Source organism: Hydractinia symbiolongicarpus, chromosome 5 (assembly GCF_029227915.1).
Source record: "Hydractinia symbiolongicarpus strain clone_291-10 chromosome 5, HSymV2.1, whole genome shotgun sequence".
NCBI lineage: Eukaryota > Metazoa > Cnidaria > Hydrozoa > Anthoathecata > Hydractiniidae > Hydractinia > Hydractinia symbiolongicarpus.
This window is the reverse complement of record NC_079879.1, coordinates 19817142-20102692: the sequence shown is the minus strand read 5'-3', so window position 1 is coordinate 20102692 and position 285551 is coordinate 19817142. Positions and strand designations below refer to the sequence as shown.

Sequence of the window (285551 nt, the reverse complement as noted above, 5' to 3'; positions counted from 1 at the left end):
CTGCTTGACAGATTAACATGTATCCATGAATAGATTTTTTTGCAACCTCGTTATTTTTAGTTTCCTTCAAAAATTTGTTTGCTCAATTTATTTTTTTCTTTGGAGGGTGCATATTCAGTTTTTTGAATTCAAAGAGTAGAAACTGGTCAATACGAATTCAATCAAAACCTCTTTTCAAAATACCGATTTCGTTGTTCCCAAAAACAATTTTTCGATTGTAAAGGTTGAAAAAGGCTGTATCTCAAGGCTGGAGGTCGGAAACAAGTAAAGTTTTTTGAAACCTCTTCCAAATGACTGAATTGGTTACGGTTGCCGAAATCCATAGACTCGGCGGCGCATATTTTAGACGAAGCGTTTACTTTTAACACTCGACATTTTCGGAAAACCAAAGTGAAAATTATTTAAAACTACATTTAGAAATATAGCTAATAACAAAAGTAAACTGTATTGATGCTACTTGAAAAAAAATAATATGTACAATTTCATTGACCATTTTATTATATATTTTAATTGCAGGAACTGATGCAACGTGCTCGGAAATTGTCTACTCTCTTCTCCTATCAGCGTTTTGTGCACAGCTGACAAACTTTGATCTACACGAGTTGACAACTTAGTTTCCAGGAAACGGGGATTAATTTGTATTTCATCATATCATGACGAAGCTTGCTCTACCCCAAATATGTTTGACATGGTATACGTTTCCACTCAGGTCCACACAACACCTTTGTATAATACATTCTTGGACCCTGAATCAACTAATGTTGGCCAAACATACATCTTTATTTTATTGTTTTTATCAGAAGAGGCGTGAAATCGAGTATGCATAGTTTGAGAAAATTTATCATGGCTGTGCTCTAATTCCATTGGAGGAATTTGATTAACCATTGACCACGCGACACGACAACAATCCGTAGTGTATGCAGCAATCCCAGGCAGTCTGGAAAGACTTGGAAATTCAGGCAGCAGTTGTACTAGTTGGTCCTGAACATCCTGAAAGCAATAAAAATAATAAATAATTTTATCGTTACAACCTTCAAAATAATTTAGTTGGTAAGTGCAATAGTCTTATTAGCACAACTCCGTCCCTAGTCTTTTTTCTTTAATTTTGATATGAGTAGAGCGTCCGGTTGCATTTAAAACAGCAAAAACAAACACTGGGAGCGAGGAATTAGTCTCTTGCTGATTACATATGGTCCGTGAAAATACACACGAAAATACAAAATGTGAATTATTCTTAACCCAATCGTTTTAACCAAGCTTGTCAAAAATTCGTTCCTTATAAGAATTCAAACGAAACTGAAAACACATATTACTTACTCGAACAACTGGTTCAACATTGAACGTTTGTGTTGTAGATTGAAAATACGTAGTAAGAAAAGTAATGGCAGAAGCAAAAGCATCTTTCTCGGTTGCCGGATGTTTATCTGGCACGCCCAGAAGTCTTCGTACGTTCAGCTTGAGTTGGTGCAAATAATCATATGAAACTTTGTACGAAGCCTAGATAATGTAAGAAATATTTTGTTACAGTTTCAAATAAACCAACTCTGCGTTTCTAATCGTACATTTAACGCTCTCTTCGCAGTCGATTTTAACGATTGCTTCTTTTTGGCGTTAGGTTTAAAATGTCCGCGGTCAAACTATCACATGTAAACACCGATCTTTATGTTTGACTTGCTCTTTAGCTCGTTTTTTTAATTCTTAGCGACAAAAATCAGCCCTTTTTTTGGAATTATTTTGTTCAGTACGAACTTTTGTCAAAAATAACTCAAATAAACTCAAATTGCAAAAATTCTATTGTGGCGATAGTGACGTACGTCAATTTTTCACAATTGTCGGAATAACAACCATTACCTAAAATCTTAGAAGATACAAAAAAAGAAGAGTGTTTGTATGATATTAACTATGAACACACTTACCACCATAATGCCGTATAATATTTTTTGTTTCATTTCTTGATGTTTTCCATACTTTGAGAGACCAGCTATTTGATCAAGATCATCCATCGCATCAATACGACCTTGGGTATACAGCAAACCGTATCTTTCTATAATTTGCGTTGGGCGTGTACCTCCCTTTGAAAGGTCTTCAAACCGTCCGCTCAATTGTACTTGATTTTGTATGTCCTGTGTTACTCTGTAAGTAGAAAATTTTAATAAGGTGAGACAAAATAATGACACACGTGCCTGTAGGGGTGGGAAGGTTTCAGTAGATATATATATATATATGCTCTTTCATTAATCTGGAAGAATGCACTTATCTTTTAATGAGCATATAGTAAATTTCCACTTACGCTTAGCATGCTTGAATTTTTCATTTTGAGCCAGAAATTATGCTTATTTCAAGGAGACATGTTTTTCATTTTTCATGTCATTCATCATTCAAGGAGACACATTTTCCCTTTGCCCCTGATATTGATAGGTTTCATCTTTGAAAATGTTGGTATTCAGTATCCAACTTTGAAAAGCCGAATTTCTGAGCTTCAAGGTATGCTTAGCGCAATGATTATTTTAGGAGATTTTGAGCTTACGTATGTTTTTAAAGAAATGCTTATAAAAAAATTAGTGTAGTACTGGAAAGAATTCATCCAGGAAAGACCTCTATTAAAGATTTAGTCAAGATTGAACATGTAATTTGATAAAGGCTCTAATTCACCAGTTTAAATCACAAAAAAATTTCCTTTCTTAGTCACCAACTGTACCAGTTAACATGTTTAGGGACACAAAATAATCTGAGAAAGGTTGCAAGATTAGAAAAATGCTCAAACACGCGGTTATTTAAATCAAACTAGGGTGGAGAACAAAATCATCTATGAAGAAACATAATTCAACAGCGAAGGAGAGCAATGTCGTACCTATCACCCAGGTCTTTTTCTTTGGATTTTAATTTTCGAATTGTATCATCAGCTAGAGCAAGTTGTTCTTGCAGACCTTTTACAGTGCGTTTCATTCGTTCCATGTCCATATATGCGTCGTTCGGTGTCCCGCCAGTCATTCTGCGAGCTCCACGTGGAACTAAAAATAAAAAAAATAAAATGTCAACGTCTTACTGAACGTGGTCCTTCTTGCTTTCTGAGGTCATTGTTAAAAGATGTTGTTTAATTTGGTGTTCATGGAGCTTATACTTTCTACATTTTGTCACCAATAAGTTTTAACAAACGAAGTTGAACGTATTTAGAACACTTTCGGTAAAGCCTAAATTTGGTAGCAGTTATCACTAAATATATTGAAAGATCATGTCAAAACCAAATCACGCAAATATGCTTGTCCCTTGCAATAAAACTTTCATTGCAAACATAATCACAAATTATTATTATTCGTCTCGATAATTAAGAAGTTAAATTACTTAACGTAGGATACAAAATATAGAGTAACCGAGACATAATATTATAAACAAAACCTTGTGGTTTAGGTTCTTCTGTAACCGTGTATGAACGCTGTGAAGCAAGTCGAATTTTTTTATTTGATTTGCTCATGATTCCTTGTTAAAAAAACTTCAGCATGTATTATTACAAAAAATAAAAACAAAATTCTCTTGGATATCAAAATATCTCCAGCTTTGGTGAAAATAGTTTATCACGTCGTTCAGAGAGGTTTAAACACCGCCATCTCATGCTTGCTTTTATATCAACATTAGAAAAAATATAAAGTTTTTAATAAACCACGTTGCTTCTACAGGATGTATTGTCAATAGATAATACATGAAAGCTATGAGGCCATAGAAAATTTTAATATATATAACCCTTTTCATCTGATTAGGTGCTCTTTTATAGGTATGTAAAGTAATTTAGAAATATTGAACTAAACGGAACTTAATCTTTGCACTTTCCTTCATTAAGAAAATGTGTATTAAATTTATAGAGAACTATGAAAAACAATAACAAAAGAACTGAACAAAATAAACTCACTTGTTCCACCAACTGGCCTGATTTGTTGTTGCTGTTGTTGAGCCATGTATTGTGCCTCGATTAACTGCTGTGCACGGATTGCGTTGGGATCAGGTCCTCTTGTATTTGTAAATCTGCCTCCAGGGTTACTTTGTCTTCTCATCCTATCTTCTGTGTAATACTGCATAACGGATTTCCAATTTTTGATATAATTATGTTTCTAAGATATTTCTGAATAGAATATTGAAAGAAATCAATGGAGTGAGAAGGTAATGAATCCGTTGTTTCGTTGTAAACAGTACAGTAACGATAGTGCTGTTGTTGACAGAAATTATATCTGTGAATATTTCGGAAGTAATTTGTTTCTCGATTAGCTAGGAAATGTGGTTGTTCACTTCGTGCTCTGGGGTCGTGGTAATTGTGAAAAAAACATATGCACATGTAAAGTTCATATGGAGGTAAATATTGGAGATTTTCGCCACATGGAATTATGGGTTGGACCTCTTACGTTTGGGTTGGACCTCTTATGCTTGTATTTTAGGCTGATCTAAACTGGGTTAGTTTTTATAACAACCTGGTGCATTAACTCCGTCACTTGTAAAAAATTATAGCCAAGTAAGTATGTGTTCTATACTTAACCACAGAGTCGAATAAAAAAAATAAAAAATAGACAGTAAGTTGCTAACTATGTATGATGAACAATTGATGTGTTGCTTCTTGTGAGATCAATTAACTGAAGGAAGGCAAAAAAACGTTTGCTTGACATACACCTAAATAGTTAGTCAACAAGAAAAAAAGATAACTGTGACAACAAAACCCGACAGCAAAATAACAAAAACAACAAAAACAATAACAATCACAGATCGGAAGCATAAAAACAACATACAGAACAACTGGAGTTTAGATTGCCAACCCTGATAAAAAACAAAAAACAATAAAAACAAAGTTTTTTCACGATAGTCATCAAATTGTTATGACACAGTCGCATTCTTCGTTACTATGGAGATCTTTATCAACGCGTCTGTTATCGAAAAACAGAACGAAGATACTTTAAGAAGACACATATATAGAATAGATGGTGCTGAAATAATAGTTACTATATATTCTTACCATATCGATATAGAAGTGATTTTCTTGGTCCTAATATACTTATAGAGAAATTAAGACAGCTGCCAATTGCGACATGGCCGAACGATTTTCTTCTATGAAAAAAGGACTACTTAGCTTTTCATAAGATTTAGTAGAAAAAGTGCTTCGTCAATGAACATGCTCAAAGTCTATGCTTCTAGAAGTTGTCTTTAGTTCTAATGGCTAATAGTCGTCTAATCTGCTGACATAAGTGTCGTTTGGTACAACTGAAAAACACAACTAAAATTATGAACTTGAACTGAAATCATTGAACTCAACTGGACTGAAGTTATTTAAACGTGGTGAAAGCATCCATGATATCCTTACATATTGTGTATAATTACATTTTATGACCACAGAACGTAATTTAAACATGAAAGCAACATGTGGTAACAACCAGTAATGAAGTCATTAAGGTCCAGGATAATCTGGAGAATAAAATGATTCCGTAATATCCATGGACTTATGCAGAAAATAAACTAAAACAGGAAACGAAATTAAAAATAAAACAAACATTTTCTAAAGTTAAAAAAATGGGAATTGTATTCTTTAAGTAAAGTGGTATTTTGAATACAACCAAGGAAAACATTAACGACAAACAAAACAAACAAACAAGGAAAACAACAATAATAAATGACAACAACAACGTACAAACAAAACAGGAAAACAATAATAGCAACAACAACAACATACAACAAGGAAAACAACAACAACAACATCAACAAAATCAAACAAACAAGGAAGACAGCAATGACAACAAACGAACAAGGAAAACAACAACAACAACAATAACAACAACAACTACTAAATTTAAAGAACACAAAAATAAAGCACGCCACGGTTCCACAAATTCATAATTTTTTTCCACATCTATCACACAACAGAAAAATTCAAATTAATAAGAATGTAGAAAAGGACTATCATAAAATTATTCTTATGCAACAAACAATAGTGTAACCAATTACTCCTGTAATTAATGTCACAGAAGTCAATAATCTAATGGAAGTTGACGCTTATTTCCTTTTCCCAAGGAACTTCGAATAAAAATATAGTTGAAAAAATAACATTAATGTTAAAAGAGAAGTTATAAAAGATGAATACAATTTAAAAATATACTTTGGCGGGGTGTAACTGATGCATTAAGATACCCGGTTTAATAAATTAATTAAAGCTACGTTTTCAGAAACTGTAAGTTTAGAAATGTTTTTTGATTTCCTTTAGCGATAAAATTAAAAGCCCTGGGTGAAAAAAAATTTTCAACTGACCAATTAAAATTTCTTACCACGAAACATTTTTTTTTAAATTCTTGTCAACAGCTTGCAAAATTAGCTAGCTACACAACATTCCACTCATAATAACAACATTTACATCAACAACAACATCACAACACAACAAAAATGGTAGACACTGGAATTTTCAACCTGTTTGAATACAAAAAAAAAATATTAGGAATTCAAGCTAAGTTTTACTTGTGAAGACATCCCGATTCAAGTTTTGAAATCACATTACACTTTTTTTATAAGAATAACAAAATTTTGACCAGGGTGGTCATTATTGTTTTGAACCTGAAATTCCAGTCTGAAATGGTTATAAAATAAATATTCTTATAAAACATCGTGTACACGTTGTGCTCTAGACTTGTATCCAAAATAACAAAATCTTAAGCACGAAAACACGGAACAAGATTCTCAAAACTCAAAGTCAAAGATACTTATTACGATTGGTGAAGACTTTTTGAAAAAACAGGAAAAAACACATTTTTTTTACTTGTATGATTGAGATCAACTAAGATATTTAATAATTGTCTTATTAAAGATGACAAGTTTGCTAATAAGCAGTAATTTGATAATAAGCTTTATTTGTTTTCCTTACAATGCCAAAAAGAATGGGACAACTACGCTTTTTGTAAATAAAACGCAATATTATCTCGACACAAGGTCTTTTAGGATTCGCTTCTCTATAGATTACATTAGCCTTTTTTATAGAAGACAAACCTTGTCATCCATTCTCATTCCTGCAAGTAGTGGCGATTATATCGATCATGTTCTTCGATTAATTCGATTTCAATACAGTTTAGTGTGAACATTCGTAGTTTTTTTCGCTATCCTTGCCTTCTCTAAATTGTTAACCGAATTTGAAAACGCATGCGTACTGTATTTTAAAATACAAAAACTGTATGATTTACACACGCATGCGTTTAAACAATATCATTCAAGCTTACAAAAAATAACAGTAAACAAAAACAGTAAAAACGCATGTCGCACAATATATGACAAGGAAAGATACAGTCCAACCATTATATGAAATAAGGACCTTGAGTATCTATAAACTGATTATACACCAGTTCCTCTTATTTATGTATAACATTAGGAATGGCAATGTACCCAAGGCCTTCATAAATCAGTTTCTAGAAATAAACACAGGTATTACACTAGATGTTCAATAAACAATTTTAACATTCTAAAGACCTTACTAGTGACCAGTGGATACTCACTATCTTATTGTGGGCCATTATTATGGAACACAATCTTAGATAAAGACAAAAAATCTATTTGCTTGTTGACGCATTTTAACCACAAACATTTCTTGTTATTTAATAATTTTGATTATTCGCAACGTTTTTAGTATTACGTTTTTGTAATTCTCTAGAGGAATTGTTAAAATTTTCATTACGTTAGTTGTAACCTCCTCTCTTGAACCTCTCTCAACTAGATGGGGCTTGATGATAAGAAAAAATATGTCTTCTACTTGCTCCAGTCATTATTTGATTGTAAAAACGAAAACATGTAAAAAAAAATATTTTGACGAAAATAGATGCATACATACATACAAAAAATATTATAGTGCTTGCCTTACCACAAGTGACAACATCCAGAAAAAAAATTATAGTCACTTGTAACGTGTCTTCTTCATGAATTCTATCCATATTGTGCGGAAAACAATTTAAAATGATTAAAATATATATATACTATTTAAATATAAAAACTCGTCGCAGCCCCTTCACCTCCGCATTCTTGACCTTTCATAATGTTTTCTCAACATTACATACATACTTATTTTGTCTATTCTATACAAAGAGGGGAGCAAACCCACTATCTATCGTATACACTTAGCTATACACAGAGCAAGAAATTAAAAAGTGACACTTGGAAAGACTTACAATATTCCTGACGTTTATAACTGATTTTTATTCTTTAAAATTCAAACTGTCAAAGCATAAAATAATACGCTTTTCGTGTTTATGCAATAAATTAAAAATTCAAAGCAAAAAAAAAAATATGATGATCACATAGAGAAACAGGAGTAATCAACTCTCATCGACATTACACGGCAGCCGAAAAGGATTGCTTCTATTGCTAATCAATAATCCTCCATATTTAGAAAGAATGTATTGATAAGAAATTACTCACAGTGTAGCGACATCAGTTAAAATTATGAAACAGTTTTCACCATGAACGATCCTTCGTGAAGTACATAATTAGTTACAAATATTATTACATAATTAATAGCGTTACCATGCGAACAAATAATTAATTACCAAGCTTGTAACACAAAAATTTGTAATGTTTTTAATTATGTAGGGTGTCCACGTGAAAACAACAGGGCGTCACCTGGAAGGTTGAGCAGATTGTCACAAACTTCACCAAATCGGTGCTACTGGAAGTTTCAATTCAAGTAAGGTGGATATTGATGTCGAATTATCGAAGGGTCGGAACGAACAAACAAACAAAAAAGGAATAAAAGACGGTCACGTAGTCACACAAAGATATAGAAACAAATCTTTTAATTTTTTTGTTTAGTAGGAATAAGAAAAAGAAAAGAAAATAATTAATTACGTTTAACTTTTCGTCGTAAAAGTCGCACAACCAATAAGGTTTTCTTTTAAAAATCATTCAGGTTTCGAGAAATGGCACCATAAGCTGTATGCGAATATAAAATAAAAAAAGATTGAAAAAAATATACTGCTAGCAGTATTCGACTTGTAATCATAAGGTTACAAGTCCTTAGTTCAATACACTTTAAATTTAATATAAGGTTGTATGTTCGAGTCCCTTCTTCGGCGCACTTTAAATAAAGTGTTGTCAGCCTATTTGGAACCATTTACTGACCGATAAACAGCTTGTCGGGCAGGTAAGCAAGTCAGAGAAGGTTGGTTAGAGCATTATTATACGTATCCCTGGCGGTAACATAGTCAGAGGGGAGAAAGAGCCAGCCTTCAGGATGGAATTCCCAAGAAAGTTAAACGTCCCTCCACTTACTACTCGTACAAGAGATTTTGAATTAGATAAAACAAAGAAAATAATGAACTATAAAAGCAAAGAGACACAGTCTAATTTTGTTTTTTAAGATGTTCTTATAAATCAAACCATGAGTGACATGATTCTAATGTTTTTGAAGATAATGTAAAAAAAAAAAAAAGAAAAAAAAAATATTTATATATGCTTAAAGAAGCGAGCGTTTTTATAAATGCATTCTACGTGATCACATGATTTTAAAGTTAAAGCAAGTTTAAAGATATTTTGAAAGTTTAGGCGTGAAACCTATTTTATACCTTGAAGATGAATGTAGCAATACTCCTTATGTTTTTTAAATAAAAACAAAACAAACAAGTGTACGCAGGAATGTTCCCTCTGATAAAACCTTTATAGCTATATACTTTATAAAAACAAAACTTTTACCTTTTTCAACTTGTTATTCTTTAAACTAAACTTTTATTCTTGCAGAAATGTTATCAATTTATTTTTATATACAGTTTAACACATAATAAAACGTAGCTAAATCTTTGTAAGAGTTTGTTAACAAAAAAATCACATTAAAAAGATTTTTGCAGACGTTACTAAGTAAATATAAACAGTGTCTACAATTTAAGCTTTTTAACAAGAAGAATGTGATTGCTTTTTTATAAGTTTTATTAATCTGTAAATCCAAACAAAAACAACAACAACAACAACAACAACAACATCAAACAACAGTAATAATTCATTCCACTCCCATAGTAACAGTTGCTCAGTCTAGAGTTATATTTTCTTTTTTTCCCAGGCGCCGCTCCTGTAGCTAAAATTAAAATAATTACCGTTTTTTAATTGGCGCTCTATTCTTAAGTCCTACACACACAAATTTAACCACAAGGTTAAATTCTTCTCCTTTATTTTTGGCAAAATCTCAGCCTCTTTCAAAAAAGCGTTTATCAGCAACCAATTCCTAAGAGTCTTGGCCCAACATTAGGGCAAAAGTTTTGCAACTTTTCTAGCATGCTTTAGACTTCACATCCCCTTTCATAAACACTTTTCACCAAGTTAACAACATCCCAATTGGGCAATGACAAATCTACTCAGAACCAGTTTACTCAGAACCATATGAGTTTAAACATCATTAAAATGTACATAAAGTATCATGGTCGGGTTCACAAACCCAGTTAAGCATCCAGCTAGGCTACATAAAGGTCCAAAAGGTCCTATTCCCTTAGCAACCTAAGGGCTAACCCCAATAGCGAGGTTGCTTAAAACCATAAATGCGTTTAGGCATTTTAAATTTATTTCGCAAATAATGGAAACATTTTTAATCGTTGTTGAGCAGAGTGCTGAGTTTCGTCATACGCAATTATAATAATTATGAAATGGTAGACTGATAATTAGTTATTTCCCATTTCGTTTCCAGTCCTAGTAAATTCTTAATGACTTCGTAAGTGAGCTCATGTACATGAAGAAATAAATAAAAACATAACATAGTAGTTTTTTTGAAACACAACACAGAATTTTTTTTTTTTTTTTTAATTTCTTTTTATTCGCAAACACAATTTTCCTCATAAAAGTGTATGACCTGCTTCTTGATTTTTGACTTTTTGTGAAATCTTCAAAAATTTCATCCTGTGTTCTAAATAAAAGGTCTGCAAAAACAGAGACCTTGGGCGTTTTTTTTTTTCATAGTTACGTCATTAAAACTGAATACAAAACTAGGAATGTTTTTTTTCAGCACGTCAACGTAAAAAGCTACGCTACTGATCATTGCTCTTCTTCGACGTCATGTGACTTAAAAACAACAAACAAGAAAACATATACAATATAATTCGTTCTTACTATTTTTTTAAACATATACAGTATTGATGTACAGGGCGGTAGTGCATACGTCATTAGCTAAAAATAGGTGTCAAAACTCAGTGATGTTACACTCACACATCATCTTGCGGGAGTTCGTCAGTGTTCTTCTCCGCTAAACATCACAAACTTATGAGATTCTTTTCCTTCTTTCAGCGTCCAGTTCTTTGGTCCGAATCCACAGTGAGGAGGAGAGCGTGCTCTGTCCGTAACTTAAAGCCATGTATCTGAAAATCATAGTTATTTTGGGTGATGGTTTGCTAGCATTTTTTAGTAAGAACTTCAAAAGAAAATGATCTACAAAGTAAAAATTATTGCATGTTGAACATAAAGAATGGTAAAGTTCTTTAATTGTTAATCGCTTTCACGGTGTTATGACAGAAAAAATAGCACCATTTACACGTGGAAAAGTAATGAAAGCACAGCACTAGTCAGATCGAACAAGCAAAACTTATTTACTCACTATTTATAATTTCGATTTCTTAATATTCGCACATCTACTTTCAAACGTTCATAATTTAAAATTAAAAAAAAAAACAGGACTTAGTTCTCCAAGTCCCAGTTTACATGCAGTCAGGATAAAATTAAGAAATTACAAATGTTTAGAACTCGATTTTATGGACCCAGTGCGTTTCAAATTGAAACCAAAGTGTCTGGATTGATAAAAAAAACTCTAGAATTAGGGCCATTTCAAACTTTCTAAGTAAAAAAAAATTGTACCTTGCTGTAGTTAGGAGAAGATAAAACGAATCAGCATTTATTGATTTGGAATCATCCTTTCGCATTTCGACAAAATCGTCCTCAAGTGCCTAAACGAAGATAAAAATGTGAAATCTTAGGGAGGTGAAATACAGCATGCTTCTTTTAACAGATGAGAGTAGTTATATGTAAAACTATATATACTTATTTACACATTTACATGAAAAATATAACAAAAAAAGAACTTTTTTTATGTTTCAATAATTCTTAATGGGTACCACAAAAAATATAGACTGGTAACCTAGTGGTACAGCGTTCGCTTCCACTCGGGAGGTTTAAAACCCTGGCTAAGTCATGCCAGAGACTATAAAAGTCTGAATCTATCCTTTCTGCTTAGCATTAAGCATGAGAATAGTATTGATATCTTAGGTGGTTGTCTAGTCGAGCGATTGCTGTATTCGCACGATTTTCGTAGCTCAAATAGGAGCTTTAATGCACCAGGACCCTAGTTAATAGTAGTACCAATAGAAACTGGAAAGGCCATCCTGGGTAAACAATTTTAATAATAATCACTAAAGCAAAAATCATCAAGTTTTTCTTCAGGTTGTTAGATTTTCCTAAAATTTTTTCACTGTAGGTACATTTTAAAAAGATTTTTCTTGAAATACCTAATTGAACCGAAAACATTCTGATAGAAGAAAGTAAAGAGAAGGAATTTCAATGAACAAAAAACTTCCAAGAAAACATATTGATGGTACATATTCTCAGGTTACTTTAAATACTAGTTAAAACGAAGACAAAAATGTGAACTTAAGCACGCTGATGGACCATCTGGCAGCTTCTTTTAACTAGTGAACATCCTGTCCTGTGTGTAACTTTTTATTATCACCACAGTGATAGTGCTCAATGAAAACATATCGTCTGTAGAGTTTATATACGACCCCTTTTTTAAAGCTTATTAAGTAAGTTTATTTACATATTTAATTAAAACTATAGCATGGTTTTTAAGTTACCTTCTGTATCTCATCTGTAAGATTGTATTCCATGGAGCTGACAATTGATAAATACAATCTCATTTTTTCAAGCAGCTTTGGTGCTAATGAAGATATTACACGTTCTACTTGGTCTGCGTTCAAGTCATCAGACACTATCGGTAGTTGGCAATCGCACTAAAAAAGTAGTCAATAAGAATCCCTCAATTTTCATTTTTTATTAGTAGCATATAGCCATGAATGTTGGTTCACACCTTTTAGTGGCAAAGAACTACCCCGTAGACAATTTTCGTGTGACATAATGTGTTCATTTTGCTTTAAGAACAATGGACATGCGTACGCATATTGGTAGGTAAAAACATGAATAACACACCACAGTAAATAAATTATTTAAAAAAAAATAGAAGTTTTGTTTACAATTGATATAAGAGAAGAATATGGTTGGAAAGAATCTATGAATTTAATAATAATAATCTGTATAAATACAGTACAAACAAAATTAAGTGCATTCTTAGTGTACAGTATACACAGTAATGTATATTTTCAGCAAGATAAAAAGCAATTTTCAGCTTACTGTTAGAATTGACTTGCCTTCAGACATCACTAACACGTTCTAAATAGCAAAAAAACAACAGAACATGGTACAATTGTGATCAACATTCTAAAAGTGGACATTGGAGTCTGAAGTAACAATGATTCAAAAGATAGGTGCTGCAATACAAGAAGACATTTTTATTTAATTTTCGATTAAATCTTTCAGGCACCTTAAATCCAATCTTTCAAATTAAAACAACTTCTGATGATCAACACAGTTATTTTTCCGTTTAAATTTTCATCAATAAATTTCATTTCATCTTTTAAAGATAAAGCATAACTAGTGTCTCAATAAATTAATAAACAAATAAAAAAATAAAAAAAACTACAAGAGATGCGTATACATACCAAATTCGTGTCGATATCCACTTTGTTAAATTTAAAATCATATTCAACTTTTTGCCATTGCATAACATTTCCAATTGCTGTCAAGTTGTGGACACCTAAACCACAAAAAAATGGAAAACACATAGACAACCAATTTTGACTCCTTGCTATAGTTTAACCCTATTCGGTCCGGGGGGGGGGGGGCGGATTCCGCCCCCCCTGACGGTTTTTTTTTAATAACTCCTGATTGCTTTCTTATATGGCTATGATACTTACTGAGTTTCAACATTTATCTATTAGACACCTGCATGCTAAATTTTTAGGTCCCATACCTTTCAGAGACTTTGATATTGGCCATTACTCGAAACTACCCCTAAAATCTCTATGAAATCCTTATAATGGGGAAAATATAATAACTCCTGTTAGGATTATCCTTAGAACTTGAAACTTGCAACACAACTTTGTTTCATCAAGAAGAATCATTTCGAATAATTTTGACACGTGACTAATCCGATTTCCTGATTTTTTCGGATTTTACCCGAAAATCGAAAAAAAACGGATTTTCGGGCAATTTTTGGCAATTTTTTATTCGATCCATGTAAAAACGGGAAGATATGTTAAAAAAATTTTATTTAGCTTTCAGAAACTTCGAACAGAATGTGAAAATTCGCTCTAGAACAAAAGTAATTATATTTTAAGCAGATAGTGGCATTTTTAACAATTTTCAAGCTTCCGATGACGTCACAGAAAATGTGCTGACGCAAGCAAAAATTTATTGCCGCCATTTTGTTCCTTTTATGACGTACTATAAGTGTGCCAAGTTTGATTCAATTTGAACAATCCTATGAAAAGTTATTGAGGGGGGGCGGAATCCGCCCCCCCCCCCGGTCATAGTATGTTCGAAAAACCCCGGACCGAATAGGGTTAACACGAAGCGTACCAATACAAAGTCCTAAATACGTGTTACACTAAGTTAAGATCAAAAAATTAAAAACCTTAAAAGTTAGCAAAAACTAGCGGAACATCTAAATTTTACGTTCCTTTCATATGTACCAATAATTTCATGGATTACAATGGTGACTACAAAAAATTAAAATGTAAATTGTAGGACATTGCAGGACAAAATTGTTTCATAATTCAGGACACAAACCCAGTAAAAATTTTGGGAATACAAGCATTCTTCGACATGCATGCAATGCAATCTAGAAATATTTGTGTGATCACTAGTAGTCAAAAATGTTGCAGCATTTTACAAATCTCGTTTTAAATTAACCCTTTCACCCTCGGGTTCTGTGTGTATCGGATGTGCAGACCTTTAAGGTTTGCCCTTTTTGTTTAGTAGTTTTCTTGCCATGTTAGCTTGAAGCAACAAAGTCAAAAATTGTCACTTTTCGTTCTGAAAAAATAGCCGATTTATTCTTAGGAATGAAGTTAGTGAGTGATGTGTATAGCTGGACTAACTTACCTGAAATCTTAGCTTTCGCAGGTATTAAATTTTGTGGAATTAGTTTATTCATATCTTTGAAAGAAAATTCATATATATTATTGTCGTCCAGCAAATTAGGTATAGAGCATATTGCACCTAAAGGTGATTTTCCACTAGACGGTCTAAAATGCGCTGAGCGTAAAACAATAGCCGCTTATAAATCCGCTTCGAATGTCATTTTTTGATTTCCACTTGTCAAAAGCAGCAGAAAGAGCGCGTAAACTTTTAAACGACAAAAATATGTAAACATGAACGTTCGACGTAGAAAATTATTGCTGTTTAAGAAAATAAATCTTCTGAAACTATTGTTGTTGTTGAATGAAGAAAAACAAAACAAAACAAAGAAGTATGCAAAAAGGTTTTGGATAAGACAACTGTATCAAGAACGAAAACTAAAAGGAGAATTCAATCTTTTCGTTCAAGATATGAAATTGTATGACAGTCAACTTTTTTTCTCAGTATTTTCGTATTTCACCCACTAAACTTGAAACTCTTTTATTTTGGGTTGCTCCTTTAATTAAAAAAAGTAAAAAAAAGATGACAAGGCAAAAAGTTGTTTATATCACGTGGCCTTAAAGCATTTCAATAGGATAGCGCTTTGAAAACGCGCTGAGCGGACCGCTTTTAGCGGGTTTGGGACTGAAAGAACAATAGCCGCCATGCTCAGCGCGTTCTGGAATGCCTAGTGGAAATTTGTAGTTTTTCTGTCATTTTGGTCTTCTAAATAAAACTTTTGAACATATGGGAAAGTATTGTCAACCATTTTGATTGTTTTAGAACAAATATTATGCAAGTATAATGTTGCAGTGAGTGGCTACACAATGCAAACTTCATTTTCAGACACACATGTGCATGAAAAAAATTGATTTCTGGGACCTTCCATTAATCCCAACAAAATTTGAACGCTATGATTTTAATCTCCTTCATAGTTTTAAGGACAATTCCAGGACATCTTTAATGTTTTGTTTAAATTACAGGATTTTCTACGATTTCACAGGAAAAATTGTGTCCTATTTGATTTTCTTAAAGTACTCTTGAAGCAGAGCTTACGAATCAAAGGATTGTAAAAAATGTATTTACCATCACTATCCAACTTTCCACTTTCCATTTTCGTTTCATCAAGTACCATATGAAGTCCTGAAGAAAATTTTATCATATACAAAAGTGTGCCAAAAAAACAATTGGAGAAATAGAATTCGAAAAATTTATTATGTAGCTAATTGGAGAAATGAGAGTGTGCCAAAGCTTATACTCTTTTCTAAAATAAGTTAGATCAGAAAATTATAGCACAAGCTAAACTTCAATAATTTAGAAGTGTTAGTGGCTTTCTATTGGAGAAGTAAATCTCAAACAGTAGTTGTCGCCGCCTGTGATAAAGATAATGGTGCAGAGTAGTGGTGGTTGAGTTCACGAATGGCAAATGACTAGATGCATATAAAATAGAAAAAATCCTAATTTTGAAGCTATTTAGAATTGAAATCTTAGACAAAGAAATTCATGAAAATCAGAGGATTACAAAACAAGATTGCGCATACCTGAAGGTAACTGAAGTAAGCCAGTCACCAATCTATTAGCATCATAATCTTTTCTTGGAATAAACTTCAGATTGTTTAAAATTTCCAGCTTCAAAGGTAAGTAATGACTCTATGAAAAAGAAAAAGTAAAAATAAAATAAATCTGGAAAACTTTTATTTCTACAGGCAATGTTTGTTATATTTAACAAAACATTTTCGCCACTTCATCTGTTGAACTAGTATCTCTACAGCTAACCTTTTCCACCAACATTTCTATAAATTTGTACACATTTTCTGTGAATTCACCACTTGGACACTTCATAATGTTCATTGTTAGCTTCCCCACACACATGGTACCACAGCGTCCATAACTGAAAAAATAAATAGTTTATTAAGACATAAAAAACCAGAGAAAACGACTAAAATTTCCCTGTACTAACTCAATCCCTAATAATTTTCCCTAACTAACTTTAACCTCTACTAATATCTACTAATAATTTTCTCTTACTAACTTTGATGAAAGAAAATAAGACAAGTTCGAAATGCACAGCAATATTTTACTTCTACACAAAACCCAATATGTTTTCTTTCCATAATGCAAAAAAGGTTTTTTAAAAGGAAATTTCAGGTATCGCTTCTGCTGCCCCTAAATTAACATTAAAGTTAAATGCCTGTTTTATCTTATTATTTTGGCTTGTAAAATATAAATGCACACTCTTGTGCCCATGTTTTCTTATAAACAATAATGTGATACTTTCATCACATTTACTAAATGGAATCAAATTATATTGAATATTTATGCTAAAAGGTTATGAAAAGAACTGGTTCTAGAGCACAATGTTGTAACACTAAGCCACTACTATTACTGGAGTAATACTGGAGTCGTCCCCTTTAAAAATCTTTTAAAAGGTTATCTTTGATGATGAAAATACAAAATATCATAATCGTTACTTTTGAGTAGTATACCAGTCTCTAAATGTTGTTGATAATATCCATACTGGTAGTGACTGTCAAAGCTGATACAAAGTCAATATTTCATTTACTCCCTAATATAAAGTTTCCATTAAAATGAAAAAATTCATTTATTGTTCGGTCAATATAATTCTCTCGTTAACAAAAAATATTTCAACTTACACACTGGAAATTAAATAAAATAGAATATATTCAGCTACGGTGGCATCTCCACCAAAGATTTGAGTCAACAACTGTATTAAACTTGATCGTATTTTTGACAGCTCACTGGATACATTATCTAAACAACAAACATTTCACTATGGGTTTTGAAGATTTATTACCTTTTGTTCACATTGTCTATAGTGCTTGATTTCAGGCCGTAAGCTAACAACTATAATAATAATAAAAATAGTTAAGAGGAAAACTAAATAATTTCAAAACTTACTTGCTTAATTAATAATTAGAGGAAAAATAATCGTTTAATTTTCAGCCATGACAATAAAAACAATTATATCCCTACAACGCTTTATTTAAAGTGATTCTAAATACAACTATTATTAAGGAATCACAGTCTATTTTTGCCAATCAGTTATTACTCTTATATCACTCTCTGTTATGCCTAAATTTTTTACTATCATCCCAAGTTGTAATTATTTTTCTTTACAAAATTACAAAATTAACTTAATAATCTTTTTTATTTTCAGTCACATTGAAAAAGGTTTTTTAATAATAAAAAATAAAAAAGAAACCATTAAATTTGCTATTTGAAAATTTTTACAACTTACCATAGATGGGACCACGAGACAACATAAGCGGATTTAAACTTTCCACTTTGTTAAAGAACAGACAATGAAGTCTGGGTACTAGTGAGGGTGGTGGACAGTGAGCTTGATCCTCAACAGTGTTATGATCTGGCCATGCAATCATCTCTTCATTATTTTCATTACTAAAAACAAAAAATGATTAATTTATACTCCTTAAAATTATTTGAAAACCCTATTAGAAACATTGAGGGGTGTCTATTGGTGAGGATTTTTTTCAGTTAACGACTTCAAAAGAGATGCTAAATTGAAGGAGCTGCTATATTCATGCAAAGCAAATAAAAATAGTTTAATTGGTAAAAATGATTGAAGCACTTATTGTTTTGAAGTTTTATAGCAATGGGAAGCTATCATGCAGGTTTTTTTTAAAATTAAAATACAAACCTCATTGAAGAAGAAGCAAAGATGGGATCAACTGATAAAATGCATATAAAATCGACAACATCATTCAACTTCAGTTCATTACTATTACTGTACATCTAAAAAAATGATAAAGAAATAAAAAATGTTTATAATGTTAAAGTGTAGACAAAATCTTTCTCTGAACACGTTTTCTTCTCTTTGCGAATTTAATTGGTTGATCTGAAAGTGAGTTTATGCTTACAATGTTATTCGTGACCACTTACTGTTTCAAACCTTTTTAATATGTAATCCTTAAAGTTTATGAGATGAAAATTTTGGTGTACTAGTTGCTTAATGTTGCAAGTATTTAAAAATATTTAATTTGTTTTTGAAAACTTTCAGGGTTTTTCTTCATGATAAACAATGATGACAAAAATAAAACAATTTACTCCTATGTTGAATTTGATTTCTTTCTGAGTTCTGGTACACAACAAGACACGTCATAGACTATTGAATTGAGAAAAAAATACTTTATTCAGATTAAACTTTGGATAGGTGTTTCTTTAACTTTGTTTTAAAACAATTCTTTCACAGTGGAGCTTAGTTTTCTTTAACCAGACACATTTTTAGCATCTCTTTGGACCAACAACACATTTCCCCTGCCTTAACACAACATGTATTACATTTGGAAAATATATGGGTTTCCAACAAATGTTCATGTTACTCAATTTTAGATGTCCTTGTGTAGATAGATAGATTGTAATGCTCTACTTTCATACTATAGCTTATAATTATTCAACCATTAGAAAAGTAAATTCTGTTTAAAGTATAAATTTAAATGATGCAAAATATCTGCCTAAAATGTATATATAAATATAAAGATAACTACAATACCTTGATGAAACATGGAGGTTCGTCTTCACAAGGTAATGGAAAATTTTTCACAAAATCAGTTTTGTTTGTGTTGTTTGATGACGACGACGATGATGAATAATTTGTATTTTTTAAACCTAAAAAATATGACAGATTCTGATCATTCATTCATGCAATACTCAATTTTCGTTCCTTAATTTACTCACTCATTTATTCATATACTCATTTTAATCACTTTATTAAGAAAATATACCTAATTTCTCTGTACATTCGGCTTCTTTAAGTTTTTTACCAGACACTAAAAGTAAATAAAATGTGTTATATAAAAATTAATACTATGGTGTGGTATTGAATGAGTAGATAAAAGAAGATAAATGTCAAGCAATTTTGACTATGTTTAGTATTAGAACCACTAAAATTCAGTAGCAGATATTATATGATTTTTGTAGCTTTACCAATAGGTGCACTCGTTAAATTATAGAGAACATACCAAGTTCTTTTTGTTCCGCATGAGTTGGGTCTTGATCCATGGGCATATCATCTTCACAATCATGTTCAAGTGAACGCTTATTAACAGAACCAGACATAAATGTCTTCTCCTTCTCTTTTATCTTGTTAGAGTACATCTATGTACCCAATTAAGGATTACAAAAGTATTTCTCTGTTAACATAGAATCCTATTAAGAAATATTTTGATGTGTGCCATCTGTCGACCTATGTTGTCTGATATTTTGAACTGTGGAAAAAAGACAACATGGGCAGTTTTTTTTGTCAATGTGGGTACACATCTAATTTTGCGCTGTGTGATTTTCTCCAGTTTATTTGACTTGGTCAGTTAAACTGCTTTTTAACTCTTAATCCTTTTCAGGTTTAATTTAGATTGAGTTTTGTATGGAGAACTTAATGACTGAAAATGATCAGAGAGAACACAAAAATCAGTTTTAGACGTGTAGGAATTAGGTAGTTGTAGCTATATCTAGCTATGTGTTGATGAGTTACCCTGGTGAGCCGGACAACATGGGTAGACAAGACAATATGGGTTTGAACAGATGAAATTATATATTATGTAAACAATGGGATAAAGATACGTTTTTTATCCATTCGTTTTCACCAGGAACAGGAACACAGTAGTATGTTTGTCGTTCTAATGTTATATTTTTCATAGAATTAAAATCAATTTCTTCATCCTGAAACAAAAATGTGAAATTAAGACCTATCATAGTTGCTTTTCTTTGTAAGTCACATTGAAAAAAATTGTTTCATGCAAATAGTCCCTAGGATACCATGGCACTAAAATGCATCCAGATTAGTTAAGTCTGCTGGCAAAAATCATTTCCCTAGATGACATTATTCTGCTAGTTCTCTGTAAATCAACGAATCTAAGCAGGCTTTTGAGATCAGCTAGTTTGATTTGACCAGACTTTTGAGATCAGCTAATTTCATTCTGGTTTAGCAGTCGTACAAATTCTGATCATAAGATTTTTGCCCCTCGTCCTTAGCACAAAGTAGGTTACCATTATGAACAAAATATGGCTATTATAGAGATGCAAAAAGAATGAAAAAGAAGAGGATAGTGGTTCTCAACGTGTAACTATCTATGTCCCAAATGGTCAATTTCTATGTCATTAACAGGCTTTGTTACAGAAAGTTTTTTTATAGAAAATCACCACCAATTCGAACCCACAATTACTTGCTCTCCAAATGCACCTTAACTGATTAAGCCATTACACTTTTTAATTGAAACTGTATTTTGATGCATTTTATATTAAAAAAAAACCTGTGTTTGTTTTAATTACAATTTGCATCCTTTACTTAATAGGTTTTCCGATGACTTTTGAAAATCTAGGACTTATCAACTGATTTATGGCACTGATTCTGCTTTGTAATATTTGTACTAGCCATTCCCAAGTGTAGCTAAGATAGCCATTCGCCAGTTATTGAAAGTAAAGTTTATGTTGTAAGTGAAAAGCCATTTACAGATTTGCTAGCTACACCCCAGCCAATAATATTAATTAAATTGATATAATTTCTATATGTGACAGTTATATTTGGGATCTTCCTGTCGTAACTGTCATTGAGGCTTTGTAAGTCATCACATACGCATTTGTTTTTTTAAAAAAATACTTAAAAAAAACACCAAAAAAAAAAAAAAAAACAGGCTGTATATTAGTTCCAAAATATAGATACTATGTGTTAGTACTTGCTGTTAAAATTCGATTTTAATTTTCTTTTTGTGAAGTTTTGAGCTGAATATGCCTTTGGACAAATCATTAGTTTTTAAGTTTTCTATGTCTATATTATCTCCAACAAAAGCAGATCACAAAAAAGAGCATATCAATATATCCTTTCCTACAGTGTGGCCCCACAATGAATGACAGGCTGTATTTCCTGTTATTAGAAAACATTTCTTCAGCAAAATATTTTTTTTTAAAAATCGGCCTTGGGCCCAATTTGGGTGCTCTAATTTATTTTGACGAAGATTTTTTAAAAAAGATTAATCTGATGTCCAATGAATGCAGAATACAAAAAGCAGATCTTTTCAATAGGATGATTTTCTACTTTAAATTATAGGTTCTTTTTAACAGAAATTGCAGAATAAAGTATTTCTATCACAGATGCTTCATAGTAGTGAATTTTTTAATAGCAAGATGCATCTGCATCTTGTTAAAAGCAATGAGTTTCAATGAGTTTCAATTGTTACTCAAACAAAGGAATTTTCTCTTTACTCTTAAACAATGTAGCTGTTAACGTTTCTGTTTCAAGAAAAATTGTGAAGAGCAGAAAAAAAAAACTATAAAAAATGAATATATTGAAAGAAACAAATTTACCGCTAGGCCATGACAATCAGTGTAACAGCCAAGTCTTTCTTCCTAAATATGAAACACAAAATTTATGATTATTAATGTTATTAATGGTTATATATTTAACTGTAATTACTAAATAAAAGGCCTAAGATACGAACCATACCTTTTCGTTTTTGGTTTTATTTACAACTTCATATTTTCCTAAGTAAAATTCTGGATCAAACATGTCTTGTATCATCCCTTTGTATCGCACCAATGAATTTGGTTTGATATTTTCCACAGAAACATTGTTGATACAAGGTATCTAAAACAAATTTTAAAGAAAGCTAGAAGAAAAATTACGGAAAGCTAAATGAAGAAAACAAGTATTTGTGACATCAAACTGGTTTTTTAGTCAATATTTTTGGTTTACTTGGTAATCAACTTTGAATATTTGGTTTTAAATTATATCTTTTAGAACATTTTTATAATTTTATCGTGTAATTAGCATTATATATTGTTTAGAAATTAGATACAATTAAATAATATTATATTAGGGATTTAATAATATTGTATAAAATAGGGGAATTGTGTAAACAATTTTCATAAAATATAAAAGATGCCAACAAGGTTATCCGGAAAATTAAGAGCAGGCATGTCTCAATAACCATTGCCACATTGGCAAATGTGAGATCACATGCTACACCGATGCAACCCATGCCAGTTTAAAGTGTGGTTCATGACAAGGTGCATTAACATATTTGCGAACCACCTGAGGTTATATCAATCTGCTGGCAATCGAAAAAATTACAAACAGTAATCGAAAGCCCAATTGCTTCAGAAACACTTGCTAGTTTTTATTTGACTACTGTCATACAGCAATTCTACAAGTTGACAAAAGTTCCAAAGATTACTTGTATTATTGACAACAAGTCACTATTTAAAACCTTGAAAACGACTGTTACAAAGGATTTGAGATTGTGTTTTGACAGAGCTAATTAAGGCAGATGGTGGAACAAACTGAGATTATTGTCAAGTGGGTTAAAGGAAAACACCAATTAGCTGACTTCTTCACAAAACATAGAGAGTCCCGAAAAAAGTTGCTTGGGGTTTTGGAGACATCCAAAATATCTCTATAATAATTAAATATAGTGATTACCATTTTGTTTTTGTTAATGATTGGCAAACAGTTGCTGCCTGCAATTTAATATCTTACTTGTGTTGGCTTTGAAATTGTGCTACTGGTGGCAATGTTGATATTGCAATTTGTGTTAATTCTGTTTTTATCTTTCAGTAACCAATACAATAGTATTCAAACTGGTGAAGCCTTCAAATTACCTCAACAAGGTAAGAATCATTAGGCAGTACCAATGCACTGTAAAATGATGATACAATGAAAAATATACTTTGAACAATACATCAATCAATAGATAGAACATTTGTGTAAGGTATAATCAAAAGTGAAAATGAAAGACCTGCCAAGAATCGTCATCTAAGGTTTTAGAATTTAGTAAGCTACATTGGAAAAAGGCCTTATGAGTTCACCTCTACAAGACTCACTTATGTTACTAACCTGTGAAAAATCATTATCTAAAATGGTTCTAAAATAATTTCCAATGTCTTCTAATTTGTGTAGGATTTCCGGACTTTCATCTAAAAAAATATTTAAAGAATAATAGTTACTTGTAATATGAAAACAAAAGAGGTTTTTTATCTGGGCAAAGCTTTTCTCTTTGACAGAATAAAAAAAGCTATCATTCAAAGTCTTGGGAAGCTTTTTTCCCACCAGCAATGACTTACCTGCACCAAGAACTGAACCTAGCATACTAGCTAGTTATATCTTTTATTTCCCACAAAGAAAATATACAAAATTAACAGCCTTGGTCTCATTTTAATGCTTGAAACTTTTTTTTTTGTAGAAAAAGTGCTATTAAATTATTAAAGCTGCATTAACACATATATATGTAAATTTTAACGTTAAGGCTTACAAAAAAGTTTACGAAAGAAATCTCTACTTGTGTTGGGTTCACGTTATTTAGAGTTTTGTTCACATGTGCATAAGTCTCTTACATAATGCACGTAAATCTACTCTTTTTTTTCAGTCTATTTGTAGGTTTAACCCTATTCGGTCCGGGGTTTGTCGAACATACTATGACTGGGGGGGGGGGGGGGGGGGAGGCCGCCCCCCCTTAATAACTTTTCATAGGATTGTTCAAATTGAATCAAACTTGGCACACTTATAGTACGTCATAAAAGGAACAAAATGGCGGCAATAAATTTTTGGTTGCATCAGCGCATTTTCTGTGACGTCATCAGAAGCTTGAAAATTGTTAAAAATGCCACTATCTGCTTAAAATATAATTACTTTTGTTCTAGAGCGAATTTTTACATTCTCTTTGAAGTTTCTGAAAGCTAAATAAAATGTTTTTAACATATCTTCCGGTTTTTACATGGATCGAATAAAAAATTGCCAAAAATTGCCCCAAAATCCGTTTTTTCCAGATTTTCGGGTAAAATCCGACAAAATTGGAAAATCGGATTAGTTACGTGTCAAAATTATTCAAAATGATTCTTCTTGACGAAACAAAGTTGTGTTGCAAGTTTCAAGTTCTAAGGATAATGCTAACAGGAGTTATTATATTTTCCCCATTATAAGGATTTCATAGAAATTTTAGGGGTAGTTTCGAGTAATGGCCAATATCAAAGCCTCTGAATGGTATGGGACCTAAAAATTTAGCATGCAGGTGTCTAATTGATAAATGTTGAAACTCAGTAAGTATCATAGCCATATAAGAAAGCAATCAGGAGTTATTAAAAAAAAAACGTCAGGGGAGGCGGAATCCCCCCCCCCGGACTGAATAGGGCTAACCCATGATCTTTTTTTAAGACGGGCTTTACTTGTTTTTGTTTGACAACGACAGGGTCTGTGTGTTAACACAACAAGAACAGCTGACAAAACATGTTTGTTGATTGCTGCCATGTTGCCAAAGCTTTTGACAAAGTTGTGTGAAAAAAATAAAAAGCCTTGGTATCTCTGGTAAACTGTTCCAGTGGTTGAAAAGCTTCTTGATTAGCTGCACTCAATTGGTAACAATGGTAAGAAATCAGTACCAGTTGATGTTCTTTTCGGTGTACTACAACGGCACCTGATATATTTATTACTTGTGGTAAGTGTAATCATGAGGATGGCACATGGCAGATAAAAACAAAACGAAATAGATGCTGAACGAAGGTTGATTGAAAGAGAAAGATTATATTTGAATTATATCGTTATTTTGCATGTTTCAATTTTTAATTTTTTTAAATTCATAAACCTGTTGCCTTTAACGTATATATTTTGAAACGCTGAGCAAGAAAATGTATAGGCTCATGTACTTTTGACAAACGGTTGCTGAGATTATTAAGGTTTGAAGGTTTTTTAATGACGTTATCAACCCGTTCATTCCGAAAGGGATTCGAGGACCCAGGTTTGGGAAACTTACCCAAATTTGTCCTAGGTGGTCCCTAGTTACCTACGCTGTGAAAAATAATTGACATGACCACCTCGTTTCCAAGTTATTTGGCCTTAACAGGGTTCGAATTAGCAGTTCGGCATTTGCGAATCGAAATGCCATTTTTTAATAAACTTAAGAACGAAAAAAAGCGATAGAAATGCTATTTTAGATCACATTTTAAAAGCTTAAGAGCGAAAAACAGCGACAGAAATATTTTTTAAGATCGCATTCTAAAAGTTTATAAACAAAAAGCGGCGATAGAAATGTTTTTTAGATCGAATTTTAAAAGTTTAAGAACAAAAAGCGGCGATAGAAATGCTCTTTTAGATCGAGTTTTAAAAGTTTAAGAATGAAATGCGGCGACAGAAATGCTTTTTTAGATCGAAGTTAAAAAGTTTATACACAAAATGCGGCGATAGAAATGTTTTTTAGATCGCATTTTAAAAGTTTAAAAACGAAAAGCAGGGATAGAAATGTTTTTTAAGATCGCATTTTAAAAGTTTATAAACGAAAAGCGGTGATAGAAATGTTTTTTTAGATCGAATTTCAGAAGTTTAAGAACAAAAAGCGGCGATAGAAATGCTGTTTTAGATTGTGTTTTAAAAGTTTAAGAACGAAGATCGGCAATAGAAAAGCTTCAATAGATCGCATTTTAAAAATTTAAGAACGAAGAACGGTAATAGAAAATTTTTTTAGATCGCATTTTAAAAGTTTAAGAACGAAAAGCGGCAACAAAAAAGATTTCCTTAGAAATCGCATTTTTAAAGTTTAAGAACGAAAAGTAGCGTTAAAAAAAAAATACGTTGAAAAAGTAATGCGCTAGTAATTACTTTAATAAATACAAAAGTTAAAAATTTTTTTATAATATACATCTATTTAAAATAAAAAAAAGATAAAGCAGAGATGTGTTTGAAATAAAAAAATTTTCTCTCTATTCTCATTCAAAAAACCTTCTCTTTATTTTCACTATCACCTACCATCGGACACACCGAGACGGATTTTGTCACAATACTAGATTCTCAATAGATCTATTATAAAGGTGGTACATCGCGTATGAAGGGAGTCCATGCACGTTGCGCGCTCGATATGTTAAACAACCTTTTTCCAGTACTGTATATGTCTGTCCGTCATGCAAAATGGTAGCTTAGCTACGCAAGTAGCAAGACGCATGCAATGCGGTGTAAAAAGGGCGAGCGAACCTGTGGATTCTTCCACAGGCTAACGACTAGTATAGGATATTAACGTTAGTGTTATTTTCGTCGCGCCGTAACATAATAAAATTTAACATATTAAACAAGCATTTTTCGGCTATATCAAAGGAAAATGAACTCATCCACTTTGCCTGTCACAAACAGACAGACAGACACAGTCTCTGTATTAATACAAAGACTAGTCGATGACTAATGAGGTTTTTCCAAGTCTTAAAAACTTTAGGATAAGAAGCTGTGATGTAATTGTTACCATTGTCTGCATTGCAGAATTACTATGCATGAAATTCTAAATAATATTACCTCTTATAACACTTCCAGGTTGTTTTTTTAGTAAAACCTGCCCTATTGCGTAACAACTTGCTTTTGCTTTCAAATTCGATTTTGGCAACTTACCTTAGCTTGATCCTATACGTTACAGGGTGTCTTGGAGATACGCTATTGTTTCTCTGATTTCTAATGTTGTGAAGTTTGAATCCTAAACTCAATTTTTTCTAATTCCCATTTTTGCTAATTTTTCTGTTCATAGTCTGCTATTTGATTCTTATTTTCTTTTCTTTCTTTTTTTCTAACATTCTCATAATTTTATATATATTATTTAAAAACAAAAAACAATTTTTGGCTCTTTGTTTACTTTGTTTATTTTTGTTTTAACAGGTCACTCGTTGATAACAGTGCAGATATATTATATCATACTGAAGATGTAAACCTGTATAAATATGATTAATAATAATAATAATAATAATAAAACTGCTGGGGTACCAGAATATATTTTCATGACCCTCAATTACAATAATACGATAATTGAAGCTGTAACAACTTCTTTGGGCGTTTTTGACGTTTTCATTTTCGCTTCACCCTGCGCAAATGCCCACCTTGTTAACCCGCATTTTTGCAAAGTTGTTTTTAGGGATGGCTTATAATCAAAACCACAAAGTTATGAAGAGGGTGTCGATAAGTCACAAACACCTGTATAAAGGGCCAGTTCATGCGACTTTTTGAATTAAATTGGTGGTTGTCCTCCAAAAGCGCAGGCAGTTTCCCGAACTCGCCCAGGAGTATTACTGAAATGCAATTCCTTGTAACATACTATTTTTTTTCAAAATGCCGAACTCGCCTGAAAACGCCAGCACTCCTTACGGTACGGTAGTGAGCAGAGTTGCCAGATTGTCGCTAGAGCTGTTTGTTTAGATAATCACGTAATTCGGCGATTCGGTTCAGCTTTGTTGCCGTAGTGATGATTGACATTTTGCTTAATTGACGAATCACATTTGTGCTACATCCGCCATTTTTTAAATTTCGCAGGGTGAAAACAAACCTAGTTCGTAGTGGGAAGAATGCTAAAAAATGTGGAAACGAAAAGTAACCACAATAAAAATCTGTCTGGAAATGATGCTTAGCTATCTAGATTTTGCTCCAAAAATTATCTTTGCTCAAACTTTCTAACATTGTTCTTAAAACTCCAAAATGTGTCTAGCTCTGCACTCTCTTTACCTAAAAGACTGAAACTTTTCACCAAAAAATTTGTTATGACGTCAAACCGAATCGCCGATGAATACACCTTAACGATAATTCGGGAAAACCAACACTCCATCGCAGCTTATTTTGCGATCGGAGGAGGTAAACATCACACTTTTATAAGAGTTTATTAAGGAGAAAACACGTTTTTTTGTGATAACCTTTCTTGCCGCATTTTGTTTTTAATGAAAAGTACACATAAGTTGTATCTTATTATTATTGTTGTTTCCTGAAAATTTGAAAGAAATTGATACGACGGAACTTAAAAAACTGGAGAAAACACGCTTTCGTCTCTAACAAACTCTCATAAAAACACGATTTTTACCTCCTTTTTCCGATATTGTAAAACGATGGAGAGCCGTAGGAACGCATGTACAATAGAATTATGGTAAAGGTGTATTATCGTAAAGGTGTATTATGCCGGTAGCTATACGCAAGCTAGCTGGAAACATTTCAGAAGGCTTTTTTAATAATGAACTTTTTAAAGCAGAGGTATAAATAGGCTACAGGGTAAAACACAACATTAAAAATAAAAAATTAAGTCTATAAAACTTACCATACAGACTTTTTATGACTGATAATGGAGATTTGTGGAGGCAAGCGGCAGCCATATTTTTCAATGATACGAGGTCCGTGATAATGAAAGTGAATGTCGTTACTTCCCGCTCAATAAGACTTCACTGGATGTGTTATAAAAGCCTAACTACTCCGCCAACAAGAATTTTTTTTTAATCAGGCAGCTAAGTCTTAATTAGACTTTTTCAGGGCTAAATTTTAGGTATCACTCAACAAGCTATTTAAGAATTCTAGTAATAAAGTAAGGATGTTGAAATATTTAACTTGACAGCAGAATAAATTTGAAGGGGGAGTGCTGCGTTTCCGTGGCAACCGATAACTGTGAAATAATAATGGCACAACCAAATCTCGGGGTCGTGCAGGGCTGGGAAAGCAAAGCAAAACAAAGGTAAAAAACGAAAGGGTTATATCGTGCTCACCAACCTAACCTATCAATGGCTTAATGATTTATGAATTATGATACCCAACTTGGGTTATAAATAATGATTCCAACAGCTGAAGAAGTAACAACTTACCTAACCAATAACCCTGAGTTTGCCAAAGAATATTTTTTAAAACATGCAAGTCCAAAACTTGTCGAGAACTGGGTTTTGCATCGATCCCAACGTTTGTCAATACCGTCTGTAAATAGAGTCAATAAGTTGTCATCAAATTCATGCGCAGATTTCTCCTCACCATCTTCCTTAAAGCCATTGAATTTACGTTCTGTAAACGATGATGTTGGCGGTGATTTTGTGCCCAAAAAAAAGAAAAAAACTGCAGAAGAACTGGCTGGATTAAATGAAAAAGAACTGTTAATGGAATTGATTAGAGACATTGCTTATGAGTTAGATGTTGACTCTTTATCACACAAGATATTAGTTAATGTGTGCCACTTAATCAATGCTGACAGAAGCTCTTTATTTCTCTGCAAAGGTCACAAGGATAGAAAATATTTAATGTCTAGATTGTTTGATGTAACTGCAGATTCTACTGTAGAGGAAGCTGTTAAACCTACTGAGAAAGCTATTATCATACCATATGGAGTGGGAATAGCTGGTTATGCTGCTGCTTCTGGTGAAACAATTAATATAAAAGATGCATATAAGGTAAAAAAATAGGAATTATTGATGAGTTTTAATGTTTATTTATATGAAATATTTATTAACAATTTTCTACACTTCAGAAAAATAAATATTCTGTTATCAATCTGTGTCATGTGTTGTAAAAATTTGTGTAAAATTAGTATCTATAAATATGTTATATTATAAAAATGTAATATTTTAAATGCTAAAATAAGTTGAAGTTATTCGAAAGTAAAAGTAAAATGCAGAATAAAAAAGGGCACAACAGAAGACAGGAAAAATGAAATGGCAAGGAAGGAAAGGAGACAGGCAATGAAATGCAGACAAGTGATGAAAGTTAATATTGGACAAACTGGCATATTTTGACACTTTAACTTTTTATTATTTATAGAGAGAGAGGTATAAAGGGAAACTGCAATAAAAACTGTGTTTTATATGTTACAGAGGATAAGTCTTTTGGATTTTTGTAAAAATCTTTATTGTTTTTTTTTAAAATATAAAAATAAATTTATCCTGACCAACTCAGGCCATTCCTTGAGATGAGTGTGATCGCACGCGCACTCACCCTCACACTCGTAAAAAGATTTACGAGTGCTTTTTATCACACTCAAGAATTTTTTCTTTTTCTAAAATATTATAGAGCGATGAAAAAAGCTATTATGCTGATTACATAACATTCATTTCTTTGTGATTGATTTGTTTAAAAAGTATAGAGAACATTATCGGCCCCTTTCCTTCATGCCGACACTCTTATGCTTGGCTGGTGCATTACAGTGAGACTCGGACAAAAGACGAAAGACCATTTGGAACCATGCCACAAGTCAGTCCGACCTTCATCGTCACAGATACTGCGAGAAGAGTGCCCACCCATGCAAGTTTAATATAACCAGAACATGGGAGATTTTAGGTGTCCCGTACCTTAATACAGCCTTCGGACGAATGTTTTCATGATGCAATACCAAAGAGAAAAAATGTTGAATAAAGTTAAAAAAATCTTTTTAAAAGGGAAAAGAGAAATCAAGAATGTCTAGAAATATATTTAATGCCAAAAACATATAGCAGATTTGCCAACACATCATCGCGTTCAACAGTGTTTCAGCCTTGCACTTGTGGTTAATACGTTTTACAAAATTCATTTCTATACAGCTTAAATAACATATAACATCATCATCATCATCATCATCATTCTCGGCTTAACGTCCGTTTTCCATGCTAGCATGGGTTGGACGGGGTATATTAATGACCCTCTTCCAATCTGATCTAGACTGTGTTAGATCTAAACTCAACTTCCTCTGTATCAAGTCTGTCCTTATAACCTCCTGCCAAGTCTTTCTCGGTCTGCCTCTGGGCTTTGCCCCAGGAACTATCAAGTCTCTACACTTTCTTACCCAATTATCCTCCTCCATTCTTTCCAAGTGCCCCAGCCAATTCAATCTTCTTATCTGGATAACATCTTTAATTCTACGGAGACTTCGGAGACTAGCCTGCTTCTTAGCTCATCTGAACTCTTTCTGTCTCTCAGACTGGCGTTACACATTCACCTAACCATTCTCATATCATTGCTTTCTAAACAGTCAAGATCTTCCTGCTTCACTGTCCATGTCTCACTACCATACAACATAACACTTCTTACACAGGCCTCATACAACCTACCTTTTACCTCAATTGACAGGGCTTTGCTAGTCAACAAAGGAAGTAACTCTCTGAACTTTTTTCCAAGCAGAACCTATCCTGCAAGTAACACTTCTTCCAACACCCCCTTCACTGCCCAACATATCACCTAAGTAACAGAAGTTCTCAACTATCTCTAACAAACCACTGTTGTTCATCATTAAAGCTGGAAATACTTCATGCTCTATAATCTCACTTTTGCAACGCTTGCATACAAACTGAATGTCAGCTCTTAACCTTCCACTAATACTACTGCACTTCTTATGTACCCAATGCTTGCAAGTCTGACAAAAAATTGAGTTACTACCAACCCCTTTCCTGCAAACTCCACAAGGCCAGTTTCCAACTACAAGGTCACACTTGGCTGTAATGCTACTAATCATGACTTTAGACTTTGCTGTGTTTACCTTTAGCCCTTTCTCTTCTAGTCCTTTCTTCCAATTCTCAAACTTTTCAACTAATTCTTCCATCGACTCTGCTATGAGAACCAAATCATCTGCATACAATAACTCCAAGACTTGTAATAAGCTCAACTCCAATATATCCAGATGCTTTCACCATCTCTGCAACAAAACCTGATAGTCCTGCAGCCTTGCCAATCTTCAATTTCCTAATAGCCTCCACTACCCATTCTGTATTGATCTGCATAGCTGGCCCTTCTACAACATCATCATCAGACAAATTATCCTCGTCCCAATCAAACTCAGTGTTAAGCAACCTCTGATAATAATTCTTCCAAGCTACCCTGTTCTCCTCCTCTGTGGTAGCTAAAACACCTTCATCATTACGTATACATTTCTCCGCAACGCTGCGGTAAACAAAAAATAATTAAGTGTGAATCACACTTGCAAATATTAACATTGCATTTTTTAAATTTTGATTACGAGTGCGATTTTTCGCACACCATAGCACTCGTAATTTTTTTGGTGGTTGCTTTTTGTAGCTCTGGCATAGTTTTATTCAAGAAATGGGCTGCCAACTTATAACCTCATCAATAATGATATCATAAGGTCAGATAAAAATTCTGTTGCAGCTCAAATGTTGCGGTATTTCTTTAAAAAAGGACAAGAAAAGACCCTACAAAGAATAAAAATCCATTTTAGCTTAAGTGGATTTTTCCACGCAATGGGTAAAACGTATGTTTACATAAATATTATATTATCTCCTAAATGGTGTGTTCGCAGTGGCTGCACATAATTTTAGGCCCCTTGAAAGTGTTTCCTTTATGAGGATGAATTTAATGTCTTGTAAAAGTAGTATGTTGAAAAGATATTCTAAACTGTTATATTGACATGTTATTGTGGTAGGAGTTAGTCAAGATTATATTGTAGGTGTGTAAATAGCTTTTTTTTATAGGATCCTAGATTTAATCCTGGTGTAGATCAAGATACTGGGTATCGCACTCATAGCATCTTGTGTATGCCTATTAAAAATCAAGAAAGTGAGGTGGGAAATGTATTTTTCACATCTTTTTATGTTGTTTTATTTTTAATCATGCTGAACAAGCATGGCAAAGCATGTTCCTATGTATTACTCTTGAAACAATAAACAAAAACGCCATAGTGAAATGGGATGTTAAAAACTATCTTTGCCATAAAATATACACATAGCATTGTCTAGCAAGATTGTGCTAAATAAAATGATGTTTGATAACTTATATTCTGTTTCCCACTTCCACTCAAAAAAGATTTTTGTGAAACAATACAGATAGAAACAGAGAAACTTCTGAGCATGCATACTTAACTCTGAATATATTGATCTTTTTAGAGATGAATTCCACCCCCCTCCCTGCACAACATTTAGTTTCTAATATATAAAAACTGAAAAAAATGAAAAAAAAGGGAAGTGACAAAATTGTTTTGTCCCTGTGTATTTCACAGGGGTTGCTTTTTTGTGTGGGGGATAAATGTAGTACAAATTCAGCAATGCTTATGGTCAGGAATTTTAATTAGAGTCATTATTTTAACTTTGTGACTATTTTGTGTAAGTCGCAATATTTATAATTTTTATATTTAAAAAAAAAATTATAAATCATGATATAGAAATAAAAAATATGACAGAAGATAAGTATAAAAAATCTAAAGAGAAGTGTTAATATACAGAAGAAAATTGAATCATGGAATATAAATGTTTTATAATCATTGAATCATAGAGAAAAAGTGTTTTGAAATTGGAAGAGAATTAGGCTGTGGGGGTCATTGATAATAAACAGTTGTGCTTAAGAAAATTACAAACAGTGGGTTCTGTGGTTGGAAGTAATTACATTTACATTGTTTGCAATTCAACAAAAAAATAATGCTAGTTTTAAGCAACAAAATACTTTTTTGTCTTTATCTGTATGCAAAACTTTGTTCTTTATAAAAATTGTCTGGTACAGAGATTTGGTAAGAGGAACAGGAGATTAAAATTAAACATCAGTTTACAATCAAACATTATTTTAAGTCAAAGGTAACTTCGGAGTCCCAGCAAAATTGCCAACAGAAATTCTGGTTTTGCTAATAAGAAATCCTAAAATTAGGACAGTGTAATCAAGGTTAGGTTAATTTTGCATAGAGCTGCTAAGTGAACAATTGCTTGAGTACAGATACTTTATTGAGCTTTTAAGCCCAAAATAATAAAAGCATAACCAGCTGCCATAATTTCCCTTTTTTTAAATTACTTTTTATAGCACATTAAGACTGGCTTTTTATAGTTAAATGTTTGGTTATCTGTACGGACTATTTGTAAATTACCGTGTTTTTATTAGGCTTCTTGATGTTCAGGACGAACCTATTTTTGGCATTAAAAGCCTTTGTAATATTTTATTACAAGTGTTTTCTCACTATAAAGTTTGTAATGGTAGTGACAAGCATTTTTTTTCTCAATAAGAGGTGATTTTTCTTTCGTTTGAAAAGACAAAGATAAATGCAGACAAAATTAACCATGTCTAGGGATTTTATATAAACTAGTGTAGTACCGTACTCTTCTTACAAAAACACCAGATGAATTACGGGTTTATAAATCATGAGTGAAACTCATCATGGGTAAAGATTCACAATATATAATTCATTGTCTACATGGTGTATGTATAATTTAATCTTTCAAATTGTTACTGACTTAATTAAAGCCCCCCTCTTTCATCATTTCAGGTAATTGGTGTGGCCCAATTGATCAATAAAAAAGATGCTAGTCAAATGTTTACAGAAAAAGACGAACAGGTAAAAAATAAATTACTTATTGAACAAGATATAATTGATTCAACAACCACCATTATCTGAGATTCAATTTAAAAAACCACCTAAAAATTTTTTAGAATATACATGTTCCATCTGTTAAAAAAATGATGTAGAGATTAATCGTATCTTGTGTGAGGATAATGCACATCTATCCTTGTTTACTGTTGATCTTAGTTATACACTTAATTTTACACCAACACAAAAGGGTTACATATTCTAGACTAGCCAGGATACACACAAGAAAGTATTCCTTTCTGTAGTCAAATTGTTTGCATTTAAAATAAAAATGCATACTATCCAATAACTTTGGTAATTTTGATTTTTGGTTTAGTATTATTGCTTTCATTTATATAAACTTTCCTGGTATTCTATTGTTTTGATGTCAAAATTGCTTAGAATATGTATTCCCTTTGCCTGTTATACACACACACACAGACAATAAAAATTTAATTCAATTTCACATTTATTTTCCAAACAAAGCTCTTAGTCCCTCGCTTTATAAAACTACTTTGTGTTTTGTTGCTCCAACTATGTTTTTTGAGCCCTTCTTTGTTTAAATAAGTGGATCTTAACATATTATAAGGTTATGTAAGTGATGAATATTATTTTAAGGTTTTTCGGGATTACTTGACATTTTGTGGCATAGGCTTAACAAATGCTCAATTGTTCAATGCATCTGTCCAGGAATATGAAAGGAACCAGGTAAGTAAACAAAATCTTTAGATTTTAACTATACAACTAAGAAATTATGATGCACAAATTGTTTACTCGTCATTTCTTCTTAGGTATTGCTAAATTTAGCACGAAACATTTTTGAAGATACAGAATGTCTAGAAACAGTTGTACGTAGAATTATGACACAGGCTCAAGAAATGATGCAGTGTGAGCGGTGCACAGTTTATATTATTAATAGAAACACAGAAGATGAAGAAGAAGAGGTAGGAACTCTACTTGTTTGTTTTTTCTTAATTTTGCAAGGTTAATAAGACAAATTATTGAAAGTTTGGCATGCTCTCCATAGCATAAAAAACTTAATAAGAAGTTCATCAATGCAACACACCTGAAATCACACCTTAAATACTTAACATGTTTTGCTACACATATGGGAAAATCTTTTTAAAAAAAATGTCTTAGACCTATCATTTTCAATGAAATGAAATCAAGTTATTGCAAAATGTACACATTGACAACTAGCATTCTTTTTTTTTTTAGGATATTCGATTTTCTCAGGTTTTCGATTTGATAAATAATGTGAAAGAAAAGGCAGAGTAAGTACATTTGTTGCTTCTACAATACAAATGCTCTAAAAAGCTCTCAGTTTTCCCAATCCTTTCATTCCTTCTAAGTTTATTTTGATAATAGCACCTGCATAAACCTTTAGCACGTATCACTTCATAAGTTTATTATATTTCCATATTCATTAGCCTGTGAAAAATTCACTGCAAATGACCTGTGGTACATATTTTCCATAGATATTTCCTGGATTTTTGTTAAATTTTGTGCATTTAGTAGTACCACTTAGTTCTGACGCATGAACAAACAAAATGGAAGTGTTATTATGAAGATTCGTTTTTATCAGATTGCTGTGCTCAAATAATACTTTTGAGTTTCCGAAAAATTAAAACTTCACTTCAGCATAATGGTTACTCTAATTCTGCCATTCCACACTTAATGTCGTAATTATAAAATGTAATTGCTGATCAATATAAATTTTTTAACATGTTTTTTTTGTATTAAATTTTAGAAATGATGATTACTATAAAAATCTAGCTGAAAAAAGGTGCGTGTTCTTACCTGAATACAAGGACATAGTTTGTTCACCTGCCAGGCAATAATTGTGTATTGTGAATTATACATGATTTTGCCAAAGTACTTTTCATACAGTACTGTATCTAATAAGTTGGAAAAGATAGTGAGTGATTGTGAAGATAGTGATTAGAAGAAATAGGATTGCAAACCAAAAGTTTTGAATCGTGAAAAGTCAGCTTTTTAAAGTATCTAGGTCAATATTATTTGTTAGAAATTTTAGAAAAAAGTTTAGGCCTTTAGATGTTGAGAGTTGCTGCAAAGACATTGTGCATAAGTATTATTTTATTGTTTCCTCCTCGACGTCCTTCAACATAAAAGATACCTAAATACACTTAAAATGTTAGTATTTGTCTGTTTGTAAAGAGTTTGTGTTTGGAGTTAGAGAGCTGTAGTCTAAAAATAGATTATGTTATTTAGTACATCTTCCCATCCTGTTTATGCTGGATTTGCAATGCTAGCAGTAAAAAATGGAGAGGTATGTGTGAGCACTGTGATTCGAATGAAATGAAGATTGCTGTCACTTAGTTCCATGCTAAAAGCCACATCTTGCTTAGTATTTATGAACTTGTAGTCATTATGTCTTTGCTTAGAAGTTCGTTATTATAGCTGATTATAGTGTGAAGTTCTTTATTTTCCTATGTACACGACAGTGCTGCATCCAGTGTTGTTTTTGTATTATTTTGGAGCAAATTTATCTCTGTTACACCTACTAAAACATTATACGTAACATTATGGATATCAATCTCTCTTTTTTATCATTATTATATTTTTATTTAGATTTTAAATATTGATAGTTTTACAAAAGACGACCACTTCTCTTCATCTGAAACTGTGAGTTTGTTTTGGGAAATATGTTATTTTTCATTTTGCATGGGAAAGGATTTTTTCGTGTGTAACTTGAAACTGCCATTGCCAATTATCATGATGGAAAAAAAAATTTTTTGATCAAAACACATTTACCACAAAAAAATACCTGTAAAATGTTAATTAATTGGTTGCTTGTTTTAAAACAATAGGAAATTTGATTTTCAAGAATTCATTTTTTGCAAATGAATAAGTATGTTGACAGACAGTCCTACCTGCTATAAGGCCCACTTGTATAAGACAGCTGTCTTATACAGGTGGGCCCACCTGTCTTAAAAGACCAAATTTGGACCCCTGTAGTGTGTTTTATGGTGATTTGCTACTCTATAAGATGACAACCTGCTAAGGCTACCAGCGCCCGCTAAATAATACATGTGTAGGATAAGAATATATTTTTCATCATAAAACACCTGCTAACACAAAACGAATGCGTAGTAAAGCTTTTACATCTACGTTACAGTTTGCATAACTTGGAGATCATAGTGCTTGTATATAGTTCAAATATAGTTCCTTGTATTCTACAAGTTGTGACGACAGAAAAAAAAACTGTCCGAGAGACAACCATGTGAAAGGTTGGCCATCTTGTTTTATAAGACAAGCACCTGTCTAAGACATGAGTGGGGCTGTCTTAAACAAGTTTGACTATTTGTATTTTTTTCAGAATTATGTTTCTTGAATACTCTGTGTTTTTTGACAGTGGCATTTTATTTGCAATGAAGACAGATTTTAAATGATATAATGTAAAAAATGTGTTGGCTAAAGATATCTTATTTATAAAAGCTTTTTGTATAGCTTGGAAAGTATGATGATGATGTGTTCAAAGCAAAATGCATGTTGTGTTGCCCTATATTCAACAACAAACAAGAAATAATTGGTAACTTATTATTTTTGATATAAAATCTGCTTTCATTACATAATAAACCAATCGAATAAAAACACTTCACACTTAGGTGTTGCACAGCTATTTAACAAGAGGGATGCCCACTCATTTGATGAAGGTGATGAAATCATGTTCGAGGTACTTGACTATTTGTGTTGCTGTATTGAGATATGAGTAAGAAATCTAAAAATAAACCAACAGAAGATGATTGTTGCCACTTTGTTTAGGGTTTTTCAATCTTTTGTGGTCTTGGTATTCACAACACGCAAATGTTTGAGAAGGCTTCAATAATGTTGGCACGTCAAAATGTCAATATGGAGGCAAGTCTTTAATATTTGCTCTTCACCTTATTCTCCATCATGAATAATTTAGTAAATTTGTTAATTTTGTTTTTGATCTAGGTACTGCAATACCATGCAAGCGCTGGGCCTGTGGATACAGATGAATTAGTTGTAAGAAATTATTTGTGTACCCTGGTTGATTTTTTTAATTAGCGAGGTTTATCAACATTGATATGCCATGTGGTATAATTGCCAAAGCTGTAAAAAGGCAACTGTGAATGAATGACAATTTTATAATACAACTGGGCTCCGATGATTTTACAAGTTTCTTTGCAGGGTCGAAATGAAAATTTCATTTCTGTCTTGTTTTGTCTTAATAAATGTTTTTTGTCGAACAAAATTAAACTTCTTCTGGTGTTAATTTTATTTTGCCCTTAAAATGTTCATGCAGCTAAACACGATTTACCCGAAATGAAACTATTGCATCTTTGTATCCAATTATGGCGCATGTGCAGTCCACACAACCCTGATATGAAAAAACTCTATATAAACATATAGTAATTTCATTGCAGTTTAGAATCTCACATCCGTTCCATCTAAAGGCTACCTAACGCTCAGTTAACTTGAACAAAATCAGTTTCCGCTGAGCATTCTGTATTTTCTACATTAAAAATCTGTCCAGTAATTTGAATCCCAGTGATTTGAACAATTTATTTTTCTCCAAGCTATGTATTTTGTCCATTACATTCATACATGAAGGGATGAATTAATAAAAAGGCTCTAAGAAGTCAAACCTCATAAAATCCACTGCTTAATGTGGAAAACTTTGTTATGCTTTATTTAGAAAGACGTTATCCCCGTTTCCGACCAGTATGATCTGTGTTCATTTGACTTTGATGATATAAATATGACTGATCATGAAACATGTTTAATGTCAATGCGAATGTTCCTCGACCAAGATCTGTTACGCAAGTGCAAAGTCCCATACAAAGTAAGAAATAGGTTTCCTAAATTTTCTGTAACCTACCATGTGTTCCTAAGATCAACTAAACATGGCGTGTGTTCCTTAAAAGCATAATACTCATAAGTATATTTCTGCCAAGATCAACATGTTACTCTTTATATACCTTAATTTTGCATCATTTTGATAGCATATGTCAAGCTTTTTATAGTTTTTTTATGTAAAAAAACTGTTGAATTAACAAAAAATATACGTGCTATAGAAATCTCCCTTAATGTTTAAGTTTTGAGGGTTTTTTTACTTGTTTATAATGTCTACGAAAACTGGAAACTTGAGAAACTGATGTCCTAGAAAGGGGAAAATAATAACGCTTCTTTTTTAATTTGTGTCTAAAAAATTTTTTTAGAAAATGTGTCAATTTATATTAACAGTTAAAAAAAATTATCGACCAGTTACCTATCACAATTGGAGGCATGCATTCAATGTCGGTCAGACAATGTTTACGTTACTGCAGGTATTTTGCTGTCCTTTTTTTCTTTGGTGTGACTGTTTAGTGCTTAAATCTTGGTGTCCTAATGTTCGTATTTTTCAGCGAATCAGATCTTAGGTAACTTCGAATTTGAAAGTCAGAGGAAATAGTTAATTTTCAGGACCAGATTGAAGCAATAAGAAAACACTAGAGTTGTGTATTGTGTATGGAAATTGAAGAATTGAAAATAAGTTTCTTTTTAAAAAGACAAAGATTTTTTGTGTTTATGCTTACCTATGTTAGTTGTTGTACTATAAAAAATATTTTAACTCAGACTGGTCAAATGTTCTCATGGTTTACAGACCTTGAATCTCTGGTATTGTTAGTTGCATGTCTGTGTCATGATCTCGATCACAGAGGAACTAACAATACGTTCCAACAAAAGTAAGTTTTTGAATAACTTGCATTTTACTTCATTTCTTGAAACATTCTAAATGCCACTTCATAATTATCACCATATCAGACCTAACAAATAAGAGTTAATTAGAACAACCATACATTTAGAAGTGTACTATAATTCCCTATTGTGTTGAAATTACCTATTACAATACCAGTTACCAGTCTAAAGCCTTTTAAAGTCACTTAAATCTGTTTTAGGTCTGACTATTGGATTAATGTTTGTTGTCATTTCTTTAGAACGGAATCACCCATAGCCCGCTTATATGGCACTTCCACAATGGAAAGGCATCATTTTGATCATTCTGTCATGATTTTAAAATCAGAAGTAAGATGTCCAGTTTCAGTTGCTACTTTTTTTTTTTTTTTATCAACACGTGTTGAATGGTTTTGGTAATTTTTTAATTTTATTTAGGGCTGCAACATCTTTGATTCTTTAAATGATGAAGATTATAAATTAGTGATGAAATTGTTGGAAGAAGCCATATTATCCACAGACCTTGCGCTCTATTTTAAGTGAGAAATTTTTTTTTTAGCGTTCTGTTTTTGTTGTTCCGGTGTCGGCTGTATATTGTACCTGTATCATTTCATCATCTCAACTTTACTTTTCAGAAAAAGAGCAAGCTTTCAAAATCTAGTTGAGACGAGACAAGCGGATTGGACACAATTTGAAAACAGAGGTGTTTTGAGGTAAAGTAACGGCTAAACGAAGAACAAAAAAATCTACAGGGTTAACTTTCTCTTTAATTGTGGGTTCGTTACATTTAGAGGGATGATGATGACAGCATGTGATGTTGCCGCAATAACAAAACCATGGGAAATCCAACAAAGGGTAAGGTTTTATTACTTCTTCTGGTTTTCCTCTTTTTGTGCTTTGCTGTACCTTTGTCGTCGTCGTCGTCGTCGTCGTTATTGTCGTTATTGTCGTCGTCGTCATTGTCGTCGTCGTCATTATCTTTGTTTTACGTAAAATTTCATTTTGTTTTCTAAAAGTCGAAAAAATTTTGTTTTTCTGTTAGTGTCACAGTAAAATTCATTTAGTAATATACTTAAAGACAATTGAAACAAATTTCAACATACAATCACGGCAAGCATATCTTTATATAATATGTCTGTTTATGTGCAATCTAGATTTCCCACAAGATTTTGAAAATCGTTATAAAAATTATAAAGTTGCAGAGGAGGAGAAAATGTCGAAATGTAACAGTCGATTCATTCGTAGTTTTAGCTAGGCTTTCTTGAAAGTTTTTATACATCAACTTACGTCTATTAATCCAAAACCTTTACTTTCTAGGTTGCCGAGTTAGTAGCTAGTGAATTCTTTGAGCAAGGTGATATAGAAAGGAATGAATTATCCTCAGAGCCTATTGTAAGTATTAAAAGACACCCTTAGTTGAATCACTTAGTTTCAACAAAAAGTATTAATATAAATGTCTCGAACGGTCCTTTATCCAATCAAAAGTGCTACCGGCTGTAACCAGTAGTAGATGCATATTTTTTATAATTTTTATTAGCCTGAAGTGATTTCTTTGTACTTTGCTATTTACTCCAACTGTTGCTTTTTTTTTCTTTTTTTTAATTACCGCCTCCTGCAGATTGAGCGATGTAAATTTTAATTGATTTTTTTATTCTTGACTTAGCCAATGATGGATCGTGAAAAACACGGCGAATTACCCAAGATGCAAGTTGGTTTCATCGACTTTGTCTGCTTGCCACTATATAAGGTAGTAAGCTAGATAATAACTTCACATTACACATTTTAAAGACAAAACGACTTAGAATTATGGATAACACATACTAATAACAAGCACTTTAAAATGCGAAACCTTGACGCCTAAACCCCAAGAGGCCTAGTATACCCAGCCAAAAGACAAATTTTTCGCGGAACTAATAATCACCTTTGCATGCAAACTAAATTTATTTCTGCTAAACAGATAATATTTTCTGTAGAACTTAAAAGTTGAACAAAAGTCAACTTTTTGTTTATCGCACATCAAGTTTGAATTAAAACTAAGGTACGAAATAATTAATTAACAACAAAAAATAAACGAAATTACTAATCAAATTGCAGAATCGTTTGATATGTTAAAACACACTCCGAAGGAGGGTGATTAATTTAACAGGCTCCTGCGGTGGTAATATCATTTTTTTAGCCTCGCTTTCAAATATGGCTTGTTTGTGCGAAATGTTGTTTTTCTTGTAGCATGAGCCCTGGGTAATTTCTTCGATTTGACTTACTGACTGGGCTCATTATCATTTTTGACAAAATTTGTCATCAGAAAACAAAAAAACATGCTGAATATTATAATTCTCTAATATTTAATTTTTGGTAGTTTTCCCTACAGTTACAGCATCGCCTTGATTTCCCCACAATTTCGTTTTTATAAAAGTTGTGATAAAAGATAAGATTTTTTAAACGACATCGGTTTCTTGTTCGTTTTAAAGAAAAAAATTTATGAAAAACTTTCTTTGTAAAATTTTCTGCCTCGATTCTTTATACGAAAAATTGTTGGAGTCAAATTTTTTCTACTTTTCTTTGATCCAATTCTTGGAAAGAGAGTGTGGAGTGACATAATATTGTGATCGGGACATACCAGAGAGCATGAATAGGCTGTTCTCACTGCCTATAAACATGTTTTGATTAGCTAACTGAATCCTTTATTATGAATCACGTGAAGATGATGTAATCAATATTCTAAACCTCGTTTCCACTCCGAAAATTTTGTATGAACAGGGAAAATTTCCACGGAAATCACACAACACAAAATTTGTTTAATTTTCAACTTTTATTTTCTCCCCAACTTTTCCAACGCCTATACTGCTTTGGTGTACCGTGCAAGTTTTTACTTTTCGACAAAAAAACTGTTTTTAAGTAAAAAAATTTTTAAAAAATTTTCGTTTTTAAGTGAAAACGGGCCTTATGCTCTTGTTTCCCAGAACATGGCAACACCAAAAAAAAGTTCTACGCTTTTTACCAGAGAAAATTTAATAAAAAATCAAATAACTGAAAACAATAAATCTAAAATATCGTTAACAACAGTTATCCGGAAAAAAAGTAAAACCCGAGGAACACTTCGGGTGGCTCCAGACGGGTTGTGCGTTCTGATCGGACAGTAAAAGTTTCACATAATCCTGCTTAGGAGCATTTTTAAACTTAGGCTTAGGAAAAATCAAAAAAATGTAAATAGATAACTGGGGAAGGAGTGAGCAACTAGGTGAAAAAAAAAAGAAGAAAATACATTTCGTTTTATTTGTATTGACAATGCTATAAGAATAGCTTGTAAAAAAAAATTTTTCTGTTAAAAAAAATTGTATTAAATATTTTTTATAGGTATTTTATCACATCAATCCACTTTTAAAACCACTCTACGATGGAGTTGTAAACAACAAGAAAAATTGGCAAAACATGATTGAAACGTATGGTAAGTCCATGCTCTCCTTTCATGCGTCATTTCACATGATTAGCGTTGTTAATGACGATATCCATATTTGTCGTTATCATTGCATGTTTTGACGAGTTTTTGTTTACATACTTCCTACAGAATGAGCCAAGTTAGCTTGCATAACAAAGGAGATAAACATAACGGATTTTATTTCTTGTGTTTCCTTATGTACACGGTGTTAGGCTGATTAATAAAAAATTTTCATCTATTTTTAACACATGTGTGTTGCTTAAGAAAATAAAAAACAAAAGTTTGTTGTAAATAGTGGTAGTTGAAATTTGTATGCGAAAAAAACACGAATTCAGTGTATCACGCATGAAAACAGCGTATTTTGGTTGTTATATTTCTATCCAGAAATAATTTTTTTAAACATTTTTTCATTACGATTTTCTCCACTTTTCAATGCGGCTACATCTTTCAGCATAAATCAATATTAATAACAATATGTCTGAGGAAATTATTCATTTCTTATTTCGGATATTCTTTCGATGAGTTGGATGACAGATATTTTTTTGAAATTATCAATTAACCAAGTTTTGTTGAGGTTTTCGTTATTAAATATTTAAGTATCCTCTCTTTTGTGACGTAGGAGCATTAATGAGGTTTTTATCAGCACGGTATCCTCTTAATTAATATATAATGACATTAATAAGAAAGTGAAATGTTGATGGCTAGAGTTCAAAACCTATCGATAATCATCCTACGCCGTCGCCCTCATTTCCTTTAAAAAAGTTTAAACCATGGGTTTTCGTGTTTTTTGAAAGCATGATTTTTAAAGTTAAAACCTTATTTAAAAGTTAGCAAAATACAATCCAGCATGTTTTTGTTTTATTAATCAAAAGGGTGTGTTGTTATGAAGTGTGAAGATAATTCATATAAAGTACTTCTAATTATCACCTATTTTTTTGTGGCAGGCATTTTACTGCGTGACAAAATTACTATTTTTAACAGAAAAAAACAGCGAGCCTACATTTTTGTAGTCTTAGAAAGTTGTTTTTTGTGTAAATATAACTTCTATAACGCTACCAGCGTTACGTTATAGAATTTATATTTACAAAAAATGAGCAATAAAGATGTTCAAGTCAACCAAAAACGTTAAAACAACGCCCTTTATTTTGTAGTTCTAAATATTCTTATGTTCCTGTTAACTTTTTGATCAAACAGTTTATTACTTATATTATGGGGTTGTCAGGGAATGTTTTAATATAGGGCCAATCTCGTTTCTCCCAAACCGTATTTGTTTTTGGAAAATTGGTTAAGAACTTCAGCAGTCTTTCCCCCATATGCATTTGTACTTATCTTGCCAATGTTATTTTTATTAGATTTTGTTTTACAAAGATAGTGAAAGTAGGATGAATGTAGCTTAGTAACGCTGTGTTGCTGTGAAAGTTCATTTGATTTTCCCCTCTGTTAATCACAGTTTTTTATTTGAAAAAAAGATTAAAAAGATTGTTTAGATAAGTTCGTCTTTATTATTGTCAATTACGTCATTGATTATGTGGTTTCTCAAGAGGCTTCTAGAATTGGATTATTGCCAATCTTTACGCCATATTAAATCAGCTGACTTTTCTTAATTTTTAAAACTTCAAAGGAGGAGTGCAAATATTTTAAATTAAACTTGCGCCGTTCTCATGTCACGTGGTATCAGACTGTTAACTGGAAACCCGTAGTTTTCAAGGATAAAATCTTATGACAGAAGCCTTAATAACAAAAAATGCAATAACCCTGATTCAAAATTGAAAAACAAGGAATGTCCTAAGAATCTACCTTGTTTTCAAAATAATTACCCGCATTTTCTATAAATATGATGACTAATCTGACAAATACTGATCTGAGACTTAGCAGTAGTATGTCCCTTACCAACCTCATTCTGTATGTTTTGCGTTTTAGTTCCGGAGAATGTGGTTATCAAGGAGCCTCCAAAGGATCGAAAAGCTAGCAGGGCACACCATGGGGCTTCCAAAAAACCAAAAGTCTCGTTTTCAATCGAAGCGAGTCCGAAGTCTAAAAGTTGTGTAATTTTGTAAAAATATTGTATTTCGCGAGTTTTTTTATGTTTGAGGCAATTATAAATTTTAATGCAAGAAAATTGTGAAAAAACAACATTTGCGTTAGTCTTTGTGTTATTCTCAACATCGAATTAACATTTATTTACCCAAGCCAGGGACGCATCCAGCAGCTGTCGGTAAAAAAGCTCTACTCAGAAGAGCCTTTTATTTAGGAACCCGGGGTTAAAAACGTCTATATTTAGCCGTAAATTTATCAGGGGGTGCAAATTGTAAACAATTATTATATGCAGTAATAAAACACATGTGTGTCTATAGAAATAAATAATAATTTGCGTACTTTGAATAACAATACGCGATGCAAAAAAGTGCAAATGGAGTTTTTATTTCGAAATCAATAGCGCCGTAGATTTATAAAACATATTACACCCTGGAGAATTGGTAACAATAAAAGCAACGAGCGTGAAGAGCTATTCGATTTTACATAATAGAACAGAGCCATGTGATTATGGTACGATAATTTCATTGGTTAAATTTGTCAGGTGATCGCCACAGTTTTTGACGTGAATAGAATAACAAAGTTGTTTATTTCAAAAAAATATTCTCAAAGTTTTTCATTGCTGATGTGGAAGCTGAGGAAAGAAGTTGTCAAGATTAGTTAGCCTAAAACATATTGTGGCAGGCGTGCTAACTGATAAAAAAGATTAAAAAAATAGTAAAACTACCCTACCAGATATTGTTTATGAAGCAAAATGACTGGCAGGAATCAAAATTCTCAAAGAAAACGATATCAAGGTGATGGCAGAGAGAGTCCAAGTGGCAACAGCACTTATTCAAGTCAGGACTCTCCTTCCCCAACAAATTTCGGAATAATAAACTTGAATGGACGTAGTTCGCCGCTTTCAATTCCATATAATGGATATTCATCGTCTGACTCAGAAGACGAAAGCAGGTTACCTTATGCTGGGGCGAAATTTAACAGCCCACCACCAGCTAATGTTTTACCAGTGCCTCCTTCAAGCTGGCTGATGTCATCCCAAGCTGACCAGGTTTCTTTAAACATTATGTCTCAGCATTTAAGACAAATGTTAAAGGTAACTGCATAATTAAGATCAACTAATGCATATCACTCAAATAGTTTATAAAGACTTACTATTCTCAATTTTATTACGTTTACGTTACTTTCAAACTGTTTAATTTTTTTCTTTTATGCAGTAACGTATACTTTTTACGGGTTAAAAGAGTAGTTAATGTTTGGAAAGCAGCTTTTTATTTTGCTGCGTTTGTATATACATTACTCTGTCAATCCGACGTGTAGATTAGGTGAAATTTGTGTATATGTATAAAAAGAGATTTAGTTTTTTTGTAATTTTTGACGGATTTTATGACATATTTTGTTAATTTACTTTCTTAAATTAGTAAATTAGCTTCAACAACATTTTTGGTAGGTGGTTTTCAGCAACAGAATTTAATATATAAGAAGCCTTATTATTCTAGGTAGCTAACTAGTTACAGTCTAAAAGTCTTAGTTCTAATTTTTTGCTTCCAATTGGAGTATTTAAAATCTCTACTCTATGAAACTCCTACCAAGAATAGTTGACTGACTGACTGATTAACTGACCAACAGACAGACATATCAATTTATTCTTTTCAGACCGTTCTAAACGGTAAATAGCTATATATATATATATTTGTTTTGTAAATTTGACCGTAACTTTTAAAGCATTATGCTAAATATGTACATGGAGACTGGTTAAGTTGCAATCATGGGAAAGTTGAACTAGAAAAGTAAAAACAGACAATTTAGTGTTTACAAAAGAGAGCTATATAGCTAAGCATCCAGAAGAAAATTTTTAAGGAAACCAAAGAAGAAGTATATATATGTGATCATCTTCTAGTTAATTCTTCAAATGGATTCAAGACAACACAAGTTTTTACATTTTGGTATAAAGAAAAGCTGAAAAGAACAAATACACTGAAGACATACTGACTTGGTCCTTTTTAGGACCTCACATCTTAAAAAAAATATTATGGCATTTTGACTGTCGAGCCTTTGTATCGTACAGTCTTTGTTTTTATTTATCCCCTAATCCCCAGTATGATTGTTCATTATTTTTCAACTTGTGTGAAAGAAATGTTGGTCAGTATTTTATTACAGTAAAAATGGCTTTTTGTTGTGAAACAGCATAAACCTGACAGGTCTGTAATTTATTACAGTCAATGATATCAAGATGGTAACTTTGTTGTGGCACCAAGTATTCATTGGATTGGTGAATAGTAAGTAAGTTCTTTTTTGTGTGTGGTTTGTGGCAGCTGTTATTGTGTGCTTTCCCTGCTAGGAAAACACCTAATTCTAAGTTGTAGACAATTGATAAGGTTGCTGATATCAAAGAATAAGTTCAGGAAACGAAATGTTTATAAAGCTTTTCAAACACTGTTGACATTGTTAGAGAAAGCATGCCCAAAACAGCTTTAGACATTAGGCAAGCATAAGTACTTCAAAGCAACTTTGTTGCATTAGCTTATCATCAGCACCTTTGTTGCTGTAATTAGATACTTTAATTTTTGTATACCTACAATACATTTTATCACCTCTGTTTGTCCCTGCGCAAATATATCTAAAATGTTTTAATTGTTAATTTTAAATTTATGTAATCAATTTAAGGCATTTGGTGCACACCTGGATGTAGGGGTGCGCAAAATGCTTTAAATTAATAGGCCTCAAAATTTAAAAGTGCAAGCCAATGGTTTTACCAATCTTATTGTATTGACGCCAGTCTTCTGGTACTAAGTGTTGTAAATAACAACAGTTTTATAGCGTGTTTTATTAAGCTTGGTTTTCACTGACACTAAAATAAAATAACGTAAAATAATTTTTTTGAAAATATTATTTAATTTTGCGACATGTATATATAATTAGTTATGCATAGTTTTCGCTGAAGAAAAAAGCCTATTTTAGCTGACATGTTAACGAAATTAAAGTCAACATCTTAAAACATTTTTCAACATTAAATTAATAAAGCAATTACAATGCATCTATAACTTTAAGGCCAACTATCTAGGAAACAGGGTGGCAACGTCATGTTTCACTGTGTGCGTTACTAGGGACAACCTAGAACTAAATTGGGTAATTTTTCCAAGCCTGGGTGATTAAATAATCGTTTGCAGTATAATAATAATAAAACCAGAATACACTTTAAAAGCTAAATTTTATAACGTAACCCGATTTGGTTTTAACGGAAAGAAATTTGCTCGAATAGAAAATTTTATCAGCCAACCAGATATCAGAAATCACAATTGTCCATTCTGATTTGTTCTAATTTGTTTTTTAGTGGAAATCCTTAGTAAAATTTAGGCTATGATAGGGAAATTTTTTAAGAATGTGCTAAGCATATTGCCCAGTCTTAATGATTTGTTTTGTGTTAAGGTATATTTTGATTAGACAGTAATTTCTAATATACACAAAAAAGTATTTCTTTAAGCTTACATTGTAAGTTTTTTTACAGTTTTTTTAAAGGTAAAAACGGAACGACTAAAGGTAAAAACGACTAACTATAACACTAGTGAAACAACTAAAAATAAAGATAACAATGTTTTTAAAATGTTTAAAGAATAAACTGTGCTGACATTTTGTTGATATTTGTTATTTTTAACCTGTAAATAGTATTTGTTCTTGAGATTTGTTCCAAAAGAGAGTTGTGTTTTGTTTATAAGAAAGGATGCAGCTTTGTGATATCCAAAAAACTTATTATGGGGGGGGGGGGGGTGATAATAAAGTGAGGAGGTGGGTCTCATTCTTAAATTTCGATAAAATGGAGGGGGGTCATTATAAAATGATGTTAGAGGTGAAAAATTCGAAAAAGTGCAATTTGACCCCCACCCTACAATTAAGCACAAAAGAGTATAACGAATCATGCTTCTAGCCACAAAAACATATTTTATGGGTTCAATTACGGTTATATAATAAGATTATGACAGATGATTGGCATAAAGAGTCAACTAAATCCCTATAAAATAGTTTTCATCATTCCAATAACCATTTATGGAAGTACATTAGGAAATAAATATTAAATAAACATGAAAGATTTCTCAAAATTTAAATTAACAGGCGTGATAATATTATATTACAAACGTGCAATTTTTTTATCCATCTTCAAGCCACAAAATACCGTTTTTCCTGAATATAAAATTTTGCGCGAAACGAAAGGGCAAGAACAGAACAGAAAAGAAAATTTTCTGCTGGTAATTTCCACTTCTTATAGTTGCCCACATTTTAATACAGAAAGTAAACACGCTGCGCAATTTTCACTAAGTAAATTATTCTCATTGGTTAACTAATTTTCTACCTGTCGTTTCCACACAGAATGCAAAAAAAAAGTTTAACTCGATTCTACTACTTTCTCCTGAACTGAACGGAAAGGAAAACTTACACTCCGGTGATGTAAACATTTTAAGTGTGCTCAGAAGCTGTCTTTGCCTTCCAGTTTCATTCCGCGATAATTTTATTGAAGTGGAAAATAGCCTTAGGGGCTAATCACATGAGGCGAGCCAGCCCGGTTAAGTGGGCTGTCTCGATTAGGCGGGGTGATAATTTCGTGGCTTCGCATGATAAAAACTAAGCCTGGCTAATCAGGTTGAAATTGAGTCACGTGACGCCATATTGATCTTTTAAAAGTTTAGGCATGCGCACGAGCTTTAAAATTGGCCGAGTTAGCCGGGCTGTGGCAATCACATGAGAAATTTCCAGCCCGCCTAACCGAGATCTCGGTTCAACAAAGCGGGATCTCGGCAAACCGGGCTGGCTCGTTTTTCATGTAATCGCAATTCATTTTTCAGCCCCTTAACGTGAAGTTTTATAATTTTCTGTACAAATAAAAGTTAACAAAAAGAACTTTGTTGAAAATAACATCCGTAATATTTAAAATTAAGATATAAAATAAAAAACGAGTTTTTCATATTGCCAGAGTTGCTTAACTGATTCGTATAATTTAAAAAAAAAGATCTTTCTCTAACAAAAAAGGAGTTGTTGTGAATTGTGATAAGCCGTTGGGCGTAGGTCCGTGTTATAACCACATGGATGGCCACGTGTTATTTTTTTATACTGTGCCGTAGCGAGAAACAAGACGTGAGTTTGTAGTGGCGTTCTGTACTATATACTACTAGTATATAATTGCAACTACTTGCCGCCCTTATTTACCGTGATACGACAGTTGTTATTTCAAAGCTGATACATATGCACCTTTTATTTTCCAAAGCGATGATTAGCCCCAACACCAACCTTGACCCCAGGGCTGGTTCTCTTTTTACAAACAATGAAAGGATACTCAGTGCGTTTTATCTGATGACGTGTGCACATTCTACCTCTGCAAGCTTCTATGCTAGGTTTAAATTTGGAATTTACATGCACATTCTATTTTGTTTCTAGTGGATTTTACTTTCTGTGAACGAGCTCATAAACCTTTGTTGCTGCAAAGCTAAATGGACGTTTGTCATGGTGGGTGGGTGGTTTCGTGAAGAACGCCGGGAGCAACTGTAGAATTTGTGCAGAAAATCTTGGTTATCATATAAAGCTGCAAATGCAACCACGCACTTCTAGCTACACACAAAGAATGAGAATTTCCAAGTGGACTCAGTGAGTAAGTGCGTAACTGTGTTGCACTTTATATTTTATTAATTTTTTTCGTGTACATTTTCTGAAGTTTAGCCGAACGTCAATTGGACGTTTGGAAAAATGCGAGTGCTCTCTCTTTCCAAAACTAAACTTACACATTCTTTTTGCACAGCTGAATTTCTGGGGTGACTATATTACAGGACTTTACGGAACTTTACATAAAGAAAAACAATTAAAATACTGCAGCTACTTACATTACATAGACATATAGCTAGCTACCTCCAGGGTGTAGCCTTTTTAAGCAGTGTTCAAATGATAAGTCCAGCATGGAAATTGATCTAGCTAGCTATTAACATTTTCAACAAAGTGTTTTTCACAGCTATGTAATGCAAGAATGTATAAAGTTGTCATCATTAAAAGATTCTTCCAGACCACTGTCATCATCGCATCAGTGTCAGTTACACAGTGATACTTACTCAAACCTTTCTATGGTCGCCGCCATGAGTTTGATTGCCCAAACCTGGCTTTTAAGTACAGCTTCACAATTAAATTTTTCTTAGGTTCTATTCGTTTAATTTAAAGTTTGTGCTACTTAGAAGCTGTAGTACAACTTAAGTAGTTTGTTTACACGAAATCAAGTAGCACAGCACGAAACGCAAGATTTCGCTCAGCAAAAAAATCTTTTTATTCACGCCTGGCGGACTAAGATTAAGAATAAATTTATGTGAAAAACTTTTATTTGTCGTGGTTGTTTGCGATTTCCAACAGTCGGTCTGCGAAAAGGGTACTAAAATCAGTACGTAGATTTCTAAAACGAATGTCTTTCTTGTTCTTTGTTCTTCTTCTGATTTAACTAGCACATATATAAAATATATAATAAAATTTAACTTCAACAGTCTTATGTTCAGATACAGGAATTTAGATAAACTTTTTTGTTTATCTTTTTGTTTATTTAAGTCAGTTCAAATTTTCAGAGAGTAAACAATGATAAGAGCGTTCAAATTTTACAGGCCGTTTGTGTCAAGTACTTTAGTTCGTTTTTTTGTCACCTTGTGATTACTCTCGTGGCCTTCAACACCACAATAAAAAAATCCAGAATTCAATTCCCACTTTCTTATTTGCTAGAAACTCGCAAAATTAAATTTCGACAATGACTAACCAACATCATAACATGGTGGTACGACATATTGTAGTGACAAAATGACACCATATAATAAATATGATATCATATAAGGTGATACGACATCATATAATAAATATGACATCATATAATAGATATGACATCATATAAGGGATACGACATTGTATAAAATATGACATTAATAGTAATATACCATTATATAAGATATATGACATGAAGGTATCTATGACATCAAATAAGTTATATGACATAGAAGGTAATTATATGACATCATATAAGGTAATATGACATAGAAGGTAATTATATGACATCATATAGAGTAATATGACACCATATAAGGTTATATGACATCATATAAGTTATATGACATAGAAGGTAATTATATGACATCATATAGGGTAATATGACACCATATAAGGTTATATGACATCATATAAGTTATATGACATAGAAGGTAATTATATGACATCATATAGGGTAATATGACACCATATAAGGTTATATGACATCATATAAGTTATATGACATAGAAGGTAATTATATGACATCATATAGGGTAATATGACACCATATAAGGTTATATGACATCATATAAGTTATATGACATAGAAGGTAATTATATGACATCATATAAGGTTATATGACATCATATAAGATACCTTACGGGGAGATAAAAAGGTTCGCACTTTTGCGTTTTTTGGCAATTTTCGCGAAAGTAAGTACCCGCGAAAAAGACTGACATGCGGATTCGCGAAAGTTTATCACACGCTAATTAGCCAAGCAAGCCGATTCGCGAAATTTAAATTAAAGAAGAAAACTTAATGTTTTTTCACGCATTTTTCTTTTGATGTTTTTTCTAATTAAATAATTTTCTAATGAGAAAGCAAAACTTATATTTGATGTAAACAAATCTCTGTTTACATTCGCGAATGTAAATTCCTAAAATTTCGCTTTTTTTCCTCGCAAAACTTTCCCCTCGTATGGTAACCTTGGTATGTCAATAAGCGCTGTTACAAAAATAAAAATAAAATGAAATAAATAAAATAAAAGGATTTACATCCATGTACGTAATTAAGTCAGCCTTCTTCTTCGGTTTCATGACTGGAGCCATCCTTCTCCCCAGATTCCTGTGGTCCCTGTACCGTTATTACGAAGCTAATTAAGAAAGGCAAAATACCTTGGAAAATCTGGGACACTTTGGAAAATTTGTAGTTATTTTGTTTGCTGTAATCTCATTTTAGACTAAATTAGACTTAACGAGAGCTTCGTTTAACTCGAACACTCGTTAAGTCGATTTATTTTTCTTAGTCTCTTGGGAGGTTCGAGTTACTGGGAGATAACCGTACTTCCAATAGATAAGCATGTGCGCGTCTGATTACTCGCTTCTGATTAATCTTATTTTGCTCGTTTAGTGATATGTGGAAACCGTTGTTCATACCGCGTAAGTTTGTTGTATCACAAGATTTTGTTATTATTATTACTATCATATGGAACATATTTCAGCTTCCATGGTTTTTCAGCCTACAACAATTTTTTAAAAAGTATATATGCAAAGTATAATACAGTTTTATGACCACCACCTGTATAAGTTACCTATCTTAGACGACTACATTTGTGTTTCAATGTGTTTTAAGGCCATTTTCTACTCTAAAAGACAAACACCTCCGTAAAGCGACCAGCGACGGCTATTTTTCATTCCCATGCAAGATAATGCCTACGTATTTTTTTCTTTTCAAAAATAGAAAACAAAAGTTTCCTCACTTTTCAACAGCAAAACGAATGCGTAGGAAAGCATTTACATTTGCGTTACAGTTTGCATATGTTGGAGGTCAACTTGTATAATTTCAACAGTTCCTTACATTCAATATGTTGTGATGAAGACCTTATGGGTTTGACTGTAACATTAAAAAATTTATTTAATATTTAAGTAAAATATAACAAAACATGTACAGAAAAAAAATCAAGCGTTGCTTTGTTGTGTCACGTGACTTTGTATATATCAACATTGTGCCGCCATTTTTAGTTTTGAGTTATATACGAAGAAGGGATATAATTGTTGTTCCATTTAGGACTGTTGCTTGAACTTTATAAAAGTTTGGGCAAGCCTGTTACCAAAGAACTCTAAAATAACACAGGACCGTCTTAATGTAACGCTTTACTAATTTTCCGACATATAGCAGAAAAATCACCAAAACTTCATAAAAATCCATTATTTGACAAGGACAAGCGACCCTCAATCGCCTGAAACTGGATGCAACTGTTTCAATCATGCACATATGTGTATAGCATGAGGATGTCTATAGCATGCACCTGTGTGTATAGCATGCAGATGTGTATAACATGCACCTGTGTGTATAGCATGGACCTGTGTGTATAGCATGCAGATGTGTATAGCATGCACCTGTGTGTATAGCATGCAGCTGTCTATAGCATGCACCTGTGTGTATAGCATGCAGCTGTCTATAGCATGCGCCTGTGTGTATAGCATGCACCTGTGTGTATAGTATGCACTTGTGTGCATAGCATGTACATGTCTATAGCATGCTATACACACATGGCTAACTCATCTCATTGTTAGCCCATAGTGAGAACCAAGCTTAAATTATCGATTTAAGAATTTTTCAGTGACCATTCATTACTTCGTCTGTGAGCTAAGATTTTTGTAAATCCGTTTCCTGTTGATGAAATAAGACTCCTTCAATAAGTCGATGGTACTCGAAATTTTCCCCAATTTTAGGAAGGTCTCTTTTTTTTATGTTACAAATATTTTTGGAGTTATCACCCTATGCAGGTAGAATACCACAGAGCTTTGTATTGGCCATAAATTTTGGTCCTGGTATAAAATGAAAAGTTTTTAAAGTTTTTATTGTAAATTTAATGTTTTTTGGTACTGCACAATGCCAGTGTTGATGAAATGAACCTGAAATTGCGTTTAACTATTGAATATATTTTGAGGTAGGCTGAATTTGGATGCCCAAATGCAGTACAAAATACCAGTAGTAGATACCACAAAATATCAGTTATTCGACTTTCTGAAAATCGGGTTTATTTATCTATTTTGACAGTATTAATTTTTGTATGATAGCAACATGAGCGTATTTTACAAGCATCAATTTTCACACAAGTAAAATTTTCTTGAAAAAGTGTGTTTGCGTGTCATTTTAAAGTAATTTTTGTAAGTAATTTTTGTATCCGTAAATGACGTAGTAAGCGCCCGGGGCCCTTTATTCAAAAATTTTATGTTTAGGGGGACGCTTATTCGGCAGGGGCGGTTATTTAAGCAGGAGCGCTTATTAACTTTACGTAAAAAACAAGTAAAATTTGTTATTTCATTTATTTATTTTCACTTTTAACGAACAACAACTAAACAAAAATTTATCTATCTCAATGTTTTCGTCTTCGTCTTCCTGGTCTGAATCGACTGTGAAAAACTCTAGTGTTGCTGTGACAACGTTATTTTCACCTATTTGGAATGGATCAAAATCTTCCTCAGTTAAAATTGAAAGCTGGCTTTTTAAAATGTCCTTTCCCGCTTTACACGGCCCAACCGTGTAAAGCGGGAAAGGTCCTTGAAACAGTGAATATGCGTCTTTAGATCCGTCTGTCACAAGGTTCAGTGAACGACTTGAAAGAAGTTTTGATAGTTTCTGGAGTAGTTTTTTTCCAAGCCTCCAGGATCCATTTTACGACGATTGTACGTCGGGTGGCGGTTTTAAGTTTCCCTCAGTGGTGAGCTTGTTAATTCCTTCTTTCGCTAGCCAATCATCGTATTTTTCTGCTGCATGAGCTTTAAAGGGTTTGTTCCAGCTTACGTCAGGAGCTTGAATATATTTTGTACAGCCGCCTGGTACAATAGATACCTCAATCTTTTTGAAGTGTAGAGAAGATTTTACACTATCCTCGATGTGATATTCATTCATAATCCCAAACAAGAGAGCGACGGGTAAACGAAAAAGCTCCGAGAACTTTATTAACCCATATATTGGTTAGTTAAGTGTTCATCCAGCCGTTTGGTGATGATGCTATATAGCAACTTTTTACCTCTTTATCCATTGCGGCTGTATTACCCTTGCACCTTTAAAAACAGTAAAAGGTGGCAATTTTGTGCCGTCAGCATTTGCTGCAGAGCAAACAGAAACGCGAGATTTCTCATGACCAGTTGTTTTTACGGTCACGGTCTTTTTCCCTAAGCCGTTAGCTGTTGTAGAAGAAACCGTATCTGCCCATACAGGGGTCTCATCCATAGCTATGATATCAGCAGCCTTGTATGGATGTTTCATACACACGTGGCGGACATGTAAAACAAATGCTACCAACTTATCAATAAGTTGATCTGTATCTTTTTGTGCTATTGATGTCTTTCGTCGCAACGACAAACCATATCTTTTTGTAAACCCTCTTAACCAGCCAGAACTTGCCATAAAATTCTTACTTGATTCACCTTCTTTAAACATTTCGTCATACATAAGAGCTGCCTTTTTCATGATAAGTTTTCTTGATACACGAAGACCTTTACTACGTCTTTCAAAATCCACTCAAGAACAGCTTCATCTAGGTTTTCGTTGAAAGGTTTTCTTCCTCCACCCTCGACGCGTTTTCTTTGGCTTCCTTTCGATTTCTTGTTTCTTATAGTGTGTTCAATACTTGCTTTTTTCACGCCATTCACGAATCCTCTTTCTATCAACTTTAAACTTCTTCTTGGCAGTGCGATTACCATTTGTCTCTGTATAAGAAATGGCATCGAGTTTTCCAAGGATAGCTCTTAAACTTTTTCTTCTTTGTGAGAGCTTGACTTAATTTGATCTTCTGCCATGATATAAGCAAAACAAGTGCCAGGAGTGTAAACACTAACTCAAAACAAACTCAAAACACATAAAAACAACACAAAATAAACACAAAACAGTAACCTCTAAAGTTCGAATTTAAAATTTAATACGTTCGAATGGTTTGGTATTTCGAATGTCAAATTTCTTAATTAAACCTGGATGATTAAAAAGGAATAAAAACAAGCAAGATGTCAAGAACAAGTATTATTAACTTTGAAATGTTTTACAAAGTCGAATTTACATGTGCTATAAGGGGGACATCATATCTATAAATCCACCTGGTCTCCTGTAGTTAACGAAAAACTTGTGTGCAAACATGACAATCGAAATAAAGCCCTAGACAAACACGCTGTTGGAGTTTTTAAAGAATGGTGCTCTTGTTGGCCGTGCACCAATCAAACTCTCTCGTCTTATAGACTATTTTATGAAAAAGAAAGACGAAAACTTTGTTTCAGCTGTAGTTGTGGGAGGAAACGGGAAATAGGACTAGTTGTTTCGGCAAAATATTCAGCATACACAGACAATAAGAGGGTAACAAATATCCTCTTAAGCTTGCAGGAATAAAAAAAAAATATATATATAGCCATTTTGAGCTGGTTTTTGAGGAGGGAGACTCGAAGGAAAGACTCGTTAAGATGAAACTTTACTTTTGCTTAGTAAAATACATTTAAACAAAACCTATTGTCGTTTTCATGCCTTGTTCCAAATAAGCACCCCCTTCTGATAGCTGTGTGATGAAATAAGCCCCCCCGCCCCTCTGACTACAGGATGGGGGGCGGTTATTAAAGCAGGGGCGCTTATTTAAAAAAATGTCTCTTAGGGGGGGGGGCATATTCCGGCAGGGGGCGCTTGTACTAAATCTTGCACACTAACAACACTTGTCAGCTGATTAAGAACAAAGTAGGGGTCTAGAATTACTAGGAAAAGATTGCTTCGGAACAATCCTTTTTACTATCACTTCAACTGCTAAACATTTATTTTCCTAAAATCCTAAAAAGCATTCTTCCCTGACAATATATATGAGTTGAGTTTTCTCGTTCTAATCGTATTTCACATTTTTTTTTGTTAAAACACAAATAAGAAACAACAAAATTTTTGAGCGTTTTTGAGCTTTAAGGTTTTAATTGTTTTTAAAAAATTATGACGTCACGCCATAGTTTTTGTGAATTCTCTCAGTTTTCCAAGAACATCACCTTGCGAAAATTTATGTTCCCAAAATTTTGCGAATTTTCTATGCTAGTAAAAGTGCGTTGTTTTTTTATCAGTCCCAAAGTGCCGAAATCTTGAGAAAATTGAGGTCGAAAAAAATATTTTGGCAGACGAAGTTAGACGAAGCCAGGGTTGTCAGGAAGGTGGGAAGTTTTCAGAATAATGTCAAAATGTCAGGGAAAAGAATTATAGTTTTAATGTAAATAAATTAGAAGTTGAGATCAGTTCATCCTTGGCTTCATCAGTGTCATAGGAAGAAATTTGTTTTAGGGATAGTTAAATTTATTGTCTTCTTGAGGGCAAATCCTGGATTAGCCAGAGGAAAGATTTTTAAAATCACACTTCTAACTGCTAGAAAATAACATTAGTCAATTAAATTGGTGCAGCCAGAGGAAAGATTTTTAAGAAAATTAACACATTTTTTAAAATTAACACCTCTAATAGAGAAAACATTGGTCAGTAATATCAGTCAAACGGATTGGCTAAAGGGACGAGGAAAAAATGTTATTTTTCTATTTTCCTTTTTTAAAAACATCAATAATTAAAAATTGTTTGGGGGAAAACTTTTTTTTACAATGTGTTCTACCTTAAAAACCTTGTATCCATTTTACCTTTGTTGTAGTGTAATCCAACCTTTTACAACACCTGTCAACATTTTCTGTCAAAAAATTTCCAGAAATGTTTTGGTTAAAATAGTGTCACGAAAATAAAGATCTTAGCATAAATATTTACCCTAAGAAATTTCTGGCAAAAAATGGAAAATAAAATTTCGAATTTGGCAATTTGATATCGTGTTATGAGACTAGCATCCAATGTACACGACAGATCTGCTTCTTCTTTACACTACTAAAATTTGTTTACCGAAATTTTCAGTACTCTGAAATTATTTGAACAAGAAACCAATTTTTATCCAAAACAAATAAAGACCACATCTTTTCCCTTTCATTGTAACATCTGCCCCAGTCCAGTGTTGATCAAATGATCTTTATAGGCTTTACATCGTTTTTATGGTTTAATAATTTTATGTTAGATACACGAACTGTTTCAGCGTGCAATTGCTCGTTTTTGCTTGCGGAATTTTTTTGGAATTTTTTGTCACTGGTTATGCTTGTTTTGGCTTGTCACACAACACGTTTTTTGTTTTGTGCTTGTATTCTTTAACAACAATTTTTTTATTAAGAAATACTTGCAAATAAATTTTTGTCAAAATGTTTTCCCCTTTAAAGAAATAATAAATAAAAAAAACGAATTAAACTTTTTTTTCGTCGAACAAAATGTTGGACATAAAGTGTCAAACATTTTTTGTTCAAGTGACGAAATTTCGTCCGACGAATATTTTTGTCCAAAACAGATTTAATTCATAAGATGTCGTTAATAAATAAAACGTTTCGGACAATTGTCTTTACGGTTTATGACTTTAACACTGTCAACACGAATATGCAACTGACGATGTAGATATATGAATTTGTTTGTTCACTATATGATAAATAATAAAAACTGAGACAAAGTGAGATACATGTCTGTTCCTCCTCAATTTGTTTTCTTTTCTTGTTTAAGTGGTTAGAAATCAACGTAATCCCTGATCGTATGACCATAAAACAACCAAGCACATCCACATTATACGTCTACGCATGTCATGAAAATCCACTATGACTTTCCTCATAAATCATCACCTAACCGATTTCGAGAATAGTTTTCAGAGAGTTTAGATTTGTGGTATTACCCGTAGAAACGTATGTTAGCTGATAAGCCACTCGTATTTATAGGACTTAGACGCACTCCAACATGACCGATTGTAAGATACTTTTTGAAACTTTTCTCAATATTTGGCTACACCCACAAATTCATACAAAGCCTTCTAAATGATATTGATACTACCGATAATCATGAAAATGCTTTTATTTTAACACCAGTTTATTAGCTATTTCTTAAGATTGTTGAATGAAACTTCACTTTTAATAATCTTGGTAACCAAATATGATAAAATATTTGAAATTATTCATCTTAGTGACAATACCATAGATTACATTAGGTATATCTACTAAATTTCCGAAAACGTAGACCCGAACATGATTTCTAAGTTAACTGGCTTGTTTTTGAACAAGTTCTTGACAGTTTAATTTTGCATCATTTCAACAAAAATAATTCTGAGTTCAAGGCAAAGTTGTTTCAAGATAATATAAATACTTTTTGATCTTGTAGACGAGTTCTTGATACTATGACCCAGTCTCCCTCACGCACCATTAAATAAACGCCAAATGACGTGAGTGCGGTTCTTCAAGCCTGCCTTTAGTTGAATAAAGAAAGTTTTGTAAACATCCTTCTTCTTATAATCTCTTATAACTCAGACAACACAGCAGTGACATTGAAATTTAACTTTGATTCAACAAAAATGACAAATCGTGTCTGAAAGCATATTTTTAATCTTGTATGGAGCCAAGGAAAGACACTTAAGTGAACGGGATTTTGGCACTGTTGTTAGTATGAAAACGAAAATTTTTGCATTCTATTCTTTATTTTGCACATAAATTCCCTTACTCTTTTCGATTTTTATTAAATTTAAAACATACAAAGACTTTGGGGTCTAACGTCTATACTCGAAGAAACGTAATATGTAGCACCCTTTCTGTCAAAACGTAAAAGTCATGTTGTGTCCACATGGCTATTTTATATTAGGAGGATGGAAATTTTAAAACAGCTTTTATGGTATATGGCAGCGATAATTGTGTTTAATATTTAAACGGATGACTTGATGTCTTGTATCAGCAGGGTGCCTCAGTATTTGTCGTGCGTTAACAGTCCTCGAGTTCATCACTGGTATATCAATATTTTTTTTAATTAAAATTCTTGTTCTATTCAGTGCTATTTTATGTATACAATCATACCACTTATCGTTCCTGCTGATATATCAACTTAACCGCCACTTCAATTGATAAGAGGGTTTATTCCGTTTCCAGAGCATTTCACTTGCGCCTTCTCTGGTGGCAACACCAGGGAAGTATCAACTAAAGAGATATATGACTCACTTTAAATATTATTAAGTGACGATATAGAGTGTCAATTGATTTAAATATTGTACACTAAGATGCGATTTAGATCAAGAACGAATAGCATTTACCCCCTGATTTCTCTTGAGCATTTAGTGATTGTGTTGAATAACGAGAGAGACAGACACTTTATGTGCAACAGTGTAATGTATTCACTGTCTCAAGTTATTTTCGTTTCTCACGCGAAAACATCTGCCCAAGTAAATAATGTTGAGAGAGAAATTGAAACAATACCAATCGCCTTTTCGAGAATAATAGGATGTCAGCGTGAACCAATAACAGAGCTGATATGAACCTCATCTACCAATAGGACACGCAAATCGAGAGGAGGTCGTGGTCTGCTTGATGTCACGTGGTTTTGAACACTTGTAATCTGATTCCATTCCATATGTAAACCGGTCGCGGTGATTGAAACAGTAAAATGTGTCAACTCTATTGGCTTCTTATCGTAGCTAGCTTGATTGATGAATTAACTTTTAGACTTTTTAAAGAAGGTGATGGAAGTAAATGAAATTTTGTTTGCTTTTCCACATCCAGTAAGAAAGGTTACAAATACTTTTTATTAATGTTAGTTATAGATTTTTTGTTCGTGTTTTTTTTTGGTTATAGAAGTGAGACGTTTTCAAATAATATTTAGAGAGGGAGAGAGAGAAAGAAGAATTTCTACTATGTCAATATATTTGCGAATTTTTATGATTAGTCCCACCTTTTATTAGATCAGTCATCAATTTTAATTCTTTAAGGTCCTTTCTATTAGTAAGTACTTTTTTTAATTGTCATAACCCCCTGGCTACAGCATCATTAAATTAAACCTTCGTACTGAAATTGACATCACACAGATGTGTTACGTGCATGACTTTCTCAAAGTAGCATGCGGATGCGTTGAAGTTTGTTAGCATACCAAAGATAAATATGTCAAGGCATGTCAGTGTTGAGCAAGTCGTTGATGTATCTTGTGTAATGTCGTGCGGTTGACAACGGTAGTACAGACCTACTTAAAATTCTATTGTTGTCGATATGAAGTATTCCTGTTTGCATGCAAGGACGTTCATAAAAAAGACACAACAGCGGATGGATACATCTTTTGCGACCGACATTTTTTAAACATAAGACAGGCTGCACATACGAGTAAAGTCATTCACTGGGATTCATAAAGAGATCTAAGGTAAGGAGAGATAGTTATTACAAAATATAAACAACATTTTTTGTTGCTTTCGATTTTCGCTAGCATTTGTTGTACATACTAGAACAAAGGTTTTTTTGAGAAAACGAAACAATGTTAATCGTTAAGAAGGAGAAAGTTAGGCCCTGAGTAAGAGTTCTTTCAAAACGAAAATAATTCTTCAATATAATATGCGGTACTTTCTTTGACACAACATTGGTAACTTTTCTTTTAACCATAGGTAAGTTTTCTGAGTATCCTGCACGGTTATTATTGATGTTGTATATAAAAGTCTGTAGAAACCAGGTGCAGATGAAGCCATTAGATTAGAAAGCACACAACATCATTATCGTCGGAGGGAAGGAGTGTGTTTCTATTCTTCTATGTTATTCATTACGATGTCGTTCAATAATAAACAATGTTTTATGAGTCGTTTGCTTCGACCAGGGGGGAGGTGGTTTATAATACTTAACAGACGTAATAATGCATAGCATGTGATAAGGTGTTTTGTGAATTTATATCAACAACATAGTTTCGTGACAAGAGCTTTGACAGGAGAAGTTAGTAAGTGGTTTCCTTTTCACTTGCACGTTTGGATTGTCTCTCGTGTTTTTTAGTTATTGTTTTATATATATACTTATTTTTCATATATACTCGTTACTGTAATTTTTTTTCAATTTTTTTTAAAGTTGCTCACTCCCTTAGTTCTTTGTACTGACACTAACAGTCCAGGTGGTCTCTATAATTCTTATAAAATAAAGTGTTATGAATGTATGATGGAGAAATTTAATCCGACTACAAGACCAACCACCTCCTTTACAGTTTTGACCAGAAAAAGTTATGATAGGTCAAAAGTTAAGTTTCGTCAGATGTGTCACAAATCATCACTGTCTTATTGATTGACAAGGGGACACCTACATGTGACACTACAAAGTTTATTTATATTCGTTGCTCTTCTCTGTTCAAACAGCAAATAATATTGTCATGCAAGCTTTGACGGTTTATCTTGACCTGCTTAAAGTCGTGTTGTTCCGCACACCTCATCGTTTTGTTGTCGTGAGGAAATCAAGGCGGACATGTGCAGGATAAGCATGTTGAAAGCAGTCACCCTCCTTTTCTCCACCATACAGGAAGAGAATGTTTGTTTTTCCGTTGAAAAACAGAGCAGGTTAAGAACGAATGGTGACGATTGACACAGAGGAGGGGAGTGAAATTCTCTTTCTTGCAATATCGATATTGTGAAAACCAGGATGTTGGTTTTATTATGAACCAGACGTTAGCCCGTGAAAGAAATCCACTCTAACTTTCGCTGTTAAAACAGCTTGAAAACTTTGTGCGTGGTTTCTAACACCACCTGGTTTTAGCCGACAAACAGACTAACAGACAACGGTTATTATCATAGGGTTGACTTAACTTGCGCGTTACTAAAACGACTGGAAGTTGAACGACGTTTAAAATCCTCCTCTTATCAAAAGCAATTGAATTTTGTTCAGGGGAGAACAAAGGAAAAGAAATTAGCCACCCCCTGAAGTGAATAAGTGCTACTCAAACATGATGAATAAACTTTATGTGTAAATTGTGAAGTACCTCCCTCTAAATTTTCTCTTTTAATAACACCATAGAAATAGGTGGGCCAGGGAAATTGGGTAGGTTCTTATGAGAAAAAAGAAAGTTTGGCTGAGTGACACATTTACCCGGCAAGGTGTTAATGAGTCATTATGTCACATGTGTTGAATAGTTGTCTGTAATAACAGGAGGTTGGAAACGAAATTGGTTGTTGCGATCTCTTTTTTATAACGATTACATTTTGTCGAATCTCAAAGGGTCGTGATTACAGCTGTTTCGAATTTCGAAAAAGAAATTTAGTTTAATATAAAATCATACATTTAATGAAATTTGACCCTCACCGTTGTTTTTAGACATTCTTATGGCAGTTCAAACCTCCATATTTCTTATAAGCTATAAAAAAGCGTGTATAATATTGAGTAATGTTAGCTTGTTTTTATAAATGCTTTTTTTTAATTTGTGTAATTTGCTTAAAGCAAGGAGGAGGTTCGTTCTCAGTTCGTGCCATTGATAATCTTTGAAAATCCAATGATGTTATCCGTCCTCTTGTATAAAATCTTTCGTTTGGTGGCATGAAAATACATTTGCTTTTCAGATCTGTTTTGGGATTTAAAACGAGTATATGAATATGCTGCTTCCATGACAACCATGGTTATATACCAGCATGCATTTTCTGTTGTATAATCACCCACTTAAGTACCAAACTACTAGTGCTTTTAGCTATTGTACTAATCGGCATAGTTTCTTTAAAACCAACTCTCATCTTACTGTGGAGTTCTCTGGTGTTAATTGGTTCGTGTCTTCAAGCAGCTGCAACGACCTTCGTTCAATACACATCTCAACAAAATGAAAGACCGATGGTAGCCTCATCAATAATTTAAACAGCTCTCTAAAGAATATCGCTAATTTTGAAGCTGTCAATAAATTATTCAAGTCAACACGTTGTCGTGAGTTCGAGTGGCAACTGAAGCGTGCTCTCTTCGATTCACTTCAAACAGGGGGTTGAACGCTAATGAATTATTAAGCATAACTTCTTGAGAGTGTATTGTGAAGAAGAAGAGAGAGAGAAGTTAGTAGCTTTGTATTTTTATTTTTTTTTAAACTACATAAATCTATATTCAACAAACTGCTTGTGTGTATATTAGATAGCGCTTTTTGTAACGGTCCTGTGATCGCATTTTGTGATGTTCTATTTGACATCAACGGCGGAACATTTTTTTTCTTGCTGATCCGAAAGATTAAAGAAAAAGCAATAGCATTTGATGTTTTTCTTCTTAAATCGTATGCGGGTTTTTTATAAGAACACTCAATTTGAAGGAAGCTTTAACATGTTCTCAAATTGTTCTTAATTTTCCTCTTTTTTATTTATTTTTAAAGTTTAAGGCAACACTTCAGTACTTCTTAGTATTGACAAACCTCTGCTCTTAACATGTTCTAAGTCTTGAAACTCCATATGTTCTTGTATAGTTTTTTCTTATAAGTATCAAACACGCCGTACTTTGTTACTTCCGCAACTTCACTATGGCGCTACTCACTTTAGCACAAAACAACCCTGCACATCACGTAACCAAACAGAGGTTACTTAACCAGAGACAAGGTAACTAAGTTGAACCGTACAGCCAACGTCACTTTTCTTTTACTGTTTCGGAGTCTGGATGAGAGGTTACGTTCCCTCTTGATCTAAGTGCAGGAGGGTGCAGGTGTTTTCGAGGAGAGGTTTCGCGCACTCTTCACACTCAATATAAACCTCAAAGAGAAGAAGCAGGTTTTTGAATGTTTTTCAATATAATAAATTATAAAGACTTTGTGTTGCGTCAGAAGAAGAATATTGTTTAATGACTTATTTGTCGCTGATATTGTAGGTTCGTGTATGATTAGGGAGATAAAAAAGTCGTGTAGGTTCGTGTATAATAAGGGAGATAAAAAGTCGACCACTGCTGCGAACAACATTTTAGGTTGGCTGTCGAATGTTACGACATGGTTCAGTGAAGCCTGTTGGTTTATTGAACTGCGCGTGTTCTTCGGCAGCAGGTAGGGGGAAGTTGGTAGTTCTTAGCCTGCCGCTTCTCGCTTGCTTAAATATGCAAAAGTGATTGAATCTTGCCATGCAGAACCGCCAGCGATGGTGTAGAAGAAAAGTTTAAAGAGAATGTAGATGGTGTTGATTATTACGCTGCACTCCTTTCATTTACTTATTTATTCATTGATTTACTTAGTTACTTATTCATTGTAATTATACTTGCTAAAGTATGTATAAGATTGAGTGACATTCGCTTGTTTTTTTATTTATTTATTTTTTTAAATTTGTGTAATTTGTTTAAAGCAAGGTGTAGTTTCGTTCTCAGTTTGTGCCATTGACAATCTTTAAAATTTCAACGATGTTGTTCGTCCTCTTGTATAAAATCTTTCGTTCGATGGCATGAAAATACAATTGCTTTTCAGATCTGCTTTGCGATTCAGAATGAGTATGTAAATATGCTGCTTCCATGACAACCATGATTTATATACCAGCATGCATTTGCTATATACATCTTATATACTTACTAGCATTTTAGTACCTGCTTAGGTACCAAGTTGCTAGTAAGTGTCGGGTTGGTTTGATTTATTTATTTAATAATGCTGAAATCTTTGTTTTTAAGCACCCACTCACCCATCCTGACAAATCTATTACCCACCCATCCACGGTATTCATTGTGTTTATAAAATATGAGAGGACCACAGAGATTTTTACTTGTAATTGACATTGAAAACGATTCAAGAGGTTGAAACCTACGGAAACCTTAATAAAGTGTCTGCTGTTGCGAGGTGTCCGCCACATATCCCAAAACGCTTGTTTGTTTGTTTATTTACTTATTATAATGTAAAAATTGTTTATCTATTTCAGTGTAAGAAATGAATCATCACTCATCACACAATATGGAAACAAGCATGGTGGTATGGCGTAAATGTACGCCCTTCTGTGATAAATCGGTCGAATGTCCTGACCATCATGAGTTATTACAAGCAATCGTTAACTGTACAGATCAACTTGGACATTTATCTAACTTAGATGTGCTGAAAAACAGTATTGAGAAACACAAATCGTTAGGATGGGACAAAAATGATGACATACCAGATCCCGTATCAACTAACCGTTTGCCTCTTATTCATTGGGCAGCTTGTTTGGGAAAGTGTAATGCACTTGAATGGCTGTTAAACAGTGGGTTTGACTCCAAAGTAACTGTTCATGGAATTGGTGAAAATGCGTTGCACAGGACTGTTTTGTATTTGTACAAGTCAAGACCAAAGTTTACGACAAAAGAATTGAAACCAAAGTTTCGCAAAATTTGCGCCTTGTTGCCTAGTCTCATCTCTGTGCCTGATCATATAAATAATGAAACGCCGTTACTACTAGCCGCTACGTTATTAGTTACGTCAGATTCCAGGCTAGTGTTCTTTCAAACGGCCATTGAAGTTATGTCAGCGCAGACACGAGAAATGTCTGAAGCACAAAGTGCTGCGGCACTCGACGCACGAAATAGAGATGGAAATACGTGTTTGCATATCTTAGCTTCTGTTACAGAAAAAATCAAATCTGAGCACGCGTGCATTGCTATAGGAGCTTTGTTAAAGGCTGGAGCAGATAAAACGATTCGAAATATGACTGGTCAGACACCGCTGGACATTGCGATACAAAAGGGTTGCAATAACATTGTGGACGAACTTGTTAAGGTAATTCTAGTGCGACTATTCTTTTTCTGAGGACAAATTTTGTTTTTAAGGTTTGTTGTTTTAAAAACTTTTTGATTATGTCAACATGCTTTTAGATTGTCTATCCAACATCCCATATCGAAGCCACACCCACATCTGCTAACAACGATCCAAGATCATTGATGACGATGGTGGATATACCTTCTCGGTCAAGAGCAAGTCCTTCTTCGAACACCATGGTGAATGTACATCGTCCTTATTACGCATCAAATTCGCCGCGCTCTCCACCGCGTTCTCGCTCCCCACATAGAAATTCCCGTTCATCGGAATCTCCACCGTCCCTACAGTCGAAGTATGAGGATCAAGACTCTATTCCTATTGTGGAACCTGGTGCATTTGTTATCAAGCAAGAAAATGGAGGTCTGAAGAGTGATGCAGTGAGTCATGAATTTTTTGTAATTAACATTTTCTCTCAGTGTTTAAGCAGAATAAAAAAAATAAAGTTTGTTATTCCTGATTGAATTTACTTTCAGGCGGAAAATAATCAAACTGGAATGTATCCTATGAGTCCTGCTTCAATGTCCGACTCAAACTTTGACGGTATGATTATTTTATAACTGTTGAATGACTGAGATTAATACAGATGTTGAGTTTAACTGTGAATCACAGGGTTTTCGGCAACGTTAAGCACAATCTTTTATAGTATATTTAATTCTCCATCCACACTAGACATCTTTACGCTCGTATAAACCCATTTTTTATGCTTATAGAGGCAAAATTCATCAGGGAAAAGTGACAGAATTTTCACAGGGTGACAAAAAGGGTTTTTTCCAGTCCAGTTGCAAATTTTTTAGGTAACTGGTAGTCAACTAGCAATTATTTTTTTAGTTAACTCACCATTGTTATCGCATCTTAAAGAGGCTGGTCTTTTAAACGAAGTATCTGATCTTTTACTAAGAGCGAAGGCTAGAGACGAAGGACAACTTCGAAGGTACCAACAGCAAGCTAAAGGTAGGAAATGACGACATTAAAAAACAACCTCGTTCCAAGACTTATTTTTCTTACATACTATTTCTATTCACATGAAGTAAAATAAAAACTAGATTTTTTTTGCTTTATTTTAGACTTGGATACACAGATAGAATACAAGCTGAAAGAAATCGAGCGAATCAAACAAGAAGTTGAAAGTTTGCGCATTAAGCGAACTCGCTGTGATGATGAGACTGCCAATTTGAGAAAAAGACTTTCCTCCTGCTCAAACGCTATTAAGGAACTCCCCGGAGGAGGACCTTTTTCGAACAATGTTTCTGCTCCGCCGTTGTTAACTTCTAGCAACAATTTATGATGATATAGATGGCTGTTGTATATATTTATGAGCTGTTTAGCTTGCTAGTATTTTAAGCGATATTTATTTTAATTGCTATGATCTGATTAAAGTTGAGAGGAGAGATATTTTCTCACTAACTTTAAAAAACCATTTTGAACTGGCATTCCGGAGAGAGAAAAGCTGCAGTTGATTCTTTTTAATAAATTTAGAAGTATAATCTTTTAAGTGTACACACAGAGTCAACTTTGTACTTGGACCTTTCGTTTAACCTTGCTTGTAGTGCTCAGTTTGATATTTAGTTAACTGGGATTTTAAAAGTCCTGGGTACGAGGTTTATAGCTATTTATATATTTTTAACGTTTTAAAAAGCGACAGATTTTATTCCCTAAATAAACTAATATAGTATAATATCATATATGTGTACAGATATATATAAAGAAAGAGTAGTACTAATTCGTGAATCGTTTTTCCTGGGGCGCTGTTTAATAATCACGCTACGCCCTCGGCGCTACTTCACAAAAATAGCGTCAATTGTTCCCCACAAAGTTTTTTCTGCTTTGTTAGGAAAGCTATATACAGTAACACCTCCCTAAAGCGGACATCCTTTATAGCGGACACTTGTCTACAAAGGACACTCAGAAATGGATGAAATGATGGTCAAAGTCATAAAAAACCTCTATGTGGCGAACAGTTACAGCAGACGTCACTTCAAGGTTTCAATTTACTTTACTCCCTTAAAACTGACCTCTTTATTCAAAATCACGTTCAACAATGGGTCATATAAAACCATTCTTGTAGGTTATCTGTCTATATTTCACCTAAAACAATATGTTACAATATGTTTTCGTGAAGCCTGATTCTGTTTTACTTTTTCGAATTAAAGATGCCATATTTACAATATGTATTGTCTTTTAGGCGTCTTCTCCGAAAACAGGCCTCTTGGCACACGTTACGTGCTCAGAGCAGGTTTTTGAGGCAATTTGGGGGGAACCACTATGTTGCGAACACCCCTCTATAGCGGACCCTTTAGTGAGGTCCCCATGGTGTTTGCTATAGAATGGTTTTACATGAATTTTTTATACAACAGTCTTTTTTGGACGAAGCCCTTACAACTCCTCAGAACAAAATGATATTTTTGCTATTTTGGGTCCATTAGAAGTTAATATAAATCCAAGCCACATCATTCTCTTTTTAGACTTCCTTGCCTAGCGCCGTTATCACGGAGAGGCTAATTAAAATTTAGCAAGGTTGGACTTTAAAGAATCTTCTGGCTCACCCAAAAGAAAGCAGAAAAACTCAGTAGCTATCCTTATGATGTGTGGCCACGATCGAAAGATTGTACTTATCTAAGTCAACACTAAAACTAGGTAAAGTTTTAATTTTCGGACGAAATATGTCATGTCAAAAATTTAATGAGCTGAGCAATGGAACATTAAAAACTGCGAAAGAAAATTACTAAATCGATTTTAGCAAGGTATTACAGATGGAAATTTGATGAATTAAACACCAGCTTCAAACCAAAAGACAGAAACCAGAGTGGTGATCACACCTTATTTGGGATCTACGACAATCAGGAAAAGAAGATGTACTGCATATGATGGCCAACATAGAATTTGAAACTGTGAAAAGTGTAACAACTACGAGGTGGAAAAAAGTTGGATGTTGCATGAAGAAAAGAAAAAAATAAAGAATAACACAACAAAAGAGAAGAACATGACAGGGGTGGCGCCACTAGGGGGGCTGGAGGGGGGGCTTCAAATTATTTTTTATTTTTTGCCAATAAGTGTCTCTATCGCTGCATAAAAATTGATGTTACCCAACCAGAGAACCTGCAGGCTAGCTCCCCCCCCCCCTCCACTTTGGAAATTGTGGCGCCGCCAATGCATGACACAAGGACCGACGAGAGAAAGGAACCTCCAACTATCAAAAAAATCAAGCTTACAACAATGCACATGCTGTCTATACATAATAAACAATACCTAGCATTACAGACAGTGCCAGTCATATTAAAATAGAACATAGAAACTGAAAGTTGATCCACTGCTAGATGACACAAGCACTAACACAAGACTCATAATAATGGCGATTTGTATAAAAAAAATAAACGACGCTGCATCGTGTTTACTTTGCATCAGACAAAGGCTACGATGAAGTTTAGTAGAGGGTAGAATTGCGTAAAATTTTCTGTGTTTGATTTCTATCTGCAAAAAAATGTTCTACCGTCAAAAAATTGGAGAACTGTCAGTCGCTTAAATGAAATCTCTGCGCAATGAAACAGCAGCTGATAATTAGTTTTTGAAAAAAGAGGCAAAATGTAGATTGCTCTTATAATTATTGCTCTTATAATATAACTAAGTGAATCAAGTAAAGTCCACCAGGACCTATGTCAGAAAAATAACAATCAAAACAAAAATCTTGGGATGAGATTAACTACAGAGGTGATTAAAAATTTCAAATGTTATTGGTCATGTAGAAATTACCTGAGGTACTGTTGGCAAGGTATTGCTAATTACATTTCCTGTAGAGGATATAATTATCAAAGTTGGCATAATTTTTGTGCAGCGCCATTCATCTTACCCGAACCATCCTGAAATGTCGCCACTTTTAAATTATTAGGAAAATTTCTAGTTAAAATAATGGACCTTTTCCCAAATTATTTTCTTTGATGTGCCGCAAAGGTGATTTTTCTTTCCTCTTCTGTAGGCTTGACGCTTGCTTATATTAATCGGAAGTGCAAATAAAATGCATTAGTTTTCAGTACTATTTTTAGTTCTGCAGGAAATGTAAACAAAATAATTTAAAATAATAAATTATTAGTGAATAGTGAATAAATTAGTGTTGACTCCTTATATACATGCGGTTGAGTGTTGCTGTTGAATAGAAGTTATGTGTGAAAACAAGGTGTCTTGCTACGTCACGATAACAAAAAGATATCTGGATACACAGTCTAGCGTGTTATTCTGTTCTCATGTTTATATCTAGCTGCTCAAGAGTTCCACCACCCCCTCCTCCCTTTTTGCTTACCACCCCTCCCCCACCCCCAAATACAAGTAGTCGAAAGAAAAGAATCAAGAACAACATTACATTGCAGTAGCTTTATATTTCTCAAGCACACCGTCAAGTGGCAACTGAGACGCTAACAAAAAAACTACTTTTGATCGTTTTCGTTTTGAGTAGAAAGGACTGGGGCTTCCATTGCTCAATCTTTCCCATATTAAAAGAAGCCATTATAGGTCTGGCATCAAGCGGTAAAATGAAAGATTTGCCGATTTATAAAAACATAATTCAGCGATAATAAACAGAGGATAGTTTGTTTTGTTCACCTCAAACAGAGATAAAGGTTTAGCAAAACGCCCTAATCCCCGCCCCTCTGTTTCCAGTGAATGAATAAAATGAATGTAATTAATGCACGCAAATGCAAGACAGGAAGTTGTAAATCACACATGTATTTATAATTACTTCAATTTATGTTGTATTTTGTAACATCAATTGACACTTTTAATTTAAGTCTATTGGATAATATTTTATCTCATCATACTGCTTCTGTATGACACAGGTGCAGTCAGGACGAAGAGAAGAGAATAGTAAGTAATTTTTTATAAAGTTATGTATCATTTACATGGCTTTTAATTAATTTTCCATGACGACTGCAGTCGAAATATTTTACATTATTTTTTTACCTTCGTGCTAATATTCTTTTGACCCCAGTGTTCTGTTGAAGAAACGAATCCTTCCCAACTTCGTTCCAAGGCTCTCTTTCCAAGCACACCGGTAACCTTTACCACGCCCCTATTAAGTTTACCCTAACGGTAGAATACCTTTGGTTGAAACTTTGCATGAAGCAGCCACATTAGTAAAACGAAATAAACCATGTTCTTTCGCTCCTAGACGGACGCAACCGTGGCGCTAGAACTATGAGAAAGCGCAGCGCTATTGAGAAGCAAATAGTCGTGGGGACGAGGTTGAGAATGAGGCATATTATTGCAATTTTTTGTATTTATCTAGGACCTAAAAAAATTCAAGAATATCTTTTGGTTGGTATGCCAGACACGTTTACACATTACAATTGAACTTCATTAGCAAATTTTCTTTATATACTTTTAACACAGGCTTTTTACACAGAGGACTGGCAACTAGTGATCATGTTCTCGAAAGATGGAGGTGGTTCAAGATGTCTGCGCATTATTATCTCATGTCTTGCACTAATTATTGTGGCTATGGCTGTTGGTATTGTATTCTTATATATGGAACTAGATGAGGCGAAGGACAAAAATGAGGACAACAAATTGACCTGTACCAAAAGCGATTTTGTTATCAATCCACACTTAAATGACACAAAAGGTATATTCCATGAGCTCAATGAAGAAGAAATAAGGCGTGTTGAAAGTTATATTCTGAAGCTACATAATATATCCAGTGAAACGAGAGCTCCTGACAAGTACATTATGTTAATTGATGTTTTTTATCCTCTGAAACAAGATGTCCTGAATTATCGAGACAAAAATGATATTAGGCCTGTTAGAAGAGCAAAAGTGGTAATTATGAATGGCCACACGCTATCTGATTATGTTGTTTGGCCTGTTAATAATCCTAAACATAGTGAATTAATCCAGTACTCTGATCGACCTAATCCAGTTTACAATAACCTTGGAAGATTTAATTCGAAGGTGGACACTCTGGCTATTTTCAAAATTGTTGAAAAAGCTGTTGAAAAACTTTGGCCGCTTTATCAAGTAACTTTTCAAGATGTCGAAAACATAACTGCACCTATATTTCTTTTCACAAATGGTTTTCAATCTAGAACCTTGGACACACACTCTAAGGTTGATAAGCAAGGTGTGTACTTAGGTGTGTACATGGCACGTAAGCTTAAAAAAGTATCCTACTTTCAAAAATATACCATGATTTACTATATTGTTAATGTGACCACGCAAAATCCAAGCGGTTGGCACTTGTTACAGGTTATTTTGGGAAAGAGTGGTAATTTTATCAATCCTATGAAATTTAGGGAAGAATAAATTGTATGACCTGCAAACAACTCGGCACAGTAACTAAACAAATAAAAGAAGCCATTTGACATCAAAAAATTACTGTCTATGACGTCATCATTTTTCCGAAAAATAAATTTTTACATTTTTTCAATTTTTTTTTTATCTTTTTAGTTTACATTTGCCCAACTTGCCTTTATTATATCAAGGACGAATATATTTTGATCAGAAAAAGTGTTAGAAGAGTTATATGAATAATTTTTTTTAAAAAAATAATCAATTTTTTTTAACCAGCTCCAACAAAATGTAGTAATGCGCTTCTGTTTGACTAACGGAAATAAAACTTTCCATATCTCGTGATAAGGAAAAAGTAAAAGTCGAAAAAATTCTAGACTAAACCTCTTCTAGAACAAAAGATATTGAAAATAAACCGGTAGACCCCGGTGCACCCTCCCCTCCCCCCAACACAAAAAATAATTCGGGGAGACTGGAACAAAAATGATATTTATTAACTTTATTCCTCTCTAAAATTATTGACCTTCCTTAGCTAAATTTAATCCACGCCTACGGCGTCCTGTTTTTTATCAAGTTTGTTTTCTAACACGAAAAGCTTTTTTTATAGGTCGTATATAACAACCAATCATATTCGAGCGTTGATGACATTTATAAAGCATTTATGAATAAAACACTGACCGTAGTCCACGTACCAAGCATTCCCGAATACGAAAACAAAGAAAGTTTGTATCGCAGCCATGATGGAAAAGAATTTTCAGGACCAATGTTAACTGAGCATGGTGGACATCGATTTTCTATTCAAGGCAGAATAGTTAAATATTTTAAATGGCAATTTGAGTACGGTGTTCGAGCTTTAACAGGGCCAGGAGTATTTGACGTTCGTTTCCAAAACAGGAGAATAGCTTACGAAGTAAGCTTACAGGATTACGCATCGTTTTCTTCCTCAGCAGGACCGTTTCTTTCATCTGGACATTTCTTTTACTCGTTGCATGGTCTTGGGAAAACAGTATCTTTAGTAAGAGGTGTAGATTGTCCTGAGAAAGCAGTCTATATGGACAGCACGAGCTATTTCAAAATGGTAGCATCAGATAAACAATCCGTCGTGACAAAGGATGCGATTTGTATGTTCGAGATAAATAATAATTTACCGTTACGGCGTCATAGAACGTCGTCTGAATACGGCGCCCATCCGGATAATGTATTAGTAACACGGTTTGTTCTGGATATCCAACTTTTAGAAGCTGACGTCATATTTGACTACATATTTCATCAAAATGGCGCGCTGGAAGTCAAAGCAACTATCACAGGATACCCTGTTGTAAATTATAAATTTGAGAATGTTGCCAATGGTTATGAAATTTATAGTAATCACATAGGTATGATTCATGATAATTTCTTGTTGTTTAAAACAGATTTGGATGTAGATGGCGCAAATAATTCTTTTTTAACTTTAAGCACCGCTACAGGAATGTATAAAGAGCCTTGGGATAGTGAACCAGTTCTTAAAAAAAAATTGAAGATTAATAACATTCGATTTGAAAAAGAGGCAGCCATCCCAGGTAACAGTTCTTTGAACTATTTTATTGTTTATAATAAAAATTCGAAGAATAAATTCATGCATAACCGTGGTTATCGCTTGCAAATCCTTTCCCCAACACGACAAATTTATCCCGACGATCACATCGCGACATTAAATGCTGAATGGACAAAATATAAACTTTCTGTGACAAAATATCATAAAAACGAAACTTCTGGAGCGTGCTTGCTAAACAAGGTAAGACAGAAAATACCGCCGACGTGTTCATTTGATCAACGAATCAACAATTCGGAATATATAGAGAACACTGATATTGTTGCATGGGTAACTATTGGCGGCCTTCAGATTCCAACAAGCGAAGACTTCCCAACTATTACATCAGTCGGTAATCAATATTCATTTTTGTTAAGACCATTTAATTTCATGGATGAAGACGCCAGCATGACGTCATCAGATAGCGTGTATTTCAGGAAGACGGACAATTATTCAGTAAAAAATATCACGAAGACAAATGCTTGCAACGTGTAGCTATTCTTTTTGCATGTTTATGGACAACAATTTATTGGAAACAGTGTAAGGTTTTTATATGATAATTAGTTTTGTAATATCTTATTCTTTAAAAGTACCGCCCAGGGGAACAAAACATTTTAGGGCGTTTATTCAAAAAGTCAAGTCAAAATAGTTTTTATTTTAGAGTGGTCAAAGACATGTCATATGTGATACGAAATAGTAGAATAAGTAAAACGTAACCTCCTGAGCTAAAAGTTACTATGTAATTTTTTTATTGATGAGAGAATTTATTAAATAATTGGCCCAAGTATTTATTCAAAAGGGAAAAAAGTTAGCTGAATTACATCTTGGTTTTATTGTTTTAGAAAAAAATCAAGAGATTGGGATTGAAATAAATTTTTCGATTGCTGTTCTGTAATTTTATTTTAGTTGAGGCTGAAATGAGACCGTCATCATTCATACACCAATGAACAACCATTTTTATAAGACTGGACTAAATTTACTTGAAACATCTCTAACATTTTTTTTGTAATACGTTAGTTTGTATCATCGAAAAGTTTCCTGACATGAGTTACTTTTACTCCAAGATAACTTATGTTTTTGGTCAGATCACCTTCTCCTTTCAAATAATCAAAAGAAAACCGTAACGGCTAGTCTAAAAATAGCAAAAACGGTTAGCTTATTTCCTGCACACTTTATCGGTAAAAAAAAGTCGTCAAAAAAATTAGTCCGCAAAGATATTAGTCACTTGGACAAAATTTCGTCTTTTTTTGCCGACTAAATATTTGAATTTAGTCACTTTTTGTTGACTAAAATTTGGAATTTAGTCACTAATAAGGAATAATTGCATAAAATTTGATTAGCAACAAGGAAGAAAAAACGGTAAAAAGGTGGTCGAAAAAAAAATTGGAAACAAAGTTAGGTCGGAAAAAAATATGTCGGCAAAAAATATTAGTCACTTGGCCAAAATTTAGTCACTTTTTGCCGACTTTTAATTAGCGGACAAAATAATTTTCACGAACTAATAATACAACTAACATTATGTAAGTTCTCAGCAGGGATTGCTTGAGGACCTAGAAACTAGAGTTGAGATATGAAACATTGTCAAAATTCTTTTCAATAACAGAATTCTATTTACTATTATAATACGTATCAAACGGTGCATATTGTATGTAAGGTGGGCTTGGTAAATTGCCACTATAAACTGCGCATTTTTTAAATTGACATGGTTGTTGACGCCAGTTATATCTAACAGCTGTCACCTCGAGTTCATCAAATTTGTAAACACGAAATGATACAGTATAACGTGAGGAATTTGTAATGTTGTATGGAAGCCATTTTGTTTGCTTCTTTGTGTACTTGTTTGTAAATACAACCTGGAACAAAAAGTAAAACAATACCTATACCGTATCCTTGCTTTTGAAAGAAGTATTGACAAGAATCAAGGTGATGGAAGGGACAGGGGAATGGTCAAGTCAACCTCGTCCTCAGGGATCCTTGCCTTTTTGACATCGAGTCTTGTTTGCCGTCAAGTAAGCGCTGGTGGCTTTGACGTAAGGCAATAACCCTGAGGCGAGGATGTAGTCGAGCTACTTTTGTCTATATAGCTTTTCCGTAAAGGTTAAAAATAATGCCATTTTTATCATTTATTATATAAATAATAGCTGTATTAGCCCTTTTAGTGCGTCATAGATATAAAAGGTTTTTCTTGCTCTGCCATGTTGGATGACGTCTTCAAGTTTTATTTGAAACGAGGTAGTAATTTAGAAAAAACTTTCCGTTTGCAGTGAAGCTTGCAAATTAGTTTTTAGATTTTTCTAAAAGTGAACTTGCAATGCTTATACGAGTTTAGGAAGATAAAAATATAGAAAAAGATGCAAAACATGTACCTCAAATCCCTTTTTACTTCTGATATCAAGCATCTTAGGTACAGATTTGACTTTGTAGTAAACAATGAAATCAAATGTTCGCACTGCAACGTATTTCAAAACTATCCTATCTATGATTGGCCCAGTCCAGTCGACAGCCTTTCCATAAGCGATAGCCTGAGCACCTAACACTAGCCTGTACGCAACATCTGTTTTATGGCGCGGATGAATACCAAGGAAGGGAGATTTGTTATCAGGAAGGTCCAAAGCAACTGCCATGAATGTGTTGGGAAGTTTTGGGTTTGGTACGTAACCATACTCAGCTGTTTGTTGCCATCTTATGACTGGAAAGCCGTGTACCATAGCATTTGCATTTTTGTAAGAAGATAGATCATTACCCAAAGTGGACAACTAGAAGAAAATCAACATAAAATTAACATAAAGTTAATGGAAAGAGAGAATTACGTGCATTTTTTATTTTTAAATGCAATCAAATAACTATTGAAAACTTGTATGACATTCCATTCCTTTGTTCACTAAAAACACTAAGAATAAAAAAATAGACTTTTTCACTTACAAGTAAACAATCTATTAAGCGTTTTCTTAATAAAGAGTCCTCAGTCCCTAAAATAAGCGCCCTTTATAGCGAATGGAAATTTTAAAAAGACCCATAAAAATCCCCTCCTTCTTTTCACTTAAGGTGTTCTTATATAAGTTTTAGAGAAATTATCGCAGTTAAGCAAAAAAAAATCCCCAGGGATAAAAACTATCAGGTTTTTATATTCTTATTTGCAACAACAAAACTATTTCTTATCGTTTTTAAACATCGATGGCTTCAATTTCGTTTTTTCCTCTCAGTTTAGCTTCACAATAGCAGCAAATTTTTCATGGTTGTATGCTAGGATGAAATTACTAAGCCATTCTCATGTTTAAAAAAGACATTGGTGTAACAGTTCCAATTAAAACCCTTACCGCCCTCCTTTCCAGGGCTTTTTGTCTCTCACCGGCGTTGTGTTAATTGACAGGTCTCGCCGTCAGATGTACAAAAAGAGACAACTGGTCCTGGGATTGAGGTTGTTAAATATTTGTAACATCAGGGCGTACAAAATACCTGTACAAAGCCAAAGGGAAAATTTAAACTAGTTGTCCCATTCGAAGCTTGATGCCATCTAAGTCTCCAGTCTTTTATCATCTCAGGAAATTCGCATTTATAATTACGAACTTTTTGCGAGTTTGATTCACCTTGGTACCAGATGACTCCATATATCGTCATTCGTAGAAATGGATGCAACATCCCATTCCAGAACCATGATAATTGTGAAGCATCATTGTCATCTATTGGTCTAAACATATCGAGTGTTTTAGAACTCGCACACGTTTCATTCTTACCTTGGGATTAAGGTTGGTAAAGAGTAGAATAAAAAACTAACAATTTAACTTGCATAAAATTAGCTACAAGCTAGCATAGAAAAATTTTATTGACGTATTTTCTACTAGGTAGGTAGGTAGCTGGCTAGCTAGCTAGCTACCTACACAAATACTACAGACACAGCTACATACACATATATTATGACAAATACTACACAGTGAACGAGATAATTCTACTCTGATTAGGAGTGTCCCATCGCATAGCTTGTTTTAGCTATAATCAAAGACCAAAAACCAAGGACCAAAATGTTTAGCGAAGTCAGCGAAAGAACATATCTATATATTCTACAGAGAGTACATCCCTTCTCGTTTACAGTCATTGTGCTAAGAGGTTGGCTTGAACATGTGTTATCATTCACACCGCCTGCTCAGACCCTATGGGCACTTTTTAACATTAAATGCCATAGAGGGGGGTGAGAGCCATATTTTTTGACGATTGTAGCTATATTGTAAGCACCCAAGAGAATAAAGCCTAGCTATTCTTAAACTGTACCAAATTGAGTTTTACATTATTCCTAATTCTGTCAGATAACTTTATCTTCTGTATAAACATGCTTAAAAAATAATTAAGACCCCAACCTCGACTCCAAGACCTGTTGTCTTTTTTGCATATCAGACGGCGAGACGGACATTTTCGTCAGACCTAAAGCGCAGTGCCGATGAGAAACGAAAGGCACTGGGAGCAAGGTTGTTGATCATGAAAACCTCCATAAAAGCTGAAATTCGGTAAAAAAAATTTGGTTTTAATGTGATTTTTGTTTAGACCAATTTTTTATGACCCTCTTTGGACCTTTTTAAGCAGTAATTACAATGGAGATTCACTCAGTATTTTTTTTCTTTTATTACACTTTCCACCAATTACTAGTATTGGTATCTAGAATGGACACCTCTCTGTAAATCGGACAAATATTTTTCCCCCACAAGGTTCTCATAAAAGAAGTACGCAAGAGAATTAAAGAGTGCCAAATATAATTTTTTGATAAGTACTGTCCACTAAAATAAAAGTATACATGAACACAAAGGAGGTATTCGTGGCCTGGTCTATATGCAGGAAAAACTAATAGCAATAAGGAGTAAGACTTGCGGCAATACACAACGCTAAAGTGTAAAACAGCGCTTTCAATAACATGCTTACGTAGAAATACTGCATTTTGAAAGAGCATTGGGACTTGACCAAGCTTCTATGGCTGAGCCACCATACGCTGAAGAGATCAGACCAATCGGTACATTGAGCAAGTCGTGAAGTCTTCTACCGTACATCCAACAGACAGCAGAAAAATAATTCCAAGCACCACCACCTACTGTTGCTAATAGATTTAAAAAAATAACGAATAAGTAAATAAATAAAAAATGGATAAAAACAATAATCATAAGCTACATTTGTGTAGGTAACAAAACCAGTGGTTAACCTGTGAAAAAATCCACATAAACGCCTGTCTGTAAATTCAGCAGAAATAAGCTGAACAATGTGGTTAAAAATAAATCGAACTTTGGTTTTTGGTGTGTCCGCCGCAGGACTTTCTGCTTGTGCGCATACACGCATAGCAGGATGCGGATATTATTATAGAGAAGATCTGTTTGTCCCGTATATCAGCGAAACCCTTTAACAGCATATCGACAAAGTTCTTTTAACATTTATACATTTGGGGTGTTAGTAGATCACACTTAAAAATCTTGTCGAATTGTAAAACTGCTATCTTGTGGTGCAAGAGAAAAAAGAAAAATGGGGGAATGACTGCGCCAGTAGAAATAGAAAACGATTGGTAATTGGTTTATAAATATAGGAGCTTATGCCTGGTTTCAACCTCACTTTGTAGAAAAGAGGGCGGGACGGGGGCGAGGCATTTGTATGTCAAGTAACAAGATCATAGACTTACCAGAAGATGCTACTGACCAGTGTTGATGAATTTTGTCCTTACTTATCTCGTCAACCGGTTGTTTAGACGCATATTTTCCAACCGTCAATATTCTTACTTGAGGATAGTTATCTGCTTCAGCAATTTCTAAAGCACTATCATCAGCCTAAAGAAAATGAAAACTTAAAAACACCTTATAGTCAGAAACTTTACCTAGTTCCATTAAGAAAGAGACAAAAAAGCTCTAGGATAAAACTGACTGGAAACCATTCCATATGTCTTGTTCTCTCCAAAATTTCAAACTTTGAATCAGCAAAATTTTCTTTTTTTAGATGACTTCATTAATTTTTTCATCGCTCAACTTGTCATATGGAATCTGACGGCGGAAAGGTAAGCAGACATTCGTTTTCACAAAGATTGAAATATACAGGGGATAAATTGTGTTACCATAGAAACAGTGAAGCCCATGTTGCTTTGACCACTGCAAAACCATACATCACCAAACATAACATCATTCAAAGTAATATTAACTCTTTCGCCGTTCACTTTCGACCATGCGTTTAGATCAAATGGCCCACCAGGCTTTTCAGGCAGTAACTTTATTATCCAAATATTCTTGTTCGCATTTCCTGAATTTAAGTAGGCAAAAACATATATGCATTCCGTTTCACCTCGGTCGGGTTCTAATTTAAATGCTATCTGCCTGTTCGGACCAATGAGACTGTTAAGTATCTTCTGGGAACTAAGGTTGTCAAATTGAAAATGAAAGAGTACGGATAGACGAAATTCGGATTAAAAACAGAATTAAAATTGTTTCTGACTAAAACTTTTTATATGGACTTGCTATGTTTGTTAGTGTAAGTAATGAGTAACAAAGTGCCGACTAAAATAGATTTTAATAACGCCCACTTAAATAAACGATTAAAATTTGACAAGCACCCAAGCTGATGCATGGCGTTATTGTTTAATTAAAGGACGCACAACCACAGTAAGTATTAAAGGCTCCTTATATTTTTTATGTTATCTGACTTTTCGCAAACAAAAAGGAATACAAATATGGCTTGTGTGATTAAAAGTGTTTTGGTCTACTTTAGGGGCAGAAAATCTTGCGGGCGGAAACTTTCGCGAGGTCAAAAATCGCTAAATTTTGCCACAAATACATTCGCGAAAATCAAAAATTACTTCATTAGCAAGGGAAAATCTTCCGCAAAAATAGCAGCTATTCTCTCTTTTTTATTATTATTATTAGTAATCAAATGTCTGCATAAAGTTGTTTCAAGAAATCCGGATATCCGAGAAATGTTCGTTACACCAAATAAGAACGAATACACCGAATGTTATTAAAGAAAAAATCAATCACTAATTTTAAGATTTTCCTGTTCTTTGATTTTTTGTGGTTAAAAAAACTTTCGTGTCTTGATAAATACCCATCACTTCGAATAACAAAACTCTTGCGTTTTTCCTGATTCTCAATTTTTCCAAAGGCATAAACTTTTGCGAAAATGACCGAAAAATGCTGGAAACGCGGGAGACGCGGGAAACGCTGAAGACGCGCACGTTTCTAACCGCGAAAGGTGTGGATTCATTAATTCTCACTGTATAGTTTAAGTATCTGGAAGTTTTACAGCGTACCTTTTGATGTATAATATATATAACTTCTTGCATTTGTTTTGTTTTGTTTATTTATGATATATTGCCGAATAAAATGTATGACTGGTTTTTATTTAGTTTTATATAAATTTGCCTCTCTTTGAAAAGGAGGCCAGTGTTAGAAACTTATAGGAATTAGATATTAAAACATTGATTTAGTCTGTCTGTGAGCCAAAAATGGTAGCTGCGACAGGCAAATACCCGTGGACTTTGGTACATAGACCACCGAATAAACTAGGAGTGGAAAAAGCACGAGTAAAAGGGAATGGATGGTGAGTGTATTGAAAATTAATTGGTAAACTCTAGAAAAAGTCAAAGACAGACATTTTAAGGAAAAGTTTGCAGTACTTACAATGCGACATTATTCTTGATTCTCATCTTCAAAAAACTTACATTCTGATATACAGTTTCATTTTGGTTACAGACAAAAGCTAACAGACTGGATGTTTTAATAGAGTTACATTTGTTACGCATCTGTAATGAATAATATGAAATAGGCGAAGGTGAGGGGTTGTGAAAAAGAAGGATGGAAAACTTTTTTAAAAAAATCCGAAGGGAAATGGGATAATAAATTCAGGACAAAACATTCATAATATTATTAGACAGAACTTAGGATAAAGAGTTAAATCATGACTCCCCCCTCCCCTCTCTCTCTTCTCCTGCCTTTAACGTCTCAACTCTGTTTCACAACTGTAAATTATCTATCTTGCAGCCTTAAATATGCAGTAAGGTCTGCTTATGTTTCTTAATAGACAATGCAACTTACCTGACCCCACCCTGGCTGCATATGTTCTTCCAGCCACTGTCAAGACAACTAAACTGCCAGTCTCACCGTATCCCCACAGCAATGCTTGATTTGGTTCTCTTTGTAAGACCATGTGATTCTCATAATGGTTAGCGAATCGGAAAAGTGATACACAATTGATGTAACCAATTACAATGAACAGAATAACTGCAAGGCGAAATAACACACTGTGCATATCTAAAGTAAAACTGTTTTGCATTCGATATTTTGTTTTTAATATTGCATATGATTTCGCATTTAACAAACGAATTTGTTGTGTATATAAATAGAAGTCACAGGAATGCTTTTTATTTGAACAAATTGACACAGCTTGTAAAAACATGATTTTTTTGTTCAGCTGAACAAGATATGACCAACTTCTGTACCATTCTTTTCACATAAAACAAAATAAACGCCGTTCTATTGAAATTTTGAATTTAATCTTGTATTAAAAGGGTTACTGTATCTTTAACTTTAGGCTCAATTTTGATTAAGTTTCTATGTTTTTCACACTCAAATATTGCTTATTTGTTTAATTTTCGCGCGCTCTACCAGGTGAAATTGATATGGAAATCTTATCCTATCTTGAAAAACTCAATGAAACACAGACCGATTTTCGTTTCTTTTCTAATTTTTATTTTTCAATAATATATTTGGTATTTGAACCAGTTTTTTTATTTTCCAAAAGTCATTTTAAGGCGTGGTCCTTAAAATCTTTATTTTTTATAAAAACTATGTGTTCTCAAACGCAGATGATAGCATCGCCGTGGAATATATCGTCGCTCTAACAAAAAAGCATGTTGTAGGAGGGTTGATTATACTATAAAAAATTCCTTATTTTGCCGCAACATTTAAATTTTATCACAGCTGATTCAATCTAACTTAAATTTTATTTTTATTTGCATTTGTTGCATGAAATGTAAATAATTTTTTATTGAGCGATTCGAACATTATGTTTCATGCAAAACCTTGTTTAAAAAGGCGTGTATGTAAACTTCGCGTAGTGAAAACATTTCGTCAAAAAAGAAATAAGTCACTTTGTTTTGACACAAACCAATTACATATATATTTTAAAAAACTTACCGTTATTAATACCGTTTTATAACCAATTTTGTTAAACCAGTCTACAAATTCATCCGAGCTGTTTCTAGTGACATTCTCGACTAATCAGGCGTAAAACTTCCGGATTCTTCATGAATTTTTGGCATGCGTTTTAAAAGTTATTTTTTGGGCGATTTTAAGGTTTGTGGTAAATATTTTTCAGTCGAGATTTTTTTACTATCTCTTTTCTCAATTCTTCGGTCATAAAAGGATTTTTGTTGGATGTTAAAATTGTATTCTTCAGTGGTGCATTGTCGAAAACTGAATGAGCGAGACACACATGTGTATATATTACGTTCTGTATAAGTCTTGTTAGTTAGAAAACAAAATTTGAGATATTAGTCGTAGTTTATAACATGCGTATTCATCCAGTGTGCAAGAAAATATATTATGAAAGGAACTGAAATCCGAAACGATTGATGGGCGGTTTCCTAACGTCCGTGCAAGCTTATGTTCGTTGAATTTCTTAAAAAATATGGCAATGTTTGACTTTTGGATTTTCATATACAGAGTCAATATCTAGTTGGTACTGCTGTCGTGTATTGCGAATGCTTGTAAAGTTCTCTACATGCGCGCGCATCCTGACAGACAAAAAGATTTTAGGAATACAAGATAGAAAATGCAGAGATAGGAAAACCCCAATGTTAGGACAGACCCCGTTAGCACTTTACCACTCCACGTCAAATCATGGATCATCCACGTCAAATCAACGATAGAAGAGTCGATAAAATCCATGTGCACTTTACCACTTTACGTTAAATAAGCGGGCATGATCCATTAAATCAACGATATCTGTCCAAAACCCCCCTCCCCAGCCGTGTCCCCCACCCCAACCCCCAACCCCCGCCGCGTCCCCTGGGCCCCCATCCCCGTCCCATGGGTCCCTACCCACCCTCATCTGTCGTGTCCTATAAATTATAGTGTTATGTGTGTCTATAATGTCCTCTAGCCAGTGTGGTAATGCCATCCTCCATAATTATGCGCTTATCATCATCTGCATTGAGCGCTAGTTTGTTTGTTTTTATGGTATGAACATCATGCTTAATCGATCGAAAGGTCATCTGTTCCCTGTAAACATTTTCACCCTCCAACAAGCATCTCCTATAGTCATCGAAACCTATTGTCTTCCTCACCACACATTTCTTGACCCCCTTGCACCTCTTATCCTCCCTACCACATAGCTGTTTGTAAGCATAATTCTTAGCCCTAAGAGCGATAAATTCGGTCATTACCTTACCACCTAACTCGTCCTTCATCAGCCCAATGATCTTTTTATTCAAACCTAATGGTAGGGGTCTACCATCTTTCTTATCGTACCCTGACGTGTCAAATCTCAAAGCTACATCGTCGGCGATATCTTTGTAAAAGTCGTCGGTTTTTATGTGGTAGACGAATGAATCTGTATCCATGTAGCAAAGCTTTACATCCACACAATATTTTGGTCTCATGTAATCATAGTGGAACTCATACATAACCATCTTGGACAAGTCGAGAATTGCCAGCCCCAGGTAGATTGGCTTGTTTAGTTTGATCTTGATCTTGGACATCTCTATGCCCATCAGTGTTTCCGAGAACCACGTGCTACCCTTGAAGTTGGGCTTCATCACCATTTTCTCATAATTCTTTTGGTTGGTGGCCAAACGTATATCCTTCTGCCTTCGCTGATTCTCCATTGTCTTCCCAAAGACCGAATTATTCATCAGCTTGAAAAAGTCCTTTTCGAAGTCATTAGTTGATTTGGTACGCAAATCAGTGTTGAAATCTATGTACGACTTCAACCACGCACTCTGATCAAATCTCAAGACCCTATGAACCTTCTCAAGAACAAGACCATGCTTCAACGCTTGATCAAGCGCACGGATATGAGTGATATATTTCTTCTTGTCTGAAAGACACGGTGTCGGCTTCTCGACGCCATTAATGATCTTCCTCTCGGGCATGAAAGGAAGGTCGTTATGAGAATCATGAAGCTCCCGTGGATAGCTAACATCAACCTCAAGGATGTACCCCTTTTCACCGTTTTCCACAGCTAATTGTGAAATCAGTTCGGGTGTAAAATCGGAAACCACGTCATCAACCCACTCAAACCCCCCGGTCGGCATCTTCTGAATCATGGCCCAGCCGTACAAATTATTTGCATCTAGGTACTGGAGATAGCTATTCATCTCCTTACTCTCAGATGTGTTGGCTTTGGTGGTATATTGTTTTTCCTCTTTCGGTACAGACGGTCCCCAACATACCTTTTCATACAAACCCATGATCTTATCCTTCACGGCTCTGTAAGCTTTACTAGTTTTCACCTTGATGACCCTAGGTACATGTTTCATCAACCAGTACCTCAATTCAATCAATTTTCTTTTTACAAAAGGCACGGTTTTAGCAATTTCCTGCTGCTGCTAAAATAAATCCATGCAATTCCCATCCGATGTGTTGTACTCGTCCCCCATATACTTATTGTTGGCCTTGGCGTAGCGGTGGACGGCCTGACACAATCCACCCCTAATACCACTCTCAATGAACATGACCATCTCCATATCCGACAATAAATCTAGACTAACCTTGGTCTTTTTCAAACACGCCCTCCAGGCTAATCCTGGAGCAGTGTAAAAGTGAGCCGGGTCTAGATCGTAGTTTCTCAAGCATGTTTCTCTGAATGTCTCAAACACATCACTCAGAAGCAGAACATCCGTCTTGAGATAGATATCATGATAAACGCCCATATTTTCAACTTTCATGTCCTTCCACACCTTCTGGGCATGCGCATAATCGGCATCGCTGATACCATTCATGTTCAGCTTGCTGTAGAAATCATCCTTTGACGGGAGCTCAGTTTCATTAAACCTATCGAATGAGTTAACATACTCATATGGGTATACACCCCTCCTTCTCATTATGTTGAATTCGTCACCATTGAAGAATTTTCGAAGGTTTTTGCATTGATCATCTGATAGGTTGTCAGCCAGGGAGCTTAGGCTGCTTGACATAAATCTAAATGAGTCTATGAATCTCAGTTGTATCTTTTTGTCTTTGGTCTCACCATTTTTGTCAATGTATTCACCAACCTTAACATCCGTAGAGAAAGAGATATATTTCTCCTTATTCTCCGCGATTACACCCATACCATCTTCTCCGTACTTCCTAGCAAGCTCCTTAATGAATAAATGCGCATCGTAGCCACTCAGATTGTGGAAGACAACCGGAATATAATTAGGAACCTTGTAACGCAGATTACATTTCTGATGGGCAGCCCCACGAAACTTACCGGTGAAATGGCAGTGATCCCTAACCTTGATGTCATCCTTGTCATCAAATTCCTTCATGCAAATGTGGCACACCTCGGCTCTATCGAAACCGTCACGCTCCTCCTCCGTCAGTGGATCCATTGCTTTCTGAGGAAACATGTTATATAACCTTTTCGCCTCAGAAACTACATGATCTACAAAGCGCGGAACACAGTCCTCACCGCGGTAAAGATTCAGAGGGTCCGGCACTTCACCATGAGCATATTTACTATAACAACAGAATCCGGTGGGAACATGTTTACCAACTTTCTCGGTGGATGATCCGCATTTTCTCTCATCCTCGGGCAACTCTTTTGTAAAAGCTTCGAAATCGGCATACATGATGAATGGGGCTTTGAGCTGAAACTTACCATCAGTGAAGGTTAAGGTGCTACCCTCCTTAGGGAGTTGAATCTTAGCGGCATCGTTATTCTTGCAATACTCAAAGTGCTCATCCCTTTTCTGTTCGCTTGGAAAACCAGAGAGACAATTCAAGCAATAATGCTCTCTATGTCCATCCTTCGAGTTAACCTTGCTCAGTACACCGCTCAAGTTCTTAACAGCGATATAATGTCTCTTATCCCCCTCACACAGTAAAAACAAAACAACCGTCTCCTTACGATCAAGATGCTTCGACTTGCGACACATGTAGATACCTTCTCTCTCATCCTTTGTCAAAACATGCACAGCGACATCGGGGTTCCTCCTCTCGAAGAGATCTATCTTGTTTAGCGCCATTGGGAAAGTTAGACCATCCCAATTATACTTATCATGCTTCTTAAGGATTGAGATCCGTTCAGGGTGATTATCGATCTTATCATGATTGAGAGCAGCGATAACGGCCCATTTGAAGCATTCTTCATCCTCGTTATGTGGGTTAATCACAGATCGCTTACCACTGAAGTTCTCGGGCAGCGGCAAGTAAGAACTACCTCTAGTTAATTTTAGTTTGTGAAAGTCCACATGCATATGTAGGATCCTTTCGATTGTGAATCCGCTGGCAGGTAGAGCAGGGTTTTCAATCTGCTCGATTATCTTTTTACGCATCCGATCGAAAACATCGGAAATGTCATCGTGGGCGTGCAGTATCTCCATATAGCTATTGAAAGCTTTATCAACATGTACACACGGGGCTTCGGTCGAGCTGGTGTCCTCCCTTACCCACTTCACCCACAAGGTCGCCTGAGTCTTCAGCGACTTCTTCTGCCTGAGCACGTCACTCATCAACCTATTTACGACGTGCTCGACCTTTTCGAGAAAGACCCTGACATTCTTCCCACCATCCGAGTTTATTTTGAAACGTTTGTATGAACCTACAAAAGCTTCTTCAATGGGGGTATAGGGGTTTTCCTCTTCCTCCTCCTCCTCCTCCTCCTCCTCCTCCTCCTCCACCTCTTCCACCTCTTCCTCTCCACTGCCCTTTTTATACAAACCCATGATATTATGGTTTTGAAAGCTTTGCTCGCTTTCTCCTTAACAGCCTCAGGTACATGATTTATTAACCAGTCTCTCCATTCGATCAACTTGCTTTTCAAATCCATGTCTTGTTGGCTAGTGCCCGGTCTCGGTGCTGGTATGGGTGCTGATACCGGTCTCGGCACCGGTACGGGTCTGGTGGGTCTTGGCACCGGTACGGGTCTGGTGGGTCTCGGCACGGGTACGGGTCTCGGCACGGGTACGGGTCTAGTGGGTCTCGGCACGGGTACGGGTGCTGACACAGTAGTGGGTGTCAATAATTCGATCAGATCGGCCTTTCTGAGCCTTGAGTAGCCACGTAGGCCGCGTTCTCTAGCGAGAGCTCTTAATTCAACAACTGTATTTCTCGAAGTCAAGCTTGGTTATGATATACGATTTATGAATCTTTAAGATGTTTGGCTATGATATACGATTTTGTAATCTTTAATCCATTTTTCTAAAAATCGTAAACCGTGTTGGAGGGTCGTGAGTGTCCTAGTTTGTGAGGCAACCACCATGCTAAATTGTAGTAAAACACGCTTTGTGATACATACATCGATACACCATGGGTACCCACCCACTGGCACCTCGAGGGTCGTGAATCACATTTGTTACCCGTCCGAGTAACAAAAAATGCCCTAACAATCCGACCCCTCAAATATATTGTCTAATGACAAGATCTATTGATGCGCGACATATAGGGCATTTATCCCCCCTCTTCTCCAATTTATGTGCGCACGATAAACAGCAGCAAAAATGCCCTGTTCTACCATGAACAATGGTGGCGGTCTTTCGTTTAGAAAGACAAATGATACATCTATCATCTTCATCAATGTCATCAATGTCATCGTCTGCGTCGTCCTCATCATCAACCTCAACCCGTGCTGGTACCGGTCTAATCGGTGCTGGTACCGGTCTTGGCGCTGATACATTTGGTCTCGTCACGGGTCCCGAAAATTCGGTCACTTCGAGATCCAGCATCCCTATGACGAGCGGTAAAGTCATATCGGGATATCTTGCGGGTACTGTTGATAACAGTAATTCGATAAGCTCAACCCTTCTGAGCCGCGAGTATCCACGTAGGCCAAGGTACCTCGCTCTGGCTCTTAAATCAGGGACCGTGAAAAGATCAAAGTCATCAATATATTCTCTACTGTGTATCAAATCGAGAACGATTCCTGAAGACATGCTTGGCTATGATATACGATTTTGTAATCTTTAAGATGTTTTTATAATCGTAAACCGGGGTGGAGGATCGTGAGGGGCTTCGTTCGCAAGACAACCACCGGGGTGGAGGATCGTGAGGGGCTTCGTTCGCAAGACAACCACCGGGGTGGAGGATTGTGAGGGTCTTCGTTCGCAAGACAACCACCGGGGTGGAGGATCGTGAGGGGCTTCGTTCGCAAGACAACCACCGGGGTGGAGGATCGTGAGGGGCTTCGTTCGCAAGACAACCACCGGGGTGGAGGATCGTGAGGGGCTTCGTTCGCAAGACAACCACCCGGGGTTGCGCTGCTCCATGGTGGTAAAACGCGGTTTATGATACCGACATCGCTCCACCATGGATCGTTTCCCGGAGTGTAAATGTGGGTGGGTACCCCCCCAGGGAAAAAAATCAGGACCTCCGAGGTCGTGACCGGTACACCATGGGTACCCACCCACCAACACCTAGAGGGCCGTGACCGGTTAGACCATGGGTACCCACCCACCAACACCTAGAGGGCCATGGCCGGTTAGACCATGGGTACCCACCCACCAACATTTGTTACTCGTCTGAGTAACAAAAAAAATACCCAATCACTTGGATCTTTTGTCGTTATAACGTTTTTGAGCTTTTAGATATGCCTCCCTGTTTTTCGACCTCCACCTTGAACAGTATCCATACCATTCCTTCTTGGTATCCAGATCGATGGTGTAGGATGGGTCGAGATCATTCTTCTCAATCACCTCAACCAGTTTAGCCTTTCTCATACCCACGATATACTTAATTCCGCGGGATTTGGCAACCTCTCGCAACTCTCTCAGTTTCATCAATTTATAATCCGGTGTGGTATCCATGTCTGACATATTAATATAATATATGAAAAACTTTAAGCACTTTTATCGTACCACATCATAACACAAAAAGGAGATAAATAAAGGTGTGCATAAATAAAACATGTCAAAACTTCAAGAGACTTACTATCAACCTCAAAATTTATGGAAAGGACAAAAGGCTGTTCAGAATTTAAGAGTATTCGGCTTCGGGCCAAAGGAGATTAAGAAGTGGCTATCAAAGCAAGCATTTTGGCAAGTACATTTACCCGCCCCAAAACATGTTGAAAGACCACATTATGAAGTTACCACCCCTAATGATTTACATCAATTCGATTTATTGTACATGCCCGGTGACATACTGTATGGTAATAAATATAAGTACATTTTGTCGGGAATCGATGCTGCTTCCAGATACAAGGTAGCCCGACCTTTGAGGACTAAGAAAGCCAAAGAGGTTGCCGCTATGATTGAGGACATCTACAAGGCAGGACCATTAACTTATCCGAAAACTTTCCAATGTGATAACGGTTCAGAATTCAAGGCAGATGTATCAAAGCTGTTGGAGAAGCGTAAGGTTGAAATTAAAAGAGCGACTACAAAATATAAGCATACGCACACAGCTTTTGTTGAGGCGTTGAACAAGATACTTGCCGAAAATTTATTCAAAATACAAGATGCCCAAGAACTGAATGATTCGGAAAAGGTATCATCTACATGGGTTAAGCATCTGTATAAACTGATTGATAGGCTAAACGATACAAAGACGCAGATGATTGATATGAAGCCAAAAGATGCTATTATAATGAAAGAGGTGCCTTTGGTTAATCAAGAGAGCTATCCACCTGAAGTAGAATTACCTAAAGATGGCCTGTATAGATATCTACTACAACCTGGTGAAGAGCATGATGATGGGCGGAGACGGGCAACCGATAGAATATGGTCGAAAAACACATATAGATTGCGTGAGGTAATAGCGCAACCCGGTAACCGTGTAATGTACTATGTTCAAGACGGACCCGGACGGGCTTTTGTAAAAGAGGAATTGATGTTAATACCTGAAGATACAGATTTACCTCCTGATTATGTGCAAGGTTGGTGAAAAGGGGACGATATCTTTACCTGTTTCCGGTAAAGATGATGCCGGGGATCGCGCGGGTCGGTCGGCAGATAGGGCCGCTATGGCTCAGTCTTGGGGGGACGATCGCGCCGCATAATGTCACAAACCGCCTTAATATTAATTTTTATCGTACCACACGAAATATGCGAGCGGCGTACATGCGCACATCACTAACCTTGATTTACGGTCCTTCTGAGGCTTTGAACCTCGTCCATTAGACTTTTTTCAAACTGGCTGCGAGTTTCGCTCTCCATCTTTCTGTCGGTTTTCGTCATCTTGTCCAGAGCTTCGTAGTATATACCGCTCAGGGTTTGAAATTCAATGTGACTAATGTCGTCATTATTCAGAGCCCGCGAGACGGAGTTTTCAAACACGGCGATGGCGGACGTCGCAACATCATATAATTTCATGACCTTGTCAAGTTTGCTCCGATATCTTTTAATCAGTGCCATGACGGAGCCCGTGAAAATGGTTCCGGACAGTGCTACGGCTCCCAATCCCACGGAAGCGGGGATTCCGATGAGCGTGGCACCGGTTACCACCGAACCTATGCCCGAAGCGACGGTTAGGGCCGTGGCGCTGGCATTTAAAAGCACCAGTCTGTGTAGCGTCTTGTTATATTTCTCATATTTTGTATTGAACTTATCCCGTAATTTTCTAAGCTCCCCAAGTTGAGAGTTCACAGTATTAGTATTAAACTTGTCCTGCTCGCTCGAATACTCGGGAGCCGTGGGTAGCTTCGGATAAATCTCTGCCATTTGGTTACTACAAAGAAAAAAACTTTACTCTAAATAACCTATATCCAGTTTATCCAGATCCTTGAGAGTTCTATGATACGTATCACACAAATTCTCAAAATCGGCTCTACAGATCCGAGTGTGCCAGAGTAGCGTTTTATCGAAAACATCGATGGCATTTTGCACAACGCGATATGCGGCTCTTAATTTGATAAGTTTCTCCCGATATGTCCTAACATATTGGGCGGTAACCGCATAGGAAGCCGAGCCCAATAGACACATACCCGAATTCCGCATGTAATTTCCATGGGTACCGCCCAAATTTCTAATAATGGTCGCTGCGGTCGCTATCGAGCCGGCAATGGCCGCGGTTCCGGATAATCCCTCCAGAATCGACCATATGATCAGAGATCCTCCGTGTTCGTGTGTCCTGTCTTGGAACTTACCCCGTAATTTCACCAGCTCCTCAAGTTGGGAATTGGATATATCCGTTTTAAAAGTTTCTTCTCTGGTACTAGAACTCTCTGCCATTTCTATTATATTAGGAAAAAACTATCCTTTAAATAAAATAATGGCGGACATTGATATTGATCCGTTTGGTGACCATGGTCAACCCGACGAGGGTACCGATGACTCCACACCTCTGGTACCGAGGGAGCGCACGCGTGTGCAGATACACACACCTGATGAGGAGACATCATTCGGCGGAGGAACCTCTCTGCGCTCCAGAGTTACTAGTGAGCGGGTTAAATCGCTCTATGAGAAGCTATTAACTATATATCCAAACGAGAACCCGAGCGTGATACATACCGATCTGTTTGAGACTCGCGATGGCGAATTATACTACAAGGATGATAACAGACCGCTGACACATGGCGGATCTCTAAGGTCTACCGGTACCATTGCAGATATACTGGGCAAGAAAAGGCTGCGCAATTTGGGGTTCGATATACCGAAAGGTAGTATAACCCCCCGACAGGCCGCTAGGCTAAACAAAATAGAAGAGAGACTACCGTCACCGGATAAAATAGAGAATGCGACGGATATAGAATTAGAAACCATGTCCGGGGAGGTGGTGAACAGTGCCGAGGATTTAATTTCATTGGTCAAACAACAATCTGTAGACCATGAAGCAACCCAGACCGGTGATCTATTTGAATATCCTATGCGTGAATTGCTAGGATTGGATAGATCATTGAGAAACATAAGAGGAAGTCTTCAGGATGAAGTTGCAAAAAAGGTTCAGCTCGAACAGCATATTGACAGAGAAAAAAACAAGTTGGAAGAGATGGAAAACACACCAAATATGACCGAGGAACAACAAAATGAAGCGAAAGAAAGGTTGAAAGGTTTGCAAAATGAGTTGAAAGGCCGGCAAGAGATTATCGATATTCTCAAAGGTAAACTTAACAGTCAAATAAAAAGCATCAGGGAGACGATTACCAAAGTACTTGACAAAGAAACTACATTGGGTGAAAAGATACGAACGCTATTCCGTGAGCAGGGTATCACCATCGTCAGTGTACTAACGGCATTTGGTATGGTTATCGGCCTTCTAGTTGAAACTTTGACACCAGGGGGTGGGGGGTCATCCACCGGTAATACAAAAAATCATGAAAAAACCGAAGGTGGTGCGAGGGAATGGATAAAGAACAAGCTGAGCGCACTAGGATCTCTCCTGGGTAGATTAGCCGGTGCCGCAGCCGCATCACTACCTGGTATAATTGGATCCATCGTATCGTGGATCCTAAATAGAGCAAAGGAAGCCGTTGGTTGGTTGAGTCAAAACCTGTGGGCTTTGATAGTTGGAATCGGAGGTCTGATATACACCTACATGGTTACAAAGCGTTAGCCATACTGAATATATGTTACATGTGTCATGTAACATAATACCCGCGGCATAGTACTATTTTTCGAAATACCACACGGCGCCGCCGACACCGATCATGCTTAGCGCGATAAATGCCAATTCCCGTTCATGCTGGCCATTGCTGGGTGTATAAAAGTCGCTCAATACGGGCTTGCGCGGAATATCTGTGAGAGGTGACCCTCCAAATACTTTTTTATATTCCCGCATCGCGTCATCCAGCTCCGTGAATTTACCCTCGGCCTTCTTCTCAAGTCTGAGCTGCTTATTGATAAAGTCAACCCTCTCCTGTCTTTTACGTTGCCATATAACCTGAGCCTTTTGTAGCTGTTCTATGGCCAGATCATGCCGCTTCCGTTCCTTATCTATCCTATCCTTGGATAAACTTGAAAAGAGGTAGCTTGATCCGGTGAAAGCCAAAGCGTTAGCGAAGGCACCTCCCAACATCATTGCAATTGAAGCCATGTTTCATATACTACTACAGTATATTTTAGTGGCGTTATTTTAATACGATAGCTTCGGAGTCTATGACATCCGTATCCACCTCCGTGTATTCCACCTTGGGTAAAATACTCTCAACTTTCTTACGTCGATATAAAACCCAGACCAACCATTCCAGTATTCGCAACATTATATATTTATAGTTTCAGGTATAATTTTCTGCTTAACTAGATATTCTCTTGTCATTTCACTTGCAGCGACTATGGCTACAAGCTTTCCGGTATCTTCCAGGTCAAACTTCTGAATTGAGGGTGGTGTCATTTTTAATACCTTTTTCCCGAGCATTGAATAGCCCACAGCGAAAACGCATACGACCGATGCTTTATAAATATCGTTGACTATACTTTTCTTATCCATGCCTTATATTTACTTCAAGATTATAGTATCGCGATATTATCCCTTTATTCCATTTCAAGCTTACTTATTCTCATAGTTTTTTTATTATCTGAGTAACTTGGTGGGGTACCCTTCACCTTAATATTTTTGTCATTATTTTTATAGACCACCAACGCTCCAATTAGTAGCATAACTATCACACCACCACCCATTATTGTGTAGTTCACTCCACCGTGTTTAGGGCCATCTGTCACAGAATCCTCAATGACAATATCCTTAGGATCCTCCAACTGTGTCTGAGGTGCTGAGTGTGCTTGAGGCGTCGGCCGGGTTTGTGTCTGAGGTGCCGACTGTACCTCCGTCTGTGCCATGAGCCATTTTTTATATTCCTCCCTCTTTTTACGGTTGTATTCCGCCAACCTCTTACCAGATTCAACCTTTTTAGGGTTCTTCGTTGTCACCTGAATAGGAGTCTGTTCCTCTGACATCTTTATTATCTATATCTATATTATTATTTGCGTTTAAATTTCTTCCAGCGATATAATGCCTACCTGTAATTAGACCCACACTGATTGGTGATAGTAGTGATCCGAACTTATAATATAGATCACATGTGAACCTTTGGAGTGCCGAGTTTAGGAAAGGATCATTCTCCAGGTCATCACTCAGAGCCTTTTGATTTTTTATGCCTAGAGCTGCACAGGCACCCAGGGAGTACATGTGGATTATTGACTCCCCAAGAGACTTTACCATTTGACCGGACAGTTTAGCCTCGTATATGGTGAAAAGTTTATCCACCTCATTATTCCCGAGCTTCCGGATCCCCGCCTCCGTATACATCTTCCCCAGATACAGGATACTATTTCCGGTCAGCACGCACTCGAGCAATTTCTGTCTCTTCCCATCATCCTGGTCATCCCGTTCATCGATAAAAATTAGGTTGTCAATTGCTGTTTCAGCCATTTTCAATAGCGATAGGTATTTTTTAATACAAAAAAGGCAAAAACTAACCAATAACAGCAATAGCGCCACGGCTGTCACCAGTAATATGAAATTTATATATTCTATCATGGTACTATAGGAGTATTATAGGAGTATTATAGGAGTATTATAGGAGTATTATAGGAGTATTATAGGAGTATTATAGGAGTATTATAGGAGTATTATAGGAGTATTATAGGAGTATTATAGGAGTATTATAGGAGTATTATAGGAGTATTATAGGAGTATTATAGGAGTATTATAGGAGTATTATAGGAGTATTATAGGAGTATTATAGGAGTATTATAGGAGTATTATAGGAGTATTATAGGAGTATTATAGGAGTATTATAGGAGTCTATAGGAGTATTATAGGAGTATTATAGGAGTATTATAGGAGTCTATAGGAGTATTATAGGAGTATTATAGGAGTATTATAGGAGTATTATAGGAGTATTATAGGAGTCTATAGGAGTATTATAGGAGTATTATAGGAGTATTATAGGAGTATTATAGGAGTATTATAGGAGTATTATAGGAGTATTATAGGAGTATTATAGGAGTATTATAGGAGTATTATAGGAGTATTATAGGAGTATTATAGGAGTATTATAGGAGTATTATAGGAGTATTATAGGAGTATTATAGGAGTATTATAGGAGTATTATAGGAGTATTATAGGAGTATTATAGGAGTATTATAGGAGTATTATAGGAGTATTATAGGAGTATTATAGGAGTCTATAGGAGTATTATAGGAGTATTATAGGAGTATTATAGGAGTATTATAGGAGTATTATAGGAGTCTATAGGAGTATTATAGGAGTATTATAGGAGTATTATAGGAGTATTATAGGAGTATTATAGGAGTATTATAGGAGTATTATAGGAGTATTATAGGAGTATTATAGGAGTATTATAGGAGTATTATAGGAGTATTATAGGAGTATTATAGGAGTATTATAGGAGTATTATAGGAGTATTATAGGAGTATTATAGGAGTATTATAGGAGTCTATAGGAGTATTATAGGAGTATTATAGGAGTATTATAGGAGTATTATAGGAGTATTATAGGAGTATTATAGGAGTATTATAGGAGTATTATAGGAGAGTCTTATAGGAGTCTATAGATCTGTTAGATACTTTTGTTACAAGACTCTTGTAACAAAAAACGTCCAATCTAGCAAATCACGTGAGTTCTTGGATGTTCCATCCTCATGACTAAATGTGTATATTTTCCATCTTTTAGCCTTTCCTTAACCTTCTGGATCTCCGATGATTCAATGACATCATTCTCTTCGTGGATGGTTGCGAGATCATGTCTGTCCTTCGGATACCACACATATAACATTTTTGCCTGCCTTCGTAAGTTCTTCGGTATCGCGGTGTATGATTGGGTGAGTAGCCACATGGTGTGGTTTCGATGCCGACCGCTGATGGCCAGCTCCAGAAGCGGTTGCCTCTTTTTGTCCAGTTTCTCATCCGCGATGATGTCGTCGATCAGGAATAATGTTTTGTACCCGGCACAGAAATCCGTCATCTTTTGAATCCATTCGTACAACATGCCCATGGGCTCAATTAGAATCACATATCTGTCGTTCCAAAACCATTTTCGACACATATATGTCTTATTCCATCTTAATGTTGGACATATAATCACAATGAAATCAAAGTGATCAAAGTATTCACTCTCTAGTAGCGTTACAACACGTCTGGATTTTCCGCAGCCCGTGGGACCGACGAATAATGCCGTGTGAGGATCTTTCATGTAGTCCATCTTAATATAGTACATCCATAATTTCACCGTTTTGAATATTTAATTGAGCATCCATGATTAGATATATGTAGGCGTTTAAGGATCCCGCGGTTTCGGCCGTCTTTTCAACTTGCAGTGTGATCCCCTCGCTCGCATTTTCAATCCGTCGGCCGGTCCCGTGCAGTGAGTTTTCATCTATGGTTCTGAAATCCAGCCATAGAGCATATTTCGTGGTTAGGTAGTCCGCGACCTTCACATCATGTAGTTGCAGATGTTTCTGTATTTCACCGGCGTTACCATCCCTTTGTTTGCCCTCCGCGAAATACTTGCATATTTCACCATAATGCTCAAACGGTTGCATCCCCTGAGCGAAAAGTTGGTTAGGCTTACCCTCAACTATGGCGGATACCTTTTTGATCTTGGGATTGTAGAACTTACCGGTATCTCGTTTGTAAGCTTTCTCTTCCTCAAACAGAACCAATATACCCTTCAGGGACTTGCATGGTGTATTGAACGACCAATTCCACGTTGTGTCTGACTTATCCACCCTAATTTGTCTATGTCTCAAGAATCTGTCATAGAGCACGGCCATGTTTTGGTATTCATTTGAGATGAATCTGGCTAGCGTGGGTTGTGTCACAATCTCATATTCCAGAGATATGTTGGATATTTTATATTTGGCGTCCGGCGCCGGTGCCGCGGATGCTCCCGAGGGTTTGACCGGTGTTGATAGTACTACCCTGTCGTAATTGTTGAATGTTAACATAACACAGCCTATTACCTAGTCCGGCCTGATAATATGGGATCGTGCTATCCAACATTTCAAAATCTAGTGGTATGGTGAACTTGTTTTTGTATGCATCATAGATTGCTTTGTCCGCTACCTCCGATGTATCTTTATCCGCGGCTCCAACTCTCAGTTTCATACAGTTTTCTGTACACCCTTCATCAAAGATGATACCTTGTCTTATTGCATTTCTTTTTTCAGACTTGGTTAGCCATAAATCTCTGTAACACCCGAAAAGATCAAAGTCATCAATGCTTAGAATCTCGGTACCCTCGAACTTGATAGCTAGCTTTTTAACAATTGCCCTCCCTATGTTAGAGACCAATGTTCTCTTCGTGTCGACTTTTGACTCAAGTTCAACGTCGAAACTTATTTTTGAAGTCCCTGGAACAATAACATCATCGTTACCTAAATTAGGAAACCTAATCAGGAGTAACTGGTTCTGATCAATCTCACTTGGGTTGTGAGTGACAATTACTTTTTGATGCGTTCCTTTTACGCCATGTGCGATCCTAAGTGAACGCTCTGGGTTTAACTTTTTCCCGTATTCCATGCTATTCCATATTACTTTTATTTTATTTTACTTTAATTCGGTTAATGCTACGGTATCATCTGTACGCCGTATCTCTTATGTGAATGGTAACTGTTGTCTTCATACCACCCCATAACACCTTACCATCCTGACCTGTGACTCTCATGGTAAGTGATTAAAGTAAACCTTTCTTTAGTTTCTTATATTGCGGATTTTTCGGTTCAATATATGTAAAATCACCACCATACTCGGATATATGATATGTCATCAGGTTGTTGCTATATTCACCATCTTTAAGATTTAACGAGTTATCCAATTCATTAAGATTAAAATGTAGTTCCGTTATACCCCCTAGATTGAATATTTTACTCAACTTAGAGTTTCTAGCTAGTTGTGTTGATTTTACATCACCTCTCACGATTGAATTCAACTCCCTCCCCGTGTAGTGCTGACCCTGTTGTAACCTAACCGTGGTAACTCCGTCAGCCAAGGGTATATCTATTGGAGCTGTAGCTACATATGTGACATTATCCGAAAACGTCTCCACGATCGCAACCTCCTTTGTACCATGTGAGTTGTCTATCGGTTGATACAAATAGATTTTCTTCTCGCTATTTACGTCCTTTATTGTGATATACATTATTATATTAGAGATTGTGAATATATTTAAATCAAAGAATGGATGATATTTTCAGATATAATCCGAATGCGGCATATAAGCCAAATGGAGGGCGGGATCTTCAAATATTGGGCGCTAGGGATCTGTACAAACAGGCCATTATTGTGTCTGAAAGTGGCTCTTTCCCCGCTTCCTTTCCTAATATTTTTACCAATTATGAACTTAGTCATAACGCGCAACGTATGAGAATTTGGAATGAGCAACCTTTTAGATTATGGCAAACCCAGCTAAATTTCGCCACTTGGTGCGCTTCAAGTGCCTGTGGGGTAAGTTCGGAACACCTGAAGGATGGTAGATCTATGGTCAGGTCAATATATCGTTTTCATGTGTATTATCACATTAGGCGAATCATTAAGCGCCTACAGACACCTCTACCCTTTGAGGATAGCTTCAATCGATACGACAATCCCTATTCAAATGAGGAGTTTTTAAAAATCTGCGGCGATTATGGAGTTGTTCCCAACCCCATGAAATACAGGGGTCAGAACTTTTTCAGCTCATATCAAAAAAGACGTAAAGAATATCCGACTCCGGGGTTAAGTTATTTCACAAACGACTCCATGACGCGGTGGATTGTGGAAAAATCCGATGGATTTACAAAAACGGGCCTTGTGAAGATCTCGAGCAGTGTCAGGGCCTATGCATATCTTGTTCTTAGTTCTCAAGCCTCAGCGCGATCCTCCATCCTCGGTAATGATTCAAGTGCTCTGACCGCCCAAAAAGTTTTTATGAATAACCTTGAGGACATTGTTAACCGTAGGGTCGATATTCAGGAGGACATTAAACGTTATCAGGATACGTTAAACTACGCTTCAAGTAAGGTTGATTATTCGGTTGGACAAGGTATTTATATGTTACCTAGTGACATGAATCTCAGAATTAAGACCGGTGTGGTGGGTTACAACAACAAGATTTTGATATCGGGTGAGGATCTTACCATCGGTATTAATCGAAAGGTCAATGTTACCGAATCACATAAGATAACTAAAAAGAAGCCGGTAACACCCGATCATCCGGATAAACACATTACCGTACACCACGTGGATACTACAGATAAACACATTACTGCACCTTACCACAAAGATACTCCTCCTACACACGAAGATGAGAAGATCGCTCTTGTGATTGTTATGACAACGGGTTATTTCATATGGTATTTGTTTAGATAAAGAATGACGTCAATTAAATGTCAATCAAGCCAGAATAACAATAGAGAAACAATGCATTCCTCACATACCAAATATCCTTAGCAACGGCTACTTTCGTTTTGACTTTTTTCTTATGTAAACAACTTTCTGGTATGTAAAATATGTAAAATCCTATTGTTATAAGCGTTTGATTGACAGATGGTAGATAACAAAAACTGCTTTCCGATAGAATCTATAAAGTGGTATAAAGAGATGTAATCGTGAATATAAACACAATGGCTTTTCCAACAGTTGAAGAATTTGAACAAAACATAGAACAAGTTACTCCGATCATAAAGTGGAGAGAGCTGCCTAAAAACGATATTTACCTTGTTAAATATGTGAAAGAGATGGAAATATCAAGACCTGGTGCTCTTTCTGAAAAAACTATGTATGCGGAGGTTCAAGATAGAATGGGAAATAAATATAAGACATGGTTGCCCGCAAGACTTTGTGATGAATTAAAGGATTATAGTTTCAAGGGTGATGCCTTTGTCAGATCAAATGGTCTCAAACAATCTCAAAATAATCATCAAAATCAATTCTTCAGTTATGACATTATGTGGCGCTAAACCTTGCAATGTTGCAATCATCTTTACTTGTTTCTGGTAAAGATAGACACACATAACACTATAATTTATAGGACACGACAGATGAGGGTGGGTAGGGACCCATGGGACGGGGAGGGTGGGGAGGGGCCCAGGGGGACGCGGCCGGGGAGGGGGGTTTTGGACAGATATCGTTGATTTAATGGATCATGCCCGCTTATTTAACGTAAAGTGGTAAAGTGCACATGGATTTTATCGACTCTTCTATCGTTGATTTGACGTGGATGATCTATGATTTGACGTGGAGTGGTAAAGTGCTAACGGGGTCTGTCCTAACATTGGGGTTTTCCTATCTCTAATGCACTGGAATTATCAATTTTAGAGACTGCTATTAAAACTGGTAAGTTCTTAATATCTCACTGTGTGGCTATCTTGTATCGTCACAGCCTGTTGTTTATATTTTTGGCATATGCACATGCGTTGTTTTTGATGCAAAATCAATCAATACGTGACTCATTAATGAAACATGCAAAAAGTGAAAATTACAGGTGCAAAATTGCAGACCAGATTTTGGAATTTTAGTTGCGAAGAAAAGTCTAAGGCCACATGCACAGTCATAGGGGCCAACGGCCAACGTACAAGAAGTGTAAGATAGATACATAAGAATCAACATCTATAAACAAAAATTTACTGCAACATTGCTTTGCATTTTCATTACATTTTAAAAATAATTTTCATAAAGGTAGTTTTCACAGCAAGTTCTTATGATGCAACCACAGCGGTATATTGCATACTCGCACAACATTGAACGTGCGAAGTGTTAGTAGTAGTGATTTATATTTTCGGTGGTTCTAATTTTGGGATGCGCTCTGAGGACGAGAATAATTTCCTCGAAAAACCCTATAATAAACAAGACTAGCTGGAAATTGCTAATTATTATGTACACCAGCGTCCACCATCAACCCAACCCTCCGGCCTCGTTTACAGGTTACAGATTATTTCAGAATGTTATGTGTACAAGGTCGTTTGTTCTGTTCACACGATCTTTTACCGGATAGACTAGGATCCGCGTAAACAGACACCCTATCCTCCCGAATTCGCTTTCAAACGAACTTTATTCGGAACGTGTAAGCCTTGGTCTTTATCTTCGTCCTACATTAATTATCCAACTTTCCTGAGAATTAAAATTTAAGTCGTCCGACCAAGAAACCACCAGTAAAAAAAGGGGTTAGAATATTCTTCTTTAAATAATTTTATACAAATTTATTTATAAATTTCCTTTCAAATTAAATTAACACACATCATTTGCATAGATGTCGTCGTTACCTTCGAATATAGTTTTCAAAATCAACAGGTCGTTGTTGGTAGTAGCAACGGAGTACGCCCCACTATCGGTTATAATGGTTTCCACATTTTCTGTATCAGTGAATTGTAAGGACTTACAATTTTTAAATCCAGAAACGCCTTCCCACGGACACAAGCCAAATCCTGTCTTCGGACTGAGAAAGGATAAATAGGATTTTTGACCTATACCCTTCAGTTGAGATTTTGTTGCTTCGACTGGTAACTTCTGATAAAATTCAAACTTATTGGTTTTCTTGTTTTGCGCGAAAAGAGTAACGTCTTCTCCACCCGATACTGATAACACAGCTCTCTCTTGTTTTTTTAGTTGACCCACAGAAATGTGTTTTGGTTTTTTACTTTCCTTAAGTTTAATTCTTTGAGTCTTCTTGAGGGATGCGATGTCTTTTCCTTCTATTGTCAACACGTCAACAAAATCCGAGCCATCCTGGTTTCCTTTAACGGCAAGAAAATCATTTTTATCACCTTTAAATTGCTTTACTTGAACAGATTGTTCAGTTTTGCCATTTTTCTTCTCCGATTTCTTGGATTGGCCATACGATTTTTCGAAATGTTCGGACATGATCGTACTGCTGTTCAATATTGGTGCAAGTTCTGTTTCCAGCACTGCCTGATTGAGTGACTGATAGGGTACAAAAGAAGTGTTGTCCCAAACGTAAACTTCCGGCTCCTGCTTACATCGAAGAGTTTCGTTTACTCCTAAAGTAAAAATGGTAAATTAAATCAACAAATTTCAGCAATAGTAAAGTAAAAAATGGATACGAGACTTACCTGACGACGAATGATATACAAGGAGGGCAGTGAATGTATTATAGATAAAAAATTCAAGTATTTGGGCGTTCGTTGTTATAGTTTGCAGGACGAAGCATTGTAAATCTTGTGTACATTTCAGCACATACGCTGGTCCGCAACCAGCACCTTGTGCTCGAGCAACAGAGATGAAGACTGTGTCGTTCAAAACGGTGGAATGAAGCGATCCCAGAATTTCAGCAGAAAAGGATTTGACATCAACTTTCTCGAAACCACTAAGAAATTTTTGGTTTTCTAGAAACAATAGAAATTATACAGCAAATCAGAAGCGAACAAGGTAAAATATAAAAGCGTCAAATAAATACCCGATACAGGCACCAGAGTTTCCGTCGAAGTACATAACGAAGTGGCTTGAGTGCTTAACATCAGTAAACCAGATTTAATATCTTCATTAACTGCATCAGTGTAGTTCCCAACTTCCCCTATCTTGATTCCATTTACCAAGCCATTCACAGTCATGTTACCTATAAGGCAAATATTATTTTACAACAATTTTTATTGCACAATCCGAGAAGGATAACAAGGAGCATGAGCTGACCTATAATAGTCAGATTTTTCGTGAAGGTTTGATCCATATTGATAAACTGTTCGCCGTCATTGGTGGTTTTCCATGCATTGAGGTTGAAGCTGTGGAGGTCGACACCGTTCACTACACCGGTAGTAGTAGTAACATCTCCGGTAACTGATACATTGGTAAACAATTTGTGGCCATTGATAATCGATGTGTCGTTAGCTTGGAACAAATGTTCGGATATGTCGATGTCATTAACGGTAGAACCATTTGGAAACTCAATCATGTTTTTAATGATAACATTTGAAAAGGATTTACTACCTGATACAGTCTGATCAGTGTTCAATGTGAATCTGTCGTCATTAAGTTTCGCAACATCCACACCATCGATTAATGTGGTAACGTCGAAGTTTCCGCTCACATCAATGTCAGAAAATTGGAAAAAATTCGAGATATTTTTGTCCCCATGCGTTTTCATAAGTTGGTTTGTGCTGATACCATTCAAGAGATTTACAGTTAAATTGGTGCCAATTTCCAAACCACCTTGAAAGTGATATGAACCGCTCAGAACTTGATACTGATTCAGTCTAACTGCAGACTGGCTAAGAGCAGTGATGTTGATGTCGTTTACCAAGCTACTGACCAACACGTTATCTGAAACAATAGCAGTTCCATTTACAATGACTGAATTTTCGAAAGTAGTTGGTTGGCAAATTGTGTGGTCACCGGTTTTAGTAAGAACGTCATCTGTTAGGAGCGACATATTGACACCGTTGACTAGTCCGAGAAAGGTGACATTTTGGAATGTTACATTCTTAAACGTTTTTACACCCGTTATCGTTTCGTCAGATGTGAGATGGACAGCAGAATTGTTATACTCGTCTAAATCAATGTTGTTAATGCGTCCCTTCACTGTAAGATTATTGTTGACAAGCACATTTCGTTCAAAAGTGTACATGGCATTCAGTGTTTGATCTTTATTCTTCTCGACCGTATTGGTCTTCAATTCCGTGATGTTGACACTGTCGATCAAGTTTGTAGCATAAACATTTTTCGTCTTAATGGATGAAAAGTTTATGTCGCCAAGGACAGTTTGATTACCACTGATCAAAAAGATATTGGTGAGGTCTACGCCTGCAAATAGATTGGTAACGAGGTTTGATACATGCAAATGGTCATATTGAACGCTTCCGTTAATGAAGTTGGTTCCGTTGGATCTCAGCGCAGAATTTAGGAAGTGGTGGAAATTAACATCGTTGATCCAGGAGTTGTTCGATGTCCTTAAATTGATAATGTGAATATAGTTGTGAAATATGAAGTTAGCATTTAATGTTTGATTGCCAGATGACTTCATAATGTTTTTATCTATTTCTGTCAAATTTACATTGTTGACTAAACCAGGTGAGGTAACAGTTTGGTGGAACTCAACGTCATCAAGAAATCGTTTCTCGCCATATACACGTTGATCTTTTGATATTCTCACGGTGGTGTTGTAAAGCTCAGTTAGATTTACGCCGTTGATGAGTCCTGCTACAGACAAGTTTTGCTTGCAGTCGATGCCAGACACGAATACAATGCTTCCATTTATAGTTTGGTTTCGGTCCTTGTGAACAGCATTTTGTTCCATGTCGTAAATGTCGATCTCATTTACAGTCCCATCGACATGAATGATGTAAGCGTCCAAAATTTCTTTAAAGACGGTATCCTCTGTCATAGTCAAAACGCCGGTGATGTTCTGCTGCGTTGTCAGAGTAATAACGTCGGTAGGAATGGTCAAGTTGTTCACCTGTCCAGCCACCTCGGCGTCTTTAAGCAATGTGACATCGTCCTGAAAGATGATGTTTCCGTAGATGGTATCTTCGCTTCCGTTCTTAACAGCATTTTCATAAAACGCTAAAAAGTCTTCTCCATTGATCGTTCCGTTGGAATAGACCATTTTGTTTACATGAACGATTTTCTTAAACGTTGTCATACCTCTAATAGTTTGAGCAGTTGACAGAGTTACGAAGTCGTCTGGAATATGATAGCTGCCGATTTCACCATTTGCGGCAAGGTTGCCCTTAACAATAACGTTTTCAAAAACGAATTGAGCGTAAAGGTTTTCGTTTGAAGAAAGAGAAATCAAGTCGTCTTTTAGAGTAGGCAAATACACATCGTTGATGGAAAGCACTTTTAACATAGTAGTAACATTAATACCACCGACGAAAGTTTTTTGACCGGTGATAGATACTCCACTGCCTTTTAAGACAGCCAGTTTTTCCCACTTTGTCAAGTTAACAGAATCAACGAAGCCCGTCACTACAATGTTGGAATTAACGTTTGTTACGCCAACTCGGAATGTTTTGTGACCGCCGATTGACTGTGGTCCAGTAAGAGTGACGGCATCCTCAGACAAATCCAATCCGTCGATTGTTGAAGTTGTGACTAAATTACCTAAAAATATTAAAGAGTAAAGTTAATGATGTAAAAGCGCGGTGGCAACAATTATCGAAATGACGAGTGAAATTATTGTAAGCAGACATACCGTTTACAGTAACATTAGTCGTAAATGTCATGTCCGACTTAACAAGCTGTTCAGTAGTCAAGGTCATGGCATCTGACAAGTTGTATCCGTTAATATTTTCTACTTTAAGATGGCCTTTCACATTTACAGATTTGAAAGTTTTTGCACCTAAAGAAATAACAAGTAATTTGAAAACGAGAAAACGGTTCAAAACAAAGGAAGATTGAAAGAAACATTCACCACAACGTAATTGTAGTATCTTACCTGTTATGACTTGCGGTTTTCCAGCCAATAAAATATCTTCGTTTAAAGCAGTTATGTTGATACCGTCCACTAAACCATCCACGCGAATATTGGAATCGACAACGAAACCTTCGTCGAATACTATATAAGTTGAAACAGTTTGGTTAGTATCCGGGGTCATTTTGTTGTTGAAAAAGTTAGTAACGTTAACGTCATCCAAATAGCCGTCGACTTGCAATACGCCGTTGAAAATTACAGAACCAAAGTTTTTATAGCCTGTTATGCCTATGAATCCATCCGTAGTAACAAAATCGCCAGGAACGTGGTAACCGTCAAGAGTGAAATTTGACAAGGTGACATTATTTTTAAGTAACAAGTCGTTTCCGAATACTTTTGACGCTGTGATATGTTGTGCTGTGTTAGTTGTCATGTACGATTCAATTTTCTTTCCATTAACAAAGCCATTCACACTCAGATTTTGGGCGAAGGTGACGTTTTCGGTGAATGTATAATGGCCTTCAAGAATTTGTTCGGTACTTTTGCTCCAATGTCTCCCTGCAAGATCAGTAATGTTGGTGCTGTCAATAAGGCCATGCACAGTGGTAACATTAGTAGAAAGCGTGTTAGTCACGGTTATTGTTTCGGTAAATGTCTAAAATTTGAAAATACATGGTGAGAACAAGGCAAGCTAGGCAATAGTGTTAAGAACGAAAACGAGTAAACTTTTTTACCTTCTCTCCACTGATAACAACTGCTTCGTTGATTTTCACAACATCGTTTAGTCTTTCTTGAAGTGCGAGAATTCTGGCTTCTTGTTGCTCGATTAAATACTTCAGCAACACAGCTCTCTTTTCCGATTCTACAATGGGATTGACAGTGACATTGTCCGTGTAGTACATACTTCCTGTCAATAGAGTATTTTCAATCGTGATGTTTGTAAAAAAGATGTTAGCAGTGACGTTCTGTTCCGTACTTTTTGTCATTACGTTGTTCGTGACGTGCAGCAGAACTTGCGATAAGGTCTTTTTGATCTGAAAAGAAAGTAAAGAATTCAGTAAACGGACCATAAATCGAATACTCTTAGCTGTATCAACGCGCCTTACCAATTCTAGTTCCTCAGTCATTTTCGTTAATAAAGCAGCTATGATCTCTGGCACAGATGGGTCTAACTTAGGTACAGGTCTTCTAGTGAAGGACAATTTAAAGACGTTGAAACCAGATCTTGTTGTGAGGTTGTAGTTGGCGACAGCTAAATAGGTTTCGTTTCCGGCCTTGAAAGGAAGAACTGATCGAACGTCAGGAATAGCATCTTGATTTTCGGGAAATGGAGACAAACCTAAAAAAATAACAAAACAACAGGTATAAAGCGCGATGCCTCGAAGCAGCCATAATCATTATTTGCCGTAAGGAAAACCAAAACAGACCTTGAACGTCAGTTGGTTTAAAGAATCCTCTTAGCGGGTCGTAGGTGTAGATGACCGCTTGTGATCTCGCGTTTGAAACAACCAACATAGGAGATCCATCATCGCTCGTAAAGTAGGACCATTTTACTGCACCGTTGGTGGGTATTTTCTGCCATTCAACCCACATAGTTCCTAAAATAGAGACGTTAATCCTGTGTAGCCAGGTGAAAAGTATTTACTGGTCAAGATCCGAGTAATTCTCAGAGTTATTATTTGTTCATATGTCACAGAATTAACAGTACCTGTCCACCAGTAAATAACGGAATCAATGCGATAATCCTTGATCTTATTGTACGCTGCGGTTAAGCTATCAAATGCCGTGATTATTGTGTACTCGTTTGCGACAGCTAAGTAGTGGTGATTTTCGAAGGAGAAGTATTCGAAATCCCTACCACCGTGTGTAGCAATTCTCTGGTACAAATCAAAAGGGCCTCCCGCTTTGCCAAACTGCTGCATTGTGCGTTCCCTAGAACGGTTAAAATAAAAGAAATTGCGAGGTGAAATTATAAACACAAACAAAACATTAATTCGATGCATTACTTAGACACTTACTTGTAAACAGAAGAATAGATGTCCACTTTTCCACTATTATCAATGTGATTGACAAAGAGAATGTAACGAACGCCACCTATCATGACAATCTCCACATCTTGGGCACCCTGGGTTTCGAAAGTTTGGACTAGTTCATACCCAAACTGAGATTGAATATGCATGGTTGATTTCACATGGTATTTATCGCCGACCTCAAAGTACGAATTGGCAGTCACAAAGTAGTGGTGGCCATCTTTGCTGAAAACTTTAACGCTTTTCGCGCCAAGAGTACGCACTTTTGTCCGGTAGTGAAACGGCTTTTCCAAATTCTCATGAGGTAAAAATTGCTGCAATTGAAACCATTTTTCGTATGTGCTACCTCCACCGTACCAATTTTGCCCTACGTGATCTAGAAAGATGGCGTATTTATTGCCACCTAAATCAGCATATTCAAAGTCAATACCACCAGATGTCGAAAATTCCTGCAACAAATCAAACTTATAAGTCGTTTCATTCATAACATATACAGCTGACTTCGTGATGTACTGGTTGAGCTCGTTCATAAAATTCACTACAGCTAAATATTGTTTGTTTTTAATAACGAATGGTTCCAATTCCACTGGATGCATTGTTGGAATGGACTGCCATGGCGTGATGTTCTGTACCTGTGCCTCATACGCTAAAGAAACGAATAAGATAATCTTATTAAATGCTAACTTTTAAAGAACGCTCTCATTCCGCAGACCTCATATTTTGAAAGTCAGTCATTAATTAAAGGGGGTAGCCTTCTCAAAACGTTTACGGTTTTTTTTAAAAAAGATGTATGTGCGCAAACGCTTGAAATTATGTCAACTCTCAAAAACTACCAAGATACAGGCGCTGTTGTCAGTAATGAATGAACATGCTTACATACGAACTGCTAAGGGTTGCGGCCAGGATGTCTCGTTGAAAAGCGGCCTTAGGTTTTCCCCACACACAAGCGCGAAAATTGTTTCCACTTACTTGTTTCTTTCTCCGCAATAAAATCCTGGATTGATATTGCCCTTTTTACACGCCGTTTTCGTTGCTGACTTGCTTTGTGCAGTTGTAGTTTGAAAGACGACAATGAATCTTCCATATATTGTCCTATGTCGGCGGTGAAGGAAGTCGTATGCACATTGTCAACTACCACGGAAATTATCAGCACAGCCCAAGCAACGGTCAGTGTACCCATCTGAAAGGGATAATAGAGAATAAAAAACGATTAAGTTTGTATTGCGTTGCTGCCGAAATTGTTGTCCTACTGAGATCTTGTACAGAATTTTTTACGCAAAGATATTGTGGTCTAAAACTTTCACAATACAATCGGTAGAAAATAACGATAAAAGAAAGTGTAAGAAGGCATTCAAAACTTTGTTATAAAACTTTGAAAGAAAGAGTACTATTCGTTAGAAATAGCGATGCGAAACTGTCAAAAACTTAACTTGAGATATAAAATTTTGTTCATTTCCTTGTTTTTGAAAAAAGATTACAAAGTAACATAATTTCTTACCATTAGTACATGAAACTGTCGCAAGAGTCGCACAACACACAAAATACTACTAAGTATTTATAAACTTTTAGCTCCCCAAGGAAAGCTTTAGATTGTAAGGAAAAAAAGCATATAAAACTTGTTGTCGTTAATGTCTGAAACTGTTTGTTTATATTTACTCGTCCCTTGCGTGTCTTTTTGGACATACTCTATAATGACAACCAATCATGTGTGACCACAAAGTTTATAAATACTGTAATATTCTATCTGTAATGTGTTTCATGTACTAATGGTAAGAAATTGTGTTACTTTGTAACCTTTTTTCAAAAACAAGAATATTTAATCGTTTTTTATTCTCTATTATCCCTTTCAGATGGGTACACTGACCGTTGCTTGGGCTGTGCTGATAATTTCCGTGGTAGTTGACAATGTGCATACGACTTCCTTCACCGCCGACATAGGACAATATATGGAAGATTCATTGTCGTCTTTCAAACTACAACTGCACAAAGCAAGTCAGCAACGAAAACGGCGTGTAAAAAGGGCAATATCAATCCAGGATTTTATTGCGGAGAAAGAAACAAGTAAGTGGAAACAATTCTCGCGCTTGTGTGTGGGGAAAACCTAAGGCCGCTTTTCAACGAGACTTCCTGGCCGCAGCCCTTAGCAGTTCGTATGTAAGCATGTTCATTCGATACTCTGACAACAGCGCCTGTATCTTGGTAGTTTTTGAGAGTTGACACAATTTCAAGCGTTTGCGCACATACATCTTTTTTAAAAAAAACCGTTAACGTTTTGAGAAGGCTACCCCCTTTAGTTAATGACTGACTTTCAAAATATGAGGTCTGCGGAATGAGAGCGTTCTTTAAAAGTTAGCATTTAATAAGATTATCTTATTCGTTTCTTTAGCGTATGAGGCACAGGTACAGAACATCACGCCATGGCAGTCCATTCCAACAATGCATCCAGTGGAATTAGAACCATTCGTTATTAAAAACAAACAATATTTAGCTGTAGTGAATTTTATGAACGAGCTCAACCAGTACATCACAAAGTCAGCTGTATATGTAATGAATGAAACGACTTATAAGTTTGATTTGTTGCAGGAATTTTCGACATCTGGTGGTATTGACTTTGAATATGCTGATTTAGGTGGCAATAAATACGCCATCTTTCTAGATCACGTAGGGCAAAATTGGTACGGTGGAGGTAGCACATACGAAAAATGGTTTCAATTGCAGCAATTTTTACCTCATGAGAATTTGGAAAAGCCGTTTCACTACCGAACAAAAGTGCGTACTCTTGGCGCGAAAAGCGTTAAAGTTTTCAGCAAAGATGGCCACCACTACTTTGTGACTGCCAATTCGTACTTTGAGGTCGGCGATAAATACCATGTGAAATCAACCATGCATATTCAATCTCAGTTTGGGTATGAACTAGTCCAAACTTTCGAAACCCAGGGTGCCCAAGATGTGGAGATTGTCATGATAGGTGGCGTTCGTTACATTCTCTTTGTCAATCACATTGATAATAGTGGAAAAGTGGACATCTATTCTTCTGTTTACAAGTAAGTGTCTAAGTAATGCATCGAATTAATGTTTTGTTTGTGTTTATAATTTCACCTCGCAATTTCTTTTATTTTAACCGTTCTAGGGAACGCACAATGCAGCAGTTTGGCAAAGCGGGAGGCCCTTTTGATTTGTACCAGAGAATTGCTACACACGGTGGTAGGGATTTCGAATACTTCTCCTTCGAAAATCACCACTACTTAGCTGTCGCAAACGAGTACACAATAATCACGGCATTTGATAGCTTAACCGCAGCGTACAATAAGATCAAGGATTATCGCATTGATTCCGTTATTTACTGGTGGACAGGTACTGTTAATTCTGTGACATATGAACAAAGAATAACTCTGAGAATTACTCGGATCTTGACCAGTAAATACTTTTCACCTGGCTACACAGGATTAACGTCTCTATTTTAGGAACTATGTGGGTTGAATGGCAGAAAATACCCACCAACGGTGCAGTAAAATGGTCCTACTTTACGAGCGATGATGGATCTCCTATGTTGGTTGTTTCAAACGCGAGATCACAAGCGGTCATCTACACCTACGACCCGCTAAGAGGATTCTTTAAACCAACTGACGTTCAAGGTCTGTTTTGGTTTTCCTTACGGCAAATAATGATTATGGCTGCTTCGAGGCATCGCGCTTTATACCTGTTGTTTTGTTATTTTTTTAGGTTTGTCTCCATTTCCCGAAAATCAAGATGCTATTCCTGACGTTCGATCAGTTCTTCCTTTCAAGGCCGGAAACGAAACCTATTTAGCTGTCGCCAACTACAACCTCACAACAAGATCTGGTTTCAACGTCTTTAAATTGTCCTTCACTAGAAGACCTGTACCTAAGTTAGACCCATCTGTGCCGGAGATCATAGCTGCTTTATTAACGAAAATGACTGAGGAACTAGAATTGGTAAGGCGCGTTGATGCAGCTAAGAGTATTCGATTTATGGTCCGTTTACTGAATTCTTTACTTTCTTTTCAGATCAAAAAGACCTTATCGCAAGTTCTGCTGCACGTCACGAACAACGTAATGACAAAAAGTACGGAACAGAACGTTACTGCAAACATCTTTTTTACAAACATCACGATTGAAAATACTCTATTGACAGGAAGTATGTACTACACGGACAATGTCACTGTCAATCCCATTGTAGAATCGGAAAAGAGAGCTGTGTTGCTGAAGTATTTAATCGAGCAACAAGAAGCCAGAATTCTCGCACTTCAAGAAAGACTAAACGATGTTGTGAAAATCAACGAAGCAGTTGTTATCAGTGGAGAGAAGGTAAAAAAGTTTACTCGTTTTCGTTCTTAACACTATTGCTTAGCTTGCCTTGTTCTCACCATGTATTTTCAAATTTTAGACATTTACCGAAACAATAACCGTGACTAACACGCTTTCTACTAATGTTACCACTGTGCATGGCCTTATTGACAGCACCAACATTACTGATCTTGCAGGGAGACATTGGAGCAAAAGTACCGAACAAATTCTTGAAGGCCATTATACATTCACCGAAAACGTCACCTTCGCCCAAAATCTGAGTGTGAATGGCTTTGTTAATGGAAAGAAAATTGAATCGTACATGACAACCAACACAGCACAACATATCACAGCGTCAAAAGTATTCGGAAACGACTTGTTACTTAAAAATAATGTCACCTTGTCAAATTTCACTCTTGACGGTTACCACGTTCCTGGCGATTTTGTTACTACGGATGGATTCATAGGCATAACAGGCTATAAAAACTTTGGTTCTGTAATTTTCAACGGCGTATTGCAAGTCGACGGCTATTTGGATGACGTTAACGTTACTAACTTTTTCAACAACAAAATGACCCCGGATACTAACCAAACTGTTTCAACTTATATAGTATTCGACGAAGGTTTCGTTGTCGATTCCAATATTCGCGTGGATGGTTTAGTGGACGGTATCAACATAACTGCTTTAAACGAAGATATTTTATTGGCTGGAAAACCGCAAGTCATAACAGGTAAGATACTACAATTACGTTGTGGTGAATGTTTCTTTCAATCTTCCTTTGTTTTGAACCGTTTTCTCGTTTTCAAATTACTTGTTATTTCTTTAGGTGCAAAAACTTTCAAATCTGTAAATGTGAAAGGCCATCTTAAAGTAGAAAATATTAACGGATACAACTTGTCAGATGCCATGACCTTGACTACTGAACAGCTTGTTAAGTCGGACATGACATTTACGACTAATGTTACTGTAAACGGTATGTCTGCTTACAATAATTTCACTCGTCATTTCGATAATTGTTGCCACCGCGCTTTTACATCATTAACTTTACTCTTTAATATTTTTAGGTAATTTAGTCACAACTTCAACAATCGACGGATTGGATTTGTCTGAGGATGCCGTCACTCTTACTGGACCACAGTCAATCGGCGGTCACAAAACATTCCGAGTTGGCGTAACAAACGTTAATTCCAACATTGTAGTGACGGGCTTCGTTGATTCTGTTAACTTGACAAAGTGGGAAAAACTGGCTGTCTTAAAAGGCAGTGGAGTATCTATCACCGGTCAAAAAACTTTCGTCGGTGGTATTAATGTTACTACTATGTTAAAAGTGCTTTCCATCAACGATGTGTATTTGCCTACTCTAAAAGACGACTTGATTTCTCTTTCTTCAAACGAAAACCTTTACGCTCAATTCGTTTTTGAAAACGTTATTGTTAAGGGCAACCTTGCCGCAAATGGTGAAATCGGCAGCTATCATATTCCAGACGACTTCGTAACTCTGTCAACTGCTCAAACTATTAGAGGTATGACAACGTTTAAGAAAATCGTTCATGTAAACAAAATGGTCTATTCCAACGGAACGATCAATGGAGAAGACTTTTTAGCGTTTTATGAAAATGCTGTTAAGAACGGAAGCGAAGATACCATCTACGGAAACATCATCTTTCAGGACGATGTCACATTGCTTAAAGACGCCGAGGTGGCTGGACAGGTGAACAACTTGACCATTCCTACCGACGTTATTACTCTGACAACGCAGCAGAACATCACCGGCGTTTTGACTATGACAGAGGATACCGTCTTTAAAGAAATTTTGGACGCTTACATCATTCATGTCGATGGGACTGTAAATGAGATCGACATTTACGACATGGAACAAAATGCTGTTCACAAGGACCGAAACCAAACTATAAATGGAAGCATTGTATTCGTGTCTGGCATCGACTGCAAGCAAAACTTGTCTGTAGCAGGACTCATCAACGGCGTAAATCTAACTGAGCTTTACAACACCACCGTGAGAATATCAAAAGATCAACGTGTATATGGCGAGAAACGATTTCTTGATGACGTTGAGTTCCACCAAACTGTTACCTCACCTGGTTTAGTCAACAATGTAAATTTGACAGAAATAGATAAAAACATTATGAAGTCATCTGGCAATCAAACATTAAATGCTAACTTCATATTTCACAACTATATTCACATTATCAATTTAAGGACATCGAACAACTCCTGGATCAACGATGTTAATTTCCACCACTTCCTAAATTCTGCGCTGAGATCCAACGGAACCAACTTCATTAACGGAAGCGTTCAATATGACCATTTGCATGTATCAAACCTCGTTACCAATCTATTTGCAGGCGTAGACCTCACCAATATCTTTTTGATCAGTGGTAATCAAACTGTCCTTGGCGACATAAACTTTTCATCCATTAAGACGAAAAATGTTTATGCTACAAACTTGATCGACAGTGTCAACATCACGGAATTGAAGACCAATACGGTCGAGAAGAATAAAGATCAAACACTGAATGCCATGTACACTTTTGAACGAAATGTGCTTGTCAACAATAATCTTACAGTGAAGGGACGCATTAACAACATTGATTTAGACGAGTATAACAATTCTGCTGTCCATCTCACATCTGACGAAACGATAACGGGTGTAAAAACGTTTAAGAATGTAACATTCCAAAATGTCACCTTTCTCGGACTAGTCAACGGTGTCAATATGTCGCTCCTAACAGATGACGTTCTTACTAAAACCGGTGACCACACAATTTGCCAACCAACTACTTTCGAAAATTCAGTCATTGTAAATGGAACTGCTATTGTTTCAGATAACGTGTTGGTCAGTAGCTTGGTAAACGACATCAACATCACTGCTCTTAGCCAGTCTGCAGTTAGACTGAATCAGTATCAAGTTCTGAGCGGTTCATATCACTTTCAAGGTGGTTTGGAAATTGGCACCAATTTAACTGTAAATCTCTTGAATGGTATCAGCACAAACCAACTTATGAAAACGCATGGGGACAAAAATATCTCGAATTTTTTCCAATTTTCTGACATTGATGTGAGCGGAAACTTCGACGTTACCACATTAATCGATGGTGTGGATGTTGCGAAACTTAATGACGACAGATTCACATTGAACACTGATCAGACTGTATCAGGTAGTAAATCCTTTTCAAATGTTATCATTAAAAACATGATTGAGTTTCCAAATGGTTCTACCGTTAATGACATCGACATATCCGAAAATTTGTTCCAAGCTAACGACACATCGATTATCAATGGCCACAAATTGTTTACCAATGTATCAATTACCGGAGATGTTACTACTACTACCGGTGTAGTGAACGGTGTGGACCTCCACAGCTTCAACCTCAATGCATGGAAAACCACCAATGACGGCGAACAGTTTATCAATATGGATCAAACCTTCACGAAAAATTTGACTATTATAGGTCAGCACATGCTCCTTGTTGTCCTTCTCGGATTGTGCAATACAAATTGTTGTAAAATAATATTTGCCTTATAGGTAACATGACTGTGAATGGCTTGGTAAATGGAATCAAGATAGGGGAAGTTGGGAACTACACTGATGCAGTTAATGAAGATATTAAATCTGGTTTACTGATGTTAAGCACTCAAGCCACTTCGTTATGTACTTCGACGGAAACTCTGGTGCCTGTATCGGGTATTTATTTGACGCTTTTATATTTTACCTTGTTCGCTTCTGATTTGCTGTATAATTTCCATTGTTTCTAGAAAACCAAAAATTTCTTAGTGGTTTCGAGAAAGTTGATGTCAAATCCTTTTCTGCTGAAATTCTGGGATCGCTTCATTCCACCGTTTTGAACGACACAGTCTTCATCTCTGTTGCTCGAGCACAAGGTGCTGGTTGCGGACCAGCGTATGTGCTGAAATGTACACAAGATTTACAATGCTTCGTCCTGCAAACTATAACAACGAACGCCCAAATACTTGAATTTTTTATCTATAATACATTCACTGCCCTCCTTGTATATCATTCGTCTTCAGGTAAGTCTCATATCCATTTTTTTACTTTACTATTGCTGAAATTTGTTGATTTAATTTACCATTTTTACTTTAGGAGTAAACGAAACTCATGGATGTAAGCAGGAGCCGGAAGTTTACGTTTGGGGAGACGCTTCTTTTTTCCCTTATCAGTCACTCAATATGGAGCTATTAAAAACAGAACTTGCACCAATATTGAACAGCAGCACGGTCCTTGCTGAAAATTTCAAAAGTTTGTATAGCGAACTCATGAAGACGGAGAATAATGGTGAATCTATAATATCGGTCGCGGTGAGAAAATTTAGGAGCATTGACAAAGATTTTCTTGCTGTTAGTGGCAATCAGGACGGCACGGATTTCGTTGATGTCTTAAACATACAAGGAAATGATATTGCATCACTTATAAAGGAGCAAAGAATAAATTTTCAGAAAACCGTAAAGCCGAAACATATTTTTGTAGGTTTACTTAAAGAGTTGGAGACGACTGTATTATCAGTGTCTGGTGGAGAAGACGTTACTATCTTTGCGCAAAACAATAAAACAAACAAGTTTGAATTCTATCAGAAGTTGCCAGTCGAAGCCATAGTATCTCAACTAGAAAGAATTGGTAAACAAATGTTTTTATCTTATCTCAGTTCAGAAAAAGGATTTGGCTTGTGCCAGTGGGAAGGCGTGTCTGGATTCACAAGTTGTAAGTCCTTACAATTCACTGGTACAAGAAATGTGGAAACCATTGTAACCGACAGTGGGGCGTTCTCCGTTGCTACTACCAACAACAACCTGTTGATTTTGAAAACTATATTCGAAGGTAACGACGACATCTATGAAAATGATGTGTGTTAATTTCATTTAAAAGGACTATATAGAATTTTAAAAATATGTAAAAATACATCTGTAAAAAAAATATATTTAAAATGCAAATAATTTTTCTATCGTTATTTCTTTGGTGTGATGTTAAGAGGTTAATCTTTTATCGCCAAGCTTCCCTAAGCGCAAGCTTTAGGGTTTTGCGCTTGGTCGTGTCACCTGGACAAGGGAGGTACTCACCAAGCGTTTCTAGTTCCGACGCCGAAAACACGATGACAAAGGGACGTCTAAAAATGTTTTTATAGCCTGCACACATTTTTAGCTTTGACAAATTTAGAAATTATTTATTGTTTTTGTCAAATCTTGGAAAGCTTAAACATGTGCGAGAAAAGCTGTTTTGAATGCGACTGGTTAATTTACTTGGTTGATAAGGCTTGTGGAAAAATCCACTTAGGCAGGGTAACAATGGAGAAATGTCACTTGGATTTCGATGACATCAGCAACCCGTCCATAAGAAAAAGATTTAAAACCTTGTTTTCACGTTTCCTCACGTAGCCAGACATTCCTTTTTCGGAAATCCAAATTTTAATGACGTCAGGTAAGACCTGCCAAAAATTTTGCAAAAATGTTTTTTTCAGAAATTTTGTACCCGTGTCCTATAAAGTATAGATCTTAAGACAGTGATCAAGAAAATGTATAGGATCATATACTTTTGATAATTGAAGTTTGAAGGTCAGCAAAGCAAACACACTCACTTTGTCTGCTACAGATGGAAAGGCGTACACTCTGTATTATTATATAGACTAGTCGGTAAGGCCCGTGGAATAATCTATTTAGGCAGGATAACAATGGAAAAGACGCGTCATTTAAATTTTGATGACATCAGCAACCCGTCCATAAGAACAAAGTTTACAACCTTGTTTACACGTTGCCTCTATTGTGTGAGATTAAAGCGCTGATTAAGAAAATTTATAGGTTCGTGAAGGGTTTAGAAATTTTGCTGACGTCAGCAAAGTTTCCACAAAGTACAAAATTGTCTATAAATTTGCATATTCGTTGCCTTCTTCGTAAAGATCTTAAACCGCTGATGAAAGAGTTTATAGGATCATGTACTTTTGGCAAACGGTTTCAGAGCTATTGAGGTTTAAATGTTCTTTGATGATTTCATCAACCCGTGCATTCTGAAATGGATTCGAGGACCCATGTTTGGCAAAGTTATCCAACTTAGTCCCAGGTGGTCCCTGGTTATCCACGCGGTGAAAAAAGTCTGACGCTACCACCCTTGTTTCCAAGTTATTTGGCGTCAAAAGTTATAACTGCATTGAAATTGCTTTATTAATTTAACTTAAGGTGTTAAATTAGTGTTATTGACGTCGCGACGTTGAGTTGGTTGATTAGCATTTGAGCCATGCATTTTTCAGCGACATCAGAAGGAAAATGAACACATCCACTAAGTTGTGTGCACATGGAATATTAAAACCTCGTGCAATCTTGTTATACACGCAGAATACCAGCCTGTAGAAGTAAAATAATTGTTTTAATTCTTGCCCATCGAGCTGTGGTAAAGCCCTTCCTTCCCTAATTTTTTTTTATCAATCAGGAATATGGAAGGGGATAGTGTAGAGAAGATTCGTTTTTTACTCAGCTTGGGAGATTAAAAAGTCGAGTCAAGTCACTTCTGCTGTTGTTGTCTAAGACCTGTTTGGATTAAGCCTATTTAAGACAGATATATTGGCAATGCTTTTATTTTTCACTCACTCATTACTCCAAATATTTTACAGGGAAATTTCTTTTGACTTCTCCCACTCAATTTTAAGTGTCTATTTATCCGCACTTAAAAATGACCGCGTTTGGCTGTTTAAGTCACTTGGATTTTATGTCAAGCTACGTTAAACAAATAATTCTTTAGATCAGCGAAATTAGCCGTAGAATAAAATCGCGGATTCAAAATTTTCAAATTGAATTGAATAAAACAAACTTTCGTCTCTGTGTGATGACGCGGGTGTGTCCTTACCTTAAAAGCACGCGTTTTCTCGGAAATCCAAGCTTTTGTTTACAAACTCTATAAATCGCAGTTCATTGGTTTAAAAATGTAAACAAGGCAGCCATATTGGATTTTTTAAAAAAGCATCGGGAGCATGCGACAAAAGTTTTAAATTTTATATATTTTTAAAAAAATCACAAGTATTTTAATAACTAGCTATGAAAGTAAGCGCTAAATATTACTCGAAGTAGTCAGCAAAACATTTATTATTATATTAAACGGAAAAACTTGGCTAAAGATGTTCATGACTTATCTTAATAAAACCGTTAGCTGGGTAGGTGTTTTGGTTAAAATGTGAGCATGTTCATAATATAGGGAGCTAGCTAACAAGTAGCTACGTTTTGTCACCATAAAGAGCCTAAAAAGAGAAGGCATTTATATTTATATATACAGATACTAGTAACATAATTCATAACGCTATGGATAAGTTAGAAGAAGAATTGTTGCATTTCACGTCTGGTGCTAGTGCGAAATGGAAATCAGAGCCTGACTTAGTAAGAGATGAAGCTTCACTTATGACAGAAAATCTACCTGAAAAAGCAAGTTCAAGTGCAATTGGTAGATCAGCAAGTTTATCAAATATTAAGTCAAGCAATGTTTCAGATGAAATGAGACAGCATATAGCACAACTCAAAAGTGACTTAGCGAAAGAACAAAACTTGCTAAAAGAAGTTAAGCGAGAAAAGGTTGCAGAAATTAAAAATATGAGAGAATCAGAATCTGAAAAGTTTCAAAATAAACTAAAGACTATGGAAATAAATTTAAGAAGAGAATTTGAGCGAGAAATGGCGAAACAAAGAATTACATCTAAAACTGAGTTTGAAAATGAAATAAATAGAATCATGAAACGCAAAAATAGTGAGTATCAATTTGAAAAAGAGAGCTGGTTACAAGAAAAAGAAAAATTGATTTTAAAAATTAAAAATTCTAAAAATGACGCCCTTCAGGAACTATCATTTGAGCAGGAACAGCAAAAGATAAAACACGAAAATGAAATGTTTTGTATACAGCAGGCAAATTTGCATTTACAAGAAGAACTTAAGCTTTTGAAGGATTCTGTTAATAACAGGCCAATTGAAAATATCAGAATTAATAAAGAACATCAAATGGAAATGGAGACCTTAAGAAAACAGGCCTTACAAGACTCAAGAAAACAGGTGAATGGTTGAGTAGATCTCTATTCATTGTTTTTTATTTAATTCATACCCATCACTTTCAGCATGTATTTTGTGAATGATTTTTACACTTGTTGTGTATGTTTTAAACTCAGCTGCTGCAACTGTTAATAATTCTAAATGTTAATTCAGAAACATCTGAATTAACATTTAGAATTATTGTTTGAATTTTTTAAGCAATTGGCAGGCTGTTTTAAATGAAATACCTACTATGTGCCATTAAAGTAGTTTTCTCGTGTTGCTGAAAGTTAGTTCAGTTAATAGCCAATGTCGAACATTTCAAATTGTTTAACACATCAATGCAAAAGTAGAATATTTCTGCCAAAAAACAACTTAACCAACAGTAGAAAATTTTCCAGTTCTTACAATCATCCTAAAACTTTCAAGAAATTACTTTTTTTCGGCCAACAAAAGTAAAGGGAAAAAAGCTCAGGACTGTTAAACTTTACAATTTAATTCTTGTTGTGAAAGTAATGAAGCAATATGCACAATCAGGAAATGTTTTTCAAGATTTCTGATGGGTTCATCAAACTTTTTTTAATTTTGCAATTGGTTGGCATAATTTAATGTTAAAAACAAAAGTCATTCAACAATGTCTTGTTTCTCATATTAAATTTAAAGTATGATTTAGAAATAAGTTTGTGTATAATTTATTTTAAGGTAATAGGCGAAAAGTTAGAATAGAGTCTACTTTTGGTATAGCAATTTTTAAAACGTCACTTAAGAGTCAGTGATTTTAAAAATCATTTTATTACAAAAATAGCATGATTCAATAGGAAATCTGCATGTATGGCTTTCAGAAAATAACTAGTTTTATATATTTTTATTTCAAAGTTCAGGAAATATAGCCAGTATTCTCAACATAGGTAATAGCTGTTTCATGTATCCTTATTATGAATAGGCAACATAGGCAATTAGGAATTTTTGTTTAATTAAAAATACTGATATGGTTTTGTTGCTCTGTACTGTGCCTGAGGTACTGATGTACTGTACACAATTTTTTTATATACCAATAAACGACATCAATGGAAACAAATACCAATGGAAAGACACACAAAACAAATGCTAGAAATGTACAGAAAAGCAGTGTCTTTCAAGGCATAATTTTAGGGCTTCTCAAAAATTTGGATATAATATACAATCCTAATTTGTTTGTTTTTTTCAATCCTGATTTGTTTCTTTTTCAATATATTTATTATATATTAGTTAAAAAGTGTACATAAACATATATAGAAATTAAAGTTTGGGGAATTTTAATGATACACTGTTGTTGTATCACCGCCTTAAATTGAAATTATTCTTTTTATTGTAAGCTTTCTGAAGTCAAACAGTTACAAAAGGTTATTGAAAAATTGGAGAAGAAGTTGGGTTTTGAGGCAGGAACCTGTTTACGTTTGCAAATGGAAAAAGATGCATTGGACAATGCTTTAGCAAGGTTGAAATCGGCAGACTCATTGAGTCGACAATTTTCAAAAGATATCAAAGGAAATGACTACAAAGGTGTTGAATTTGATTTAGAAGGAATAATTATGGAACTTCCACAAAGACTGGTATGTTTTTAAAAGAATTTTATTATCAATTTTGTTCTTGCAATATTTATCAAAGTTTTCCATAATCTTTGATTTCCTGCAGGGGCATACAGTAACTCATCTGATATTTTTTTATTATGTGATATATATACAACAATGCAATGCAGTAGTTCATTAGATACAAATTTATTGGTTATAAAGCAATGGGATATTTATAGCAGAGATATTGCTATACAAAGTTGTTGGTTTTAAAGGATCCAATAACTGCATTGTAGTGATTTTCCATAGGCTAAGGAATAGCTACTGCAGTGATTATGAAAGTTATGTAAAGGTTAATAAGAATTGCTTTAGGTTACTATGATTTCGGAAATAAAAATAAGAGAATTGCTTAAGCTTGCAACAGCAATAGAGACTTAGTATAACAAAGATTGATTGTATTCTAGTTTGAAATTTTCATATGGAAATTGGTTAAGGATGCTACAATCATCTGATGAATAATGATTTGCAAAATTGATTGCTAAGGCAGCTGAAGAAAAGTAGGTTGGAATGCGTAGTATGGCGAAGTAGTCTTAGAAGCTGTTATTAAAAATTTTGGATGGATGGAATAGCCTGGACATGGTCATTGAATCATACTTAATTTATATGTTTAGTTAAAAGTGAGGTTACAAATAATGTAGTGTTCCCAGCTTAAGTGCAGTATAGTGGTGGCTTATTAGATGTAGTTCAGAATATTTTTATTTTGCAGATATGCTGGGTAGTAAAGGTGTTAAAAAAACTGGCATTAATAAACGTTGGTACTGCTTTTTGACTAGTAGGGTATTGTTAGTTTGGGATAAAGGTAAGTTGTGTAAGCTTGTATTAGGGGCTAAATAGTGCAATTCTTAAATGCCCAAAAAATTTTAATATTCTAATTCCTATCTTAGGCATCAAAACCTCATAATGATCCAGAAAGAATTATTCATCGAAAATATATTGAACTATGTTCATTAGTTCGGAGATTAAATGAGAAAAATCAAGCTATAGCCATCAAAAATGAAGAGATGGTAGGAATATTTTTGTTCAAATACTGTTTTTCTTGTATGTCATGCTGAACAGATTAAGCAGACATGTGCTTATTAAACTTCTGACCTCTTAGATATCTGGGCTTTTCTCTCAACCTGCTCATTAGTTTTTCTGATTTTTTGGCACATAGTTACTTATCAATAAATGCTAGAAAGTAACTAGGCAAAAACAACTGAATTTAGGTCCAAATAAAGTTTCTATAAATTGACTAAAATGTAAGAAGAGATCATTATCTACAAATTTCTTTAGATTCCATCTGCAAGAAAAATCTGGTATCAAAATTAGCTAAAATAAATATTTTTCACGTTTCCTTAAAATATATTTCTTACCTTATTATAGATGAACTATAATCTGTGATAGATGATTATTCACAAATTTTAGTCGATTTTATGTTTGAGAAGAATTATGCTGTTAGGCAACAGGCCTTAACTACCCCAAATTACAATAAATAAGGTTTTCATGTTTGTCCAAAAGTTTCATTATTTTATTGTTTTTGCTCATGTTCAATATTTGTGTGTGACTGTTAAGATGTAAACTTGTTTAACGTTCAACTTTATTCTGGGATTTGATCATTACATATATATGATCAATTGCTCCCTGTTAACGTAGTTTCTGTGGCAAACATAAGATAAGGTTTTTGATTTACCATAGATATGGCATACCTAAAAACTTACTAATTTGACTACTTTCCTGTAAAGAAAGTCTAAATTGAGAACTAAGTTAATTAGGTACACATTGTGCTTTATACTTTAATAAAAGAAAAAACATGCAGCTGACTTAAATTAGAAATAGAAACCTTTAGTGATTACAGTTTCGAAACAGAAGCCTAGTGCTGATTTAGGTAGCTGAAATTAAACCACACAATCCAAGTTTAATAAAAAGTGATTGGTTTCCTTTTGAGTCATTTTCCCTTTAGTATTTTCCATATCTTTTAAGAAGGTTGTTTACAGTTTGTCAAAAAATGATGATGTATGGGGTTAGATATTGCCAATTACAGAGTAAATTACACTTTTTAATTTTTTAGCTATATTTCTTTCCCTAAACTACCCAAGAAAAGCCTTGTTTTGATTGATTAAGTTAGCAGACCAAATTTAATGGATGTTTTGATTGGTATATACTAAGAACATTATTGATATTATTCCCACAATATATAACAATTTTGAAACCCAGAGTTAAAGTACACCATGTAATAAACTTATCAATAATTAGCCAAATCAGAGATTTTACTCATAACTCAATCCGTGAGTGAACTCGAATCAACAAAAAAACTTTATTCTGGCCTTAAACTAGGGAAATGATAAATCAAGTACGAAAATATTATTCGGTGATAATCTTAGATTCTACCTATTTTACTATAATATTGGTTTAGTTACCGATTTAAGATGCTTTCATCCCTCTTCTGTTGAAAAAATAGCATGGCTAAGGGGAAATTGTGATTACTTTCTATACAGAATCTTTTTAAACCACTGACATAAATATGAAAAGTAAACCACATTTTTACCTTTTTACTAATTATGCCAATGCATGTCTTACCAATTTTTAAGCCCTCACAAGTCTGTTGTCGATTTGTTGATTTTTATGGAAATCATTTAAAGAAAGTCATGTTTGGGCTGTTTCTAAAAATCTTTTGTAACTGATCATATATATCAGTGGCTAAGTTATGTTGCTTATGTGCTTCTAAGGCATTTTTTATTAATAGTTGGAAGAGCTCGAGGCCCTTCAACATGATCGACAACCTATTGAAGAAAAAGTAGTACTTTTGGGCACGAAAAACATGGAATTGTCACAGACGTGTCGTAAGAATGAGGCTAAAATCAAAGAATTACAAAATGATATATTAGAAAAGGTAACACTCTCAATTAAAATTGAAATGTTAGCTTAAAGGATGTGTGAATATGTACATTGTTTTAAGGGGGAAGTTATTTGACTTGTTTACCGATGGAAATGGAATTTTTTTTAAGGATGATAAGATTGTTCACTTACAGCAATTAGTTGAAAAGAAAGATCTAAAGTTAAAGAAGGCTAGAAAAAGGGATAAACATCAAATTGATGTAAGTCATATAGTTGCTTTTAGTTGTGTCTACTTGTTTACTTCACTCTTTATAACAACTTTGTGGATTGAGTTTGGTAAGTACCCAAACATAGCTACAACAGTTTTATTGCAAGATAATTTTAAGTTTGCAATGACACTTGATCAACTTGATTTATACCTTGCAGATGCATGATTATGATGATCTTCAAAGGCAGCTCTGTCAACAACTGCAAATAATAGCAGAACTTCGACAACAAACAATTGTGAGTAAAAACAATTTCGTTAAAAGTGTTAATGAGGAGAGTTTGGGAGAGAGTTTCCATTGGGAGAGTTTCCATTTTCTTTGTATTTTACTAGCATGTTTCATCTTTAAAATCATGTGTTCTGTTCTACTGATGAAAATGTTAAAATTCTCCTTTTACCATTTTAGTGCTTAAAGCTGAATAATTTTGATATACCTTGGAGCTAATTTATTTGTGTAATACTTTGGTAAAAACATAGAAATATTTTTGTTGTGGATATAAAACATCTTATTTTGAAATTGAACCTAAACCTCAGCCTAGAAAACTATTGATTCTTCCATAACTTTTATTTCATCTTGAATACTATTTATTCTTTAGGAAAAAGACAGGAGGATTGATGTGTTAAAGAATAGACAAGCAGGGAGAAGAAGTTCTTTGCCAGGCTCTAGAAGAAAGGTTGTTTTTGTGAATCATTAAAAAATGATTGCATTTGACAGCTTTTAAATTCTGTTTAAAAAAAAGTAAAAAAAAAAGAATCTTCATCTTGGTATTGTGGAAATATGATAGTTATAGGGAAGAAATGATAAGCTTTTAAGCACTCTCTCGAAAATAAAACGCGTCAGGGAGCTAGAAGCAGCACTTCTATATATTAAATTTTATTAAAACATTTAAAACAGGATGCACTATAGATATGTGAATAACTTTGGAGAAACATATGAGTGTTTATAGCACTGTAACGCTATCAATTACTTCTCCTTCGATTAGCTAATCCTGCATAGAACTTTAATCTCTTTTAAGATAAATGACAAAAATAGAAATATAAATGTATTTTGTAGTCGTTATCACTGGACAGTTTGAATGGCATTGTTGGGCTTGATGTTTCAGACCATGCTGCAGGAGATTTTCCACCTGAAGATGCAGAGGTAAGTTCCAAAGTCTCATATTAGTGCAGAAATAAATTTAGCAGTATAATTTTGACGTCAAAAGGCTTCACAATTGAGAATTAGGCTTAACTTTTTTTCCATATTTGACTTCGTATTTTGAGGAAATTGTTTTGTAAAGGAAAACTTCAATTTAATTAAAGCTATTATTATATTGCAGAGACAAATTTGTTTTAAAACGCATTGAAAAATCGAATGTTTTCATTTTTAAAGTTAAGAGAAAAGGAATAATTTAAAAAACTACAAAATATGATGCAATAGATATCTAATGAACTATCATTCATTAGATATATATATTTAACAAAAACAATAAAAAACCGGAGAAGAAACTTTTAGAACTAAAAACATTTTAAATTTAGACTAAAATTAAGAAACGTTTAGAACTAGACCCTTCACCAAGTTTCTCATAAAAAAATGTGTAAGATAAGGACTGTGTTAAATGCCGTGGTCAACTCCTGCTTACATATTCTGCTCATTTTTATTAGGGTTTATTAGATGATTTAAAAAGTAGTGTGGATGACCACGTTGAAAATGAAAAGAGACTGGCCAAACTTACGAAAGAACATTTAGAACTTGAACAAGCATATGCTTTATTGCAAAGACAAAATTTCGAAGCTAAAGATCCTGAAAGAGTTGAATTGGTATGTAGAGTTTGTAATAGTTCTTTTTGAATTAAGCTGTTAGTTTCTGCCTGCAGGAGACTTATTTTAAAAAATTTTAAGCTTTGGATTAAATTTGCTTAAAATCATGCAGACCAAGCTTTTATTTTCTTCCAGCATCGCGAAGCTCTTCAATCAGATTTACTGGTTTCCCAGGCGACAATTAATGAATTAGAAAGAAAAATAGACGATAAAGATACTGAACAGGTTTCCATTGTTGCAAAAATCATTATCTGTATGAAATATGTATTTGCAAAAGCAAGAAAAGTAGTTTTGATAATTTTATTAAGAATCGGGAAACTTTGTACCCGCGAAATTTAGTAACTTTGAAAAATTAGAATCTATTCACTTGTCTTGAACTAGCAGTTATGAAATCAGCCATCTTTAGATCCATTTAAAACAAATGTTTTAATAGTGGTAAATTTGTTTTAAGGATTTGTTGCTGGAGCAGATAAACACTTTGAAAGCTACCATTGATGAACTGGAAGAGAAAATTGAAGATATGCATCAAAAGGTGACAATACTTACCGTAAAAAAGTCGTTTTAATATGATTAGTTGATTTGAAATAGGGTCTGCTGAAGAACTCTCTTCAAGGTTGTGATAATTTATAATAAGCTATAGTTAACAAGATTTCTTAACTAAGCATACTTTCAAAGAAAGTATGGTACTTTTAGTGTGTAAATTTTTGTTGTTTTGTCGCCTTTTTATTTAACAAATGATGGTGCAACAACTCCTGTTAGTTACGAGGTTTTTATTATTCTAGCTTGTTAGTGCTGAATCAGATTTGGTGCAGAAAACTTTACAGTTAAAAGGAATGACTGAGGTTTGTTGTCCTTTGTACCTTATTAAGTAATATAATTATATCTTATATCTTTATATATTATATTTATATATTATATTATTATATTCTGTTCAGAGTTCACTTTGTAAATCATTACTTTTTAGGAGATGAAAGAATTAATGGATGAAAATGATTTGATGGAATTTCGCATGGCTGAACTGGAAGACTCTTCGAAGGTTTGTCCAACAAATATTTGTGTGCGTATGCTTTTCAACCAGTGTTATTGATGCTAATAATATAAGAAAATTAGAAGAGAGCGAAATGAAAAGAACGTTTTAGTACTGGCTGTTGCTAATCACAACATTTGCTTTATTTTAAGACTCGATCATTTCATATACAGGTAAAAAAGGACTCCGAAGGTGCTCTTCGCTTAACTGAAGACGACAGAGAAAACTTAACAACTGTGAGCGTTTTTATTGATTATTAACATCTCCATATTGTCATATTATTTGGTTCTTGCTTATACATCCTTATTTTAATATGATTTTATGTAGGACATCGAGGATTTAAATTGCGATGCAATATCAGTAAGGATAGCACTAAAAGAATTGGAAATCAACCAGGTATATACTGTGGCAACTTTTTTTGTAATTTCAACTTTTATTTTGTTGTTGTTTTATGACAACAAAAGTATACCCCCTATCAATATTCCCAAGACATTGTTTGATTTTTGAATGTCGAGTGATTGATCGCTTCCCCTCTAGTAAGGCAAATACGAAGGAGAATTTTTAAATTTCAAAATGTGTTATTTTCTTTAGCAAACTGAACTCTCTCCATCAGAGAAAAGGACGCTAGTTCAAGCAAGAGCTCTCGTTGATAAAGGAGCAAAGGTATTCCTTGTTTTTTCTATAAGTTACAGCTTAAAAGTCATCTCTAGATAAGTGCTGAATGTACCAGCTAAGGCTTCTCAGCATTTAATCGAAGTAAAAGTTTTCATGAAAAGAAAATGCTGGAATGTTGAAAGCAAACGTAGTTTGTGCAGGTTCTGATAGCAAAACAATTTTGTGAAGCGGTCCGGTTTAAGGTTTAAACTCATTTTGCATACAACTTGTTACATGTTATGCAAAACTTTTCTATACTTTAGGAATTGTTAGACTTAAAAGACACGGAAAAATTGTTACGAACACGAGTTGATGAATTAGACAAAAAGGTACAATGATAAAAGTGTTTTATTGAAAGTTGGATAACACTGTTATGAATTTAATGAAATTAGTTGTTAAAAGAAGTGCTAAATGTTTCATCGTCTTAAAAGGTGGGAAGCGGTCGTTAACCGGTGTCTGTTTTGTGCTGACTAATAAGTTGTTCTGTATTGTAAGAATTTTAAAATTTATTAATTTATTTACCTGTCGTGTCCACCAATCAAATTACGAGTGTCTATCTCCATTATTCAGCTACCTTTATGTTACCTACATTCGCTCTTTAAAATTTTTGTTATATCTGCGCGTACATTTTTTTGCATTTTGTAGTGCACATTTTCACTTTCGAGGTACCATTTTGCATTTTGTGATGCAAATTTTCAATTTTGAGGTACCATTTTGCATGTTGTAGTGCAAATTTTCACTTTCGAGACACCATTTTGCATTTTGTGATGCAAATTTTTTAACTTGAGGTACCATTTTGCATTTTGTGATGCTAATTTTTCAACTTGAGGTACCATTTTGCATTTTGTGATGCAAATTTTTCAACTTGAGGTACCATTTTGCATTTTGTGATGCTAATTTTTCAACTTGAGGTACCATTTTGCATTTTAGTATTATGATGCTAAGCAACAGTTGTCACAGCAAGATGAAGAATTAAGAAAATTTCGAAATGAAAAATTGAAATTAGAAGAACATGAATTACTTAATGTTGAAAATCTCAGCATCTTAGGTGGGTGTTATACTTTTGTGTGAGTTAAATAAATTTTTTTTATCCTGTTACTAAATTCGCGGGTATGCATTATCTCAAATTTTCTCTCGTTGATTTTATATATATTATATTTGTTTTGATATATTCAAAGGTAAACGAAGAAAATCAAGTTTTGATCTAACTTATGGATTTGAAAAATCACCTTCAAACATGTTAGCAGAAGCAAATGCAGTGAGTTACAAAGAACATTTTTTTTTGAACTTCTCTCTCTTTTATTTTAAAAATATCTACTTAACAACCAAACCTCCTTACCCCTAAAATGTTATTAGTTATTGAATAATATAATACGGTAAATTCATGTATCCAATATCTGGTTTTTACACGGGAATTGAACAAAAAACTCAACTTTATAATGTAGGTTGAATGCTTGTGCTGCTCATTTTTGTTTTCTTTCCCGTTCTTGTTGTCTTCGAATTTCAATTTCAACAAGATTCCGATTTATACTTCAGTAAGAATTGAAAGTTTAATGTTACATATATCCGAAATGAACAAAATAGACATTGCAACTATTCAATTTATTCAACAAATGTTGTTGTTTTTTTAGAAAATAACAGAATTAGAATATTTAAATGAAATGTTACAAAATAAAATAAACAGGATGGGAGGTGGAAATGTAAGGTTTATTTGTTTTCATTCATTCATTCATTTATTCATTCATTCGTTTTAGTTTTTTATATGCAAACAGTTTTCTTGTTTTGTTCTGCCTGCATAAAGCATCTTGTCTGTTCTCGATAAAAAATTCTGCCGTGACACGTGAGAATAACTGAAGACAGCCATTGTGATCGATCGATCGTTTTATATTTAGGTGGAGTTATCAGACGAAGAAATTGAGATGTTACGACAAAAAATGGAACGTTTACGAGATGTAGAAAAGGTAATAATGCTTGGTATACAAAAACACATTTTTTGGATAAAGAAAATTCCCACTGTGATATTTTATAACATCATTAATACATGGGACGTGGGAAAAATTTATGATCGAGGTCTCATTAGAATGTTTGAACTCAGTTTATCATTTACCAATTTTCATTCTCATTGTGTTACGTCTTTTTTTCTCAGCAATTCAACATTTTGAAAGTGTCAAACGACGACTTGTTACATCGACTGAGAAAGTTTGAAGATCAGCAGGTCAGTAAAATTAACTTTAGAAATATATGCAGCTATTAGAAGTAGTAGAAGTTTTAACATCCTTGGGGTTCCATTATAACGGCTGGTTCTTCCTTCCCTCCGACTGTAACTTTGTTACACTACTGCTAGAGATATGTTTAGCATTGCTCTAACTTGCTTGCCTGCCACGCAAACCGATTAGCGGTCGGTGGATGGCACTAAATGGGCTGACAACACCACATTTAAAGAGCGCTGGAGTGGGGACTCGAACCTTATGAGTACAAGCCGAGTGCGCTACTACTAAACAATATCAGATATCGGCCTATTTATCTTCTAGTTTCAACCTCCTTCTTTTACTTCTAGATGAGCCCAACTGTGTTGAATACTTTTCAAGACAGCCTGCCCAAAGAATTAGCTGATGTAAGTAATTTAAATCTTAGTCTGTTTTTAAAAGAACGATGTTCTCTTGAATGTTGAGTAGTAATGGACAAAACATTGTGGGAAAAGTCGTTGCAAATAAACATTGCAGCTGAGGATTCCGAACTCGATTGCAAGGTTGGGTTGTTTAGGAGGGAGGGATGCTGGAAGGTTGCAGCTAATCGCTTCTTATATATTTTTTTATTATCATGTCTGTGGAGCAAAATCATTTCACTTCTGATAGTACTAAAACTTACCCTCTCTGCACCGTATACACGGACTTAAATGTGTCGCTTCAGAGAGTCTCATTTTTCAAAGCATTATCAACACGTCTTTAATCTCATGACCTATGTTATTTGACTTATGATTGTCCAAAGTTCAAACGCTTCCGAACGCTATGATCAGTGAAATAAAGTTCAACAGTAATAAATTATATTTTTATTTCGCAGGAAATTTTGAAGCTAAAGGAAGAGAACGAAACGTTGAATGGTGAACTAGGAAGCCTTCGCACACGAGCAGATGTAAGTTGAACACTTAAAAAGAAAGAAAAGGAACGGTTTTATTGATCTTAAGGCTGAAATACACTATCATTTTTCGAAGATCATTTTCCAATTATCATTGAAAAATGACAGTGTATACAGAAGAAAATGTCATTTTTTACACTCTCATTTCCAATGATCCTTAAAAATGAAAAGTTGAACATGTTCAACTTTTAATTTTTCAATGACATTTTTTTTCTATTGTTTTAAATCGAATCCATTGTTTTCGCACACGTGTTTGTTGCACGCGATGTAGTTTAGGCGTAAATATAGATAAAAACAAAGATTTGAACAAGTAATTCACCCGAGAATGAAGACGCAAGAAGCGACCGAAATTTTTTTTGAGATTTGGAGAAGCCAGCCCAGTTTGTGGGATGTTAAATCCCCGTTTTATAAGGACAGAAACGAGAAGGCAAAAAGTTATGAGATATTCAAAGGCAGACTAGGAATGGAAGGTTTGTGTTATTTCGAATGGTTTGGATGAGAAAAGAAAAACATGTATATTTTTATGATCTGTTTTTCTTTTTAGAGAAATTAGTGAGGAGTAAAATGAATACACTACGAAGTTATTTTAGCGCAGAATTGAAGAAAGTAAACAACAGCAACAAATGTGGAGCAGGACGAGATGATGTTTACGAAAGTTAATGGCCATACTTTCAGTTCTTGCTATTCCTACGTGACTCCATCGTCCCAAGAAAAATTAAATTTCAATTTTAAATAAATTTCAGACAAATTTTTCTTGCCATGGAACAGCACCGGTGGAGTTAAAGTACGCACAAAATTTATCCCCGATATCTTTCGCATCATTTCTGTAGTTGTTCAAATGAGATTACTCACCGTAACCTCTTTCAGAACACCACCCATTCAATCTCCGATCCCAAGGAACTCTTCAACACATGCCACACAAAATTACCCACCCTTTGTGTCTCCGCCGTTATCGCCTGTTTTACAGAATATGTACCGACACCCAGTGAACATATATCAAAACACTTATTAGAGTCGAGAAAGTTTATCAGATCTCAACCCAGAAGAGGGCTCACAAAGTGCAGGGTATTAATGTGTGACTGCTAGTTTAGTACGTTTGATAAATTACTGAACGAAATATATATTTACCTTGAGGTATTTTTCTTTTAATCGCAAGTAAATAGCTTCGCAAACTTCAGCGATGAACTGTGACAAAATACTTTTGTGAACGCGAAATAAATACTGTAATTCGGTGTAATTTATCCCACATGAGAAAAACTTCAAAGTTGCAGCTACTTTGACTTTAGCAGGAATTGGGTCTCGCAAATGTGTTGTTTTTTTCTCAATGTCAACTTCTATGAGATTTAGGAGCTCCTCAAAAATATTCGGCGGCATTCTTAAAAATCGCGTATACTCTGCAATTTCCTCTACACGCAGTTCATACATGAGAGTATTGTGGATGCCAAGTTCATTTCGCCTATACGGCTTCACCCATACATTTCTTTGCATTTTTTCCTATGTTTAGCTCTCTTTTTTGATAACATATACACAACAACAGCAACTGCTATTTCTTCTTCAGAGTCCATGTTGCAAAGAAAACATGCTCAAGTTTCATGTTTTTAATGATAGTGTATTTGCGCCAAAATTTGTCATTTTTAATGTCATTGGAATGTATCATTGGAAAATGATCATTGAAAAATGATAGTGTATTTCAGCCTTTACAGTATGCTGTGAATAATACAAAAATTTTTTGTCAGTAGTTTTTGTTAGTATACCTTTAGTTTGAGCCTTTACAATATTTAAAAAATCGATATTTTGAGCTTAATATTAAGCGATTTTTAAATAATTGTTGGAAATTTTGCAATTAAAATTTAAACATGTTTGGACATATGAAGGTTAATATCTAATATGGCAGCTAATATGTAAATAAACAAAAAAAATATAGTTGGTTACACTACAAAATAGTTGGTTACACTACAAATATACAACTCCATTAATCTGAAATTTGAAAAAAATTAATTTGGAAAATGTGGTAAAAGATAATGTACCAGATTATTCATTTTTAGACAAAAAAAGGTTTCTTATAAGAAGAAGCCTTAATAGTATTCTTAACCTTTTCTTTTAAACTTCGGGAATCAAACCTTGATGATACTAACAGTAGGTTTTTTTTGAAAAACAATAGTCTGTATTTAAAGGGGAATTAAGCCCAATTTTTTTTCTACGGAAATATCTTTTACAAACCCTACTTATTTTGATGATATATAAAAAAATTAAAATTCTTTGAATTTACACCCCTTTTCTAGCAAAAAAGTCAAATTGAACTTTTGAGCTATTTAAACTTATACCTCTGCAGCAACATAATGTACACGATTTAAATTTTTTGTTCATTTGCTGGTAAAATGTCGCTAATTAAAAAGCTAAAGAAAATTATATTCAAGTACGAATACAAATATCGCATCTGTTGTAGCCAGATAAATATTTAATGCATCCACTGAATATTGTTTTGTATGTTCTTCACGAAGCATGTGTATTTATATTTCAATAAAAACCTTCATGTTTCATTGAGAGTAATGCATGGATTTCTTTTGAAGAGTTTCTACGGTACAAAATTTTGTTCGTGCTGATAAACGGTTTGTTTTTATTAGGATGCGTTGGCGTTGGCACAGAAAACTAAAGAAGTGTTGAGTAAAGATGACCAGGCAACGCAGACACCGTCTTTTGAACTGCTTGATTTGATGTGAGTTTTATTTTGACTTTGTTTTAATGTTTTGTTATTCCAGATGCAAAACTATTTGTTGGTTAGATTAAAATAAACAAGAAAGTCGGGCGACTAAGGAACTGTGGAACAACTGTACTAGACTCAACACCTTGACCCTTTGCGAAATAATTCACGGCATTAACAAGGAATAATTAGAAATTTAATTAAACTTGTTTTTTTTGTTTTTTTATTAAAATTATTTTGGAGGCCATACTATGAAGGCTTTCAAAACAATTGTGAAGAGCATAAACACACTTGCGGACCAGTTTGAGGAATGTTCTCAAAACATCACATCCAAAAAAATGTGAACAGAATTTTTAATTTTTTTATTTAGGCCACCCTAAGAGATTCAAACTTTTATTTAAAAATGACTTAAAGCTAAAATATAATATGAGGAAAAAATAAGGAATGACGAGGAAAAGGTAGTTGATTGCCTAGCTCAGCTGCATGATTTTCTTTAACTTTAGTTAAACTTGATATACAATCAACTATAGCTCATGCCTTCCTTAGCTATACCTGTTTTTCTCTTTGCACCACAATTTTTTAGTTTCTCAACTTTTAGTTAGGTGATTTTAAGAATGCGGACGTATAAAGAAATATGTGAGAATGGGAGTGCAGAAGAAAGTATGTTGAAATGTGGGAGCCACTGCCCACTGTACGCCTGGTGGGTTGAATAACAGATCTTATTTTTAGATCTAACCAATCCAACCGTGCTCCAAAAGATCCACCGCTGGAAATACCTGAGCTTGACCCAGAAGTAATAGAGGTAGCAGTTTTAGAGTTTATTGTGCAACTGTGTTTTTTTCAGTTTAATGTGCAACTGTGTGTTTATAGTTTAATGTGCAACCTGATTTGTACCAATCACTGCAATTATCTGGTACCTCAAATTGCCATATTAGTCTGTAAGATTTCGAAAGGAGTATATTGAATTTAATTTGCGATATTAAACTAGATAATCTAATTTTATCTTTTTTACACTTTCAGCAAACTGTCGTAGAAGAAATGATGACAGAAATGGTGGTGGAAGATGTGGAGTGTCTACCGTATGAATTTATACCTGACATGATGGAACGTAGCAGCGTGGGGAGTGAGAGCACAAATTCGTATGACGGAGGAGAGCCAGCATTGATCCTTGATGGTGAACAACTTCACTCTGATAACGAATTTATACAGTCCATCCTTAGAGAATATGATGGAAACAGCCCGCCCCAGGATGAGGGTGAACATAACGAGAGTGTAATTTACAGACCTGTGCAACAGCTGACATCGCAGCCGGATTTATCTTCTGGAAACGAGTTTGATGTTTATTTAAACGAAACGTTGCAATTAGATACTCCAAGAAATTCAGACGGACCCCTGTCCAATCTTTCTAGCAATAGAAGCAACCACGGGTCAAGCGTAGACAGAAATACTTTACAATCTTCCAATTCTGTTCAGCAGACACAGAGATCAAATGAGGATCATGAGGACGATAGATGGTCGTCAGTTAATGCTGATAATGAAAAGCCGTTGTTAGTCGACGTTGATGGAAGAATCTCATCTGACTGCTCTACATGTGGACTCACGCCACCCTGTAGAAGGACCATACCACAAGATATAGTGGATCAATTAGCTAATTACGCTCATGCTGGTTCTGTTTCATCTAGTGTACAATGCTCAAACGATAATACTCCAAGGTACGACGAACAAGTTAGACAAGGTTCCGCAGCTAGTAATCGTTCACAGTTTAGTAATCGCTCACAGTCTAGTAATCGTTCACAATCTAGTAATGACACACCTCGTGCGGATTCATATCAGTCTGCGTGTTCTACGTGTGGTATAACACCTCCACATAGTGCCAGAAGCTCATCAGATACAAGATCACAGTCATCCATTGTTCGTGGGGAAACTTCTAATCCAAACGAAAAAATTAACAAAAGAGAAGAAAGGAAAGTCAGTCTGAGTTTAGTTAAATCACCAATTTCAAAAATTCCTGTCCGACTTACAAGTCTCCTGGCTCCATCTGACAGGCCTTCACGACCTGTGTATAACAAAGTAACACCTGATTCTGAATACTCCTACATGAAGCTTTCACCTCGTGAAGTATCAGAAATATTCAGCGGTAGTCCAAACGATTTACGCTCAGAGTCCGCCTCACCTCCTTACAACATCCCACATAAACCACCGCCATACAAGACCAACATTGATCAACTGCAGAGCGACGCTTCCCTAAGGCCGTTGGTATCTAATTTGCCCGCCATTAGTGAAGACGTAATTCGTGCTATAAATAATCCCTCAGAAGAACGAAACAGAAGTCTCGATGTTTCAGAAGAAGAAGAAAGTGAGATCTCGTTACAGGGTGTTGATCAAGATATAAAAGAATTGTTAAAATATGGAAAACATATTAAGGAGTTTGAGCAGGATGATATTGAAACAAGTGAAGATCACATAATTAGAGCAGAATCTGAAGAGCGTTCCCCTGACATGCAAAAGCAACGTGTAAGATCATTTTCGGAACCGGTTATCCGATATTCGCCAATTACTTCACGTATTTTGGATGAAATAGAATCGAAAACTTTTTCCGAAAGATGGGACAATCCTACATCCGTATCTCATGACATAGGATACAATTTTTCACGCCAACCAAAACAGTTCGAATCATCGAGACAACCTAGTAAGTTCGACGGCTTAAATATGCATAGACTTGACTCAGGGATTGGTTCGATACCTTCAGGAATCGGTTCAATTCCAAGGGAAAGCGAAAACGACACCACATATGAAGGAAAGTACTTCACGTCATATATACAACGAATACCAACTGACGAATCTGACATTACGTCGGACACCAGCAATAATAACGACATGTATAAATCTGACGCAAAAACTCGAAATAGATTTGATAACGAATATACAAATTTATCCAACTCTCAGGTCATACAAGATGAAGGATCGTGTCCTGATGTCTTGAAATTACAAGACCATAAGCACTTTCACTCGTTTCATTTTAAACCCGATTTAGTTGAGAATGCGACGTCATTGACAAATCTTAAACAAGTTAAACCCAATAACTCAACTGAGAGCCAGAATCAGCCTAACAGATTCCAATGGAGCCCGGTCTCCTATACATGGAATGATGAGAATAATTTTACAGATCGCCTAAAGTCGTCAGATGATTTATCCTTCAGAAAATGGAGAGTGCGATCTTCGATTCCAACTACAAAATCAGAAGAAAAACAAAACATTTCAAGGAGTCCTCCTCATTCTAACTTCGATACACCGTTATCTATTGTTCCGACGTGCAAACCTTTGTATAAATGGAACTCTGAGACCTCTAGAACTAATGTTAAAGAACCTGCCACTGCAAGCCATATGAACTTCCCTTTTACAGAAAGTGCTATACGAGACTCGTCTCCATCGTTTAATACAGACTTAATAAATAAACAGGACTTTCCTTCGTTTTTATCGCATCCGTATGCAGTAAATAAAACAAGCCTCTCAGAAGAACAATGTCGATCATCGAATGTCGTACATCGTGGTACAACAGACGTTTTAAAAAAACGTCAACATGGTGATATAGTCAGCTATACGTCAAACGTTTCGAAACGGCAACATCAACCCTTGCGCGATGTACGTCATACAGATTTCCCTCATAAATTTCAATATGGTGACGATGAATTTTTAAAAACAAACAAAATATCTTCTATAGGCAACAGCCGATCTGATCCGGTTCATGGATATTTTCAGTCACCTAGTAAATTAAAACTTTCACCGAATGTTGAAACTGCTGATAATGCTCATTTCACCAACGCGTTGCCTTTAAGACCAGGAGAAAGGTTCAATGCAAAACAAATAATTAATGAGAATGTTACTGTTAATGGTAATACTAATGGGACGGTGGGATGCAATTACAGCCATCTAGAATTTCCCAGGCCACTTAGCGCTGATGTCGGATCTGACATATACAAACAACACAATACTTCCAATTTCTTGCCGACGCCTCTCAAAAATGATGCGTCAGATGTTCTAGATAAGTCAATATCAAAATACAAACCTACTAACTACTTTACTACATTTACCTCTCAAGAGAATATTCCTGGTAGCAGTAGTAAACGAGACGCCAATCAAGACAGATGTGATGTTATGTTAAGAGGCAGAGATAACTTTCCCAAAACAAAACGGACTTACCTGCCCTCGCCAACTCGTTTGACTCACCCAGTGCGCTCTAGATCTCACTCGCCAATACGAAATAGACATTATGAGATCACGAACATTACTTCAATTAAACCAAATTTGGAATTTTCTCGGACCAAATTCCCGAGTGATTCCGAATTAAGTCGAAAATCGGATGAAGATTATAAAATTACTAGAAATATTGCCAAAGCAGAGAGTGACAACAAGCTCTATGAACTCTCGCGAAAGTTACCAAAACCACAAAAGGAGAGAATAGGACCGAAGCGCTTACCACATTCGAAATGGTATCCTAGACGTGATCTGTGTGAAAATGAAGGACATGATACCACCAGTCAAGCGGCTTTGAAAAGAGAAATAATGTTTTTAAAGCAAGAATGCGAATCATTGGAAAGACAATTAAAGGTAATTTTTTTTTCTACAAAAAATATGTTGCTTTACTGTTACTGCAGGTTAAAATTTGGATGCAGGTTTGTTTTTTACATTCTATTGAAGTGTGACATCATCACGATTAACCAATCAATGATCAATCCTGCTTAGAGCGTATGTATCTTAGGAAAAAAATTTTGTCGGGAAAAAAATTTGGTGAAAAATAGAATTTGGCGAAATTTTGAATTTGGCGAAATTTTATTTTTCTAATGTTGTTTTATCAGTACGCACGACTGGGTGATGTGGGAAAGAGCGGGTGTGGCCGGTGGATGAGTATTTGGCGACTCTTTGAGTTATATTGGCGAATTTTGACTTGGTGGATGGCAAAAATTATTAAATTTGGCGGGAACTTACTTAGGGGATAATAAAAAATATTAAATTTTTCAGGATGGCGGATGACGAAAGCTTGTTTTAAAAAAAAAGAAAATTTCTTTTTTCTTTTCTGAATGGGCAAATTATTATATTATTTTTTTTTCTATGTTAACCCCCAAACACTTGTAAAAAGAAATATTGTGGTCGTCAGTTTCTTACTTTTCATTTTCTTATTTTTTTTAAGTTGACGGAGAGCAAAAAACAATTTTGGCGGGAATTTAATTTGGTGTATTTTGTCAAAACCGCCAAATTCATCAAATTGTTATATCCCCATAATTCCTTTCCTTAAGGTGAATTGATGGCTTAGTTGAATTGCAGCCATGTTCCTGTCCTGTATCACACGAGTGACCTTAAACATTTTCGCTGGAGGAGAGAGGTTGACTGAAGGGGGAGATGAATAATTCATATTGATATTGAGTGTTGACCACATTAGTGGGTAAACTTTTCATGAATGTTGTTAGAACATGGACAATCTAATCCTGACTGTTTTCTACGTTTAGCAGACTCTCCATCCAGGTCATCTGAAATGTGCTATTTTATTTACATATACATTCCGTCTTTTGACTACAACTTCTTCATATGATATCATTTTCCTCTGATTTTTATACTAGGTGCGTAAAAATAGCTGAAATGTCGATAAAGCTCCTGAAACGTTGAAGTAAATCTCTTCATGTCTTAGGAATTATCTGTTTCACTTTATAATATTAAAATCATAGTATCTTGACCCTCACATTGAAAATATATCTTTGATCTTTCACCATAAACCTTTTTAATTTCATTTGATATTCAGTGATCACCGCAGCTATTCAACAGTAAATGTTTCTTCAATTGGTTAAAACTCGGCTATGTAATGATAGCATGTATCATTGAATTACTTCATTGAAAGAAATATTTTCTGTTTGTTTGTGATGTACTGACCAAAAGTTTCAATTTATCTGCTTGTGTTGCATAGTAGTGGTTTCACTTCATTGGTGTTACTAGGGTGACGATTTTTGTGACTTTTTTACCGTGATTTGTACAAATTGGAATTCTCGTGTTTTTGTAAAGGTGGAATGACCTGTTTGTTTTTTACCGTTGATCTGTCTCATTCACAGCCTGGTGTAATCCGGCAATGAGATGTCTGCGTTTTTCTAATAAGAACTAGGGTCATTTGAAGTCTGCGATCAAGTCGCTACAGTAAAATGCTTTGTTTTTTGCTGAGCTGTGGTCACTTCTTCCATAAAAATATTTAGCACTGTTCAGTGTTATTAAAAAAAATCAATCACTTAATATTTTCAACAAACCAATCAAATTGAAAATGTATTTTTAATTAACCAATTGAATTTATTATTTATTTCCTCAATGAATATCTGTCTTGAAGCTATTTTCTACCCCGTTAAAAACATCGTTGTCTCGCTTAAGTGACACTAATGAAATCAGATGAGAACATTAAAAATATTGACATGGTCGTTGAAATTAAGAATTAATTTTGATGACAGTTTCGTACAAAAGCAAATATCAGGACACCTGTCTACCTTGAGTGCCAAAATTTTTATTATCATCCCGAGTTGGATGTTAAAAATAAATATTTTTTAAATACGAAGACTGATTTTTTTCACCTATTTTCACTGTTTCCGACACTGCTCTACGCTCTATATTTTTATTTTACTTAATTTTTGCAGCAGTGAATGAGACACGTTTCCTATCAAAATCAAAGTTCCTTTGCATAGATTTTTTCAGTAGTCTTCTGCTAATAGAATTTTAATATTTGCCTCGATGTCCCGACTAAAAAATGTAAGGTTTGTTCGTGTTAAGTTTACTAAACGAAAATATCAATGCAGGAGAATATGACAAAAATGATTGAAAGTGAACAGAGTAAAGTTAATCAATTCATGAATTAATAAGAAGCTTGGTGTATTCATTAAATAATAATGGCGGTCGTAATAGCGATGAATGTATAATTCGTTCAACCTCCTCGCAATTATTCATTAATACACAATCGGTTTATGTGAGTTTTCTTTTGCCATCTAAATCGGAACAATAGTTCAGTTGTGTGTATCATTCAGGAAGAGCTGAGGAGAAAATATTTTGCAGCTCGTCGAAGCTCAACAAAAAACTTATACAATTTATAAATTAACATTGAAAGGAATATAAACTGAAGATTGAAGTTTGATTTATATATATAAAAAAAATACTCGCAATTTGTTAAGCCCTGTGCCTTAGCAGAGGTGAAAAAGATTTTAAAGATAGGAAGAAAATATTTTTGCAAAGGATACCTGTATGCAGTGAATAAAGATGAGCTATCATATGAGTAGTACGAGGACTGGACGGTCTGTCAACAGAACGGGTTATTCATCTGACAGTAAGCTTAACTCAGCTAGTGGAAGTACAAAGAGATATCGTAGCAAGTCAGTCGATGAGTCATACCGCACAGGAGGTTACTCTGGAGGTGCGTACAGAGGTGGTAGTGGTCAATACAGAGGAGGCTCTTCATATGGCACCGGTGGTGGTGTTTCTGGTAAATATGGTAGCAAAAGTTACGGTGGTGGTGGTGGAGATAGCGGTGATGCAACCGGTTATTCATCGTCATCGAAATATAAAGTCACCAGCGGAAATACAGGCCACTCTCACGTTCGCTCAAATAGTGATGCAGCTATTCTAGGTGGTAGTTCAGATGACCGTGGCCGCACTGACTATACGACAAGTCACAGTCATGTAAGAGAGGTAATAGATCGCAAAGATTCCACGGATAACGGAGGTATTGATAGCGATAGTAAAGCGAAATATCGCATCGTTGGAAAAATAACACGCACTCCTTCTCCAGACAGAAGAACACGAGTAGTTGACATTAGAGGTGGACATGGACAAACTTCATCTGGTTTAAATTTACCCCGTATTACAGGTGGTGGATCCGGAGGAAGTTATGGTGGGAGACTTCCTCAAACGTCTGGTTGTTTACCAGTAGCTGGTGGCGGTAGCATGGGAGGTGGCCCCATTAGCGGCGGTGGCGCTATTGGTATTGAAGGTAGTGGCAGTGGAAGCAGACCCGATGGCTATATTCCAAGAGATTGGTTAAGAGGAGGTTCTGGAAATTATGGACATGATAGTAGAGGACGATCGAGCGACTATGGTGGACGACCTGGAGAATATGGAGGGCGACCTGGTGACTATGGAGGCCGACCCAGTGGATCAGGTGGTGACTATGGGGGAAGACCCGGTGGATCAGGTGGTGACTATGTTGGGCGACCCGGTGGATCAGGTGGTGATTATGGTAGACGAAATGATGATTATAATGGACGATCTGGTGGCTATGGTAGCAGACCAAGTGGTGGAAGACTAGGTACAGACAGTTACAACAGTAAACCAACTACCGATGGTCACGGCAGTCGACCAATTTCAGGTGGGTATGGTAGGCGCCCAAGCTCCGAGGGCAACAGTAGACCGCATTGCGGGTATGGTGGCGACAGTCGCGGTAATGCTCCTTATGGTAGACGACGCACTGATTCACCTGTTCGTTACGGTGGTGATAGCTCTCTTCCAAGACCTATATTAAGAAACAAGTACAGAGGTGCAAGAAATTCGCCAATGAGAAGAAGTCGTAGCCTAAATGATCTTTCAGGAAGAAGCCCCTCGCCTAGGCGTGGCGGTGATAGTCTATTTCCTGTGTGCAGTCGCTTCCCTAACTGCAGTGTATGCACTATAGACATACCACAGAATGTAGTGGTAAGTTCAACCCGGTTGAAAGTACGCTTATTCTTCTTATGTGCTTATAATACTTCACAGTAACTCTATTACTGGCGGTATTGTGTTGACGTCACCGAAGGTACCTTATTGTGACGGCTTAACTAAAGTGAGCGCCGCTAAATCCTTACGATGGGACCAACCTGACTCGACATATTTTTAAAAATCTATATACTAGGTGATACTTATTTATTCATTTATTTATTTAGAACAAAGAGACTGTTATCCAAGAAATCCAGGTAGTGTTTTTTTTTCTGTCGTCAAATAAAATTTTCTGAATACGGCACACTGCTCATATTTGGCCGTAACTGTTATTTTTTTGATTTTAAATCTAGGAGGATCTGAAAGAAGATACCGAACATATATTATTGGTAAGTTTGTCCAATGATATTACTTATTATAAGTACAATGTCTCTTTTGAACAAAGGGATTTTCCCTATATTTGCAAATCGATATAAATAATCTTGCTTTCGCCATAAATAGCAAATGAGATTCTGTTTGTGTTTTAGCTTCAGAGGAAAGATAAAGAGATCCAACTGAAAGTTGAATCCATAACTCAAATCACTCAACTACTTCAGAAGACAAGAAAAGAGTTAGAGATAAAGGTACAGTTGAATTAGCTTGCAAGATCGTCAGGTAGCCCACCATATGCGACTTACATCATTTATTATTTCTTTTTATTTAGACTGTTGAATGTAACAGGAAAGATGTCGAGGTATGCTGATAATTACTTTAACAATTTCGACAGTAAAACAACTTTAGTCAGTAAATTATCATCTACAATATATTTTATTTTCAGATCAAGCAGTTGAAACAGGAATTCAAAAATGTGATCAACGAAAAGAAGAAGATTGAACACTCTCATTCGGAACAACAGGTCTGTATAATACACGCGGTTTCCCTATTTGTACACATATTTGTTCTGTGAAATATTACACACTTTTTATTTTGGTGTTATTCGTGTTAAAGCATTCAAGAAACTGTTTTAGATAATTGTGACTAAGTTGGACACAACAGAGACCAGATTGGATCAAGTTACACGAAAATACGATGAGGTAGTGGAAGAAAACCGAGAGCTTATCGAAAGGGTAAGTGAAGTGAAGTTAAGAGAAAGCAAGTGTAAAAAGGCTTTTAACGCATTTGTCAAAGTCCTGAGTTTTATAGCGATTTATCTTTAATTTACTTCACTAAGATTTTTAATGGACCTTGTTAGGTGAAAAATCTCGAGATATCTGAAAGAGAATTTATCGATTTGGAACGAAATGTTATCGATCTGCAAACGCAATTGCGTGATATGGAGGATGTGGAAGTTCATCGTGACGAGCTTCTCCATAAACTTAGTGATGTGAAGAAACAAAGAGACGACTTTTTGGAGAAGGGAAAATTAGTCGAAGAAGAACGAAATGAGTTTGTTCGAAGTAACAAGACGTTAGAACAATATATTATTGAGTGGAAGAAAAAGACAACGGAGTTTAAGAAGACCAATCAAGCACTTAAGGACAGGGTAAGTGAGAAAATTTCAATTCACTGGAAGCGATAATAACCGAGACAAATTTTAATTTAATCTGTGGAAAGCAAGACATTTATTCTGTTATTTATAGCTAAAATTAGATTGAAGAAGACCGCAATATTTTTTGAGCAAATGTTACTTTCTCTGATAAGAAAACCTTTTTTTACTTTCGCGCCTTTTTCCAGATCGTGATGTTGGAACGAGACAAAAAGGACCTGGAAGTACGTGTAATTGAAGTGCAACAAGAACGCACCAGCATCATGACCAAAGTTCACAAGATTGAAATGGAGAGAGATGATTACATTCGAGAATTGAGAGAGATCACAATGGAAAGAAACACACTGGAAGCTAGGTTGGCTGACCTCGAAGACATGCTCGGGTGAGTTGAATTATTGCTGGATAGTTACCATGGTTACTAAACACCAGGATATATAAAATGTACTTAAAAATTTTTTTTTTTTCGCTTTTTGCTTAAAAATAGAATGTTTTAAAACAAAGTCGAAGTATGGTGCCACATAAACTGCTTGTGATGAAATGAAGTCACTAATTTTTCCAATGGAATCCTTGTTATGTTAAAATGGTACAGATAATAATTTTGTTTGTTTAACCAGGGACCATGATCAATTGGAAGAAGGGTTCCATAGCTTGCGATTGAAGGTATAATAACCCTATTTTTATCTATTTTTAATATACCTGCAATGCATTAAGTTAAACGACTCCCTACTTTTGAGTGCCCCTAAACTTCACGTCCTTTTTATATTAGAAATTTCTTTTGAAGAACTCCTTATTCACTAATCCCTCCTTTTTTAATAAACGCCTCCCCCCCCCCCCCCATTCACACACACACACACCAATGAAGGCGACTTTGCATAAAAATTTGATGAAAAGCACACTTGGGCGTTTGTTTGATATGTACCATGCCATGTTTAAGACGTGTATTCATTTTCGTCACAGGTATCAGAACTTACTCGACAAAGAGATGATGCTGAGATGTTCGTGCAGTCTTACAAGGTGAGTGACATACATTGTTTGGTAAGGGACATACATTGTTGGGTTAATAGTATACATTGTTGGTAAGGGACATGCATTGTTGGGTTAATAGTGTACATTGTTGGGTAAGTGACATACATTGTTGGGTTAATAGTGTACATTGTTGGGTAAGGGACATACATTGTTGCGTAAGTGCGGTAAAACGCGGTTGCTGTTATTTAAATTTGGCACAATGATGGCCAACGTTTACAATACTAGAATTTTATTTCAAGAAAAAAAAAATAGAAAATTAAATATGCATATTCTAACTTTTTAGGCCAAGGTGCAGCTCCTAAAGAAAACGATTGTGGAGAAAGAAGAAACGATCATGCAATTAAACCATGAATTGGAAACTTTGAAGATTTCCATTGGAAATTCATCTTTAGAAGATATCTCCAGAATAAAAGCAGACATCGTCAGCTCGTCAACAAAAAGATCTCGTCATCACCACCAAAAGGTATTTTTCATTTGATCATCTCTAGTTGCATTTATGAAACGTATTTTATTATTTTAAGCTTGAAGGAAGAGAGACATATTTTAACGTTATGTGTTTCAAAGATGTATAACAGACTTCTTTTGTCGATGTATTCCAACGATATTTAAACCCATTTATAATTTTACTTTTTAGGATCGCGTGAAGAACTACTTTCATGAGAAGGAACCTGACCTTACTCCTATAGTATGTTGATATTTCTGTCACAAGAGATTCTTTGCTTTTGAAACACTTGCATCCTATCAAACAGTGCATCTCTTTCAACGTCGTTCTTCTGTGAAAGAAAGTTTGCGTCTGTTCAAGATTTTTTTTAAGAAAAGAAACAATTTCTGCAATTCTAAGAAAGTAAAATACCAATTTTTAGGAATAATTCGTCATAAGACCAAGAAACTTCACCAATCATAAGAGCTAGTTGTACTTCCACCAATCACATAAGGGCTAGTTATACTTCCACCAATCATATTAGGGCTAGTTATACTTCCACCAATCATATTAGGGCTAAACACAAGTCCTGTGTACGCTTACTTTTTTCAGAAATACTACCGACCAAGTGATATCGACATGACATCGGAGAGTGATTCATATGATGTGCTACCTGCACGTCCTGCCAAATATGACACCTACAGTGACGATAGTTATTATGTAGATGAAAAATACTCGCGAAAGCCTCGTCCAAGCCACAAACATCAATCTGGTATGTTTCTTTACTTTGGTTTTTTCAGTCTTTTTATGCCTGGTTGTTTTTACTAAGAAAGTGTCACTATAACAATGTAAACAGTGACTCAGAATTGCGTGTGTCCAACATGGAGAACGGTTAGGGAAAAATATTTCATGAAGATAACATTTATTTAGGTAAGAAATATGTAGCCATGTTTGATTATGATCCTTACAAATCAAGCACGTCTAATCATCCTGAACGTGAGTTGAGGATGAGAGAAGGGGATTATGTGACAGTGTATGGAGAAATGGACATTGATGGATATATGGAAGGAGAAATTGACGGTAAATACATCTATTTTTTTTACAAGTTATTGTTACAGTATTAGTCATGTCATTTTGTTTCGTACTTCAGGTGTTCATGGTTTAGTTCCAAGCATCTACGTGGAAGAGTTCTCTGACGATGGGCGTGATATCGTAAGCAGACTTTAGATTGCACTCCATGTGCAAGACTTTTTTCTAAATAGACAAAGACTAAACACCGTGTTTTTCAGTTAAAATATTGTTTGTCCTTATTTCTGTTTCCGTACCTAATAAATTTACGTTTCTTAATTTTAGTCCCGCAGCCATCGACACCATCATTATTCTGTTAAGGATTCTCGCGACACAACAGAACGCCGATTTGTCGTGCTCTATGACTACGACCCGTATACCATGGGAACAACTGATCGACCTGATCTTCAACTGTCGTTGAGAAAAGGTGACGTCATCATAGTCGTTGGCGATATAGATAGGGAAGGATATTTTACTGCAATGCTTAACGGTAAGTTATATTTTTGATCACCGAAACTGAACTAATGTTGATTATCTATGTATACACTCGGATTCTTAACATGGAAGCTAACGGTTAAGTTTAGCTATTTTCCTGTCGGTAAGCATTTAACCCTTTTTGGATTATACTTAAAACTTGCAACACAACTTCATTTCATCAATGGGAATCAGTCTGTAAATTCTTGACTGGTGATTAATACGATTTTCCAACATTTTTCGATTTTACCCGAATATTGGATTAATCACGATTAACTCAAGTTGGAAAAACCTAACAAAAGTTATTGTGGACGGGCGGAATCCGCACCTCCCCGCCCCTCCCCCGATCATAATATGTTCGAAAAATCCTGGATCGAAGAGAGTTACGAGTTGTTCAGAGAACTCATACACGAAGCTTCTAAAAACAGTAAAATTGTTTTTCACTCACAATTTTTTTTTCGTTTAGGGCGAAGAGGTTTGGTGCCGTCAAATTTTGTTGAAGAATATTCGTCATACTTCAACAGTTCACGTCACCATTCGTCATCACACAGAGATGATCAAGGACACCATAATTTTTCTGGAACAATTGAAGTCGACCATGTTGCAGGTAAGATGGGTAAGACAAAGATATGTGTTGCCAAAAGCTGAATAGTTTTCCACTCTTTTAAACGCCAAGGCATTAATGAGGGCGGAACTTAGAAGTGACATTAAAAAAACAAAGTAAAGTTTTATATCTATTTCTTTGCCATCAACTGGTGTTTTCCTCACCTCGGTTTGAGCAGTATAGACGTATGAGATTTATACAATCATAAGACAAAATCAAAAAAGACGAAAATAATTTGCTTGAGGAAGTTTAAGGGCAATAAAGTAACGTTACTATATTAGATAAAAATAAATAGTAACATTGATCAGAAACAACATGTTTCAACTATTATTTTTCTATTAATTACAGGTCCTCCGTATGCACCACGTGATTTGAAAGTATCTCGCGTAGTTACCAAATCCGCAGTGCTTCTTTCTTGGCAACTACCTGCCATGGATGAATATGGATTAAGCAACGGTTGCCGAATCAAAGGCTATCGAGTAAGTGTAGATATGTTATATGTTAGATATCTTTTGAAGTTTAAATTGAAGATAAAAATAAAACCAATTTATCCAAAACACAATGTTGCTTTTAGTTATGGGTGAATGGAAAAGTGAAGCAAGATGTAAGCAGTGTATCTACAACCAAGGTAAAGTTTTTTATTATTGATCGAGACAAAGCAATTCAAATGCTAAAGCGAGCAAAATGTTTCCCATAATCAATCTCGATCTCTTTTGTAATTTTGAGTTTTCTTCTTTATAGTGTTTGATTGATGACGTTGATCTCAACGGCAGGGTAGAATTCAGTATTCAATCTGTTGGTGAAAACGATATATGTTCTGAAAAATGCCATTTTGCTATTACGGGGGCTTTAGCTGCCTTGGTAAGTCGCCAAACTGTATTGCGTTAATAAATTTTCCAGTAGCCGAAAATCAGTTCTTATATCTGTTTACGTTTTTTTAGTCAAAAGATGGCGGAGTTGATTCTGGCAGTAGCAGCGGAGGTGGCAATATGGTAAGTCATAACAAAAAGATATCTCTAGGATGCCTAGCAAAGTTTGAGCAGAATTTCAAACTTTATGTGTTGATTTTGTTATAGAAGAGTTAACAGAACTCACAGTTAACATTTTTCATTCTTAGTACGTTGCTTTGTACGACTATGATCCATTTAAAAGTTCTCCCAACCCAAACCCATCGCTGGAGTTAGCGTTCCGCGAGGGAGATGCGATGACTATTTATGATACAAGTCGAAGTGATGGATTTTATGCAGCCGAGGTAATATCTCACTGAATATTTCACTCGCTACAAAACGATACAACAAAGTTTTTACTCGCTACAAATCGATACGACTAAGTTTTCACTGGCTACAAATCGAAACTAATGAATATATATACTCTCACTTCACTTTTCAGATTAATGGGAAGAAAGGTTTGGTGCCATCTAACTTCATCGAGCGTGTCAGCGGAAGTGGCTCCCACCACCACCACCACCGATCTTCTCACCATTCCAGCAGCCATCATCACGATTCCGTGAGTGCCTAATTTTAAAATCAAACAGTCAGAGAAGTGTTCTGCCTTAACGAATTTTTCTTTAGACTTACAAAATTTATGTCGATAATTTGTCGCGAGCTATCTATATTTGCGACATATAGCTTTATACATTCGATTCGTGGAAGAGCATTTGCAGAACGAACTTTCGCTATATTTTTTTTTGCATTTTACCTTTCCGCATCGTTTGCAACGTAATACTTACGACAACTTATTCTCCCGAGGTCCTATTTGCAAACTTAAGTTCCACAAAGAATTTCTTCTTGCTTAAGTACCATTTTTACATTTGGCATAAAATGTTTCCTCCTTAATCCTGTCTTACAATATTTCTGTAAAAAGTTATTCAGACTAGTTAAACATCGACACAGGTCGCATCGAATACAACGCTGACTTCGCTGGTTGAGGTTTCAACTTCTAAGGTTTTGTTGATCCAACTGTCTTGTCACAATGGCGAGATCCTGGCTAAAATTGAGCTTAGAAAGAGATCAGAAAATACATCCGTTTTTGTATTTTATTACAGTATGCAAGGGATTAAAAATATAATGCATGCTTCGAAATTTTATTTTAGGACTCAAACAGACGGGTTCAATTTCAACAAAAGAAAGACTAACCAAATAACCAATTAACATAAAATTACTTAATCTGGTCATGTTTTTATCCATGAATATTTAAAAAACATTTGAATTTTTACTTGTTTTTGTAAAATTTATTTATTTGTTCCTGTTTATTTATTGACCTCGTTTTCATGAAAAATTGAAAATGAGATTTGTTTTTTTTTGTTTCTATTTATTAGAAGCACGTTTTTTAAAAATAAATTATAGTGTATTTGTCAACTTTTTATTATTAATTTAACGGTATTGTAAGATAGAGAATTTAAAATGTTTTTAGAAGTTTAAAACTTTATAGTCTGCTAGATTTTTTACGACGGGAATTAAAATTGAAATTTTTAGGTAAGGCTCCTGGTACATTTAGAAACTTTTGTAACGCAACTCGCGGCTTTGCAACTGTGATCTGCTTTCGAAATAAGTTTAAAACGTTGTGACGTCACTATTCCAACAGTTATTTCAAATACATTACAATATTTTTATGCATCAAAATACAACCTCGTCTTGAAGTTTTATCTTCAAAATGAGGCTGTATTTTATTCTTTATATATCAAGACGACTTTACATGTTGTGTGGAGCTTTACAAAAGCCAGTTGGTGTTTTTGGAAGTCGTGCCACAAAAATTTTCTCAGAGGTTCTCACGAAGTGTAAAGTCGTCCTTTTAATTAGTGTACAGTACCAAATAACTGTAGAGATTTTTAAAAGTGATTGTCTTTCTTTTGTGAGCCCCACCCCATAGTATAAAATATATTTCGCACGCAAAGAATATTTCGTTCAACGTTTGGTTCTTTCGTCGTGTTTTCTCAGGTGGAACAAAAAACTAAACAAGATGATCCAAAATACAAGTAATAAATTTTATGTCAAAAATTATATTTTGCTACCTAAAAATTTACCACAATTCATATTCACAGTTCCTTCGTGCTACGAACATTCTTGTTGATTTTTATGCCAGCCGATTTTTTCTAAGATTGTCACTGTTTGTCTATTCATATGCAGTGACACATATTCATACATGCACGTTGTTTCTCTCCGCTAAGACAATATGAAGTGTGTTACAAAAAGTCTCTTTTCCTCGTTGGAGATGTAGCAATACTGAAATTGTCATCATCAGATAAAGCAAATCTCGCTAAAGCATCATGACCGGAAAAACCTAACGGTGTTCCTTCCGAATTTTTTTCATTGTTAAGTCCTTTCTTTTCATTTGTATCTTTTCCTGGCTCAGTAGGAGGTGTGTTTGGATCTTCAGGTAACGTTTTGGATATTGAACTGTACACCGCCATGGCCTAAAAATAATTCACTGCATGACCTTACGTGTCAGAAGAACACACATGTAAAGAAGTCAGGGATTTAATCTTGTATTTAACTCCCCGTATGTGGGGCTGCAGTTACAGAGACAAAAGGAAAATAACTGTGAAAATATTTTTTTGTCAAAAAATTTAATGGGCAAAAAATTCTGGGTTTTTTTTTCGAAATCACAAAGTTAAATTTTTGCTAGATACGAATTATGAAATTATCGAACCGCAATATTAAATAAACGAAGCCAAAGTGATAGTTGTGTAATTCATCAAAACTGGTCTCACCTGAGCAACCATAGAAGATACATCGCCAACATTCGCAGGTAGTACGACAGTGTTACTTGTTTTAGCCAGGTTTCCAAATGCATTGATGTACTAAACATATAAAGTTTATAGAAGCTTCTCTACACAAGAAAATCTGTACTGCATTTACAAAGAAACATGAAACTGTGTGTAAATATCAATCAGGCATGAGAATGTGTGTACATAAGAATGTGTGTACCTGTTCAGCCACCGAAAGTGCTGCTGCTTGATTTCCAGCCTACGTAGAAAAGAAAAGTTAACAAATACATCACATTGTAAACTATCTTTTAGATTTGGATGCTTATTGATTGGATATTTCATCTTCCCATAACTGTCTGAACAAAATTAGCACCGTTAGGCGTCAAGAAATCAATTTTAAGGATAGTATGTTCCCCATCGACGCATATTTGTCAAAATTTGCTTCAAATTATGTGTCATTAATCATAAATTGCTTTTTTGAAAAGCAAAATTCAATTTTTTTTATGCTTTATTCTGTATTTTTGTAACACAGAAGTGATAATTACCGTGATGATTTCCCATTTTTCTAAAGTAAACTAAACTTGACAAAATCGGGAAAGTAGAAACGAAACAGAAAATATCTAAGTAAGTTTTGCTTCGTCTAACGCGATAAAATAAAGCCTTGATTTTAAAATTTCCTTATGAAGCAAGTAAACACAGAAAACTTCATATATATTAACTATAAACGTTGCTTCATGTTTAAAACAACAAAAACTTACAACTTGATTCAAAGCATTGGAGATTCGATCTATAGCTTCCGCTCGAGCATTCGCCTTGGCTAAAATCGCATTTGCTTCACCAGTGGCGCGATTAATCTGTGCTTCTCGTTGACCTGAAAATGGATGCAATTTTAATTTTTAGTCTATATGCTAGATATTTACACTTTTAGACTCCTGACACACTATGAAGACCCCTCATACCTTCAGACTCGAGAACAGCTGCACGCTTCTTTCGTTCAGCTTCAACCTAGTGTTAATAAAAAAATTTTACAACTTTTTAACAGACCTTTACTAACAAATTGTGTAATAACCAAATAATCCGATATCAACAATGCATTTTGGTCTAATAATGCAAAACTAGAGAATTTTTGACCCGATTTTAAGTTTTTTAGGGAGACATTACCACGGCTTTTATAGACATTCACCTAACAGAATAATTTTTTTTAATGATGTTGCACATTTTACCAACATAATATACTTCAAACCAACTTTTCTATACCTGCATCTGCATGGACTCACGAACTTTTGCAGGGAGTTGTATATCACCTACAAGAAACAATTGAAACATTGGCAAAGGCTCAATAATGAGCATATTGACAAAAAAACCTGGTCCTATTTCAAAATTTTGCTACGTAAGAGGTTCAATTGATAAGAGTACGTCTCACAAAAATAAAAGTCTCACAATATGAAAATCCTTCAGATAGTATGACATTCGAGTTTGTGTTACTCATCCAATAAGTTCATATGCGCTTATATCAAATACTATGACGTTTGTTTGTTTCGACCATCCCGAGAACCACAATAAATTCACATACGCAAATTTGATGTTTCAACTTACGAATTTCATACCGCAAACATCTAATGCCCCAAACTTGGGCCGCGTGATTGATCGCCTCTAAAAAGATGAATAATACAAAATAAAAATACAAAGAATTTATCACGTCAAACATGCGACTAAAATGAAAAAACAATACGGAAACCTCGGCAACTTTTAACGTTTCATATTTAGAACTTCTTAAAATCAAATAGTTTTTTACCTACGATGTTTTGATTTAGAGCATCTCGTTCTCTGAACACGTCATCGAGGGCAATTTTACCTAAGAAAAAGTAACTTTTGCGAATGGTATCTTGAAGAATATTTTCAGTCTACTTAATTTCGTAAGTTTAAAAAAAATTCGCAAAAACTGCAAAATTTAGCTCATAAAAGTTATTGTTATTATATCGTTGCATGTATTATACACAACTAACTTACCAAGTTCGGAACGCATAGTAGTTTGAGCTAACTGTGTAATTGCAAACTGTGGATCTTCAACTCCATAGGATGCCTAAACACATCCACAAAAGCTCTTGTTAACAACTTCTTTGTAGTAAATGAAACTAGGCATTACTGCAAACATAGAGAAAAATACCTGAAAGGGATCCACAACACGGAAATACAAAACGCCGTCAAGATGAAGTGTAACGTTGTCTAAAATAATACAAAATAACAGGCCGTTGTTATTGGCAGTTATAATACACGTGGTAAAACAGTAAACCAAATATCATGGCGCCGTAGCTTGGTGGTTATAACTTTTGCACTTTGTGCGGGATACCAGGGTTCGTCTCCTTTTGACGGCGATGTAATATGGCCGAGTAAATGTTACCATAACTCCGAGTTGAACCTAGTTAAATAAGGGAGATGGCACACTGTTCGGGCCGTTGGATGTTGCAGGAAGTTGTCTGGCAGAGCGAGAATCCTAATCGAGTCTGCGTAGCTCTCAACTTTAAATTATTTTCTGTTCTTATTAAAAGACATCCTTTATGTACCAATCTTGAAGCCTTCTAAACTTACTAGAAATTTCCTTATGTGTAATGAAAAAAGGCACTCACCTTTCGTAATGGCTGACTGTTGAGGTACTTCACTTGCGATTTCTTTTAACGATTGCACATACTTGATTTCATCAATGATAGGAAAAAGTACATTCAGACCCTAAAAAATGTTTTCCGCTTGCTTAAAATAGTTGAAAGAAAAACTAATGAGTTGTCACTCATTTTAGGCCACCTTTAAAAACAACTTTGCTTCTAATCGATGGGACTGGTAATATTTTTGAATAATGACCCAGTTGCAGTTTACGTTTTAAAAATATAAAAAAATGACAACTTTTTACTTTTTTTTCCTACTAACTAAGTATACTTGTTAAGTGTTACTTTTTTTGAAAAATTGAACAAACAAACAAACAAACAAAGGGCTTATGAACAAATTTCCTTAGCACACCTGAAAAATTAAAAAAGTTGTATTGAATACTTAAGTAAAGGTGTTAAAAGGTAGCCAAATTTATATGCCAGTTGAATTTCATGTATTTTGGCAAATGGGAAAGCTTTTCTCTTTTAAAAGTGCAGGCAAGCAAAGAGTAAACAAAAATTTAATACAGATGTAAAGGTGTTTTTAACAAAAAAAACTCAAAGGTTTTTTGGCTGGGTTTATATGGTAGACACTTAAAATTTAACATTTTTACATTTGCTAATTAAATCATTATTTTATTATTTGTGAAGTAAACTACAAGAATTTAGTTTACTTATATAATCAGGACACTTTCATGTGACAAATTGGGATTATAAAGATGTGAAGAAAAAAGTCATGGAAAAATTATCTATAATGCAAACAACATATAAACTATTGTATTTTACCTTATATGCTGCATATAATTTATGGTTCCAGAGCTTCAATTTAGTGCACCGAAAGTGGCAAAAAGCAAAAAAAAATGAGACTTTCGGCCTACCAGGTAAAAGTCTTCAAACATCCCTCGCTCAATTAGAAACAAAACTGTTAATTTGAATAGCTTTCCACAGTTTTTCCTTAAGAAAGATTAACAATAGAAAAATATTTACAGGAAGTAATGTCTTGTGAAACTTTCCAAAACGTTCAATAATCCAGGCTTCTTGCTGTGGTACAAATTTTATAATCTAGAATAAATCAAAATAACAATTAAGAAAAAACAGAACTAATAAAATGAACAATTCGCATATAAAAATAATCAACTTACGGTGTTGTGAGGTAATCCTCTTCTCACTCCCACACCAGACATATAACTTGCAACAAAAATCTTTTCAGTTTCTGTAGGAACCTTAAAATAAATTAATACATCTCAAACAAAATGCACTAATATAGCCACACTGCCAAAATACACTCCACACAAGGTTGAACCCTTTTAAATTTGAAGCAACTGGTAGGCAAAAACTAACTGCAGGCGAGTGAAAAATTTAAAAAAAGGAAAAGGGAAAAAAGAGGGATTATAAAGGCAATAATAGTATCCAAGAGAATCTTTTTAAAACTTATTTATCAAAACTAAAGTTGATTTTGACTCACGTACTAGCCTAAGTAATCAATCACATGAATTCAGTCTTCTTGACAAGCAACAAGAAAACAACAATTGAATCTTAAAAATAGAGAAATATACAAACAATGAGCTTCCCCTAAAGTTTTGTATCACTTACTAAAAAAGCATGCATAATAAACACACACTCAATCAGAAAGTAGTGTATTTTGGGATATAATTATTAGTTGTGGACATTTTAGTAGTATATATAATTGTTAGTTAAGTAAATTTTATTAATAAAATAGTTATTACAAAATCTCCCTCATAGTTTTTTTTAATAAAAGGTAAAAGCTATTATTTTCATTGCATTCTTTAACAGGTCTGTTCATACATAATGGATAATCAGAAAGGCTGTGTGTACTGACCTTCAATAAAGCCCTTCTGAACAAACCATGGTTTCTGCATAATAGGTGAGTTGCCATGTTGATAATATATATAATTAACTAAAATGTTAAGCAAAATGACAATTTAAACAGAAAAATTTAAAAACAATAAAGTCCGATTATCACACATAAATTGTGTTCAATCAAAACGTTAAAGTTATAGATCGCAGAGTTAATTGGAACATTTTGTTAATAAAAGAAGCGCTGTAGATCAATCAATTGAAACCTGCATTGAACAATGCTTTAATGGCCTCTAAAGAACATCACTATTTTAATGTCACATATATTACAGCCACTTGTTGTAAAATATTTTATTCTCTGATGATGACTTGAACTATAGTCGAAATATTAGAAACTACAAAATTTTGTTTTATTTATGATCTGGCTAACGTGATTTAAATAAAATGAACCTAACTGACAGCCCCTAATCACAGCATGCTTTGAGCTACACTAAAAAAAGACTGTATGTGGATGACAGTTTAGCTGTTAGCTTGTTAGCTGGCAGGTAATCCAAAGTTTTCCTAAATAAATACCTAGCATCCTAGCTATGTAGTGCAGTAGTAGTAATTTAGGGCAGTGTCCACAGCTACACAAAAAACATCAATTTGGCATTTCTGTCAATGCCTAAAAGTGCAGACACAAAAGCATTTACAATAGTTGTACCTCTATTGCCCCTGTATCTGTTCTGTCATGGTTGTAAACACCATCAAGATTAAAAACGCTTTGCCGGCTTACTAAACGAGCCAAAGGTTGGAAATTTTATATCCAGCAAAACCTTTGCCTAACAGTCAGGGTAAACACTTAATTAGGCGACGGTAGGCTAATTAGGGCATACCACCTATTTAGGCAACTCATTGTAGCCTAGTTAGGCCATATGTAACCTAGTTAAGACATTACAATATTTAATGGCTTTTCACACATCACAAAAAATCTTTGTTCAGAATGGATAGTCTACGCGACCATGATTCCAAAATTGTCACTCGTGCCTCAATATGTTCATGAAACTAAGAATTATTTAAAATGAAATATATAACCTAAGTGTCGCCTATTTAGGTGACGTTTTTGCCGCCATATTTATTTTTTCCCTGCGGCGTGAATGACTGAAATCCATTATTTATAACAACAAATAGTGCCACACGAGGTTTGGGCCATTAGGTACCAATGCGCGATGCAAATAAGACGATAATTGGTCAAAATTATCTGCAAAGTGGACAGAATTGATTCACAAAAAAATTGTAGTGCGAAACGCAATGATTTCGACGTATTTACAACAGAAAGTTTTTGTTCGCCTAGTTAGACTACGGGTAGCCTAATTAAACTACATCACGTCGCCTAACTAAACGACTCACCTAATTAGGTCATGCCGCCTAATTAGGTGTTTACCCCTGACTGCCTAACCAAGGAAGATAAAGTTTAGGAATTTTAAGTTTTACTGTTGCACATAAGAAAATGCATGGGTATGAAACTTGCTATCAAAAGATGGAAGCACAAGAATAGCTAGCTATAGCTAACTTTTCTTTTAAGTTTTATTGTACTTTTTTTTAAATAGTCCTTAAAAGTCAAACTGTCAAAGGTAAAAAATTTAAATCTAAAAGCCCACCCTAGCACGAATTAACGTTTGTCATTGTAACTGCAAAAGTATGAATAATGCCCCTGTGAGCCATCTTTGGGTTCAGCTCCTAGCTCTAGTAGCTAGCTAGCTAGCTAGCTAGATATACACTGGATTTGGAGGGATTAAACGCTTTCTGGCTAACGTAGCCTTTTGGGTATCAACAGCCTTTTGGGTAAAAAACCTGCAACTTTACGTATCAGTCCAGAACTCTACTGATGGAGCTTCCGCTCCCACAAAATGAGTTAGTTTCAGGTACTCAAAAAGAAAAGGGGGTAAACAGTAAATATGCTTGCTCTGCCGCTTTACCATGCCGTCGCAATGAGCAATAACCTTTCGTGCAATCCAGGCAAAGTTGACATTTAGTTTAGTTTGTTCGTTTTCCGCTTTTCTTGATACACTCTAGTCGATAAGGCCCGTGGAAAAATCCACTTCGGCAGAAGAAGGAAGATGAAAAAATAGGTTTTTTTACATTTTTTGCTGACGTCAGCAGTGCAAGTACAAAATAAATAAATTGAGAAACTCTTGTTTTCATGTTTTTTCCATTGTGTAGAGCTTACACTGCTGATCAAAAAAATGTATATGATGATCGTGTGGTTTTGATGAGCGGTTAATGAAATACAAGGGTTTAAAAATTTTGCTGACGTCAGCAATTGTCTCGTCAAAACAGAAATTTTTTTGTTTAGGAATTTGTGTACCTGTTGCCTTCATCGTATAGATCTTGAAACGCTGATCAAGAAAATATATCATACTTTTACATAATATATTGCACGCGTGGAAAACCTGGGGGTTGTTTCAATGCGCTCTATATTTATGATGGAAAATAAAATAAAAATTATAGTGATAAAAATCGAACATAGCACAATTCGCTATTGCTTAATTTGTTGTTGCGGGAAGAAGTGTATGAGGCAGCAGAGGAGGGCCAAAAACAAACCCCCGTGTCACTTCTTGATTTCGTCGCAAAATGTTTTGCGCCCGAAACTCGGATGTTTGGTCGCAAATATGTAAAGTTTACTTGTCCCAGAGATCGGCACTGTAACTGCAATGACTTTCTCTAGAGATGGACACCTGAGTTTATTTTTCGCTCTGGGAAAGTGAGGGCGGAAAATATTTGCGACAATGGATTCGCTTTTTTTTAGATAGATTAATATATTTCGCCGTAATATAAATGATGCAGGTTAAAATTTCTTTAAGTATATACAAAAATGGCTGGAGCAAAAGGAAAGCACGAGTTACCTTCATAATAAGCCCCGTTTTTAAGCAAAAAGAAAGGCTTTAACGGTCTTATAAAGGTGTGTATCTAAAAAATATTAAATCTAAATATATAAAATGAGGCGAGCAACTTGCTACTTTGGCTCCGAAAAATACTTGCTTTTCAGGAAAATCTTTTTTCGCAATTCTCAGTATCCTTTTCGAGACCGGCACTGTAATTTCCGCCACCCCTTTTCTAGAGTTGATCATTGCAAAATTTTTCGGCGCGCTAAAATGCCGCCTTATAAAAGTTAGATTATCCTTACTTGAAGGGATTCGGCTACCTACCACGGACACAAAAAAGCGAAAAATGTTCCCGGGAACGAGGTTGGATAACAGGTCCTATTTAGAGCAAAGATTAACTTCTCCTTCTAATCCATATTGGTGTAACAGAAATGTTCGTTGACATTTTCCGCTTTAACTGACCATCGAATGGTTTACATATTCCAGCTAGATGGAGGCAAATACGCCCGAAAGCGGATCTTGTGAGTTTCGTTCGCAGAGAAAAAATCAAGCTGTCAGAATTATTTTGTGAAAAAAAAGTGAGGGAACGGACCGGCCTGTGTTACCTTCTGTTTTCCCCTGACTCTATGTTTTATGTGAAGAGTGAGATGGTTAAAAAGATATACGGATTTTAAAACCATACGCGCTAAACAAAAACAAAAACAAAACGAAATTTCTATATGCTCTTTAGTATGTGTACGAAAGGACCAGAATTTTAATTAGTCATAATATAAGGTATTAATAGGTCCTGCTGTGACGTACACGAGATACTATACTATAGATAGATAGATGTTCATTTTCTACATGGCTAGCCTCACAAATATCGAGGGATACACCCTAAATATTTGTGAGGCTAGCCATGTAGAATATGCACAAGCTCGTGTACGTCACAGCAGGAGGAGTAAGTCACAGCACCATACTGAGTTTAGGGGAACTACTATGGAGTCTTCCAGCGGAATTTAATATAACAAAGTAATTAAATAAAAAATCGTAGTGTTGCCTTTCCCTACATTTTTATTTAGCGTAAAGGTTAGCATTATATTAAAATCAACAATTTGATTGTGCAGTGCTAGCGGGACAAATATTATAACGGGCTCAAATTACAACCTCAGCCCTGGGACTCTTTGGCTTTCAAGCAAATTACCAAACTACACAAAAAAGATGGCGTGACTAGACGTGGTTGTGGGGACGATGGTGAAAGAAAATAATAAATCTCCTAACAGGAGATGCTTTCCTAACTAGTCTATGAAGAATGTCCTAACTAAGCCACTATCCTAATTTGGCTAGTCTAATTAGCGGTTTTCGCTGACCGTACAAGACGTTAGTAGAGAAGATTAAAAAATGCTGTTGGTTTTTGTGCAAAAAATGATCTGATCCGTTAGAGGTTTCAAACAATGTGCGCAGAAAACAAGATTTAGTTTGAAAAGATTTTATTTCTTACAACTTCTTTCTGTGTTTTTTACGTCTTTGCATAGTCACAAAACAAGTACCTCTAGCTATATTTCTTTAAAATTAACATTGCTATATTATTAGGCCAATTAATTGAATACACCTTTACGATAATTCGGGAAAACTAACACTCCATCGCGGCTTATTTTGCGATCGGAGGAGGTAAACATCACACTTTTATAAGAGTTTATTAAGGAGTTTATTAAGGAACACGTTTTTTCGTGATAACTTTTCTTGCCGCGTTTTGTTTTTAATGAAAAGTACACTAAGTTGTAGCTATCTTATTATTATTAACGTTTCCTGAAAATGTGAAAGAAATTGATACGACGGAAGTTAAAAAACTGAAGAAAACACGCTTTTGTCTCTAACAAACTCTCATAAAAACACGATTTTTACCTCCTTTTTTTCAATATTGTAAAACGATGGAGAGCCGTACAATTGAATTATCGTAAAGGTGTATTGCTTTGTTCTGACCCAACTATGGACACCGGCCCAACTTTGGATGTGAGACTAGCCCGTCTTTAGACGGGACGACCGGTCAAAAGATTTTAGTTTACAGGATAAAAAGTTGCTTGTTTTAAAAAACTCTTTTCCTTCTTAGGACATTTAGTTTGACAAGCCAAACCTTTCAGACTTGCACTTATTCTAATATTTATATAAACAACATTTAAAAAAGATTAGATTTTGGTAAACCCTCCAGGGCGGTTGGAAATTCATAACAGTAGGAATTAGATCACTTTAATTGTTTTCTATGTTTTTGAATGAATTAAAATGAAGTTGTCATGAAATTTTGGCCTGTTCTTAAGAGCATAGATAGATAGATAGATGTGCATATTTTACATGGCTAGCCTCACAAATATCGAGGGATATACCCTGTCTATTATTTCCAGGAGGGGCCATGGCTTAGATGGAGAGTCCTAGAGTATTTAATGCTCATTTTGAGCTACGCAGACCCAATTAGTAGGGCCCACGCTCTACTAGACAACTCCCGGCAACATCCAACGGCCCACACAGTGTGCCATCTCCCCAATTTCCCTCACATGGCTTGGGTTAACCCAGGGCTATGGTAACATTCACTCGCCCATGTTGAATCGCCGTCAAGAGGAATCGAACCCCGGTCTCCCGCACAGAGTACGAAAGCTATAACCACTAATCTACGGCGCCACAGCATAAACAGCATAAACAGTGTAACTTTATATATATCTTTTAACCATCACAGGCCTAAATGTCTTACTATCATGAATTTTATTGTCTTTACCTGTGATTTGGAAAATGGCTGTTTTTTTAGTTTTACAAAATAAATTTTTTTCGTAGACAAGAAAATATAAAGCATAATGGCTGATGAAAATACATCAGATGCAGTTACAAGTATCCCTCAGAACGAGGATATCAAAAATTCAAACCATATAACAACAGAAGCGATTCAACAACTCTCTGATGGCATTGTACAGTTATACAAACCTGAAATTTCGGGTATACATGAAAAAGTAAGCGAATTATTACGAAACCAAAATGTTTTACGTGACAGCACGCAGAATGAACTTACACAACTTGAAGAATGTGCCATGCTGAATGACATTTTGGAAAAATTTGATAAGGTTAAATTGTACAGCAAAAAACTTGTGACAATGAAAAGAGATATGAACAATTTGATGGAACGTGCAGAGAGGGCAAGAATGAAAGCACAGAAACTTCAACAACAAAAAGAGAAAGAGGAACTTGAAACTGCTAAAGAAAAAGAGAGGCAGAGAAAATATGAAAAAGAACTAACTGCAAAACCTGCAGCTGAATATGCTAAGGATTCTACGCAATGAAAGTATACATGCTATGCTTTAAATTATACTACAAAATTTCAGCTGTATCTAGAGTTAAAAGTGCATGTCTTCGTGTTTTTTTTTGTTGGTTCCTTGATTTTAAAATCTAAGAATGTTTAAATTATAATTTACTTTCAGGAAAAAAAATTGAGAATATTTAAGACTGAAAGCCATGTCATTGGATTTTATGACCTTGTTTTCGTTCTCATAGATACTATAGAATATCACAAAATTATCTACTTTAAATTTTGTTTTCACAAATGCTTTTAAACAATGACAAAATTGAGTTGATAAATGATCTGAGTTTAATTATTTAGAAAAAGGAACATGCATACTTTTTGGTTATCACGTTTTTACAATGTATTACGTACCGTTTTTTTTAATTGAAGTGAAGTAGAAAAATTTTTTTTCGTAAATTTCTTATTAGTAAAAATAATTGTCTATTTTTTTTCTATTACATTCAGATGCATGCTTTTTTATATAAGAATAGTGATTTTTCGTTTCATCAGGAATATCATCAGTTAAGATTGACAGATCTGAGATTGCAAACTAGTGGTGCTGTTGTCTAAGCTGTTTAATTCAACTGTCAGGCAAGCAGCTAGATTGTAGGAGGAAAAAATACTCTAAATGAAACTTTTGTTTTTGCTTATATTCCATTTAGGATGCCAGCACATTTTCAGATGAGTGTATTCTTTGGATATTCTTAAAGCGTTTCTTATTTTCTTCTTGAATATTCCTATAAAGTATATTCTTTTAAAAAAGCGTGTAATGTAAAGAACAGCAATACCTTGACTGGCAATTATTTATTTATATTATATATTATTTATGTAAATTTCGTGGGACTGACAGTTGGAGGGGGTCAACAATAGATATGGGAGGAGGGGAGTCATTCAAATTGTTTTATCTGACCTCCTTTGAACACAATGCTTCTTCATAAGAAAGTTGAATTATTTCTTGTGTTATATGTATTCCTCCTGATGTTTGGAAGCCTTCTTTGAAATATGAACGTTTTATTTTCGTTCATTTCACAATTTCACTGAAAATCCTTATTAGTATTAAATCAAGCTTCACTAATTTTTCACAGCTACTGATTATCATTTTCAAGCCTCTGTATATTAGGCATTTCTAGGTCTATCACATTTAGTTAAAGCTTTTAACACTTTTTACATATACTTTAGAGAATAAGAATCATGGATAAATATGTGGTTAAAACACCTCGTGTTTCGCAGGAACGAACTGCTGCAAAGAAAAAGTCTCCCAAACGAAAGCAAGTTACAATAGAATCTCTATCGGTGAGATATATGTAAGATTCGAAAAAAGATATGTGGTCGTTCATGTGGAGGTTTAAATGAAGTAGTAGCATAAAGAAGCTAAAATCCGCGTGGTTCTCTTTTGATATGGTCTTAATTTTTTTGAAAACATTTTTGCGGAGATGGCAAACCCTAATAATTCGCGAGAATTAAATTTCATGAATCTCGCGAAAAAAAAGTAATTTAATTATAGTGTGTTTCATATATAATGATATAGGTAAAACGAAGAAAAAATTTATAAAAAATTTAATTGATTTTTGCGAATAAAATTTTTGGAGGTAAATAGCGAAGTCGACAAACAGACGTGGAAGTCGCGAAAATTAATTTCCTTAAGAAAACAGCATTTTTCTTTCAAAAAAAAAATCCACAATTTTATTTTATTAATAATTTTATTTCTTATGTTCTTTTAGAGGGTTGTTGTCGTGGAGAGGATATATCAAGCTAAAGCTATCCTGTCTGTAGAGAATCAACGTATTGACGAAATGGTATCAGCCTTGAAGGAGCTTGACAACTGCACTCCTTCTAAAGAAGTTCTGTTAGAAACGAAGATAGGCCACACTGTGAATAAACTGAGAAAACACGAAGATAAAAATATAAAAGGGCTTGCAACAAATGTTCTGTCTCGATGGAAGTTGTTTTACAGAGAACTAAAACAAAGACAACCTATCGAAGTAAGGTGTGATCTCAAAACGGAGCAGTTTAGAAAAAAAGCGAGGAAATTGTTATCAACAGCGTTAATGCTGGATGTAAGTATGCGAATGAGTACGTAACTGTCTCTTTTCCTGATGAGAGGTTTGAAACATTTCTTTCGCATTAAAAGGTGTCCTTCCGTTTCTTAGAAAAAAATACTAAGTACAACGTTAGCATCCTTCGAAAATAAAATTCCAGATCTTTGCATAATCGCTAACTGATTGCTGTATATCATCTTTAAATCCTTAGGAAGCAAGTCCGTTATCAGAAAGCATCGAAAGAACCGTGTATTTATCGAATAACCGTTCGACAAACATCGCTTATCGTAAACTCATTAGAAATCTTCATATGAAATTAAAAAACAACAGAGACTTGAGGGACGCTGTTCTTGATAGGACCTTAACACCAGAGGAATTGTGTAGGCGAGTCAAATAAAAGTAGTTAGGCTGATGTAGGCAAGTCAAAAAAATAATTGGGCTGCCGATCGTTCTGTTTTTTAGTTAGTATTATATAAAAAAATGTAAATATGTAAACTTTGTGATATAAATGTTTTATAACAAGATTTTATTAAGAAATTAACACTACACCAAGTAACTTAATTGGTTCTGTTAGTACTGCCCAAACATGTTAAATTATGTTCGGTACTTTACACAGTCTCACAGTCTGACGTACTAGAAATCGTTTTTACCACTGTCGTTTTTACCACTGAGTATCCACACTCTCATAAATCGTTAGGAATTTCATTAAGCTTACCAAAAAGCCAGATAAACACTTGTGATTTAGCTTTGAGGTTCTTCAGTTTTGTTTTGTCTTCTTTAAAAAATCTTAAGTGGTATCTTACTGAAAAGTTAAGCAGGGTGAGAGGTTGAATTCATATATGTGGCCTTCCTCACAGAGCTTCTGCCGTGTAAACCAGGTTAACGGTCCCTGTTAATTATCGCAAAAAATGGGCGTTATAGCTGTGGGCGTTGTGTGTTGAAACACGACATATTAAAAGTACCATATTATTTTTGGTTTTAAAGATTGGCCACAAGATAATCTTCATAAAATCTGTAAAAAAAAAGTTGAATTGATTTATTTCACATATCTACTGATTTCAGTACGATACGCGTCCTAAAAATTTACAACGTCAATCCGGCTTATCAGTTTAGTATTCCCCTGCTACTAGTTGCTATCTGTTGAAATATACCGGTTAAGAATAAAAAAAATTAGTTGTTAAAATCGTATTTTCTTGTTATATTAAAATCCATTTCACATCTTCATATAAAAATATTAAATTGAATTATATTTTAAACTAATAATTACTTGGAACATAAAAAAGAAGAGTGCTGGTTCTCGTCGTAGAATGTAATATATTTTTAAAGTTATGTGTTAATGTTATTATGAGCATCAGATTCATGGATTTAGCAACAGGTTTGTAAAATTTTCACTATTACTCCCATCTTAGCTTTACTATGTATATAATCTTCCTGTGAAATAAGCCTTTAGACCTACAAACAAAACAATAAATATACTTAGTAAACACATAAATATGGAATTTTGAAAGAGCGCGTTACACAACATAACATATTTGGGTTTAACAGACGAACGACTCTTGATTCTTTTAACGGTATCTTAAGACCTTTCAAAACCTTTAAATCAGGCTAGGGGACCTTAAAACACACATCATCTAGAAATAAACCCTTGAAATATAAATATTTGCAAAAACAGTACAGTCTAGTCATAATATATTTCGTTGCAACACGTTGTATTCGCAGTCTTTTACACATTTCCCATAAATTTGCATAAATGGCAGTCGTTTTTTGCATCTCTTGTTATATTCGCTCTGATCGCTTTGTTGTGTTGTGCTTAAGACCTCAAAATATCGTAAAATTATAACAAAACGTTTTTGACACCGTAAGTCATCTTCAATATTTATTTTGAGTTGTTGACACTCAATTTTTAAGATAACTTTGACGGTAAAAAAATAGAATAAACTCTTCTTATTTAAATTGTCGTGAAAGCGTTTCTGGAATGGTTGTCTTAGCTGATGACATCAACTACTACATTTCGAAGCTTCTTTGTTGGCAGTAGAAATCGCTCAAATCAAAAGTTTACCGAAGTTACCGAAACGAAAACCGCTAAAAAGAATCCTAACTTGGACGTCAGTTATGAGACTGAATCACAAAATTAATCCGTGTTAAGAAATGAAAGCAAGTCACGAAACAGTGTTTAACAACCTCGTCTTATCCAGACTCTTCTTTTTGTCTTTGGATATATGGTCGGCGGGATTTCTTATTACGGTGAAGGAAGTCCAGGGGTTTAGTCTTGTCCCAGGATTTTTTAAGTTTTTTTACATTGGGAAAGAAACATAAAAACTTTCCGGTTCCGTCCCAATGTAAAAGTAGCTACAAAGTCATGGGCACGAGGTTGCACACTTGTGGTTAGTGTATGGGGCAATGATTGTGTTTACCTGGGAGTCTACTATAGCACTATGTTCGGCCTGAAATTTTTGCAAAATAGACTGTCTACAATCCCTCAGAAAATTTCTGAGACTGCCTCCCCCTACCACTAAATTCAAAGTTGTGTCTCTGAAGTGCAGGTTTGGCTTCGCTACACACATTCTGTCAGTTTCACATTCAACATTGAGGTAGGGGGAGGAGGAAGCTATCATACAAACCAAGTCACATCTTATTAATTGCAGTCTCAATAATTTTTGTGAGGGATTGTAGATTATGAAAATAATGACTTGTGTATTATAACATCTCATTGTTGGACGTAGTCTAAAAAAAGGAAGGTTTTTTATTTAGGATTGGGGTGAAAACAATTGTATCCCTGGCTTCCCCCTTCCCTCTTGTACAGGTGCAGGAGATTTGTTTTTATGCAGTAGCTTTCGTTCTGATGCTTATTCTTTGCTCGCTCTAATTAAAACTTCCCGCGCGGTAATATTAGGACTTGAGTAAAAGCATGAAGGAAAGGTGGAACAGTAAATACTTTTTATTTTTATTTCAAAAAAAACTTGAAGGTAAAGATGAAGTATAGCTATAATGTTTTCTTTGTGGATTCTAAAACCCAGAACCCAGAAGTGTTTTTTATATCAGTAAACTTTACGGGCTTGAGGTTTAACGTGGACTTTTTTCTTTCGCTAGATAGTGTTAATTTTTACGCAGTGACATTGAAAGGGCAAAAACGCCTTACGCAAAAGTTTCTTCATAGGCTACTTGTGTTTATTTGAATTGTTTATATTTTGAAGTGGTATGCACAGCGCAAGTCACACGCGGGTACACACAACCAACCTAAACATCTTTCAATGATACCAAAGTCAACATCAACATTAATAAAATCAAACATTGGTTTTAATTTACACAAGGATTTTCACTACCTGCGTAAAATCTCGTTATGCGATTGAATGTTTTTTATAAACGCAGTTGTTCAAACCAATCAAATTCATTTATATTTTTAATATTCGCGCGAAAAAATGTTACATTGTTGAAAGCTAGTAAATATTTGAAGTATTAAGTAATTTAAGAAAAGTTTTGTTTATTTGGAAATAACGTAATTCCTACGTAAGAAGAACGCGAAACAGTCTACAACAATGTAAATGTTTCTATAAAGCTTGAAACAAGGGCGCTTTTTCGTCCATTTTAATTTTAAAAAAAGCGCGCCAAGTTTAATCTCGTTCCCAGGGATTTTTTCCCTTTCTGACAATTTCGGACGGGGAGAAGAGTGAGATTCACCCTTGCATGTATTTTTTCACAACCCTAAAATGTAAGACAAGTTAGTTTTTGACAATAAAGTAATTTTAAGCCAATCTTTTCCTCGCATAATCGTTACAGATACTTACATATAATTTGTTTTAGCTATTATAGACTTGATTTAACTTTATACTTTAAAATCAAAAAATAAATATTAATAACAACAAATTTCAACTGTGCGATATTTTTAGTATCCAAAGAAAACCTTGATAAATTCAGTGGTGATAGGTTAAAAGTGAAGGTATTCTAAATATGTTACGAAACTAGCTACGTAGGGTTGTAATCCATAAGTCAACATGAATTAGATTAAGTCAATACTTTGGTAACGTAATATCACAAAGCCTTAGAGTCGGTTACTCAGATTAGCATGTCTCTGCAAGTTTGGTAAAAACAAAAAGTAAGTCATTTTTAATTTTTATTTTATTTTTTGTTACTTCTAAAGCTTCACCACCAGAAAACCTAGTTTTTCTGTCCTTATTTTCTTTGTGACAAAATTGGACAGCAGTTCCAAAAAAAAAGATTCTACTCAAGAAACCCTGGGAAAATAGGTTTAAAAAATGGATTTTGATCAGTTTACGCAATATATTTAGATAGCTATCTTATACCACCAGGACGATAGTTCTATAAGGAGGGGGTTTGGTCCGTTCTTTACCCAATCCGATCTTTTTATTTTTTTATATTTTGTACACATAAAAATGGTTTCTAGTCTGACCAAGTTTAAGGTGGAGATATAATTCTGTGATAACATAAAACAAACGCCGCTAATGAACTTACAATATATATTGCCAACTTTCTCATCAGAACTGTAATCTTATGTACGACATTTAGATATATATGTAAAGGATTCGTGCTATGGAATTTCAGAACAGTGGGTTTGATCCTACGCAAACACCGTTTGATCCTGTTTGATACTTCAAAATCCTAATTTTTGTTCTATTACTAATGTTTATACCGTTATCTTTATAAAGAAACTTTTACACGAAGCATAGTCGATAAACATGGAACATTTATGATATTTCTATCCATGGACTGACACACTAACTGTCAAGGAAAAGTTTAACGCAAAATTAACGTTTTATTTTTCTTTTATTGTAACATTTTTACATTTGGTACTCGCTGTGTTTGCGTAACAAAAACATGAAAATCTTAAACGAATGTAAATATGTGGAGTATTGATATAAGAGTTTGTTTGCGTCAGAGATGGCATATATTATAGGCACTGGGAACAAAGTTGTGATACTTGAATCTAAGCAAGAAGGTTTAAACCTCCTTGACCTGAGATTGTAAGAAAAGGATCTCGTAGCGTAGTATCTGGTCGCAACACATGTATTTTGAATCGTTGCCGGTTAAGACGAGTCAACTTCTAAGCGTTTACAGACAGAAAACCAATAAAGATTCCGAAAACGCTACCATAGTCAAAATATTGGAAACTAAATATACTGAACGCCGACTTCAAAACGCTGGGAGAACGCCAATGAAAATCAACATTTAGTATACGAAACGTTAACACTCATGGTTGAAATGATGATAAGATAACACGCATTAGATCATAGATATTGAAATGTAAACTTCCATGATGACCAAAAAAGCCTTCATGGGCATGGGTGTCCGTCATGGTTTATCGAGTTTTTATAAGTTCTCGATTATTTCTTTTTCACTAAAACGCAATAACGTAGGCTATTTGAACGAATTCGTAAATTCTATTTTCTTTACACAAAACAGCTCTGATGAAATGGGTAACCTCGTTCCCAGGGAAATTGTCCGCTTTTTTTTTATATATTTATTGATATATTTCGTCGCCCCGGTTATAAAAAAGTGAAAAATTGTCCTGGGGATGAGGTTGATAAAATAGGATTGTTCAACCTTTTTCTGGCAGTTGAGAATAATACAAGAGGTGTACGCCTGTCATAAGAAGGGTGGATTACAGTGGGTGTAACAGGGCACCCTACATACAGGGACGAAATTGAGTCTACATGACAATCCGATATTTTATTTTAAAATGTTTATTTTAGAGAACCGATTCGAAAATAGTGACATGTCAAGGCGAAGCTGTTTAAAAAAGCAGAAACATCGAGTTGCATCAGATGTAGTAGGACCTCAGGATGAGCGAGACATCCAATTTTTAAAAAACTTCAGAAGAACCAAATCTTATCCGGAGGAATTACTTCGCGATTCCTTGCGACGTTTAGATTTGAAAAAGTTGAATGCGATTGACAACAACAATGGCAAAGTAGACGATGCGGATGATATAGACGATACGGATGAAGTCTACTTTGCAAAAGCATATGCTCATAACAAGCGCTTAAAAAGTAGCGGAGAACTTCAAAGTGCCTTAGTAACATTAGCAATACGTGACGGAGATGTGATACAGCTGTGGAGATTATTAGGGAGAAAAGACGTGGATATAAACTACATGGATGGATTAGGTATGCAACCAATACACTATGCGTGTTTATACGGAGAACTTGAGATTTTGAAAGCTTTATTGCAATATAATGTGAACATAAATTCTCCTACAAAACAGGGTGAATATGGACTAGACATAGCAGTAAGAGAAGGAAATTTCGAAACCGCTCAATACCTCGTAAACAAAGGAGCACGTGTCAAAAGTATTGTGAACGGAATAACGGATAAGACTAATTTGAACAGAAAAAAAAGTGGTTCCGTTCCTATAAATGGTGGTAAAGCCTATGAATTGTGAATTGATTTTTCGAAGTGATTTTCTTTTCAACACTAAGTAAGTTTGGTAATGGCAAAACATCAAGCTGGTAAAGCCGAATTTCTACTAAACAGCAAAGCGGGACAAAACAGAACGAAACAAGAAAATACTTAAATTTGATTGGCTACCTAATAATTATTCTTTTGTTTTTGTTTTTATATATATTTTTTTCGTACCTGTCCGCAAAAAAAGTTGAAACGATTTTAACTTTCATTTTTTATCGGATCGGAAAATTCCAAAAATCACAACAGTCTGTTCCGTTCCGATTCTTTCCAATTCATTTTTGAATGGAAAACACTGCTAAGGTGTTAAGTGATGCTAAATAAAAGTAAATTGTAATTTAAGAAGAAGATCTTGCAACAACACAATACAGAAAATATTAAGTTGTGGAAAGAAAATGTAAAATATGTCATAAATTTATTAAATAAATAAAAACGGATAATGTTTATACAATTTTAAAAATGTTTTTACATCCCTAGTTTTTAATATCGTCTTCAAAAAGTATTTTTATCTGGCTTTATTTGGCTTATCTGGATTGCTGCGTTGAAAATTTGTTCAAATCGTACGGCAAACCTAAGAATTGATCTGCAATTCGTCCCGCTTCTCTTAACCCGCTTAACAGAGCACCGTGAACTGTTGCGGGATAATTGCGAATAGTGTGCTCTCCCGCAAAGAAAACGCGTGGAGCGTTTGATCCGGGGAAATTTGGCATTCCTGGCGTAGGAGGCGGCGCAACGGGGGCGGCCATGACATCGTAATCATTTCCGGATGATCCTGTAGCGACGTAAGAATATGAACCACGTGACCATTCGTCAGATTTCCATCGAGTAACAATTGTTTCTTTTGGCTAAAAACAAAAACACGAAACTAGGAATTCTTTCCTATTTAAATGCAACTAAACTATGAAGTACCGTAAAATGTCGTAATTAAACGCAGCGCTTATCAGTGGTGATATTAACACTCTCTAAACGCGCTTATCTACGGTGCGCTGATAACCGGGCGCGCTTGTTTGCAGCATTTTATGTCTTAAGTTGGCTAGATTATGTTGAGAAAATTTTATAACAGCTTCAAATATAGATCAACTCTATAACACAAAACCCTTTTACCTGAGGCACATTGTTCGTTCCAAATATACCCTTTAGTACTGATATCGCTCTGCCTACAATGACGTCATCTGGATAAGTTTCAAGTTTATTCGCCGCTTCACCAGCCACTAACGCTAACAGCACTGGTGCCTTGTAGATACTCCAAAATAAAAATAACTCCCCTCTATTGGCTGTTGTGCTTGCCACGTGACCAAAGAGATTCGTACCAGGATTCCAAAATATTCGATCGAAACATAACACAACCTAACAGAGAACAGTCGTGCAATTACGAGAAGACATTAAAGTTGAGTGTCGATTTTTCCCTCAACTTTCCTGAAGGAAGATTTTATTTTTTTTCAACTTTTTCTAACTTTAGTTTTTCGAATTTCCTGACTTTTCGAGATCCTTCCTCTAACTTTCTTGAAATTTTGGGTAAATTGGAGGTACTGGATACCGCTCTGGTACCAGAAGAAATCATCTTTTAATTACGCCGATAACTAAGTGCTGTTGAAAGTTTTCTAGCTAATGAGTAATCAACAAATGCAAACTGCAGGACAGATTACGGAGATGAGGAAGATGATGGTATGGCTTATTTTCAGCACTAGCTTTGCATTACAGAACTTCTATACTTCAGGGAGGAGCGCCGATATGAAAATGCGACATTTTAACACTGCCCACCTTAACCAACTGATTGATTTTTTAAGGAAACGAGCTCGTAAACATAAAATTACAAGCTATTTCTTGAAACAAATAAGAGAAATGTCATAGAAAAACGCATGCTTTCTAATGTTTTTCGCTGACTTTTGGTCCTTACAAAGGACGCCCTATTTTATAGAATTTTTTAGCTAAATTGTAAATCCTATTAAAACATTTAGGATAATAATAACAATCATAAAAAAACTCGATTTTCTGATCCTACAATTTTTCGGAAAGTTTTACGCGGTCTCTCGGGAGAAGAAGAAAATTATGTTTTACTAGTACCGAATTTTGGAAAGTCGTTAAAGTTAAAGGAGTTTTTTCTAAGCAAAAAACTGCAATGCAACAAGCAAGATATGACATTTCTAAGATCTAAATTATCCTTACAAAATTTTGGCATGTTTCCAACTTACCTTATTTAGATTCCCAAATCCCATCCTCTCAATCGCACCTGTTTTCCAGTCTGGTAAAGGTGGATGAAAGTGAACCGAAGGAGGGTTAGTATGTTTTAAAACACCCAGAGGAAGGGTGCATAACAAAGCATCAGCTTTGAACGTGTGGCTTGTGGACACTCCGTTTTTACTGGAAACACCAACTACCTCCACGCCTAAACAAAAGTTTGAGTAAATATGCTGAACTGTATATTTTAAGTTTATATAATTGTTGCTCAAGTTATTGTTTGGATGTCAGATGAAATATCTGTATTGTTGTCCTCTTTGCATTAGATTTTATGCTATTTAAAAAATGTTCCAAAAAAACAAAATTTTGCGAAGAGTCAAAAAACGCGAAAATCAAGACATTTTATTCAAGGTACATGACAAGTACATAATTGGTGACAGGAAAGAATAACTGGCAGTTGAAATTAAAAAAAAACGTATGTACATATTAGATTAAAAAAGAAAAACATTGAAAATTATCAAAGAAAAATAAATAAATACATTCATATCTTGCTGTGCGAATTTACTAATTAATGCTGAAATGATTTACAAGCACATGAAAACAAGGGGATGTTCATCACCCATATACAAACTAATGAAATTTACCTTGTCTAGTGTACTTTACATTTCGGACAGCAGTACTTAACCGGATGTCCAATCCTTCCGCTAAAGCCGCTGGTACACAGGAAAAACCATTACTGACGGTCACATGACTACCTGTGAACTCAAAGTCATCATCTTGATCCCAATGTTTTAAAGAAAGCGAAGAGAGTGGCGTTGCATTCGCGAATTCGAGATTAGCGAGATGCCAATCAAGAATTTGTCGGTCACGTAAAGACAGATAGACATCACTAAAACAATATAAGTCGTTTGATTATTAATAATGTGCATAAAGATTGCACGTGGTATTAAAACGATCAATCTGACTATAGAGATAGTAACAAATAAAAGTTCAATAACTTATCCGTAATACCACATGGTTAAATACACGTTATCATTTCGTTTTATTTATTAGAAAAAGTGATGCACAAACCTTGGTGGGTTTTCTTCATAATCTTTGATTTTTGTTTCCAATTCTTTTTGCTTTTCAACCAGAGAATCATAAGCCTGTGAGCAAACACTTTCTATTAAGAATAATGTATTAATAAAGAATCTAAGCGATACGGCATTCACAGTCCCACCCCCTAAGTCTACTGGGGGACAAAACTTTGATTGGGGGACAGAGGGGTGCAGGAAACTATGGGCCTGGGGGAAAATAATTTTGGTTTGGCCTGGGGGGAGGGGGAAGGTAAACTAGGAGAAGGTGTTGTCTGGGGGGACTAAGATGGTTTTAAGGAAACTATGACCATGGTCGACAGAAGAAAGCAAACTATTTTTGAATGGATATCACTACACTTCAAAGTTTCTTCGAAAAGATTGCGCGTTTTACAAAACCACTGGAAAATTAGGCCCGTAATAAGCGACCTTTTACGGTTTTTCCTTAAGAGCTAAAAGATACTGAAGAATTTAAAAAAAAAAAATTATGTTTACAAGATATTACATACACGCGATATAAACAAAACACTGACCCGAAAGAGCACCAATAAATCTCGTTGTTTGCTTCGGACTTGAAACTCGTCTGTGACATCTCTACAAAAGAATAACAAAAATTAGAAGAAAAAAAAGAACACTTCACAAGATGTTACTCCCATGCATTTTACTTGTACATAGGGAAAAAACAAGAGTGGTTTACGTACCTCGGTGGTTTTTTACTCTGTGCCAATTGGTTCCATTCGTAATGAGCTGGTTCAATTTTCTCCAGCAATTTCATCATCTGTAAAGAAGTGCGCCGTACAACAATTACCAGGAGCAACATTTGTGAAGTTATGTTAAGGGTCTCAAATCAAACGCGCTGTGCCATTAAGCTTTTGTGTGTCACGGTAATCACGTAAAAATAAATCATGGATTGCAAACTGACATGCAGATCCCAAGTTATGGGGTCGTCAGCAAAAAATTATGAGGCCTGGGACGAGCAAACAAGTCAACATATCTATGCACTACTAACATTTGAATGAACATCCCTTAAAAAGTCTAAAATCACTGATGACAGAAAATGTCAAAATTTGCTATTACTTAAATATGACATCATAATTCATGCAGCATAATTAAGTCTGAAATTCTTTAAATGTGAATATCTTAAGAACGAAAAGAGCTTTAAAAAATAAGACTTGTTAATCAACTTTTTAAGCTCCATAACATAAGTGCAACATAACCTTGGGTTGTTATTAATTTTCGTTTAATACAAAGTCCAAATTTTGAAGCTTATGATGAGAGTAACAACTCAAAGCTTGTGTTTAAATCCATAAAATACAACTTTATAAAAAGCCTTTTATTATATTATTTTAAAGAGAGATTGTTGCTGTAACTTTGATATTAACATATGGTTAAGTTCAAACCTCATCCTGGACTTCTTTCAGAGTATTCTGCAACTCCATAATTTTGCGAGTATGTTCACACTGCTTTTCTTTGACTTGTTTCTCCATCAACCTGAGTACAAATAACAATGTCGTAACAGTAAATTAACTACTATTACACAGTCAGACCAGTCAGTGTCAAGCAGAACCTATATCACCGCTATTAAAGTACAAAAATACAGTTGATATGACTAGCATCCAATAATTTTCAACAATCTATTAAATAAATTGAGAAAGTACGTAGGGCATTATATATCTCGTTAGACTTTTTTTAACAGTTGCACAGTACCCAATAACTTATAAAGAAAATAGTTCGGCTTACTTTATCACCAATTCAATAGCATTCCCAAGAGACAAAGGCTTTGAAAATAAAGCATTAAAACCCAACACATGAGATAAGTATGATGTTGATTCAAGCAATCGGTTGAACTCCCGCTCAACCAGTTCATCTTTTTCTTTTTGAACCTACAACACGAAATCAAAATTCTAGGCATTACTTTGCATGAGATATTCTGGTTACTAGAGATAAGCGTCCATATTCCTTTAAACCCTTCCCCATGCTAGTTCTCTTTTAATAACTATGTAAATGTTTTTTACTAGACCTTGGTTGTTGGAGCACTTGACACGAAGTAAATCACAATATAATGGACATTGATTGAAACTACTATAACATTTCTGTAGAAAACCTGGTCAATCATTGTAAATTTTAAATTAATAAGGATATGGTTAGGAAGAGTCAAACAAGTGTACATATTGTTAACTTACCATTTGTCCATTACATTCAAACAATGGACATTTCTGTCGAATCTTTGTTAATTTAACATCAACCTGGTTGCTAATCACAGTCACTGGATTTCCACCTACATATACCGAAAAAAATAATTTATTGTGGTATACAAGGAACTGAATTTGTTGAGCTTTGGGTATTATAGTTGATTCTTATTAGAAAGCCATAACAAATTTTAAATATGCAGATTTTATTTTTATGTGAAAAGCCTAAACATTATACCTGTATGCAGCTGTAAAAGGAAGCAGTTGGAATAACACACATAAGCATATAAAAACATGCATAAATGTTCACCTCACCTAAACCAGTTACAACCATAGCACCAAGATCTGCTATAAATTGACCCTGTCGAAAGGTTGCCACTCTTCCTCCAACCCTCTCTCGAGCTTCTAACACAACTACATTAAAACCAAATGACTGTAGTTGGCGTGCTGCAGTCAACCCAGATACACCACCACCAATTACAATAATTTTGGGTGCATTTTTTAGTTGTGGTGGCTGTCGAAGAAGTCTGTAAACACCGATGTTTATTGATCCGTATCTGTCGAGAAACGCATGGATTCTTTTCATCAAAATCACATCGTCTAAATATGGATATATATTACAATGTCAAAATAAATAAAAAAATAAATTTTTTATCCAAAATAAATTCTAAGGCATAAAAAATAAAGCACAAAACAAAACACTGTAAAAAACATGACAATACATGACATACCGTTGTAAGGTGGTTCAATATTTGGAATTACTTTCTCAATGATCAGCTCCTCTCTAGGATGACTTAACCAAAGTTGGATCTTAAAATAAAGCAGACTAAAATCTAAGATAATAATAAGGAGATAAACAACCTGAAAGGATTGTTTGGAAACTTAATATTTTCCAGCACCACAAAAAAAGGTTTTTAAGGATTATTTTTAAACAAATAGTTATTAAGCATACGATTCGATTCCTTATATATAGAAATTTCTTCTGAACATCAGTTGTACCCTGACTGATATCTTGAAAGCATGATGCCTCTTGTGCAGTCATTTGGTCTGATGGTAGGCGTGCACCAAATGCTGATCCTTCTAAGGCTAAAATAAAAAAGTAAATACAGTAAGATAAATTTTGAAGAAGCATTAAGCTCTGTTTAGCATGAAATGTAGGTAAAATTGTACATAAAATACTAGAAAAAGTTATGGGTAAATATAAAAAACTAACATGTAAAAAACTTACTTTTTGCAGATATTTTTAAAACCTCAATTGGATCTAAGACAGACAACAATTTGTTAGTAAATGCAGGTTTCTGGCTATCCTTCAAAGTAGACAATAATAGCATGGCATTTTTTAAGCCTTTCTCTATAATTACAAATCCAATAAAGAACTATCATATTCATAAAGATGCGTACAAACATTGTTTATACTGGGAAAATAGCATCAATTTCTTTTGTCATCATAAATCAAGAATACAATGGGATCTGAAAAAGAAATTGCTGTCAACAAATTTTAAAAATTCTCTAAAGTTATAGCGTATTTTCTGGTATATAACCCGCATAAAATTTTAATCAATGTGTTTTAATTACTCGGACCTTTGCATAACCCGCATCGTGTTAAGAAAAAAAATCAGCGTATTTTTACTTACCCTAATCATTTTATAAACATGTGTGTGTGTTCTGTGAGGGACATTTAAAGTCGTGAACCTCAAACACAAGAACCGAGTGTCTGAACTAGCGACTCTCTCAGTCTTAACTTCCTTGTCTCCGATTGCCAAAATAAAAATGAATTAAAATCAATTTGACAATGCTGTTTTCCTTTTATTTGTAAACATTAGTTTCAACCAATAATAACTCTTGCTTCCTGCGATTAAACAAGCAAACAAATAAAAAAAAATCATGCTATCAGGTTATAGATCTAAGTAAAATCTCTGTTTTTTATGTATATTTAAGTTTTTTGGCATAAAAATAAACAACATAATAATTATCACGGATTGTCTTTTACAGCGTTGTACGGAACATTCTTTTCTAATGTTTATAGAATTTTGTTATCTATTTATATCTCAGCAATCACAGTGTGTATGATAAAATGGGCGCCAATGAGGAGAAGATAGTGTGTCTTATCAATTGTATTTTATATTTATTTTTGATATTTTCAGAGGCCGCCTCGAAGGTAGCTAAGATAAAAAAGTAAATTTATTATCTATACCTTAATTTTAACATTCTTCAATATTTTTAACAGGAATTAATAATTAAGTCCTGGGCACTAGATAATAATAATAATAATAATAATAATAATAATAATAATAATAATAATAAATATTTAAAGTGGCTAGCCCAGAAAATCACAAAAACCTATAGTTAGTGGATTGTTTCCACTGGGGGCCACTAGAACAAAAAAGAAACAAAAAATGATAAACCTTAGACTGCCTCAGCTCAATCAAACATAGTAACATTTATAATCTGTGAAAATTGAAAAGAAAAAGAATAAAAAACAAAAATTAAAAAATTAAAAAGTGATCTCCATTAGAATTTGCCAAATACATTAGAGATGGAAGTCTTAAACGAAAGCAGACTTCCATCACAGGTCACTTGGTCTGGAAGATTATTCCACACTTTTGCAGCTCTAAATGGGAAGGCTTTTTTGCCAAATTCCGTGTTGACCAAGGGAAGTGTGAACCTGTTTTTTGAAGCTCCTTTTGTTTGATGATTATGACAGTTTTTTGTCAAAAGGAATTTTGAGCGCATGTAATCAGGAGCAATGTGATTCATGGCTTTGAAAACTAATATGGCATCGTTTTTGATGAGTAAATTATTCATTGAATATTCCCTCTCTTTCCCAAGAAAGGTATGGACACATTTTAATCGTTTTTCTAGTTTTCCCAATCTACCTTGGGTGGCACAAGCCCATGCCGAGGAGCAGTAGTTGAAATATGGCATGACAAGTGCATTAATTAAAAGGTTTTTTGTGTGAGGTGTTAAACAGGATGCAATGGTTCTAATTTTAGAATATTTAATTAGTATTTTTCTATTTATGTCATTAATGTGCTTTTCCCATTGCATTTTTTGATCAAATGTTACCCCAAGATATTTAACTTTTTCGCTCCTCTTCAAAGGAATACCCATATAGTTGATAGTTTTGTTCTCAACTTTTTTTAACTGGCTGTGGTTGCCGAAAAAGATTGTTTCAGTTTTGTCCGTATTAATAGTCATTTTGTTATTATTCAGCCAGAGGTCGACTTGCGAAAGTTCTAACTCGACCTGGGAGACAAGGGTATCCAAGTTTTTATGAGACGAAATAATTATTGTATCATCCGCATATAGATGGTGGTAGTTTGAATTGATGACAGATTTTAAGTCATCAATATACAAAAGAAAGAGCAGGGGCCCCAACACAGATCCCTGCGGCACCCCAAAAGCGTCTTCATGAAGCAGATCTGATCCTGTGTCGTTTACAAGAGTCAGCTGCATTCGGTCCGTTAAGTAGGACTCGAACCAGTCAAAGGCAGCATCTCTGATGCCAAAACACCATAGTTTTTTTAACAAAATTTTATGATCAACAGTGTCAAAAGCTTTTTTAAGGTCAATGAGCACAGCACAAACAAAGTTATGTTGGTCGAGCTCAGTAAGAATAAAATCAGAGACATCGACTACTGCAGTTTCTGTGGAAAAGAGTTTTCGAAATCCGGACTGTCTGTCATTCAGGAAGTTGTGCTCAGAAATAAAATGAGACATTTGCTCATGCACTAACTTTTCAAAAATTTTCATAGGAATTGGCAAAATAGAGATAGGCCGATAATTAGTAGGATCTGTTTTATTGCCACTTTTAAAAATAGGCGAGACCCTTTTAGTCTTCCAACATTTAGGTACATAACCAGTAAATAAAGATTTGTTGAAAAGACTTGATAAATAAATACTTAAAAGTGACGAACCTGCTTTTAGCAGTCGTGAACCAATTCCGTCCAAGCCTGTAGCTTTATTAAGTTTTAGTGATCTAATTATTTTTTCGACACTTTTGGTCTCAATACGAGCCCACCGAAAATCGTGTCCGCTAACAGGTGGATTAACATTAGTAGTGTCAGAAGAAAATTTAGAGGCTAGTTTGGCACCAACACTGACAAAAAATGAATTGAATGTGTTGGAAATTTCTTTTGGGTGAGAAGTTTCTGTACCATCGTTTTGGACTACTCGTTTTATCGAGGTAGTATTGCCTGACTTATCAGGAACCAGTTTTTTTAGGGTTTTCCAAAGTTGTTTTGGCCGTTTTTGAAAGTCCTGCAAAACGTCATTATAGTACTCGTTTTTGAGTCGATTTTTGAGACCTATTACCTGGTTCCTTTTTTGTTTGAAAGCTTCCCAGTCTATGATGGATTTTGTTTTTGATGCTTTCCGTTTCAAGAAGTCTCTTTCTTTGATGGCTATTATTAATTCATCAGTGACCCATGCCTCAACACGGCCAGAAAATCTATGTGTTTTTAAAGGGGCATGTTTGTCAGCCACTGTTTTAACATTTTTATTCAGTTTCTCACATGCTTTATCAAGGTCATCATAATTATTAAAATATGACCAGTCTAAATTCCTGAGGTCCTTCAGAAAATCTTCACTGAAGTTCTTGTAGCTACGAACCTTGCATGTTTTAGGTTCAAATTTTGGCCTTTTGAATTTTCTGATCACATAAACTAAATTGTGATCACTGATGCCTAAATCCATGACACCAGTTTTAGAAATACAAGAACTGTTAGAAAGTATCAAGTCTATAAGAGTGCTACTATTTTCAGTAACACGAGTTGGCTCCGTAATATGTTGTTTTAGGAAAAGAGTGGAGCATAATTCCTTTATTTTGGAGGAAAGAGCATATTTTGAAAGCATGTTACAGTTAAAATCTCCCAAGATAAAAACTTCTTTTTCTTTTGGGAGCTTGTTAAAACACTGTTTAAAATGAGTACACAGGTTTTCGGTACTCTGCAAATCACTACCTCCAGGTAGATTGCGAAATACGTGTCAATTGAACCTAAAAATGATACCTGCTATATTGCTCTATTACCAGAAGCAAATCATTTCAATGTGCTCAATGTGATTGCAAAGATATAAATAGATTAGAATTAAAAATCAACTTATAACCTGTGGGTTATAAACCGGAAAATACGGTATATTTGATGTGCTAAGTTTTAAATTCCATAGGATTTTTTTATAACAGTTTTACTAAGAATTGCTGAAAACCTTTTTGATTTTTCATAGTTAAAGATTAGTTCAACACATTATTACTCACAAAGAAAAGGATATATACATACATGTGCTGTGAGTTTGTTTTTTGGAATTATAAGAAAATATGCATAAAATGTTAATGTATTAGGTCAGATATATATATATATAGATATCTGTAACAGTTTAAACAAGTTTAAAACTATATAAATAAATGTAAAAAAACCTGTGGGAAATTCATCTTCCTCCTCTTCCATTTCTTCAGTATCCATACTTGTTCTGTTTGTTGGGTTCATATTACTTATATATACTGCTATAACTAAAGAAATATTATTTAATTTTTAAATTTACAACAACAATATTCATTAAAAACTGTGTGACAGCTCATCTTTGAAATTTGCAAGATAATAAAGTATAGATTCGATCTTGCAATCAGGTTGTAAAGTAGGCTGTAGTTCTGTCCTAAAAAAATGCATCTGTGACAAAGTAATTTAAATTAAAATTAATTAATAAAGAAAAAAATTATTTTACGTCCATGACCATTCTAAAAAAAATCACTGCTTTTGTTTCCTTTCACAAATTGAAATAAAACCTATAAACCAACAACAACACCAAATTTCTTAAAAAAGAGTTAAGTAGTAAAAAATGTGGAAAATCATTAGATGCAAAAAAACAAGTAGCAGGTAAGAAGAACAACATTGCATGTTTTCAAGATCAAAAAAATTCTTTTGGGAGGAATGGTATGTTCTGCATTAACTCTCTGATTATGTACAGGCCTAAAGTATGATTATATACTTGGGTAAACAGACAAAAAGGATATTTAGAAGGGTGACTATATCAGAAAATTTAAGAAGTCTTAAGTTGCGATATAAGGGGCTAATCCTAGTTCTATCTCTAAGGACAACAGTTTAGCTAAGTCTCCATTGGCTCTCTTCAGCATAATCAGTGTTGTTAACCTGAGATTTCCAGCTTAAATCAGAGTCAATTAACATACCGAGATATTTCCAAAAATTACCGGGAAAACTCTAGTGGTAAGAATCCTAGACAACCTTGTCCACAATTTCCAGAAGTGAGTCCATTGTGTCCCTTCAATTGTCAACTTTGGGTTGTATAAATAATACATATACGTCGAAAAAACTGTCCAGGAAAAAAGAGAAGTGAGAATTTGTGACTTGTGGCGCCATATAGCTTATTAGTGGTTATAACTCTTGCATGGTTTCTACCTATAGACCTGATCTTAAAGGTTGTCAGGGATATTAGTTCCACTGGACCCTACTGAGGTCTTCATTATTAATGGCCCCATACAAAAACGCAAACAACTCACACTATAAAAGTTCTTCAAATGCACCTTAGGCCTACAATTACCCACCCTCCCATCCTTTTTTACATAGTGAATTTTCTTTAACTAATTTTTTCTTTCTTTTATGTCATCAATATGTCTACGAATAATGGATATGAGATATCAAGTCAATTTATCAACGTGGTGAAATGGAATTCTGGCATCGCCGATATATTATGGACCTCCCCAATGTAACTAAAACAAACTGCATCAAAGCTGTTATGGGGGAGGGTGCAGCACAACACAGCCAGACAAATTGCTTCTGCCTAAGGTTTCCCCTGGCACTTCTATTGGCTCATGTTATGTCATGGTATTTTTCCAGAGCTAGATACAACAAGTCTGTAGCTAGGTAGCCTCTAATTTAATTGGTGGGTATGTTGGGCCTCCTTCGTCAGCCGTTTAGGCAAGAAATTTAGACCTTTTTTAATGTTTATGTTTCTCGCAGTAAGCCCTTTTGACTTTAACAATTGCATGGCAGGCAAAAAGATGCAGGTGCTAGGTGAAGTGAGGTCCTTTTCAGTCTGTTTCTTCGCACGAAGTTACTGTTACGACTTTATATAAAATATATATCAATCAGAAGGTTTTTCATCTAGCTATACACTCGATAATAGTTTAATTCATAAACAATGTTTTCGTAAAAGGAAATGGGCTAAAAAAGACCTTTCTTTAGCAAGTCCCCAATCTTTTTGCCTAACAAGCAGTTGTTAGAGCCAGAAGGGATTGCCGCGAAAAATGTAAAAATTAAAAAAGGTCTATGTTAATACAAGTCATTGTAGACGCTTCGGGGCATCTCATCTGTCTCATGAATGGAATGGAACAAAGTAGACCAATCCACAAATCCAGCCGATCAAAACATCAACACAAGGCATTGTCTCGATGGCTTTGATCGGATTCGCCAACAAAATAATTACCCGAAAGTCCCGTTTTGCCCCTGGACAACAAACGGAAAAAATTGGATCTCAATTTCTCGTGCGTGAATATTATGTTTACAATGTCAATATTAAAAGTATTGTAGCAAACATTATTTTAAGTTTACAGAAATTGTTTTGAAAGATTTACTGGACTTAAAATTGTTGCTGCAAACATTTTTCGAAGACGCTGCAGTGATATGAAGTTTTTATATTTTTTATTTCCAGTATCAGTCAGGATCTTTTCGCACACCGCAATGCTTCGTTTAAACGCCTGGGGCGTTTACTAAATTTTGCTAAACGATTTTAGGGGAGTTTATTGGATGGAGAAATTTTATAGAAGGTCAGAAACAATAAGATATGTTGTAATTTAAAAGGTATATTGTAAAGCAGGCTTGTTTGTGTAAAAAAGGTATGCAGAAGCGTGCATTACTCTGGTAGGTGAAAAAGCACGACCACACAAAGTAAAATGGCTATTGATTTTGCAAAGTATTTTCAACGTTGTAATTCGATCTTTTTTATACTTATTTGATATAAGAAACATTTTTTGCGCTGTCTTCGATATCAAATTATCTTATTTTTATATTTTATATATCCGAAATTTTTAGGATCACAAAATTAGGGCCAGTGCCTTTGAATCTTGTGATCTGAAAAATAATCAGTTATTGAATTGATTGCTTTTAATAACTCTTCCGATCAATTTTTTAGCGAAGGCTTTTTGAATAAATTTCATTGATGTTCTACCTACTATGTCCATTATGCTCAACGCAAATTAAAATACTTGGACTATTTTTTATTTGCGTTGAAAGTCGACTATGTTTTCTACTTATTTTGTGCTGACACAGAAAACTAGATTTGCAAACAATATTAACTTCAAAAAATATGCTCTGAACGACGCATTTGATCATAGTGTTTTTGTTTTACAATTTGTTAGCTGTGAAGAATTGGGTACATAGCATTAATTTCTTCGCGTCTATCCTTCTATATGTTGAGAGATGCTTAAGAAAGGGGCGGCTTTTTTGTTTGTTCGTCATCTTGTATCTTTTCTGACTGAATAATCCTAGATCCGCCCCTGACAGCGATAGTTCTTCTCGCCGTTCCGGTGATAGAAAAGAGAAAATAGGCATTGGAAATGAGGTTGGGTAAGCGTCACAGCAATAATTTTTATTTGAAAGCTAATCTGTAACAGCCAATAGCATTTTCCCAATGTGAGCAAAAGACGACCAACCTCGTCTGCAGGCCATTTTTAGGCCTATAAGAAAATGATAGGACGACTTCATCATTGGTGTAGAAGAGTCTTAGTAACGAGATTGAAGATATTTAAATTGACGAATGCCAGGCTAATATTTTAAAAGAGACTGTTAGGTAACTGTAAAATAAAATGCACGAACTCATAATTTGTTAATTTCAATTATTTGCTTTTGTGACACTAGTAAAATTATGCACGTGATTTCGTTAACGTAATTTAAAATAATGACACATAAACTTCCATAACTTAAAGTTTTGCATGATCCTACAATTTTTGAGATGTAGACTAGATAAACGCACATTTCAACCATCAAATACTTAACACGTACAGTTTAAGTTTTTTTGTTAAAAAATAATATCAGGATTTTCACCAGACTATGATGATGACAAAAACTACCGACGACCTTCAAAGTCTAGCAAATGATTCATTAAACAAAACCCTCTTAGCAATGTCTACTGGATTGTCTGGAGTTGGTTGCTTGACGATTTTGATCACATATGGCTTGTACAAAGATATCCGTACCGCGTCTCGACATATCATCATTTGCTTGAGTATTGCTGATCTGGTCACAGTTCTAGCTAATTGCTCCGGGTTGGCTATCCCACCATCAACAGAGAATGATACTTTTTGTATTATACAAAGCTTCCTTGGTTCGACTGCAATTTTATGTTCATTTTTATGGACCATTATGTTGGCTGTTTATCTTTATGTGACGCTAGTTTGTGAGAGTCAGCGTTTAGCGAAACGAATGATTTGGCCATGGTTTCACATACTATGTTGGTCTGTTCCGCTGATAATTAACATAGTTGCTCTGTTACAAAGGAGGTTAGGAAACAACACAGACGCAGGTACCGCTGGTTGGTGCTGGATAAAACTCACAAGTAACTCATTAGTTTCAACTTCTTTTGTTAGTCTTTTCTTTTACTTTGTTGTAGAGTTCTTGATATCTAACCACCCTTTAGAAGTCTTTTCGAATATCCTTTCCTCATTTGAGTTTCCTTTACAACTTCTTAAGCAACATCTTGTAACTTAGGTCCGTAGGAAGCGGATGCGTTTTCGGGGTGAGAATGAAGGGCACGTGTCTACTGAGGGGTGAAAAATTAAGCAAAATAAATTGTTTAGATAATTGGAAAAAAAGAGATTTATCAACCTCGTCCCCAGGGCATCTTGTATCTTTTTCTCGCAAAAGCTCTGAATAACAGAAGTGTCAAACAGCATAGAAAGTAAACAGTGTATTTTTTTCTTATTTTTGCAGAAATAACAATTTCCCAGATTGTTCAGGTAAAACAACAGAGGAAGATATAATGTGCTAATGCAATTATTTAAGTTGTTTCTTACGTTCATATAAAATCTTTTCCAGGACTTTATTTGTGCTTTCCAATATAGGTTATCGGTGCGAATAAAACTTTTCTTTCATTTAAACCTCTGGAAACGTATAACATCATAAAAGTTAATGAGAGAGAAATTTAGTTGTTATTGCATGAATGTTTATTTAGGTACAAATGATCCTCGATGGCATATGATAGCATGGATGTTTATTGATGGAAAGGGAATCGAACTTTTAGCTTACGTGATAGTTTTAATACTTTATGTGGCAGTAAAACGTCACTTAAGGAGAAAGGTCTGTTTACATGTTTTAAATTTTCACGTTCCTTGCAAACAACTTTGTTGTTAAAATGTTTCCAAATTTTTTTCGTTATGGGGAACTTAGAAAACCTGTTAGTAAATTTTTAAAGAGTATTTCTTGGTCTTGGTTGGGTATAAATGTTTTTGTGAATTTTAGAGGAATAACTCCTTACCACGTACCAAATCCTTTATGAGTCAACGTACAGCTGACGCAGCGAGACATGCCGACAAAAAACTCATCATCATACCTTTACTGTTTATACTTCTGCGCATGTGGGGAACCATAAGATTTTTTCTTTATGTGGCTAGAAAGACAAATCATAAAAGTGCACCAGTGTGGGAAATTGTTTTATTGTATTTACATGTGAGTTTTTTTCCAGGTTATTTTTATCTTGCAATTATTTAGTGAAAATCTTATGCGACCAAGATTACATTTAAACGTGCAACTGGGACGAAAATTTTCATATCAGTAAAACTATTAGAGCTTTTAAAGCAGATTTGAGCATTAGGAAAAAATACTCTAAAGGTTAGTTGGAATAAACAGGGAGAGTGTGAGCAGGAGGGGAAGAATTTAATAGGGAAAAGATACTTTTTAAAAATAATAACTGAAAGAGCTTGCAACAATTAAGGGGGGGGGGGGGGGGGTGATAGAAATTACTCAAACTACTTGTGTGCAGATATGAATTGATTACAACCAAAATTAAACAGGCAAATGAGTTAAATATTTTAAAAAACAAATAAATAAGGGGAGAGGGGTGCAGGGGGGAGGTAAAAAAATAAGAAATTAGCAATGGGAGTTGGACTTTTTGGTTCTCTACAGTCCACTAGAGAGTCAACTAGAATATTGCAGATATTTCAAAACTTCAACTTGTATTTTTTTCAGTCTGTCGGTGATAACTTGCAAGGTGCTACAAACTGTCTTCTGTTTTGCATTTTCACACCAAAGGTTCGAAATCATATCAAAACATCTATCTTTGCATGCTGTCAAACACTGAGATGCTGTTACGTTGAGCATGATTTTGACGAAAGCATGGATGAAAGAACTTGTTTGCTGGATTCACAACGACAAAAATCGAAGAAGGAAAAAATGAATCTAAATGTTTGAAAAGGGTTTGCACTGTCGGCCCCAGAGCTCTTTGAGATAAAATCGAAAGTAGCTCTAAATCCCTGGTCACGTGATTGGATTCTGATTGGTCTACTATGAGAATTCTATCTTTTTCCGCGAAGGATTGTATTTAGCATTTGAACATGGCGGTGAAGACCCGAAGGATCGAAGTATGCTCGCGTTTATTATGTCGTGACTGAATTTAAAGCTGATATTCGGCTTTCTCTTTTATAAAAATTTACTATTAGTATTTGACCATTTTCTGCTTAGCTAACTATCATAACTCTGCCACTAGAAGTTACTGTATGTTATACAAACGTTTATTCACGTAGCTAGTAGGGAATAAGCTTTTGCATTTTTCAGTACCTTTTACTGTACTGTCAGATCCGCTTTCCCAAGTTGTGCTAAATAACAAACCCAATTAGGCCCCCATAAACGATAAGTCAATTAAAAACGGCTAGTTTACAAGCACATCGACTGGTGGCCTTGTGGTAGAGCATTCGCCTAAAATTGTGAATCGATCCTTTCTACTTAACGTTCAGCACGACAATAGGATTAATATCTTAGTGGTTATCTTGTTGAGCGGCTTTCCACGACTTTCGTAGCTCAAATGAGAGCTTTAAATGCACTAGGACCCCCTTTGCAGTACCCTCATTAATAACAAGCTGGAAACTGAAGAGGCTATCCTGAGTAAATAATAGTAGTAAATATAATAATAATGACAACATCAGGTAATCAAGTCAACGAAAATAAGCCACATAGTGAAATATTTGTCATCACGTGACCAAACCGGTCCAGAGCTACTTTCGAGGTTTTAATATCAAAGAACTCCGGTTGTTTCGCATCAATTCCTTTCCCAGAGTTTCTTTTTTCCATTTCTGATGTGAGTGCTGCCGCAAAAGAAGTAGCTCTGGAACTGGCCAGTTGAAGTTTGAATTTGATTGACTTCCCAATTTTGCAAGTTGACGGGCGGATCGTCAATACCAGTATACGTCTGTTTGTCAGTCACGCAAAATAGTACCGCAAGTAGCGAGACGCACGCAATGAGATATTAAACGGGCGAACCTGTGTTTTTTCCACGGGCAACCAACTAGTTAATAAATATTGCGCAAGATAAACTGTGCTTTTAATGTGTATTTTCAAAACGTTGAGGTAGTTCATTATTTTTCCACAAAAATAAAGTTGTAAATGTAATTTTTGGAGCTAATGCGTCTTGTTTATAATATAGTATGTAACTGTAGCTAAGCAAATGAACACTAAATAACTATCTACCTAGTCTTAACAAATATTCTTTCCTACCTCTTCTCCTTATCAAATTTTCTATGTTTCTCTAACCTATTCCTATCTTACAAATGCCGTTACATCTTGCACAAGGCTGACCACAGTCTTTTTTGTCTATATAAATGGGAAAGCTATATGCTAACCGCTTGACTGATAAATTAATTAGGAGAACTTATTTTGTAGAAAAATCAGTGACAAACCAAAAGAGTGCGAAAAAGAGTTCGGTGTGTTATGTCCATTCTGCTAGGCAATCATCTGGTAATACTGTTTTTTTTTTTTTTTTTCTTTGCACAAATTGTTACAACAATTCTCGAGTTATGTATTTTTACTTTTTATCTTTAATCAGCTGTATTGATTCGTTATATTTCTCAAGTTTCTTTAGCGAGGATACTCAGCTAAGTTTTCATGGTATAAGTATGCTTGTCTCGGTTGCTCTTACTAGCCATAACTAATCTTTTGTCTGTCTGTCCGCAAAAAAATTGTTGTGCGACAAGCACACGAAATAGCGTGTAATTTCAAGACGAACGACTCCGTGATTTTTTTCTCTGAGTTAACGGCTAGACTATATTATAATACGCAATGCGGTATAAAGAGAACGGGCGAACCCGTAGATTTTTCCACGGGCAACTGACTAGTTATTGACAAAAAATTTTAACTGTTGTGGCTACATGTCATGTTGAGCATCCCTGTCCAGTGTTGTGAATATTAAAAGCGGAATAACTTGAGTAGAAACGGTTGCTGACTTAAATGTTGTTGTTATGGGGCATTTTAAAAAAGTTGATCTTTTTAAAAATAGCTTTTGTATCATTCTCATACTAATTCTTCCAAAATTTTAGAATTCTTAACATTGTCTTTCCAAACAAAGAAATTTTATTATGATTTCTAAACCTCTTTGTAATAGAGGAGAACGCTTCACTGCCGTGGATTTGTTCTGCCCAGATTGCGAAAACGGCCTGGTTACAACCGGGACGGCCGGATTATGTACGCATGGTCTGATTATGTTTTTTTGCACTGGTTATGTCGTGGTGACCGGATTATGAACGCTGATATAATGGCTGGCCAGGCAGGCTGTGATTGGCATTTTCTTCGAACTTTTGTGAATTAAACATTCTCTGGAAGATAGAACACCCCTATAAACTAGACATGGCGAAAGAAAAAAGTATCGATGTAATTCTTAGTATAAAGTACTCTTGTAGTAAGTACATTTCAACATAATATACATACTTTGAAGCAACTAAATTTCACGGAACCTAAATTATTCTTTTTGGAGGAATTAAGTTTGGTGAAACGTTATTAAACTTGCGAATCCTAAAATTTAGTATTTGCCACGAAATTTTGTTTCATTTGAGAACAACAACAACTTTGCCACCAGGGCTGTCAGCAGTGATGACGAATGATATAAAAGCGCGGTCGGCCCCGATTATATTTGTTCTATAAGTCTCGAATAATATTTGACTGTCATACATAAGCCGACCTTCCCCGATTATGTGCGTTTTATAATAAGTGAGAAATAATATTAGACTGTGGTATGCAAACTGGCCTGCCCTGATTATGTTCCTTTTATTATGTTGCCCTGATTATGTATTTCCTGCCCTGTTCTTAACCGGGGCAAGCCGCCGTACTTAATTAGGCCAATGTTCATTATCCGGGCAGAACAGATTCGACTGTTGCCGTTGCTTTTGCTTCGTGTTTTATGACAGTTAATTTAATTCGCGTTATCTTGACTTCGTTAATTTCATGGAATAAGGTATTTGAAAAATATTTTGGGGATATAGGGATTCTTATGCGTAACTGTGACATCATCAAGTAGCTCTGAAACAAATAATTATTTTTATTGATCATAATTATCATTACTGAACATAAGAATTGAATGGCAAAAAACGTTTATTACCCCACACATGCCTTGATAAAACTCTTAAATACAACACACTAAATTATCAGTTTGCGACAGAAGTTGTAAAAAAATGCGAAGATCTCCTTCTTGCCTTGAAATTTAAGTTTGCGGATTCAAGTTTAATTCAAAACAATAATATTCCGCATTCTTTTTTTTCCTCATTCATTTCTGACTTTCGTGAAAGCAGGAAATTTTTTTTGCTAAAAAAGACAGAACTACGATGAAGTAGCTCTAGGAATGCGAATTGTTTTGTTCTTGCAACGATATCTCAGGGAAAATCAAACTTTTAAATAATAAAAAATCAAAGCAAGATATAGCATGAAAGATTAGAAACTTGATCGCAGATTATTTAAGAATGATAACATCGCGAACTTAATGAGACGTGACAAAGCCATCATTTTTCCCCGGGTATATGTTACTTGGGATGGAGCTGAAGATGACCCATGCGACTTGTTAAACAATACCAAAGTTACCGTTACCGACTAATCGCTTGAGGTTAAATTTTAATTTTTAACACCAAAAGTGCTTTATCGGTCATTTTTTGACATAAAAACACCAAACTCGTCCCCAGTGCCTTTTGTCTCTTTTTTTTTACTGAACAGCGAGACGAAAAGACACTGGAATCGTAGGCCGAAAATGGCCAATATATGGCCAAATTATGCGAAAAGATAATATAATGTATGCGTGACGTTCTGCATCGTCATATTATAAAGATGGTGCATTCAAGCGGGCTTCTTGTGTTCAGTCGGATTTTCAAGTTCAAGTAAATTTAAGCGAAAATGAGTAGTACACGCGTTTTTGAAGTTTTAAATAGAATCCAGGTTGCACTTGGTAGGAATTCATTTCCTGATATGAACGAATGAAATTGAAATTGAAATTGTACATATTGGCCCTCCTCCAACATTGGAGGAATACATGCAGGAAATAGGCAGAGCAGGTCGCACAGGACAGGATGCTGTAGCTGTGTTACATTACAACAACTCTGACATGTCGGCTGTTATAATCGACTTTGTTGCATAATTGACACTAGGTATTAATGCTAAGGAATTTGCCAATGTCCCAGATATTCTTGTTTGTGCAGATCTTATGACATATTCGCATTGGTTTGTTGTCAATAAACTTCCCTTATAAATAGAACTTTGTTTGTTGAACACAGATGTAGAATTTGTAATGACTGTACTTTGTGTTGGCAATTGTTGACTGACATTATCTGTAGTAGAGAACTTTAGTCTTTTTTTGAAATTGGCTACAAAAAAAACTTTGCAATATTATTTTCTCCTACAAAAATTGATTTTTTATTTTGATTGTATATAATGCATGCAATATTTTTTTCAAGTATTATATATATATATATATAAAATATATGAAACATTTTGATTATTATTTTTTAAATACAGTTCTGTGAAGGTATACAATTACCTACCTTTATTAGTTTTTACAAATGAGTTGTTCACACTTTTAGGAGAAATTGCCATTCGTTTAACAACATAATTTTTAGTTGATGATGATTGTACTGACTGACATTTTTTGCGAAAACTGATAACGTTTTCAATAAATCTTGAACACTTTCGGCATATAACATCGTATGTTGCGTCAGATACTATGATTCCTGTGACAGTTTCAATTTTAGCTGGCAATCCATCTGCCACATTGCTTCCACCAAAAATACGTATGTATCTCCCACAGTTACTTTCTCCACAGAGTCTACAGAATCTTTGCTGCCCATCCTCAGTGTTACCATGAAAATATACTTTCTTTGGAGTAGTATTTTCTTTTCCTGGAAGTGACAAAAAAATGCACATTTTAAAACTATATCCATGTAGCCTATCTATTACCAAAATAATACAAAAAAGATATTAGAGGGAATGCACATATGCTCATTACAATACATAAGGTAAACACGAAATACACAAAGAAGGTACCAGAAGACAGAAAAACGTTGATGTATTTTTACATACCTTTGTGCATGACATAGTATTGATACACTCGAAGGCATTACTGATATTTTTACCACCAAAATTATAAGAGAAATGAATTGACTTACCATAGATTACGTGAGACTTTCATTTTCCAAATGTATTCTTTAGGGTAAATTGCAGGGTAAATTGCAAATAAATTACAGAAGCCAACAATGTTTTTAACAAATTTAGTGACCAAAAACAACTGAAAATAAAAACAACAACAAAAAAATTTCTATCACTTCTTATACACCATTTTCTTTCATCGTCGAAATGTGCTTGCATGGTTACGGCATAATTCTTAGAAATGCGTATAATTACGGTAATTATACCCAACCAATCAAGTGCAGAATTCCGGCCTACGATTCCAGTGTCTTTTCGTCTCGCCGTTCAGTAAAAAAAAAAGAGACAAAAGGCACTGGGGACGAGTTTGATAAAAACACAACATTTAATTTTCCCGAGATATTCGTGAGTTTATAAATGTCTCTCTCTGTGGTAAACATGTGTAGTTCTTAAGTTTTGCAATCCCTCTTACCACAGTCATAAGAAACAAATATAGTCCAGAGACTCAGCCCTCTTTTTGTGAAGCATATTTTTTTACAGTGTTGACATGAAAACCGGTTTGAGCTGCTGTAGGCATAGTCTCGATGTCTTTAGTGACTTCATCGCTATTTTCTGGCTCAGTTTATGTAATATATTCGTCAATCAACTACAAAATCAAATCAAAGTCGTCTTGTTTGGCAGCCATTTTATTTTGATTTGATGCTCTCACGCTCCGGCCACCCCCGTCGATCAAGTTCATAAAAAAATCGGCCACATCGGATTGATTCTCTGTTTCTTATGACTATGCTTTTACCATTTTGCAAACTGATAGTTTAGTAAAAAAAAACAGTTGATCTCACGCTTTGTTTTATAAGCAACACATAATTTTATCTTGACTATCAGGCGTTTATTTGGTTACGTTGGGTACACCTGTTAGTAAACAAATTTTGATTTCCATCAAATAATTTTTCTAAATAATTATCTAGAACTATATCATTTGTAGCCTAGTTAACTAACTTTCTTTGAGGATATCAATTCATTTTCTCTGAAACGAAAGCTTAGACGTAAAGAAATGCAAGAGCAAATCCTGAAAATTCAAATCCACGTCACAGTAAATCCCGAATTACAATCAACCAATGAGCACATGTTACCCTCTTAAATAATACAAAAATTGATTATATTTCTACAGGCAAGTAAAGCCATTCTCATTTAAACAAAAGATTTCTTGATATTGACCACGTGAGCAAAGAACAATAGAATTAACCAATCATAAAGCGCGGTCAGAATACTGACTGCAAAAAATTGTTTAAGACCTACCGTAATATTTTCCACCTTAACTATTTCAATTTGTGGTAAGAAAAATTATGCTGGATCTCTGGCTATATCATGTGTAAACCTACGGAAAAAGAAAAACACTTTAGCGAACAAGTAGTAAATAAATAATGGTCTACAAACACCTAATACTCTAGGGAGGAGAGTTGATCCGTTTGTCTCGAAATAAAATTCCCTAACTAATGGTGCGAAACCTTTGTTTGATCATAATTGCCAATGCACAGTCAGCACACCCGGTGATAAGGATGTGTTTTTTTGTAATCATACGACCTCTTTTGGGAGAACTGGAAAATTATTACACGAACAACAATTGTATTCTAATTGGTTTGAACTATGTTGTTTCTCGTTAATCATGACAAGTGGCACGTAATTTAATACTAAGTTCATTTCCACACACCATATCCCATATCATTCTCGTCATAACAGCTCGAGCTCGTATTTTTATTCTATTTTTTTAAATTTAGAATTTTTTCGTTCTGTTCCCTAAAAAAATGCTAGGTGGTCTGAAAATACACACATAGTATAAAAATTGATTGGCTAGATTTTGAGCTTATTTATTTTTTTTACTTTCTTTGATACAAGCAATGTATATATTCTCATAGGTCTTGGCCACTCTGAAAATAAAAATTATGTATATGACCTAAATAATTAGTCCCATTATCCAGCTTTTCACACCCTCGTCCACAGGGATATTGGCCCTTTTTGATATGAGAGACGACGACAAAAAGTATTTTTCGCCGTCCTCTCGCACCAAAAAGGCAAAAATCCCTATGGACGAGTGTGCAGCTTTTCATTTTGTTTGATTTATGACTTTGCAATCCATTCGATAATGACACAATTATATGCAGCTCATTAGACTGACGATGGACACGTCCGCACGATAAAAGTAATTGCTATTGAACTTTACCACTTTGTTGCCAGCGCTCATGCAATAGAACTTTGATAAAAATTAAACCTTTGCTACTATATCATATTTTATTCACCACGCTTCTGTACTTCATCAGCGCAAAATAATTTTTTACAACCTCAATACCAAGGCTTGTATTATTTGTTGATATGAGGATGAAACGCGTACTCGTATTAAAATAGCTACAGGCCTTGAGATCGAGGTTGATTATTAATATAATAACATTTTTTATATTTTATTTTTATTAAGATTTCTTTCAACCTCGTCCCCAGGACTATTTGCTTCTCAACGGCGCTGCGCTTTCTGATAGTTCTAAAAGGTGCTGGGGTCGAGCTTAGATTTCTTTGCATCATCAGACACCGTTTCTTTTAAACCATCTTTACTTTTTTTTGGCACAGAGTCATTCTCGTCTGTAAGGCTTTTTGATAAGTACATTAATTTTCAATAGCTACCTTTTTGCATTATGACTTTTTATTAGTATGAAATATTTTAAAATACATAACGTTTTAATGGTCCTAAATTTAGTTAAGTAGGTTTTAACTGTAAACTTTAATTTTAACCCCTTATTATGGGAGGGCAATTTGTAACAACTTTTTAATTATGCACTATGGGCTAAGCGGCGTTTTTATTTAGAGAAGACCTAATACTAGTTCTAAGGTACGACCAGCTTTGAACCCAGGACCTGTTTTTATATTGGACACCAGAGACGCAGCGGCAATGAGAGACAAAAGCCCTGGGAACGAGATTGAGGTACGACTTAATTTAAAACGCAGCAAAGCTCAATGCGAAGCTGTAAAAGAAATCTTTAAAAACGTTAAAGTTAAAAAACTTATAAACAAATAATGTGAATTACAGTTTGGGGCACGTTCAACGAATTTAGGAGGTCTATGTAATGACGTAACCTTTGTCAATATGTGACGCTAAGTGCAAGTAAGCCAAATCTACTGTGTCATATAATCCTGCCATGTAATTCGTAATAGAAAAGAAAAATGCCTCATTCATCCGTGAGGTAAACACGAATTTTTTAGGTAAGTTAGGCCAATCCATATTAACGCGGCAGAGAAAAAATAGATAAGTTCACGGCTAATGCCGGGTTTGAAAAATTTGAGCGTATATTTTGCGAATTATCTTTTTGTTTTGATAAAATCTCTGACCGCAGAAAAAAATTTGATCCTAATTTTTATTTGAATCGTAAAAGACTAACTTGTCAACCCAACAAATCTCATAAGAAATCAAGGGGGACTGGGGATTAAGTTGAAATAGAGCACGTGTGATGACGACATAAAAAACAGGATCAAATTACGATCACTTCAATAACAACTTCTATTTCATTTGGACAGCTTATTTACCTTAATAATACTGCAGTTAAATCCAATGGATGTTTTTGGGAAACGCGTTTGAAATATTATTTTCGACTTTTTTTAGAAAAGGACAGCAATTTCAGTGTCGGATATAATCTCGTGCCTAGAGCATCTTGTATCTTTTGTTTACGCACTAAAGCCATCACGGACACATATCACCGATTTCCTTTTCCTCGTCCTCAATTTCCCTTTATTTTGCTTCCTGCCATCTTATGAGCATCGTTGTCATTTTTTCAATGAACAAGACTATGGATCCGATTTTTTTGGTCAAGAGACACACAGATTTTTTAAAACTCAAGTTTTACTTTTGCTTTAACCCACTAAATATGCGGGCACTTTGGGGTGAAAAATAACAAGTAACATCGACACACCGAACTATTCCATTTAACGCACTGGGCGCGTTAATTAATTTCTAAAACTTTAGACATAAATGAAAATGGGAGCTTAGTAAAAATGAAATTCTTATTTTCCCTAGTACTGAGAAAGTACAACAAACGGTAAACTCAATCCACGTGGAAACCTCTGGAAAACAAAATAAAAGAAAATTGACTGGCAAAGAAAACAACAATTATGCATTTTATATTCAAATTTATTTTATTAGCTAGTTTTATTTACAAATTAATATATCTTTACGTGCGAGCTTGCGAAAAAACTGAAACGTTTCCTCGTGATACTTTTGGATGTTTTTTGTATTCTTGACGTGTACGTTCTTGTACGTTCAGTTGTCTTTTTTTCACTATACAATCATTAGAACTTTCGCTTCTTTTTACTGAATTAGTGTCATGAATTGCACCAAAATACCACGTAGTAAAAGAAAATACTTCTCTCCTGCATGGCAGAACTTGCTTTAATATTCTCTTGTCTGACCAGTATATAATTGCTCTGTTAAAAATTGGTTCTATGTCCACAAAGTTAGCTTTCGCAGGCACATAAAACCTACTAAAACCACCGTGTGTTAAGTTATTGTAACATTCATTAGAGTAATAGCAAACTGTCAACAAACGTCCGTTATTATTTGGATTATCCGTGTGAACTTTATAACCAAAGCTGTGCGGAGGAAAGCATGAAATTTGGGTTTGTGAACGATGTGATATTCTCACATTATTGGTTTGGTTTATTAGCTTTGCTACAGATTCAATTAATTCATCAAAAGCTCTTCTTAGTGAGTTTATTTTTTTGTTTGAGTCGTCAGAACTTACTACCCAACATACCTTATCGCTTCGGTATTTTGTTTCTACAATTTCTTCAGCATTTCTGAACTTTTCTGGTATTGCATATAGTTCTTCGGCTTCGTGTTGCACTTCTTTTGCTAGCTCCGTCGTAAGAAAATTGTCGATTATACAAATTCCAACATTATTCAAGGATTTTAAAACGTAACCCAAAAGCAGTCCGCTGTCTCCATGTAATTCGTTTTTGTTTACAGTACAGTTAGAAGGAGAAAATTTGCGATAAATTTTCTCCGTTCTTGCTTTTCTGATAACACTAGCATACTGAATGCAATTATCAGACATATTTTTAATATCACAAAACATAAAAAATTGCTAAAGCGAAACTTGTTTTGTATTTTTGGCTTGTTGAAAATACGAATGTAAAAATGTCATGAACTTGCGCACTGTTTTTATAAATATGAACGTTCAAAGAAGCGTGGAAAGTTGCACGTACAAAAATCGTGTGTGGGAGCACGACACGCTTTTTAACATTAGGTTAAATGTGATCTTCATCGTAGATGTTTTATCTTAAGTTACGTAAAGATGCAGCTATTTCGTGTTATTTATTAATCATGGTTGCAAATTTCACCCAACGATTTTCCCTTTTTTTACTACTTCAAACAACATTACAAAAAACTCATGTCTCCCTATCTTAAAAGAAGACCTGGGAACAAATTCTTTTGCTTTCAATCTTACATACTGTATGCTATTTATCATGCCGAAATTTTTACTTTTTTTTACCTTATGCTAAACCTCGTTCCCAGTGTGACTTATTTTTCGCAGTCACAGTGCCAGAAAAGATACAAAGTGCCTAGGTACGAAGGTCCCTACGATTATTTCTTTATTTACGTACGCTAAATATTTATTTATTTTGTAACTTTTAAGCAGTCTTTGATTTCAAGTTTGCGGTCACATAACTATAACCGCGATCCCAGGGGCTTCAACGTTTTTTAATACGAGGCCCTGGGGTCGAGCTTAACATGACTATAATAAATTTACTTTACGCAAACATCCAAACTAGCTGTTGAAAGGTAGTCTTAATTATGATTTTGGCAATAAGCCTGAAAACGAGGTTGGTAAAATTAGAACTGGAGAACGAAACCGAACATTTTTCGGTTTCGTTGGTGCATGGCCTACGCAAAGAATAAAAATACAGGTATCCACCCTCGTCCCCAGGAATTTTTGCCTTTTTAATATGCGATATCAAAAAGATAAAATTCTCTGGAAATGTTGGTGGCAGGTAATATCTGTAATAAAATTTATTGTGGTGCCAGGGTGGTGTGGAGAAGAAGATAGACACCCCGAGAAGAGGTTGCAATTTTATCATCGCAACGCGAGAGAATAAATAAAAATGACGTCACGGCTAAAATTTTCTTAAATTTAATTTAATATAGAGCAATAGGGTGGTGATAAGAATTTCCCATCAATTGTAAAAAAAACAGGCAGTAAGAATGTTATAAATCTGTTTTTTTTTTCTTAAAAAAATGATGTTGGTAAACCTAGCTACCGTCGTGGACATTTTGGTGTGACCAGTACAGCTCGGTTGGGCTAATACAAAACAGTGCAACAAACTAATAACTTATTCCCCACGTCCCCTTTCCTCTTTGTGACCATCTCGACGGCAAGACTTAGCGAGTCCTGGGACAAGGTTGTCGAACCAAGACTTCGGTTCAGAACGGCGCGACTAATATAATGGCTTAAAATAGTTTATCACCAATAAGACGCACACAACAAAGCGTGAACCATATGCCAATTAGGGAAGGGAATGGACTAAAAAAAGTATGAAAAAATTAAAAATAAGGTGCCTGGGTGTACGATTATTTGGAATTATAGAGTAAAGTCAGAAAATGGAAATAAAAAATTCATGCGAAATTTTTTGCCTTTCTGCGATTTTGCCGACAAAAAATGTACTTATGGTTACGTCAAATTACTAAGCTTGTTGTTCGGTCATGAATCAAACTTATAAAATCCACACTAACAGATTTTCTGTAAGAGAATAAGAGCTTGCGCGTAAGGGAATCTCCATTTTAATCTTCGCAGAAATCTAAGTCCCATAGCAACTTCGGTCCCAACATCTGTTATCTATTTTTATATTGGGACGGTTTGTTATAATTACTGTGAGCTGGGTGACGTAATTCCATCTGTATCTTAAGGTTAAAAAAGTGCTTTTGCAAAAGAGGCGTGGTATTTCTAAAATCGTGTTTTTAGTAGCGCTACCCAACATCATGTATTATTTTCGACCGGAAAACTAGATATTTGTTTTTTCTTAATACTGACTACTCGCTTAGGTCCAATCTATTCAAACGAATATCGTCTCCAACTCGTCCATTTTTTTTCAGATCGGGTCTCGTTGTTCTGATTACAGTGATAACGAAGACTGGTGATGAGGTTGATTCACATTTTTTTTAAAGAACGCTTGGAAATCACCGCAAAAAGATTGCCGAATTGAAAACAAAAAACAGAGGATGAAGAAAGATTTCCTGGTTCTCATAAAAAGCGTATATGAATCAAGAAAAAAAGTATATTCCCTAAATTTCTACGTGGGTGGTATAACTTAATTCCAGTGAGTGTCTGCTGCATCCATACTTTTATCACAAGACTGAACTCTTGGCATGATATTTGACTTCCACGAGATTCTTTGTAACAGTATTGTTTCCGACAACGTTCGGATACAGTGTACTCGCTTTGAGTTGAAATTTGATTTAAGTTTCGTCAGCTAGGATTGCATCAATGTTCGTTCTCATTGTATCAATATTTTTCATGCTAAAATAAATATTGGCAGGAGCAGTTAAAATGAGATAACAAAAAACGTAAGTTGAGCTGGCTAGCCATCCATACAGATATCATATATCATTACATAAATTTACATAAATGAAATACTTAATAAAAACTTTGCATAGGTCAGTGACAAAAGTAGAGTTACTGTTAATTTATTTGCATTTTATTCGCGTTAAAATTTTCAGGCTGAAATTGCTTTGATTGCCTTGTCAGAGTGAATAACTGCGAAAATGGATACGAGTAATATTATAAGGATTCGACCCTATCGTCAATCCAGTAAAAAACAAAAGCTCAAAATAACCTTTTTTATAAAAAAACGAACTAGCAATTGGAAAAAAAAGTAATAACGCTCAGTATAAAGGCGACTCCACTCTATTTTTTTATGAACATTTAAAGCATTCTTCCCCAAACATAAAGAAGAAGAAAATGACACCACACCACAAGACCACACTTGGAAACCTGAAGATCATAAATAGAAGAGAATTCTCCAAACGAGGTGGTACGTGAAAAATAACGAAATATTCCAAGCAAATTACTTTTAAGCATTTAGATTGGTTGGCGGAAATTTCCGTCCTTAAAAAGTAGCATTCCGCCTAGTGGATAAGTATCTTCGCAAGGGTAACAACCAACTGATCACAGTCTTGTTTTCTCGCCAAAAAAATATTTAAAGAATTTTGTATGTCTGGACTACCAACAAAAAGAAACTAAATTTTGTCATGTGTCATTAAACGTTAATAGAAATCATATTATAAGATTAAAAGAGTGATAAGGGTTTAAAAATAGCTTTTGGGCCAAAACTTTTGAAAAATTATCATTTCAAAATTTTTAAATAATTATTAGGCCAGAATATTTAAAAAATTGAAATCAAAAATTTTTGAAAAAATATTTGGCCAAAATTTTTAAACAATTATTAGGCCGAAATTTGTGAAAAATTATTATGTCCAAAATTTTTAAACAATTATTAAGCAAAATATTAAAAAAAATTATTAAGCCAAAATTTAGGAATGTTGAACGTAGCTTAGGAGTCATCAGATAAGCTATTAAAATCAGGTGTTCAAAATTTTATAGCCCATAGTCTACTCTTGCAGTATAGGTTAGATATTTGCCATACACATTAGCATTTAACGAACCTGTGAAAACAAATGTTTTTAAAATGTAACGCTTTGAAGATGTTATATATATTTAAAACAATAAAATAAAATAGAAAAGTGTTTGCATTTAAAACTTTTCAAAATAATAAATTGGCAGCATATTTTGCTCATGAAGTCAGAACCATGCTTTCTAGCTGTTTTTTAGCATACCTGATTTGCAGCAGGTAGTTCCTACAAAAGAAAAACAACAAAAATATCACACAAAGGTTTGCGGTAGATTTTAATCTTTCTCTTTATACTGAGCTATCGTTTGCTACAAACAAAATGTTGTCAACAACATTAAGCTGAAACAAAATGAGGAAAGCCTGCAATTCAAAAAACATCAAGAATCAACATTCACTTCAGGGTAGTTTCCAATACCCTAAAGCGTATGTTAAATTAAGATTTTTATATTTTTTCAATTAAATTGAGAATATTTAAAGAAATTCTAAAAGTCACTAGGGAAGAACAAATAATGATAAGAAGTAGGGTTAATATGCATTTTGAAAAAAAAAAAACAATGAGAAGATTTTAGAAGAAAGTTGTTAAAAATCTACTTTAGAGGTGATTTAAAGGCGTTTGCTGAGAAATTTGAAAATTGAGGAGATTTGAGGATTTTCAAGAGACGTAACAATCCTGTCATTATGAACGTCAAAATTTTATAAAAAACAAATATGGTTTTACATACACGCCAAACACATGATTCAAATTTTAAGACACCTATATGGAAAAGTTTGGCGAAGGTCAGGAATACATTTTCACAATACATTTTCAAACTTTTGCTTAGGTTAATCTCAACCTCTCTTAGGTTGCTTAGTTGCTTGTTGATCAAAATAAGCTTTTTCAGCATGTGTGCCAAATCATGCAAGTTTAATCTCACACTAGCATGACTGCATGCAATTATAATGAGGTTGTTTTATTCTCCATCGTTGTGTTGCAGCATTCTTTTGTGTCACAAGCATGACCCGCTGGGAATGTAATACAATTAACATTGTGCCGGAGTTAAGATTAACGTTTTTGACACACGTCAAGAATTTTGTCCATGTAAGCAGTAGTGTAAGTTTTTAGCAGATGTGAACAAGGTATATACTAAATTAGTTAGACTGAGTAAAACTCTACAAAGAGAATTTATAGATTCTGGATTAAAAAAAATTCTCTCACACTTTGTAACTATCGTCTCCTCTCTCATTTGGTATATTTTGAAAAACAAGCGCAGTATTTTTCAAAAATAGACACCCTATTTAACATTATGCAGCGATTTTATCCAATGTCCTGCTTAATTAGGATATTGCTCCCAGATCCGGCAATTATTTGGACCATTATACCGTGTGTTATAAATAACTTCCCAACAAAAATTCGGACAGCCGAATACCTCTGACAAAACATACCTTAAGTGGATAAATTTTGGCGAGGATTAAATTCGGCGAATTTAGGCGAAATTCGCCAAATTATATACCCGCCAAAATTTTGATAACTTACTATTCGCCAAATTAAATACTCGCCAAATTTTAAAAAAAATACGTTTTTTTAATTAGAAAGAAAAAATTTTTTTTTCCTCAAAAAGTTTTATAATACAACTATCAAGTGGATTGTTATAGGTAAATCTTGTGTTTATATATGCGTTTATTCTTATTTTTTATAAAACATTTCAAGACATAAAAATCCATTTCTTTGTGTCATTCGCCAAAATAAATCACCGCCAGAATAAACAGTTTTTTGTATTCGGCAAAGTAAATCCTTGCCAAATTTTATAAAATTGATCATTCGCCAAATTAAATCCCCGCCAAATATTCCATTTTGGTCATTCGCCAAATTAAATATTCGCCAAAATTTATCCACTTAATATAGTCATTTTGTTGCTCCTCATTTCGTTGTCTCGATTACTAAGAAATGAAAGGTTTTAATGTGACGTTATTTAATAATATAATGAGACAGCAAAGGTTTTGACGCACACACTAAAATTATTTTTATCGAGCAATAAAAAAAAAGTCTAAAAAAAGACTAAAGACAAAAAGCAATGACATAAAAAATTAAAATGTCTTCAACTCAGTAGCAGAATGATTGACAAAATTAAAAAACCACAAAAAATCAGATAAACACGCTTATAATAAAGGTTTCGTGAAGATTTTTAGTTTGGGTCAAGTTTAACACATAAATGCTTATATGAATTTTTTTAACCCTATACCACAGTGGTTTATGAAAATGGATGATAAATGGGATATCTTGAGTTGCTATGGATATCCCAGGGGTTATTTCAGGGGGTAAGATGATTTTATAATAAAATTTAGTGAAGCAGGCTGTTTCATAAAATTAGAGCAAGATGGAATCAGTGGATGAAATTCATTTTGAACTCACTATGAAGTCACTATGAAGTTTCTAGTTGTGATTATAACATAAATAAATAAATAAACACTTACTGTGATCTTAGTCTTTCCAGTGTTTTCTCCATCGTATTTATGCTCTAAAAAATTTATCACTCTCAGTATATGGGAGGTAGCTGAGTCGATACAACGAAACATGAACTATTTGCTAAAAATGGTTGTTTCCATGACAAAATTAGAGATTTTGTCCAAACAAAAACACTTTAGATTGAGAATTACGGTATACAAAATGCAGTTAAATGAAAATGAGCAATGCGTGGAGAAACTTTAAAAAAGAAATTGTTTTTCACATGATTTTCAAAACATATTATATTACAAAATTTAAGTCTTGAAATTTGCGAGTATTATTGATGTTGTCACCTATATGTAACACCACTGGTATGGTATAAAATATTTGTTTGTAAGAAAAAGGTTGCAAAAAATCATAAACAAATACTTCATTATGAAGCCTTAAGTCATAAATATTTAAAAAGACACATGATGTAAAAAATTATTTTCTACGACCTCTTGAATTTCCACAACTTGTAACCACCCTGTTCAAATTTGCATACGAATTTCAGACACAGTAAGAAAAAGGAAATTCGATAACCTTATAACCAGAATCTATTTAAGAGAAGGTTTATGTAATATATCTTTACAGAAATGCCAAGAAGTAAATCCACTATGCACCTGTTCTGTGTTTAAGATTGTATTATCAAGTGATACATATGTCTTTGTGGATTGGTGGAGAATCTAAATAAAAAGAGAAAAGTTTCTTCAACCTTGTGATAAAAAAATGTCTTTTGATAAAGGAGCCGTTGATTTAACACACAAAAAGTCATTAAAATGTAGTAAACTTAACTAAAATAAAATAAGACTTATTGTTATCGAGGAGATGCTCTGAAGATGTTCTCTACAAAGAAGAAAAGATCCTCACAATTGCTGTTCTTTTACAAAAAAGTGAAATAATCAACAGTCTTTTGTAGCCCCTTAAAATAGCCGTTGTTTGTTAAATATGTGCCAGTTTATATATATATATACCCATCTTAGTACTGTACAGAGTAAAAGATCTTTGATACTCTCATGACAGCACAAAATCTAGATAAAAATAATGCTCAAAGAGAAGAAGTGTAAGTCCAACTTGTTATTCATAGTTGGTCTCCAAAAATTATAAACAAAAATTTAAAAAAGTAGTTTCACTGCAGAATATGGGTATTGAAGACTTCACTGTTACCTACATAAAACAACAAACCTCTCTTGTCCTTGAACTCTTTGTTATTGCTTGTGATAATTTTCCGGCGTCAAAAACTGCAGTATCAAGACTATCAGAAATCTTTCCTTTAACTTCAGAATTTTTGTAAAATCCACCCTTAGATTGAGCCATAATTCCTTGAACTTTTTTCTTACCTTAAAAACAAAACATAATATATAAATACTAACAAGAAACAGCGGTCCGTTTGATCCAGATATGAATAAAAAAATAATAAGCTGCGTTTCCATTCAGTTGCATCACTTGCATGTTTGTTAATTTTGTATTTGAGGAGGGCGGGATAAAATTCAAATCAAATTGTTCATAAAATTAATTAGAACGTGGTGTGTCAAAAGAGGAAGAAAAACTAGCCAAGAATAAACCCAGCCTTTGATGTGTTAATATTAATAAAAATGCCCTGTGTAGGTGGTAGTCAAACTTTCTGCATGCTTTAAAATGTTGTCAAACACTCTGATCACTCAGGACAAAAGGTTCTTTTTAAAAATGTTTTTTGTATGCAAACTTTTTTTCTCTGCGCGTAAGAGCTTATTTCGAAAGAATGTAAGCAAACGCATTCTGAATAATCGAAGCCAGGGAATGCTAAACTGTGCCTGTTCTTTTATCTATCATATTTTGAAATAATGTCTTATAATGTCACTGGTAGTTTTAGAGTTTTAACACGAGTTATCACTTGGAAAAAATAAGTATATCTGTACATGCATTCAACTTTATTATGAAGTTTTCCCTGTGTTATTTAACATTTTGAAAGACAACAGGCGCTTCATTTAATTTGTTAGACTTGAAAGTAAAACTTCAAATGATTATACACAATAAAGTACTGAAAGTGATTTTGTGATAGCAAAAGGTCATTTTCAAAAAACATAGGCAGGGATGTGAACATTCTAAAAATGCCAAATTTGATCTTTCAGCTATAATTTAAAAATTATTTCCTTGATTTCCAAGAAACTTTGTATAAAAAAATGATAATCATGTAACAAATCTGATGCACTATTTTTTTTCTTCCAAAATTTTTTTCTTCCAAAATTGACAAAACAGTAACTTTGTTACTTAAATATCTCTTTTGTTGTTTTAAGATGATTTGTAGTACTTTAACATTCAAAACTGCTTGCTTTGATCCTATTCGAAGCTAAAAATAGCATCAGACAAGAGAGGTAAACACTATTATATATATGTGATAACAAAGTAACAAGGGCAATATTATGAGCGTATTACTTTTTGGACTCAAGATTTATAATCTAATAATTAGTCATAATTTGATTAAAAATTTATGGGAAAACATTGTAATAATTATTATAAAATGGTACCATGCAGGGTAAATTTTTTTAAGATTTTTAATAAATTAATTTTTGTCAATAAAGGTAAAAACATATAATTTAATTTGATTCCTTGGGCAACCAATTTTTTTTAAATCAGAAGAAAACTAAAGGATTGTATTGAAATAACAGAGTAACATAACTAATGAACAAGAAATATATAACAGATATGTTTAACTAATTCTGATAGCTGGTGTTTCTTTCTTTTTTCATAAAAATCGACAAGCAAGTAAGTCATGTTACTTTTTTATCACAAAAAAAAATTAAAAAAATACAATTAATAAAACACATGAAACTTTGTCCTCCCCATTATTGCCACTTATTTTATTATGCACACTATGATTGCTAAGATTAAAATGGATACTAAAATTATAACTTCTTGCGTACATCTTTGTTACAGACAATCTGTAATAATTCATTATTTTACTTCTTTTTGTGCCAAGAAAACTTTACTATAAAAGATGTAAAAATAAATTTAGATCAATTATTATTAATGGCATCTCTCTCTTTCTTGTTGTTAATTTCTTTCTATTTTAACTTCGTTAGAATTAAAATAAAAGAATTGCAAATTTTTAAAAATATGCATTTTAACTACGCGGTTTTCTACGGACATGAATAAGATTTAAGTTAACGATAAGGGGTGCAAAGCCTTCTTAAATCATTCTCTGATTTCCCTATTTCGCTTTTTTCTTAATTTTAGAATTTCAGAAAACTATTGCAGACATAAAGAAAACAAAAATTTGCATGTGCGATTAATCGCACGCCTAAAAAAATCTGTGCTTGTGGGGGTGTGCACATGCGATGAGATAGATAGATGTGCATATATTTTACATGGCTAGCCTCACAATATCGAGGGATATACCCTGTATAATATTTCCAGGTGGGCCATGGCTTAGATGGAGAGTCCTAGAGTATTTAATGCTCATTTTGAGCTACGCAGACCCAATTTGGGTCCGCACTTCACTAGACAACTACCGGCAACATCAAACAGCCCACACAGTGCCATTTTCCCAATTTTCCTCACACGCTTGGGTTAACCCGGGGCTATGGTAACATTTCCTTGCTCATGTTGATGTGCACAAAGCGCAAGAGTTATAACCACTAAACTACAGCATTCGATCGCACACCTCTCACAAAATTGTCTGCTAACTGCTTTAAAAAATGCATTTGCTGATATGGTCTTGCACCAAGAGTTGCCAAGTAGTGTTGTTTTTGCTACCCACAACAATCTTGAAATACACAACTTGAGTTAATCTCAGCTAGCCATATACAACAATATGCCAGAAAAAGTTGCAGCCATTCAATTTTTCATTTTATTGGAGTTAGTTTAAGTTAAATACAAGATCTTGATGTATGCAAACATCTTTTACTGCCATGTCGCAAGTTGGTCTTGGCCCATCAATTGACAGGGCAGCATGTCAAAAGATGGGCCACCGTGTCAAAAGATGGGCTACCTTGTCTAAAGATGGTCTTAATACAGACCATGTTCTAAGTTGGGTCATAATAGTTCAGTATAGGCAAATGTATACAGAGTATAATTTTTATATAGCGACATGTTTACTCTGTATAGACAGAAATAGTTAGTACAAAAAGCTGCAAGCGGCGTAGACAGTTTTGAGAGTATAATGCCAACACCGGTTTGGCTAGACATTGAGGAATGCAGCATAAACTAAGCATTCTTATTAAAAATTTAAAATATGAGACAAACATGCAGAGTATTAGTAGAGCCATCAAGCTTAGTCTTTAGCTAATAATACAACAAACCTACTTAATTAACCTCTTTAACATTACAAACCGAGTCTCAAAAATTGGTTGCTTTTTTACATGGCAGGGTCGTTGCTCACGCGATTTTTTGGCCCAACGAATAGACATGTCACACTCCGTATAGCATACTCTGTATAGCATACACCATATAGCACATTTTGCATCATTCTGCATAGCAAATTTTGCATAATACTCTCAAAATCTTACAATCTGTATGCTATAATCCGTTTGCTGCAATCAAACTAATGTTCTCACACTCTGTATAGACAATATACTTTATATGTTTATGATAGATAAAAAAACCCTTAGTAAAACGTATCTCGTGGAAACGTCTGCGTATCTTATGGAAACTCTAACTCACCTGGGGTGTATCTCGTGGAAACACCTGGCTATCTCGTGGAAACGCTTACACTCAGCAAATCTCGTGGAAATGCCTACATCTCAGCAACTCGCTTGGAAATTGCCTATATCTGAGCGACTCACTTGGAAATCGCCTACACCTCAGCAACTTGCTTGGAAACTATTGGCAAAATGTAATGATGGAAACTAGTTGACTTTAGCTGCTCCCATTTTATAGGTAGGCAAGGCAATCTTAGGGGCCTGGATCTACAACAGTATTGGTTATAGTTACCTTGAGAGCACCTAGTGTTCATGCCCTGTAACCGCCCTTTTCACTAGTCTACCATTCTAGACTTGGAAGAACATTGAGTTTCTAAAGTATATCCTTCAATGATGCTAGTAGCCATGTTTGTTGACACTTAAATACTGAATGCAATCAAAGCTAAGCCTCTCAACAAGGGTATAAGCACTTACTTCAGGAACCGCAATTAACATGTGGTGAACTGTTGGTCCACCACCATATATTTCACTTTAAGAACATACGTTGGCAGACTCTGTATAGCTAAACCAAACTCAGTATAGCAGCTATACGGAGTATTACTCCATATAGAAACTACACTTCATACGACGAGGGTGCCGACTCGCCAAAAAATGCTGTATATGTGAGGGCGGCTGCAGGCATTTTTTAGGGGTTTTTCAGCGTTTTTGTCTGTAACCGCCCGGAAAAGCCTGTACCCTTCCAAAAGCGCCCGGATTGCGCCCGAAATGCAATGCACTTTGTCATGAAGAAGGAAGGTGCTATTTTGTCGTCGTACGTAAGTTTATTATTTGTTGGATTTTATTACAGCTATTTATCGAATAAATGATATAAAAAACAGTCATCCACTACCACTGCTCGACATTAAAAGAATAAATTATACATAGAAATAAATGTTTAAAAAATGTTGTTTCGGGTTGATTTGTGTTTCTTCGGGGAAAATTTTAAGTTTTTCTTAAAACGCCATAAGTTGTCCAACAGCCCCCTGGTATTTGGGGTGTTTTCTGAGAGTCCACACCCTCGTTCTGTATATCATACATTTTCCTGACGAGGGTGCCGATAAGCCGCATACACCATAAAAAGTGCGGGCGTTTTCGGGCGAGTTTGGGGTTTTGAAAAAGAATTAAGTATTAGCCCAAAAACCCCACATAGACCTGAACAATGCCCGAAAAAGAAAAGAAAAACAGACACTAATGATTCAAAAAACTATAAAAATTAAAGTAAACTTACTATGTGGTAGCGAAGTTCTAAAAAGAACTATTTTTGATAGTTTATAATAAGACTTACTTGATAAATAACTTATACATAAACTTTATTAAGTCCTTTATCTTCAGGTGCCTTCTTCCAACTATCGTCTGCATATGGTATGTTACAAGGAATTGCATTTAAGAAATATTCCGGGCGAGTTCGGGAAAGTGCGGTGGTTTCGGGCGACAACTGCAAATTTAATTCGAAAAGTCACCCAACCTCGACCTTGTATATGCAGGCGTTTGTGGCTTATCGACAGCTTCTTATTTTCCTGCAGCTAAGTTTGATTAAGTTTCAACTGTGAAGGTTTGACTGTGAAATTCCATGTATACCTTAACTGAATGGGAGCACAAAATAATTATGACGTAAAAACACGACTGCAAGAATACATAAAGAGTTTATTTTTTAGATCTTAACCCAATAAAAAAAAACGAAGTGTCTGCTGCACCAGTACCGGAATCGTACATCGAAAAACTACTGAACCGGTACCGGATTCGTAGATTTAAGAACTGCTGCACTGTCAAGACGGGCAGACAGGCGGCACAAAATATATACCATAAAAAATTGAACAAGTTAGGGATTGGATTAAAACCAGCCGTGGAAACCAAAAGAAAAGGTTTCCCTCAAAACAACTACAACTTGCGCACCTCTTTCCGCCATTATAGGTTTTGAACGACAGGTTTAAGATGCAAAAGAGCAAAGGTAATATTTTCACTTTCACTTTCATTCTTCAGGGTTTAGCGATCTCGTCTTTGTTTTTTAGTTTAGTCATTTTTCAACGCATCTCTGCCTGGTAGCTAATAGCTAATTTAGCCATCTAAAGGGGGTAAGTTTTTTACTAATTTAAAACGATAGGTATCTGGTTTTGGGTGTAGTAGCTAGCTAGCTGCTGCAGCCTAATTTTTCTAGCTTTTTTCAGACTGACGTCAAAAACTTTGAGTTTGAGTAGAACAGATTCGCCAAATCTAGCTAGCTATCTAGCTATAATATCATAGAGTCATAAGAAAAAGAGATAGTCTGGTGAATCGCGCGGCTCTATTGTTTATGTTTTTGTTAGCAGAATATACCTCGTACCCAGTGCTTTGACTGCACGCTCGTGTTGAAAAATGGTGCATTTAAGTGGTTAGTTACTGTAAACAACATAGGATTAACAAACATTTAAACAGAATTATTATTAACATGCCTGGCGAAAATTGCTCTATATACGGTTGCACAGTTTCACGAAGGGCTAAATATAAAGGCCTATCTATTTTTAAAGTTCCTGCTGGTGAGAATCAATTTGACAAGTCGTGGAGAGAAAAGTTAGTTGATGTTGTGATAAGAGATAGGGAAGTTGGTCATGCTCTAAGGGATAGAATTCAAAGAAAGAAAATATATATTTGTGAAAAGCACTTCAGCGAAGATCAAATGAATCGTAACCACTCTAGCAGAACCACACTTGTTCCCGGTGCTATCCCCACAATAAACCTTCCTATCAAAAGTTTTCCTTCATCCTCCACATCTTCTAAGCCTCGTCAATCAGCACAATCAATTTTGCAGAAAAAAATTGAACCAGTGGAAAATGTCATTACTGATCAGTACAAGTCATTTACAGATTTTATTTCTAAAACTCAGTTATTGAAATTAGTCGGTTGGAGTTTTACCTATACAAGTGATTGTGCTTCTTTTGCCTGTCATGATGCTATCCACTTAGTTCCAAAGTATGAGATATATGTTGATAATAATCTTGTTTTTACTGTTCGTGTTTTATTATGGTCTGTTCCTGCTAAACACGACATTTATTCTCAATCACTAAAACTTATTACAATCACATATTTAACAAGATTAATTATGCATTTGAAATTATGCCCAGGTTTGACAGACCACTTTGCTGGTAGCTGTCTTAAGCACTTTGTTCCAAAAGTATTTAACATCAAGGATAGTACTAGTGCACCTCTTTATCAAAGCAAATGGTATCAATCTCCAAATTGCATAGTTCTTATTCCACCTTCTTCTGAAAAATGCTTGGAATGTGTTAGGTCGGAGTCAAAAGAAAGCCTGAGTTTGAAAAGGAAAAAGGGACAATTTAATTTCACCTGCCAAACTTAAAGCACCAATTTCCATGACTTCTCCAGACCGAATCATAAAAACCCTTCAAAATCACCGGTTGGAAAATAAAGAATTAAAGGAAGAGTTAAAGAAAATGCAAGATGAAATTTCCACTTGTGCAGTTCCAGTCCAAAAAAGTCTTGGTGATGATTTCATAAAAATTATGTCAACAGTTAATCGCAAGATACCACCATTCTTGAAATTTTTTTGGGAAGAGCAGCAGAAATATTTATCATCATCGAAAACTGGTGTTCGCTATCATCATGATCATTCGTTACTGCTTGGGTTTAGCTGCAAAATCCCCCGCCTATTATGATGAGATTCGTGTTGACGATAAGAAAGACAGTGGTTTCTTGGTACTCCCTAGTAGACGTCGTTTAAGGGACTATAAGAACTATATTCGTCCAAAGCAAGGTTTTAACAAAGACGTTATCCAGGAATTGTGTAATATGGTCTCCAAATTCCAACCACATGAGAAATATGCAATATTATTAATGGATGAAATGAAAATTCAAGAAAGTCTTGTGTGGGATAAGCATAATGGTGATCTTATCGGTTTTGTTGACCTTGGTGATATTGATCTAAATTATGTTGCGTTGAAAAAGGTTGATGAAATTGCATCTCATGTCTTAGTTTTTCTTGTGAGAAGCATTGTGAATCCTTTTTTCATTTGCAAATTTTGCTACTACCAATGTCACATCAATTCAATTGTTTCCTCTCTTTTGGAAAGCGGTTGGCATACTGGAGGAAAAATGTGGCATACAAGTTGTTGGTGTCACAAGTGATGGAGCATCTCCAAACCGACGAATGTACCATATGCACCTAAACATGACCCGTGTAGCTGACATTAATGCAGGAGTGGACGTAACATACCGCACTTTGAATGTTATGGCGGATGAGGAACGGTACATCTACTTCATCTCAGATCCACCACACTTAATTAAAACAGCCTGCAATTGCCTGAGTAATTCTCTTGCAGGAAGATGTACCAGAAGTATGTGGAATGATGGAAGTTATATCACCTGGAACCATATTTCAAAGTTATTCCTTGATGACTTAGACTGTGGATTACATCTTGTTTCTAAAATAACAAATGACCACATCAAGCTCACACCATATTCAGTCATGAATGTACGTCTGGCAGCACAAGTGTTAAGCGAATCTTGGAAGAAAGAAAAAACTAAAAACGGTTATTTTTATAGCCACACATTTATAAAAAACATTAAATTGGCTTAATAAGCAAGAACAAGCACTGTATTTCTGCTTAACACAAACATTAATAAAAATTATTTTGAAATACCTTAAAACCTATATACACTACCTGGACCTTTTTGTAGACTTCCATAATTATTTATTATACCATGTGCCAAAATAATATTGTTTTAAAATTTGTTGCTATAAAAATAGCAGTTGTAAATGGTTTATAGTCACTGTTCTGGACTCTTAGTGTCAATGTCCATCTGAAAGATTGCTTGAAGATTTCTTGATTTCAGTGCGTAGAGATCGAGCTTTTTTCTGTTTTGATGCAATTTTGTGCAGCTCACATTTATCTTTCACAAATGAAAAAACACGAACACGAACATAAAGCATGATGAGATGCTCAAGTAAGTTCATTGCTAATTCTTTTGTGACTTTTTCGGTTGAGTGTGATGTTATTTTGTTGTAATTACAAAGCACAACAGGGTTCTCAAGCAGGTCTGAAACAATTTTCTTACTATCAATTGTATGGTGAAAATTAGCAGTTGCAGCACGAACTTCAAGTTCTGCACAACAAAAAATTCTGAAAACATCATCGGTTACTGACCATAACCCTCCTCTGTCCTTCATATTTACTAAATCAGAATTTTTATCGTCTTCCACAAGACATGACTTTCCAGCTAATAAGATGTCCAAACTTTGAACTTCAAGCATACTTCTTGATTTTTTTGATCTCCTAATGCGACGATATAGGGTACTAAATACATAACCACTTAGATATTGAATTATGTTTCTTTCTTTGGGTGAAAAATTCACATGGGAAGAAAATTCTACAGTGTTTTCTTTTACAGTTGAATTAGTGAGATGAGCAAGTAGGTGATTAGCCACTTCAAAACCAAGGAGAATAGAGCTTCGATTTGATAAATTTCTGAAAACAATATTTTCAGACACAGATTTATAGAAGGCCGGATAAAACTTTTCAGCATCGCCTTTAAAACTACCAATCACATCTCTGACAAAACTATAGGAAAAGTTTGTATCGTCGTTTGTAATAACATAATTGACAAATTCATTTCTGGTCTTCTCACTATAGCATTCATCTTTAGAAAGTTTACTTGCACTTAATTGGGTGTACTTCTTAAAGTATAACGGATGGAGCTTGGTTTCAGCAGTAGTGAGGCTGTCGTCATTTAACTGGTTTTGTGGCTGACGATGTTTCGCATTTCGGTGTCTTGTGAGTCCCCGTTGTGTTTTGCATGTTTTGGAGCATATATCACACGAAAAACAGCTTTCAGAAGGGTCGTCAACTATTTCTTCAACAATTTCGGATAATTCTTTAGTTAAATCACGATTTTTCTCTAATAAATCTTCATCAATAACAGCCAAGATTGCATCAAAATCATCTTCACCAAAGAAATCCTCCCCATGGGCAGCCATTATTGATAATTCCGTGCAGTCTTAAACTGGCCACCCCGATTTAAGAAACATATCTGCCTGTGAACAATAGGAACACATTATGGACGGCCCGGAATTACCAGACTATCTCTTTTTCTTATGACTATGATAATATATAAAATAGCTAGCTAGCTATATAATATAAAATTTAAATTTTAGTAGAATCACCGCTGCAGCTCTTTCATCGTCAGTTTGACCACTATAGCATACAATTTAGTTAGTTTAAACATTGCTTCATAAAAAAATTTATGTTGCTTCTCTGCATCAAAATAGCGCGCAAGAAATTCTAGAAAGATCTGCCGTTCCTTAAAATATAAATGGCGGCAAGATCTGTTATGGAAATTACACACCCTTGCTTTATCTGCTATCACTTTGTGTTTGTTCTCTTAGGCGAAGCGATATACTTCAGGAATCTTGCGTTATCTTCCTAAACTTTGAAGGTACTGGCACGAATTTGCTGGTTTCTTATTCAAGGATGCCTAGGCATTTTAACTTTAACATGATTTTTTGTGTTCAAAACCTGTATATTTACAGTGCCTGATGATAGGGGTAGAATGATTTTTGGTGAATTATGTCTTAAATCTCTGATAATTTGATGAATTAAGCCCTTTTGAAATTGTTACAGCTTCAAAAGGGTTATTCTATGGATCATCAGGAATGGCGTGCGATCGCACGCACACACGCCATGTTTAAATGTTCGCGTGTTATCTTCGCACACCAAAAAAAAGCACCAAATACCTCAGACGTGCGCTAATCACTGCCCAACATATCACCTAAGTAACAAGTTCTCAACTATCTCTAACGAGCCACTGTTGTACATCATTGAGGCTGGAAATACTTCATTCTCTATAATCTTACCTTTGCAACGATCCAATCAGATCAATAAAAACCTTAATTCAGCCTTTCTATTTCACACCAGCACTCAGCAGTTGTCAATAGGAGGAAGGCAAATAGCATTTAAATAAATTGAATAAGCTCATTTATTAATTGTATACTAACAAGCAAAGAATAAGTATTACAATTAAAAAAGGTAGAAAGTTGTGTTGGTGTTTAAAGTTTATGGTTTATTACATTTCACATGAGAACTTTGAATGTCAAATCTTTAACACTGGCCTTGTCCGCTCTTGTTATGACACATATAAAAGCTCAGGAAAGGTGTTTTTAGAAGAAACTAAAAGATTAAGAGGAAAATAGCAAATTCTTAATCCTCTTAATCCTTAATCTTAATGTTAAATAAGAATTTAAGTCTGCATGAAAACTTTTTTAAATGATTTATCTTGAAATAAACCATTCACAAATAAATTAACTTTTTGCAGGCATTAAAGAAGAAAAAATTTAATCCGGTGGTTTATCAGAAACATTGATTTTATTTTGGACTTGAAATAAATGTTTAACAGAGTTAGAGTATATATATTTGATAATTTTTATTGTGGTGAAAATGGGAAAATATAATGCTAAAAAAATTACAGCTAAATTATGTGCTATATATAACACAATTTGTTTTAGTTTTTTAAATATTACATTTCGATAAAAAATGCTAGTAAGGCCTGGTATATATATTGAAGACTTCGAATCGCTATCTTTGTAGTGCAACAAGTTTTGATCTGGTGGTCGAATTATTGCAACTGGCCTTGGAATAGGAAGAAGGTAAAGCTTTGTTGTAGCTGTCATGAGGAACAAGATATAAATAGTAATAACACTTATCATTAAAAAAATGAAGAGCAGCATTTGATTTACGTTAAAGCTAGGAAAATAATTTCTCAATATTCCGTTGTCTTCTTATCTTTTCTTATCTAATATGCAATATTTTTTTTTAACCTCAGTATCCCCTCAATGGTCATACACTGACCTTGGTATTATAACATTAATATTTTAAATGTTAAAAAAAGGAAAATGAAATAGAAAGTAAAAATGTGATCAAAACTGTTTCTAGGAGTTGCCTTAAATCATTAATTTATATTGTATGCTCTATTCTGCCTAATCTTCACACATATACTATGCCATCAATCTAAAATAATGTGGGAATTTTTTTGTATTAAAATCAGATGAATAGTGCACCATGAAGATTTGTTGTTGTGATAATTTAATACAGAAAAGCGAGTAAGAATTTTATTTCGGTCAAAAACATTTTGAAAATTAAAAGTTGAATAGCTACCGGGAAATTTTTGTACTTCAAAAATTTTTTTGTCAAAATGCACAAAAATAAATAGACAAAAAAAAACTTTGGGAAAGTGCACAAAAATAAATAGACAAAAAAAAAACTTTGGGAAAGTGCACAAAAATAAAATTTGTATAAAATTGAAATTTATAAAAGAGCATAAGATGTGCAAAATTAATGCGTGCAAAATTGAAGTAAAATAATAATTTACTCTGAGGTAAATATCAAAAAATAAGGTTGCACTCGCTGCTTATTAACTGAAACTATATTTTTCAGATTAATTACTTCAAGATTTTAATGAAGTAATATTTCTATGAGGCTCAAAGCATCAACATCAACATCTCTATTTTACATATTTTTTATTTATTATTTTAGGATTTTAATTTGAAGGATCTTAAAAGTGCGATTGAATTGATTATTTTTCTTTGGTACAGTTTAAAACTTCAAAGTTTTAATTTCAAGTTGATATTGATTATATAAGGATTTTCAATTTTTTTTCAAATTCGCATAGACTAGATGGTTTTGCAGGGAAGTATAAAAAATATAATAATTTAACTCAAAATTAATATAACCATATGACGAAATTAAAAGTGCATGGTGTTATTTGTTGTGCATAGGATTCAACATTTTTACTAGAGTTTTTTTAAAATCTGAAAATATACTCCACTATAAATGAATCTTGAGGTTGCACAAAATATTACATTAGATCGAGTTCTTAAACTTTTTCTTTTTTTAGACAGAGTAAGTACAGCCTTCTTGGTGGCTTGATCAAATTGAATGGTGAAACAGTCACAAAGAAAAGCAAAGAAATAAGCAATATATTGCTTCTTCTCTCAATAATACTGCGGTTACAACTTTTAACTGTGTATGTGTGGTTGTTCATTTGATAGGAGACTAGCTGATTTGCTTAAAGTTTTCATAAATATCTATTAGACACCAGGCTGCTTAATTTTTAGGTACTATACCTCTAATAGCCCTAGATATTGCCTATTACTTAAAACTTTACCTTTATTCCTATAATCGGTAAAGTGTAATAACTTCTCTTAGGATTAAGATTTGAACTTCAAACTTTCACATATCTCCATTTCATCAAAAGGAATCTAAAAATCTTTTGATATGTGACATTTTGGATTTTGCATAAAATTAGGGTGTTGAAAAATTAGAATATGAAAGCAGAAGATATGTAAAGTACATTTTATTTATTTCAAACAAAATTCCCTCTAGAATTGAATTAATTGGATTTTAGATAGTGGTATTTTGGACGAATTTTAACATTTGTTTTCCATTGAGAAATACCCATCAGAAGTTTTTGCGGGGGTGGGGCAGGGGAGTTGCAGGGAATCGCCCCCTCCTCATACATGGGCATAAAAAACAGTATATATATTAAGGGTTTAGTAAAATGTTTATTTTATATAGTGGAATGTGCTAACTTTCGTTACTATGGTCAAAATACTGTTGTTGGTGTGAAAATCTGTAAAGTAGGTTTGCTTCTAAACATTTTGTAGAGGAATAGTAGTTGGGTGCTGTATTTATGTCCATGAAATTGGTGTCAGTGTTAAAGTTGAAGATTTTTACGTGATGTGAAAAATAAAATGTAAAATGGTACGATGTAAATTTAAAGTAACGGTTTGTAATGTATTCTAGGTAAAAGCTGGTGATATCATTGACCGGATACTTTCTGAAAGCCACTATCACGGGTTGAACCTTGCGAAATCAGCGAAACACGAACAAAAAAAGGAAGTTACAGAGTGAACCTTGCCAGAGCCAAAAACATTATCATACCGAAATCGGAATATCAAAAATCGTTTAATCGGTATAATTAAAAAATGGCAGATATTCAAACAGCTTTTCGATTTACTCTCGGCCTGATTGGTGTAATATTGTCTGTGTACACTCTCTACGTTGAATTTCAATCCGCACATGATCGTTCATACAAAGCTCTTTGTGATATCAACGAACATGTTAGCTGTTCAAAAGTATTTCTCTCGAAATATGGCAGAGGATTTGGTCTTGTGGAAAAGATTTTTGGTCCCGATTCTGTTCTTAATTTGCCCAATCCAATATTTGGGATAGTTTTCTATGGCTCGGTGATGGTGCTCTGCTTGTTCAGATTCAGTTTGAAAGTTTTGGGTTTGTTGACATTATTGTCAGCGGCTTCATGTTTAATGAGCATCTACCTGGCCTATATATTGTACTTTATGAAGGATATTTGCGTGGTGTGTGTGAGCACGTATGTGGTCAACTTTTTGTTGTTGTTTCTGAACTTTCAACGCTACAACGAAATCTCGAATGTGCAGAAGTTGAAGGAAGAATAATTATTTTATAGAATTATATAAATGCAAAGGTTTTTCTTGGAGTGGATGGTTTGTTATAACATCTTTAGGATTTTTGTGTGTGAGAAAAATTTTTCTTTGTCAAAAATTTTTTTTCTTAATTAATTAATCGTATGTTGACGAGGTTTATTTGGAGCATCTATTTACAGAATTGATTGCTTCTATTATCGCAGATCCTGTACCATTCTGAAAAATTTTAAAACACGTTTTTTTTTGGATAATTTATTAGTGATTTTTTTGAAGATTTTCGATGTAACCCTATTGACAAAAAAGAAATAGAATTAGATTGTAATTTAACATCAAAAAAAGAGAGTGTTTATTTGTGTGTACAATTTATATCACGTTTTGCAAAAAAAATCGTCTTGTGCATATCAAAATTTTAAAAATCGAATAAATACTTACACTTTGTTTCCGGTTTCCAAAAATTGCCCGAAATAATTTGTACCAAATTTTTTTAAAATGGTCAAGCTAGGGATGGGATATTTGTGTAGTAATAACTTTTGACAAAATTATTCGAGGTTGATTTTATTTAAGTTCGTCCACAATTGCAGTTTTTAAAATTAAAATATTTTGTGCGTCGCAAGATTTTGTTTTTTAAGCGCCTGTGGAGCCTGTGTAACAAAGCGAAGGGGGTGCAAAATTAACAACGTTTTGTGGTATTAAAAATTAAATTTGGTGTGCTGTAGAAGTAATTCGAAGAAGTTTTTAAGTTTGAATAATTCATCCAACTTATTTTGAATCCTGAATAAGTATTGATCTTTTTATAAGGTTGTTAACAAAATCGCCTCGACAACTTGTCAACATTTCGAAGTTTGTCAACTTTGAAAAAAAAGAAAAGAGAAATATTGCTTTATTAAGAAGGTAAGTAGAACGTTCGTTCGTGGTAGAAATCTATTTTTCATAACAATTTTTCAACGGATTTGTCGCGTTAGTTTTCAAGCTGTGGCCGGTATTAAAAATACATACGTTAAATAGACGTTAAGAACAGTAAACTGCGAAGAAGCCTTTATGTATTCTTAAATTTTCAATACGACAAACTTATTTAGATTATCTAATTCTAACTCGTTACCGATAATAAAAAAGAGAAAAAAAACGTTGGTGAATTTTAAATCATGTTACATTCTTAAATTATTTTTAAATGTCTTTTAAACCCTTTTAAAATTTAGCATCTGGCCTTAAATATCTATCTACAATACCATTTAAATTTATCTATTTTATTTATACATATACATGTTGAAAATATATTACCTTCATTCATGAAATTTTCGCGCAGAGCCGCTAAATGACAATTGGTTGCGCGAAAATACTATTTTTTCCGCGAATTTATATGCGCAAAAATTTGGTGTGCGCGATTTTTTTTTAAGTTACGCGTAGATTTATAGTGGACTCTCTAGAACTCGAACAGCCACGGGAAATCGGAAACTGTTTGAGTTATAAAGAGGTTTGGGTAATAGAGAGTTTGGAATTTTTCCAAGTTTTTGTATAAATTTTGTATAAATTGCCAATTAGGCGTGATTCTTCTCCCTTATATGGAATAAGGACGAAATCCTTCTTTGTACAGGATAAAATTTCGACCTTGTAAGCTAAGAACGGACTGAAAAAATAAAAAAGTACAAAATATTTTATCTCAACAACAGACGCCATGATTGTAAAACTTCAATACCAAAGAATCGTGTTTACGTTTTGTTTCGAATCATTAAAGACCCCTTACACATGTAGATATGAAACATTCGAATCAGTTAAGACTCTATTTACGTTTACAGAGCCAAAACCATGCAAAAAACTGCTTGTGTCATATAAAGTTCTGGATACATATTGCGACGTTCGAGTTATAGAGAAGAAATACTCAAAGAGACCAAAAAAACGTTTGAGTTAAGGAGAGACTCGAGTTATAGGGGTTCGAGTTATAGAGAGTCCACTGTATTCCTCTTAATTACTACATACAAAACCAAACGGTAATTATAATTTTTGGTTGGTGTGAATCAAAGATCTTTTGAGTGGCCATCAGTTTTACAAAACGGCCCATGTATGTAATGAAGTAAGTAAGTAACGAAGAGTTCCTTGGGGATTCGATCGTGGCCGGCTCTTCCTCCCCTCCGACTGTAACTACATTATCGGTAGAGATACGTAAAACACTGCTCTAACTTGCTCGCCTGCTGCTACATTAACAGGTTCGCGATCAGTAGATGGCTCCAATTGGACTGACAACACTACGTTTAAGTGCGCCAGAGATGGGACTTGAACCTTATGATAACAAGCTGAATGTGCTACCATTACACATTCTCCGCTATAAAATCTGATATTTTATAAAATTTTAAGTTTCAGAGATAAGCAACACATTTATGTGTTCATTTAGCTTCTCTTTTCTATAAGTGAGTTGTGAATATGTAAAAAAAGTTCCATAGATGCGCACGTATCTTGACAAGCAATAAGAGAAGGACAATTGGATTGATTAATCTATAAAATTTTATAAATATAACATTGAAAATGCATTGGTAAAGTATTATCTTTTCTGGTATTTAGGAGCAAACTTCATCAATTAAAGCGTCTGTGTTTTTTTTCACTTAATATTTTCGATCACCGCGCGCAGTCTGTTGTTTATATTTTTTAAATGTGCATATGCGTGCGCATGTCCGTTGCTCTTGATGATGACAACATTAAGTCACACTGCAACTCAGCTATAATACCTGTAAGGGGTGCGAGAAAATTTTATGAATTAAGTTATGTCTTCAGTTAAAATCTCTCAAAAAAAAGACATTCCTCATTCCTCTTCCCCTCGAACATCCGAATTAAGATTAAAGTTGCGGGAAATGGAGGAAGTTACTGGAAAATCAGAAAATGCATTTAAATTTGTTTACCTTTTCCCACAATCACTTTTGGCTGGCAAAACTTTCTGCCCATTAAGCTAAACGTGAGAAAGGCGTTCAAAATTAGCTCGCAACTTTTCAGTTGTAGTCTCAAATGCTCAATCCCTTTCTTCAAAAAAAATATTTTTGAAAATACTCAACTTTTGTAGCCTCGATGTTTTTCGCCTTAAAGAAGAAGAACAATGACGACAAGCAACGCTTATACAATAGTGAAGAACATAATTCATGCACGTTAGCTCAGGAGACGTATAGAAATTATGAATCTCGCATGAATGTGACCGAAACTCGCCAAGCCAACACTAACCATAACTACAAAAACAATTATATTAATAGTAACCGAGACGAAAGCACAGCTTCGATTGACAGAAATATTTTTGAACCAATCACGTATGTTGATGTTTTTTTATTTTATTTTATTTTATCATATTTTTTTTACTTTATGGTCAGAACAACCTCGTCTCCCTTCTCAGCAATTATTTTTTTTATCAAATCCTTAACGACCTAAGTATAAGGTGAGTGCTTAAAAGAACCCTAGAAACAAAGTTGGAAAGGGTTCTTGAGACTCCATCATATACAACTTCACTGGTCAACGTTTGCGTTTTTGTATGAACTTTATCAAAATTCTCAACCTGGTTTTGAGATGTGTAGTTCCTTTCAACTGAAATTGTAACAAAGAAAGTTCTTCGCACTGGTATTTTTGAAGTTTGTTCCACTCCATTTTGCTCAAAAAAAATTTTAATTGAACCATAATTTTTCATTGACTTATGATTTGTATTTCTTGCTAAAACGATTGTTTTGTCGAGGCAGGTGTTAAAGATCATCGCTTATATCGGATATTTTATCATCTTTAACCAGTAAAGTGACAACATGGTGAGAGAACGCATAGATTATCAGTCATCAAAGTAGTTTTTGTTTTTAGTTTGAGTTTTATCATTTTGATTGATTTAAGTTCGCTCTTCACTGTCACATTTCATCCATCATTCATAGCTTCGATGAAGATGAATTTATTAATATATAAAGTTTCCATGGATATCATGGCTACATATTATATACAAACTTCAATCATGCATGTTAATATAAAGTATAATCAAGTACGATATTAAATCTTTCTTTTCTCTCGAAATTAAGAATACATTTCATTTTGGTGGGATTTTCTGCACACAATGAGCCCACCGGAAAAAAATGAAGTGAGTGACAGGAAGAAAAAATATCGCAAGAAAAGAAAAAAATACGACAAAGAAATTGATGAACAGGACGAAATAATTGGTAAAGCGCTGGACAAAATGATGGAAGTTGAATTTAACAAACCGCCAAGAAGCAGTAGAGATAACTCGTCAGAAGACAACGTCAGTTCGTCTGGTGATAATGACGACGACGTGATAAGTGTTCCGTCAGAAGGGACAGCATCTGTGATAAGTGAGAAGGGGGACGAAGAATCAGAAGACAGTCCTGAAAAGGATTTGGAAGTTGTCTCTTCTTCTTCTGACCCCTCTGACACTCAAGTTGTTCGTTTTGATAGTGATGACGTAAGCGATGATTCCAGGTGAGTCGTCTTTTGAGGGAACAAAGATGACTTCTGGTAACTTCAGAATCGATAACTGGCTTTACCTAGATCCTTGTATCTTCTTAATAATAACAAATTGCCAGTGTTTTCATATTGTTGATGCACGAAATGTTAAAGTTCAACTGGAGGAAAACTATTAGGCCGTCTGTTTCCTAATGAAGAAATAAGGGTGTCAGTCTTGTTTACACGCAAAAAAATAGGTTAGAAATAAGGAGAAAGAGAGTAAGTATTATCCATTTTTCTAACAAGAAGAGGTAAACTTATTGCATGCACTTGGCCGAATTAAGGTCTGACTCCTTAAATTTTTAAGCTTATTGATATGACGTTTTTGTTTTACTAGTAAGATGCAGAACAAGGTATTTTCCCGCGAATTTTAATGAAGTCATGTACTCGAAACGCAAGCTGCGTGCTTTATTATGAGCTGAATTTATGCATTATGACGAAGCACATTGTGCACACACCAACAATGAAAAATATAATTCGATAAACTTTTGTGAGTACCAGATAGACCTTGCAAGTTCTTTTAGAAAATGGAAAAACTTATCCAGAAAGTTAATGAATTCTGTTATTTTGGAATGCATAATTTTCATAAATAATCGACTATAAGGATTTGAGCGGAAATTTCTACAGGCATATTTTCTCGTAAAAAACTTACAGTAAAATCATACAATCAGAAAGAAAATTAACATATAAGCGAGGCATGATCAGCAAAAATGGCCTTAGAGTAGATAGCGATTTAAAGTGATACTGGAATAAAAGTCGGAGGATAATACAGATCATACATCGACTAACCTAAATTGCGTCGCTAAGGAACTAAGTTCATTCCAGTCATTCCTTATGACTTAAATGAACTTAGTTCCTCGTCCCTAAAGTTTATTTAGGCTGTTTTATCAGCATACAGAGCCTGTTTCCATCCCATTGTAAAATAAAGATCTGGGGACGAGGTTGATTAAACACGTGACGCAGTAGCAGCACGTGACTACGTGTTGTTGTTGTTGTTTTAGCTTTGACGCTCCAGCTCTAATGGAAGCGAATCATTTATACGACACTCAAGAAGAAAATGTGAAAAGAAAACCAACAGATGGTGAAAGATTCCAGAAACAGACTCCGCAGACATCCGCATCTAACACGCCCAAACTAAAACATAGACCCAACTCAGATTTGAAATCTAAAAGACCACCGTCCGGTCGAAGAGGTCTTCAAGGAAAGACATATAACAGCGGTCACAATAACAAATATGATATTTTTTCCGAAGTAGCAGAAAAACAAACGTCTAACAACATGTCAACACCTGGAAAAACCAGGCCTTTATCTGGAAATATTGTCACTCATGCAATTCAAGTTAAAGCTGAAAAAGAAGGAATTCAAAATGACTCAGAACATTTATTAAAGTCTGGCAAAACGAGGCCGCCTTCTGGTAAAACGAGAACTATTGGAGAAAATAACCAAAAGGAAAAGGAAAAGCGACCGCCTTCTGGAATTAACAGACCCGTTTCAGGAAAAGAAAGGCCTTCATCAGCCGTCAACCGAAAAAGTATACCTTCACGGAAAGGTGAATAAACTAACGATGTCTTGTTATTAAGTTCAAGACGGCTTTCGAGGTTCGAGGTTGTTGCGTTGAAATGTGTAAATGAACAAACAGAATAGACCAGAACAAAATATTTTTTCTCGACTTTATCTTTATTTTTTATAGATAGTCTATTGTCCCTGCATGGTGGTTCATCTCATGAAGATGAAGGGTTATACGGAAAAGCCGAAGATGAAGATCTTGAACGAAAATTTATGACACCAAAACGAGGGAGAACACCCTCTGTCACAGATACAAAAAAAGGTAATAATATGATGGGAACAGTTGAACTTGATTTAAATCAACAACACAATCAATGAAGACGTAAACAATTTATTTTATTTTATTTAGATGAAACCTTCCTGGGTCTAGATTCCATGCCTCGTACACCACCAACTAAACTAATGGATGAAGCAAAAACTATGGAAACGAAAGCACAATACGAAAAAAATGGTACGAACACTTTTCCTTTACTTGTTCACAAAATGTAACTAGTGTGACTTAAATGTGGGCTAACTTATTGTTTTTTCGTTCGTTCATAAGGTTCATAAGCTTACTCTCCAACCTTCACTGGAACTAATTAGTGGTTCTGCTTTGTAGTTTATTTCTACGAGGATAATATTTATTTACCTTTATTTGACCTGTTACTTATTCAATCTTCTGTCACGAGATCACCCCTATCTCCACCCCCACGGAATGCACACACACACATATCCGCGTCCCGAGGGTTTGTTGCCTATGTCAAAGCCGCTAGCGCTTACTTGAAGGCTAAACGCTGGCTTCGCTGTGAAAAAGGCAAAGGCCCATGCCGACTGGTTAGTACACACACCCATGAAACAATGTAAGCAAACAAACACACCCCGAAATTAAATTTCAATGTCTCCTCCCTAACCCTCCTCGTCCCTTTAAGGTGAGCTTTAAACATACTTTCAAACCTTCATCAAAACAAACATATACTTGCTTTTCTTAGCACCATTACCACCTGTTCGAACCTCATCTCGAGCATCTTTAAAACATCGCAAGTCATCTGACCTTACTGCGGAAGTCTTACCTCCAATTAATGTTGGACGAACACATGACAAGAATGTAGAAAAACGTCCAACACCAACTGAGACAACCTCTCTAGTAGAAGAAAGCGCACCAGCATTGGAGCAGTTGGATTCATCAACAACACAAAATGCACCTTCTGGAATTTCATCAAACACAGTTCCTTTATCAGACGCAAGAGATGTTTCAATACCACAAGCAAGTTCAACAACGTCGGATAAAAAGCGTCCAGCATCAGATGTAAATAGGCCGTCGTCGGAAAAGAAACGTTCAACGTCGTCGAATTCAACAACAGTTCGTCCGACGTCTACGGAATATGGAGCAGGCGATTACACCAGCACTGTAACATATGAGAAAAGGAAAAAAGTTGAAGAAGACATCCCTTCAAATGGTTACTTCCTAATATATTTTACACATAGCTTTTGTCTCGTTTATTTTACACATTATTTTTGTCTCGTTTATTTTTTATTAATTTTTACTATATTTAACTCAGGTTTACCACAGGACGATTACTCAGAGGGAAGTGATGACGAGTTGAAAAGAGTAATGACACGTATAGACAACGTATATGATCCTTTAGGGTCAATACCAGAATTAAAAAATGACAAAAATAATTCTTCTTCAAATGAAGTAAAGAAAAAAGAATCTCCGCATAACCAACCTATAAATGAACCAGTAGAAATCATGAGCTCGGAAGGGTATAGTAATAGCCCGCCAGCCAATGATGAAGCAAAAGCGTTAGAAAACGATGCGAAAATTAACAGAAACAATTCAGGTTTTTTTGAAACCACAAACACAACAAACGAGGAGACAAATGAAGAAAAAACAGCTGAAGAGAATGAAGATAAACCAAACATTCTTTCTAGTGTGATCAGCTTAAAAACAAACCACGAAAATGATACCATCGAAAGTGGTGTCGACAATAACGGCTTTATAGATGATGAACTAACCCAGCCTGCATTTGAAACGACCACCTTACCAGGTGAGAATATAGAACCGCTACCGGAGGACGGTCCATCTGAAGCATTTCCTGATGGTGCAATGAAGAATGGTCGTGATGAATTTGGAATAGGAGAAGGAAGTTATTTTACTGGTAGTCCGTTCAGTGGAGCTTCAGAGGAGGAGGGACCACATATAGAACTGCCGCGAAAGCCAAAATGGCACCCACCATGGCAATTAAAACAAGTACATATTTTTCGCATTTATTTTTATTGCCAACTGCGTTGATAAAAAAACGCGTGCAGGTTTTACATGATTGCATTTAAAGTCTTAGCTCAGTTTGTCCAGTTCCGTGAAAACACCAAAGATAACGAAGCAAAAAGCTTAAAAATGGTCTATATTTTTGCTTAAATTTCTCATGCCTTCTAGATCGTGCAAATTAGTGTAACTATGTCTCCCAAGGTTACTCAGCTTTTAACCTTTTAACACAGAAAAATGAAATCCTGGAAATTCAGTTTTGATAACATTTATTTCAGGAAATCTTAGCACATACGGATGCCATCCCAGTGCTTATAATAGACCCAACTAATCGATGGTTTGCAACAGGTTCATCAGATAAAACAGTCAGAGTAAGTTTAGTTTATTTATTTATTTATTTATTTATTTATTTATTTATTTATTTAATTTGTTTTCTTGTAATAACAATTCCATAAAATCAATAATTATCTGCAAAAATGGCAAATACCTCCATAAAAATTTGCGTTTTTTGTAAGAAATTAATAAGCCAAAAAAGTCGATATTGGTAAGTTTTTACTTGGGACTTTAATCAAGTTGTTTGAATTTGAAGACGTTGCAAACATCAGTTTCATCCTATATATAATGTGTTATATAATGTATTAGATGTGGGACATCAATAACGGAAGACGGAAACTTGTTATAAAAGCTCACAAACAAGCAGTACGCGCAATGACTTTCGGGATAGCTGGGCATCGTCACCTTTACACGTCTGCCGATGACAGACAACTATATTGTCATGATGTAGAAATAAACAGAGTAAGTTATTCTTTCCAATCGTAGGGAAGCAAGAGCGTTTTCCAACGTGATTTAAGTTATATATTTTCGTTCTCTATAATTTTAAGCAAGTCGCTACCAAATATCCTTTATTGTTCTCGTTCGCTTTTCTAAGAGGTTGGCAGTTCAACGGTGATGTATTCTTTTTCGGCGCAAAAGATCGAAGATTTAAACCTCCGCTCTGGGTAAAAAGGCATTTGATTTTCGCTAAAAGAAAGACTAGAAGATTCTCTAGTCTGGAAAATCTTCGTTATCAGTATCTCTTTATACTAGAGTCAAATTCATCATAAGAAACCTGGGAACGAGGTTGCCTTGCTGTGCGGCTGTCGCGTGTGCACGATTTATGAAACTTGAAATTATAAAGCACCCTTTACATGGCGCACATGTTAGGTCACGCTGAGCAAACATACATAAAATATAATCGATTTTTGTGGAGAATTAAAAACTTAAATAAAAGGCACATAGACTTTTAATTTTTACAATCACAAAGCAAAACAGATCAATTATCGGGTGATTTTATTTCTAGATCACAAACACATTCAAGGGGCAAGCAGCAGTGATATACAGCATGTGTATGTACCCTCCATCGCATCTCCTAATTACCGGCGGACGAGATAAACTCGTCAAGCTGTACGATACAAGAACAACAAAATGTGTCAAGACACTACGTGGACATCAAAACACAGCCTCGTGTGTTGTAGCAGCTGAACAAACGAGACAAGTAATATATTTTTGTATTCGTTACGAGTATGAGGCACAACACATGACATGAGGCATAACATAACATTATCCCATTTGGTGCCATCTACTGACCGCTAATCGGCTTGTGTGGCAGGCAAGCAAGTTAGAGCAAGGCTATACGCATCTTTAGCAGTAACGGTAGCGGTAGAAGGCGCAAGTCGTTAGCATGGAATCCCCAAAGACGTAAAAACTTCCCGTTACTTACTTACTTATATGATAGGTTAATTTCTTGTGTGTGTGTTGCCTGAAGTTCAACATTTTATTTCATTGCGAAAAATTCTAAAACTACATCTTACAATGAAATACCTAAAGATAAATCTATGTATTTTAACGAAGTTTATTGGGGAAACTTCCAGGAGTTTACAAATTTACGAAATATAGGAAGATGAGAATGTTAAAAGTTCCACACAAAAAAAGAAAGCAAAAACTGGTTCCATTGCTTATAGCTGCGTTTAGCAACTTATAAAAACACAGTGCCTTAGATTTCACAGTTTTTAGATTGTCTCAGGGAGTCATGATGGAACGCTTCGAGTGTGGGATATTGGCGAAGGAAGGTGCATTAAAGTTTTACAAGGACACAACAAAAGTGTCCGAGCCTTGGCGCAGCATCCTGAAGGGTAAGTACGCTTGTTTTGAGCAAAAATATATCGAAAGAAAGTAAACGAATCCCTCTTTTTAGAGGGAGAATAATCAAGAAACGCCTTTTTGTGTTTAAGCATCCCTTACACTCTAAAATAAAGGTGCTAAAAATAAGTTATCGGGCGTTATGTTTATTTAGAAATTACCAAGAAACAACAATGTGCGCTATATTTTTCTTTCTCGTTCCCATGGTTTGTTGCCTTATGCGAAAGCCGCTAGCGCTTATTTGACGTTTTTCTCGCTACCGGCGTCAATGTCAAAAAGGCAAGAAAACCTGGGTACGTGGCTGCAATATTTGTTTTGCCGTCTCAGCAACGTTTTTTCAATAAAAATAAGCACCAAAGTGCCAAAATTAAATTAATTAGAGTACTACTTTTACAAAGCGAGAAACTTATAACATGGGCGTGCACGTCATAGGTAAAGATAAACAACTGGTCTAAAGCACAAAGCTATAAAATTGTTGTGGCTTTTAGAGGATATGAGGTTATTTTAATGCTTAACGTTTAGGGCTACTGTTTTATCCGCATCAAGTGAACGAATAATTGCATGGGAATTACCAACAGGTGATATGATCCAGGAGATTCAAGCAGAGGATATCGCCATCAACTCTGTAACAATAAATCACCATGGTGTTACTGTAGCTGGAGGTATGGAAACTAGCACTTATGCAATGCAATGTTATGTTTATCCTTGCGCAGCCTTGTTGCAGGAAATATGTATATCGCGGATCGGTACCCTTCTTATTTTGCTGCCCTAAAAAATTAACAAAAAAAAAACAGACAAAAACAATGATTGGATTATAAACGTTTTCTCTAAAGAAAAAGTAGTTTCTTGAGGTGCGTGTTAATTTTCATATTTTTTACGTTTCTATAATAAAGTAATTCGTTAAATCTTTATAATAAACTGTATGTACTTCATCTCGAACATCTCTGTATCCTTGAATACATCTTTCAGTACCGTGCGAGTTCAAAACAGAGAAAGTCTACAGCATGCAAAACGACTTTTTAAAATTTAATGATTTGTAGATCTAAACGGATTCTGAATAAAGTACCTTAAAATCTTACTGCATTATTTTTGATAACTCACATCACATCAATTTTAAAACCAAACAGCCCAAAATCCAAACACAAAAAACCTACCAGTATTAATGTGTTTTTTTAGTCAATATTGACCTTTACCAACCAAACTAATAATTTGACATTTTCTTACACTTTAAGGTTCAAATGGTGTTATTCATATGTGGGATTTCAATTCCGGCCATAGATTTCAAAAAATCAATCGAAGTAAAGTTTACGACTCCCAAGAAGTTCCAATTTGTGTTTTCGCTACAAAGTTTGATCACACTGGCACGAAGCTAATTTGTTCTGACGCTTGTAACGTTGTGAAAGTATACAGGGAAGCGTACACAAGGGTAAGACCTAACTTAGATGTTAGGTATGTGCAACCAAGCATGGAAATTCCGTTGGGCAAAAACTACCAGCGCTGAGGATGATTGGTGGTGTGAATCTAGTTAATACTGCATGCGCATGCGTCAGAGTTGTTTACTTACGCGCTCACGCACGCTCAGGCCTATATTCTTATTTATTTTAGCGACAAATATCTCCAGGGAGTTCGTACTTGGAAGTTTCAAATGATTTTAGAAAAATTAAAAACCGAAGTAAAAAAAAAAAAAAATAAGGAAATTAACAGCTACCTTTGGGAAAGGAAATTTTTGCGGAACTTATTTTTGCGATTTGCGATTAAAATCACAAGTAAAAAATGTTACTTTGACACATACATCATACACGCATACATATAAAAACCGCTCTTGTTTTAGGTGGCACGCCGATATCAACCTAACACCGAGACTAAAAGTCGAAGAAATACTTTAATATCTATTCCTGCAGCTGTTGGGTTTAGTCGAAATCCAAGCAAATCATCGCTGATTGGAAATAACATTATTTGAATGTTTGTATTTTTTATAAATGTCCAAACTGTAAGAAGAAGAAGCTGCTATCTTTCCCAAACCCTAATTTTTTATTATATAAATTGCATAAATATAAACTAAAAGAAACAAAGAAAAACAAAGATACATTGTACACAATTTTCTTAGGATTTAGATTTTTTTATACATATAATATATACAAAGTAGTCATTTTGTTGCCATCACGTCACGTTGGATAAACTTTGAGGATTTAGACACACTAATCGACGAACTTTGGGTCTTTCTAAAACATGCATGAAAGTACGCTGGAAGTAAGGGCCTTCTCCCCAACTACACCATTCTGGACGTGGTATTAATTCTTTTGTGATCTTCACGTGACCTTCTCTTAGCGCGAATAGGGTGTGGTCACGTCCATAATCAACCTATGAAAACATTTTCAAAGGTATACATTTGAAAAAAAAAATGAAGACTAAAGATATATAAAAATACTTTTGTTGGACCCAGAACTTTCTGACACATCAAAAGCAAATAAGCATGAATAATAACGCTTAAAATGCGAAGAACAGATTAGACTGGACTGGCGGAAGAGAACTTCTTGAAAAGTATTTTTTGTGTATTAAATAGAAGTTAGGTTTTAAAACTTTTAGAAATATGCAAGGTTATCAAATATGTAGGCCAAAACGAAAAGTTTGTCTTTATAGAAAAAGGGGTCTAAATCCAATCTAAAAATTTAAAATTGTAATTAAAAAGTAGCAAACACTTTCTTCTTACATTTCTTCCTGGGTGCATTTGAAATCCTCTCTGTCTCAATAAAATCGCACCAGGCTGTACAAATTCATCTAAAAAGAGTTTTAGAAATTTACAAAATTACTGGACAAGGAACCACATTTTTTGAAAAAAAAAAATTTAAATTACTTGAAAATTAATAAAATTTTTACCTGGCAAAACCTTAGGTCCCAATCGCTTTCCTTTGCGCTTCCTGTTGTGATTCTGTCGTTTCACTGATCCAGCAGCCTTTTTTGTAGCATTTCGACATTGGATCGAGAACACTAAAACATCAGAAGCTGGAAATTTAATATTTTAAGCCTGAAAATTGTCTGTACTCTCACATACTACAGTCTGCACAACTCAAAAAGGGTGCAGCTAAAACTATTTTCAGGTACAGTCTTCTCCATTTTCTTGAGTTGGGTCTTTAGGTTGCTGTTTAAACACTGCTATATGTTGCTTTTTTAAAAATTTGCCATGAAAACAACATTTTTCTCATGATTAACAAATTAACAAATTATATAACTTCACACTAATGCCTAAGAGATTTTAACTTAATACAAGTTATTAAAAAATAATTACTGTATATATGTTGTTTATCATAAAAATTTTGTTAAATCACTTGCAACATATAGCTCAGAAAAAATCATTAATTCAACTTGCAGGAAAAGGTGTTCTATAGCGCCTACACAGAAGCTTACATTTGTACTATATTGTAAAGTTAGTATCTTTTCAATTTCAATCTTAGACCCTCAATAACTAGGTTGCTATTATAAACTGTGTAATTTTTTCAAAACAATAAACCTTAATTTCTGTTTTTGCTAACTGGTAAAACAGTGAAAGTTTCTCGTCTGGTGTGGTGAACATTTGTTTTTTTTTTAAATGGTCAAACCCTTCCTAAAAACAACCACACATTTTACAGGTATATACAATGCTTTTACTCTAGTGTAAACACTCTAATTAAAAAAAAATCTGTTTTCCAAATTGGCTGTCTTGAGTTTAAAATGACTTTTTAAATACAGAAGAAGTTATTGCCATGTCTGCCAAACATTTTTTTGGCTGAGCTTTTTTATGAATTTCTGTTACTTCTAATGTATCAATTTTATGAATATGAATACTTATAAGAATTAGCTAACTACCTTATTTTCAACATATAAGCTAGCTATATCTAGCTGGCTAGCTAGCTATCTATTATATACGTTTTTTTTTTCAATCAAAGAAAAAAAACAGGAAATAATTTTCTGTAGCTAGCTAGCTGATATAGATAGTTATGTATCATTCTAAAGTTAATTAAAAAAGTAAGTTACCAGGTAATTTTGCAGATGTTGGTACTATTTTGGCAAGTGGTTTAAACAGAGTGTGTGGTATCAGAAAAAACGCCATATTTAATCAACATTATTTAGTTAATCGTACGGGCACGGACCGATATGGAAACACAACTACTTTCAGAGGCTACCACAGAGCCCTGGGTTTCAATTTTAATTTTGACAATCCGTAGAAAAATGTCAAATTAAAAACAACAAAGATGGTAGATTTTTTGCTCGGTGTGCTATCAGGGTAGGTGAGATTTTGTATTTTTCGCTCATGTTCATTAGCTACAGCTAGCTAAAATTTTAACTATAGCTAGCTATAATTTTAACTACAGCTTATCATTGTAGGGATCTAACTTTTTATGTGGGTGTATATATCCATCTTAGTGGAGTAACATTGTTTTTTCTTTTCCATCCAAATTTGAAGCTCGAAACTAGCTCTGCCTCTAGTAGCTTTATTAATGGCTGTTTTTATGTTTATTACTTGTGTAACTTATATTTAGGACTGGAAGTATATGTTTTGAATACTTTTATAAAAGTATTTAAAAAAAAGGAGATAAATATGTTACCCAAACAAGCACCTCGATTTCACTTTATGTACATAAACCTTTCAAATATGAAGTTTCAACAAAAACTATTAAGCTTAAAAACAGATTCAGTAAAACTAGAGAGTCATGTTTTACCCGAGTTACCTATGATTTGGAGTAAAAGCACCTCATATTTATGTGAAAATGTAGCAAAGGATATTTTCAGGGAGGTTATCAATAAACCATTGACAAAAAAGTCAGGAATTGAAGAAGAACTCTATGTTTATCCACATGTCCTAAGAAGAGTTAATGCAATGTCATACAAATTTGATACAAAGAGCAACCAGATTCAACATTTTGTTCTCAAACAAAAAGAAACTCGGGAGGTTAACCACACAATGTTACCAATGACTTTTCAAAGCACTCAATTACTTTCTAAGCAAAATGCTTTACCTTACAGCAATAGGCATAATGTGAAAGATAATAACCTTCCATCTGATGAACAACTGGATGAAATGATGCTGTATTTTCAACAACAGGCACATTGTCTTTTCAAGCCTACTGGTTGGTCATACCGCAAATGTAGTTATAAGATATTATTTGAAAACATGATGATAGGTACAAGGACAGAATCTTTAAATGCTTATATCATGCAAATAAATGTTATGAAGAGTATGATTAATGTTTTTTATTTTCAACCAGAGTTATCAATTTTAAGGATGACAAAAAACTTGTCAGAAGGAACCATCTACGTACGCTGGCAAGTTCAAGGTATGCCACGTCTTTTAAAGCCATTTTCAATGTTTGGTATATTTGATGAAAAACGTTTTTTTCGATATATCGATGGTTTCTCCATTTTTTATGTATTAAATGATGGATTGTACCACAGACATATTTTAACGAAAACGACACCTTTAAGAAATGAAGATGATAAAAGTCTGGCGTCACATTTTCTTTCGAGATTAGGTTTACCTGATCCTGCTTTGGAAAGTTTACCAAAGCAACCAACGCCAGCATTTAAGAAACATTTAAAAGGATTGTAATACGGATTGACATCGTCCTTGATATTTAATGCAATATTTTGTTTACAATAGACAAAAACAATTGGTAACTATATAATTGTATTCTTGTTTTTGTTTACATACCTCAAGGAAGAAATTTTCGCAACCAGAAATTTTTGGGGGAACATATTTTCGCGAGTTGAAAGTAAAAGGCATAAAAATTTTAAGGCTTCGCGGAAGAAATTTTCGCAAATCGAGGCTATAAGAAGATCTTCCGAACAGCAAATGTGGACGTTTCTGAAAATTCGTAAAAATTTCTCGCGAAAATGTTTTTCCTTAAAGGGAACCCGAGGTATAAAATGATGTTGGACTTATATTATAGAGCTTAAAAAGTTAGCTAACAAGTCTATTTAAATTTTTAAAAAAGCTCTTTTTGTTCTCAAGATATCCACATTTAAAGAATTTCATGTTAAGGGGTGTGCATTCAAACTTTATCAATGCATAGATATAATAAAGGTTAATTGATTAACATAATTTTTTTTGCAAAAAATTACACTTGTTTGCTCGTCCCAGTCCTCTTAATTTTTTCCTGACGAATTCATAACTTGGGATCTGAATGTCGGTTTGCAATGAAGCAATACAATTTTTAAAAAAATAGACAATGCGCTTAGCAAGCTGCAGACCTCGCTCCTCCATGTATCCCCTGAACATTTTTTCTTTCTTTTTTTTTCTTACCAATTGGATTGTGGCAAAAGATTGGCGTATTGTCAGGGTCTTTTTAAACACGGTCCAAAAGGTCAGGGTACAGTTCACGACGTCAGTACTGTTTCAGTGAAAAAAATATCATATGGGTTACAAAAAATTACTAAGTACCAACTAATTTTTTACGCAAATTTCCATTTTCCTTCTCTATTTTGTGATATTTAATGCACGAAAAGTGAAATATCATATTTACGGCATTTCAGCTATAAATTTTGGGAGACAACTAGCGAAAATGCATATTTTCTATCGTCATAAATAGCAACCATACCTATCTAATAAAATTGTTTAAAAAATCAACAACCGACCGAAAAGGATCAGGAAAATTAATTTCTGCTTCGTTAATATCGGTTAGTACAGGTTCCCATTGGTGTTTTGGTTGACTTCCCTTCAAACGAACAAATAAACAAAAAGAATTATAGAAAATAATTTTCGTGAGGATTAAATTTGTCGCGAAATTGGGATTTTGCGATATTTTTTAAAGTTTACAAATCCTTTTAAAAGGGCAGAAATCAATCTTTGGTTATTATTTGTACTAATTGACCAGCAAAAAGTAAGCAAAGTCGCCTTCCCTTATATCCTTTTTGTTTTTCATAATTCACATATTTTTAAATTTGTTACAATTCTGTTATTTTTCGTTATACTTTTATGTATTTATTATCGAGTTTTTCATGCGTTGAATGCATGGCGAAAAAAAAATAACATTGGCGCGGTCATTATTTTATTTCGACGACTTTTTTGCATCCCGTGTCCCCACGAAACAGTTCAAGTAAGATCTCCGACACTGATGTTATTCTCCATCCTCGCACATTGTGAAGACGCACTTCACAGCTATAAGACAACCTGTTCACGAATAATTACTTCACGATGAAGTTACTAATATGATGTTATTATCTTCTAAAAATAGAAACATATCTCAGACTTCGTTTCCATTAGATGAATTAACGGGGCGTTGCGGCTCAATAATTAATACCATACTTTTGTCTAATGAAAACATTTTCTGGTAATTCGTTTTAATATAGTATGTGCTACGGTATAGACGCATATTAATTTTTGCGCGAAATTCTTTGCTATATTTGCTCATGCACAAAGTGAAGGCGAAGGCGTAATAAATAAGTGTTCCTATGGTGCAGTTACGTTTGCCTTCTTATGTAGAATTTTTGCGTGCTTTTATGTTTTCAAGTGACAAAGTTGTAAGGCCAACATAACGTAACAAAATTAATTTTAACTTTTTGTTGTTGATTTTGTTTAACTGCGAAGGCTACAAATTTAATTCAAATATAAAATAACGCTGACACAAAAATATGATGTAATTCGTTAGTTACAGTGACACCTGTCCATTTTGCCCCGCAAAAGTATTTTCTATAATTGGCAATGAGATTTAACGATTGCACTTAATTTGCGAAATTATACTTAATCCAGTGAAATCTCTCTACATCGGACTCCGACCGTGCATAGAACTTTTTTTAAATTTCCAAATTGCTTCACAGCCTGCTAGGGTGTGAGATCGAGGTTGTGGTAAGCAGGTTGACTTTGTCTGACAGGTATATGCTTTCATTCTTTTTTCCAGAAACTGGAGATTTGCTGTAATAGGTAAAACAATTCGATATTTCGATTATTAAGAGATTCTGAATTATCCATAACAATTGCTTTAATAAAAAACAAAAAACAAATTGGCACAAACTTGAATTTCACAACTTTTTCCGCAAACTGCTGGTGTTAATATGCTTACGACGTGTCCGGTTATAATATATGCATTTTTTTTGCTACTGCTTACAATTTTACCGAAATTTCAAAATCAAAAAAAGACACATCTCAAAAATATTACAGCAGACTAAGACTCAAATTCTGCCTACATTAAAATTTCCCGTTTTTCCTGATTCTCAGATGTCGTCCTTTTTATCCACAACCCAATTTTTAGTAAAAAAAATTGATTTTAAGGTGTCTGTCATAAAATTATCACGTTCTGTGTTCTTTTTGCGAACTAAAATTTTAAACTAATCCAAACTAACATTTTCTCCGTTAATGTATGTTAAGAAATTTTCAGGAAACAAATTTTCGCAAATTTAACCCTAATTTTGCAAAAAATAAATTCTGCGAAATTTACCAAAAGTTTTCAGATTTTAAAAACTAAAAGACAAATATATAATATAAAAAATATTTTCTAATTTTCGAAATGTTCACATTCGTTCTTCGGAAGATTTTCTTATAGCCTTGATTTTCGGACGCTAAATTCCCAAGGATTTCTTCCGCGAAAATTTCTTCACTTAAAGTAGCGATCAAAACACAACAAGCCAGTTCTCTGGATGTTTTTTCATGCAATACAAAATATGCTGCATGTAGCTAATACCTTTCTCAGACTTAGTATCCATTAGATGATTTACTATCGCAGCGTCCTAAAAAGCATATCGGATAGCGGTTTTGTTTCCATTTAAAATGTGTTGTTTCGGCATAGATAGGCTGTCAGATAGTTATCACTCCATGCCGATCGTGAAAGTGACATAACATGTATCGGATAGCTCTTAAGACGATACTTTTTAAATGGAAACAGGTGAATAAACGTTTCGGCATGCTTGAACATAATAAAAGTAACTTTTTCAGTTTTGTTCTTTTGATCAAAATGGCGTTGAGTAAAGTTGATTTAAGTAAGCAAATTGTTATACTTTAAAATGTTTGGATTTCAACATGTAATATGTTCAACTCGGTGATTTCATTTTAACTGAAAAACACAAACGCAAAAGACAAATTACTTTGAAGATGTTGATTGCTGATTCAAATAAAAGGAGAAACACGAAGAAAAAAGAACGAGAACTTCCAAGATACTTGGTAAGACCTGGTAGAAGTAATATATGCTTCACAAAAAGATATCAAACAGAAAAATCTTCAAATCATTGGGACTCTTCCACTGATTTATTTTTTATCTGGCACTCAAACGTGTTTTTTGACAATAGTTTCCATCGTGACAAACATTACCGAAACTTGTTATAATATAGTGCGCATACTAATAGAAGAAATCAAACATCAAAAATCTTTAAATCATCGGGATTTATTTTTTATCTGGTACTCAAACATGTGTTTTTGACGATAGTATCCATGGTTTAGAACATTAACGATACTCATCATCATAGTGCACATGCTAATAGAAGTCTAATGGAAACAGCACTTACCGTATTAAAACAAATAATAGAAACTGTTTCCATTAAACAAAAATATCATATCGATTCTTAGACGCGGCGCTTCGCTAAATCGTCTAATGGAAACTAAGTCTCAGTTTATAATATCAAAATTCGTAATTCTATAAATAGTAATGTAAATAAATTAAACGACATTGCATCAATTTCTTAGAACAGTCAACACTGTTTAAAGTATTTCTCTGAAATACAAGAAAGGCAAAGTCTATTCACAACGCAGTCGGAGCTTGTGGTAAAAACAAACTGTTCATTTTTATCAAGTGCCAGCCCTTCTATAGAACCACCGTGAATTTTTCGTTCAGTCAAACATTCAAAGGTGTATAAATTCCATACGACAAGATAACCATTCTGTGTGGCACAAATAAGCAAATTACGTTTAGGTTGAATGCACATGTAAGTAAGCGTATGCCAGCCATATATACTGTAAGTGTCTACCATTTTGATTAAAGTGAACGTGACGCCATCATATATTCTGACAGTCTGATCATCGGCGCAAGTAGCTAAAATGTTTTTGTTGTTCGAAAGTAACTTCCAATCAACTGACGTTACTGCTGTTGTATGACCAGTCAATACATGCAAAATTTGTCCTGGAATCATAAATAATATCTTTGAGCAATGAAGAACAGAGCTTTCTGAGAAATTGTGCTCATGGAAGTTAAAATTTAATAAATTAAATTTTATTGTATAATAATTGGGTAAAGATTCTATAAGTTAGTGTGTGTGTTTTTTTCGGAAATAAATTTTCAAGGTTTTTGAGAAATATTTTGTGGTTTGATTCAAAATAAATACAGAAATTTTAAAAAGTAGAGTATATTCCAGGAGTATTGTGACCTATTTCCAGTGTAATTTTGAAATTTAAACGGCTCCCATAAAGGAACATTACGTACGCACAAAATTGCCCATTCTTTGACCCCTCTCTCTCCCCTTAGTATGTACATGTACGCTTTTGCTCTGCCACCCTTGCGTACGTACGCAAATATTCACTGAAATGTGACCCTTGACTTGATTTGAAACGGTCTGAAAAGTTAAAATTCAGGTCGTATTTTTTAATAAAGATTTCCACATAACACATTTTTTACAAAGGCATAATATAGATCATAAAATAGAGCTTACAAATAATTGCTCTTTAAGACTGCTTACGGCAGAATTTGTGGATTTTTTTTATAAAAATGTGAAGAAAATAAAAATTGGAATTATAGATAGTCAAAGTACGTACGTATTAAAACCTCCCACCTTTGTACGCACCCTAAGCCTCCACTTTCGCCTAAGTACGTACGGAGATGAACGAAAAAAAAAAAAACGAAAACTGATAGTGACCACCTGCTCCTTTTCCTCCAGAATATTATTTAAAGAAAAAAAAAGCTAAAACATGATAATTGAAAAATAAATAACGCTAACCTGTTTCTGACGAAGCTACAGCACATGTTTTATCTTCCGAAGTGGTGGCAATCATATTATCGTCCACACTCCATGTTAAACTCCAAATCTCCATATTCAACTTTTCGCCACTTGGTTGTATTTTTGGCTTGTGTTGCAAAGAAGAATATATTATCTTGATTAATATCTCACCATTCTCATGATCAATCGTAAACACATGTAAATACCCCGCTGTAGTCGCAGCTGCAAGTTGTGTTGCTGTGCTGTTTAAATGAACACTGACTACACCGCCTGTAAAACTATATAACAATTTAAGTGTACAATCGTCTAGCGTGGGTGAGTCGTTAAGATGTACTGTCCCACTTGTTATATACGACCATCCATATAAACATCCATCCAGTAATCCAATTAATAAAGTAGTTCTGTACCATAACAAGCATCTTATAGAGGGTGAAGGTAGCAACACTTTCTTAATTGGTAGTGGCTTGTTGTATTCCCACAACAAGACCTTTCCAGTGAAATCACCAGACGCCACCAGATTATTTTCACTAACAGCAACACCACAGCCAGTGAGTGAGAGAAATGATAAATCTTGACGCTCAATTACTGCTGCCGATTTGTGGGAGATTGTAACTTGATGAAGGGACATAATACCAGCTATCCAAAAGCTAGATGTTGTCAGCGACGGATTCATATGCACGATAGATTCGCTGGGACAACCTAAAAGTAATCACAGTGAATAAAATAACTAGAAAAGACGTTTCCACTGCTTTAAAATGAAAATCACATATTTGCCCAAAAAATATTACGTACAGAATAATGAAACAGTTTGCTCGTTCACTTCATTTCGAGAAGATTTTCACCTAGCACATTTTTGGATTAAAAACCTTAGATTTACTTTATTTAGGCAAACTTTTGCTAATTCATTTACAAAATTATACAGCGGGCGTTCTTAAAACACATATTGCAAATAAACGCAAAATTTTGTTTCATAAAAAATGTCTTAGACTTCTACGAATCTTTAGGTTACAAACTTATATTATTTCAGCTCCTTATAAAGCATGTAGTATGCCAATACCTGTTATTTCTCCCAATAACATGCCTTCTTTACTCCAAAACGACATGACACCAGATAAGTACGACACAGTAAACAATTCATCACGATACCACATGCATACTTGAGGCGACCCAGTTGCCTGAATAACAGCTGACATGATCAACGACGTGGCATTGTAAAAACCAAAAACTCCATGTTGCAAACCAACACATATTAAATTGTCATTTACTTCACTTACACAAAGCATCACGTTCTTCTCATCACCAAGTGGCGACACCTCTTGTGTCTTCAAGAGCTCACCGTCAACAGAAAATAAATAAATAAAACAACAAGACGATGACTGATATATTGCAATAACTTCTCCGTTTTCTTTAAATACACTTGCGTTAAAACAGTCATAAGATTTTTGCTTCTCTGCACTGCAGGCTACCTCTAACTGACCAGTATGGGCAGGTGTTTGAGGAGCCTTGTATCGCCACCTACAATTCACAAATGTTGTATAACACTCCAGTATAGCATTTAAATCATATACTATTAGCATTTGCTCAGGACCTTTTGAGCACACACTTAACATTTTGCCATCTTTTGACCAGGATCCATAAATCACATTACTAGTTGGTAGCTTAAACAACGCCATCATGGTCCAGTTTGCATCCCATATTTTTACTTCACCACACATAGATATACTTAGCACAAGTTCATCACAATTTTTCAACAGGACTGTAATTAAATCGTTGTGAGCTTGAAACATGGTTTTTTCTTTGGTTCTGATATGCCATTGAACAATACAACATCCTAGTGGAGTGCAGTACATATCTTTCTGGGTGCATGGAAATCCTGCACATTGGCGGAATGACCCAACTCCCCAAGAATCCTCCACAGTAAATTCCATATTCTATTATTTAAAAAAGAAGGTATTTCCAGCATTTATTTTTAGACAAATGATGTAAATTTATAGAATATAAGTTTGGAATATCTTCTGAAGCACCAGTATTAAACGAATTAATTAGATGCAAAAAAAACTTAATTGAAAATTAGCCTTTTAGTTTTAATATTGAACGGATTTCTGAGAAAATTATTATTAAATTTTAATTATTTTAATTTAGCAAATGCTTTATAGTGATTCTGATAACGAATTATATGAATTACTTGTTTTAGTGTGACTATTGCGATTTGCGACTTTTATTCCATAAAATACCAATGAATTCCCTGTAAAATGCTGATAGCAAAATTTAGACTACTTGCGCAATTGCATGGGTTAATTATCGCAAATTGATCATCCCAGGAATTTTCACAGAGACAAACTTTCACAAAAATTAATTAACTAAAGGTACATGTCCAACTTTATCTTGTTTTCTTTATGGTTGATGCTTTAAAAACATATTTTCATTCCTACATAACATATAACAGGCTTACTAAAGTGGCATGTCATTTTCAGGTCTTTTTTCTGCTTCTTGACTAATTTTAATGGAGTTTCACTGCTGTCAACCTCTTTACGTTCTTTGTATCACAAATTTTTAATAAGTTACTCCATCCATGCAAGGTTTAAAACTGTCTTGGTGCATTCACTGTAAGAAACTCCTCTTCGCAGATTTGACCTGAGTCATGTTTCCCAATCATTGAATCTATATACAGTTGATTAGATTCTTGTTTTTTCTTGGTAATTTTAGTCTAAATATGGCATCTTATTACTCACTGTGTTTTACATTGCATCTGTTTGTGATATTACATCTTAAAAAGCATCTCTTCCTTTATGTCTTTTCAGAAGCGTACAAAGATTTTTTTCATTTGATAGTAAATCCAAACATGCTTTACAATTTTTTATTTATATCTGCACATGCTGCGGCTAAAGCTAGTTTTTTAATTCAGAAGATCAACTGACTGTTTGTGGAAGAAAAAAACTGGTTACTATCAGTAATTTGCTATATTTCTTGATTATTTGTATTATTTCTCATATTCTTCAATAAATAATAAAAACACTACTCTAGTATTCTCATCAGCCTCACTATGGTGTCAACATCATCTTCTTTTCTCAACCCAACGATCCCTTACAGTTCATTTGCCTTCCCTTAACCAGTCTTTCACTGTTGAACACTAGCACAATTACACTAAGCAAGGTTAACAAAAAAATAGGTAGAAAATGTCACTGCTTGGCCACACTTGCTGACATCAAACTAACAGCCAAAAATTTAATTAAAATTTGACCTTTTTCCAGGAAAATTAGAAATTGTGGAGGGTTAAAGTGGTGTCTTTGGCAACCATGATAGTTTTTACCAACCATTAGTTTAGGATGATAGATGTTACATACTAGGATATTATGCTACAATGGCAAAAGATGAAACATGAGATAAACAAGATAGACAAGTCAGATTAACTATTTAACTTGATAGCCATGACTTCAGGAAGGCCCTAGGAAGATCCCTAAACAAACTTATGTATACCGACAATAAAGGCTAAAATAGACATTTCCCCTAACACCCTGTAGTTTTATCCAGGAACATGTTTACTAAACAGAAGTTGTGATTTGATATAACCTTTGTCATGGTGGTGATTGATGTTTGCCTGCATTAACAAATCGTATTTGCAGTATATACATACTATAAATTAACAACCTTGTTTTTATATTTTGAATAATAAAAAAATCATAAGATTTTACTTTTTTTGTAAGGCTTAACTTAGGAAAATTAGCAAAAGACGTTACGGAAAAATTAGTTTGTTTTAAACAATTAGAATCTGAAATTTATGCACCCAAATTGGTTTTAGTTTGATAATTGCAGTGAGCATTATGTAAATTTATGGTTTTTTAGGATGTTATTCAGACAAAAAAATTAAAAAAAAATTATGCAATATTGTTTTTGTAAAGAATGTTTAATTGCTATAAAATAAGTTTTTTCAGGTTCCTACTGTCTTGCCTTACTTAGGTTTTGTTTCACTGCATGCTAGGACATATCTTAGGAAACTGTTCTATAAACAGCTACCTTACCCTTACTTTTTAGGTCATATATTTGAGATTGTCAATTTTCAGTTTAAGGGTAAACATCAGCAATATCACTTATTCTATGATATCTTCATTTTCTATGATATCTTCAATTGTGGATGTCTTTTTCATAATTAAAGGACATGTAAAACATCTGTTGTTCCTTTCTCCCTGTTAACGGCATATTGGCTGGTAACTCATAACCCCCTCATAATGTACGCTTATAGTAAAAGTATAATAAAACTCTTTACATATTAAATTATTTTATGTTGAAATTATAAATCTATGCAGTCATAAAATACAATAATGACACTACCATTTTCACTTGTATTTACTATAGTTTGTCTGTTCATCACTGACACACCTAGTGCAGGGTCAGGAGAGAGCCCTGAGAGCCTGCACATAGGCAACCAAAACACAAACAAAAGAAAGCTGGTGTCCGTTATCTCATGAAAAACTCCACATTAGATAAATTATTTTTAATGGCCCTCAGTGGAAACAATCAACTAACTAGGTATAGGTATATTTATAGTCTCGGCCAAATGTGAAAATAACGAAAATAATAATTTAAAAAAACTGCAGTTTTTATTGATTAAGTGCCCTTCATGGATTTCTTGCAAATTTAACGACGTAGCACTGTAGGTATGATAATCCGGTCTTTAAATAACAAAGACCCTTTATCTTTGCAATATTGCCTCGAAATTCCCAATACAACTGGACATTGGCAGGACATTCTTTGCGTGATTTTGGAAACCCCTCTTGCATCTTTTCTTAAAGTCTGCCAGACTTTTGTCTTCTCTCGTTTCATTTACAATACCTTTTGCAAACTCCCCCATTTTTGGTAAATTTTTTACTGGATTCTTCTTTTCATCTGCATTAAGGTTTAAGGACTCATAAATATTTTTAGTCTTTGTTGAGAACGTATATATATCTCAACATGGTTGCCTGATATTCATCATCTTTATTTGTAAGACTTGTTATAAGAACATAATCACTCTATTTCTCTTTCCAACTACAAATGACTACAAATCTGTCCACTGATAAATCCATTGTCAGATGTTTTAATTTGTCTCTAATTTTTAAATTAAATCGCTACCAGATTCCAAAAATAACGAAAGATATAAGACTATTCTTTTCAGCTTTTAAAACTTTTTCTTTATTCTCTGCCATGTTATATTTGAGACTCTCAAGGCGGTGATACACGATCCGATTAATAGAATTCGATTAGTCAAAATTATATTGAGCATTAAAATAAAATCGAAACCTGACAGGTGGCAAGGTGATGATACAAGATCCAATTAATCGAATTCGATTTATCAAAATTATATTGAACATTAATATAAAACTAAACAGATTTTCGATAATTTCCTTTCGATAAAATGTCTTTGAAAGTGAAGACAGAGTTGAAATCGCTGCTGTTACAGCTATTATTACAACAACTAAAAATTTAAGAAAAAGTTAAAAATTTAAGAAAAAGTTAAAAATGGAGTGTTTTTTTTTTGTTATTTTTCTGGTAATAAGCTTCATTCACTGATAAAAATTTCCTTGATTTCTGTTTTATCCTTTTTTGACATGATGTTTTTAAAGTTCTTCTACTAAAGTTTATTTTTTATATAGAAACTCACATTTTTTAAACGGACATTTGATGTAAAGATTTTAAGCATTTTTATTGGCTAAAACCTTTCGATTAATCTAAAAAGTTGAACTGGTCTGACTTTTTAAAAATCGAATTCGACAAGTCTGAGCATGCTGTAAGCATATGATTTTTACATGATACACAATTCAAGTAATCGAATTTAACTAATCGAATTCGATTAATCAGATCGTGTATCACTGCCTTAAGTCCCGCATACGTGACCTGTAAAAATACATGCATATAGCAAAAGTAGACATGTCTCACATTTGAATTGATTCGTGATAATAGTTTATTCATGTATATGCTACAATAAGCTGTTGGTAAATAGAGCACAGCTAAGTATAATTATTGTGAAAAGTAAAAAAAATACAGACCATGGGTGTATGGTGTCAAATTGCGGACCAGATTTAAAATTTGGTTGCAAAAAGAAAGGTTGATGCCATATGCAGAGGAGTGTTAAGTGCAGAAGAAAAGTGTAAAATACAAAAGGAAAGTCTCAGAATACAGAAGAGAATTGTTTGGAGCACAGAAGAAAAGTGTTTTCAACTTGTGGAAGAGAAGTGAGGAAGAGAAGTGAGAAAGAGAGATAGAGAGATGTGCATATTTTACATGGCTAGCTAGCCTCACAAATATCGAGGGATATATCCTGTCTATTATTTCCAGGAGGGGCCATGGCTTAGCCAGATGCTAGACAACTCCCAGCAACATCCAACAAGGCCCACACAATGTACCATCTCCCCAATTTCCCTCGCATGGCTTGGGTTAACCCGGGGCTATGGGTAACATCCACTTGCCCATGTCGAATCGCCGTCAAGAGGAATCGAACCCTGGTCTCCTGCAGAGAGTACGAGAGCTATAACCACTAATCTACAGCACCACAAAGTGAGCCACCAGGAGCCACCCCATCGTGTAGAGGGTTGTGTAAGTAGTTCATAGTTAGGGCAGAACTTTTCCATCCTAGCATTTTTTCCTATCTGAATTATATGGGAATGAATTCACCACTTCGCCTTTCAAAAACGAGCCTTAAATTTCCCTAAAATTTAGCTAGCTATAGTTTACCTGATGGCTGTCAAGATGTAAAAACGTGTTGGGACGATTCAAAGTATTATTTTTAATGCCAGGACAAAGTCGATATTTAGTGTTGATTTCATAACGTACAAATCAAAAATGGTATAGACTTTGGTTTAAATGACGTTTTGCATAATACCACGAACTGTTAAACACCATTATCAGAAATCATTGACAACGAGATGTGTTTACGGAAAGCTGTACATAATTTTTGTGAGATGAAGTCTTCTAGTTGTTTGTAATTGGACTAAAAATAATGACCATTTTGTATGAATTTAGCCTTTTTAGTCGCTGATTCGATTCGTTTAAAGTAGCTCATCTTTGCTAGGTTAGGTCAGAGCTAAAAAAAATAAGTTTAGCAGCTGATCCTTTATTTTAGAAAAAAATCAGCTGATTCTTTGATTTTATTGTCATGCCCTAACACTATTATGAAGTTTTTTCCACTTGTGACAGTCCATTTTTGCCTGAAACAGCTGTTATACTAAAGCAGAATTAAATCACAGCAATAAATTTCAAGAATTGTGGCAACACAGAATGGGTGAGCGTTTAGTACAGGTAAACGATGTTGCACATCCACATAGGTTTAATACATTTTCTATTAAAACTATATTGCAACCTCAACCTTTTAAAAATAAACAGTGGAAATAGCCTGGTGTTACCCAGTTTAAAATTATATGCATGCTTACAGCGTACCAACAACAGTTTTATTCATATTTTGTTAATCACCAAACTTATTCCGAAAAATTATAAACTTCCATTAATAATTGTAAGCTTTTTTAAACAAAAATTTTTAATCAACCAGCTCTTTACCTTTTCATATGGCTAGAAACAAATCTTTTTTGTTTATTTCAGGGTTACATCATCTTAACCATATAACCTATTCCATCCACAAGGCAGTAAAATTCCAGATTTTGTGTGCTAAAGGTTTGCTATTTATCAGAACCCTGTTTTCGTGTCAGAACCTGTGTGCATTTAACACACGCCCACACACAAGACCTTGAACACCAAATCATATCACCTAGATATACGATAGTCTTTTGAATAACCTTATGAAAGATTACTGGAAAGTAATGTACCATAAATGGTTTTCTGATGAATTGTTTACATTTACTGAGCAAGGAAATATTAAAGCCCCATCTGAAAAGAAAATGATAAAATAGGATTTTAATGCATGGGAACTGTTGTCAAACGAAATCCTTATTTGGTCCTTCAAAGTGTGTGGATTGTGAACTAAACCTAACAGATCAGATGATAATAAAATCATGTGCATTAAGTATAGTTTACTGATGCTACTGCAAAGTGCATCTAAAAATGTAGATGAAGGATCCGTTTGATGTCTTTTTATGAAGCGGTGCATGGAAGACTTAAAATTTCTTTTGTTAGATAAAGATGATGATGAAACAGATGAAGTTATTATTAGGCCGTGACTTGAAATATAGATATTGCGTATAAATTTTTTTTTTATTTAGCCCTCTCCCTTTTTTTACCCCCTTCTTTTAAGCCTCCTGTCTAAGACCACTAAAATTTAATAAGCCTCAAGGGGTAAAAAGATGAATTACGGTATCTTATAAAATTGTACAAAGTATTTATGACAGGCATTGTGGATGCGTTAGCTTACCTTTGAATTTGCAGAAATGTTCTTTGAACAGTTGTGAAAAAAGTATATGTCTTTTTTTTAACTTCCTAGACATTACCACACGGTGTCAATTCACTTAGATTGATGTGGATTAATTAGTTAAGATTAGGGGCAATTTCCTGAAGGTATTTCAACCCACTTAATACAAAACAGTAGGGTTGATGATGTCATCAAAAACCTATAAATCCTTATATCTCTTCAACTATTTAAAAACTTTGCTTTGCTGACTCTTTATCTTTTTAACTGCGCAATTCTATATGTTATTTTGATCACTGTTTCAAACTCTACGAAATATAGGTATTAGCTAAAAAAAGAATAGAATTTCTTGGATCATCGATGGGTCATTGGTGATGTCATCAAAATTCAAATGACCTGCAAACATAGTTCTATATGTAAAATCCAACCTGTTTACTACTATAACTCTTAGATGTATATGCATTAAGTTATGAATTTGATATGCTTTTTTTACTAGCTATATATATAAAAAACACTTTCAAAATACAAATTATAACTGCTGATAATGGTTAAATTGCATGTAAAAAAGGGTGACGAAAGTCAGTTTCTATTCGAGACTACCGTGAAAGAGCCAATCAATGTCTTAGTTGCTAACCTTGTGAAAATATTTAATGGCAGATTAAAAATTGACAGACTTTACCATGGTATGTTTCTTGTTTTGTACTTCATTTTATTGTTATATATATAGAAGAATATTGATATGTTAACAAAAATTTATTTGTGCTATCAAGCAAAGCAATTACATCTAGTGAAGGCTTTTAAAAATGTTTATTCTATATTATTTTGGAAAGGGTTTTATGACAACTAAAAGTTTAAGCATATTTAGTTTGCTGATGCATTAAATAACATTTTAAAAATTTTTATTTCAGAACTAGAAACATTAGCAAAGCATGGTATTACTCTACCACCAAACATGCAAGGGCTTACTGATGAACAAATTGAGGAGTTAAAACTTGAAGACAAATGGTCAAAAACATGCATACCGCATGGGGGTAGTGTATACGTTCGAGACCCTGTAGGGCGGAGAACTGGTAATGCCCCAAATGCAAATATGGCAGATGTTATAAATCGAACAAGATCTGAAGCTAAGGCACAAGTTTCAAAGGTATATATCCATAGTTACTTGTAGATAATAATAAATAATGAATTTTTGGATAGAATAGTGATAATATTAATACCAATACACTAACATTAAAAATATTACCACTTATCTGTTCAGTCATTGTCATTGAATATTATGGATATTATTATGTCATGAACAAGCGAATTTATTCTAAGCTACATTTCGACAGCTACAGCTGTTATGGACAAGCTCGTTCCGTCATGACAGTTGTAGCTGTCGAGACAAAGCCTATAATAAACTCGCTTGTTCATGACATAAGAATATCTGTACTATTTAATCTAGCTGGTTTAAATATTTCTATCTTTACTGCAGAATTAATAAAAAAAAAGATGGTGTAATAAATGGATAAAAGGAAATACCATAAAAGTGTAAAAAGTCATTGAAAAATCAGTTTTTGTAATTATTATTGTCCTGTCTTTGTCATATTTTTTCAAGTAAACAATATTAAAGTTCACATAAACTTTTTAAAAAGATTACTTTAGCAGAATTCTTTTTTCAGAGATATTTCTTTTTGCAATAGAATATACCTTTCTGAAAATTTAAAATCATTTGAAATTTTTGAAAGATGTGCAAAGTTTTCTAAGACAAGCGTAATTGTCCAATGTGAGGTAGGATATCAAGGTAGAATTTTAGGTTGTGTAGAACAATAAAAAAAGTATGAATTTCAGAGGATTTTTTACTGTGTGACACAGTATTAGTATGACATATTAAAGTCTTTCAATTCTAAAATAGTAAAAATGTGTGATTGGCTGGCTGGCAGAGCTCTGGGAACACCCTTTTCAGTTCTGACTTTCGTTTGATTTGCTCTTAAAGAGTGATAGATTCCTCTTGATATGCTACTATTTCATTTTAATACTTTTTTCTAGTCTTAAAAGTTTATCAATTTGTGTTTTAAAATACTAATATTATTTATTGATATAGGATTTAGCCACTGCAAATAAGTGCATTACCTTCTCTGATGTGCAAGATGCTTTAGACAAAATGAAAGGTTCTGTCATGATTGTATACCCCATGGGACTTCCCCCTCATGATCCTGTCAAAATGGAACTGGACAATCAAGAAGACCTAACTGGAACTCAAGTAAGTCTGCTTGTATATTCCAGTATAGGTTAACCAATGATATTCGTTTTAGCAGCGTAATCCATAATTTTTAACATGAAGATGATATCATTGTTATATTTGCATTCGCGTGCAATACCTTACAGATTGTAATGACGTCAAAACACTAGAAGCCAGTCATCAACCTTTCGTGAAACAGCATGGGATCAAGTTTGATTAAATAAAACGTTTTTTCAAACACTGATAAATCATATACCTCTTAACTAACGCAATAAACTCCACTCCATTTTACTCTCTCCTCTAGATTTTTACCTCACAGGAGGTAAGGTTTTTTAACACCACTTCTGAGTCTTCATCCCCATTTCCGTAGCGCTGTAATTTGTTTTGATTTCTTATTTTAAGGCTTCAAAAGAAGTGCTTGAAGAAAGCAATGCATCACTTTGGTGGGCTGGTAAGGAACTGATGTGTGGCAAAACATTGCAAGATTACGTTGGAAAAAACGAAAAAACGAAGATCATTGTTAAGCTCCAGAAGGTGTGTATTTTTTATGGTATTGATAAGTAAAAAAAATTGCTACATGGTTTTATAACCATTTATGTTGAATTGTCAAAAATTCGGTCTTTCAGGGCAAAATATTTCTTTCTTTCCATAGAAAGGGCATGGCCCCCCATCTCGCGAACCAGTAATTAATGAAGATGAACAGAAAGCCATGATGGCTCATTATTATCGAAAGCAAGAAGAAATGAAGGTCAGCTTGTTTTTTTCTTGTAATAACCTTTTTAAAACGCACATTTTTTTCTGCAAAATACACAAACAAAAATATGAAATAATATGAAAACGAGGTTAATTTATTATGGACATTGGTAAAACACACACAGTATTGATCTGCAACCTAACGTTCATCAATAGTCGTAATTTTTGATCCAGTCTATAAAAAACCTTTAACCCATAAAGACTAAATTTTAAGAAACTCTTAAGAAACTTAGCAGGCTGTGAAAATTTCCAACATTAAGAAACTTACACAAGTCAGGGAGTACAGAGATTAAAAAATGTTTTTCCATAAAATAGATGTTGGATCATGTGTCTGTTTATACTAAACTATATGTATTTACAACATGTTAAACATATCTTATATAAAAAAATGTGTATGGCCACATAGGATTAAGTAATTATGAGATATAAAAAAAAAGAATTGTAAAGTAAAACTCGGTAACTCGAATTTTCATTATCTCGAACCATTTTTTTGCGTCCCTTAAACTTTCTTTATTACTTTCTTATAAAAAACTCCGGTTAACTCAAGCCTTAGATCAAAAAAAATTGTTAACTTGACCCATTGTCGTTATAATTTATTTAAGGTTCAGAGTGAGTATTTTTTTAATATCCTCTTATTTTTTGTCGAAGTTTCAACCCCGGCGTGCTTATACCCATCTTGCTAGCATTGGTTGTTAGACTTTTGAGTGTGTTATAAACTTGGCATAGCAATTCAAAACTATGAGTAAGCGACTTGTATTTTTATTCCAATCAAAGCAGGAAAATTTTTGCAGTATCCGGTAGTGAATACTAATGTCAATATCAAATTTTTTTTTGACTCTAAATGTAGTTACAGATTTGCAATAAATTGTATTACAGTGGTATATTATGCAGGGTATTAACCCTCTTTAAACCAGTTTTATTCAGGGTATTAACCCTCTTTAAACCAATTTTATTCAGGGTATTAACCCTCTTTAAACCAATTTTATGCAGGGTATTAACCCTCTTTAAAACAATTTTATGCAGGGTATTAACCCTCTTTAAACCAGTTTTATACAGGGTATTAACCCTATTTAAACCAGTGTGTAGGATCAAAAGTGTTTTATCAGCCTTCTTTAAATGTCTAAATTTAGTAACTCAGAAAGTATAAGTCTGTAAACATGCCCCATAGGAACTTTCGAACCAATCATGACTATACGGCGACTACGGTTTAACTGGTAGAATTTGTGTCTTTCATTAACCGCTTATTAAGGTTTGAAACATATTTCGAGAAGGCAGTGACCAACCAAAAGGGTGCAAATACAGTTATCCTGCACAACTACACACTCTACTCAAAATTTGTTTACAAAAAGGTGTTTGGGTGTTCTGAAGCAACTAACTTTAGTAGGAATGTCTATAAAACACAGACCAGATTCACTTGGATAGCTCAACAATTTTGTTTATGATGTGTAATTATTGCGTTGACCATATTCTGAAAGCTGTATGTATATATATATAATAATGAACTGTTGATATATGAGCCACTATAAGCACTGTATGTATACTATATTTCATAGATATACCGTAAATCCTTGGTTAAGCGCCGGTCTGGAATAAGCGCCACCCTCGAATAACCCTTTAAAGTTGAAACGCAGTGCTTACTTATGACATTTTTAATTATGATTTTACAAGAAAAGACACTTTTGTTATAAAAAAAAAAAGAATTAAAAAAATGAATTTGTCTGAAAATTGGTCTTTTGAATAAGCACCGCCCTCGAATAAACACGCCCTCGCACTAAAATAATAGCTCCGCGTCGCTTCACCGAGGATTTACGGTACTATATGCTATATATCTTTCACACATCATATATTCATTTATAAATCATGTATATCATTCATATATCATATACGTATTATTATGTATAATACGTATATGATATATGAATATATAAATATATTATATATGTTATCATATAATGCCATATCATATAATGGCATATATGAGTCGTTGAATATTGCTACATATGAGCAACCATCGTCAACAACACCCGATTATTTTAAATTTAATGTAACCAAATAATTTTACCTTTAGAAATTGTCGGAAGATGAGCAGGATTTGCATTTAAACTCAGATTGGGCTGACTCTGCTCAACTTAAACGTCAATTTCAAGGCTTGAATAACGTATCGTGGCGTCCCCGATAAAAACGTCTGTTGCATCGTTTCGTGTAAAGAAAGAACGTTGCTGGTTATCAACTATTTATCAGCGTTGTATTAAGATACATTTCAGAAAACGAGTGTTTGAGAAAACAAATGTCTGAGGAGATAGCATGATAGGCTCTTTCTTTTACAAATTACAATGGGTCATTTCTATATTTATATTTTAGTAATAGTCTTTATTCTAGATTTATTTTAGGATATGCTTGTAATATATTGTATAGTTATAAAATGTTTCATAAAATGTTGCATTTCAATTTTCTATTACTATAATTATTATGTTCCCTTTTTCTTTATTTTTTTGTAAGATCACAAAAGTGTTAAGCAAATTGAGAATGCAGATACAATGTATCTATCTTCGCCAGGTGTAATGAATTTCTTCACTTCAAGTTTAACGTTTCATGCATCAACAAGTTTTGTGTTGCTCAGCCTTTTTGCTGATCCCACTAACATCAGAGAGAAAATATCATTTTAGCTAGTCAATTTTTGACGTGGTGTAAAAAGGCCCTTCGTAAATGACTTGGGTGAGAAATGATAAGGCTTGCACTTCTCTTTAAGCACTAACAAATGTTTCTGCATTGAGTTAAGGGTGCAGCTATTTACGAAATTAAATATGCATCTTTCATGTTCAGTGAACTTAGTTACTAATTTCAAAAACATAAAAAGAAAACAAAAATGTTTGGCAAATTTATAAAATATAATGTGACATAATGGCAGAAACCATTGAAGCGGGTGAAAGAAGACATTCGAACAACATTGAACGAAACTCGCTCTGATTCTAACATGCACGCGTTATTGCGCATTATAGTGTTGCTACAAGGCAGAACATAATGAGTTCGATATCACTTGTGTCATATCCTCACTGTCTGTACAGTTCTACTTCACGCATATTTTGCCGAAGATGGGCACGCTATAAAACAGCTGGAAGGCAGTAAACTGAAATTAACTGTTGCTTGCCTGTGGAGAGAAGAACGTATATATAAAAATGGTATAGAAATAGACTGTCACTAAAAATTATCATTCATAAGAAAAGGGGATCTTTAGAGCGAGTCATGTTAAATAGTCTGTACAGTCATCAGTCTAGCCTAAATGCTGAAGGGATGCATGCGATATCTGAATGGGTGAAAAATAATATATGTTGCGACAATGAAACGGGGTAAGTAAGTTCTCAAAGATCTTAATCCTAGGTGCTGTAACGTTAACTTGTAGAAGATTCTTGTATAAAAACGCTACAGGCCCTGGGTTCAGGTTTGCAGGAAATGTTCTGCACAGATTCGTATTTTTCTGACATATGCATAGCAAATGCTATCCCCAGCTCCTGTAATGACGATGGTACTGGGCGACAGCGTGATATTTTCCTTCTGAACTTTTCCTCTTTATATTTTTGTGACATGACATCATTTCCTGTCAAAGTGAGAGTAAAGTCACAAACGTGAAATGGCAACGTTTATTTTTTGTTGTTGATTTCATAGTGGAGTTATTTATTTTTTGCGCTTACATAAACAACTAATTTAATAGAACACTATTATGTTTCTAGAAATTACGTTTACACTTAAAACTTGTGTGCTGTTCAAGAAAATAATTGCGTACGGGCCATTGAAGCGATTGTTCGGCAACTTGTTATAGTTTCTCCCGAGAAATGTTTAATATAGATGAAACAAAGAACTCTTTTTCAGGCTGAGTTGTTATTTACCGTGAAAACAAAAAGTGCAATTTGCTATGAATAAATATATTTTTATAAAGCCAATACGCACTTTAAAAACGGGGGTCTCGCTGCTTTATAATCTAAGTTGGCCTGATTTACTTCTTATATAGTAACATGGGTCAAACAAAAATTGACATAATATAAATGACAGATGACAGCTATGAAAAAGGCTGCTGTTTTCTTCCAACTGGCTTAGTTTGGAACCGGATAAACTCGTGTTTTCCTAACTCCTGGAGCGATGTTTACACAGCCTCGAATTGGGGAGTTCAAAGAAAAAACAGGGTGTTCATACTGTTAAATCATCGAAGGAGATTTATTTAATTAATTTTTCTGTTTATACTTAAACTAAATCCTAGGAAGTTGCTTCTTATAACATTTTAAAGTTGTTAACATCACCTTAACAAGAAGCGCTGCTAAACTTTTGGTTATATCTGCAGAATAATTTTCGTTAATATTGTTAAAGAAAAATTAATCCACGATACCCCCGTATTTGTATTTACTTATTCTTCACAAATCAAACTGGCGTGCACCGGCGATCACTCACACTCTTCTTTACTGCTTGATAGGGCGCATGAAAGTCTGGAGACACTAACGAAGCGAGCCAGATTATACAACTCAAATCCTGCCACGACACAACCGCAACAAAATACACGCAAAATGGTTCAAGATGAATTAAGTGCGACCGATTATCTGCACCAGCTTTTGCAGGACAAAATGTCTGTGTCGAAAATGCCGAAAATATTTCTTCATACAGAAAGGTTGCTAGACGAAGGTAATAAACAAATTTAATTAACTCAGATTACCCGATTTTGAAAATGGCTGCTAATAACATTTAAAAAGATAACGTTAATGTCATCCTGTGTTTTTATATTCCAATTTTATGATTTATGACTTACATGTAGCTAAAGGTCACGTTTTTACAAAATGTTTTTATAGCTAGCTAGCTAGCTAGCTAGCTAGTGAACAAAATGATGCTTAAAATTGTGGCTATTTTTTATCTTACTAAAAAGAGCTATCTAGAACTTATTTTAGTAAAAAAAAAAAACTACCAAATGTTTTTTTTATGCAGAGATTTTATTGTCTGTTATTATTTATAACTGTTAGTTTGGTTTCTTAGTGGTTTTTTGTGATAAGTGCAAGTATATACCCAAAGCTTTTAGTAATCTTGCAAAATCTTTAGTCAGATTTCTCGAAAAACTACAGAAGTGAAAAACAAATATATAAAAAAAAAAAAAAAATCAGATATTCTGGACTGAGATACCTGTCAAGTCATACTATCACAATAGAAGAAATTTAGCATTTTATACTTGTTTTACTGTCTAATTCAAACAAACTTTACAAACTAAGAACCAGAGTATATAAAAAAAACCGAGTTCTGTTTGAGATTTGTTTTATTTTTTGTTTTACTTGATATATAGCATCACGGCAGAGTTAAAATTTCTTTATTTTTATTAATAATTTAAAAAGCCATAAGTTCTCACTTGTAACAGTTTATTTTTTCTATTTTTCTATTCATGCTTTTGATATTTAAAAACAATAAAATGTTGTTTTTCCATGGAGCCAATATTTTTCTCCTTTTGTGAATTCTGCCACATGTTCTTACGTAAAATTCTCAAGCATTTTTAAAACTTTGAAATATTAAAATTATGAGAACTGGAAACTAACTGTTTTATTTATTTAGAAATAAACAGAGTTCGCACTGAAATATTTTGTCCTTCCAACTTTCTTATGTCCCTGCCAAAGCAACAAGGGCAAGTTGTTAAATTGACTGAAAAAGTTTATGCCAAAGTCAAAGATTATCCTAAGGTATGTCCGTATATACTTCTGAATTTTCATATATAAAGTGTATTTTTACTTGGTCAGATAAGATATTAGAACTTAACCTTTATCTAGTTCAACTTTGTTGGAAGGATTATTGGTCCAAGGGGTTTGACACTTCGGCAAGTAGAACAAGAAACAGGTGCAAAATTGCTTGTAAGAGGTAGAGGGTCCATGAAGGACAAAAAAGTAGAAGATGAGAAACGTGGTCAACCTAACTTCGAACATCTTGATGAAGACCTTCATGTCCTTCTTATGGTGGAAGATACAGAAGAACGTGCTAGGCTAAAACTACAAAAAGCTGTCGAGGAAGTTAATTTCCTTCTCACTCCGCCAGTAAGTTGAATACCCTGAGAGGAAAAACTTTCATAGGTTTTGCAAAATGTTCTTGCAAATAATTCTTAATTCTTAAAATCTATATATATATTCTTTTTTATGTAAACACTAAATTTGAGCCTTAAAAGGATCATTTAAATTTTGGATGATTCTCCTGACAAAATGTTTATTTATGTTTTCCCTCTAGCAAAAGTTTATTCTTTTTTCTATTTATTGATTTACAAAAGTTTATGCCTCACACAATGCATTATTTTCTTCATTGATAAAAGTGAACTTATGGGAGTTTACATAAGTTTGTGTTCTTAAATGGTACTAAGCATAACCATACTAACCATTAACCATAAAACTGTCCAGGTTTCATTTCTTCAAAAGTCTAACTTTTATATCTTCAGACATTATATTTTATCTCTAAGAATTCAATTCAATCTCTAGAAAGATGGTGAGGATGGTATAAAGAAAAAACAACTTCAAGATCTTGCAATTTTAAATGGAACTTATCGGCCTCCTTGTGCAGGAGAGGTTCACAATCATATTGCCACACCATCACCACAAAATGGAGGTAAACTAATTCTTTGTTGTTCTACAAGACTTTTAAAGGAAGATTTTGACATGTGCAGTAAAAAGCACACATCAAGTGTTTTGGTGTGCTTTAAGGTGTGCTATATTGGAAACTTGTAAAATTGACATTTTGTTTGTGCATAGCACAATCAGTTTGTGTGTGGGGAAGGGAGGTGCAGGTGGGTCTTTCCAGCCAATATCAACAAGGGTGTGTTTTAAAAGGTTCTCAGATTTACTTGAAATTTTCACCATTTATATTTATAAAATTTCAGCCTTTTATGTAGCTTTATTTAAACTGTTTTTATTACTATTTGAATATTACGAGAATTCTGAAAATATTTAATTTTTTGAATTTCACTATTTATTTCATGTGTGTCTTGAAATAAACATTTTTATGATACTAAAGTAATCAACAAGGAATAATCTCTTTAACATTGTTTTAGTTTCTCCAACTGGTTTACTGAACTACCCACCAAGTCCTTCACCAATAATACCAAATTCTTCAACATTCACTAATGCACTTCGAAACTCCACAGGTGAGCACTTCGACAACGTGTTATGCAAATTTTATGAAATGAGCATGAATCCTGTTCAACCACCGCTTACACTATCATCACTACATTGTCATAAATCGTCTGTTTATTAAGCCATGGGCTGATGTCAGAACATCAGGGTATTTTATCATTTTAAACATGTGGAATATAGTGTAGATTTACAAGTGTGGTTTGTTTTTAAAAAAAGTGTGCATTTTGCTTTCTTTGTGTGGTTAACCCAATAAACATAACATCTAAACAGTTAAAAGTAATATATATCTAACGATCATAAACATATGTAGCTTAAGCGATATTAACTGTTGCTAATAATAACGTAACTTTTAATTTAGTATCGGCTGCACTGCACGGTGTTTATCCAATAGATACTTATAGAAGCACTGCTGCTTCTATTCTTGACTTTGCGGCTTTGGAGAACAACATATTATTTGCGGCAAAAAGATAACAATTAAAAATAGAGTGTAGTTTATATGGAATGCGAAATTATACATTTTTGTACTTTTAAATTATTTTGTTAAAAAAATTATAGCATTTTTTACTAACTATTTAAATTAACAAAAGAATTTTTTTACTAACTTATTATTTTTCTACGTACGCAGTGACGATTTTCAAGTTTTTATTGAAAATTGTCAGATAAATGTTTAAAAAAATGTTTATATTTAATATAACTATTTATTTTTAATATTAACCATTGTAATAACCATTTTAAAAACTAATGCAAGTTGCAACATAACATCTTAAATGGCCCAATTAAATGAAACCAAACACCAAGGCACCTTAATTATGCATTATTTATTTTTTAACTAGTTATAACAAAAACCACAGCCTGATTTTTTTCTTTAAAAGAAGTGTGACCCCCCCCCCCCCTCTCTGTTAACATTCTTACATTCTTACAGTGAGATATAGCTTGCAAAGTCAGTTACATACAGGGTTTGAGGTAAACGACTACAAATCTTAAAAACAATATAGCTGATTTCATGAAAACTCAGACATGTTTCACGTTTTTTTATATAAGAAATGAGCGAACAGCCAACTAGTGGAAGTTTCTTAACAAATGATACAAAAAATGGTGAAATAAGACCTTTGCCTTTTATTCATTTAATTGATATTTGATGGCAGTGGCAGTGACTAGTCAAGTTTCTTATAAAATGGTTTCTTGTAAAAAAACGTGCAACATGTTATGAAACATAGACGTTCCTCTGTGTTCTAATTTCTAAAATTCTAACAGAAAAAAGAGAAGCTAACTTTTGTTAGATGGGGAAATTGTTTTTATTCTTTATTTGTTTGTATATCAATATGGCATCCTGTTTTATCACTTGTACTTAAATTTTGTTCAATTCAAATTCCCTATGTAAGATTTTAGTAGTGGTTTTGAGCAATGGATTTTATTATTTCATAGCAGTCTTGTATTTATTTATTTAGAGGACATTATAAAGAAAGAAATAAAAGTGTTTAAAATAAAGTTTTATTTTTTGGAATTGACCCAGCAGAAAATAGTACGTCAAAAGGTTCATAAGTGTTCGTAATCAAAGATTCTTAACCTTGCAATCCTACATGCTGCAAATTTTTTTAAATGATTTTAATTCCCATGGGAATAGTGAAAACAAAGATGATCAATTGCAACCATTAACCCAATGCAGTTAAAGTAATTTAGATATTTAATAATAAAAACTAATCGTCATCATCTGTTTTTATTAATAACCATTATTTCAAGTGTAACCATAGCAACAGTTTGTAGATACACGGCAGGTATTTTACATGGTGTGTTACGTAAAGTGGTAGTTACTTTACACTTTTTTCTAATTTGTGTCAGGCCTTTAGTTTATTTACGTTTAGCATGTCTTAATTTTAACTGGATTATCAAATAGAATTTGGTCCTAATATACTTTTTTATCATCTGGACCTTTCTTCCAACGTGCTCGTCTTTGTAAAATTGTTTTACCAATAAAAATCACTTTCGGCTTCTTTGTTAATTCGATATATTTTTTAGACACGCTGAAAGCACAGATAGAAAGAGTGAGAAAAATGTACCACCCATACAAACAGTGACTAACTGAACAGGTGCTGTATCTAATTACTAATTTTATGTTCACCTAACATTTTTCATTTATTTATTTCTGTTGCAATATGTTTTCAGTTATTACTACTAATAAGGCACCTGTTACACTTTTAGCTTTTTCGTTCGTTTTTTGTTGTTGCAATCATGTTTTCAGTTATGTTACTAATAAGGCATCTGTTACACTTTTAACTTTTTCGTTCGTTTTTTATTGTTGCAATCATGTTTGCGGTTATTACTACTAATAAGGCACCTATTAGACTTTTAATTTTTCCTGCATGTACTGTCTGTAATTTTAATTTTTGGGCCTTATGTAAAAATTGTTTATATTGTTTTTATATTTATTATTTTTAAGCGTGTAATTCATAATACGGACACTGAAATGATTTTTATAATGCATTGAACTAATTTATTTATTTATTTATTTTCTAACAGATTCTAATTGATCATCCGAGTTGCTACTAATTATAAACTAATTGACTGTAAACACGTGACCGACAAAAATTATGCCATACATACAGTGACTCAATGGTGAACCGTTGGCAATGGGGCTTGTTCTGCTGACATACATACATGCACAAAATAATTTAGGCAGAGATTAACGCAATTTTAAGTCAATCCAGTTCGGTTTATTTTTAGACAAATGTAAATATATATACTACATACAATATGACTCTTTACAGCATCATGTGTGTTTAAACCAGTTTATTTCTAAGATTTACATTTTGTAAGATATGCATTTAAAGAGAGGCTGAATCATAATGGTTGTGTCTTTGAGGTTTTTACAGTCAGCTACAGTTATCAGCCCTTTTTTTCTATTTTGTAATTATCGAAGTATTGGCTGCTTTGTGCTACATCCTTTTATTTTGAATCATGGAGTATTGTACTTCTGAAACACTTGGGTAATCGTCATTTTTGATGCAGTGATCTCCTCCCGAACTTAACGTGATGCTGTAAAGATGCGCTTTCAATATTTGATTATTCTCTTCTTCTATATTGTGCATATCGAAATTTTTATTACAGATGTTATATACAGATGAGCAAATTCATGAGAGTATATATTAGATATATAATTAATAAATTGATTTTTTTTCATTATTTTTTTGAATATCTATTTTTTAATCAAGATTTATTCAAGAGGCTGATATTGTAATTTATTAAAATAACGAGTTATAATTTTCTTTGTTATTTTTGCTAACCTCACCATGTGTGTTCCTTTTTATGATATGTTTATCTTGTGCTGTGGTCACAGGTTAAATTTTTATTCTGAAAAATTCGTTGCTAGTAAAAAGTTCCTAGCCTGAGATGTATAGTAAAATTGCGTCAAATAGTGCTTTAGAGGTGGTCTCGGTTAGCCAATATTCTAATTAACCAAATCTTTTAGCGAGTAGAGCTTTAACAAAAAGAATGACAATGTCCCACATGTCGAGGGTGTTTAGATAAAATAGGACAAAAACATTTTTAACGATATTTTCGATAAAATTAAAACCGGTAAAATCTAAGTACTCTAAATAATAGGCTCTACAATTTGTTAAAAAATGTAAACTTTTTTTGTCTCTATCTCGAAGGTTATTGAAGTCGTCCCACCGAGGTTTTTGGTGAAAAAGTGGGAAAGTCTCATGTTAACTTTATGTAACTAATCTATTGACGTTCTGAGAACTAGTTTATTTGCTTCTTGATCGAATGAATATTTTTTCAAAAGATTTTTATCATTAAAAAAAGTCTGTTTATTTATTTTATTTTTCTTTCTTTTATGATTGCATTTTTACAGCGTAAGGTAAAATATTAATTTTCACAGGACAGGCCGTATTTTTAACCTTTTATTATTAGCGGCGACACTTAACAAAACCATGGAGCCTGCAAATGAGGTTGCTAATAAATGTAAGCGCGGGAAGCAGATTGGATCCAGGTCGAGTTAGTTAAAGTGCTTGAGATAAAGTTTTATCGAATTACGTAATAAACCCGTTGCCCATTTTTTGAGCATATATGTTGAATATTAAAGACAGAAAATTCTGAGTTATAAAATAGCTGTATGTTGTTAATCTTTGATCGCATGAAAGAAAATTTTTGTTGTATCTGCAAATATTTGTCAAGCTTTTTTTACGGGAATGAACATTTCGATAAAAAAAGAAAAATAGTCACGGAACGAGCAACCTCTATACCAGGGCCTGTAGCGTTCATCTTCGTATCAAAAAAAAAACGTTATGGGCCCTGGCATTGGGGTTGGAAATGAAGTTGCACAAAGACAGCGTTGGAGAATCAAAACGAACTGTAATTTTTTTATAAGTTCAGGAAGGCATGTGCTTTGAAAAATGTTTTCAAAAAAAGATACACTACGACCTCGTCCCCGACCTCGTCTTTCACGCTTATGATGTTTGGCTTTGTCAGAATATTATAGGCGTAGAAGAGCCCTTTGGAAGAGGTTAGATGCACTCCTCTCCAAAGTGGAAGAATAACTTCCAGCGCAATTCCTAGTAGTAGAATAAGAAAAAGTAATTAAAAAAAAAACATCAAATGTTCGGATTTACAATATTTATTTTAAAAGTTCAATGTCTACCTTGTTAAAAATAGGTAAAAAAATATATATTTAAGATTTTAGGAAAGATTTATAAATATATCAACTTCGAAGGTCTTCTTCTTATTGGGCATGTAGTATTTACAAATTCTAAAAGTAAATACTAATAAACAAGTTATAAAACCCTAAGACGCGGCAATCGCTTGCTACTCGATCTGGCGAAGAAATCATTTGTTTGACTAATTATGCAGAACGAAAGTTAAATAAATTCGTCACATAATCAACCAGAAACGAGGCTCTTTAATTAAAAGGACTTCAATAAAAAAATTAAAATTAAAAAACTTCAATTAAACAGGTGTGTCTAAACGACGTTATTAAAAAGTAGTTCCCACGATTAAAACGTACTACTTATATTTTCGTGGATAAATACTTTATGGTTGATTTTAGTGAGACAGGATACTACTTTACAATTATTAAAATCTATAAAAATATCAAAGAAATATACCTCATCGATTTAAATTTCGTAACCCTACATGTTGCATTTCGTCACTTCAAAATTTCTACTATAAATTTTAGATATATAAACATCAGCCTCGTCCACAGGGTTTTTTGTCTTTTGATATGAGATCTTTCATATCAAAAAGTCAAAAAACTCTAGGGACGAAGGTAGTATAAACATGTCCGCCTGAATTTTTCTGTACCCCTTATTTCGCATCCTCAACACGTCGTCATTTAGGACTAACAATATTTAGGCCAATAAGGCATATCTTTCTTTTTAATACAAGAAAAACATTTGGGGTGGGGAAGTATGCACATGTTTAAGTTTTTTTTTATAATCGCGTATATGTAAAGCCGTTGTTTCTGTTTGATAACGGTGTTTTGTCATGGTCCATATTTTCAAATTTTATTTTGCTGTTATGCGGTTTGAATAAAGCATGGTACCATTTTAGTTTTTCAAATTTTGATATAGTTGCTATCTCATTGTAATCATCTTTGTTGTAGTTCAAATCTATTTTGCTTCTTTGCTTTTTTCTTGGCGGAGCTGTGGGCGTTGGTTTGATGTTGTATGTTATGAGGCCAATAAATATTCCAGCAAATGCGACAAAATAGATGTAAGAAAACTAAAAAAGAAGAAAAAGAAAATATTGGTAAAGGAAACAACAATGTTGGTCAGCATATTTACGGCCCAATAACTGACATTATTATCCTAACGCCCCGCGCTCATAAGTTTCTAATATAAACCATCTTTTTGGTTTAAACTATGCGCCTTTACATGAAAGTTAGGATTTTTCGTAAGAATTACACTTTTTATCGAACGAGACTTAAAATGCTGTTAATAACACATTTGAACTCATCCCGTAAATGTCCTAACTAAACAGCTAGCAAAAAATTGACTTACCTTATAACCAAACAAAAATAAACCAACAATTAAGGTATATAAATCCGACGTCAGCAACGACAGATTGACGACTGTTGCACTACTTAATCTCATGACGAACGGCATTATGGTGTAGTAAAAGTATTGACACAACCCAAATGCGGCGAAAATCAAACCTAAAAAAATATGCAGTATTCATTAACATGAGCAGGCTGTAGTAAATATATTTCTCCAATAAATGTGATCTGGATAGCTTGTAAGAGCAACCTAGGGTTGTCAAAAATAAAAATGGCTGAGTGATGACAACGTGGCCGTTAATTTTATACGTGGATTTATTGAATTTGCATTTTGTGCGTATATATATGCTTACAGAGATTTAGGGAGGCATTGTACGTCCTAGTTACGTCAAAATTGAGCAGCGTGTTACGTTACTGAATACTTACAAAATTACCTATTTGCCATGTCCAAGAAATACTACCCACAAGGTTTCTTTCAATAATGAGTCTAAAATAAAACCACAAAAAAGTTATAAATCATAATGTTTTTTTATAATATTGTTTTTGACACAATATCACTTAATTAAATTTTTAATATATTTTTATATTTATGTTATTATGTGCAGATAGATTCGTTTTTATTATAGAGTGAATTTTTTTTTGTATACAATAATAACAAAGTAGAATAAAGCTATAAGAAACTTACACTTGCATTCCCGAGATACATACACCAAATAGACCAATCATACCGAGATATTCCGTCCAGGAATATTTCTTTACTAAGTATTCTTGGCCAACTTGAGAAATACCATAAAACACTGCAGCGCTCAAGGCGATCACATCACCAACTATCTCGTTCGGTGCTGTAAAAATAACAAAAAACAGGTAGTTTTAGGTAAATCAGAAGAAATAAACTAGCGTAAATTTTTTTTTAAAATAGGAAAAAAAATCCATATTCCGCGAATTTTAATATTTGCGAATTTGGCGAAAAAGGGTTTTCCAATTATTTTCGCGGAAACTAATTTTCGCGAAAATGACAAAATTTGAAAATCGCGAAAATTAATCTCCATGAAAATTAATTCCCCTAAAGATAAAATTTGGAAATCAAAGTTCTCTAATGTTGGTGCCACGGGAGAGAGTAACAACTTTCCGAAATAACAGTAGGAAATAAACTATATTATTTAACATCATCTTCGGTGAAGTATAAAAATTTTGCCCCTATTTATAGCTTCTTCATATTCAACATATTTCTTTAATATAGAGAATGATCATCACGTGGTCTCATTCACTCAAAACAGCAAATTTTTATCTTGTCATCAGCTACATTATTTCTTACCATTCGCTTTTTCGCCACCGCCATCTGTAAGCATTAAACATACGGCGCCGGATATACAAAGTACCACTCCAACATAATGGATAATTTTGTATCGTACACGTAAAAATATGAAAGATATGATCATCACTGTTGGAATAGTGAAGCTATCACATAACTAAAAAAACAAGACAGTATTTTCTGCATTTTCAATGTTTTATATGGGTATAAGTTTTCAAGCCTTTACTTCTTTTGTGAGAGGAGGGATAGAAAAGTAGTTGATAAAGTCTTAAGAGACTTTTTTTAATTATCTATTCCTTGTTTAAAACCATGGCGGTTAGTCATGGCGTTAGACATGGCGTTAGAATTGTTTGTCTCGCTTTGCTATTCAAACTAGGATAAATAAATAAATAATACGAGTGTCACCTGCACGCTTGTGAGGGTGGTATAGGCGTACGCCTTCGTAAGCAGGTAATTTCCTTCTACATCTAAGATGGCGACCAGCAAATATTTCCAACCATGCTTTTTTAGGAGAGGAATAAAATTTTTACTTCTTAGTGTATGTACGCCAAACGTTAAAGCCAACAGAGCATACATTAAAAATGCGTTGAAACACGGTGTTCGGATGTTGTATATCGTACTCAGAGCTGTCGCCGCGGTACCCGTGCTACATAACATGAGGGAGAGTACCTGACCACTTGCAACAGTCTTTACTAATAACCTGGAAGAAAAATTTCAGATAATACTGCACCTAGCTCCATGTGTATGTTTTTGTTGCTTGACTTTTGAAAAAGTTTATTTACTTTTCATTCAAGAGCACAAATCAAATGCCCCACCAAGAGTAATGAGACAACCCCCTGCATCAGGTGTATTTCAAAAAACAAGTCATGATTATGTTGAAACCTGTCAGCGTTATAAGATCAGGATTTTTATTAGGACAATTCCAGGACTTTTACCAGAAACAATTTGATAATTACTTACATCTTATTATCACAACAATTCACTTTTTGATGAATTTCAGCACTTGACATATAAGAAGTAATTTTCGCATCCTCAATTTCAATTTTTGCATCTTCGTTGCTACCATTGCTTTCCTGAGCGTAGCATTTCTCTACTTCAATCTCTCTACCCATGTTTCAGCTGCTCGTACGATGTATCCTACTGAAGAGACAAGTTTACTGATTACAACAAGGTAAGAAGAAGATTACTTACTCGAAAGTATTTACTCTTCAAATAAATTTGATAAACAAACCCTGGATATCAAGTTACAACGAAAAAAATTAGTTAAAAAAAATTAGAAGCGATCCTTATTTGAGAAGAAGTGGCTGTTCACGTAACCACTGAAGCTGAAGCAATTTATTTAATATCTGAATATTTTTTCAACCACAATTTTCTCATTTATTTACGTGATTTATCAAACGTCACTAACACAGGACATGCATACCAAAACTACAGTTATGGACAAAATATAATACAACGGACGGTTAATTTGAGTGATCTCATTGGTTGTTTTTATATTACCATCCAGCGTTTTGAAATTGTCAACGTTCCCTGTTCGATGTTCACAGCGGACTTGGGACTTGAGACCTTAGGTTATTTGGTCAAATCGATTCCATAATAACATGTTGTCCCTGACATCAGTGCGATCATTTTTCTTGGATTTCGCGACCTTCGTGGACTATGAGATTGATTATTTCGTTGTGTGGGTGTGCTGAAGAATACTATTGGCGAATTTTACGCGCTCTTTACTGCTTTTTTGGGCACATGTAGGCTAGATACGTGTGCCCAAAAGAAGCGACTTTGCAACCTGCCCACTGCAAAGTAGAGACCATTTTTCACCCTTTTGTCCGTGTTTGAAAACCTTCTCATCACCTTATTATAATCCTACAAACGGCGTTTGAAATACTTCTCATGCAACATAAAGATATTCCAACATCGATTTATTTTAATCCCTTAGTTCTTTTTTAACAAAGCGAGTGATGATCTTACTTAGATTCTCACTGCCATTTTAACGAGGAGGAAATAAAATTTTACACTACCTATCCAGCATACTACAAACACAATAGAAACATTATGGGAGCAACAAAATTGTTAACGTGTACGTTTTTTTGCTGACTTTAGAAAATTTATGAAAATTGTGTTGTTTTTCGATATAGACAGTTTTTTTTTGCAAATTTTTTACCGTAGACATTTTTTTCTATTTTTTTTCAAGATCAACTCGTTGTAAAGTTAATTGCACAATTTTAGATTTTTTGGGATTAAATTTGTGAATAAGCTCTAGTCTGTCTGTCTGTCACGCAAAATGGTAGCTTAGCTGCGCAATAGCGAGAAGCACGCAATGCGGTATAAAAAGAACGGGCGAACCCGTGGATTTTCCACGGGCTAACGACTAGTTAAATTAAATTAGTATAAATTCCTTATTTTGTCTGCTTGCAAGAAAATAAGTTGAGCATTAAATAAAAATGCAATATATACCTTGACCTAGTATGTATACAGAGTACATATATATACTCTAAAAGATATGACGTAACATTTATTTTTAACTCAGTATTTTTTTAAATTAACTTTCGGACAATATTTTGCATGCTCAATTCTTCTCGAAAAAATTACTTTTCTGCTGCATCTGCAGATAATGCATGGCCGAAAAATAGCAAATTTGTCTCCTGAAGAATATTCACTATTCTATTCTCAAGAAAGTTAGAAAAGGTCACATAATTTTAAGACAAGTCAATACAAAGTTTTAAGAGAAAACTATTAAAGGAGAGGTAAAACCAATAATGGACGGGGTTGCAGGGTCAAACAGGGATTTACACTTGAAATGTAACGGCAAGAAACCACAACACAAAAACACTCACACGCAAGGGACGGTCGTAACACTATGTCCACCTTCGATCGAACGATTAGTATTCCAGCTCTGCATGCTATTTTGAACGTGTTATTTAACTCGTCCACATTCTATCAACAACGTCATCTGTTTACACTACGTCAAAAATAGTAAACACTTGAAATAATTTGAAAACCATGGCAACGCAATGAGTGTAAACCAATAAAATTCATGAAATCGACCCTTCAACGTTGTGTCTCAAAGTATTGAGTAAATTGAGACGAAAAAGAGTTTTTAGGGTGGTGCGCACATAACACGATTGCGTGGTAAGCAAAAGGCGTCCCCGCAAACCATGCCAACTTTTTGGCCAACATTTGAACCAAACATCGTACATGTCACAACAGTGTTGGCCAATGGACAATAACATATTGGCCAATATTTTAGATTTCAACTACCTTAAGGGAATTAATTTTCGCGGGAACTTAATTTCGCGGGGCTTTTTTTTTAGGAAATTTCGCGGAAAAAAAGGGAATTTAATTTCGCCGATCAACACGATTTGAAATTTCGCGGGAATTTAATTTCGCGGATACAAATTTCGTAAAATTTTAAAAGTAAGAAATACGAATTTTAGTAACTCTTAATATTTCTTTTCTTTAACTATCCGCCATATCATCCTCTAAAATAGAAAATATATTCCCAACGTCATCCTCATAATCAGAATCACTATCCAGATTGTTTTCATGTGTGTACATGTCTCTTTCAAGACTATTTTCCTAACGATCTTCATTTTCGAGTCACACGCTAAAATTAAAATAAAAATTAAAAAAAGGGAATTTAATTTCGCGGATAAACGTGTTTTCGAAATTTCGCGGGAATTTAATTTCGCGAATGAGGCACATTTGGATTTTTCGCGGGAATTAAATTTCGCGGTTTTGACCAAAAACCGCCAAATCCGCGAAATTTAATTTCTGCGAAATTAATTCCCTTAAGGTAACCTTTTCGAATGTTTTTTGTTCGAATTTCGAATAAGTTTAATCACAAAAATATAAGCATCTAAAATCAAAATGGCTGACGTAAAGGACGAACCTAGCACTGAATCTCAAAATTAGTGCTGGGAAGATATCAAAAAGTTAGTCGGTTAATCGGCTTCTAGCCAGACGTTGTCTTTGAAACATAACTGATCCCCACTTATTCTAAAAAAGATATTGGAGAAAAGACTTTTTTCGAAATTGAGAAGATAGGCATAGAAATAAACACAATCAAAGGGGGAACCTCTAGCACAACGTGGAAGAGAATTGACGAGGGGAAGTAAAACAAAGAGTGACGTTTAGGAGTGCTCATGGCTATTTATGAAAAAATGCTCTCCGTTCAACAAGTCAAAAAGACGAGCAGAAGCATGACAACTTTAAAACTTTGAGATTTACAATTAGTCATTGAAGATAAGAGCGAGCAGGATAAGTCAGAAAATGTCTCGTTGATTTTTAATTCAAATACATCTCCGATAGAAAAAAGCGTTTAACGTAAGAAATTGACCGTGCAGAAATTGATCGCAAAAATACATTGATGTGTTAGACAGACCGACTATTATTAGACTACTATTAAGAAGGCTGGTTTTCTACAAGCTAACCAGCTTGGAATACAATTTGAGAAGAAAAACTCCAAGAGAATGTCCATTTTCTGATCCCCAACTTTCTTGCACAGTGTAAAACACACCAATTAGAAATGATAGCTATTAAGTTTCAACTTGGCGGCCCTTCCTACTTTTATTTCTAAATGTACTATCAGTAATTGTTTTTTCAATTCCAAAATTATTGAAGAAAACTTCTAGAAAATATTAAAACGATACAGAAATTAAATCTGTATGTCAACCTCGTCCCCAGGCCCATTTTTCTCTTTTTGACGATCTTGGACGGCGAGAAGATTTCTTCGCGCCGTATCGGATATCAAAAAAATTGCCCTGGGAACGAAGTTGATCTGTATGTATTTCAGGCTGCACTAGAAAATTAGCTCAAACTTGTCCCCAGGGCTCTTCAAAATGCCCACTTCAATCATTTAGCGTGGTGGTGGACATTGTGCCGCTTGGACGGACGACTGCGTAGCGCTGAGTACATTGTGCTTTGCGACTGCAGTGGACTTTCTTTTACCTTTACGTGCAAAACAATTAAATTTGGAATAAATTCTTAAAAAATGGCCCGCTTTAAGATTAGTAGTAGTAAAAGATTTCTTTTAAAATTTGTGCATGTTTTCCTTTTTTTTGGTTAATTTTCCAAAAGTGACTTTAAAACTATGAAAATATATGAAAATAAATAACCCCGTATATTAGGATTTGTGGATTTGTGAAGACGGCTATCCATAGGCTCTCAGACTTACAACTTGGTTTCCAGGTCCTGTTGTTTATTTTTACATAGATTTCCGACCAATGCAGTGAATTTTTTAGCTTATGTCAATACGTAAAGGTACTTTGAGTTAGCAAGTCATCAGCAAGGCAGGGGCGGATCCAAACCCCGTCAATTGGGTCAAAGGACGGGGTTTAAAAATAACAAGTATAGTTTATCTAATTTTCAAATATTTAGTACTAACCAGTAATATTTGGGGCGTGTAATAATGTATTCATTTGAGCGCTCATCAATATAAAAATTAATAATATTGCCGCCGCTGTTGCTGCCGTGATGGCGGATAGAAAAATATGGACCCCGCCCTGCAGGTTTTTGCCGGAGCAATGAGGTTATTCTTATCTCTTATTGGTCTAGAGTGCCGGGTTTGCAGGAGAAGAACACCGGCAGGATTTGATTGGTCATTACAGAAGTTTTCTTAAGTTGTGATTGGCTAAAAATCAATACCCTGCAAAAGCAAAAATGCTCACGCTAGTCTTCATCTTCATATCTTCCTCAACATCATTGCTCAACATGGCGTTTAGTTCAGTGAGAGAAGATATTTTGAAATTATTTCAAGACGAAGATTTGCAGAAATTGATTGAAATATTTAGTATTTATTCTGAGAAATGGATAAATTCAAATAAAAATGTGTTTTTAAACACAGAACAGCTTTATGCTGTACTTTCTTGTGGAGAAATTGGTGTGAATGAAGATGCTTTGAATTATCTTCCTGCATCAGTTTCTTCCAAGAATTGTGTTGCATTGAGGTAAGATTTTATTTTCTGTAATTTCCATTTCTGATTTTTGCTGACCATTTGTTACCATAGTAATTAAGTGTACATCACTATGTCATCACCATGAACTACTTATGGCTAGCTAGCTAGCTACATGTATTCGTGGTTTTTGTTTTGATTATTACTCTTGGAGAGCTAGCAACCGTATCTATGGTAGATAGATAGATAGATGTGCATATTTTACATGGCTAGCCTCACAAATATTGAGGGATATACCCTGTCTATTATTTCCAGGAGGGGCCATGGCATAGATGGAGAGTCGAGTATTTAATGCTCATTTTGAGCTACGCAGACCCAATTAGAGCCCGCGCTCTACTAGACAACTCCCGGCAACATCCAACGGCCCACACAGTGTGCCATCTTCCCAATTTCCCTCACATGGCTTGGGTTAACCCGGGGCTATGGTAACATTCACTCGCCCATGTTGAATCGCCGTCACGAAATTTACAATCTAAATCTATAGATATTCTTAAAGGTATCAATTTAATTTCTGCATTGAAAAAAGAGTTAATTGATACTAGAAATTCTGTTGATGCATTTCATAATAATGTATTTTCTGAGGCAGTTGCTATTGCAAATGAGCTGGATGTAACCATTAAAGCACCAAGAATTTGCAAAACACAAATCCATTGGTCAAACACTCCTTTTGACTCAGTATCTGATTATTTTAAACGTTCAGTAACAATACCACTTCTAGATTTTCTTAATACTTCTATTAGTAAGCGCTTTCAACCTGAAACAGTTGCTGCTTACAAAGGATTGGCATTAATTCCATCTCATTTATTTTTCCTTAAAAGTCAGGGTAAAGACTGGAAAAACGAAGTTCAAGATTTTGTTACATTTTATACGTCTGATTTTCTTAGTGTTAATGCCCTTCAATCTGAACTGTCGCTCTGGGAAAAATATTGGGAAGAATATACTGATACTCTCCCTGATAGCATATCCTTGGCATTAAAAGCAGTTTCTTTCCCTGGTTTTGAAAATATAAAAATAGCCCTACGTATTCTTGGGACTCTTCCTGTTACTTCCTGTGAGAGTGAAAGGAGTTTCTCTGCATTAAGAAGGTTAAAAGAATATGCACGGAGTACCATGACCAATGATCGTTTAAATGGGTTAGCATTGTTATATATCCATCAAGAAATTATCCCTGACAAAGATAAAGTCATTGATAGATACGCTCTTTCAAATCGTAGGCTTGAATTTTAATTGTTATGTATATTTGTTGCAAAGGTTGGTATTATATTATACTATTGGTATTCTTAAAAAATTAATTTAATAGAAAATATGTTTATCAAAATTATTAAAACACTTATATTAATACTACTTTGTCACTTTGATTGTTAACATATTTCGTGTTCCATTTCCATTTTTTTTAGTCCATAGTTCATTTTCATTTAATTGACAACTGTCAAGAAATAGTAGAACATAGTTGCAGGGACTATGGGGTTACTCAGTTGTCATTTTATCCTGCATTCATTTTTATTCATATCAAACCATTTCATTGCAATATTCATTATCATTTAATTGGCAACTGTCAAGAAATAGTAGAACATAGTTGCAGGGACTATGGGGTTACTCAGTTGTCATTTTATCCTGCATTCATTTTAATTTATATAAAACCATTTCATTCCAATATTCATTATCATTTAATTGAAAACTGTCAAGAAATAGTAGAACATAGTTGCAGTTGTCAAGTTATCCTGTATTTTTTAAATATAAATATGCCAATGACAACTAAATTTTTCTCTATTTTTTCCTCATCATTGTATCTTGTTATCTTAATTCTTTACTTCTTTTTTATTTGGCTGTCCATGTCTGGATGACATTTTTTGTTATCCTAGGCATGCTGATGAGCTCTGATATTGAGCGAAACGGCCTATTAACATCTATAAATTATATGAGATAATCTTGTTTCTTTAGTTCATAGGCTTCATATATAACAATAGAAACTCAGCAAGAAAGAGAAGCAACCAAACAACATTGTTGAAAAGATGACACGGTAACGATTTTCGTTTTATGCTGTATGAATGACAAATAGCCTTTTTATTTTCAAAATAATTCACAATTTAGATGCGGGAATGTTGTTTTCAGACAATCTAGGATCCTCCAATGTTTAAAAATTTTCTTGCCCCTCAGGCCCAACCATGGTGGGCCTTCACGTGTCACTAATATAAGTACATTTTATGACGGGGTACATCTGAAAACCTAGATCCGCCCCTGCAAGGCATAGGTTAAAAGACACCATTTTTGTGGCAGTGAGTTACAAAAAGAAGATGTTGAGACGTAGAGATAAAAAACTTACTCAGTGCAAATGATTCTCCGTGATGTTCACTAACTCCGGCAAGCAAAAGTACTAAAGGAACTTACGTCTTTATTATTTAATTTTATTGCTTAACCTTTTTAATTGAACAAATCTTAAAACATAATGCACAAGCATTACCCTTTTTGTGTTTGCAATAATAATTGTATTGCAAAACTAGACTGTGGAAAACGTCCTTAAAATTACAATAATAGTCAGAAAACAGGCTTTTGTTTTTTGGTGAGAATATATATACGTAGGAAAGATATGATCATAGAGCTGTAAATGTGAATTCTTCGACTACTAAGCATTGTCAATACAAAGAATTTTTTTTCCATATAAAATCAAAAGTTTTAAACTTAACTTGCTTCCATGGAGATATAAAAAAGTATCCTGTTCTATTTTACATGTTTTTGTTATGGATTAATTAAACTATGTGAAGACGTATTGTTTGAAAAAAGACGAACATAAAACTATTTGGTTCCACATGGACAATATGTGTTACTGGATGCGTGTGTGTGTAAGAATAATACTCTCCCTGACCTAATAATTTGTGAGGCCTGTCCACTCCTTTATGTTGTTAAAAGGTTTATAATAGGAAAGCAAACAAGTTTTCTCACTTCACGTATTTTGTTTTGTGGAGAGGGAGGGACGTGAAATATGAATACGAATGTCATATGGAATTAATTTTAACGAGAACATCAATTCCCGCAAAAAATTACCTTTAAGGAAGATAGGCAGGGTGAGAAATTTAAGGATTTTAACTCTCAGATTGGCTAAAAACGCCCTCCCTTATGTATCAACCATGACCGAAGGATGTTTTGTAGTGAGGTGGATTGGGGAAACGGAATAGGGGATGGAAGGGGAGGGGGAATAGAAGAGAAGAGGAGGGGGAATAGAAGGGAAGAGGAGGGGGAATAGAAGGGAAGAGGAGGGGGAATAAAGGGGGAGAGGGGAGGGGGAATAAAGTGGGGGAGGGGGACAAAAGGGGGGGAAGGGGAGGGAGAATAAAGGGGCGAAGGGGCGTGCGTTGTTTTTTCGGCCCTGACCTTCTAAACACTGAACTTTTAAAAAGCTGTTGGACAATCTTATTGATAAGCGTGCAAGTCGTAGGGATAAAATATCCTAAGTTATGAATGGAAATTGTTTAACTGTTAAAGGATCATATTGTTGACATTACATGCAGCGAAGAATCGCAGTTCTTTCTTATTAAAGCCACGTTGATAGCATAGAAAGCTACGCAAATGGTTGGCAGACACAGGTCACGGTGAAAGAAAGTTTGAACAAAAAAAGGTGACACAACCAATGTCGCACATAGTTTTTTCTTATGGAAAAATATAAGAGATATTAAAAAAACTTACCAGTATTTTCTCTGTAATTCAAAACTCCTTTTATGATCTATCGTTAGATGACATTGTAGCATTTAACTGCGTAAACTTTAACAAGTTCCCAAGTTTACTTAAAATAATACTTTATAAAAAAATTGCGAAATTAACTTTCTAAAAAAACATTCTTATTGTGCGGTGGGTGTGATTCTCACTTGGGAGATATTTGTTTAATTTTTTTATAGCTTATTTACACCCGAGGTTGTTAATATACAATTTTTAAAATTACAAAGAAGAAAAGGCAGAAAATGTTGATTCATTACCACAGAAGGCTAACACCTGAAAAAGCATCACCGTATAAGCCGTTTACAAGTCTTGTGTTGAATATTCAAAAGATAAGATTTTCTCCTTCAAACTTTCTATTTCCCTTTATTAATAAAAAGACATATATGACACTGGAAACAAGGTTATGGAAAGACAACATTCAAATGTAAAAAAGCCGTCCGCTTATACAGTTGACTTTTAAAAAATCCAATACCTAATAACTCGAATTCCTTAGTAACTCGAATTTTTACTCGGTCTTGATGCTATGCACTTCCACTTTCTTAGGCAGAAACACTTTTGTACATCAAATATCTCTGTTCTTTAAGAAGTCGAACTTTTGAACAATTTTCTTTCGATAACTTGAACTTTTTCTATTCCATTTCAAAGTCTTCAAAATATTAAAGAAATGAAATTCAGTCTCTAAGGATTTTATGAGGCCGACGCAAATACATCATTTTATTCAACATTTTGAATACAGGCTCTTTTAAAACACTTCCCTTCACAACATTGTCAGTTTTAAAGTCAACAAGAAACCTTGACGGTTTGAAACACTCGTCGTTTCTGTATATGTGCATGTTCATGAGTATTCTATTACTTATATTTTGCGAAATAGCGACAAAATCGCTAAATGGACATATAGCTTTACGGCCGTAGTTCAGCGGGCGCGGGTTTAACTACCAAGTGAAAAGTTTTGTTCATCGGACGGACGATCATATATATTGCGCAATATCCTCAGAATGCTCAGAGCGCGCGTTCAAATACCCATGAACCGGCTTCGCAGCTGTGCGGTTCGTTAACGGTCTCACGTCTCCGTAACACGTGACTATCCACACATAACTGTCTCACACTACGTTTCCCCGAGGCGACTATCCATACATCACCGCTGTCTTCGCGCTACACTTTCCTAAGGCTGAGAACGTTTCAATGCGTTGTTTTCACGACACATCGTGATCGAGATTTTCGAAAGAAAAATGATTTGAGAAATTTCAAAACAAAATGCGCATACCCGAAACTTTCTCACACACACCAATGTGTCATGGATTAGGCAATAGAAATAATTAAGCGAGTAACTTATTGCATCAACCAATCACAAGACTTGAAAACTTATCCGCGTAGAGAGATTTACCCATGGTTTCACAAATCGATTATAAATTTCATGATTAGTACGCAAATAATTTTGAGTCATAAATATTGTTTCGAATAATGCATTAATACATAAAAAATTAATACAAACATTGTTCCGCTGACGTTTTCACGAAGTAGCAACCTGCTCCACAAGATTGTTCTATAACATTCTGCATGTCAATCGTATATGTCCCAGCATAGAACGTAATGCGTTTTCTTTCCATTATAAGATTAGGCAAGTCTGCATGTGAATCGTATATGTCCCAGCATGGAACGTAATGCGTTCTTTTTCATTATAAGATTAGGCATGTCGCCATGTGCATCGTATATGCCCCAGCATAGAACGTAATGCGATTTCTAGATTACCTGATGGATTAATGCTCACGTGATGGTTCAGACGAGTATAAAGGCTGCATACGATCTGTGTAGTCTTCAGTTGCACTCGCGTGACTGTTGTAGCAAATGACAAGCATTAGAGAAAAGCTATGAATGAGAACAAACAATTTTCAAAACAAGAAAAAGTATCGTTTCAGCAGTTTATTTACTTTTGAGGTTCATTATTGCAAAACAATGAAAAAAAATGAAGCTTATCTTAGTGTAAATATGAACTAAATATTTTCTAGCCAAGATAGGGTCATTCGTCGAAAACTTTATTACGAAATAATTGATATGGCTTTCCAAAATATGACAACTTGGGCATCAAATAGTTGTGAGGTCATTGGTGTGATACACTTGCGCTGATGATTGCAATTACTTTCAATCGAATGAGGTTGAACAGTTTTAGGTGTGATACAGCACACCAACATTCTTTGAAAAACCTAATCCAAAATAACAGAACATAAGAAGAAGTTCATAATGTAGACAACCATCTTGTTGATAGTAGAACAGTGTGATTTTGGTGGTTGATTAACTTCAGTGAGCATATTATTCACTTACTGCATTGTCACATAAATACAAAAGGTATATATACAACCAAACTACTAAAAATATTTAAACAAATGTATTTTTTTTTAAAAATAGAAGATTTGAAAAAAATCGAAAATTTTATACCACACCATGTGTTTTGAATGTTTTTATATTCATACACACATGGGCGAAACTGGTTTTCCTTGTGTAAACACTGAAGAAGATTTGAAAAGAATCAAAAATTTTATACAACACCATGTGTTTTTAATGTTATATTTAATACAATAAATATTAATATATATTTAAAATATGCTAACAGGATGATATCATCATCGTAACTCTATAAAAGTGGCTGCAAAGTTGATTGATCAAAATATGGCTTGTCAGTTTGTCAGCGTGGTGTCGTTGAAAGGCTAAATTTGATAGCATTATGATCAGAGAAATGTATACACTTGACATAGCAATTAATGCAGTACATCGACAGAACGCTACTCTTCACATAAACATGATCAAGGATAGCACCAGCTAGATGAGTAGGTCCTGGTACAATTTGTGTATAATCATTCATGATATCTGCTAATTCTGGCTGGTCAGCTTGGGCATTTATATTGAAATCTTCAAGTATAACATGTATGTCAGAACTTGCAATTTTCCTTGACAGCATGTTGTAAAATGTCTGCAGATGACTGTTAACTTTTCTGTAAATAACAATGACATTAAGAACATCAGATGAAAAGGACAGTTTGCGAAGTGAAACAGAACTGACCCCAGGATTATCATGAACATTATGAACCAATATATGCTTTCAAAAACACAATGAACTGTTTCTGAATTCATTTGTCCATGAGCTAAGAAGTAATGTTCATCACCCAAAAGAGCTGACGTAATACTCAGGAAACTTATAGCAATTTGAAAACGATCAATATTGATGTTGGTAACTCATAACATGCCAAGGGTCTGTTGAAATTTGACTGCTTAAAATTAGCATCACCATGTTCTAAGATGTTATCTAAATCAAATGACTAAATCAAATGATATTAAAAAAGAAATTCTTTTGAGTTGGGACCAACATATAGCTAGAAGAGCATTGCACATACACTGAATACCAGCAGTTTCACCAAACTTTTTGTCGCCTTAATTAAATGACCCATTAACTGATTTAATATGGTAAGCCGGACCTGGATTAGATTCAATATCCCCGCACAATAATAATAGAAGTTTGTGCAAGAAAGAAGATATCGTAAAAACATGGCAGAAAAACATAATTAGCTAGTTACATGAAATAAAATAATACACTAAGTCAATGGAATGATGAATAATATTCAGCACGACGTACCTTGGTACCTAAAGCAGGCTTAGGTAAAGCTAGCCGTACCTAACAGCCGTACCTTAGCCGTACCTCAGCCGTACGTAACTACACTTTTCTTTTTAAGGTGAGGTAATGTATTTTAATGGAAAAAACTGAGCTAATCGTAGTGGTAAATTTGTTGTGTCACTGAATTTCTGTTTCTCAATCACCAATGAACCCGCAAAATACGAAAAAATGTTAACGAAACATCTTGCTCTTATAGAAACCAAACGGGGGAGAGCGCGGGAAGGTGATTCCCAAATCGACAAATTAAGTACGGCTGGCAATAAAAAGGTGGTTAGTACGAGCGGTGAACTTCAATGCGACTTATCAAGTAAAGTAAAATAAAGGGGATAGGTAAGGAAAAGAGAGGAAAAATATGAAAATTATAAGACAACATATATTTTACGGTTGGGTCCTATCATATAAGAAACAACTTTAAAGGCTAAAATATGTACAATAAAAACGAAATTAAGTTAAGTACGGCTAGCTAAAATAAGGTACGGCTGGACCATATTAAGGTACGGCTAGGTCCTATCGTATAAGAAACATCTTCAAATGCTAAAATTGTTCCATAAAAACGAAATTAGGTTAGGTACGGCTAGCTAAAATAAGGTACGGCTGGAAAATATTAAGGTACGGCTAGGTCCTATCGTATAAGAAACATCTTCAAATGCTACAAATGTTCAATAAAAACGAAATTAGGTTAGGTACGGCTAGCTAAAATAAGGTACGGCTGGAAAATATTAAGGTACGGCTGGGTCCTATCGTATAAGAAACATCTTCAAATGCTACAAATGTTCAATAAAAACGAAATTAGGTTAGGTACGGCTACCAATGATCAAAATTAAAGTACGGCTGCACATCTATTTAAAGTAAAATAAATTGTATAGCTGAAAATATAAAAAATATTACCTAAGAAACAAAATGTTTTAACAAATACGAACACGATAATATATAATTATATTTTAATAAATATCGCTATCAGTGTCAGATTGATTGCTTACATTCTCTAACGTTTCCATTTCTAGGACCAAATCTGTAACAGATCTATCCGATCTTGATGCAATATATCGAAACGCTAACAACTGTAAAAGAAAGATGTCGATAAAATCAAAGGTCGTAAAGAGTGATTTAGAGGTAGCTGGGATAGATACAGGCCAGTTCTGTTTAAAGTCAGTCAGTGTGACTCTTAACCCAATTGCCAAACAATTCAAAAAAATACTGGGTAAGAACTTGGCCAGGGCTTCCTTCCTTGACGCTGCTAATGACATTCTCTCCATATTACTTCGATATTGTCGACTTCTGATGATAGTGGCGATGCTTTTATCGAAGGTTTCATCATTGACTGTTGCACAACAGTAAGAACGTATAAAGGACGCTTCAGAACAAATAAATTTTCATGCTTACATATATTTTCAGAAAGTTGATATGAAATATCATTTTGAAAAAGACGTTGCATGTCTTTAACTACTTTGTTCGTTGCAATCTCCTTTACAAAAAGTGTTTCGTCTGATTCAACAAGGCACGAAAAATGCGAGCTGGGATGGCTGTCCAGCGTGATCAGCTTTAAGTATGAGAAACGGGACTCTAAAAAGGCTTTAATCTGTCGTAAACAACCATCCGTATTCTCCAAATCGATTGCAATCAAACATTGAGCTACCAAAAGCAATTGCCGAAACTTATATGGATAAGTCAGGATGTTTCTCTTGTTCAGAAGACCGAATAGTACTTCGCAACAAATAGCATGTGTTTGATGAGATTGAGATGTTTCATTTTCCGATTTTTTCAATTTAACAATAGAAAATGTATCTTTTGGATAGATCCCTGTCCTTTGTAAATAAAGAACATTTGCAAAATGAATAAGTTTTACAAATGTCACACCTGAAATAGAAAATAAGAAGAAATTATATTTATGCTTTTCAAAAAACATCTCCTACTGCTTTAAATCATTTTACTAGAACGAACGTGTACGCATGTAAAGCCGTAAAACAACATAATGCATTTCTAGGTTAAAATTTAGAACAAGTTAAGAACAGTATCTTAGTAGGTAAGAACATTTGTCACAAAAATCAAAGAACCTGTGTTACCTGTTTCCTGACTTTAAAGAACGCTTCAAGAACACTTTTAGCCTTATAACCTCATTACATTTAAAAAGTTTAAAAACGCTACAAAATAGCAGTGAAGTAACAATAAAACTAACTTGATTTCAAAAACGTTTCATTGCCAATATTGTAAAATTTGACTTCGTTGATATCAATTAAAAGAATACCATATGGAAGTACAAGGAACACCAAGTCAGTCCTTAAGCTTTTCTTATCTTTTATTGCTGTCTTCGCCAACATCGATTCTAAGCTCTGGTTATCGAAATCAGTTGGTGAATTAAAAGCAAGAACGCAGCAAAATGACCCACGATGCCAGCATAATGTTGCATAATGTTGGCGAAAACAAATTTGAAACCTTGTCTTCATGAACTTGCTTTTCGATAACAGCTTTTTTTGTGTAGTACAATTGCGTGTAATGTTTTTTAAATGGAGAATCATCTGCCATTATGTATGACTGTTCCTCGGTCCCAACTTCTCGCTGCTTTTTCTTATCAGAATCAAAATCTCCGCATTCTCCTTCAATAAGGACAACTCATAACACGGGCTGACCACATTTGACAACATACCGAAAATACCAGGCGTGATTTTGCATGTTTAAACTAGTATGCCAAGAAGTGTACTTCATCTGAGCATAAAATATTTTTTAGGTGTTGAAAATAGAAAATAGTAGTGTATATTTTGCTCTTGTAATAGAAAAAAAGAGTGTGTGAGGAATGAAGTGACAGTTTTTTTTGTAAAAACCACCTAGACTTGGATTCTCTTGGTTATTATTTTTCATCTTATTTGTTAATGTGTTGGCGCATTCTCATTTTAATTCTGTCTAGAAATATTTCTTTATGTTTGTTGGTTGTTTTTAGAAAAA

General features: G+C 34.5%; 25 protein-coding genes across 48 annotated transcripts; 13 read left to right on the top strand and 12 right to left on the bottom strand.

The window, feature by feature from the left end:
• Positions 1-420: 420 nt before the first annotated feature.
• LOC130645224 (mitochondria-eating protein-like) lies at positions 421-9707 on the bottom strand. Of its 2 annotated transcripts, XM_057451141.1 has the most exons (6): positions 9691-9707; positions 3905-4114; positions 2852-3011; positions 1917-2133; positions 1318-1497; positions 421-990 (listed from the first exon to the last, which is right to left on the bottom strand). In XM_057451141.1, the coding sequence occupies exons 2-6, from the start codon at positions 4068-4070 to the stop codon at positions 706-708; spliced, it is 1008 nt and encodes a 335-aa protein (XP_057307124.1). In that variant the 5' UTR covers positions 4071-4114; positions 9691-9707; the 3' UTR covers positions 421-705. The 2 variants fall into 2 exon arrangements, with proteins under 2 accessions (XP_057307124.1, XP_057307123.1); XM_057451140.1 differs by lacking the exon at positions 9691-9707 and having other exon boundaries at positions 3905-4689.
• Positions 9708-11074: 1367 nt separating this feature from the next.
• Positions 11075-29467, bottom strand: LOC130645218 (mini-chromosome maintenance complex-binding protein-like). Its single transcript, XM_057451132.1, has 19 exons — positions 29268-29467; positions 24065-24144; positions 22676-22816; positions 22537-22578; positions 20797-20895; positions 20199-20334; positions 19962-20006; positions 19730-19845; positions 18878-18972; positions 18458-18618; positions 17853-17970; positions 16975-17089; positions 16740-16848; positions 16285-16341; positions 13740-13834; positions 13372-13410; positions 12819-12974; positions 11827-11915; positions 11075-11333 (listed from the first exon to the last, which is right to left on the bottom strand). Exons 1-19 carry the CDS (start codon positions 29320-29322, stop codon positions 11237-11239), a joined length of 1845 nt encoding a protein of 614 aa, XP_057307115.1. The 5' UTR covers positions 29323-29467; the 3' UTR covers positions 11075-11236.
• A 138-nt stretch (positions 29468-29605) lies between these two features.
• LOC130645214 (cGMP-specific 3',5'-cyclic phosphodiesterase-like) lies at positions 29606-48469 on the top strand. Its single transcript, XM_057451127.1, has 24 exons — positions 29606-30375; positions 33379-33468; positions 35151-35219; positions 35850-35939; positions 36023-36175; positions 36450-36505; positions 36982-37017; positions 37464-37521; positions 37824-37877; positions 38703-38784; positions 38861-38928; positions 39018-39110; positions 39192-39242; positions 39916-40062; positions 40439-40546; positions 40836-40945; positions 41198-41285; positions 41373-41473; positions 41570-41647; positions 41726-41789; positions 42252-42326; positions 42598-42681; positions 44289-44379; positions 46291-48469. The coding sequence occupies exons 1-24, from the start codon at positions 29770-29772 to the stop codon at positions 46425-46427; spliced, it is 2589 nt and encodes an 862-aa protein (XP_057307110.1). The 5' UTR covers positions 29606-29769; the 3' UTR covers positions 46428-48469.
• Positions 48470-50990: 2521 nt separating this feature from the next.
• On the top strand, positions 50991-70440 carry LOC130645221 (uncharacterized). 3 transcript variants are annotated; one of them, XM_057451136.1, is made up of 7 exons: positions 50991-52042; positions 54571-54599; positions 67853-68679; positions 68775-69095; positions 69192-69258; positions 69547-69669; positions 69783-70440. In XM_057451136.1, the coding sequence occupies exons 3-7, from the start codon at positions 67861-67863 to the stop codon at positions 70001-70003; spliced, it is 1551 nt and encodes a 516-aa protein (XP_057307119.1). In that variant the 5' UTR covers positions 50991-52042; positions 54571-54599; positions 67853-67860; the 3' UTR covers positions 70004-70440. The 3 variants fall into 3 exon arrangements, with proteins under 3 accessions (XP_057307119.1, XP_057307118.1, XP_057307120.1); XM_057451135.1 differs by lacking the exons at positions 50991-52042; positions 54571-54599 and adding an exon at positions 63163-63405; XM_057451137.1 differs by lacking the exons at positions 50991-52042; positions 54571-54599 and adding an exon at positions 63701-63966.
• A 1290-nt stretch (positions 70441-71730) lies between these two features.
• LOC130646040 (amiloride-sensitive amine oxidase [copper-containing]-like) lies at positions 71731-77538 on the top strand. Its single transcript, XM_057452174.1, has 3 exons — positions 71731-75001; positions 75148-75209; positions 75596-77538. Exons 1-3 carry the CDS (start codon positions 74128-74130, stop codon positions 77051-77053), a joined length of 2394 nt encoding a protein of 797 aa, XP_057308157.1. The 5' UTR covers positions 71731-74127; the 3' UTR covers positions 77054-77538.
• Positions 77539-77604: 66 nt separating this feature from the next.
• Positions 77605-84979, bottom strand: LOC130645219 (sialate O-acetylesterase-like). The gene is made up of 7 exons (XM_057451133.1): positions 84604-84979; positions 82635-82816; positions 82209-82353; positions 81467-81638; positions 80015-80246; positions 78925-79314; positions 77605-78411 (listed from the first exon to the last, which is right to left on the bottom strand). Exons 1-7 carry the CDS (start codon positions 84962-84964, stop codon positions 78166-78168), a joined length of 1728 nt encoding a protein of 575 aa, XP_057307116.1. The 5' UTR covers positions 84965-84979; the 3' UTR covers positions 77605-78165.
• A 19754-nt stretch (positions 84980-104733) lies between these two features.
• LOC130645210 (uncharacterized) lies at positions 104734-115303 on the bottom strand. Its single transcript, XM_057451124.1, has 8 exons — positions 115169-115303; positions 109683-109863; positions 108973-109603; positions 108730-108876; positions 106233-108638; positions 106000-106158; positions 105656-105928; positions 104734-105583 (listed from the first exon to the last, which is right to left on the bottom strand). The coding sequence occupies exons 1-8, from the start codon at positions 115171-115173 to the stop codon at positions 104814-104816; spliced, it is 4572 nt and encodes a 1523-aa protein (XP_057307107.1). The 5' UTR covers positions 115174-115303; the 3' UTR covers positions 104734-104813.
• LOC130645209 (uncharacterized) lies at positions 112662-120229 on the top strand. Its single transcript, XM_057451123.1, has 13 exons — positions 112662-112747; positions 112829-113039; positions 113365-114022; positions 114109-114332; positions 114443-114613; positions 114702-114934; positions 115007-115306; positions 115386-116016; positions 116113-116259; positions 116351-118756; positions 118831-118989; positions 119061-119333; positions 119407-120229. The coding sequence occupies exons 1-13, from the start codon at positions 112745-112747 to the stop codon at positions 120171-120173; spliced, it is 6183 nt and encodes a 2060-aa protein (XP_057307106.1). The 5' UTR covers positions 112662-112744; the 3' UTR covers positions 120174-120229.
• Positions 120230-122330: 2101 nt separating this feature from the next.
• LOC130645194 (uncharacterized) lies at positions 122331-153453 on the top strand. 3 transcript variants are annotated; one of them, XM_057451093.1, is made up of 52 exons: positions 122331-123338; positions 124670-124906; positions 125809-125928; positions 127647-127793; positions 127909-127998; positions 128165-128242; positions 128600-128677; positions 129058-129144; positions 129648-129803; positions 129939-130028; positions 130255-130335; positions 130586-130645; positions 130768-130839; positions 131004-131066; positions 131158-131226; positions 131422-131493; positions 131748-131813; positions 132415-132532; positions 132663-132742; positions 132930-133019; positions 133116-133184; positions 133377-133445; positions 133631-133699; positions 134042-134098; positions 134545-134616; positions 137244-137335; positions 138050-138122; positions 138341-141928; positions 146254-146283; positions 146380-146415; positions 146554-146649; positions 146730-146759; positions 146844-146921; positions 147034-147132; positions 147258-147548; positions 147740-147933; positions 148166-148211; positions 148509-148565; positions 148861-149040; positions 149212-149262; positions 149611-149770; positions 149929-150078; positions 150149-150210; positions 150352-150556; positions 151007-151156; positions 151493-151623; positions 151719-151772; positions 151886-152005; positions 152086-152136; positions 152262-152396; positions 152534-152650; positions 153237-153453. In XM_057451093.1, exons 1-52 carry the CDS (start codon positions 122601-122603, stop codon positions 153276-153278), a joined length of 9246 nt encoding a protein of 3081 aa, XP_057307076.1. In that variant the 5' UTR covers positions 122331-122600; the 3' UTR covers positions 153279-153453. The 3 variants fall into 3 exon arrangements, with proteins under 3 accessions (XP_057307076.1, XP_057307077.1, XP_057307078.1); XM_057451094.1 differs by having other exon boundaries at positions 122332-123338; positions 151007-151147; XM_057451095.1 differs by lacking the exon at positions 132930-133019 and having other exon boundaries at positions 122332-123338.
• Positions 153454-154103: 650 nt separating this feature from the next.
• Positions 154104-256951, bottom strand: LOC130645199 (stomatin-like protein stl-1). 2 transcript variants are annotated; one of them, XM_057451104.1, is made up of 15 exons: positions 256948-256951; positions 159330-159409; positions 158632-158712; positions 158477-158551; positions 157478-157577; positions 157018-157076; positions 156861-156933; positions 156646-156705; positions 156447-156503; positions 156108-156154; positions 155810-155855; positions 155609-155721; positions 155071-155109; positions 154854-154943; positions 154104-154556 (listed from the first exon to the last, which is right to left on the bottom strand). In XM_057451104.1, the coding sequence occupies exons 2-15, from the start codon at positions 159384-159386 to the stop codon at positions 154326-154328; spliced, it is 1128 nt and encodes a 375-aa protein (XP_057307087.1). In that variant the 5' UTR covers positions 159387-159409; positions 256948-256951; the 3' UTR covers positions 154104-154325. The 2 variants fall into 2 exon arrangements, with proteins under 2 accessions (XP_057307087.1, XP_057307086.1); XM_057451103.1 differs by lacking the exon at positions 256948-256951 and adding an exon at positions 171982-172020 and having other exon boundaries at positions 159330-159407.
• Positions 164949-166435, top strand: LOC130645205 (biogenesis of lysosome-related organelles complex 1 subunit 6-like). Its single transcript, XM_057451118.1, has one exon. The coding sequence runs from the start codon at positions 164994-164996 to the stop codon at positions 165471-165473; it is 480 nt and encodes a 159-aa protein (XP_057307101.1). The 5' UTR covers positions 164949-164993; the 3' UTR covers positions 165474-166435.
• On the top strand, positions 166510-174379 carry LOC130645203 (tonsoku-like protein). 4 transcript variants are annotated; one of them, XR_008982689.1, is made up of 4 exons: positions 166510-166765; positions 167194-167529; positions 167723-168886; positions 169500-170704. XR_008982689.1 is itself a non-coding variant. In XM_057451110.1 (3 exons), exon 3 carries the CDS (start codon positions 173243-173245, stop codon positions 173906-173908), a length of 666 nt encoding a protein of 221 aa, XP_057307093.1. In that variant the 5' UTR covers positions 167912-168886; positions 169500-171604; positions 173220-173242; the 3' UTR covers positions 173909-174379. The 4 variants fall into 4 exon arrangements, 2 of the variants coding, with proteins under 2 accessions (XP_057307093.1, XP_057307092.1); XR_008982688.1 differs by having other exon boundaries at positions 167194-167533; positions 167727-168886; XM_057451110.1 differs by lacking the exons at positions 166510-166765; positions 167194-167529 and adding an exon at positions 173220-174379 and having other exon boundaries at positions 167912-168886; positions 169500-171604.
• LOC130645197 (lysine-specific histone demethylase 1A-like) lies at positions 174327-184979 on the bottom strand. The gene is made up of 15 exons (XM_057451098.1): positions 184782-184979; positions 180597-180629; positions 180321-180454; positions 180100-180178; positions 179684-179968; positions 179363-179457; positions 178920-179062; positions 178580-178670; positions 177881-177957; positions 177713-177773; positions 177178-177251; positions 176751-176995; positions 176121-176314; positions 175033-175275; positions 174327-174773 (listed from the first exon to the last, which is right to left on the bottom strand). Exons 1-15 carry the CDS (start codon positions 184849-184851, stop codon positions 174453-174455), a joined length of 2145 nt encoding a protein of 714 aa, XP_057307081.1. The 5' UTR covers positions 184852-184979; the 3' UTR covers positions 174327-174452.
• Positions 186889-191145, top strand: LOC130645200 (G-protein coupled receptor 157-like). Of its 2 annotated transcripts, XM_057451105.1 has the most exons (4): positions 186900-188932; positions 189548-189672; positions 189835-190041; positions 190561-191145. In XM_057451105.1, the coding sequence occupies exons 1-4, from the start codon at positions 188428-188430 to the stop codon at positions 190780-190782; spliced, it is 1059 nt and encodes a 352-aa protein (XP_057307088.1). In that variant the 5' UTR covers positions 186900-188427; the 3' UTR covers positions 190783-191145. The 2 variants fall into 2 exon arrangements, with proteins under 2 accessions (XP_057307089.1, XP_057307088.1); XM_057451106.1 differs by lacking the exon at positions 189835-190041 and having other exon boundaries at positions 186889-188932.
• LOC130646039 (uncharacterized) lies at positions 194929-196885 on the bottom strand. Its single transcript, XM_057452173.1, has 2 exons — positions 195381-196885; positions 194929-195203 (listed from the first exon to the last, which is right to left on the bottom strand). The coding sequence occupies exons 1-2, from the start codon at positions 195757-195759 to the stop codon at positions 194929-194931; spliced, it is 654 nt and encodes a 217-aa protein (XP_057308156.1). The 5' UTR covers positions 195760-196885.
• LOC130646038 (egl nine homolog 1-like) lies at positions 200187-201068 on the bottom strand. The gene has a single exon (XM_057452172.1). It carries the CDS (start codon positions 201066-201068, stop codon positions 200187-200189), a length of 882 nt encoding a protein of 293 aa, XP_057308155.1.
• Positions 203227-213424, bottom strand: LOC130645207 (uncharacterized). 3 transcript variants are annotated; one of them, XM_057451120.1, is made up of 6 exons: positions 213044-213424; positions 208286-208440; positions 207724-207786; positions 207091-207134; positions 204845-204865; positions 203227-203528 (listed from the first exon to the last, which is right to left on the bottom strand). In XM_057451120.1, the coding sequence occupies exons 2-6, from the start codon at positions 208415-208417 to the stop codon at positions 203468-203470; spliced, it is 321 nt and encodes a 106-aa protein (XP_057307103.1). In that variant the 5' UTR covers positions 208418-208440; positions 213044-213424; the 3' UTR covers positions 203227-203467. The 3 variants fall into 3 exon arrangements, with proteins under 3 accessions (XP_057307103.1, XP_057307104.1, XP_057307105.1); XM_057451121.1 differs by lacking the exon at positions 204845-204865; XM_057451122.1 differs by lacking the exons at positions 203227-203528; positions 204845-204865 and adding an exon at positions 204873-206556.
• Positions 213571-222563, top strand: LOC130645204 (vitamin K epoxide reductase complex subunit 1-like protein 1). 7 transcript variants are annotated; one of them, XM_057451113.1, is made up of 4 exons: positions 213768-213830; positions 219333-219391; positions 220639-220767; positions 221547-222563. In XM_057451113.1, the coding sequence occupies exon 4, from the start codon at positions 221729-221731 to the stop codon at positions 222215-222217; it is 489 nt and encodes a 162-aa protein (XP_057307096.1). In that variant the 5' UTR covers positions 213768-213830; positions 219333-219391; positions 220639-220767; positions 221547-221728; the 3' UTR covers positions 222218-222563. The 7 variants fall into 7 exon arrangements, with proteins under 7 accessions (XP_057307097.1, XP_057307095.1, XP_057307096.1 ...); XM_057451111.1 differs by having other exon boundaries at positions 213814-213830; positions 219251-219391; XM_057451114.1 differs by lacking the exons at positions 213768-213830; positions 219333-219391 and adding an exon at positions 213571-213706.
• Positions 223007-234676, top strand: LOC130645196 (anaphase-promoting complex subunit cdh1-like). Of its 2 annotated transcripts, XM_057451097.1 has the most exons (13): positions 223007-223096; positions 225252-225489; positions 227671-228218; positions 228360-228497; positions 228585-228686; positions 229204-229671; positions 229774-230465; positions 230756-230848; positions 231120-231272; positions 231817-232011; positions 232530-232648; positions 233178-233317; positions 233888-234676. In XM_057451097.1, the coding sequence occupies exons 2-13, from the start codon at positions 225257-225259 to the stop codon at positions 234154-234156; spliced, it is 3150 nt and encodes a 1049-aa protein (XP_057307080.1). In that variant the 5' UTR covers positions 223007-223096; positions 225252-225256; the 3' UTR covers positions 234157-234676. The 2 variants fall into 2 exon arrangements, with proteins under 2 accessions (XP_057307080.1, XP_057307079.1); XM_057451096.1 differs by lacking the exons at positions 223007-223096; positions 225252-225489 and adding an exon at positions 226146-226645.
• On the bottom strand, positions 234744-236810 carry LOC130645206 (50S ribosomal protein L27-like). The gene is made up of 4 exons (XM_057451119.1): positions 236667-236810; positions 235533-235643; positions 235366-235433; positions 234744-235016 (listed from the first exon to the last, which is right to left on the bottom strand). The coding sequence occupies exons 1-4, from the start codon at positions 236740-236742 to the stop codon at positions 234816-234818; spliced, it is 456 nt and encodes a 151-aa protein (XP_057307102.1). The 5' UTR covers positions 236743-236810; the 3' UTR covers positions 234744-234815.
• Positions 236712-238315, top strand: LOC130645201 (uncharacterized). Its single transcript, XM_057451107.1, has 2 exons — positions 236712-236916; positions 237173-238315. The coding sequence occupies exon 2, from the start codon at positions 237232-237234 to the stop codon at positions 238237-238239; it is 1008 nt and encodes a 335-aa protein (XP_057307090.1). The 5' UTR covers positions 236712-236916; positions 237173-237231; the 3' UTR covers positions 238240-238315.
• LOC130645198 (uncharacterized) lies at positions 238952-250282 on the bottom strand. Of its 2 annotated transcripts, none has more exons than XM_057451102.1 (4): positions 250254-250282; positions 244603-245476; positions 243546-244244; positions 238952-242734 (listed from the first exon to the last, which is right to left on the bottom strand). In XM_057451102.1, the coding sequence occupies exons 2-4, from the start codon at positions 245471-245473 to the stop codon at positions 242307-242309; spliced, it is 1998 nt and encodes a 665-aa protein (XP_057307085.1). In that variant the 5' UTR covers positions 245474-245476; positions 250254-250282; the 3' UTR covers positions 238952-242306. The 2 variants fall into 2 exon arrangements, with proteins under 2 accessions (XP_057307085.1, XP_057307084.1); XM_057451101.1 differs by lacking the exon at positions 250254-250282 and adding an exon at positions 245998-248920.
• On the top strand, positions 252360-257281 carry LOC130645202 (cilia- and flagella-associated protein 298-like). The gene is made up of 6 exons (XM_057451108.1): positions 252360-252557; positions 252783-253018; positions 253958-254116; positions 254498-254629; positions 254748-254843; positions 256917-257281. The coding sequence occupies exons 1-6, from the start codon at positions 252419-252421 to the stop codon at positions 257025-257027; spliced, it is 873 nt and encodes a 290-aa protein (XP_057307091.1). The 5' UTR covers positions 252360-252418; the 3' UTR covers positions 257028-257281.
• Positions 257282-259166: 1885 nt separating this feature from the next.
• LOC130645193 (KH domain-containing RNA-binding protein qki.S-like) lies at positions 259167-265863 on the top strand. Of its 2 annotated transcripts, XM_057451091.1 has the most exons (7): positions 259267-259516; positions 260426-260550; positions 260638-260898; positions 261331-261457; positions 261900-261992; positions 263998-264068; positions 264499-265863. In XM_057451091.1, the coding sequence occupies exons 1-6, from the start codon at positions 259402-259404 to the stop codon at positions 264054-264056; spliced, it is 780 nt and encodes a 259-aa protein (XP_057307074.1). In that variant the 5' UTR covers positions 259267-259401; the 3' UTR covers positions 264057-264068; positions 264499-265863. The 2 variants fall into 2 exon arrangements, with proteins under 2 accessions (XP_057307075.1, XP_057307074.1); XM_057451092.1 differs by lacking the exons at positions 263998-264068; positions 264499-265863 and adding an exon at positions 262340-263469 and having other exon boundaries at positions 259167-259516.
• An 822-nt stretch (positions 265864-266685) lies between these two features.
• On the bottom strand, positions 266686-279306 carry LOC130645192 (solute carrier family 35 member F2-like). Of its 3 annotated transcripts, XM_057451089.1 has the most exons (9): positions 278918-279306; positions 272120-272244; positions 270246-270425; positions 269691-269985; positions 269289-269442; positions 268659-268815; positions 268408-268460; positions 267978-268132; positions 266686-267699 (listed from the first exon to the last, which is right to left on the bottom strand). In XM_057451089.1, the coding sequence occupies exons 3-9, from the start codon at positions 270395-270397 to the stop codon at positions 267409-267411; spliced, it is 1257 nt and encodes a 418-aa protein (XP_057307072.1). In that variant the 5' UTR covers positions 270398-270425; positions 272120-272244; positions 278918-279306; the 3' UTR covers positions 266686-267408. The 3 variants fall into 3 exon arrangements, with proteins under 3 accessions (XP_057307072.1, XP_057307071.1, XP_057307073.1); XM_057451088.1 differs by lacking the exon at positions 272120-272244; XM_057451090.1 differs by lacking the exon at positions 272120-272244 and having other exon boundaries at positions 270246-270422.
• Positions 279307-285551: the final 6245 nt, after the last annotated feature.

Bases quoted from the DNA above. Each gene is read 5' to 3' on its own strand.
- LOC130645224 (XM_057451141.1), bottom strand. From the start codon at position 4,070: ATGCAGTATTACACAGAAGATAGGATGAGAAGACAAAGTAACCCTGGA. The intron at 3,012-3,904 runs GTGAGTTTATTT...TTTTATTTTTAG, and splicing joins CAGGCCAGTTGGTGGAACAA to TTCCACGTGGAGCTCGCAGA. The intron at 2,134-2,851 runs GTACGACATTGC...TTCTACTTACAG, and splicing joins GAAAAAGACCTGGGTGATAG to AGTAACACAGGACATACAAA.
- LOC130645218 (XM_057451132.1), bottom strand. From the start codon at position 29,322: ATGGCTGCCGCTTGCCTCCACAAATCTCCATTATCAGTCATAAAAAGT. The intron at 12,975-13,371 runs GTAAGCTGAAAA...CTACTTTTTTAG, and splicing joins AAGGCAAGTCAATTCTAACA to TGCGATTGCCAACTACCGAT. The intron at 11,334-11,826 runs GTACAATTTTTT...TATGATTTTCAG, and splicing joins CTTCTCCTAACTACAGCAAG to ATACATGGCTTTAAGTTACG.
- LOC130645214 (XM_057451127.1), top strand. From the start codon at position 29,770: ATGATTCCAACAGCTGAAGAAGTAACAACTTACCTAACCAATAACCCT. The intron at 35,220-35,849 runs GTAAAAAATAAA...TATTATTTTAAG, and splicing joins TTACAGAAAAAGACGAACAG to GTTTTTCGGGATTACTTGAC. The intron at 38,785-38,860 runs GTAACTTATTAT...CTTCACACTTAG, and splicing joins CAACAAACAAGAAATAATTG to GTGTTGCACAGCTATTTAAC.
- LOC130645221 (XM_057451136.1), top strand. From the start codon at position 67,861: ATGAATCATCACTCATCACACAATATGGAAACAAGCATGGTGGTATGG. The intron at 69,096-69,191 runs GTGAGTCATGAA...ATTTACTTTCAG, and splicing joins GAGGTCTGAAGAGTGATGCA to GCGGAAAATAATCAAACTGG. The intron at 69,670-69,782 runs GTAGGAAATGAC...GCTTTATTTTAG, and splicing joins GTACCAACAGCAAGCTAAAG to ACTTGGATACACAGATAGAA.
- LOC130646040 (XM_057452174.1), top strand. From the start codon at position 74,128: ATGTTCTCGAAAGATGGAGGTGGTTCAAGATGTCTGCGCATTATTATC. The intron at 75,002-75,147 runs AAATTGTATGAC...TTATCTTTTTAG, and splicing joins TATGAAATTTAGGGAAGAAT to TTTACATTTGCCCAACTTGC. The intron at 75,210-75,595 runs GTTAGAAGAGTT...CTTTTTTTATAG, and splicing joins ATATTTTGATCAGAAAAAGT to GTCGTATATAACAACCAATC.
- LOC130645219 (XM_057451133.1), bottom strand. From the start codon at position 84,964: ATGTTTTTACAAGCTGTGTCAATTTGTTCAAATAAAAAGCATTCCTGT. The intron at 82,817-84,603 runs GTAAGTTGCATT...ACTTAAATTCAG, and splicing joins TGCAGCCAGGGTGGGGTCAG to GAAATGCGAACAAGAATATT. The intron at 78,412-78,924 runs GTACATGTTTTG...TTTTTGTTCCAG, and splicing joins GAAGTAAAAAGGGATTTGAG to GTTGTATTTACAAACAAGTA.
- LOC130645209 (XM_057451123.1), top strand. The intron at 115,307-115,385 runs GTAAAAAAGTTT...TTCAAATTTTAG, and splicing joins TTGTTATCAGTGGAGAGAAG to ACATTTACCGAAACAATAAC. The intron at 118,757-118,830 runs GTCAGCACATGC...TTTGCCTTATAG, and splicing joins GAAAAATTTGACTATTATAG to GTAACATGACTGTGAATGGC.
- LOC130645210 (XM_057451124.1), bottom strand. The intron at 109,604-109,682 runs GTAAAAAAGTTT...TTCAAATTTTAG, and splicing joins TTGTTATCAGTGGAGAGAAG to ACATTTACCGAAACAATAAC. The intron at 108,639-108,729 runs GTATGTCTGCTT...TAATATTTTTAG, and splicing joins GACTAATGTTACTGTAAACG to GTAATTTAGTCACAACTTCA.
- LOC130645194 (XM_057451093.1), top strand. From the start codon at position 122,601: ATGGATAAGTTAGAAGAAGAATTGTTGCATTTCACGTCTGGTGCTAGT. The intron at 129,145-129,647 runs GTAAGTTCCAAA...CATTTTTATTAG, and splicing joins TTCCACCTGAAGATGCAGAG to GGTTTATTAGATGATTTAAA. The intron at 129,804-129,938 runs GTATGTAGAGTT...ATTTTCTTCCAG, and splicing joins ATCCTGAAAGAGTTGAATTG to CATCGCGAAGCTCTTCAATC.
- LOC130645205 (XM_057451118.1), top strand. From the start codon at position 164,994: ATGGCTGATGAAAATACATCAGATGCAGTTACAAGTATCCCTCAGAAC.
- LOC130645203 (XM_057451109.1), top strand. From the start codon at position 168,856: ATGAGCATCAGATTCATGGATTTAGCAACAG. The intron at 168,887-173,219 runs GTTTGTAAAATT...TGTTTATTTTAG, and splicing joins ATTCATGGATTTAGCAACAG to AGAACCGATTCGAAAATAGT.
- LOC130645199 (XM_057451103.1), bottom strand. From the start codon at position 172,005: ATGAGAAAGTTGGCAATATATATT. The intron at 158,713-159,329 runs GTCAGTACACAC...ATTTATTTTAAG, and splicing joins TCAGAAGGGCTTTATTGAAG to GTTCCTACAGAAACTGAAAA. The intron at 158,552-158,631 runs GTAAGTTGATTA...GATTTATTCTAG, and splicing joins GAGGATTACCTCACAACACC to ATTATAAAATTTGTACCACA.
- LOC130645197 (XM_057451098.1), bottom strand. From the start codon at position 184,851: ATGAACCCAACAAACAGAACAAGTATGGATACTGAAGAAATGGAAGAG. The intron at 179,063-179,362 runs GTAAGTTAACAA...TTCGTGTTGTAG, and splicing joins TTGAATGTAATGGACAAATG to GTTCAAAAAGAAAAAGATGA. The intron at 178,671-178,919 runs GTAAGCCGAACT...ATTTGTACTCAG, and splicing joins GCTATTGAATTGGTGATAAA to GTTGATGGAGAAACAAGTCA.
- LOC130645200 (XM_057451105.1), top strand. From the start codon at position 188,428: ATGATGATGACAAAAACTACCGACGACCTTCAAAGTCTAGCAAATGAT. The intron at 188,933-189,547 runs GTAACTCATTAG...ATGTTTATTTAG, and splicing joins GTGCTGGATAAAACTCACAA to GTACAAATGATCCTCGATGG. The intron at 190,042-190,560 runs GTGAGTTTTTTT...TATTTTTTTCAG, and splicing joins TTGTTTTATTGTATTTACAT to TCTGTCGGTGATAACTTGCA.
- LOC130646039 (XM_057452173.1), bottom strand. From the start codon at position 195,759: ATGTGCATTTTTTTGTCACTTCCAGGAAAAGAAAATACTACTCCAAAG. The intron at 195,204-195,380 runs GTAGGTAATTGT...TTTTTTTTGTAG, and splicing joins ATTTGTAAAAACTAATAAAG to CCAATTTCAAAAAAAGACTA.
- LOC130646038 (XM_057452172.1), bottom strand. From the start codon at position 201,068: ATGTCTGATAATTGCATTCAGTATGCTAGTGTTATCAGAAAAGCAAGA.
- LOC130645207 (XM_057451120.1), bottom strand. From the start codon at position 208,417: ATGGCTCAATCTAAGGGTGGATTTTACAAAAATTCTGAAGTTAAAGGA. The intron at 207,135-207,723 runs GTGCATAGTGGA...TAAATTTTTTAG, and splicing joins CAATCTTAAACACAGAACAG to AGCATAAATACGATGGAGAA. The intron at 203,529-204,844 runs GTATGCTAAAAA...TATTTATTTTAG, and splicing joins AACTACCTGCTGCAAATCAG to CATGAAAAATATTGATACAA.
- LOC130645204 (XM_057451114.1), top strand. From the start codon at position 221,729: ATGGCAGATATTCAAACAGCTTTTCGATTTACTCTCGGCCTGATTGGT.
- LOC130645196 (XM_057451096.1), top strand. From the start codon at position 226,266: ATGAGCCCACCGGAAAAAAATGAAGTGAGTGACAGGAAGAAAAAATAT. The intron at 228,219-228,359 runs GTGAATAAACTA...TATTTTTTATAG, and splicing joins AAGTATACCTTCACGGAAAG to ATAGTCTATTGTCCCTGCAT. The intron at 228,687-229,203 runs GTACGAACACTT...TGCTTTTCTTAG, and splicing joins AGCACAATACGAAAAAAATG to CACCATTACCACCTGTTCGA.
- LOC130645206 (XM_057451119.1), bottom strand. From the start codon at position 236,742: ATGGCGTTTTTTCTGATACCACACACTCTGTTTAAACCACTTGCCAAA. The intron at 235,434-235,532 runs GTAAAAATTTTA...AACTCTTTTTAG, and splicing joins GGGACCTAAGGTTTTGCCAG to ATGAATTTGTACAGCCTGGT. The intron at 235,017-235,365 runs GTAAGAAGAAAG...ATGTTTTCATAG, and splicing joins AAATGCACCCAGGAAGAAAT to GTTGATTATGGACGTGACCA.
- LOC130645201 (XM_057451107.1), top strand. From the start codon at position 237,232: ATGTTACCCAAACAAGCACCTCGATTTCACTTTATGTACATAAACCTT.
- LOC130645198 (XM_057451102.1), bottom strand. From the start codon at position 245,473: ATGGAATTTACTGTGGAGGATTCTTGGGGAGTTGGGTCATTCCGCCAA. The intron at 244,245-244,602 runs GTATTGGCATAC...GATTACTTTTAG, and splicing joins GTTATTGGGAGAAATAACAG to GTTGTCCCAGCGAATCTATC. The intron at 242,735-243,545 runs GTTAGCGTTATT...TTATGATTCCAG, and splicing joins TGTAGCTTCGTCAGAAACAG to GACAAATTTTGCATGTATTG.
- LOC130645202 (XM_057451108.1), top strand. From the start codon at position 252,419: ATGGTTAAATTGCATGTAAAAAAGGGTGACGAAAGTCAGTTTCTATTC. The intron at 254,630-254,747 runs GTGTGTATTTTT...TTCTTTCCATAG, and splicing joins TCATTGTTAAGCTCCAGAAG to AAAGGGCATGGCCCCCCATC. The intron at 254,844-256,916 runs GTCAGCTTGTTT...TTTTACCTTTAG, and splicing joins GAAAGCAAGAAGAAATGAAG to AAATTGTCGGAAGATGAGCA.
- LOC130645193 (XM_057451092.1), top strand. From the start codon at position 259,402: ATGGTTCAAGATGAATTAAGTGCGACCGATTATCTGCACCAGCTTTTG. The intron at 260,551-260,637 runs GTATGTCCGTAT...ACCTTTATCTAG, and splicing joins AAGTCAAAGATTATCCTAAG to TTCAACTTTGTTGGAAGGAT. The intron at 260,899-261,330 runs GTAAGTTGAATA...TTCAATCTCTAG, and splicing joins ATTTCCTTCTCACTCCGCCA to AAAGATGGTGAGGATGGTAT.
- LOC130645192 (XM_057451089.1), bottom strand. From the start codon at position 270,397: ATGGGTAGAGAGATTGAAGTAGAGAAATGCTACGCTCAGGAAAGCAAT. The intron at 269,986-270,245 runs GTAAGTAATTAT...TTTTTCTTCCAG, and splicing joins AATTGTTGTGATAATAAGAT to GTTATTAGTAAAGACTGTTG. The intron at 268,461-268,658 runs GTAAGTTTCTTA...GTTTTATTTTAG, and splicing joins TGTATCTCGGGAATGCAAGT to ACTCATTATTGAAAGAAACC.